Source organism: Vidua chalybeata, chromosome 1 (assembly GCF_026979565.1).
Source record: "Vidua chalybeata isolate OUT-0048 chromosome 1, bVidCha1 merged haplotype, whole genome shotgun sequence".
Lineage (NCBI taxonomy): Eukaryota > Metazoa > Chordata > Aves > Passeriformes > Viduidae > Vidua > Vidua chalybeata.
In genome coordinates this window covers 67678327-67889891 of record NC_071530.1, presented here as the reverse complement: position 1 = coordinate 67889891, position 211565 = coordinate 67678327, and the positions used below count along the sequence as shown (strand labels likewise).

The window sequence follows — 211565 nt, the reverse complement described above, 5'->3', positions numbered from 1 at the left end:
TTAAAAGTAGATCTCACTGTTGCAATCAAATAGTATGTTTTAGTCAATAAAAAGCACAAAGTCAAATCAAGACCTGATGTAAGCCGGTCCAACCCTGACACAGCATCTGCTTTAGATATTACTTTAACCTGCCTTTACAACACAACAAAACATAGTTAATATTGATTCTTTTAAAAGCTGGCACATTATCTGTGGTCTTGTATGTGTTCTGGTAAGACATGACTCTTCCTGGGAGGGACCATGTGCTTTCACTGGAGTCAGCAGGAGCAGTGCACTTTTCATTCGTTACCTTTGAACAACAGCCCTGTATCTCCCTTCAAATCAACTCTCACTGGAAGCAACCATCTGGGATGATTGTTGCTGGAGAGGTTACATGTGGAATAACTTTAACTCCTCTGTCTACTTCTACATTACATACAGGATTCATAATAACCTGGAGTGATAATACCATGTTTCTGATTTATATATATATTTTTTTTAATCCATAGCCCATGTCAAGTCTTTGGAAAAAAAAAAAAAAACCATATGACTTTTTGATCATCATACAGTTTTTAATTTGAAGCTTGTTTATTCTTCCTGTCCCAGGAAAAATGGAGAACAGACTTGCGCAAAGCTGCCCAAAAATCAAGTGAAGAGATACTTTATCCTGAATCACCATCCACCAGCTCTATCTGGTTGACATAATTGCCTCCCTTGGCAAATGACTGACCTCAGAAGTGTTTTCCCCTTTCTCTGGCTTCAGGAATGGGTTCAGTTAAATCCTATAGTATGGACCTATGGTCCTTATTTGGGTTCTCTGACTTTATTCCCATTATTCCCCTTGATTCTCCAGTTAATTTTTGGAAATCTCCTGAAGTCAATACATGTGACAAGAAGAGAAACATCAACCAGATTTCTGAGGAAGATTTACCTGCTCTTCTCTGTGTTATTTTTTTATCTTTTCTGGTGTACTCTAGGAAGAGCTCCTGGACCTGACTTCATTGCCCATTGCCCTTTACTAGGAATCTATTAGGGTGGATTGCAATAGTAAATGGATCTACTGTAATCCAGCCAGACATCAACAATACAGCTCAAAAGTAATGAAGCACAACAAATAAAAAAAAAAGGTAGAGGAAAACTACCATTATCTTTTATTATTTGGTGTTTCCTCATGTGTATTATTTTCTTTTCAAGGGATGGAGAGGTGAAGAACAAAGTCAAAACTCTCTCCTCTCACCAAGGACTGCAATGGGGCCAAGCAAAGGGGAGCAGAACGGATTTCTGGTATCTGCTGGTATAGGCAGTTACCAAACTTATCTGTCTTACCTCCCAGCCACATCAGCCTTTAATTCCAGCCTTCAACTCCATTACCTTGGTTTATGGTGCACCAAAGCTCCGAGCTGGTAGGCTCAGTGTGGGGCTTATGATTTTCCTGAAAGCCCTGATCCTACTGGAAGATAAAAATGTTCAACTGCCCAGACATGCAGCATCAATTAATACAACAAATCATTAAAAAAGTATATATAAGAACTGGACAATTAAGTCATTGTAAATTTGGTTACTGCAGTGGCCCATCACTTCAGCCACTCTAGCCCCACTGAAAGCAGCATGGGATACTCCCACTCTCAAGCTGCTAGCACAGACATCCTGCCCCAAGCATTTGTTGCCACAGATGTTTCAAAAGGGGGGATCCCACCACCAGTGTAATGACCACAGATACCCTGAATCTTGGCCAGGAGTTTTGCCTTCTCCCCTTCAGCTCTATGACATCCCCTGCTTTTGTGGGCTCTGAGATGTGTCTCAAGTTTCTGCCCTAAATTCAGCAAGGCCAAGGAAGCAGAGAAAGGACTGGGGTAAGGGGTCAAGGAGCACTTTGACCCAAGCTTGTCCTGCTCTTCCCACCCACTTCAAGCCCTACTCAGAAAGCAGATTTTCTTCACGGGCATTCTGCTGCATACAATGATTGCATCTTTCTGTAACATACAGGGTGATGGGAAACCCAAAGTCTCCCAGAAAACTGAGATGTTCAATTAACAGCCGATTTTTGGAGTTACACTCCCTGCCACATTCAATGACGTGTGACCCTCATTAGCCTCTCCCACACCAATGGGTTGGCTACCTCTGTATTCAGGAGCCCTGTGCCAGCAATCTGTCTCCCAGAGCCACAAAGAGCTGATTGCTCATCCCAAAGAGACCCACCAGCCCATCACCAGAGGAGTGCATTGCCAGTGAAGGTACACACAACCTAAATAGTGATGGCCTTCATCTTGTTCTCCCATTGATCCCTTCCCTTATCCACTACATTTTCCCCCAGTCCTGCAGGAATGACACCGAGATCCAACAGGCAGGGGCTGCACTCAGATCACAGTCCTTCCTGCCCAACCTCACCATCCATCCTGGCCAAGGGAGAGACTATTCCTGTTGAAAAAAGTGTGTAATTGGTCTATACAGTGGTGATGACCACCCTGCAAAGGGGCTGACTTAGTATTCCATCATGTATTCTTGTTTCTGAGCACTTGGCTTTGTCATCTGCTAATGTCTTCTATATTGACCCAGCACTAGTAGGGTAAGGCACATGCCTAGAAAGAAAAAATTCCCTGAGTGTTTTTACATGCTGGGACATGTCCAGCCAGAGCTACCAGCTGTGGACAAAGCAGACAGAATCAGGGGTAATGTGATGCTAAAATCTTGGAAACTTTTAGCCTGCAGCTGTGGCCCACCATCATTATCATTTTAGTCTACGCTTTGTTTCTAAACACCTATTTTCTAGGTACAGGTTTTGTGCAAAAGAGACATATAGGCTGAACAAATTGCTGTGGATGAAAAGCACCCAAGAAGGGGTCTGAGACATAAAGTCCCTTTTGTGCTGCAGGGAGAGACATATTTGTCCCCTGTTTGTTTAAGCAGTGCTGTAAAGGAACCAAGATCCACTTGGTGACAGGAATTACAGATTCAGAAAAGAGTGGCATAATCAGTTTTCCTGCTGGCATATCCATATTGTTCTAGATATAGCCTCTTCTGCCTCTCTTCCTCAAAATTGTCCCTAGGTGTATTTGTTTCCTGCTACTCAGTTTCTAAATATGTAAAAATCACATGTAGATGTTCTTTTATTTTCCTCAATTCTTACACCCCCTGTCTAAAGTCTGTTTTTTTTTTTTTTTTCTTTTCCTCAAAATGGTTGCTTTCCCCATTTACTTAATCTCACATTTTCAATTGTAACCACAGTTGGATGCAAGTTAATTTGCAGTTTGATGATGACACTTCCCCATTGCTGAGTCTCTGAACGCAAAGGTATTTTTTTTTCTTGGGCACCAGTAATGCTGATGAGGTCAACAGAGCTTTGGGAATAGGTTTTATTACTTAAAAGCTCTTCCAGAACTAGCTGATTGGAGCACAAAGTATTGTTTTATACTGCAAAAACTGTGGCTACCTAACTTAAACCAGCTGAAAGGCAGAAAATAATTCATCAGTATGTTGCAGTGGGGTTTATAATGGCCCTGTGCAAAGCTTATCTTAGTAAAGGAAAATGTCTTCCTACAAATGAAACTGTTTAGGCAGCAGAGGCTTTGGAACATACCTTTATAACAGTTCCCAAATTAGCTCAACTTGTTTGTTCTATAAAGGACAATGAACCCAACAAACTTTTAAGCAAACAGCAGGGCAAACTTTTCCAGCTGCAAAGGGGATTTGGAGGCAGTGTGCATCACTAGTGAAGTACACAGTATTTGGTTAAATTTGGTTAACAGTTCCCAAAGCATGCATCTTGGTACAAACACAGGTACAGCTAGATCAGCATAAAGATACTTCTAGGGATCACACAGTGTTAGTGTGCCACTCTGGAGAGAGCACCACCAATTCCCACTGATAGAAGACCAGACCTGTGGGAGACTAGAGAATTTTTTAAAGCTGGACTACCAAACATTCTTACCATTACTTCTGAAGGTGCACTTTTTGTACCTCCTGTTGGAGTGAGCAGCAGTGATGTGAGAACTTTTGTAGCAGTACACCTACACAGAGAGTGAATGCTTCGATGCTCTCAGATCACATCGCCCAGGCAGATTTTTGCCATGCAGCTGTCACAGATGTTGAGCTCTTGACCATCCCTCACATCTTCTGACAAGTAACATGTTTTTGAAAAAATGGTTTACAGTGTTTTAGTTCATGTCACAGTGATCTAAGAACACACATTGTATCAGCTTAGTTTTATCTGAGTTCATTGAAGAGTGATGAGTGATTGAATTGAAGAGTGCAACAAACGGCTCTCCAAGGACTCACAGCCATTCAGACCAGAGATGGCAAGTCTAATATAAACCCTCCAAAATACAGTGTAGCTATTGGGAACTCAGTGCCAGTGGCTTCACTCTAAAGATCTGTTCCTGTAAAACTTACTAATGCAAATATAGCTGAAGAATGTTAAAATTAAGTTACAGCTCACTGGATTTACCCCTTAGTCTCTGAGTTTTTTCCTGTGCAGATGTCTGAAGTTCACAGCAGCATTTCACTATTATACTGCAGGTTATTTCCAAGCAGAGGAATTTTGTAGTCAGATAAAACAACCCAAAGAGCACCATACAACCACAGAGATTCTGAGACATATTTACTTTGAAGAAGAGCAGCATGCAGATAACATTTAAGTACATCTCATAATCCTATGAATCTGCATAGTGATGAAAGAGATCAGTTGGTTTTCAAATGTTAATGCCCTACTTACTGTTCATACACTGCTGTAGAAAGATGACCGGTGGTCTTTTCAAGGGCAGTCACACTTCTATGACAGAATAGAGGTATTTCATGAAACAATGCATGCAAACGCACAAAATGTGTTCAACCTTTATGGTACAGATCTTGCAACAAGGGCAGGTTTTGAATCTCTTTCAGCCACAGTTGAGTCCATGTTTAACTTAATGAATCTGGGTCCCAAGAGACCCACATTCTCCCTACAAAGGTAGGCCACTCACTCATTAGCAGTGTCTTTTCAAAAGGCAGATACTTAAAACTGCTGTGTTTAAATGGTACTGAAAGTGACATAATGTTGGGAGAAGTTCAGAGGAGAGAAACAAGACTGGTTACAAGCATGGAAGAGTTTGCATGCACAAAATGACTGAGGTAGAACTCCTAAATCTGAAGAAGATGTGGTGTGGGTGAAATGCAGTTCAGAAGTCTATGAAACTATAGGTCACATGTTGGAGAGGGAAGACGGTCTCTCTGATTCTCCCAGTACCAGAGATACAGGATGTCAAAGGAGGTCAGTGGGAGAATGAGGTTCAAATTAAATCGAGATGTTTGATTATATCTGTTGATAACACACTTGGAATTGCCTTGGTAGATGCGAAAATCTAAGGAAATTCTCAAAGATCACAAAAGAAAGAGCCACCAAAGCTACTAAACAGAGATTCTACATTGCATTTGTGCCCAGCCAGGATATTCCTGTTCCATAAGCAAAATACTTGGATCAGCAACACCACTCATTGCTACTACAGTTTTCACTAGACTAGATGTTTTCCACTCCTTCCATTAGGGTTGTCATGATGCATTTGGATTGAAATTCCGTGAAATTACAGGAAAATGTACTAAAAATAATATGTAAATTAAACTCTATTCTATGAACACACTAGGAAAGAAAACAGACGCTTCAAACTTTGCAGAAACTAGTCTAACATGGCAATTCACTTACTCATCACTTAATTAATGATGTTTCCAACTTGCAGTTCTCTTATTCATATCTCACAACTCACACAGCAATGAACAAACTAGTTACCTAGTAGACAGTGAGAGTGCTCATTCTTCCTCCCCCATCACTTTGTGGGTGTCCCCTGTTTCACACCTGGAGGCAAAAATATCTCAGCAATCTGCCTGCTGTTGGATCCACTGCAGAAGATTTTTGGGTAAGCTGATGTATTTATAACTTTCAGCTTGGAAGCTTGATGTACACCATTTCCATAAGTTAGTGGATTCTGAGGAAACAGTCACACAACCAATACCCCAGGATTACGGCTGCAGGTGATGGCAGCTGCACAATGACCTCCTCCCCTCCCCTTCAATCATGTCCCGCCTGTGTGTTGTTGTGGCTTTGAGTGGTGCTTCCAGCACACATCAGGGCCTTGTGCCCGCTCTGTGGTAGCCAAAACCCAAGCAGGAGCTGCGTGAGTGTTTGCAAGGGGTCCCTTTTATTCCCAGACTAATCCTGCGTTGACCAGACAGGCACAACCCTGTTTGAGTTGGGCTGCAGGTGACTTATGGAAAAGGCTGAGCCCAGCTTGGATCTCCTCAGAGGGTACACTCATCTCTCCCTTACTCATCCAGCTATCATGCTGGCTCCAATATACAAGACAATTCCCTCCTTCCATTGACCCTTACTGTATACTTTAGACTTTCCTCTTTCAGAATGGGGATATTAATTCTGGTTTTCCCACTCCTCTCATTTGGTGTCTTTCATTGTCTTCCTCTGCTGTGCCATCACTCAAATTCAGAAGTTAGCACCAGCAGCCACAGCCTTCTCCTTGGGAAAAACAAGGACAAATCAAATGCTGCCATTGCTTGAGAAAGGTCACAGCTTGGTGATAACCCAGCAGCACAGGCACCAGGGCTTGTCAAGATTTTTATCTGTAAGAGCAATTATCTAATGCCCTGGTATCTATTACTGGCTTTCTCTTAGTTTTTGCTGTGCTTTATCCAATTGCACGGTGAAATTCTTGTTGCTGTATGTCCTTTTGTAACTAGTAGACAGTAAGTGCTGGCAGTTATTCCTGGTAGAATAAACTATTTATGACCTCAAAATAAAATGCAGCATAAAGGTTCACTAGGACGGGATGGCAGCAGGGGCCTTGACAGTGCAGGTGTAGGATGATATGGGAGGCCTCAGGCTACAAACAGCTCACCAGTAGTTAATAAGTGGTTGTCAAAGGGCGTAACATTAGGAGGTAGGTAAGAAAAATTCTAGATGTAACAAAGGAGACCAAATAATGAGTACTCAACACAAGTAAAATGCATCATGTAGCAAATTGGGATCTACTGTGGAGCTGAATCAATAAAAAAGAAGAACAAGTTGTGGAGTGTACAAGAAGTCTGTAAAAATGGCCTCTGATGTATCATAGGGTGACAAGGAAAAAAAATTCTGTTGTGCTTACCCCAGTGAAGAGGAAGATAAACTCTCCCCACTAATATCAGACTCCGCTTGGTGGAGGACCTGGGACACTGGTGACCTGCTGTTACACATGCCCCCACCCAGACTGGAGATATCACAGGGGCAGTGCAGAGGTGCATTAAAAAGCAAAGAAAGCAGAGTATGTTATAAAGTTTGTGTACCAGTTTTACCTAATATAATTTGGACTATAAATGTTAGTATCATTGTATTAAAGATACAAGAATATAATACCATCCTAGTTATTTCAGCTACTAATAATTCTATGATTAAATTATCTTTAACAAGACTAGCAATATATTCTTCCCAGGCCTGCCTGTAAGATATGATTCCTTTTGATCATAGCAAGATCTGGAATGTGACAAACTGATGGCTATTGGAGCAACCTGCCCCACAGCTTGGATGTAACAAGTTGGTAACAAATGAGGTTTGCTTCAGGAGTGACTTGTCTGCATTTAGCATCTCTGAGTTGCTGGACTGTGAGAACTGTGGAAGTCTCAGTTCTGCCTCTGTTTTTGGACTGTTTCTTCCTCAGTGCATCTCTGAGCTGTGATGGTTGTGTGGAGAACCCAAGCTCAGCCCACTCAAAAAAGATCCTCAGCTGAGGTTTGAACTCTGTAACTCTTTTCAGGTTCAGAGCTTCTCCCAGTCTGAGGTTGCCAATCTGTCCTCATTATTTATTGATCACACCCTATGTGTACATAAAGTGCAATCACAGCACTCCTTCCAGTCAGGTTTCACCTGTGTTACATGTGACAGCCCATTCATGGGCTGGTGAGTGCCTGAAATCCTAGAGGCCATCCTCAGTTTTTCCTTAGATTTTTGTGAGCATCTCAGTGCACAGTGAGCAGGCTGGTGGTGCCAAGGGCTGCTGACATTCCTGGTCTCTGTTCCCAGCCATCACTTTGCTTCAATATACTCCTCTATAAACTAAAGATAATAATTCTTCCTGTCTCCTGGCAAAGGTCATTCAGCTTAATGTGTGTTAGTAAAATGACTTGAAATATTTGGCTGAGAGAAGCATTCCTTAAAAATGGGACATAGGTAAGGTTTCATTAGGGGCAAACTGGTGCCTTAAATAGCCTCTGACAAGTTAAAACAAATTCCAGGGATTCTTTTTCCTAGCACTATTGATGTTCTCTGGAAATCATCACCTTCTCCAATTCATTAGGTAGCCAGTTGTTGAAACAGAAGGAAAACCAAAGGAAAACAGTTAAAAAATAGCCTGTAATGTTATTTGTCTCATTTAAATAACTGTAAGAGTTTCTCCTTAGCACCAAAAAAGACACATGGCTCAGACGTGCATTTAAAAATTTTTACAGTGAAGACACAGCAACTGGTGTCTACAGTGCTGCTATGTAGAAGTAATTGATCAAAATACAGAACACAACACACAAGTGTAATCAGACACACTTTATTTTGCATTCTTATTACAGTGTATTTATAAAATGCCTGGAATAGAAAGCAGGTTTATATGCAAGAGCACAAAATAGATAATTTTATTAGAAGATGTAGAGCTTGTTAAGACTGCTTAATTACCCAACAGAGAGTGTCACCTTGCCCTGATAACACATTGTTCAGTCTCTTTACCCCACAGGACTTTGACATGGCCAAGTTTCTGATGTGGTCACATAAGCTGTATAAAATAAGGATGTGTCCATTCCTGAAATGAAAGCCCCCAAAAATCTGGTTTTCCTGGATCCTGGGGTACTTCTATACGATATGAGGTGGTATGAATTTTTGCTTTGTTTCCCACACTTCAGTAAAAAGAGCAGCTGCATTTCTCCTCTCCCAACACTTTAACATCTGTTTACAGGTCTTGCAGGAGGTACCGCAGGCAATGTGCAGCAACAAGAGGAGCAGAAGGGAAGGAAGGCATCTCCTGACACACTCATGTGGGAGATGGATCTACAGGGTAGGTTCAGGACAGGAAAAAAGACAGAGAAGGGTGAAGAGAGAACACATCTTACACAAGAGATATGACCAGCAAGTGCAGGTTTTGTGGGATAAAGTCTGAGCAGAGGCAGAGAAACTCTGGATTTTTGCCCGGCAAAGTAGAGGAACAGCATACAACTGCATATGGGGTCTGATGAGGGTAAGAAGTGAGTCTGTATGCTTGCCTGCACACAAGACAGAGTAGGAGAAAAAGCACAGGGAAGCTGCAAGACAAAACAAGGGGCTGAGAATATTCTGGAGATAAAACATCCTAAGAGATGCTTCCAGCAAAGTGATCTCTGCACGCACCAGAACATTATTAATTTGTAGCATAAAGCAGACCCTTTTAGCTAGAAATACCTGTTTCTATTGCAGCCTGAATGACCTACCATAACATTGTGTAATTCAGTCTAAGAATTTATAACACTGGGTTCTTTATTTTTTTCCCTTCTTTTTTCAGTGAAATACCAGGCCTTAATTAAAACTTAAGTTCAGATTACTCTGGCAAATGGAGCTTTCCAAATTCCCTTGCAGCACTAATGCAAAAGACCATAAATACAAGTGAGCTACAGGAATAATATGACCTAGAATTGCCTTTAATTACATATAGCTAATTTTAAACCATTCAGCATCCAGGTGCTTTTTTTATGCCCCCTGCAGTCATACCAATTAGTTTGCTTTATCAATTTTTTTCAGCAGAAGGATGACCAAAATAACAATAAGCAGATTTATACCTCTCCATCAGCCACCCCTTACCAAGATATTTTTAAATATAGCTAAATGAGAGAAGAAGGCAGGACCTTGGTTCATGGTTTCTGAATCTGGACATTCAGCTCACCATACACATGCCTCAAAGCATCAGAATTCAGGCTTGCAATCAGCTTCCTTAAACCTGGTCGCATTGGGGTAAATTTTACTTCCCAGGTCAATGTAGAATTCATTGGGATTCTCCTGAATAAAAAAAAAAGAAGTTTCAATATTGCAGTCAGTCATCCAGTGCTCTCAACCTGACACAAAACTGGAGAAACTGAAGGTAGATAGTATAACATGTCTCAAATCTTTTATGTTTCACTCATTCTCATAAATGTCATATAAATTACTCTCTCCATCTTATATTCCTCTCAGAACTGACCTGTTAAAGCCTTTTCTAGCCTTTCCTTCAGGCTAATTTTAAATTTCCAAAATTAATCCATTTTCTTCTGTCTCCTCTCATGATCACTTTCAGAGTGACCTTCTTTATATCTAACATATATTTTTTCTACTTTATAATTCCATTTTTCCTGTTTATTATAGCCTATAACCTGGTGGTGATTCCTTACATGGTTAAGTAAGTCCAAGTGTTCAGGTCATTCCCCTGCAAACCCTATGAGATTCTGAACCCCTCTGTCACTCCTACCCTGAATCACCCTACCACAGGGGTAGCATCAGCAGATCTCCTGAGTGGCCCCTTCAGGTGACTTCTTCATGTCCATACAAACAAGCCAAAGTATTCTTTGGCGTCCTGTTGGTCACTCTTTTACATTATGTATGACTCTTGATAACTCATATATAAAACAACAGCATTCTGCACTGTTCTTGATTTTCAATTTTTTTGCTACAATTAAGATGCCTGGACAGCCTCAGGTATTGGGTTTCTGTTTTTTCTCAGTGCTTTCACAAGGTTCTGTGCACAGATTTTAAAGGCTGATATTTATTGACTGATTGTGTTTGGTGGGTGCTGGGATACAACTACTCCAAAGGAAGCAATGGACAAAGCAGTATAGTGGGGAACTATTTATGAATTTTTTTTTTTCCTCAGCATTAAATAAGAGATCTAAGATCACTGTTCTTATCTCAGTGGCTACAGTGTCCTGTACAAAGTGAGAGCAAAGCAAGCCTATACTTCAGTTACTGTTTCAAATTCTCATCTGGTAGGATTTGGTTTGCAGGTGCCATGTTATAAGCCAGTGTCAGGACAGAAATGTCTGCCCAGGCTTAACACAAGCTGCCACGAGACAAGAAACTTTAATTAACTCTAAATGAGCTAGCCTGGAATCCTCACACCTGTGTATTTGTTTCAGTGCAAGTCTGCCCCTGGTAAAATGAGCTATTCCAGGTCCTTTTTGCATACACAGATACCGGTACCTTGGGGCATGTACCCACTTTTAGGAAAAAAAATAAAAAAACAGAGAAAGATTATATTTTTGATGTGAGCATGTGCAGACTTCTTCCAGCAAGTGTTTTCCCTCTTTTTATCTTTGTTATTAATGAGAGAGATTCTGCTCCCCATAGCTGGTCTGCTTGCATCCACCAGATGCCCACTAAAAAGGAATCATGATAAACCAATGACTTCAATTGCTGAAGAAAGTAAAATACCTTCTAGAGTTTATGGGAATTATCGGCAAGGGATTATCTGAATGGAAAGTGAAGAAGTAATGATACAAGTCTGCTGTGCAGACTACACTTCTTGAGCAGTTGGGGTCCAGATTCTCTAAGGATGAAGGTTTTTGGGCCACAGCTTCACAGTGCTCCAGTGAGAGAGCATAGCACTACCATCTTTGTTTTATAGTGCTATCATCTCAGTACATATATGTGTGTGTGTATGTGTGCGTGCACATGCAGGAAGACAACAGCTGTGCTGGGAAACCAAACATGCCTTTTCCTGTCTCTCTACTGTCCTGTTTCTAAAACAAGTTGCTTCTCACTACAGATGCTAATACTAGTTTAGCTCTGACATATAGAAACACCCAAAATTACTTACCTGCTAGTGTGAAAGTATGCTTGGCTGTAATCGTTTTAGCACTATCCATCACTGCCTGGTTAATTCTCATTTGTCATGCAAAGACTATGCCCTGAGTAAGAACTGCTGCTGCCAAAGGCTTTTCCATAACTCATGCTCCTCATCTGTCTGAGGCTAATAGCTAAATATCAATATCTTTATCTATATATAGACTTTATGAATGGTAAAGACTGAAGCCCCCCAGCCACTACATTGCCAGAATAATGTTGTATCAGCTAGGTCACACACAACCAGTTTTTTGGAGCTATTCAAGTGATACAGAAAAACTACCTAAAAAGTACACAGAGGCCAAAAACTTTATCCCCACATAGAACTGTAAAAGCTCCATCCCATATGTAACAGTCCTTGGTAAATAGGGAAGTGTTGAAAGGGTGGGGAAAGCCTAGAATGTGTTTAATTCTCTATTCAAATGGAGTAAGCCACCCTGATCTGATTTTCCTGGGAGAGAACTCAGTGATGAATGATTCTGCATAATATGCTGAGCCATCACCACACTGGAGCCATTTATCACTTTGAATGCATGGAGACAAATGTGATTATTATTTAAATAAACTACAACTGCCCCTTGCTCTGTCCTCCATGTGTATCACCTCCACCATACATTCATCTCAGAGAAGTTAAATCCTAAAATGACTAAGCTGATCCATTTCCATTTTCAATGTTGCCAAGGGCATTACTGAAAAGGGGAAAACATGGTGACTCTAAGGAAAATGACGTGTTCCATGAGTCATTTTTCTCCCCTAACTCTTGTGCCTTTGAAGCACCTGATAATTTCTGCATCCTTGAAGGCAAGGGCAGTCCACAGCAGCTTTTGGATCTAAAAGGATGCAGAACAACAGGGGAGACTGGCACAGCTGGGCAGCAATGAGGGCTGTTGTCACAACTTGTGTACCTCTTGTGGACCATGCTGAGTCATGCTCAGCAGCACCTCTGACATACCATGTGCACAAAGCTAACACAGTATGTTGCCCTTTCACGGTTATTTTTCTGTCAGGTCTACTCTGGAGATTGGTTTTGATCTTTTTATCCCTGTCCCAGGTGCTGTCAGGATCAGACCTCCCCTGCCGGCTGCAGAGGATGATGACAATTTATGCAGCTGCTGAAGCACAGGCCATTTTTCAAACTCCTTTTAAACACACCTGGGGACCATCAGCTCAGGTAATGATAAGTACTAAGCCCAGATAGATAGATGCCCATAGCCTCAAAATTTTCCAAGTTTCTCTGTTATATACCCTTGGCTCATGCTAAGCTCATAACACTGAACTAAAATGGAAAGAGGATTTACAACTTGCCTAGCATAGGGGTATCATGATGTCAGTGTTGTCGGAACCCAAGGTGTCCCTCAGACACTCTTGGATGTTCTGGGCCCAGGGCAGAAGCCTCTGAGACCCTGGCAGGCGGCCAGGGACCCCTGTGGTCTTGAGCTTGACCCATGGAACAATTTACCAACCTTGCAGGAAGAACAAGAAATCACAAAAGTTTAGATATTATAATAGAAGTAGTCACAAAGTGAAAGGTAAGATTTTTGAGTGCTGTACAGGGGGGTTTTAGGCCTTGTACAGGGGGGTCTGAGTTTTGTACACGGGGGTCAGAGGTTCTAAGATGGAGGGATTTGGGCGTGCCCTGTCCTCCTTCTTTCTTCTTCCTATTCCCCATGTTTTTAGTGGTGTTGGCACTCACAGATTGGTTTAGAGTAGAAAGTCACTGTTCAACATAGGTAGTAGGCATTGGGAAAAAACTATAAACACCTAATACGTAATGTGTGATATAAAAGATGGCACCAACCCCTCGGGGAAGGGAGACGGGGACAGCCAGAGACGGGGACAGACAGAGTCAGGGACAATGTCAGGGAGTCTGTGTGCCTTGAGATAATATGCAATAAACTGCCTTGAGACCGGACGACTGAAGACTACTGAGTCTTTCTTTGAAGGCACGGGTTGGAGGAGAGACTTTACCACCATCCGGAGTCACCCCAATCCGGGGAAGACTCCGGCAAGTGTAAGGTGTGACTCTGAGAATAATGAACGTGGCATTTCTTTTCCTCAGATCTGGGAGCGCCCTGTGCTGGGAACATGCCTGTGTGCCAGGGCACCCCTGTGCAGTGGAGCTGCTGAGGGCAGCTGTGCCCTCACACACACGCTGCAGCTATGCCAGCAGGCTCTGCAAACAACACACATTTTGTGTCTTGACATGAGCTTGAAAAGATCATCTGAGGTACCTGAACGTCTTGTATAATCATGATTAACATGAGCAGAGAAAAGCCCTTTCTGAAAAACAGTACAGGACTCGATTTGCACATGCTGAGTGAGCAGCAGTAAACACTTCAAGTGCAAGATAAATCTTCTTCTCTGTGATAGCAGCTTGTAGGTGCTATTGCCAAGTGCTAAAAATAATGTAATACGGTGAAAAAGTAAACTTGGGCTGCACTAGCAACTATCCACAAACACTACCAATTCCTCCAACCCTAGTACTGAGCAGATGAAATTCTCTCACAATCTGGATAGCCCGACTGACTACTGAGACCTATAGCTCCCCAGTGTATTGGATTTTAAAGTACAGAGAGAGTGTTTGAATTAAATTACTCAGCACAGCATTAGTTAAGTGTCTCTTGTGAGCTTCCTACTGTGAGCAAGCAGGGGACAAACTCCCAGCTGATTGTGCTTTCTTCCCTACCCGAACTGCTTTTTTATTGTTCTCAGCAGACCAGGTCCCTCGAGGCGGAGTATGACGTTCTCCAGGGTTTGTTTCAGAGGATTGGTGAATTCCACAATCACAGACGTTTCTTTACCAGCTACCAGTTCACCTTTGGTCTGCAAGACAAGGAAAGGACAATGCACCAGAAACCGATAATAACAGATACACAGTACTGGCAAGGCGAAAGAACAGAGCATACAGCAAAATAGCATGAGGCAAAGACAGACTAGTGAGAAGAAAATTGTTGGATGGCACATTTTTCCACCCATTGTAATTTTCCCTCAAACCACATGGCAAATCAATAGGCTGGCCCTCATTTCCATAGAAAACCAGAAATCTGCATGTACAGTTCTGGAGCTGAGGGCCCCACTGAGGGTGAGTCCAGCTGATGGGGCCTCTCTCCTAGACTCTGTGCCCCTCCTCAGGCTCCCCACCAGCACTGAAGGGATCTGCTCAGGACATAAGCTCCAGAAGAGAAGGGCAGGTCTTACCCTAAATGAGAAACACCAGGTTATGTGGTTACACTCTCAAAATTGTCATGCCCATTTTCCCCTTGCTTTTTCATTTTCTTCTTGTGCTCTGAAGGGTTTCTAACCTTGCACATGTGCTCTATGGAGACCTAAAGGCCAGTGTTCCTCCAAACCCTATATAAGCAAAAGAACAGTACATTTTGTGCTGGAAAATAGTAAACCTCCAAACAAATGTTTTTTTAGCAACAGCTACATGCATGGGGACTTGGGATTCTTTATCCCCTTGGAAATTCAGCATTTCTTGCAGAATATGTGTACTTGTTTTGCTTGGGCATGGGTTTTCAACTTACGGCTGGCAGATCTTCCAGCCCATGTCATGGTCCATCAACTGATTTAAAGGGCTTTGAGAAAGGTAACTAAGAAAATCAAGTATCTTGTCAATAAATTTAAAGTGGTGTTTAAGGAGGTATGACATTTGCAAAAAGCTGCATAGACTCTGGTCTAAGGGATTACTCTGTGCCAAAAAAACAGTAAAATGACTGGAGTAAAGGAGGAGACACAACTAAGCTCTTAATGGCATTTGGCCCTATGAATGTGCAAAAGGACATCAGCAAAAGGGCATTTTCAGAAGTCTTGGCTCAATTAGAGATCCTATAAGCTGTTAATTTCAATTGACCATTTAAGATCACTTGGTGTGATTCAAAATCAACCCAAAGTCACACACTTGCAGCTGAGACCAGCATATATATTTGCTGGTCTTATTTTTGTAACCTCATCTCAGGGTTAGAATATGGTGTCATTTCCTCAACTATTGAGTCTGAGACTCTTCTTAGATCAACAGAGAAAGATCAAAGGTTCATCTGAAGACATAATGAGAGGTAACATTTTTTCATTCTTCTCTCTCACTCTCACATCAAGAAATTTGGTCTGCCAATCACATCCACTGAACAGACTTGACAAGAAAACTAAACGGATAAACGATCTCAAATTTCATTAAAAAGCAATAAATCAAAATTTCTTCTATCAATAGATGCTCACACACATGCATGCACACACACACACACTCCCCCTTAAAAAATCCAGCTTTTAAAATTTCAGTGTATTTTCATACATCACAAAGGAACAGAAAAGAGAAAAACTAAGTTTTACTCAAAAACATGGGTTTTGGACAACAGTCTATTCTAAAAATCCTTTCTTCAGAACAGCAAGGAGGATAAACTATTTTGAAGTTGAAAATCTGAGATGATGTAGAGATGTTCTGTTTAAGTATTGAATTGAAAGAATTCTTTACTTTTAAAATTTGGTTATTGAAGATAGGTATTTGAAGTAGAGTTTACTTGTCTTGTTTACCTCCTCACTGGAATGCTTAGTAAACCAAAAATATTTTGTTTGAAAATACAATTATCTGATCAGAACATCATGGTATTTTTAATGACCATGAAACAGAGTAGATTTTTTGGCAAACTTTGATGTAGTCTTCATCCACGTTTCTAAAAAAGTTTTTTTTTGCATAACGCTGCAGTTGCTACATAAATTATTATATGGAAACCTGAACACTAGTTCAAATAAATATATAGAGGGGAAAAGTTGTGTAAACTTAGATTTCTTTCAAGGTCCTGAATTTTATGGAGCTGTATTAATGCTTATATAAAGCTTCCTGAACATGTGTTCTGATTTTTTTTTTTTCTAGTATTAGGAAAAAAGCAGATCCAAATTCCATCATTCAAAGCAGATGAAGGCTTGGTGCTTTTGAAAACAATGCAATTTATTTGGATGCTCGGTCATGAATTGAGAAGTTTAAATCCCAGTTAAAATGGCTTGTTAAGTTAATCTCAGTTAAGTAAAAATGCCATACAACATTGGCTCCTTGTAGTATCACAAACATTACTCTTCTCCATTTTCACAGGTACCACACCACTCTGCAGAAACGCTCCAATTTTCGGGGAACACCACTGGCAGTACATTCAGAGTGGCATCAAAACAATTGAAGTCCCAAGACATTGTCCCGAATCAGTGCTGCCCATTCAAGTTTGGAGAAACTTTACACAATACCTGTGGAAGCTCTCCCAGCATAATCACTTCAATAGCAGTGTTTTTCATTCTTCAGCAAGAGGCCCCTGTGCCATGTTGCTTTAAACATAATAGACTTTTGAAGAAGTTAAAGAACTTGAATGACTGAGTGAGTAATCGCGCTTTACCCTTTGAGTTTCTACAGCTTTCTCAGATATTTTCCCCTCTTTCCTCCACTGAGATTATTTCAGCTCTTTGCTACCAGTGTTTCTGTCAGCCTCTCTCTTCAATGCAAGGACACTCTACAGTATATAATGTACCTATACACCCTCACACACTCCAGCCAGCCACTGCTCTATAAGGTCCATGTTAGATGCTCTAATGTGCATGAACACACACACTCCTTTGCCCCACAAGTCAATGCAACACCCTTGTAGAGAACACAGCCCTTCCATCACAACCTTGAGCTACCTTGATCCGCAGGGTGGGAATTTCCAGTATTATCGCCTTCTGCACAGCCAGAATCTTCCCTGTTTCATTGATCCGTGCAGTAACAAAGAAATGAAAGGACGCTTGCTCCAGCAGGTCACTCATGTACTCACTCGATTTGATCACAATGTCGAAAGAGCTGGCTGAGGAGAGACACAGGAAAGAAAAAAGGCATCTGAAGCAGTCTGATCACTAACTGCTCCTCTCATCATGGCCAGTGCCAATTACATAAGTGCCTTGGAAAAAAGGTGGCTTTTGAGCTAAAGAATGGGTTTGATTTTTTTTTTCCCTCAAACTAACTTAATTTCTTTACTACACCATTTCTCCTCTAATTTTTCCCTCTTTCCATTTAGGCTGTGAGCTTCCAGGGGCAAGGGCTGAGTTTGTGCACAGCCTCTGCCCAGTACCCTCAGCACGGGCCAGGTCACTGTTGAAGGCTTCTAGGTGCTACCACAAAATAAATGAGAAGGAAGGCTGGAACAAAGACACAAAGGTCCAAACTGGCTTTTGCATGTCATGCCTGTAAATGTTTGCTCTTTCATTTTACCCTTGTTCTTTCTTTGCCTGTCTTCTTGGCACAGGGATGCTGCCAGAGCAGTAACCGGGGGGTGTGAGCCCATGCAGGCTATCTGGGAGATCACCTGCTCTCCAGGACATGGCTGATTATCTGCCTTTGTTCTACACTGGACTTGCCTGCAAACATTACAAGAAGGTCCTCCTGTCACCAGCATGCCCTCCAGAGAGCTTTCACGTGCTCTCTGACAATAATTATCAGAAGGAACAAGTCCCTGTAGGCTAGACAGTTGAGAAGGAGGGAATCATTAGTTTTAACTATATTGAACTGCAATTCCCAGGCCAACAATGGTGTGAAAATGTGATGCAGAGAATCAGACCTGCTAACTAACTGACCAGGCAAAATATATAGACCTGGAGCTCTTCTCTCTATAAACATTCATTATAACACTAGTAAACACATCAAGATCTCCCATCTGTTACCTATGATGATTACTGTTATCCGTTATTTGTATTTGCATTTGTGACATACACTGGTAACACTGAGATAATTGAACTCAGTTGGGTAAATGACATTCACCCCTTTTCGCTCTTTTGATCCACTCACATCAAAACCAGTTCTTTGATTTGGTTTCAAAGCTATTCCCTTGGTGGCCACCTGACCTGGATTTACTAGGCCAGCCTTAAAATTACTTGATGTGCCCCTGCTCCCTCCCTCTCACTCTTTACCTTGTGTAAAAGTATTTCCCATAATACCCTTAACTGTAAATTATAAATCAGGCAAGGTATTTCTCATCTGAGAAGTAAATAAGTAAATAAATTAGTTACAAACCAGGAGAAATTTACTTCACAATGGAAGAAAAGAAACTTTTCTGTTTAAATTTAATCACTGCAGGAAAAAAAGAAGAATATGCTTCCATTGTCTTAGCACTGGTTGTGCTGATAAGTTGTCAGTACCACTTACTGCATCTGGGAAAGCCAAGGGAGACACAACACTGAGTTGCCTTATAGTTTTTCAAAAAAGTAGAGAAAACTAAATATAACTCAGTAGATCCGGGAGCACCTTTGAAGGCACTGGAAGGTTTAAGCTATTCAAATCCTCAAAGATGTTTTCAACCCACACAATTCCTTTAATCATTATTCTGAAAATAATTCATTAGTTTCCTGTTTGAAAACTTAGCTTGCCTCATGCTTTCAGTATTTCGGGCTGGAAGAATGCCTTTAATACATCTGTTTATAATTGTAATTTTTTGTCATATATATATATATATATATATATATATACACTTCTCACCCTGAACAAAGCCTAAAAATCCTGCTTGGGTGCCTTGGAAGGTACTCTCCCATTACATTCCTGACAGATTGTTCTCATGCACTTGCAGATAATCACACTACCTCCTTCACACTGCCCACCTGCTCAGACACTATTCCTGATTCTACATGTACTATTTTCCTTGGAAAAGGTGAAAGAATTCATGCTTAAATTTAATGTATCACCTTCAGAAATGGTGTAATTTGTGAGGAGATTTTGTCCTGTCGCAGAACAGAGTGCCCCACAAATTGATGACTGTAGCTCAGATATAAGTAAATTCCCACCTTGATAAGTGGGAATAGCTTTAAAAATGTCTCATTGGCCAGAAGCAGTGATGGAGACATACTCTTGGTACACATACATAAAAATCCAGGTTCTGTTCTTTCAGGTGCCTCTCCCCAGTCTACATTCACTCACTATTGCTCAATTCAGACTTTCCAGCACTATTTCAAGAAGCTTCTTTTCTTAGCATTTATTTAAATTAGAAAAAAATTAATTATGATGCTCAGTGATGTTTAAACATCTATTAATTTCATTTCTTGCAGAGAGGAACCAGGTGATCCTCAAAGCACTGCAGAAGCTGTATTTTAGGTAGTAATGCCCTACACAGACCTTTGATAGAAAAGCAGACATAAATAAGTCCTGGAACCATGCACAAATCACAGCCAGAAAATGTAGCATACACTTCTCCTACAAGATGACTGAATTTTCCCTCATCAAAGAAGCAGCACGGAATTTAGACCAAGACTATTGAAACTGATTTTTTTTTTTACTATACCTATTCAAATCTCAAAAAGTTTTGCAGTATTTCAGATCAGATATTTAGTAACTGATGTAAGTCACTACAAACCTTCATGCTGTGTTTTGATAGCATGTATTGGAAGAACCCAATGCCCATTTCCAGCCCCCCTGCAAATGATCCACAGAGCTAGAAAGAATCAGCAAGTAGCTCTCAGGGCTTTGTTACAGGCTGGAGGTAGAAGTTTTATTAACCTTCACAAGTAGATCTTTATCAGTGGACTTCTACTTTTTGCAGAATAATGAGCTCCAAATAAAATGTGCAGTTTCAGATGATGTTCAAAGTGAGAAAGAAAGCAGAGGAATTTTTTGTGGCCTGATAGGAGCTGTGGTTCCATGGAGGCTTCTCACTGAGACAAAACTAGTCCTCTTGGAAGAAAGAGGGCTCACACTGTCTCTTGAGCTGGGATGAGGTGGACAAGACAGAAAGCTCAGAGGTTGGCCAGGATTGCTGTGATCTAGCAGCAGACCCAGTTCAGGAGGCCCATCCTTTGGACTCCCAAAGTCCTGCTACTCCTGCTGCACTCAGAAGGATTGATTTGCCCAGTAGCAGCGTTTAGAAGGCAAAGTCATGGCTGATGACTCTCTCAGCAGGGAACACAAGTGAAGGATCCTCTACTTCATCTCTGTAAGAGCACATTGTCCTCATTTTTGCTGAGCTGGAAGCGCTGACCAAGGACACAGGCCTGTCAGGAGAACACATGGTTGCTAGAGCCTGCTAGGTAGCACTTGGAAGTACAGCTGGTCCTAAACACCTGTTGCGATGGCTGACAGGAAATAGATTATGTCTAAGTTTAAAAAGGAAAGCATCCCTCTTCCCTGCTTTGAGCAGTACAAAAACCTGCCCACAGTGTCCTGAGCTAGTCTGCCAGGAACTGCTTCTCTCATGAGAAGTGGGAGGCAGGATCTCCCTACTGTATTCCAGAGGGCACTAGGAAAAGTGAATGCTGCATCTGTAAAGATAAGTCACCTTTGGCGCTCCTGCCCAGCTTACAAATGTCTCTGCTCCATCATGGCACATTCTCATTATATAAACTTTTTAGATCACTGTACATATGAAATCCTGAACCACACAGTCCTCCAAAACCAGATATTCACTTGAATCTGCTCAGAACTTGTCAGCTTCTACCAGGTAAGAGAAAAAATACACCCTTTTGTCTCTGTACATGACACCCTGTGTAACCAGAACTTCCCCTTCACTTGCTAAAATGCTGCTAAGGAAAATAAAGGAATTCAAAGGAAAAACAATACCTTGCAGCTTAATACCTGTGCTCCTTTGATTTCTTCTGTACTAAAGAAGAAAAATTAACCATTCCCAGACATGCAGTTTGGTGTAAAAGAGCACTATGCAGGGATAAACAGCTGAAAGAAAACAACCTGAGCTTTAAATGACCCTGATATCCAGCCCAGGGTAGGGAGTGGGTCCTTCTGATACCCAACAGAATATCCTACCATTGGCTACTAGAATTGGCTCTACTCATGGGTGGAAACACTGGTGACAGTTAAGAGCACAGAAAACAACCATGCAAGACTTACATGAAGAGGGTTCCAGTTTTGCGCTGAAAGAGTGTTTCTTGAATTCACTTTTTGTGACTCCTGTATAAAACACTATGTTGCCCGAAAAGTAGGTAGTTGCAGTGTAGGAGTTGCGACTCTTGTTCCTGAAAGTTATAGTGACTTTAAAGTCATTGCCAAGGACTGCCTTTTGCGCTTGGAAGTCCATGTCAACATCTGTCTGTGGCTGGTATGTGGTATCTTGGATACTTTGCTTTTTAACACCATACATCACAGCAGTCTCAAGAGCCAGCCTCTCCTCATCTGAGCCTGGGAATGAATGAAAACCAGATTTAGAAAAGAAACAGGAGTGCAGTGTTAGCCCACCTACTGATCATAAGGGTGTGTCTTCCATAGTTTGTAGTAGCTGAAATAAATAAATGAGGACAGTGAACCCTCCTGGAGTAACATTAGCAGTGGGAGAACTTCACAGCTACCAAGGGAGTTGGTGTTAAAGCCATATCAGACAAACTGATGTAGCTGAATTCTTATCAATACAGCTACACTGATTTACTCTGTGTGAACATCTGGCCTGAATATGAAATGTCTAAACATCTGTACAGAAAGACTTGAATTGTTTTGAATGATTTGAGTTGCTCCATGACTAGCCTTTATTTTCACTACAACTTAGTCTAAAGCATTTCAGAGTAGCAAAGTTTACGCTTTGCTTGTGCCTTATGATCAAGGCATCTACAGTGTTTCTGGGATGGTGTTACAAATAAAGAATTTCAGAGAGCACTTTGGCAGCTTTCCATGAAGCTCCCTCAATGACAGAGGTTTCCAAGTCATCATCCAGGATTTGACTGAGATAAGTCTACATCCATATGGTCCCAGCTCATTTCAGGTTACCTTCTCGGAACTTGTACTCCTCAGTAATGTCCACCATTCCATCGCCTCCAACTTCTTTGGTTACAATCAACTGCCCAATACGGGTCGTGTCAATGTTTTCTACCACTTGGGTTCCATTTTTCTCCATCCTTGTGTAAAAAATATCACTATTCACCTAGGAAATTAAATGAAAGAAGCTTGAGATATATGAAAGCAGAGAGAGGAAGAGGAGTCAGCCTATCTCCCCCCAAATAATGACACATTGACTTAAGTCCCACTAATTACTCACATCCTTTGAACATTTCATGTTTAAAATTAGTCGTATGCTGAGATGCACTTTATTATTCACAGCTCCAGAATGACAGAGTGTGTAAACTTTACAAGGATACAGAGAGGTCATTCAAATTTGAGGAGCACTACTACACATTTCTTGTACCAAAAAGCTTTAGAAATAGAGAGGAGAATGCTTAATAGCTAAAATATCTTCATTCTTTTCTGTCCTAAGCCATTTACAATTCAATTAGAAAGAAACTTGTCCTGCAGCATTGCAATTCTGGGAATGCCTCCTCTGGTGATGCAAGAAGTTAAAACTCCAGACCAGGCTGTCTATCTCTTTATTGAGATATTTGTCTCTCAGATCTGTCAGTCAAATCACCCATGTGAGATCTCCATGACCCACAGCAGCCAAAAGGAATGTGGTGAGCAAAGAGAATGAGCAGCTAGAGCTAGTGACCCATTCAGCATACCTGAATCTTGGAAAGAAATATGACCACAGCCTGAAGTTTCAATTAAGTCAGAGCAACTTTTTCTTATTATTACATTGGAGAGCAGAGATTAGACAAATCTCTGTCATTCATTAGAGTCATATCACACCTGCTGGCATGTCAAAGCATAATGAGGAGATTGTTCTGTGACATGAAGTACACATGAAGTAACTTCTCAATCCATAAATTGAAGTGGAGCCCTATCTTCTGTCTCACTATGGTCTCACTGATATCACTCACTGCAGTAAAAATTTTCACATATGTACCTCAGCATAGACAAAAGGAGCATCAAACTGGAAACAAACGTGACCATGTTTAATGGCTTGAACTGAGGCTGGACCACACCTGTACATACCTACGGGGAGAAGAGAGACAAAGTGAGAGACTAAATAAATTAAAAACATGTAAAAAATATTATATTTTCTCAAATAAAAAGAATTCTTGGGGTTTGATGAAATCTTCTAATCTACAGGAACTCCTGACCAAGAAGCAAAAAGCTTAATTTTATTACCAGCCCTGTAGATAACACAGACTTGGGACTGGAACAACCTGGTGGTTCAGTACCTTTAAAGGCACTATAACATCCACAGTAAATCTCAAGCACTTAAAAAACAGTTACAGCTGGTTTTGGTTAAAACACGTAATTTTGAGAGGACTCAGGTACACCACAGGATGAGAAAGACCTTGCTACAAATTTGAGAAGATTGTATTTTAAGGGCTGTGAAATTAAGGACTGGAAAGAAAGACCAGTGATTTTTTTTCTCTCCTGCCTACTGTCTGCGCATGTAGTTCAGTTAGGGCTGCATAAAGTAAAGGGGAATTAATCTGATCAGGCTCCTATATAGGTATTCTAAAATGTGAGAAGCCATCTTTGGCAACAGGATCACATCTCTTCAGTACCAAGCAGGGCCTTTCTCATGCAGGACTGTGTGTCCCAGGGCATCATGAGCAGGGCATAATAAGGACAGATTTATTTTAGAGTTCAAAACAAATCAGGAGAAGGCCCTGAGGCAAGAGTGGTTATTTGGCTCAAGAAGTTTTCACTGGCCCTGTGGTGCTAGGTGCCACTGGCTCAGCTATTGTCAGCTCATTGTTCGAAACAGAGATCCCGATGAACTAAGGAGGACTTCAAGCAATATTACCATCACTGGTTTCTTGAGGTGTCCCATCCACAACCTGCCATCCTCCGAAACCAACAGGAAGGTCAGGTCTGGTCATCCAAGCTTCGTTCCAGCAATGATAATTCCTTAGACAAGAGATGGGACCAGTATATTAAATTCTTGGAAAGAAGCACACAGACCAAAACAAATCCTGTGTATTTATGTCCTGGCATTGCTTCAATAACATCTTTTGCCAATTCAGGGATAAAAATGTTGACTCTTTTAAGAGAACAGATTTTTAGGTCTATAAGTTTAGTTCCTATCTGTTAAAATCTGAAAGCCACAATCCTTCATTGTAGTTTCTTGACTGAAAGTTGAGGAAGGTTTTTTGATTCTTCTAATGTGTTCTGAGTATAAATGTCTCAGAAAATATGCCAGTGTTTGGAGATTTTTGGGGGTATATGAACAGCTACACAAATTAGAATCCTTTTCCAGCCAGACACCTCCACTTCAATCTGCCTGCTAAGGCAAACTTTGAATCTTCAAGCCAATGAAAGATGGTCTGCTTTATAATTATTCAGACTGAAGCTTTGGCATCATTTATTAAGAGATTTGGGATCGACTCCGCACCCTACAGTGTGTAGTTTTGTTTTCATGGCTCAAAACAAGCATGCTTTGTGGCTTCCATGATGCTTGAGAAAAAGACCCCGCACAGCCTTTCTAAAACTATTTTCACTGTGGATTCCTTGTAAGTTTTTCCCCATGTGTCATGCCAATGCATGATGTCAGAGCTCCTAAAACACACATAAAACCTACGTACAACCACTGCGGGCCAAATTGCATCTTTAGGGCCCAGGACAGTGACCCGAATTATAAAATTCTGAGAGTAGTTCATCTAGATGCTCAGGGTTAAAACACTCTCACCTGGCTGGATGCTCAGGAGAATTAAAAAAATAGTACAGCACCATCACAGTCTGCCCTGGGTGTTTCAAAGATAAGCAGAAAAGATGAACAGATATTGTAACTTCCAGCAATGCTACTGATGCTCCAGAGAGAGCACAAGCAAGAAAAACAGATAATCTGGAAAGAGGGTCTCTCTTAAAGCCAGCAAAGTGTTTGAATTTCATTACTGCAAAAAATAAAAGAAAGAAAGAGTAGAGAAAGGGGCAAATTTGCTTGCAAATTATACATATCCTACAGCAGATCTGAATAAACTTACATCTGTATAGCTGCTGATATAGCCTCTAGTACACGCAATGATATTAGCAACCAAAATGGGGATTGTTAAACTCTGACCGTTTCATTAATTATAGGTGAAAACCAGCTATGGAGCAGAGTCAGAACGATCTGAAGCTTGTCTAACAAGACATTTCAAAGTGGAAATGAAAGCTTGGAAATGAAAGGTAAAACTTGTCAGTTAGGAGAGTTAATGAAGCAGCACTATAGAAAAAGGAATTATTCAAGGAAAATGACGCACACTCAGAGAATTTTTTTATGCTGCTGAGAGTAGTCAGTGCTGAATCATGCTCACAGAACTTTGCTGAGGGCTACCTGAGAATGGGGACACACTTCATGGAAGGTGGGTATTTGCAAATTGTTATGCCAACATATGAGAAACACAATCTCTGCCCTGAAGCCTTCACTGGTTCACTTAGAATCAAAGCTGGATGTGTCACTGGCTTTGCATTCTGTGAAAGAAGAACCTGAAGAACAGGCAAAAGGAAAGGATGATAAAAACAAAGCTGGGAGCAGGGTAACGGTGTGGAAAACAGCAGATCTACTTCAATTATTTAATTAGGTAACACAGTTTTTCTATTTTTTTCTCTATTTGTCTTAGGGACAGGAGCTTTCTTTCTGGCTTCTATTGGTGTAGTGCTGGACACAACAGGATAGCAATTTTTTTAGGTCTGCTGCCATGCAAATAACAAATACACATAAGGATATCGAATCTGAATGGACAGGAAGACACTGCTTGTAGAGCAGTGAGCATTAAGAAAGGGAGGATGAGGGAAACATTTGCCTTTCCAAAGGTAGTAGAAACCTTCCTATAGAAGTGAGCATAGCTGAGGAACTGATTCCATGGCCATAATTTGTTGAACTGATTCTATAATTCTTGTATTCTACAGCAAGCCTGAGACATTAAAGAAAGCAAGAAAGGCAATAGAGATCAATGCAGTGACCATTAAATATTTACAGAGATAATTATGGATAGACTAAACAAAGCATGGGGAATGGGGAAAAGCATTGGGGAAATTAATAAAAGATGACCAGGCGGGTTTTATGCCTGGAAGACAATTCTAGAGCAGTAGTCGTATTGCTTATGGGACAGGCAGATGCTGGAAGCAGCTGCTGCCCTTTTATGAGCTAACAAGTTCAGGCATTGAGGTTGAGAGGGACTGCTAGGGTGAGGCACTGATAATATTGTTGAGAATTGAGAGCAAAGTGATCTGGAACTAAATGGGAGAGCAGAGGTCTCAGAAGGGCTTTCCCCACAGGCCCGGACATGGATGAACTACCATGGGGTTGAGTGACATCAAGCAAATTTCCGCTGAGATCCTGATGTTGATCTGCTTGGACCTCATAGTAGGAGTGAGTCTTGATTCCCATCCAAGAGAAATATTCTTTAGTGTCTTTATATCATCATTAAGAAAGACAAGGAGAACAGACAGTACTGATGGCCCCAGATCCGGCCAGATTTATAAAAATAACTTTTTGCAAAGTCTGTGTAATTTTGTATATGTGTTTTGTTGGCAGTGGTGCTGTTTCCTATCCTGAGGGAGAAGACAATCTTTAATAAAAATAAATAAATGTCAGATAACATTCAGAGGGAGCCCCACACTCAGAGATTGATTGGACTAAAAATCCTGGCTCCAAGTATCCCTGAAGTCTGAGAGTATTTAAGACCTGAAGACAGATCAGCTCCAGCAGTACAGTAGAAATGATATATTAATAAAGAAAAAGAGCTTTGCTTCCAGTATGCAAGAGATTATAAATAAAAGTGAGAAATGCATTTTAAAAAATCATTATAAATACCTTGAGCTTGTTCTCTTAAAAAAAGAAATAAAAGAGGCATTAAAAATAAAATCAGGGTCAAGACACAAGTCATTAGAAGTCAGCATGTGGGCTATCAAGGAGTGTTACAGAGTAATGAAAAGAAAGGACACAGAGGAGAAATGAAAAGAGGTGTATATATTAAGTCATGCCCAAAGGGTTATGTGCACCATGTACTAATAAATGCACTGGGAGGATAAAAGGATGAACAAGGCAGTTAAAAAAAAATATCAAGCCAAGGAAAAGCAATGTAGGATGGAAGGATTAAATGCTAGTGTAAAATTGCATGTGGATTTCATTGGGACTAGGATGATTTTGGATGATCTGACCCTGTCCCAAAAGAATGCAGGAGGAAAGAGATTAAATTAAGAAGTCCTGGGAAACAGCTGGGAAAAATAGAGGTAGGGAAGTAAAAGTGTCAAAAGTTGGTTGTATTTGGGATGTACTTCATAGATCAGGTTAGGAGAAGGAGAGAAGGGATGAGACAGTGAAAACTGTAAAGCATAGCAATGATCTGTTACTGGGTGTGTATGGATTGTACACAGAGGCTCCCAGTCACTGGTTCTTGTTTTACATCTTTTATAGGCAGAGGAGATTTCAGAAGACTTCTCCTTTACAGCTCTCTGAGCCATAAAAGGACCAGCATGAGACATGCTGAAGTCCTTCTGTCTCACAGACAGCAAGCAAAACTGCCCAAGGATACTAACAGGCAGCAACAAGGCAAATAGCAGGACCACGGCTCTGGATTTCAGGACAGCAGGCGTTAACATGTTTAAGGGCCTGCTTGGAAGAATCCCATGGGGGGCAGTTCTGAGTAGATGGATGCACAAGAGCTGGATGTTTTTTCATGAGTCACCTCCTCCAGACTTAAGAATGGTCCATCCTTGTGTGCAGAAAATCAGTCAAAAGTAGCACAAGTGGTATAGGAAAGCCAGAACAGAGCAAACAAGTCAAGGGACATGAAGAGCAGCAAGAAATGCAAGCAAATCAATGTCAAAAGGAAGCCTATAGAATGTGGCTCTGCTGTTGAACACAGTAGGCAACCTGGTGACAAAGGATTAGGAGAAGGCATTCAATGATTTCTTTACCTTGGTTTTTACTACTAAGATTTGCCCTCAGGAATCATAGCCCATGAAACCAGTGTGGAAGTTTGGAACAATGAAAACTAGACAAGTAACAAGATAGAGAACAGTTAAACAAACTGAACACACACAAGTCCAATGGATCTGATGAAAAATATGAAGTAATCTCATGAAAAATGCTGAGGGAGCTTGGTAATGTCACTGTAAGACCACTCATATCGATCTTCAAAAGATCATGGTAACTGGAGGAAGTTCCTGCAGATTGAAGGAAATTAAATATTGCTCTATTCTTCAAGAAAGAGGAGTATCCAGGGAGAGAGAGACTTGTCAGCTTGCCTTTGATCTCCAGGAAGGTTATAGACCAAGTTCTTCTGGAAAACATTTCCAAACTTATTAAGGACTAGGTGATTGGCAGTAGTCACCATGGATTTACAAGCAGCCAGCTGTGCCTGATAAACTTGAGAGCCTTTTCTGATGAAATGAGTGACTGAAAGAACAAAGGGGAGACCACTGCATGGGAGTTGGTCCTTTTGACTTTAGTGCCATCTCCCAGAACATCCTCACAGACAAACCTTTGAAGTGTAGACTCGACAAATGGACAGCAAAATATATTGATAACTGGCTGAATTGCTGGGATCACAGGATTGTGATCAGTAGTGATCACCCCAGCCGGAGGTCAGTCATTAGTTGTGTGCCCCAGGGGTCTGACACAGTTTAACAGCTTCATTAGTACCTGGATTACGAGACTCACTGTAATCGAGTTTGCTGATGAAGAAAACTGGAAGGAATAGCTGATACGACACTGTACACAAGGAGAAACTAAGGCAGCTGGGACTGTTCAGTCTGAAGATGGGAAGGCTGAGTAAGATCTTATCAGGTGTATAAATTCCTGGTTGGGGAATTGAGGGAAAGAAGACAGAGCCAGATTTTCTCAGTAGCTCAAGGACAGGACAAGAAGCAATGAGCACATACTGAAATACAGAAAAAATCTGTGTGAAGATCAGGAAACACTTTTCTTACTGTGAAAATGGTTGAGCACTGGCACAAGTTTCCCAGAGAAGTTGTGGGGTGCCTGTCCTTGGAGATACTTAAAGACCAGCTGGACAAAGACCTGAGCAACCTGCTCTAGCTGATGGTGCTTTGAGCAGGAGGGTTGGGTGACTTCCAAGGATCCCTTCTAGTCTCAACTACTCTGTCATGCTGTGACACAAGTAAATGAACCTGCTTTCCTTAGATTTCCTCTTGATTATGGAAATCGCATAAAAAGATGTCACAGCAATAGGCTCAGTCATTTCCTCCACCACATAGTGGGTTTATTACAGTTTTAATACAAAGACTTCCAGAGATTAAGTCATTAATGAAACATGCTGATGAGCTGCTATGCTAATGAGTTGAAGGTATCATTGACACAAATCAGGTATATTAACATTGAATAGGACAAGTATCTCCTGAATATAGGAATGTAGAGGTCACATTCATTTCTTCACTCTGAGGAGGAGAGGCTTGAGGACCAATATCCCACAGAGCATATAATCAATATATGCTACAATTCTCCTGTCAGACAGAAGACAGTAAGAGTTTGAAGAGCCAGTTAGAGGACTGCCTTCTCAAACTGAATGTGTAAACTCCTCTTGGCCCTAGGGAGTTTCCTTTTTATAAATCTGGTGATAGCATTTCAGTATCTTTTATGATACGTTGTCTTGTTTCTTTTTCAGCTGAAGTGGGTTTATTTTGGAAAGCACCTCTTTGCCACAATGACTGTGTGCATACAATGTAAAACCAGTCTACAAATATGGGAAACTTGGCCCAAGCAGATCAAAAAGGGTGCTTTTCCATAGATATTGAGGTGCCCCTTGGAGCCTGGCTCTAGAAGGACGGACGTGCCCATCCTACCCCCTTCCATTTTCAGGAAAACTAGTCCCTAAGGAGCATAAGCCCATTCCAGCTCTCCAGTGTGCTTAAATGAACACTGTATGGGAACATTAATAGCAGAATCCCCCAAGGGTTGCCTGATTACACCACAAGGCTTCATATTAGTCAGCCTACCAACAATCCATTCATTCTGTTTCACATAAGCCAGCAGTGTTCTTCAATGCACAGAGAAATAAACACAATACAGGCATTGCCATCATGGTTTTTTACTACTTTTATCATTGATACATTAAAGGCATTTTCCAGGAGGACTTACCAGATAGAATCTTTTGTAAGTCTGGTGTCCACTTTTCCTTCGTCATCCAGAAAGAAGTCCATCCGTAAATTTGCATTGTTATCATGGGCAGAAGAGTAGTTGGTAATGAGTCTTGCAGGTATTCCCAAGCATCTCAGAACTGTGGCAAAGACAGAAGTGTGATGAGAAGGACAAATATGGAGAGGGCATTCATGGATGACAGGATGAGAGGACAGAAATATTAATAACTAGAACAAAACAAGAAAACTCAGTCAAATCAACCCAAACAATTCCTCCTATCTGATTTATATTGCACATGCTAAATATTCGATTTGGTCTCAAAATTATGAGCATTAAAGACAAATACTGGTACAAGGGATATAGCCGAAGCAGCTGATTACCAATAGTTTCAAAGCAGCTTTGCATAGTGACCACATGGCAGAATTTCAGGTCAAATCTGGGTGCAACAGGTCAGCTGCATGATCAAATGTGATACAAAGAAAAAGAAGTTTGAGCTTGCAAGAGATACACAATATATTAGGTCTCTTAGTATCAGTAACTCGGGAGAATTATAAGATTATGCTAAAAAGAAAATTAATAGAAAGTATCTCCTTTTAAGGAGTTTTTATTTGGAATTTTCCTGTTTGATGTCTGCTGTCAGACTGGATGTGAAGAACACAAAGAATAAAGTAGAAAATGATTGTTAACAATGGGGAAAAGCTGCATTATTTGCAACTGAAATGACAGGGTTTGAGAATCTGAATAAAATGCATTACATAATTCATATTGCCTGCCAAGTAACAGCATTTTTTAGTTAATAGTCCCTTCTTTTATTAAGACCATAAAAGGAGGATAAGAAAGAAAGCCTCTAGCCCTAACTCTCACACCATCACAAAATAGCACTGATGACCCTTCTTACCATTTGACAAGTGGTAAATTTAAGAGTGGAAAAACTGTGGAAATGCTACAGCTATGTCCATAGTCTGCAACAGTGCATCAATAGGCTTCTGTGTTTGTTGTGTGCCCTGGCAGATAAATAGGCATGGAGCACATCCCTGGGCTAGGGGAACGGGTCTGTGGGGTGACACATCATCTCAGCTACTCCAGATGACATACTTTGTCTCAGCCAGAAAAGGTACCTGGCTTTCAATTTAGGAGCCAACATGGTTCTGCAGAAAACAGAGGGTGAGGGGTTTTTAGTGGTTGATGGAGTTTGTTTTGGTTTTTTGGTTTTTTTGGGTTTTGTTTGTTTGCTTGTTTTCGGGTTTTCAAAAATTATTTTTGTTGGTTTTTTTTTTTCATTTTTTGGTTGGTTTTTGGTGGTCATGGTGACAGTGGTTTTTAGTTTGGGGTGGATTTTTGGTGGGGGGGGGGGTTGTGTGGTTTTTTTTTTGTTTGTTTCTGGATTTTTTTTTTTAGGGAAAAGATTTTTTATTGAAAATCCTATTTAAAAATAGTTCCAATGCTGCAGAGCTGAACAGCCCTGCTGCTACTGCTGGGTTTTGTATATTCATTACTGTCACTACTGTGACTCCCAATAAAGTGTAACACTGCACATTCATTTCAAGTTCCTGGATGAAAAATTACCTGGATGCATCCAATACCATATGTATCTATTGATTAAACTTAATTCAAGTACCCTCCCAGGCTTCCAGCACATGGGCCATCAGGGCTCATTGGAAATAATTTGTCTGACAATTTCAAGATTAATGAGCATTTTTTGGAATGTTTTAGCATTTTTAACAGATGAGTATCTGGAGTGTACAATATAGTGACCTTGGAAAGCTGGACTGGCCACAATGATAAAACACTGACAGATGAGAGAGACTAAAAACACCTCAAAACAACCCTGATAGCTGCATGTGATTGTTTGGACCTTTGCTGTCCCCTGTGCAGTGGTCAGCAGCTGGATGTGTCGGTGGCTATCACCAGATCAGCCAATACTGGACAGTATCTGTGTTTCATAATGCTCAGCAAACTTTATACTTGCAGTGCAAAGTGCCAGGTCTCTGACTTGACTAACTTAGTCAGCAAACCAAGTCAAGTTTTGCCCCAGATAAATACGCCCTCCTCCTTTAACACAGCAGGCTCCGGGCTCTGCTGCATCGTCCCAGTTTCACAGTGGCCTACAGGCAAATTATTGCATAGTGGTGATTCAGGGCAAGTGTAGGGGGAAGGTGGGAGAACTGGTGTGGGTGTGTGTCTGTCTGTGATCTAGGGAAATCCAGATAAGGCAGCGGGCAGAGAAGACAAAGCGGCCCATGGAATCCACTGCGAGGAATTGCATCCATAAGAAACATTTGCATGAACTTTTTCAAACCCATTGTGTGAGGCCCAACATAACCAGGCAGTGTGCACTTGCAGCCCAGAAACCCAGTTGTATCCTGGGTTGCATCCAAAGCAGTGTGGCCTCCCAAAGGGAGGGGATTCTGTCCCTTTGCTCTGCTCTGCTGAGACCCCACCCCAAGAGCTGCCTCCGGCTCTGGGGTCCCCAGCATAGGAAGGACATGGACCTGCTGGAGCAACTTCATAGGAGGCCACAAAGTGTGTTTCTGTGCATTAGCAAATGATGTTACAAAGTGCTAGACAGTCAAAATATGGGACCAATCCAACGCTGCTTTCCCCACCGGTTTTTATGACCTGCAATATTCTGTTTACCGCAACACTAGAACTCTGGTTTGACCAAATGTGTTTAGACTTAACCTTATAGTGCTAGACAATTCATAAAACTAGGCCATCATTTATTTTCTCCATTCTTCTGGCTCATGAACTCCATATAAAATGTTAACAGTGGTCAGTTAACAGATGCAGGGACAGTGGACCTCAATTTTTCTAGAAGCAATACTCATTAGGTAAGATTTGGCCTTTCTGGAGCAGAAACACTATCACATATCCCATATTGGATAGCAATTTAATCTTTTAGGTCTAGACAACAAGTACTCTGTCTAAGAATTCTCAACAGAAATGTGCACTATGCTGAAGGATTTAACTTTCTTTCACACAAACTTACCCTAGTGAGTCACTGAATACATTTCACTGAACCAATAAATAGTTAACAGATTTGTGTGGAAGAGCAGCTGACCTGAAGGACACGCTAGAGGTTTATTTAAAGACCATCTATTTTAGCCATGCATTTTTAAGTACCTCTACTATTTACTCCTGGAGTAAGTAGCTAGATATACTTCCTAGAGGTAGGAAGTATTTTAGTTAGTTTTACCTAAAAACTCTGTTAAGCAGGAACCACACAGCAGCTTGGAACTTTTCTCAAAGATACCTACATGTGTTGAAGACACCAGCAAAAACCCAGCACTGGCCATATCGGACAGGTTGCTTAGAACTGTAGTACTCCAAGAGAATGTCCACACTTCCCGTCCAGGCTGAAGGTGCCACACCATAATCATACGTATTGTTCCAGGATCCAGCAATCACACCGTTGTCATCCCTGGAGTTAATCTAAAATGAAAGGAAATGAGCTTAGAGATGTCAGAGACTGAATAACAAAAAGCTCTTTAACTCAGGAAACAGATAGGATGAGAGTGAATATAGCCAAGTTTAGGCTAGAAAGTAAGATAGAAGTGTTTCATTATGAAGGTAGGGGGATAAATAGGACAATCTTGTTAAGGTCCATGGATTCTCTATCACTGAACAATTCTGAATGAAGGCCAAACATTAAAAATAAATTAAAAATTAATTAAAAATTAAAAATTAAAAATTAAAAATAAATCTGAAATTAAATCACCACAATGAGGATCCATGTTGCTAGTTAATAAGTTTAATTAACAATAAACATGCTTATTGTTGTGTTTTTTTAATAAACACAATCAGTTATATACTGGTAAGCAAGTCTCAGAAATATTAAGCTGTATTCTTTTCATCGTCTGTTTCGCTGTCCATATCAGCCCAGAGATTTTAATAAAATCACTCCTGATTTACAACAGATTGAGAGGAGAACCAGTCTACTGTTATTTTCAGATTAGAAACTAATTCCTTTGGTCTGGCCCACATGAAAACATGAAGGAATTTGCTGTGTAAGTTTTCCTCTGGAAAGATTATACAAAGCAAAGAGTTTTGCTGACTAATGGCTATACTGATAGGCATTAACAAGCAATACGTCTCCTAGCTGCAATTTGAACCAAACCAGTTGAGGCCGTGCAAAAAACTCATTCACGCTGTACCTTTTAATTATGCTAATGTGGAACAGCTACATGCCAGCCAAATAAATCACAATTCTCATTTAAAAGCTTTTGGCTGCATTAACTACTATTTATAATTAGAAAATCGACTTCCTGTGAACTCTAGGACTGAACTGAGATAAGTATTCAGAGTCATAACCAACAGGTTAAGAGGTTGTGCCCATCTCACTGGTGTAGGAAACCTGCCAAGAAAAAAATCACTTCAAGGACAGGACAGCATGTTGATCTTCAGTCTCTACTCTGACTGTAATGAGTGGAAGAAGAGAGGGACTCTACCTGCTCTGCCATGCCTGCCAGAAAGCCTCGGTGGGGGGGGGGGGGGGAGGGGGAGGGGAGCATGTCTTCAGACAAGCTCAAGTCTACCACATTTCAACCTGAGCAAGAATGAGGTTAAGTAACACAGGCGGGACTTCAGCACCTCTTGCCCACTTCTTACTCAGTTCCAGATTTCAATGACCAAACCCCCTACCCAGTTATGGCCCAATTCTGCAGATTAGCCCTAAAGTCTTTTGAGTCCTGGATTTCCAATGGTGAACTCCTCCATTTCTCTAAAATGTTGAGTGGCTCAAAATCTAACTAATATCCAAGCCCTATTTGGATTCATAAACTTTTTTCAATTCTGTCCTGAGGATTTCCACATGAGAAACTTTTGCATCTACTAGTTCAGAGATGAGGAAACCACAGTTGATTCTTTGATTCTTTCTTCTATCCAGAGGTCCAAAGCTGTATTTCTAATGTCTGGGGTGAAAGAACTAAAATGTTAAAAGACAAAGAGAAGTAGAGGTGTTCTCAATACTTCTTGCTGAAGCTATTCTATTTAACATCCAAGATTGAGAGGCTGGAGATTCCACTTCAATGTCTCCTAAGACAAAGAGCCCATTTTCTTAAAGCCTGGGCAAATGCTATAACAAATGGGTTAAAGAATCATCTATTGTGGACAGTCTATTTTGGTAGCTGGCTCAGGAGAACATCTAATTACTCTAACTCAATGACTAGAGTATTATTCTGGGAAGCAGAAAGCATCAGTTCAGACCTCTAATAAGGCAAAAGAGAGGACTCAGCCTCTGTCTTCCACAACCTGGATGAGTCTAGCATCCTGAATATTAGGGATGGGAGTGCTCTTGCACCCATAGCATGATTCCTGGTGCCTGGCAACTGGAAAGAATAGAGGTCTGGATAGTCTTCTCAGTTATTTTAGGTGCTTTCATTCTGACTGGGGTATGTTTTGTGGACCTCATGTTAAAGAGGACAGTTTCCATAGTGTTTTCCTCTGGGGCCAAAGCAGCCCACTTATGTAATTGTTCTCAGCCTGATTAGGTAATTTGGGGCTTGGATCAGAGACAACAACATGCACCATTGCAGGGTTCTAAGACCCCACTGAGGTTAGCGCTGGAGTCCACATAAAGTCCCTCAGATCCCCATCCAAAATTCCACCCATCATGCCACTATATTATCCATAGCAGAAATAGCTTTCTGAATTATATTAGCTACTGGAAAATGAGCACATTGTCACATAAGAAACACTTAGGCCTGGAATGCAATGTCTAAAAGTTGCTTTCCCACCAGTGAGGCACAATCCTCAGGAAAAGGCAATAAGCCAACAGCAGTTACTTGAACTTCAGTGGAGAGAAATAAAATGTCAGACCCCAGAATGGACAATTGTCAGAATGGACAACTGATCTGTTGTGTATTGTAGAGAGCATGTCAAGGCAAGAGGGCCAGTTAAATCAGCCCAGCTTTGATTTAAGAGTCCCTTCTGACACATATTAGGCATCCATTACATACCACTGCTGAGGCAACACGGCAGATTTTGATTGGGTTTCCACGACCAGAGAGCTCCAGTTCTGCCTTGTCCATCAGGAACAGGCAAGCATCCAGAACATTTTCTTCAAACTAGATAAAAGAAAATAAAAAGGGACACAGGGGAAAAATTGACTCGCTTTTTATTCTGGAAAGAACAGGCAAAGCTATTTTTCCCTGTTGTTGTAATTGCTGATCAGTTTCAAAATTAGCTGGTCACATCAAAGCTCTGTGTTTAACAATAGAAATTTTCTTCTGGAATAATCACTCAGGTGTGGGAAAAAAAATAAAAATGTGAGAGTCTGTGAGGGAAGAGAGTGTAATTTTCAATTCAATCTCAGTCCAGTTTCCAGAAGGTTGGAATGACAACACAGACTTTCTGAAAGGACATGAAATTTTAAGTGCTAACAAGTATATAATAGGAGGGTATATAATAATAACTACAAGAATCTTGTCTACTTGCAAAGGACTTTATGTCCTTCACAGATTCCAGACCTACTAATTCCAGGGCATCTCCGACACAGCTGGTGCATTGCTGGGAACTTGAACAATAAATGGTTTGCCAGTGGTAATTTGAAGACACTTGTATTTCAAAGTTATTTTAAAAATCTGTTTAAAACTGACAAGTAAAAAGCTTATTATATAGATTAATCCTGGTCTAAAAAATTTAGACATCAAAAATACCAAGTGACCTAAAGCAGTCTTCTTCAAAAATAGAGTGAAAAGGTACATTTTTTTCAATCTAGCATGAACAAGCACAAGAATGAATTGAGGGCAGAGGTGTCTAAATAGACCAGAAACCATTTGTCACAGAACTTGCCCTGCTATGTATTTCATTTTCCTTAGAAGAAACTGCATAGCAGAGGAAAATACCTCTGTCCTCTGGAAAATGGTAGCAGACAGGGAAATGCACAATAATAAAACAAATACCTTCTAGATACACAAACTCATATTAACATTCAAGGCTGTGACAGAAACTCCATGGTGTTAGGTTTTATGTTCTATGCTTGCATCCTGAAAGATATGATTCATGCTAATAGGATTTTTGCTCTCAAGCTGCTACTAGAGCTGGATTGATTTCCTAACTCTCTACAGCCTGGCTTAAGGCTTCTTGGCAGATAAGGCCATCTTGAACTTTGCCTCCTGAAGAAAGTAAGAAGACCCCAGATCAAACTGCTGCTTTGGCAGTCTGGGGAGAGGAGAATGAAGAGTGAGGTCAGAGAGCTGAAAAGGAAGCCCCAAAGATTAAAGACTGCTGCTGATACAGCAGGGAAGACGGGAAGGATAGAAGTGACATCCTAGACACTAAGCTCTGTCATAAGCCAAGAAAGGGGAAGCACCATCATGTTTCACCATCTTCAGACATCTCCTGGCCAATGGAAGTCCTTTGCTTTTGCCTTGAGGGTACCACTGCCATATGGATCCTTTTCAGCAAACATCCTCCAAGGCAGCACACCTCTCTTATTATCACCCAAACTTGCACTGAATTACTTTCTCTGGAGCAGGTGTTCACTAATGATCACTTTACAGTCTGAGCAAAACTGAATTAATGCTGTTTGGGAATAGGGAAACAGAGATCAGTTTTTCTCAGAGACCCACTACTAGTATTTTGTCATTACTGGGAAGCTGAATAATTGCACATCCCAGTCCACTCCACTGGGATGTGATGCAAATAATGTCGGGTGAATGACTGTGCTGTGGAAAGCCTCTTTCCCAAGGAGAATCCTCACGACAGAAAATGTAAACTCTGGGCCCTCACAGCTGTCTTCCTGGTTCAAATTCCCTTTTCTTGCAGTCTGGCCCAACAATTTTTTACCAGGATCAAAATCTGCTATCTGCATTTCAATTAATCAGGCCTGGGTTAGATCAGTAAGAGGTTTACCCTGCAAATTAAACTTTTCTCATCTACAGTTTATGAGACATTGTCAATCTTGCCAGCATATACAGAAAAAATAAAGAGGAAATAAATAGCTATCAGGGTTGTTGCCTTCCACCTCAGCATTTAAAAAGTGACATGAATGCTTGTGAAATAACTGGATCAACAGGCAAGAGAGGACAAGCTGAAAGGGCTAGCTGGCTTACACTCTTGCAGTAGCGTAGGATGCAGAGTAGCCTTAATGCTAAGGCCAGTTTTGCCCTTCTTGACTATTAAGGGATTTAAAAAATAATTAATCAAACTAAATCAGTTTTCTGCCCTCACTCTTGGCAAGAAAATCTTATCTAGAGGGAAGTGGAATAGAAAAATAGCAGTTATAAGGCTGAACATCTCTGAAATATCAGAGGAACCAGAGAAGTAGTAGGCAGGGCAGATAGGACAGGTGAGTGAACCTGATCCAGGCACAGTCCCTGTCTGTTTCATTGAAGCTGAAATGAAAATAAACCTATTTCAGGAGCAAGGAACTTTGGTAAAACCACCTGGGAAAAAATGCAGGTGGAAAATAAGGCACGAGAAAACCCACAGGTGAAGTGCACACAGATATGCTTTGTGTTACGGAGCAGCACATGTAGCTGTCCTGGGCATCCACCTGCATGCTAAACTGTTTGTAATAGGTGATCGTCCATTTAAACCAAAGTAAGAGAGGCTGTATCACTTTTTGCACTGGTTGACTTAAGGCTGTATTTCTCACAGTCAGTTGCAGGCAGATGTGATTTCATGTCACCTGTTGTCTGACCTGACCAAACGCACCTGCTGTAGAATTGCATGGTACAGTGGGTTTCCAAGCTCAAGCAGATCAATGTGTGGACACAAGAGAAGCCATGATGGCAACAGAACTCTATGCCCACCTGTTTTATTTTATTCTTCTCACAAAACCAAAAGTCAACATTAAATGATCGATATAGCATCCAACTTCTGATAATTTTAGCTAGAGAATTCCTATGTGCCTAGATTTCTTCCAAAGCCAAATTTCCCCTGGATCCTCCATGGAATTTTCTGAGTGACTGCCTTTTAAAGTTTCTTAGGAGGGATTGCAGTCATGTTACAAGGAGCACCTCCATCCTCATTCATTGCAGCCATGTTTCAACTGTTGTTTTCCTCTGTCCATGTTTCTTGCCTTTTCTCCTCTCATGTTGATGCTTCTCATTACAGACAGCAGGTTGAGAACCATCTCCAACCAGTTTTGAACTCTATGCTCCTTTTCAATTTACAACCTCTGTTAAAGTTTCCAGCTGTGATTGTCCTAAGTAATCTTTTAGCTTAAGAACATTACCATGCACGAGTCTATCTGCATTTTTGTATATGACTATATGCCTTTCACCTCTATAACTCTGTGTGGCCTTGTGCTTTTTACTTACATGTGGTAAAGGGCTATATATCATAAATATAAAAGGCATAATGTATGATATATTATAAATATGAAAACCATAAAGTATGATATATTCATAATATAGGCCATTCTGCTAGTACTTTTACTCACTCATAGCAGTGGTCTTGTTCTTAACATACAGGATTGCCAAAAATGTGTCTTTAATGGTTGGAAATGGACAGGGTAAGAACAGGAACATTCTGTCCTCCATTTCACTGAAAGTAAGGGAACTAGAAGAATATTTTTGTGATCCTTTGCAGATTGACATGACTGTTAAACCCCTACAAAATTACTAATTCCATTAAAGCTCTTGACTTGGTCCTGTTGAGATGCATCTGCCACACTCAGCTTTCACGTGTGCAACCAATAGCAAAAGGTGCACCACAGCATAGGGTGAAAATCAGGTCCTCTGATTTCAGCCAACGCAGGAATTCCCATTTCCAAAGTACATGAAAAAGGACTATGGAATGGCCCTAATCTCCCAGGCAGAACTACTTCCTAGCAAAACCAAATAAATAATGCAGTTTCTCAAGGAAGGCTGGTATTTGTGTTAGGAAGATGCCAGATTCCCAGAATATGAACACTTCAGGCCAAGCCACCGTAGGCCATAAATGTAGAATCTTAGGACATAAACCCAGCAGCCGGTTTAAGCAACGTCTTCCACCTCCAGCTGCTTATTCCCCTCTCTCCCTCCCCCTTACATGTCATAGAGTGAATCCCAAATCTAGGATAATGCTCATTCAAATCAAGGAGATGCTCATTCAGCTAGATCAGCTCTCCAATCTGAGTCACTGCATGGCTTCACAAGTGCTTGCAGGGGGAAAGAAGGGCCAGGAGGGGGCATTTTTGATCAGCTTACATGCAAGACCAGCTTTGGCCTCAGGATCTGGTTCCACATCTCTTATATCAGAGGCACCAGCAGTTTATAGAATTTCCTTCTTCCCCACTCCTTATTTACAGGTTGTTTTTGTCACAGTCAGGAAACCAGTCAGAGCCTGCAAACAACAGCATTGACACAACCAAAGGAATGGTGCAGAGGCAGGAACTCCCTAATGCAGTGCTGCCACAGGAAAAAAAAGATGAAATTGTACCCTTAGATTAGGAAAAAAGAGAGATGTGAGTTCAAAGAGCTCTCCAGGGCAAGCACATTGGCAATCCATCCTGCTCAAGCTTTGAGGTGGTATTTAGCTGAGGGAGAGAAAGCAAGATGTAAGGACCCTTCTGCAAGGCTGTGCTAGGGAGGTGCCACAAAAACTGAATGGATTCATCACCACAGTAGTAAGGAAATACCTTCTTAATTGTGCTGTTTTGAAAATCCAGGAGATGAGACAAATTCACCATGTCCAGTATCTGTCCATTGGAGCCCCTCTGAGTGACAGCTAGGGCTATACTTTTGCTATCATTTCAGTTCTGCTTGGCAATGCCTTTTTCCCATTCTAACATTCTTCCATCCCATAGGGATTTTTAGGCTGGGTAGTTCTTACAAGAAGGTTGAGGTAAAATAGGTAAGTAAAAAGTCTGAGACAAGGGGTAGTGGTTCTAAACTAAAAGAGGGTTGGTTTAGATTACATAAAAAGGGGTAGTTTTTTACAGTGATGGTGGTAAACTGTTGGAACAGGTTGCCCAGAGAAGCTGTGGATGGTCCATCCCTGGAAGTGTTCCAGGCCAGGCTGAACAGGAATCTGAGCATCTGGTCTAATGGAAGGTGTTCATGTCCATTGTGGGGTGGTGGAAACAGATGATCTTTAAAAATCCCTTCAAACACAAATTATTCTATGATTATATGTTATTGAAGACACACCAATACCCCACTCCAGTTTAGTGGAAGTTGTCTCCTCCAGACTGCAAGAGACCACTGGAGACTGATGTTATCAAGTCCAGGCAGAAAAGAAAGAGATTCCCCCAGAATTTAAAATTTTGGAATTAAATACTAGTTTTTCATAGGAAACTTGTCACTATCTGACTCTCAAGAAGAACAGAATTAATTCCACCAAGTTGCTAAAGCTAAAAAGAAAAGTCAAAAAGCAATATGACCTGTTGTCAAAAAATGAAAAAAGCCAAACAAACAACTCTACTTTTCATAAATTGATTTGATCCTGAAGCAGCAATAATGCAGCAGCAGAAATACCTCTGCCCTGTGGAAACCTCAGCTAATGATTATAACTTCCAACAGGCAGTCTCTTAGTAGCTGAAATATGCCCCTGAAACAAGGTCTTTAAATATCAGCTATGATAGTATTGCTTTTCTGGATTAGGCATATAGCCACTTCATACAATTTTAAAATGATACCCCTTATCTTTCTGAAGGAGAAAGCAATAATGCATTCCAGAGCCCACAGTCTCAACCACAGACTGGTGTCAATTAAACTCATTTGCAGTCCTACTGGGAGCATCCAGAGAAGATCTAAACAGCTCACCTGCCCGTAACTCCAGCTTCTTGATTTTACATCTTCGACGTTTCCATGGAATACAATGCCAACATCATTCAGGACATATTCTTCCCTTTCTTTCTCGTCATCAAGGTACACAGCATCCACTGCATTAGTTTACCAAAAATAAATATTAGTACAAGTGCTTAATTTTCACATAGGACAGATAAAACACCTTAGCACATAATACATTCATCTTTGATGAAAAGTACCCCTTTTGCATCAAATGAAGCATTACTTGCTTCAACAGAGTACAGGGATAAGGAGGTAGTCATCCTAGTCAAGAATATGATACACAACTTAAAAGCATGCAAGATGGAAAAGTGCTGGCAACTCCTGCCAGTTTTCTCAGGATCTGTAAAGTAGAATTAAAATATCACATCTTATCAAGAATTTTATGATTAGTGTGTACAACTAATTTAAAAGTTGGAGCACCATGATGCAATTCTGCATCTGTACAAAAAGATCAAAGAACAATTTCAAACCTATTAATGTTAATGGAAAACAGCTCAGGTCAAGATATCTACAGAAAAATCTGTAGTGCATTAAAAAATTGAATACAGTTTTTATAACATATTAAGAGAAAGGTTTGGTTGCCTTTTCTGTGCATTAGTTATTGATTGGAGTATCCCTTCCCCACATAGCTTGACTGACCAGGTAACATGAGGAGAAATTCAAGGGTCTAAGTGAGAACAGGAAGTAATTGGATGAGGTCTTTATCAAAACATACACAAAGGGTAGATTCTAGACTGGACTTATATAAAAAATCAAGAGCATATGCATGGATGCTTGACTTGCAAACATGATTTACATATGTAAATAACTCATTATTAACATTCATAAGGAACTCTGAATGACATGAAACCACTGAGATGTTCACAGGTAAGTATGAAGCAGGCTGTGATGCTAGAATAGTTGAAGATTTCTTTCCTGTGCCAATGCTTGTATTTTGAGACTAAAAGATACACGTTAACAATTAATAGCATGGGAATTAATTAATTTGAGGAAATCCATACTGCGGTTCCAGATAGCAAATTAAAGGGAATTTCCAACAGTTTGATGTGAGCAAGTACAAAACTACACTCACTACTGTCATAGTTGATTTCTTCAGCACCGCACTACAAATTACTAGAGGATAATTTAACTTTTAAAAGCCTTCTGATTTGTTGTGTTTTGTTGAAATGCAAATCAGATTTGCACTTTCTTGTAAACCTCATCCTCAAGAGCTTCTTCATTTCTCCATGAAGCTGCAATTTGGCCAAAAATAAGCTAAAACCTGAGCCCCCCCCCCCCCCCAAAAAAAAAAAAAAAAAAATCAGTGGCAAGGCTTACATTGGCCTCAGTAGGTGGAGGGCTTTGCCAATATACACAACTGACCCTTCTGAAAGTTTTGTTTTCCCTCAAGATATTTTTATATTTCTATGTCTATATATATATATACATAATGGATTACGCCTAGATATGTAACATAATGACCTCCACCTTGGTATGCAAAGGATGATAGAGAAGCAGGGGTTAAATACAAGGATCCTGTATTGCATTTGAGGAGATCAGTGCTTCCTGTTATGCTTTATGACAGTTGCTGTATAGGCTCTGATGACTAAGTACAACCTGGAGCAAGCAGAAGAACAGCAGGTTTCATGGAATTTTACCTAAAGTAGACAGGTCTGAGACATACTTTTGTTATTTGGCAGGGTGGTATTCACCTCGCTTCTAAAGGCTGGACTATTAAGAAGTTTGTAAGCTTTTCACTACCCATGACCTAGTCAACCTCAGCCTGCACCCAGGTACAAAGTGGATGATCATGGGTTTACTATGTTCAGAGGCTACAAGCGGAAAGGGAGTGTTCAAACTTGACAGTGAATGAAAGGGCTGCAGCCATTTCTGCAAGCAGGGACTGTCAAACTTATGAAACTGTATATTACATGACTTTTTTTGTGGTCCAACAAGTTCTGTATAACATCCCACTAAAAATATGGCAGGTGTTACAGATCCTGTAGGCTCTGTTTCATTAGGCTGGATTTGCCTGATTTGCTCATTGAACGATTATCTGCATTCTCTCACTGAGCTCTGGATTTTATTAAAGTCTGTCCATACAAATAGTACAGAGAGTTCATTTAAAGAAGGAGAATTCACACCTTCTTTTATGCAGTTACACATTCAGTGAAGCGTGTGCATATGCCTTCTTGACAGCTGTTGTTTTCTTTTGGGGATTAAAAATATCAACATTGATCTTGCTGGTATCAATTGAGATGCTTATGTTATTTTGAGACTACATGATCTTTGCTAAATCAGATGAAAATTGATTAACTTATCTGTCGATTATTTTAAATATTTGTGTTTTTGATAAGGTAAAAAGGTCTTTTGTGTTTTATAGGGAAGTCAGCTGCTTTGATTTTTGACAGCTTTCATTGCCCTTGAGACTGTTTAGAAGAAAATATGAGGCATTTGTGTCTACTTTGATGCTAAGCATGCTCTACATAATGCAACTCCTAATTATTTTGTGCAAGTGGAGGCTCACATCTGACAAACAGAAGAATTCCACAGAAATGTGCTGGCTTTGTTTGTTCTTTTTCTCTAGCAGTTCAGAGGTCTTTTTACTCACTTCTTTTATCCTGGGAATTTACTAAAACCAGCAATGCTACAAAGAAGCAAATTAGCTTCTATGCTACTCTGCTTGAAGTTGGGGAAGGTGAAAATACACTTCACAGGAAGACAGCATTGCTGGTGAGGAATCCCTTGCTAAAGACATGAGGAGCGCAGAGAAACCCTTTCTGTTTGGGAAAGTGAATGAACACAAGAGAACTCTACCCAGCATGGAGGGACCCCAACCCCAGCACAGCGACCTTGTGGCGCTGGAAAAGCCATTTCTTCATGCAGACAGTGACAGCTGAGCACAGCAGCACCAGCAGACAGGTGGAAGTGGAAGCAGCAGGCTTGCCCTGAGCTGCTAGCCTCCCTTCAACATGCTCCCATGGGAACCCAATAAGATCCTGGGCCTCACAGGAGCCACAGAGCCCACAGGGCTCATGTTGGGAAGGGGACAGTGCTGTGACAAACCCCAAGCTGCAAGAGGTAAATGCAGTTATGTACAAAAAACACTTTACCCAGAATCAAGATCAGTATGCTGCCTTGAATAGTGCTAGTACTTGCCTACATTAATGTAGCAGAAGGATGAAGCTCTATGTGAATTTTGCCCATGTGGAATCTATGACACAAGCAATTGAATTTAAGATTTACCTAAAAAAGTAAATAAATGTTATTGGGCCAAAATTGGATGACTGGTAACATGTGAGATGAGTCCAGAATCAACCACATATTACTAATCCTCAAACTGTATTAGAACATTTAAGCAGAAGAAATATGCAGCTGACTCAATAAAGTTGCAATATATTCAATTGCTTAAATGTAATCAACTTTGCATGAGGCTTGGGTGAGCGAAATGCACACCTCAGCCCATAGAGTCTGCAACTTACTCAGCTACACTATGCACCTCCACCTGTGAGGGAGTCACAGAAGTCAGCACAAGGGCTTTTCCTGATAAGCACTTAATGTTCCCCAGCAGAAAGTTGAAGGGACTCAGCACCTGCCTGGAAAGAGCTCACAGCTCCTTGAAAGAGCTCACAGTATCCAGATCAAAGGAGTTCTTCTCCGCTTTCATGTAGTCTGATATTGCCAAGAGTTTAGTTAAATTCCAAGAAGTTATCCTTAACTACTTGCCATTTGTATCTTCTGCTCCAGAACTGAAGAGGGCTCTGCATGCCCAAAAGCACATCTGTTTTATCCAACGATGTTGTCTGGCTGTAGAAAGGATGCTGCCTCTCCTCACAGACTTCACCTTGCTTATTAAGTAATGAAAACTTCACCTGAGTAACTGAAATCTCAATCCACTAGTTAGGTGAATTCCCACATGTTTGGGGCTGGTGTATACAATTTTGGAGAATCAGGCCCCGTGTCTTTGAAGTATTCTTGGTTATCAGTCTTAAATGTAGTTAAAGGGATTAAAACATATAAAAGCATATGATGATTTGATGATTCTGGAAGCAAAGTACTCTGTAGCTTGACTGGTAAAGTATTCAAACTTCTTCTGAAGCAGCAGGGCAAAAAAATAAAAAAACAAAAAACAAAAAACCAAAACAACCCTGCCTGGGAAAATATGTCAAAACTGAACTATAGTGAGAAAAGGAGTAATAAGAAAGGGCACAAATACCTCTGTCTTAAAGAAAATCTCATACTGACATATTGATGCTCCTCCGAGATGATGAATCGGAAAGCTGCACCAGGCTCTAGCGCTGATACTCTGCTCCCTGCTATAACAATCCCCATTCATTCCTGGCATCAGTCTTCTCTCTTTTTAATGAGGCTTTTCACTCAGACTTTTCTGCTTAGCTATTAAAACAGCAAACAAGTCTAGAAGGTTTTCAAACTATTGTTTTCTCTGTGCTTTAACTGTCTCAGTTTTTCTACCCTTTTGTCATTCCACTGAATATTTTTTTCCAGCCAGGGGATAAAGCATGAAGAAACAGTCCTTGATTTTCTAACAAAAGGAGAGGAGGGAAAGACAGATATAGGAGCCAATTAGCCCAAACTACCTAGGAGTAAAAGAGGAACAAGAAATGAGGATATATCCAAATCCAAATGAAACAAGCAGGAAATGAAAACTATCTTAGTCAGCAAGGGACAGGACCTAAAGCCATTGAGACATATCTGAAAACGTAAGCTGCAGAGGAAGATGTGGTCCCCAAGTTGCCTGCCCTGGACCTGGGGTCACATAACATGCCTTCGCTGCCCAGAAAGTCTTTTTTGCTTTCTGAAGGCAGACTTTTTCCATCAGCCTTGTTGATGTCTGCCACTGGAGGCAACTGCTGCATGCCTTGCTCCCTATGGGTTTACTCCCAAGTTGTGGTTTTAATCTTACTGTCTTTTGGACTCATTCAGCTCAGGTGTGAGGGAGGAGAGCAAAGTGTCCATATACCATGAATAATGGTGGATCAGTCTGCATGTAGAGTTGCTGGGCAAGGAGGTGTGAAGTAGGGATCAATTTTCCCTTTTTCCCTCTGACTAACACCTCACATCAGCCTGTGTAGTACCTGTCACACCACAGTGGGGTAGGCAACCCCCCCACTTCACATCTTGTCTCCACATTAGGACTGCATGCGGCCCTGGCTGGTTGTCTGCTAATCATGAGGCAAACTGAGGCAATTTAAGAAGCTTTTCTCTAGGGTTTATCCCTTTCCAAAGATGTGCTGAGCCACTGCAGGGTCACTGTGCTGGCTGTTACAACATCCAGGACTAAAACCAAGTAGTACTCTACCTTTAGGTAGAGCTTCCTACCTTCCCTGGCTGAAGCTGTGAGTCTGATGATGACAAAATAGACCTTGAGAAGTTTTGTCTGCTCACAGTGGATCATAGCTTTGGCAGTGTTTCCTCTCTTTCTGTTGCCCACCCTCCAGAATAAGCTGTTAGCACACTGCTCTGAGGTGCCTTACACTGCTTTCAGAAGTATTTCACAGTGTGGCAGGGCCTTCGGCCATGCCCTTCCCTCCTATTCCCACTTAACTAACTCCTCTTTATTCAGCATTAATCTATATCTTCTTAAATAATGCATAAGCTAATCATTGCTTATATTCCCTCGGACTAGGGGCAAGTAATGAATCCAGCACAAATCATTCCATGTACTGACAGCAGTGCAGCTGAATAATGGGCTCTACTAATAATGCTAAACTTACTTGTCACTTGGTAGGAGGGACCTTCTTTGGCACAGGATTATTTGATGCAAATACTGTGGTAAAAAAATGGTAAGATGAAGGAAGGGTAGCAGGAGAATATTGAAGCTAGCTGGTGACCTAAATATACTGCAATATGTGTGATTTGGAGCCTTGCAAGTGTCGGAGGCAGAGACAGTGCTACAGCCTGTCAGAAGGCTGAGTCAAACCTCTCTGGTCCTCCTTGCCCTCTCCTGAAAGCCACACACAGAGTTAATTGGGTAAAATACAACCCTGATGGCATAAAGCCTGATTTCTTCCAAGGATCCTGGGAGATTTAAAAGAAAAAAAAAAAAAGAAAAAAAATTGTTCTTCAACTCACTGTATTATAAAAAAAAGGCTCGTTTGCAAAATGTTTTGTTCCTCAGAGAGGGCACCGTTGCTAATTAGTCACCATTAAAGGGGAAGTTATAAGGGCAAATGTCATGTAGCAGCAGGAAGGCACCACCAGTGATGCCACAGCAAGCTGAACTCCACCCAACCTGTGCAGGAACAGCAGCTCTCATAGAATTCCTGCAATATTTTGACTTCAGATGTTCAATCCCAAATGTGGAAATTAGCAATGTAAGACAAGCGAGTATGTGAGGCCACCACATCCTGCCCCACACCAAATCCTGGAAAAAATATGCTCATGCTGACTTGTTTAAGGCACACACAGGCACACTGGAGACTCTCAGTGCTGCCTATTCAAGTCAGAGTAAAGCCTTGGGGTATGTTTACTATGAGAAATGGAGCCTGAACTGGCAAATACAGGCTTGGCCTCATAAAACTGCAGAGTTTAGACAAAACAAAGGCATTGGTTTCCAGCATGGAACACTGCTCACACAGGGCTATTCCCCAGCCTGAAAGATTTGACTTTTGGCAGAGTTACTGTAAATTTTTCAGACCCAAACTGACATGTCTCCAACCTCCTTGGCACCATGCTCCCATTCCTGGACCAACCCACCTAAAACCTGATGAGCCCAGCAGCACAAAGTGTAAGCCTTTGACCAGGTACTTACGCTGGCACCAGGGATTGAACAAGATGTAAGTGTCAGTCGCTGAATTCCTGCGTGTCCGAAGGATGCCGAAGGGAGTCAAGACAGCAACATACAAGCGAAACTTCCCAATGATGCAGGTGGTAGAGGACATGATGGACAGCCGAATGGAGTTGTTTTCCCTGTGGATAATCTTGGCTCCCCACTGGCCAGGTTTTAGCACATTGCCTACTAGGATTGGGATGTAGGTGCCTTTGTTTTGCTGTGGGTAGCGACCTGGAGAGAGAAGTGAAGAGGTTCACCTTGTTTTGACAGTTTTTAAATTGTTTATCAGTCCTCTGTCCTTTTATTTTCAATGGAGGTGGTAGGTTTTAGTGGGCAAAAATAACCCCTCATAGCCCCTCACAGAGCCTGGTAACTTGACAGCACAGCCACACAAATACCTGCAACGGCTCCCCACAGGCAGTCTGTCCCCATACCCCCACCCACTTCACTCCAGCAGGCTCCAGTCTCACTGGCTTGAGCACTGCCAGGAGCATAAATAGCCCTGCCAGCATGAGAAGGGGCTGTCCAGGCTTTTCTTGCTCACCATTGTTTATCCTAGTGCAGCAAGCTGCACTCCAGCTTGCTCCTTGCCTTGATGCCAACAACACCAGCTAGACTGTTGGTAAGTTTAGGAGTTTAGGTAAGAGTCCCTTCTCCAGTTCAGATGCACCCACCACCCTTGTCACTAGCACACAAGTGCTCTCTGGGGCACGGACATCAGCTTTGGGGCTCATTAGCATAGCAGAACCCTGTTCTTTTCTGCACTACTGCACTGCCAAGCAGAGGCCAAGCGCTCTTTCATGAAGTCCACACAGATGGAAGAAACACAAAAGAGTCCACATGCAGATACCCAGTGCTTGGTTCCCCCCAAGCATCCACTCCTCAGGGACGTGGTGGGATCCAATTCTGGATGCCCAGAATATAAACCACCACACTGGGGCTGAATCACCAAACTTTCTCTGCTAGAAATGGGTCCCAAAGTATGACACACCTCCAAAGTACCTCACGTGAGATTCTGCCTCACAGTAAGACAAATCACACCCCAGAGGAGATTATTTTACTCTGCCAATTCTAAAAGCAGCTAGACGGATAGGCTACATGTAAACATGTACAGTGCCAGCATTCAAAGTTGTGTGAGGCTCCACCCCTTGAGACTGAGGTAGAGCCAAACTAAATCTGGAAGCCAACCAGAAGCATAGACAGAAGAGATGCTTGTGAGAAGGATGAGTTCCTTATCTCATTCTCAAATCTACTCTTCATTTCATATTTTAGGCTGAAAGTCAGTCTCTCTCATTCAAAAACAGGGTAATAAAAAGCAATCATGGCAGACGGAGGGACAGACTTCTATATTTTTCATTCCTACTATTTAAGAACTTCAAAATTAAACTCATTTACTTTGCTTGCTTATTTTTATACTGACGATATAGAGATAATCACAGATCTGAACACTGCTACATTTTGGGAAAGGACAACTCCAGCTTTAAATCTGAAACTTGCAAGCTGCCACGACATTTGTGTTTCTGAGAAATCTGGGGCTACTGTGCTTCATCCAAGAGATTATTCTGAGCACATGAATTTTCATTTTGCAGATATTCAATGCACATAAATAACCCACTTCGCCCTGCAGGCCAGGGATGCTGTAACCCATGAAACTCATTCAGATCAGTGAGGAACACAATAGAAGGAAAAGACCTACAGAAGAACAAAGGACTAGAATAATAGAGCAAAATCAATAGAAAACACTAGAAGATAGAGCACTGGACACTTCAAATATAAACCATCAAAAGAAATCCAGTGTAGAGAGAAGAACCTATAGAGGTAACAGATCTGGGAGCTGAACGCATTCTTGTTCTTTGTAGTGCAACTGCGTATGTCCCAGCTTGCCTCTACAGTTGATATTTTGCTTCTAGTTTTGCCATAATCTTGTTCTAAAAAAAGCAGTCCACACAAACAAAGCAGCAGAACAAACCAAGCAGTTGAACTGATATCCTTGAAACTGTTAACAAGTGCTACTTTTAAAAATACCTCCTGTCCCTCCTTCAGAAAGGTGGGAGGGGGAGGAGATTACTATTTTAACTTGGTTAGGAACTGAAATCCTTGTCTTTGCTGGAAGCTGCATGTTGGTGTAGGAGCCTACTGGGGACAGGAGAAGCTGTGCTCTGGCAGCGACTTTGCACCACCAGGTCTGTTTATGCCACGTGTACGTACATGGGAGACTGCAGAATCACTTCCCAGAAAATCTGCCTACAGGAACCAGATAGGATCTCAAAGAGGCCACAAAAACTTTTCAAGATATCCTTATGGGACCACTGCCACTGGCACTTCATAAGCAGGTTTGGCAAAGAACCAAGCCTCTGGTATTCTCACTTTTTCTGAAAACTCAAAACCCCATTTTCCCTTCCAAACAAAGAAAGCCACAAGACACCCTAATATGCCTTTTGCTCAACAGGGCAGCAGCTGTAGGTGCTGTTGCAGCAGTATGTAAGCTTCTTTCAGCCCCGAGCCCCACACAGCTGGTCCCACAGAGTAAGAGGTCACTGCATTAGGTTGCTCACTCATGAGGAGAAGGTGCTCTTGGGCACCAAGGATGCTCTGCATCTCTGCAGACATAGCAGATTTGCCAGAGACGGATATCCTAGAAGTCAGGATACTTTGCGGGTGCTATAAGTAGTAAATACAAGAGAACATTGTTTCCTCCTGACAGACAATCATGATTTGGTGCTTCCTAATGGTTACATAAATCCTGAACCCACAAGGAAGTTTGGGAAGATGGGCAGAGCCTTCAAGAGCACAGTGAGCAATTTCCAATGTTTTCTTGGAAGAGGGGAGAGGTTCCCTAACCTTCTGAAATAGAACAAAACCAAACCAAACCAAAACCAAACAAAACAAAATGCAAATGGAAGAATAAGGGATGTAAATGAAAGAGTAAGGGAATTGTTATTTCTGTCAGGAGCTTGTGGAGCTGAATTGTAAACACACATCTATACACCTGACAGCATCAGCCACACTACTCTCATATACACACATGTGTTGTCTTGATACTAGAGTGCTATAAAGCTGAGTAATTTGGCATTGCATGTTAAGGTTGCTGGCCAAATAATTCTTACATAGGCTCAGTACTATATTTATCAACTCTGTAGGGAAGTCCCATCCTAGGATGGCTTGGCATTTTGACCTTTATCTACATCTTGAGCACACATTTCTGGCTGCAGTGGAAAGGTAGAGCAAGCTTTGGCTTATAGTTGAGATATCTGCAATGTTGGCCCTTTCTCAGAAGGAGTAACATGCAGTGGTGATTTCATTCTCTGGCTGAGTCTCTAAGGAAGAAGATTCAATACTATCCAAAGACTCATTACCAAAAGCCTGTGAATGTCTGGCAGTGCACTCTCTGAAGGCTAACTCAGAGGTTAGCACTCTCTGGTGCTAACCCAACCCAGAGAGAGGCAGGAGGCAGTTTGAGTGCGTGTCAGGACTGGGACATGTAGACAAGATAAACCCTTTTTATGCTGACAGGAGGGTGCTGACATTATGCCAGTAGCATTAGCTGGCTCAGGATCTCTCCAGCTCTGATTTGCACCACGAATTGGCAGCCTGAACCATGCTCCACAGCCAGTTCTTTGTGGTTGCCTCACTCCCCAGTGTTCACGCTTGCGTTGGGTGTAGGAGGCCCTGGCCCTCACACGAGGACATTTCACAGCCAATTGCTCTGTGGCAGACAAAGTCATTGCATGACATCACACTGTTGGGATGTCCCTGTCTGCTCACTCTAACAGCACATGGAAATGGGAAAATCCAGCCTGTGAACTCAGAAAGTCTGGAGATTCCTGCACTGGATGATTTTTTTTTTTTTATAGGCTCCTTCAAAAATATCATGTACTGAATAGAAGCTACTGACTATCCTGCCTTTGAAGCAGGAGAGGACAGGAGGGAACTCTCAGTGACCCCCTTTCTAAGGCCTCCAACCCTCTGCATTTCAGTGCTAGGTCCTGAACCACAATGCTGCCAGAAGACATTAATTTTTACAGAAACCTCCCTTATACAGAACGTTTCATGGACAAACAAATCTATTTCCCCTGATGCACAGTGCACAGGTCTGCAATCTTTTGATACTTCTTTCTTAAGCTTTCTTATTCCACCCTGGTTTCTGTAGCTAACCAAGCTGGGGTCCTAAAGCTCCTTCTCACTTCTGCTCGACTCTATACTTTTTGGGGCCTCCAGGCGCCCAGGAAAAGAGGAGCAAAGTAGCTGCTGTTGCTATTAAAGGAGTTCATTAGATAAATTAAAAAAACATGACTAAAGATCTACATGGCAAAAGGCACCGTGACTGCAGCGTGTGTGGATGTGGCCATGCATAGGATGTCCCCTGTCGCACACAGACACTTTGCAGGGGCAAAGAGCAAAGTGCAGCATTTGTTAAAGCTTGCCAAAATCTATTTATGTAGCAGCAAAATTATGAGCCATCTAAACCACAGAACTGTGGCCACACACATGCGTTCAAAGTCAGTTATTTTCAACATATGCCTTTCCTCCCTAGCATGTCAGCTCTGGGCTCATCAGGCATGGAGGCAAGCTGTGTTAAATTCTGGGTAAAGCTGCCACACCAGAGAGGGATTTACAGCAACAGAGACAGGGTGAGAGATAGGTACAGTGAGTTCAGCTGTCAAAACATGAGTGGTCCTCCTCCAGTTATCCAAATCTGCCGCTGTTCTTTACAAGTGACTAACAGGAACCAGGGCTTGCTTGGCTCTATTCGGAAACTCCTGACTACATGTAGTTTAGTTTTCCCCTTGACCCCCAGTGGACATGCACACTGCTGTGTGTGTGTGTGTGTGTGTGTGTGTGTGTGTGTGTGTGTGCATTAAACAGCTCATAAATGCCAGGGCTGAATTAGTGCTGTGCTGTTGGCATAGATACTGGAGGGACCAGCAGGTGCTCTTGGATAGGTCCCACACAGCTGAGCTTTACTTCCAGCAGTGAGGAGGGTAAGTTTTGTAGCACAGAGATTAGAGATCTAGTGAGCTTCACAGGACAGTTCCTTCCTGATGGAAGTGGGATACCTCAGAAGAGAAAGAGGTGAACAAAGTTATATCTCAGTAGCCTTTGTCTTTTTAGGAATCCTCCTTGGAAGATTGGCTTTTCAAGGAGTCAAATGATCTGTCTCCCTTTGGAATATATATTACATACAGTAATTAACAATCTTCCTATAAGTTCATTTGTTTTATCTAGATACACTCTTTCATATAAAGGGCAAAAAATCTATTTCAACACCATCCACGGAAGTATAATAACTGTGATATATTGATAAATAACTTTGAGCTGGAAGTCACCAGTACAGTAGAGGTAAGCCTTTTGATAGCAAGCAGCCTTGGAGATAGGTGTTAGCATATGGGATTTATGACACGAAACACAGAGTAAAATATATTAGAAAGAAATGGGAGAGATGCTACAATAAAATTCCAAACAATCAAAAGAAGCAAGAAGAAGAAACAATTTTTTGTTATAACCAGTAGTCTCTAAATCTCTAACATCTCATCTAGGTTCCTACCACCGTCAAATTCCATTGCCTTCAGAAGTGCTATACACAAACTTGAAAATGTAGTAAACACAAATATCTTGAAAGAAGTTTTGTTTATGGCTCCAGTTATGAATCCTTAACATCTGGACACTCTGTCCCAGCAGTGAATGTTTCTAGAACTTTACAATTGTAAAACACACACCAGAGCCATGCACCTTAGCTAGTAAAACAACTTAAAAATACAGCCAGATTTTATGTGCCACTTGATGCTGCTGGAGCAGTGCAAAAGTCAGCCTAATAAAGATTTCTTTGCATGAAATACTACATTCATAGATCACCTCAAGGGACTCCCTCTTCTCTACTCCTCTGGGGCCCAGCTGGGAATTCCAAAGGGGAGGAAAAGAATACCCCAATGCCTTTGTTCAGAAATTGGAGAGGTTTGTCTTTTGCTAAGAGCTGGCAAACAGGTCTCTTATCTGCTGGGAGGCAATCTCTAGGAAATATGTTCTGCTGCTAATCAATTATTTTTTCTGTCACAAAATGAGACTCCAAGTTTAAACCATCAGGTGTTTTTGTATCTCTGCTCAATTTTTTGTACTTCTTTGTGAAACAAGGATATAATAAACTTGCAGTGCTGAGTTACCTACCAACACAGTGTGTCCTCTAGACCGGTTAGTTCTCTTGACAGTGCCAAGGAACCTCCTAAAACATGAAGATCCAAAGTTTTCCAAAGAGCAACTTTTTACCCAGAGTAAGAATTCAGCTCAACATCCCATCCCTGGGCTGGGGATGGGATCTCATGTTCCAGCACCTTTGGAACAGATGGGCTGGGGATAGGATTTCATATTCCAGCACTTCTGTTGGCTACAACCTGTCCTTCCCCAGAGCTGCTGAGGAGGACAGGTGACAGCTGAGGTAGCAATACTTCCCACTAAGGCAGAATTACTGCCTGACAAAATCATCAAAACCTCAATAATCCTGTAATCTTTCCTGGCCCAACTCTGCTGTGAAAACAGGGAAAGGCAGTGGACACTGTAGGACAGAATGAAGAGCTCCATTGATTCTGGTGTGCATATCCTGAACTGGACCTCTGGTTATTTAGTTGAACTCAGATATCCCTCTGACTATAAGTGGGAATTTGGTATCACCTAAATAAGCCATATGGGATCAGCTCTAACATCTTTATGTTCTTAGCTTCTTTGATGTGTTTATAACTATCCCTCTGGAACTGGCTTGGGAAGACTGTGGGAAAAGGAGCAGTAAGTGTCTCCTCTGATCTCAGGCCAGAAGCCAATGATTTATAGAAGCCTGAGGAGAGCATATGGACGGGTGCGTGGGTCTCCACACGTGCACACGTGTGGAAAGGTGATAGTAGCCTGGGGGACTGGAATTTATGGTCGTTCCAGAAGTGCGTCAATGAATAAAATGTTCATAATAACATTTAGGGCTAGACCAATATATATGGATTTATGAAGCCATTTAAGGAAAACACAAATAGACAGCAATTTATGAGGATGTGGGGAAATACATCATTAGAGTCAGGATGCACTATATAAACTCATCAACCCCTCAAAGATTTACAGCCACGTACTGGAAACTTACTACAAAAAGCAAGATTGAAGGCCGTATAAGCCCATTTCATCATTCATCTGCTTTTCAGAGAAATCCCTGCCAGTGCAGCAGTGCCAGTGGAAACTTTGCAGCACCCACACCAAATTGGCTGTCCCAGGTGTGGGAGCTATGCTCAGCCAGGCTAAGCTTTGCATTGTGGAAAACAAAGAGAAACACAAAATATCCCCATTACCACAAAGGCAGGAGTCAGGACAGATCAAGATGGTGAAGGAGTCCATCGGCTCCTCTGGGTTCACTGAGGCTCCAAACAAACTGGAATTAATCCCACTGTGGGGAACTAAACGTAAGCACAGCATCTGCATTTCTCTTGTGGCTTTTTCATCACAATCCCAGACCAATAGAACAAGTATCACCCAAGGGGTGATGCTCACCTTTCCTCTTGTAAAAGCCAGGAAGTAGGCAGAAATGAAGGAAATTTGTGGTGACGGAGCTGTGGCAGGGCTGAGGTCCAGCACAAGAACTGGAATTACATCTAATTACTCTTTATAAGTGGATATTTTTCCATGTGGATTTTTGGCACATTCATTGTGTTCCATACTTTGGCAGGCAACTATGGTACTAATTTAATAAAGGATTATGTACAAAACTGAATTATAATAATTCACATATTAGCATTTCAGTCAATTTCACCAGGGATGACTCTACAGAAAACAGTCTGTTAAAGCATGAACAACTTTAGTCATGAGGAGCTATCATAGAAAAATGTTTGTAAAAGTGACTTTCAAGAGATTGGGGTGAAGTATTTATATATTTCCATATATATATATATATATATATATATATATATATATATACACAAATATATTTACATATTTATACACACACACATATATACTTGTTTATACAATTTAACCCATGAATTCTGTGAAAATGGCATTTAAATGGACTGTGGATTAAAAAGGATTGCAATTAAAGATTGTTCTCTGAGTGTTTCATATCTTGTTTCACATGATAGAAGAAGTATTTGTCCCAGGTACCCTTGATTCATTATCAATTAGAAGCATTAAGCAGTCTCTACTTGCTTTACTTGCTTCATTAATCATCATTTTAATGATGCAAAAGAAGAAAAAATAGGAGTGAAAAAAAAGAGAAAGTAAATTTTAGGGAATAACGGAAATAGAATAGTTCTGTGCACACCCACAGGACCAATCCATTACAATTGTCACATTTTTCAGGATTAAAATTAGTCTTTAATGTATAAAAATTCTGTGATGGATTAATGTCAACTTGGGGAACTTTCTCAGAGCTGGGAACTAATAACTTCTGAATAGTTTTGTAGACACTGTTGTACCAACAGCCTCCACTGCAGGCACAGCCATGCAAAAGGAGATTTCAAGTTTTCCCAGCTCCAACTGAATTCCCTGGGAGCCAAAGCCAGCCATCCCTATAGAGTAACTTTGTACCTTACGAGAATAGAACCTAGAACCACTCCAAATATTCTGCAGTTCAGGACAGCCTGGTCCACATTGTTTGGGGAAACATCCACACTCTTGGAGACACTCAAAACCTGCTCGTGGGGAAAGACCCAGAGATGCTGGAGAAGCTGGACCTGCTTTGACCAAGGGCTAGAGATAAGACCTCCAGAGGTCCCTCCAATCAAGGTTATTCTATTCAATAGTTTTGCTGCACCATTTGAAATCTACTGCTCAGGCACACAGACTGCTCCTTGGAAAGGTCATCTCACAACAGCCTGCCAATATTTCTGTGTGTCCATCACTTTAATCTCCCAAACTCAGCACATTCCTAGGAGGTATACTCCTTTCAGAACAAAAAGTTTCTCTGAGCTCAAGCTGCCTCTGCTGCAGGGCTGTTGTCTGAGCCACTCCCTAGGGATAGCTTCTGCCTGACAGTACCAAAGGGCAGGATTCACCTTCCCTGCCTTCAGTGTTCTTAAAGCCAAAGTCTGGTCTGTGTGAGAGAGTCAAGAGAGGAAGAAAAAAAAATCCAGAAGAGAGTTCACCCCACTTTAAGACAGCAGGATTAAACTCTGCTTGGAAGTGCCTGCCTCTCTCCCTTGCTCACAGGCAGCCTGGGCAAGAACTTTTTGTCTGGGTTCTGCTGTTCAGGCAGTACGAGAGGTGAGAGCCAGCTCTTCAGGAAGATAAACTGAAAAAAACTGGATGAAAATGGCCATTTTGTCAGCTCCCTCTGACAAAAGGTTTGAGAGCACAGCACTGAGACATTCAGCAGTCAGTTGTCTTTCCTAAGAGAAATTTCCTTTCTCTTATCAGCATTAAAATTGGACTCAATACTAAAAGGAGAAGTGGCAAGAGTCAAGCATAAAATTTCTGAATTTTCCTTCTCTGCTGTGGACTGTTTTTATTTTGCTCCCCGTTGCTAGCCTCTGAGAACAAATATACTGCATTTTCACGACATGTTCACAAAGAGAAACATTTGCAGAGTGCTGAGTGTTGACTAGTTCCCAGAAGAGGAGCTTGAACATCTCCCAGTTGAATCTCTGTGAGCTAAAGTCCTTGCAACATGAGGGCAGTGGTGCTCACAGAAGCAAAGAAAAAACAGGGGAGGGCAATAGCATTGAACACTATCTTGTATCTGCAGCCAATTGTCAGCTACCACGCATGGACACCCATCCCATGTCACAGGAAGGACAGCAATAGTGAAGAAGAGGGAAGGGAATTCCACCACACACTTGGGGCTAACTCCAAAGGAATCATTCAGAGATGTATTTATTGCAGAGACTCCCCTGGCTCAGGCTGTATTAACCCCATTCTTACCATGGCTGAAGATGAGAGTATTTTTGTCCATACTTAGAGATTCAAGGTACAAACCATGGATGGATGTGTTAGGAAAGAGCAACAGAAAAATAAGTGAATGTGTTCTCTTAAGCGGATTGCGCAATGTCAAAAGTATTAATTTTCTTTTTCCAACATAGGATATCTGATAAAAACAAATGCAAACTGCACAGAGTACAATAAAAAACAAATGTTCCATTTTCCACGTCTTCTTGATACAGCTGTTTGTTTTAAACATATAAAGATTAAGGGAACCCTCTTGAATTTAATTAAATCCCAAAAGAACTAATGATATTTATGCATATTAAATTTTTAAAGGCACTTGTGGCTGTTCAGCCAATCATTCACTGGACTGTCATAACATGCCTCCCAACCCTAATTTAAATTAGAAAGAAGAGAACCATGGAAAAAAAATGTGCAGACAGTAACATTTTCACTGCACATATGTTTAAGAGATAAACGCCTATCTAGCTTTAGAAGGCAACAAATCTAATAAATGGCCACATCATCATAATTCAATGATGGAAAAGACTCAGCGTTACAAATTTCAGATCTGCATCTCACAGGAAAGTAAATTAAAACATCAATTATAACCTAGTTTAAAGACTTTATAAGGGGAACATTGATGTCTTAACACAGAAACTCCCAGATCAATCTAGATGAAGCTAGGTGCTTCCCAGAGCTGTGTTGTAGGGACCAGAATTTGGTGGGGCCATCTTTGGAGCATAGCAGGAAACCCTTTAGCTTCTCTCCTTTTCTAGTGAGATTATGCCTTTCTCTAGTCCCATGCCTTCAGTGAGTCAACAGGTACCTAAGGACCTGGGTCTCTGAAGAAGACTTCTCAGTGAGAGGAAAAAAGCTCTCTTTCTCTTTTGGCAATAAATCAAGAAAGTCTCTGATATGGTCCTGAGTAAGTCTCTCAGCACTGGTGAAGCTACACCTCAAATCCTGTGTTCAGTTCTGGACCACACACTACAACAAAGACATTGAGGTGCTGGAGCGTGTCCAGAGAAAAGCAACAGAGCTGGGGAAGGGTCTGGAACATAAGTCCAATGAGGAGTAGCTGAGGGAGCTGGGGGTGTTTAGCCTGCAGAAAAAGAGGCTCACTCTCTACAACTGCCTGAAAGGAGGATGTAGCAAGGAGGGGGCTGGTCCCCTCTCACAGGTGACAAGCAATAGAACAAGAGGAAATAGTCTCAAGTTGCACCAGGGGAGGTTTAGATTGGATATTGGTAAAAATCTCTTCACTGAAAGGGTAGCCATGCACTGGAACAGGCTGCCCAGGGAAGTGTGGAATCACCACCGCTACTTGGGTACATAGTTTGGTGGTAAACATGGCAGTGCTAGGCTAACATGTCCATGACCTCAATGGTCTTAGAGGTCATTTATAACTTTAGTGATTCTATGATTCTGGTCCAAAATTACAGTCGCTGAATTTTATCTCTTGTTACTAAGTTGTTTGTAAATGCAGGCTGAAAAGTTGCAAGATTCTTCCATCCAGTGCAACTTCCCCTCTTTATGCAATCAATATTTTGCTATTTCAGTTCATACAGTCACCTCTCCTACCTCAAACAACCGACTCCTCCTCCCTATATCTCCTAAACACTAACAAAAGAGGTTTCCTGTTCCACCTTCACATTGCCATACAGCATTAACCAGACATAACTTTGAAAGCTCAAAAAAGTACAGCCTCTTACAAAACAGAAACCCCCAGATTTTGCTCCTTTTCCTCTCACATGAAATTCTGCTGATTTTCCAAGAAAGGATTCAAACCCTGTTTAGAAAAACACTTCCTTGCCTATGGCTAAGCCTGTTTTTATGGTTTATCAATCATAACAGGAAAAGACCCATCCATTAAGTTCTGCTGTTTTTCTGTTTATGAGAGGCTATTGCTTTGCTGATGAGATGCAGCCTTTGCCAGGCACTTACCCATCAAAAACTCCAGCCAGAATTGGTCTGACTCTGGCTTGTAGGGTCGGTTGAACTCAATCTGGATTTGGAAAGCCTGTCCTCGACGCACTATCAGCTTGGGGTTGTAGTACTTGTCAGTGTGGTGCTCCTGCTTGTTGATCTCGTGAGGCTCCTTGAACATATAAATATCCACAACACTCAGGTAATCTGCAGAGACACGTAAATGAGGAGAGGGGGAAGGAGTCAGTGTGCTGAAATGTTAATATTGGTATCAACATCATTAGAGGCCCTGTCCTCCCCTTCTCCAGGGAAGGAGCAACAGGAACATGCTGGATCTGTCTGGGGCTTACATGCTCCTGGCTGAGAAGAGATTTATGGGCAGACACTTCTCTATCCACCTGCCATTTTCACAGATGCTAAAAGGCTTCTAATGCATGGTGACAGCAACCACAGAAAGAATAGGTTGTTAGGTGTTGGAAGCTGAATGACCCCAAGGAGAGTCTGGACCCATCTTTCCATTGGCAACAGCTTTCTGCAAGTCTGGGCCTTGCTGTCAACAAGTTTACCAGAGAAATCAGTGGGACTTTGATGGCTGGGGCTTCGTGTCTCCCTTCTTGCAGCCCCCCATTTGTAAAATGCATATTCACAGGGGCTTTGTGACACATAAATACATTGTTTGCAAAATGCTACCAGTGCTGAGAGCTGAAGACCCTGAGAGGCAGTTAATGATCTTGCATTCAGCTGAGAGCTTGAATTGTCTGTATTAGATAAGGTTTGGGTGTACTGCATGTGTCTTGTCTCAGCTTCTCAGTACACCTCCACTGCTATTAGTGTCTTCTTATGAAAACTAAATATAACATTACAGCATATAATTACAGCATAGAGTTACAGGCAAGCAGCAGTAGGTTTCTATCACATGCACAGACAAAGCTTTGCTCCCTTCAAATTCAGGCTGTCTAAAGGGTTATAGCAAACTATAAGTAGTTTGTTCAGTAAATGACCAGTGTGGGGTGGCACTGGGATAGCCACAAGCATTTGCAGTCACCATAAGCTACATGACAGTACCACACCATGAATCTGCACAATGGGAGTCTTCTCACACTATGAGAAACCACATGAAAATGAACTGGACATTGTTCTTTCACCTGCATGCTTAGGCACATAAATGTGAAACCTCTGCCAGGAGGAGCAGGACCATTGCTACTCACCACCAGGAGAGAGACAGCAGAGTAAAACTAGATTTGCAGCTCTCAGCTTGTCTTTCCAGGTGCTGACAGTTAGAAACAAGCTAATTCCTGCATTTTATACTTAGAGTGACAGAGCCAAACTCATGCCTGGCAAAAAGAGCTGCACATTTACAGCAGCTGGTGGAGCTGTGTGTATTTGTGATGGTGGCTAATTTGGCCTTCTACTAAGCACACTGTGGGCAAGAATGACGTGCTTAGTAAACGAGTCGGACACTGAAGTCATTGAAGGCTGAATGTGGCCCCTTTCACAGAAGCTCAGCACAATTGTTTAATTTGTCAGTTCTGGACAGGCAGCAGAGCCCTGCAGGCAGCACCTTCCCTGGATGGGAAGCATGGTTAGCATGGTCCTTCTCCTGCTCCAGCCTGGGCTATGGGCAACATCTAATGAGAGTCAGAGGAGTAATGTCAATGCGAGTAGGTCCCATTCCTGCTTGCATCATTCCTCAGATCTCTATCCATGTCCTTTAGGAAACAGGAGGAAGGTAATGTGCCTGAGGACACAGCATGATAAGGAACCTTTCATGGAAAAGCCCTGAAGAACTGAACCCAAAACCATCTGCCTCCTGCTAACCCTAATCTGCAAAATGGCTAGAATACTCTGTTCAATCCTGAGTCAGGCTTCGAGTCCCGTGACAATGTTATTGTTATTCTCTGCTCAAATCACCAGGCTTCTGGAGTAACTTCTGTAAAAACCCTCTGACTTTAGCACTGGCTGAAGTTATAGAGATATCTGTATGAAACATTCTGCTCAGAAATAATTCTTACTGTCCCTCTGTGAAGTAGGGCATGTCTTCACCTCCCTCCTTGCAAAACTTACCAATGCTCCTTCAAAAATGCTGACTAAACTCACAATTGAATGACACCAGGAAGGAATTTTCTGTACAGGGATGAAGCAGGGAAAAGGGAGTATCTCTCCCCTTATATCTTTCAAACCTATCTGGGCTGAAAGCACTACATGTAAAAGTGGTGTATTTTGGGGTTTTGTGAGGAGTGAAGCTATCAATAAGAAACTGGCTCAGCTTCTCCCTCATTCCAAGGAGGCATAAAAAAAGAGCTGAGGGTTTGTTTTGTTTTCATCTCTTGTTTTGCAATAAAAGGCAAAAATGACCCCACCCTTCCTCTGCATGCTAGCCCCTTCAAGGAACTGCAAAGCTAAGCCACCCTGGGCTTTCAGTTCAGCATTTGCTTCATTTTATCACAGGACTTTACATGGCTCCTGTCAGAACACAGCCATACACATCTGCAAAAAACACATTTCATTTTTGGGATTGGTGTTAAAATGTACGTTAAGCTTGCCAGATGAAGATAACCCATGGCTGAGCCTGTGCTAATTACAGTAATGGTAATTACGAAGAGCAAAACATGAGTAGGGTAATGGGATGTGCTAAGACCAGCACCAGGGTGTGATCCAAAGGAAAGCTCCAGGTGATGCTCAGCTGTGAGGGACAGGTGGCAAGTCAAGACCTCCTTTGAAGTCAAGTTCACTTGAGGGTTTGCCTGTAGCCTGGTCTGTTGTTCAGTGCAAGCAGGTTTGCTGCACAAGCGGCAACAGTGTGATGCTTTCTTAAAGCTTGTGTAATGTTAAGCTTGCAGGGCAATAAATGAGCACAAGGTTGAGCAGTTTTTCAAATAAAAAGAATAGCCTTCAAACATCAGGTTTCCTCAGACAACCAGAGAGGAAGGGCTTTGAATTACTACAAAAAATAACGTGAATTTCCAAAGGAAGTGTCCATCACTCCACTAGCAGGGGAAGCACAAATGCCTGGCGACTCACTGGACTCTGCAAGGGAGAGTAACAGGGCTGTATCCTCCCACCGAGCCCACTCACGACGACACACTGCGGTGAGATGAGCTGGACGGGACGAGCCACGGGGAGGACACGGCACAGAGATGTTCCCGGAGACACAGGCTTCCTGCTGAAGAAGCGCTCCGTTCCCGTCATGAGCATCTCCTCCCGCAGCTCCAGCAGCAGGCAGCCCACTGACCGGGCTGGGGACGCAGCCAGCCCCGGCAGCCGCCGTGCTCGCCGCGGCTGTGATTCAGCGGACTCGAAGTGGGTGTCAGCAGAGAGCTAGGCAAGCACAGGGTCTTACCTCATCCGAGAGTAGTAGCTAAAATAGGTCAAGTGAATCACACCCTAAAAATGCCTGTTTCTCTCTGTTGGCTGTCAAGGGAAACGAGGGTGACTAGCTCAGCTGTAGACTCCTACACTGCACAGATCAAGGGCAGAATTCAGTTAAATTTAGGCATCTAAATGATGTGAGCCTGGTATGTAACAACTTATTCTGGCCAGCTGATGGCTGGTTGCTGCAGTCAGTGGAGCTGAGAGAAGGGTACAATCACCATGGAACTGACATCCAGTGACTCTCTGGACAGCCTGTGCCCTCACGTCCATTCACTGGATGGCTCTGTGTTGACTACAATCTGACACAGGTGAAGACACAGGTGTTTAGATGTTTATATCAGGTGCCCAAAGGCTAGAAAACACCTCCATTGTAACAGCAGAGATAAAAGCATTTGCATGCTTTTTTTTGAGTGTGTTATGGCAACGAAATCTGGGAACCACTACAGAAAAATCTGGACAGCCCAGAAGTGTCGGGGTGTGCAGAAGAGGAAGGTGTCACAAGCAGCTCTCTGCCAGGATGTGCTCACACACTAGAGCCTCATCACACTGTGCTGCTCCTGCTCTGCCAATGGACAATCATTTTATCCCTCAAGCACAACACTGAGAGTGCTCCAGGGCAAGTTCAGCTCCTGAATGTCAGGTCAAGCTCCATGGGGCAATAAATCTTTAAAGTGCTCTGACAGGTGACTTAAGCAACCTGCCCCAAACAGTATGTCCAGAGACCACGCTTGTATCAGCTGGTACCACAGGCTTAGATCACAGCTGATGTACACCAAAACAGAAACGCTGCTACAGTCCCTTCAGGTGATCCTTCAGGTCACCCCTTGCATATTTTTGCTACAAGCATTGGAGAGAATTGCACAGCAGAGGTGATCCAGCTGTACAAAGAGGTTTGCTGTTATGCACAGATTTATTTTTCAGCCATACCAGTCCCATAGCCAGGTTTACCCAATGGCCACACAAACTCTTGGTTTGGACAAAGGATATTCTTCTCAACAACAGCATCACCTTAAGGACATGTTGGGCTCCTGCTTCAACTCACTTGACCCGACATTCCTAAGTTTCTACTGCATTTCTGAAAAGCAGGAGGCTGACGCCCACAAGCACCACACTTCATTCAGAGCCTGATGTGAAGCACATCAAAAAGCAACAGGAATCTTTCTCTTGGTTCTGGTAGGCTTTAGCTACAGGCTGCATTCCTTCTAAGGTATCCCACAGTAATACATCTCCAGTTTCTGTGAGCGTGTTTGGTTTGAAAGTGTCTAGCTGGGACCTGCACTGCATTGCATTTGACAATTTAAACACATACACTTGCCCCGAAGCCACAGAGTTGTCAGAATAGGTTCAAGCAAAATTTCTGCAGTCTTAACATGCCAGTTGGTTTGCTCAGGCTTTTTTTTTTTTTAAATAAATGCTTCAAAAAGAAGTGTGTGTGTATTGGGATGGGGGTAGGGAGGGGCGTGTGAGGAGGGGAATGTGGTTAAAGGCACATGATTAAGATTACAGAAATAAAGCTTTGCAACTTGTCACTTAAAATCTCTTTGCCTGTTTCCCAATGTGTGAAATTCAGTAATTAATTCTTGTCCACATTTATTAAGCACTCCTTCAACTCTGGATGAAAAGTCCCCTATGAGCATTAAGTAGTATTGCATCCAGCTACCCTGAGCTGCCACATTCAACAAGTTCTGCTTGTTCAATTCAAATAGGCAAAAAAATTAACGAAATTTCATTAATGAGTCATTCAGAATTTAATCCTGTTTTCTTTTAAACCAGATCTTACATATTTTTTATTTCTGGTTGACTCCAAAGAGCTGACACTGGGAACATACTTTGATTTGTCCATTCTCTACCATGATATTGTTTTGTTTCCCCAGCCAAATGATTGAAACATTTTCCACAGAAGAATACATAATCACATGGGTATTCCCTTTTGTCTCATGTTATTTTTTGTGAGTGAGCTGAACATATATAGCAAAAGTCTTCCCTGCCAGATAACATTTTGCAGCAGTTTCACAGGCAGTTTAGGGCCATATAAATGAGATGGGCCATTGAGAGAACAGAATCCTTCTGGCCCTTCACTCTAATGCTGCCACAGCCATGCCTGAAGCCAGTAGGTTCTTAAAGTGACTTTGTGATTGTGATCAAACTGGAAAAACCCATTCTTGCCTTTCTTTAACCAGTCCCACAGTTCAAGCTGATGACTGGTCACTCAACTTTACTCCTCACTTTCCATACCCATAACCCATGGTAACACTTCCATACACACAGGTGGTTTCAGTAAGTTTTCCCATGAACAGCAAGAAAAACTGTCTGAATTGGAAAGATGAAAGGAAAAAGTGGTTTGGATTTAGTTCACAGACTTGTCCTAAAAGTATGGAAGATGTAAAAATAGATTTACAGCATAATTGTACACGGTACCTCTAGGATTAAATCCTCTAGGTATCAATCCAAAAGCTTCCATCTCAGGAACCTCATTTTCTTCATCATTGGAGTAGTTTGGTGGGATGGCTCTTCTCCCATTCAAAAGATGTTTATTCTCCACATTGGTGCTCGTTGTTTCAGACATCCTCTGCTAAAAAAGTTGTAATAGCATGAAAGAAAAAGTACAAGGAAAAAGCAAACATGAACTAACATGGCACATGCAAGATGGGAGAAGCCAAAAGCAATGTGGGGTGCCAGTGAGCTACACATTTTTAGACTTACATAAATAAACCTGAGAGGCAGAAAACATCAGTCTAATGATAAGTACAGCTCTCTAAGGATTGGAAGGTATTTTGTGTTCATCAAAACACATGAATAAGAGAAGAAGGAGGGGGCGGGAGAAGGAGAGGGAAGTCTAACACAGAAGTATTTGCCTAGGAGAAGCAGGACACTAAAAACATTAGGAAGTTTCAGGTAAAAGAACTGGAAAATCTTTCACTCTCTCATCCTCCATAAAAGCATTATTGCATCCAAAATAGCAAATTATATTTTCAGAAAGTGCATCACACACTACCTCTCCCCAATAAAAATGACATTATAAGTCATACTGCAATCAAGCCAAATATTACAGCCTACAACAGTCTATGGATGATAAGTGGAGAATTGTATTTTTGTCCCTATGCACACAAACACCCAAATATCTACAGGGCTAACTCCTGCACCCAGACAATCCACTTTTGAGAAAAAGAGGGGGAGGGGGGAAGAGAAAGGGGGGTAAAGAGGAAAAAAGGAAAAGAAAAAAGCACTTATCCACTTATTTCTCTCCCTCTAACGTCCTTAAGGGAAATCTTAGATGTAGGCTGATCAGAGACTTCTTTTTGAGCTACTCAAAACTGCTTTCACATCTATTTCAGTGTAAGCATATAGCAGTGAAAAAAGCCATGCAACCCTTCTAAGAAAATATTAATGACTGAGAAGAAAACTTCTTTCCAAAGCCCCTGAAAACAGCAATTTAAAATGTAGCAATTATTTAATAGAAGTAAGCTCTAAAATGAAGCTCTTTTAGTTATCAAGGATACCTTCTTTTCAGATAGTCTTTTTTTTTTTCTTCTCCCTTGCAGAAATTCTGCAGTGCAATAGAAGCAGGGAAAATGTTGGGGGCTTTTAAGTAACCTCTGTATATCCTCCTCCTTCCTGTTGCAATAGGACAATGCTAAAAGGGCTGCCAAGCCCTCCCAGTGCCACCTCAGAGGATCTGCCACCACAGCTGGCATGTCTTTTCCTCTTCCCTCCCCTCCCTGCCTTTCTTACCCCAACTTTGCTCACCAGGAGCATTTCAGGGTGTTTGTGCTAAGGAAACTACTTGGCCATTGAAGTTTCAGTTCTTTTTGAGACAAGTAGGAGTGCTTATGGTACAAAAGCACATGAAATGGGAGACTGGAAGGGATTTTCTGAGGCACATAGTCCAAGAAGCCAAGAAGCCATGCTTACCATGTCGCCAGTCTTTGGTGGTGTCTGCCTCAGGGAGCCTGTGATGCAGCTTCAGGTGCTGGTTTTCAGGAGTCCTCCCAGGCAGACACAGTGATGGTTCCCCTGCTTGGCCCTCACAGCAGTCCTTTCAGAGGACTGCAGGACACATGAACTGGAGAACTCACTGGCAGCCCAGCTTTTTCTAGAGACCTTGTGCTGTCCAGGACAATGAAGGTGTTTTGCACCACACAGCTGTATTTGGGTCAAATGACCTTCAGCTTTTGCCCATGATGAAATGTGCATCACCTGACAGGTCTGGGGCTGCACCTTGTGGGAGCTTTTTAGCATCGTATCAACTTTCTTCAGTTTCATCAAGCTCTAAGCTAACTGGAGACTGTGTGGCACCTCCTGTCAGACATAACTCCACAGGCCAGTGGAGTTACATGGAGAAAAAGCAATGGACAGGGAAGAACTCAGGCCTGTGTTCTTCCAGCTGCTGCTATTTGGCTGCAGAGGTAGAAACCACCTACTGAGAACATGCATGGGCAGTGGAGAGCCCCTCTTGCACACATGGCAGCCACCTACTTGCCTCTGCATCTGCAGGGCAGATGAAGGAACAAGGAGACACAGTGAAGTCAACCCTGCTGTCTATCAGGCAGCTGTGACTTCCAGCCCCCTAGCACCAGAGAATCCTCAAACTTCCACTGGCTAAACATCACTGAAATCAAGCCAGGGGCAGAAAAGGAGAGAAATGGGTCACATAACTGTCATGGGAAGTGAAAGTAAATAATGTGGAAGCGTATCCCCTATCCGTGGGGATTTCCCAGCCACAGCAAGGTAGTTCCACAGAGGTCAGGACACATGCAGAGTGTGGGTCAGAGATCCGAGCTGGGCACCTGGGAGCAGCATGACTGCACCAGCATGGCATTGTAGGTGGGATAAGGAGCTTGCTAGGGCTGATTGCCAAGGCACAGCATGGGGCTGCAGCAGTTTTGGGGGCAGCCTGGTTACCTGCACACAAATATTGCACTATGCTTTCTCACAGCTGAAGAGTATGAGAAGACTGCTGAACACTGTTCGGCTTGTAGCACAGAACACCACCAGGCTGGAGGGCTCCCCTTCCCCTGTCCTGCTCCCCCAGGAGTGCAAGCACCCTGAGGGGACAGATCTGATCCCATCACACACATCCTGAGCTGCAATTGCCATTGACTCACTTTTACACAGATGGGCCCTGTGGTAACCATCTGGAGGGCAAACAGCACCCCTGGCACGGGGGAACACAATGAGCTTCCTGGGGGAGGAAGCTGGTTGCCAATTTTCTTTTCTTTCTTTTTTTTTTTTTTCTTTTTCCCCTTGCATCCACATTTCTATGTAGCATGTTGTGCTTTGTGCCTCTCTCTCCCACTTCCAGCCAGCACTTCAGTTCCCAAAATTGCAGCTGCTGCAATGATGTTACAAAAACTGATATAAATATTGCCTCGGTGCCATGCCTGCTGGAGGCCTGCAACACAAATAAGAAACACCGTCTCCCAAGGAAGTAATGTGCTTCCCCAAGTGGCTGTGGTGCTGTCAGAGCCAGGAGGAAAACTTTCCTCAGAGCGAGGACTGGAGCAAGCAGATGCAGCAGAGCAGATCCCTGCACTCCAGCCATTGCACCTGAGCAGGCAGCGCTTGCAGATGTCTCCCAGCGCCCAGGCACATCACCCTGGGGCTTTCGGCAGAAGCCACCGACCACGCAGAACATGGGGAGGCCAAAATTTTTGGTGGCAGTGGCAGGAGTGGGACTTTGCATCCAGGGAGAGTAATGTTTTGCATGCTGTTATTTATTTATTTTGTGGGGAGAGATGTAAATTCATGCTTATGACAGCTCCAGATGGCAGGTATTTTCTCATTACCTTGACTTCTTAGCATTTGCCATCCCTTGCCTATTAGACTGCACTGGCCTTAATTTAACTTCCGTGGTTCCAAACTACTGACGTCAGGGCTGATGCAGGAGGAGGTATGGAAAACACAAAGCCTTGATTTTCCTGTAGGGTGTTATGTTTAATGAATGATGCACTGGGATGACCGGTGGAAGACTGCGCACTTCTGCACAGTAGCCTGTGGGGAACTGTGAGCCCATATCTATTTCTCAGAGCAGCCTTCAGATGCTTGTGGCCTTTGCCAAAGACCTTTGCAGTCACAGGCACCCTTCCCACAGCAATAGACTTTGGATGATGGACAGCCCTTCTTCTCCAACCCCACAGAAAAGCCCTTAAATGGCTACAAAGCTTGCACCATAAAGGGTTATCTAAAATGTACTTTCCTGTTGTTGCCAGAGCCACAGTTGATCTATTCCAAGTCCTCCCATGCCAGACAAGAGTTTGTGGGAGAAAAACCACACAAGTCAGTAAAGCTTTACAGCCAGAGGAGAGGGTGTGCCAAGATCTGTCACAGGCAAACTGATAAACCAGGTGCTCACATAAATGGATTGCAGTGCTGTGTGCCAGTGACTAGATGGGAGGGATGTTTTGCCTGCTGTAGCTACACCAAGCAGTCCTCGGGAGCAGCTGAGCATTATAAAGCTCTCCAACAGGGTGGTTTCATTTCTTCTTCTTTTTTAAAAATATCACTCCCGTGCCATTTGCAGCATAGATGGATGCACAGATGCACTGGATTATACTACAACATGTGCACAGGTGTATCTGCCAGGACATCACCCTCAAGAAACAAGACTCTCAACTCTGGCCTTCTATACATAATAATACATAATAGCACAACTCTTGTCATCTCACAGCTTTACTTAGGAGCCTGCACTCTTTCTTAGATGATCAAGTCTTGTCTTTCCTCTTCCTCTGCATCCGTACTTGTCTCCCAGGAATTCATGTTCCTCTTCCTATGATGCTCTGCCTCACCAAGGCTGCAGACAGAGAAGAGCAGATCCTAGAAGTAAAAAAACCAAACTAATAAAAATATTCTTTTTAAACAGAAGGAAATTTCAGAAATCTTAATTTGGTGTTTTTGTTTGCATATTTTGCGTTGGATATTTTAAACAAACAAATGCAGTTAATATATCTGTCTGTGTGTAACAGCAGCTCTGGTTACCACACAAAGAGGAATATATTTTAAGTTAATGCTGAAAACTCAGAAGTCCCAGCTCTGAAATATGGTATGTGTACACATGTCTCTATGTGTGAAAGAGGGGCAGAGGCAGAGAGAGATAAAATGGCAGTTCTTCAGATGGTAGAACATTTGGAAGGGGATATAGGGCCAGTGTTTAAAAGATATTGTTGCAAATGTTTCTGTTGTAGGAAGAAAAATACCATAGATGTATATATTCATACACATATTCTGCTAGAAAAACACGGCTTAGGAAATTTTACTCTTCTCTGGAAAATTGTTATTCCAAACTGAAAGCCTAAATTCAAACTGTAGATCTTTACAAGCATCTACATCTGTGCTGGCCATCTTAGGCTCCCTTTATCCTCCGCACAGATCTAGTCTAGGCAGTGATTCATCTCCTCCTACAGCAGACATGTAAATAGGTCAGATGAATCATGGCCTAAAAGTGCCTGCTCCCTGTATTGACTGCAAAGGGAGCTTGGGGTGATGTGTTTTGCCATATGTGTCTACACTGCTGATGTCTGCAGTGAGGGGAGATATATCCTAGGCTAGGTACAGAAACAGAAAAACATTTTATTTTGGTTTTGAGACCTGACTTTCAAGTGCTAAATTATCCTTTGCTTTTATGGAAATATTGCTGCAAGTCACTATCAGTGATACACAGTGTATCATTCAATAATTTTTTTTTTCTATCAGAATATGTGTCTGCCACTGCCAATTATATAATATGTATTTCTTACAGTAAGTGTCAGATCACAGTAAAGTACATAGAAGCTCAGGAAAACACATACATCTTTTTATACTCATTTGTGAAGCTGTTCTGTTTCTTCAAACAGAAATATAACGATACCATGTAGTAACTGCAGAAAAAAAAAATACTATTATGAACACAGAATCCAGGTTCCCACTCCTATTATTACTCACATCCGAATCCAAAGAATTCTGTTGGTTGGATACTAGAAACTGCCCTAGTTTCTTACAGGAAGAGTAAGAGAGGAGCTAAGCAAGGGCAGAGGGGTCTGTCATAAGGGTCAATATTCACAGTCTCCAGCTAAATTTATGTTTTGCTAGAGTTGAGGCCTTAAAAGATGAAAGAACATCTCTCAAAAATGGGATTAGACAACCTGTCTGCTGGCCAGCTGAGCCAGAAGTTGATAGGGACACAAAGACTGTGAACCTCAGATATTTATTTCAACCCCAAAAGAAAAGGGCAGGACATCCAAGCAAAGCCATAAATACCTAAAGACTTAAGCAGGAAAGGCCATTTTAGATGAAACACTTGTCTGAATAAATTTCACCACAGGTGACATATGCCTTGGCCACAGAAAGTTTCCTCTCTAAAGCAATTGTTTCAGTCTTCTTAAGCCCACCTACACAAATAAGCCCTTGGCTTGGGGATCAACTCTACTTGATCTGTCAAGCAATGAGGCTGAGATAAGAGATTGTAACTTGAAGAGCAGGGGATACAGAGAGGAACAGATTATGATTCCCATTCATAGACTATTTCCAGTTATCTACTCCCTTTTGAACAACCACTATATCTAGACACAGGCAGAACAAGCAATATATTCAGTCTGGTAAGACTTTGTCTATCATTCTTGCTATATTCTTAACAGAGCTACTTGAATTTTTCCCAGTGCATGAGTCTTCTTATAGTGAAGGCTGATCCCACATTACTGAAACTTTTTCAAGAAAATGACAATTGCTTATGGGAAGATAGTTAGTGAGAAGTTACCATGCTTAGCTTTGATTTGCAAATTTTAGCTTTTAAGTTTAAAGCCAGGCTGCAGTCCTCAGGTATTGGGATGTCCATGGCAGAACAGGCTTGAAGGTAACATTAAAGTTCCTGCAAAGACCTAGCTTGACCTTAAGTAGCTGCAGCCTAGTTCTGCACCCTGGCTGGCTGCTGCAGAGCTGCAGCCTTTAGCTCCAGAGGGCCTCGGCTATCATGTACAGCATCACATGAAAATGATGGTGCTGTGCCCAAACTACCATGGCTCCTGGACAGTATGGAATCATCTTGGATACATCAAAGTCAAAACCAAAAAGCCAAGGAAAACCCAAACCACCTACAAGCAAAAGTAAAGGGTCTGTACCCTGCATTTCTGTAGCACTTTCAGCAAAGACCTGGTACAAGGCACTTGAGATGTCCCAGCCTAAATCCAGTTGGACTGAGGGGGTTTAGCAGGTCTAGGTCTACTTTGTGCAAGATGAATATCCTTGTTTTACTGCTCATCTGAGAAGCATGTTCATGGAACATTGCATCTCAGCCAAGAAGCTAGACCAGACCACAGCTCTTTTCTGTATCCAGGGGGTGGTAATACACAACCCAGACAATCCCAGCATGCTTAGTTAACAGTTGTTTCTAATTAATTAAGTAACATATGTGGACATGAAATATTTCAATCTTAATGTCTCAAATAATTTCAACATTACTGATACACAATGTTTCAAGTACACTCAATTACAAGATTTCTGCAATTAAAGATCTCCTAAATTTCATTAAAAGACAAAACTTTCTGTACCAGTTCAGAACAAAAATACATTTTAAAATGCCTGAATGTCTTGTAGAACAGCTTTTCTTCTTAATACAAACACAGATGTAGCCTGTAGGCCAAACATAACAAAACACTTCAGCACATCTTAACTTCAGTAGTGTAATTCCATATTCAGGCATGTGCCTAAACCCTGTAATCGGCTCAACTCAATCAAACCAAGGCTGTACAATATCTATTTGTACAGAAACACTTAAGCTGCCTGTTGATGTTGTATTTCTGCAACATGAAGTTGCAGTTTAACATGTACCTACTGCAATTGCTTTTTGACCATTTCAAAGATGATTGCCAGAGAGGGGTGTTGATTCATTTTTCAGTTCCAAGACTGACCTTATCTCTGTGCAAATGAGCTGAGTAATTGTTTATTCAAGGAAATGTGCAATCTTTTGAGAAATGGGTTCAAATGTGGAATGTAAAACATTGCAACTAGTTGGTTTGTTAATGGCAGATGTTTTGGAAGGAAAAGGAAAATCGAAAGAACGAATTATTATCCAGATGAAGTTCAAAAGCAATTCAAAATTCATTTCATAATCACAGATGTGTGCCAAATAAACCCATCCAGCACAAGCTGCAGGCTTTGATTTTTGTGAAGTCTGCAAGTTCTTTCCTTTGCTATTCCCACTAAAACCTTTGGAGTGTGGCTAAAAATAATAAATAAATAAAAAGTTAGAAGAAATTATTGCCTTCTAAATGCTCCATATACCTGTCTCTTTCTACAGTGTTGTGCTGCATCCACAAAATTACTGTCAATGTGCACAGTGGAATACAAATACTTTTCCCTTTGGGCTTGTAGTTAGCTCATGGTTGGAATAAAGATAAAAGTCAGAGCAGCTGGGAGTGCACCAGGAGTGCAACTCCAGCATGCATCCACAGCAAGGTCCCTGGCCCCTCAGCTGAAGTGGAAACCTTATGTTACAAAGAACAGGCATGCACAGTATTTCTCTTACATGTCCAGACTCTCTATGAATCCTGTCAGGGCTGAACAAAATCCAAGGTAAAAACCATGGTTAACAGGTGCTCTGTCCTTCTGAGGCTTATCCATCCCCTCACACAATTCCACCTCTGGTGGTGTGCCCCTAACAGATCAACCTTACAGAGTTTTAGTTGTGCTGTTTAGGCTGTGAGCCTGCAAGAAGACATGTTAGGACAAAACTCTGCAATCAGATATCTTGTCCTTGGTTTCTCTCTGGTCTCTGGCCCGTCCCTCTCTCAGCTGTAAAATTCACAAACCTTTGCAGCTACCATAGGAATGGTATGATCTTTCATTCTTTTCCTTTCAAGCCCTTTTCTTCAACAGTCTTACACTGCTTTTGATTTGCTTTCAAAACATCAATGGTTGGTTGCTGGGGGAGCACTTGCTGCTTCACTAATAGATCAGAAATTCATCCGGAAAGCGGCAGTGCAAACAAAACAGGAATTGATTCATCTTTTATACTAAATGATCAATTTTTCAGAAAGACCCTTGGAATTCAGAATCTTCAGACTTGTAAAATATTATAGTTTGTTCAACACATACAAAAAGAAAGGGCTCACTGGCTGTTGTTGAGATGTCTTCACCCAAGTGCATTGTTTGCCTGGGATTCCTCCTGAGGCTCTGTAGTTCCTGTAACTTACACAAATAATTCCTTAGAGATGTGCATGAAACACAGTATAAAAAGCATGTTAGAAAACTATAAAAGTGGTGGTAAAGTTAGGTTGAAGAAGTAGCCAATAGATTTTCCAGTAAGAGCATAAACATACTACAAAGGCATCCATTGGAATATACAGGTGGAAACAGGTTCTTTTAAAGTCCTGCCCCTTAAAATCGTCCATGTCACCATCTTGCAGTCTGCTTTCCCACCTCTCCCTTGCAAGTCAGACAGATAATGAACAAACAGAAAGAATATCACGACACCATTGGAGTTCCTAGTAAAGGATAACAAGAATCAAGTAACTTGAACAAATGGGTTTCGAATGACCAATAAGCTGAATTTCTTTGCATTATACCACAGTACATTTTTACCAAGATCATGCATTCACTAAAAGCAAAGTTGATTTGTGGACCTCTGAAGGAAAAAGTTGGGACAAGTAAGCAAATTGGAATAACCTACTTGTTCAACTTTTCCCATTGGTAGGGACAATGTCTTACTAATACTTCTGTACCTGCTGACAGTGCTCAGATGTTGAACCTCTAGCTCATTGACACTACATTTTCTGTTGCATTCAATGGCAAATATAACTTCTTGTGCCTGTTACTTAAAAAATCATTAAGACCTCTTTTAAAAATGTGGCTCAGAATAAAATACTTGATTTGTGGGTTTAAAAATTATGAAAACCCTTGAAATGTGTAGAGAGGCCAGTGTTGCAAGTGTTACCTAATGAACATGACTCTAAGGTCATGTTTATTCTCACAAATACCACAGCTTTTCACAAAGGCAACAGTAATATGTATGTAAAGCTTCAGCAATAATGAAGATTATGATCTAAACTCACTGTAGCCATGATATCTTTTAGAATGAACTCCTATCAGAACTCCTCATCTTCACAGCTCTGAAGGCTGGAAACATTACACCTTTTCACGACTTTAACCATACCAAAAAAAGAAGTGCCATCTCACTGTAATAATGCTGTCTTAATTATGTACAATACTTAGCACTAGTTTTACACCAGATGAGTCATAGTAGAAGCTTGTACTTTACTGTTTGACTAAATCCCACAGCAGTTAGAACTCCCTGCAGCGAGTGCTAACTAACAGCTTGTGCTTAGCTCTTTTCTCAGACCATGTCTGCTGAATCCTTTGGGGAGGGTTGGTTTGAAGGGTGCTGCACTAGGATGAGCAGACACTGTGGTTGGAAATAATGTCTCAGAGTCAGTGAATACGCCAGAGAAATGTCTTCAAAGCTGCTCAGGTGTCTCTGCTTCTCCAGTCATGTCCATTTAGTTAACTGGGATTCAAAAAATGATAGACCTGGGTTTCATTCCTTTCTTTTTAAAAGCAGTTTAACTTCTAAGTATAAAGGTGTTCATTTTTTGTCATTTTGTGCTGTTTGTTGTAACAATTAAGATGATGCCAAACAGGTAATTGAAATGCAGTTATTTATGGAATCCCTCTTCACTTATCTTACACTATCTACTCTTTTACTGCTAAAAATAATCCCACAGAAGCAGATACCTGTCATTTTTTGAATAATTTTTACCACTGGGGTTTTCAACAAGATAGCATGATCGGCTGGGCACATCTTCATTTGTGCAGATTTTTTCTACTTCCTGAGTTTTGGAAATTTCCTGGCAAGCACAGGATCTTTTCCCAGGTCCTCTTAAATGCTGATGCCGTGGAGATACTGGCCATTGTCAAGTCAGTTGTTACTTTGACAGTTCAACTTTCTTCATCTGAAACATATGAATAATACCCCTTTTGAGCCTTCATAAATGGTGCTGGAAACTTCAAAGGAAAAACACAGATAGATTTAAAAAAAAAAAAAAAAGACCAGATGGACTTGTAGCTGAATATACTGCAGTGTTCATTCACAGTCAGCAGGAAATGTAAGTTCCAGCTTCTTTGAATCTCTGTTTGGAAGACCATGTAGGAAATTTAATGTCAGACATCGTGAAAAATCGGTCCCATCTGCCTCCCCTCCTTCACCCAACAGATACAGACTGCCTAAGTACCTGGCTATCACAGATCACTGGGATCACTGCTGAAGCCTCTGTCTATGCAAATGACAAATATTCTGCTCATTAAACATCCCTGTAATGAATGCCCTGCTATGGCAACATCCAAGAGACTCTTGATTAATTGGAAGAAGCAAAACACTTCATGTTGAAGTAACAGCTGGTTATGGTACTTACCAGTATCAGCTGATAGTCTAAATACATGCACCTCACCAGGAGCTTTCACTCATTATTTAAATAGAATTTGGGTTTTTGCAAACTTGGTACCTCTAAACTGAAGTCTATTACATTTGGCTAGTAGGGTCCTTCCAGTAAACAGTGTTTTTTCAAAGTCTTACCAAAATCTTTGCCCTGAAGAAACCTCAAGGAGTGGTGTGCACGCCACACTATTGTGTGATGCGAAAAGGATGCATCCAAGTGAAAGGACAAACAAGTATTTTTGCTAACGGAAATATTTCATTTCCATTTTAGCCAGGAATGTACTAAATAATGCATCATGCCTCAGCTACTCGAAAGGTCACCTTTTGGTCTATGAGCAGCTGCAGCAGCTGTGTTCCTTCAAGACCCTGCTCTGAGCACAGAACAAAGCGTGAGAGCTGACAACAAGCTTGGGGGTATGCAGGTATGGGACAGGCTTCTGGAGGCCTCCCAGCAGCTACAGTTGAGAACCACTGCCAAATTTTCTTTCTCTCATTTTTTACTTCAATCTCAAATAACCTCCTTCCTTTCCCTCCCTTCCTAAGTAAATTAGTCATATGCAAAATATGAGAAAATTAACAGCCAACTCAGATTTTGACACCATGCAGAGACAAGTATCCATGGAGATTAGGGACCTCCTGTTCATCATTGATTTCCCATCACATTTGACAGGAAGGTACAACAAACAGAATAAACTAGTCCCCAGAAAGGCACTCCATAAGGCCGAGTTCAGCTTAGAGGCTACCGAGTCTGTTATTCCCAAACTACAATGCAGGCAAATCCCAGAGCTGCTTTAGAGAAATCCTTCATATTTGAGGCTTTCATCCCATTAATCTGGATGGAAGAAATTGGTGGCTTCTCACATATTATCCCATTATCAGGAACTCAGATACAAGTTTTGCAGATGGGAATCACTTCAGCTTTCTAGACTGGAGTGTTGGTTATAACATACAGACCACAGTTTGGAGACAGCAATTTTGAAGGGGAAAGAAAATCTGTGTCCATTATCATCCAGTTCAGAATCTGTCCTCCTAAAAGGTAGGTCAGGGTGGTACAGAGTAGACATCCTGATCAGACCCGACTATGACAGGATGGTGTGGGAAGCAACATGTTGTTCTGGTAGGATTTTTGCAGGTTTCTTTTCCGTAGATCTAATCCTGTTCCATTTCCTGAATGCCTAGATCAAAACTGCCTACAACCAGAATAGTTTTTGTTTCAAATTAAATCAAACTAGCAAGGAGAGAAATAACATCTACAGGGGAAAAAAACAAGAGTGTAACTCACTGTAAGGGCTATCTTGCATTGATGCATAGCATTCACTTCTAGACTACGCCCTGGGGAGCACTTTATTTTTAAAGGTTCCACACACAACAACAGAATCATAGCGGACATACATCCAACCATATGTACCACTCATCTTTCCTTACCCAGAAAAACAAGCAAATCTTAAAAAGAGACGGCGGGGGGGGAGCGGGGGGGAACACCAACAAACCAAAACAAACCAACTAATGTACAAGCATTGAATTAAGTATTAGAATTCCAGTGCTTATGCATTCTTTAGCCCATCCAGATGTGCTTTCATCTCCTCTACTCACTCACCTATCAAGATTGCACCAGACCTCCATGAAAACCCTCTGAGCTCTGCAATTCCTGTCCTTGATCCTGGGTGATGTAGGATTCATTAATGCCAGCTACCACTGTTAGCTTTTCCCCACTGCAATGGCTCAGTGTCACCACCAACCAGCAGAAAACCCATGGCATGTGGCAAGGCCCTGTGGTTAAGTAGGCTGCCAGCCTTGGAGCCACAATGGGCACAGCAAGGTGGCATCTATCAAAAGACAGAAAAGAGATAAAGGGCCCATAGGGTTCTTCAAATGAGTTGGCAAGAAAATTTTGCACTTCAAAAAACAAAAAAACAGAATACTGCAAAGCAACCAAATTCACTATGAACTGTTCTTTACAAACTGGAGGTAATAGCAGGAGTTTTCAGCCAGCCTGATCAAACTGAAACCTCCTGCTTGCTCATGTGCCTCTCTGGCACTGGCACACGAGGGCCCTGAAGACAATGTCCTGCAAGTCAGGAAAGAGCCTCATATGCCTCTGACAGCAGCCATTGTAACTCTTTTCCAGCCATGTTACCATCAGGTACGGGGTCATTACTGTAATTCAGTCTGCATCAACAGACTATAGATACAATATATACTGAACCCATCATTCAGTAGATACCTTGAATGGGGCCAGGATGTCACTGGCATCACTTAGATCATCTGGCCAAGCCCAAGCTGCACTGGCCTACATAAAAAAAGAGTATAGAAAAACAAGTCTGTTACCAGTAGGTTTAAATTGGTTCAGCAGGAGCACACACCTCCTTTGCAAAACATCTGTGAATCTGGAAAGTAGAAAAGGCTAAAGACACAGACCAGTCAGGCACCATTTATTTAAAATGTGTGATCCCAAAAATAACTGAGGATCCTTTTGAGCGAGAAATCCAAGCCAGAAAGTGATAGCTGCCCCCTGGACAGACCTCAATGCAGGGTTTAATTCTGGACCAACAAACAGCTAAAGTGCTCATACTAATGGCAAAAGAATGGGAACACGCAGCCTTTGCACTCTGTGCCTTTTCTTCCAGTGCTCAAAAGCCATGTGCTCTGGGCTTCCATAAGATGATTTTAGAGTCTTTAATGCAATATGAATTCACTAAAGCACTTGACATCATTTCAACTGTTCTAAGTCACGTCCTTGGACTGCCTCTAAAAAAGTCATCCTATCTTCGCTGACAGTGTGGGCAGCCTGGTAAGAGGAGGTTTCCAGTGCAGACTCCTGCATAATGTGCTTCAATTCAAGCAGTGGCAATATTGCTCCTGCCCCCTCACCCTTCCACCCTGTTCTTCCCCCCTTGGCTAATGACATGTTTTACTTTGGCGGAGCAAACTATGCCAAATAAGTACAAACAGCTATGAGACTGGAGTAAGGGTGCATCTCTGTGAGCAAAGCAGCCCTTTCTCAGCTTCACGTTGGTGCAATGTGCTTCAGTGTGCTCCATCCCATCTCCAGGCCACCAGCCCAGCCCAGTGTTGCAGTGAGCACTACCCTTCAAATAGTATCTGCTGGCCAATTAAGATACAACCACACTAATTTTTTGTCTCTTGAACATATTTTCAGAGTTGCCCCCTTTGACTTAAGTATTTAAGTTGCAACTCAGTTAACACATTTGCACACACTCCCAGACACAAAAACACACAGAGTTGCTTACATATGCTTTCCTTACAGTTCTGATAATCTGGGTAATTTATTCAGTTTGGCAAAGTTTGAGTGTTTTTCCATTTCCTCTGCAGAAGGGGAGCAATGTGATTGTTGCTGTGGTGATCCTTTCCTTAATATTTTTAGCCATAATCTGACTTAAAGTCATGACTGGCAGTGGAAAGTGTAATTTTTTTAAGGCACAATACCAAAACATTTGTGAAGAGCCTTTTATTTTTCACACTGCATATTACATACATATATATATATATAAATGTATGTGTATATATAAATGTATATATAAATATATATATATATATATTCATTGAAATTCACATTGATAAATGTAAACATGTAATATTCCTTTATCATTAACAGGCCTGAGTCTGGCCTTTCTTTTGTAAGCCTTGTGATCCTCCATCAACTTGGGCTAAAGCTTCACAGTCAGAACCTCTGCTCATTATGTTATGCTTTCAGAAAGGGACTAACTTACTCAGACATATCAATGCTGACATTAAGAACAGTTGCTTGTCTTACTTCCCCAGGCATGGGGTATAAAAATCTACCACCTTCCCTGTTACTGAGGTTAATGACTTCTCTACAGAAGGGGAGCAAAGCGATTTCACGTTTTTCCTTCTTTTAAAAGGTTGCAGAGCCAGCAATCCTCTCAGTGCTGAGACGACAGCAAATTTCAGCTCCCTACCTTCATTTATGCCTTGATCAATGAAGCTGTTGGCAGAGAAAACCATGACACACAGTGAGGAAAGAATCACAAACCTGATGGAAACAGTGATGTTATTCCCATTTGTAGCATGGACTGTAGGCATATCCCTGCAGGGCTCTACCAAAGCAAGGGTGGTAGCACCACCCCACCCAACCTAGAGCTCTGCTGCTGCATGGCAGTGGTGCAGAGCACACAAGGAGCTGAGGTGGAGGTCCAGCTCTCGAGTGTCCTATGCTTGTGTCCTTCCCTTCATTCCAAATAGGAAACCTGAGAGGCCTGGGAATGAATGCGTTCTGAAAGTCACAAAACTTTCATTACATTGCTTTTCCATAACCTGTTTCACAGGTAGTGAAATGCTTATCATTCAATTATCCCATGAGACTAACCATGGAAAAGGATGCCATGAAGTATAGATGAAAATAAACTCAATTGGGCCAATGGGAAGCTGTCCTCCGATTTAGTTGTGGTTTCCTGAAAACTATCATTTGGGATGAATTTTTGTTTGTTGTTTAAAATCCAGGATTAATCATTTGAGAAGTTTGACAATTCTGTTTCTAAGTTTTGTACCTCTGGTGGGTGTTTTCCAGCAATTAAAGCAATTCCCAGATTATTAGTTTTTTGAGGTGGGGAAAAACAAGGGGCTGTTTATTTTCCATTCAGGCAAATAAAAAGTGACATTCCAAAAGATTATATAACTTCCATCATTCCAACTAAATATGTTTGGTGTATCTGAATAAACCAGATTCAGATGTCTGTTCCTGAAATGCATCAAATAGAAAATACCACAATACTTTTCTCCTACAATGGGATTGCAAATATAGGTGATGTGAAACCATATATTCTCTTAATTTTAATATGAAGAACTCCTAGAATCAAAAGTAGAGAGACCATTTAACAAAGAGATGAATACATATTTACACACACACATTTACTATGAACTGCACTAAATATGACAGAATACTCCAGTATGATTATGCTCATGTCTTTTGTTTCTCACTGCTCCTCTAGAAATTTCAAGACTTTTAGAATTTCATCCGCAATTTTTCAGTGAGTGCTAGAGACTCATGCCTTCCAAAAAAGCAGCTCAATCCTCTGTGATCTTAACACTCCCTGGATAGACTCTAGTAGATTCAGCAGCCTGTTGATGCAGCAGATTATGTCAGAGGTGCAAAAAAACAGTGCTGCACTAGTGGAATTAGGACACAGCTTTCTACCACTGCTTTAGTATTTCCCCACCATCACCACCCTGAGCACTTGGACTCTGCCTTCCCACTGATCATCCTGAGGCAATGCATTGGACACATGTAACACACCTGCGGTCAGACTGCACCTGCACAATACTTTGGGGACACTGTGGATCCTCTGGAGTGGCTGAACAGTGATGCTGTGCTTGTGTTCATCTGGGCGATGCCAGCAGACCTCCCATAGCTGCAGCCAGCACAACACTGCTCCTTAACAATTCCCTCATCAGGACACACTACACCTTGGGATAGTAAACATGTGCTGGCATAGAAAGGGCAGGAAGTGAGAGCTGATCTGCTTTCATCTTGGCCCATTTAATGCCATCTCACACTGTGATGCCACCAGCACCTGAGTAATCTGCAGGCATGCATTTTGTGTATGCATGTATTCTTGCCCACACTGTGCCTTCGGAATGAAAGAATTCTGCAACGAAAATGCTGCATCCCAGGTTTGGGTTCAGATTAGGGGTTCTGATCTGTGTTAGTTAACTGTTTCTGTGTAACCCCATGCACCCCCGCATTCCCCCCCCGACGGTTGTCCACTCCGGGTCTCTGACCATTGGAGCCCACCCTGCCAGTCCTGTAACCACTCCCTTGTCCACTCCGGAGACTTCTGTGCCCGTCACCCCGTTCCCCCAACCCCATTTGCCCTGGAGCCCCGTGTCCGCCCCTGCTGCATTCCTGTTGGTTGCCGTGGTCCACGTCACCGCCATGGCACCTGTCCCCACTGGGCGGGAGGGCTTCTGCCCTCCTTGTCCTGCACCCTATAAAATCCCACGCCTCCCCGGTCCTGTCGCCATTTTCGTCCACACGGAGTTGGGAGCTGCTTGCTGCTTCTCCACCGCGGCTCCCTCAGCCATTAAAGCCTTCCAGCTGTCCACGCGGACAAATTGGACAATTCCTTCGCCTCTTTATTTCCTCCCTCGTGCCGACAGCACAACGCGGCCAGCCCACCCCGGTGCACGGCAGCAGAAGCGCCCGGGAATCACAACAAACACCGGCCCCGCCGAGAAACAGAGGCACCCAAGCTGGGCACTTGGGAGCTGACCGGGTCCGGGAAAAATAACGTGTTGTCACAGAAAACAGCTCTGGGAGCTGGGAATAAGCACACAGGGTCAGCTAAATCTCCTTTCTAGGTCATTTTAAGAGATTTCATTACACAGACCCAGTGTTATTTAAACCCAGTCCCACTGTAAGAGAAAAAGAACCAAAATAAAGCAGACTGTTGGATGGAGCTCAGCCTGCTTAGAGCTACTTTGACACTTTTCATTAGCTACAAATGCCAGGTCTTGCTTTCCATACTGACTCAAAGGTGCTGGATCCTGGCTCACTTTCCCTTAGCATGCACCACACCTGACCTAACTGCAGTTTCATAGGACCAGACTGAAACTCCAAAGTCCTGCTCTGCCACACAGCTTCATTTTCTCACAAAGCCTTTGAATGAAGGCAACCTTCCACCACATTCTCCAAGCAATTAGAAGATTTCCTACCTGCGGTAAGGCAGCCTTATTGTCAGCATGTATTACAACATAGCTTTTTACATGTTATTCCACACCAGGATTGCTGCCTTTTTTTGCAGGGGACAGAGCTACAGCCCCTGTGCAAGCACTGAACGGTGTATTTGCAAGCAGAATGCAGGTTTCTGTGCTATTTCTGAAGCTCTGCAATTCACTTCCTGCCTTTCACATAGACCAGCGTTTTGCTTAGATGCAAAGCTGACATTGAGCTGTCAGTCACAATATACTTCTCTTTTTTCCCATTTTAGAAAAAGGATTCATATCTGTAAAGGATGCACTCAGTTCAAAACACTGTAGCCTTAACTACATTGGCTTTGGAGCAAAATAACAGAGAGATGAATGTATGTGCCAGAATTAAGTCTGTGCTACAAAACAAGCCTAACTAATGTCTAAATTCCAGCCTTGCTAAAAGTACAAACAGCAACCTCCTTTGCTGTGCAGGTAAATCCAAGCTGATTTTTTAACAATGTATTTCCTAGCAATTTCAATGATTCTTGCTGACAGTTTAGTTTTAAGGACTAAACTCTCAGACAATAACTCATGACCTAATTCTGAAGTCAAGACTTCAGTTCACAGACAATTTTCCCCATACATCTCTCAGCAATTTTGGAGAGAAAGGATTCTAAAAGAAGGCCATAGTAAGCACAAAAGAGACAAAAGCAGTTATCCAGACATTTAAATCTGATAAACCCAAGTAAGTACTAAATAAGGATTCTCAGCAGCAGTTTTTGCAAACCCGTGTCAAGCCAGGTGAGAAGCTGGAGAGTCTTAACTGGTTAGTTAGTGCCTTGCCACCCACTACCTGCTCACCTCCACCCCATGTGAAATGAAGGTAGAAAATAATTCTCAGTTAAAACAAAACAATGTGCTCCTCCTTACCAAAAGATATTAAGATATTTACATATTTTTATTCAAAGCTGTATTATAAAAGACAGAGAAAGCACCCAATTTTTAAATAAATGGATAAAACCCATACAATCAAACTGAAAAAGGCAGCAAGACCAGGATATTTACTGTCTCACCTGTCTACAAAGATTCATTTTGAATTACCTTTGTGGTTTGGCTACTTAGGCTACACACGCAGATATTTAAATTATGATTGATTTTTCCAGCTCCTTAGAATAAAAGCTTAATTCCAGTAATCACAGCTGCTCATTGCTATAGCTGGCTAAAGCTTATTTAAGTTTTGAGGCCCCAGCTTCAAGCCTCCATCTCTGGGTATCTTTAAGGAGGAGTTAGACACACATCTGTCAGGGATGATGTTGATAAATCTGCATTTGCATTCAGAAGGAAATATGGTTTAATGATCTCTTAAGGTCATCTTTGGGACTAATTTTCCATTACAGAGTCTGATCATACTTAACACAACTTAATTGCTCTAATTCCAGAGAAAGTTATGGCTCTCCCTCCAGCTTCCATTCTGTTTCTATTTTTATTAATCCTTTCTCTGTAGTGTAGTTTGACTATAAGAAAAGTAGGAATCTTTGAGAAACATCCCTTAGGCCAGATAGACAACTTTCTGATGACAGATGGAGAACTTTGTCTAGAAATTTGTCTTTGATGGCTTTGTCTTTCTATTGTACCATCAGCTGTATATGACATAAAAACTAGCAAATTCAATATTGTGAGGAAAGAGGTAACAGAGAGTCTCTCACCAGGGTTTCACTGTCACAGACTCTGGCTTTCTCCACCAGCAGACTGCTCAGCCAGACAAATTTGATCTGGGCAGATGACTGCATTTCTATCAAGTTAGTTGCAGTATCTGAGGTAAAGGCAACATTTCCTCCAGCAAAAATTTGTCATTGCTATTTCCAGCCTCAGAGAGTTTTTGCACATTTGAACCATTCCTGGAGACTGTGAGTGATACCTGTGTCGTTGATATCTGTGATATCAGTGTTCCACATGGTGTGCCCACTTTATCTACAAAAGGCTCCTGGGGACCTTCCTGTTGGGTTTGCTTCACTGTCAGAGTCTGGTCTAAAAGAACAAGAGCCTTGGCTCTCTAACATTTCTGACAGACTTTTTGAGGAAGATCCCATAAAAATTATGGAGCAGTTCACAACCCACATGTGCATATTTTTGAAGCATAAAATGTTCCAGAAATTCCTGGTGTATTCTCCACAATTTCTACCTTCTGTGCTGTTTTCTTCCTTTTTTTTTTTTTTTTTTTTGGTATTTCCATTTACTCACTGCTTCAATAAAGATCAAAAGTAAGTATATTGTTCTGTTTTATGGATCAAATCCCTCTAGACTAATCTCTGCATTGGCATAGAGATCTGCAGATGTATTTTTGTGGAAAAAGTTAAAAAGCATTTGCATTTTGTTCAGTATATTATAATATTTTGTCTGTTCATTTTTAATTGCCTCTAGAGTGAAGCTTTATGTTTTTGTTTGAACACAAAGATTTCTTTTATGCCTGAGATTTAAACTAGCAGTAGGCAAAAAAAATCCATAAAGAAGAAAGGAGAGGGGATGAATATTTCACCTTCCATCAGAAAAGAATCCAAACGGTATCCATCCACTCTGTATCCAAATTGAGATACAGAGGGTGTGTGCCCTGAGCTGGGACCCCCCATCTTCCTACCACTCAGTCCTGTGAGTTGGTGCAGACCCAAACCCATCCACCGCACATAAGGCTCCTGTTCAGCTGCTCCAGGGGAGACTTTGGATACCAGCAGAGAAGCTTTAAACCTCCCATACTCAAACTGAGTGTTCCTCTTTGCTTCTTTGCCAAAAAACATCAGAGGGGACTTCAGTGGCACTCCTTTACAGATCCTGTTTCCTAAGCAGGGCTGTGCAGTGTGGCAAGCCATGGTAGCAGGCAACTGAAGCCCTTCACGTGCCAGTGTTTGTCCCCAGAAAAGTGTACAGGCATAAGAGCAGAGTACCTGGCTTGAGAGTAGCTACTGGAGTTTCAGCACAGATGGCACTGGAAGGGGACACTTGGTTTTTAGCCTGTTGGCCGGTAGTGGGAGAAGGAGCAGAAGAGTAAAGGAGGAGTTCCTCAGTTACAGAGGAAGAAGACCATTAGGTCATCAAAAGCATGTGGATGTCAGGGAACCACCTGGACTTCTCTCTGCATTTTGGAGCTGATCTCTGAATATTTAGTGGAATGCTGCTCCCTGCATGGCATCCTTACAGGGGAAATATTAACGCACAATTAAAAGTCTGTTTCATAATACTGTATTTGTATATGAGTGTGTTTACAAACACACTCACTTGAAAAGGATGAAAGTTGGTGCTGGTTTAAGTGCTTTGGCTTATATTTTAATTCTCTAAAATTAACTCTGTTAAACCTGACTGCTTCTGATGGCAAGATAAAACAAATTCAAGACCTTAATGTCTGCCTCTAAAATAAACCAAAACAAAAGTAGTCATCCCTCCTTTAAAATCCTTTGACTTTAATTGCCTTTGACTCCTTAGATAAAATAAAGGATCTGATCCCCCTCATTGCCTGTACACAATCCAAGGGACAGTACTGAAGACATTTCTCCAAATGCATATGACCAAAAACAAAATCTGATCAAATGACTTCAGAAAGAGTTTTTCCAGTGGTACATGTGTGCTGTAACTTGATAGGGGGAACAGCAAATTTCTCTGCACTCTTTTGGTACAGCACTTCTATTACACAGTCCCAGACAGATACATGTGATAGCACTGTGTCAAAACCATGAATAACAGACAAGGTGTCAGAGATAGAAGAGAGGTAGTGGAAAGTAACAATTTCCATTTTCTGATCCTCTAGCAGATGTACTGTCAACACTGAGCTTTCCTTTGTAAAAGGGGATTGACAAAATATTCTGCTGCTCTCCCACACACTTGTCCTTTGGAGCAGAGCATGGTGGGAGGTAGACCATGACGAATTTTCCTGCCCTTCTCCATCCAGAATAATTTTTGAAATTGGTATGGTCATACTGTGCTTTATGCCCAATCTCCCTTGCAAAGGCTCAATGCTCTTCAAAAGAATAATTTGATCAATCATTTGTCCATCTAAGCTGAGAAAAAAAAATTGCCAAGAAGTTCAGTTCAGAAGTTCAGTTCAAGAAGTTCAGTTTTGATCAGATGAGAGATACCGATAATGCTACACTAACACACAGTCCTCACAGTCTCATAAGATCCCTGGTGTTGCCAATACCCTTGCCTGGTTTACACTAAGCCAGTTCTTAGGTACCACATCATTCCTCTGTTCAAAAAACTCTGCAATTTGTCTGGGTAGGCTTTTTATGCAAGCATGTGTTCCTGTCTATTGGTTTTTTTTTTCCAGCATAAGGTGCTCATTTTTCCTAGCATAGCATTGGTCACTACAAAATAAACTCATATATCTCGTCCTAAAGGCTTCAGTATTTTCAAGCTTTTTGAAGTAATTGTGTCTGTAATGCCATCCCTCCAAGGATCTGCTAATGGGTACCAGCTTATGCATCATTTTCTAAACTGTACACCACAGTTAGGGAAAAAAAAAAAACTCAGACACTACACATGAAGTGTCATTGTTGTGAATTGGATATATAATACCTAAAGAACCAAAAAGTGGACTGGCAACTTGATGTACTTGGATTTAGATGCTAACTTCTCATGAAATGAAGTACTTTCATTGAGTGCTGAAAACTGAACCTGGTTACAGAAGAACTCCTAACTGTATTTCCAGTCTGACCAAGTATAAATATTTTTCAAACAAGGGGTTACTGGATTTGTCAAAGATATAAAGAAATCCTATATTATCCTAGAAGCTGCAACAGGGAACCTAATGGAGAGTATCAGCCTAACACCTAATGGAGAATCTATATACTATAAAGACAAGAGAACACTATGGCCCCACCTCAGAGCCTGCCATTTAACAAACCAGTTCTAACAATGCAGTCTCATTCTTTGCTTTGGAATGCCCAAATAGATTGGCTCTTGACTCCCTCTAAGTATTCAGAAAATCTAGGGGATCTCAATTACAGCCCTCTACAATGCAAAGGAAAAAAAAAAGGAAGAAAGAAAAAGATTCATCAAGTACATTTGGACTGGGATGAAATCTGTTTTGATAGGGAACAGATTATAGTACGGTTCAGCTGCAAATAAAACCTAACTGGTCTTAACAACATCCTGCAAAGTTGCTAAGGTCCTATACAAAGACAGCAGGATCAATATAAGCTAAATTTGCATTTCACAGCTGAAATTAGAACCACTTCATAGTGACAAAATAATAAAACAGCAAAAGAACAATGAGACACTCTGGCACATGTGTACATTTTCTAAAACCACACATAATGAAGCTTTAGCAATGCAGAACTCAGTCTCCCAGCTCAAAGTTTTATTGGCCATTATCTCACTGGATTTGGAACAGCAGTTCTGAATGCAGTAAAAGATATTCATTTTTCACAATGTTTCCCCACATAACTGACAAATTTATTACTGTTATAAAAAAGGACACTATTTTGAAATCCTCAGGGTGCTTGACTTGTAATGGTGCAAAACATGTTTCTCTTTTCATTAGCATTCAGGGAACACTGAATGTGCCCAAATCAACCTCATCTACTTTCCCCCCTCACATCAATACAACTGATGTTGGATCTCCAGGCATCTCCATTGTGGTCCAAGGCAATAGCTTAGGACCAGAGTAATCAGATATACTGAAAGGCTGTTTCCAGATTAGACTGGAGACTGTTAGGCATTCCCAGCATAGATTGACACTGGCTTGTTTCAATACGGTGTGAATTCTGAAAATCTCTTAGAACAGGCAATGTTAGAAGAGACCACAGTGGGTCACCTGGTCCAAAGTTCTCCCTGCTTGAGAAATAAAGACACTTGTCTCAGTTTGTAGGATGGCTGCAGAAGTAGATATATTCAGAAATTTGATTAATAAAAAAAATCTCTGGAGTGCATGAATTCTTCAACAGGTTTGGCACACCTTCCATCTCCACAGGAAAAAAGTGAATGAAATGGCAGCACATGTTTTAGGTGGTGTCTGAAGAGATTACAGGCAAAAAAAAAAAAAAATCAGTAATTACTAGGCCATCAAGGTACTTGGTTAGCCAAATTTTGCTTCTCCCAGGGAGAACTTCTGTCCTCCCTTCATATTGCAACCTTTATGAAGAAAGTAGGAAGTCACAGCCCAGAAACCTCCTGCTGTCTACCAAGACTGCTGAGCTCTTTGGTCCTCAGCTTAATGACCCAGATCTGAACACCACAATTGTTCTGAAGTTATCACTGATATATTGTCTCTCTCACTCATGAAGTCACTTTTGCGGCCTTATATGATATAAACTTTGTTTCCCTCAGCTGGACATGCCTAAACTTCCCTACTGGAGAAAAGGCTTCTTTAGAAAGGCTGGACCCTTTTCTTTCCATGACTTCCTCACTCTGTCATCAGTCCACCCTCTTGGTCAGTACAGGCCTCTGTCTCCTCTTTGCCCACAACTCTCCTTTCTTGCAGAAACCCCTCCTGGAGCTCACTACATCCAGTGATGCCAGGATGGTGGCCTTTCACATAATCCCGTCCTATGCTTGATCCAGTTGGATCTCTGTGTCCTACAGGACAGCCAGGCTTCGTCAGTCAATGGTATCACAGCAAGAGCCACTAACTCAGTCACACCTGCAGATCACATCTTACATTACAGACCCTGCAGTAAGGATTTGTCATCTTAATTTCCACTTGGCTTCTTCTCTACCACCTTCACTGTTGCCCTCACTTTGGTTTTGCTTTCTTTGACATATTCAGACCTATCTGCAGTGGGCTCAGACTAGATTATTCTCCTCTCACCATAGACAGTCAGGAGTTTGATATAACCTGAATCAGCTCAGTTGTTTATGCTTTCTCTGCAGCAAATGGAGAGAGACAGCTCCAGAGGGGTGTTCATCCCACTGTATTCAGGTACAGCAGAGAGGGGGGGAATGCATCACCTTACACAGAGTAGACCAGACAGCAAGCTCAACATTCACATGGCTACAGTTCAGCACTGCAAACCTTAGAGCATGAAAAATAAAGATCTGAAAACCAGAGACTGGCTGACTGATTGAGAGCTTCACTCCCATGGAAGCCCAGATGTCCTCTCTGTCCCATTATCACTTTCAAGTTGAGGGGTGGGGATGGTGTTTTCTGGTACTCCCAGGAAGTTGTGAAGGATCTTAAGGGCATAATCAGCACTGTTCTGTGGGGCTGACATCAGTTCTGTGCAACACCATGCTCAGTGCTAGGTTATCATTTGGGTCAACAGCCACAAACGTGTCTTTCAAAGTTCTTTTCAGACTCTGCATCAAGGTTAAGTCTAGTTCTTCAGGATCCACATCAACCTCCATTTAAGGCAAGGAAAACAAAGGGAACTGTTCCTTTGAAAATGCTAATGATTGAAGCCTTTTAATTCTTTTCCTGTTTGCCATTAATTTCTGCCCCCATGAGTCTCAGAGTTTGCTGCTTTATCTTCTAAGCCTTAGAAGCCTTGTTCTCCTCAAGGACACATTGGATTTATGAACATTTCTTTCTTTGTTCACCATGCCCTTCCTATTTTTTTTTCAGAACAGGGAACTCATAACAGCACCAGTGCATTCTCTCTCCTTGTAAAGTGAACCTTGAGTGTGGAAAGTGTTTTCTTTATGCAGGGATCCTTTTCTTGATAATTTTCCAAGTAATACAGAATGCCTATTAAAAGAAAGAAATCTCTGCATATTCTTACAAAAATATAACATTGATAAAAAGAGATAACTCTAGACTGAGCCTCAATTTCTGTATCCCAATCTTCAAAATTACTAAAGAAAATTATACAGTATTTTCGTTCAGTGAAAAAATTCTCTCCTTTGTAAAGCAACAAATTCAGTTTTTCTCAGGTCTGCTTCTCCCTAGCAGTCTCACATGTATCTTCCTCCTTGCCTTGATTCTTCTCTCTCTGCTTAGTATCATTAGGAGTTCTATGCTTACCAGGCATGAAACAGGAATCTTGAAGATTTTACTGGCCACATCTCTGGTCTCATTTTTCCTTTATGACCTTCCTTCTGAGTCCAACGTAAACAACACAAAGTCAAGTCAGAGGCTGTGTATTGTTGCTGACAGTGAGTTCTACTTAAACACAAAAAATTCAATCTCTTCTCTAGTTTCACAAATCTATCAGAATGGACATTTGTTCATTCTAGGATATATCCTCATAATAGAGTTACAAGTTATTTCAGGTCTCTTAATTCCCCTTGACAATTTGCACAGGCAAACATCATCCAAAATACTTTTTAAAAGAATAATAACAACCCCCAAACAAATGAACAAGTGCAATCCCACTGGGCAAACATGAAAAATAGTCTGTATGGCAGAGCACCGAAATGTGTGATCAAACCATCCATGCTGGCAAGGGAAGTACTGAAATAATGAACCAAGGCCAGGCTGAGTTAGTATATGTGTTTGTTACCAAAATCACTCATAAAGTGAGCAACAGAAAGACACCTTGTGCACATCATTGATGTGCTGTGGAAGGCAACAGCAAAGCAAAAGGCAGAGCCTGGCCACGGGCACGGGAATGATGGGATCCCTCTTGACCTAGAAGACTGAGGTGTTTCCTACTGGAGTGCTGCCTGTGATCCACTGGGAGGGTCAGACAGAGGAGGGGATTTCCAGTCAGCAACCCCTGTGCTTACTAGAAGACTTAAAAGAGGAACAGCTCTCAGTGAGGTCCTAATGTTCCCAGAAGTTGGAGAGAGGGTCAATCCATGGAGGGGAAAAAAAACAAACAAACAAACAAAAAACCCCCCAAAAAACAAAAACAAAACGTAAGAAATTGATACGTTTGCAATTTATCTCTCCATCATAAGCTCAAACCTGTTTCAAGGGAAATCAATGACAATCAAGGATCAGGGTCCATTACAGTTTATATCTTTTAATGGATATTTGAAATATCAGCAGATGTGTAGATTTGTAGTTCCTTTTAGCACACAAACCCATGTGCTCTTTTACAACATTTTTAGAACTGTTAACTCCTGCATCTTACTCTTACCTTTACGGTCCTCAGAATCTATGACATAACAACTGCTACCCATACTTAGTTCATTTATTTAAAATCTCATCTCCTTATGTGCACAACAAAAGTGCTCATATGGTTGAAGCCACAGACATTCCCCAGGCATATCTGGGCTGCTCTTCAGAGATTTAAGGAGAGCAAGGCACAACATGAGCAGCAGCCTACATCTGAGAGCTGTCCACATCTTCCTGCTATGCCAAGGTGCAGCAAAGCACACAATCCATATGAAAGATCCTCATATGACAAAGCCAGGAAAAGGAGACAAAAATCAGGAGGAGAAGTAGGGTTCAAAAATTTTTTACTCTGTTTCCCTATTTGTGTCTTCTCCTGAGTATTCTTGGACATGATGAGGAGGTGCAGGAAGGTTACAGCTTTCCTGACAAGCTGGACTCAAGCCTGAGTTCACATAATTCACAAGAGCTGATACAGTCCAAAAAAAGCTGCAGAAAGAACAAAGTCTGGACACCTCATCTTGCCCCCTCCTCTTGGAAGGAGCTCTCCTTCCAAGTCACAACATCAATAGTAAATCAAAAGTTGGGAGAGAAAAATTTACGTGACAGCAAAAGACCTGTAGACAGAAAAGTTGTGGAGGAAGTTACCAACCCTGGAAAAGAAGCAGCCTATATTAAATTAAGTTTTAAAAAGAGAACACAAAGTATTGATCTGATCTTTGCCAGAATAAAATATTAATCATAAGACCCTTCCCTTACACCAACCACAACTATTCTAATGATTAAAAACCCAGGAAGATAATAAAGTCATCTCACAAAGGAAGAAAGGAAATAACCCAGGGAGATATGGAACACCATTTGTACCAAATATGTTTTCTTAAAATATTTTGCCACAAATAAAAGCCCTAATAAAGCTTTTTTTTTCCCACTTACTAAAGCTTTACTTCCTTTTATTGGGCAAGTGTTTGTAAAACAGAGAGGAAAATGGCCAGTAACAGTTCCTTGCAGATTTGCAGGAACCTTCTCATTGCATATTGGTGTAATGTTAGTATTTTTATGAAAATGTATTTTTTTTAAATAAATGTTGTGAGATGTTATTAGGGATAGAGTAGAGTAGGTTTAAGTTTAATAATAAAGGAAAAAAACTTTATTAAACTATTATTAATATAGAAAATATATAAATTAAATTTAGGATGAAGACTTTTTAAAACTACTTTTTTTTTTCTTAATTTTAAACATATTTAGTTATGAAATATTATTTGGGATTTTTGATTAAATTACTATTTTTTAGGTAATTTATGTTTAAATTATTAAGGGAGAGAGAAGTCTTTTTTGTACTACAGGCTTCCTAGGAAACACAGTTTTTTTTTGTGTTTTTTTGTTATATATGGTAACTGTTTGGAAGAAAAATTTGTTAGTGTGATACTTTTTTTTTTATGTTATAGTGTTTTTATTACTGTGTATGGATAGATTGTTTGTAGGGTTTTTTTAAGGATGTTTTGTTATGGATTTAAAGATATAATAGTTTAGTTTTTTATTTTGGGATTATAGTTTTTTTTATTTTTTTTTGGGGTTGAGGGGTTTAAAAATAGGATTTATTTTTTTTTGAAGATAGAGGGTATTATTATTTTTTTTTTAATTTTTTTTGTTTTTTGTTATTTTTGTGTTGTTTGAAGTTGAAATAGGTTTTTTTGGGTTACTATTGTATTTTTTTAAAATGTAGTTTTTATTGTAGGAGATTTTGGTTTAGTTTATGGTTAACAAGAAAAGTTTAGTTAAAAGTTACTTTTTTATTTTTTTTTATTTAAATATTTTTTTTTTTTAATATTTTAGGTTTTGGACTATTTTTTTTTTATTATAAATTAAGGAGGAGTAATACTTTTAAAAAAAGTTTTTATTTTTTTGAAAGGGTTAAAAGTTTAGATTTTTTGGATGGTTGATATTTTAGTTTAGTGTTTTGTTTTTTATGTTGGGTATTTTTTTTTTTTTTTTTTTTGTTGGTAGATTTTTAGGTGTTGTTAGGTTTTTTGTTTTTTTTTTTTAATATGGGGGGGGTAAAGGTATTTTTGGGTTTTTTTACTTTTTTGTTTATAGGAGTTGGTTGGGTTTTAGATTTTTAGTTTTTTTTGTTTACTTGGATAAGGTTGTGTGGTTTTCTCTCCCCCACCCAGCCTAAGGCTGGGCAGGGGGGGAGTTTGTATTTTTTGATGACTGGAATTAAAAGAGAGTGTTCTCTTGGGAGTTTTTGCTTTTAACTTCCTGTGTTCTCAGAGGTGTGTTTATACTTTCAGTGGTCACTTTAGGTGTTAGTATTTAAACCTGACCACTGATTGGTTTGACTCAACTTCTTGGAAAAAATTCACTTCTATGTCAAACCACGACAAGGACTCTAGCTACAGTGTGAAAGTGATGTCCACTGGGATGGCTGGGATCACCACACAGTAAATCATAGAGAATTTTACCAAATTAATCTCTCCCTCATCTTCCCCTGTGCTCTGTCTAGTCATCTGTCTCTCTGCGATGTACAGGACAACACATCCCAGTTCTATGGGTAACTCCAATTAGCAGCAGGCCATAAATCAACCTCTTCTTGTTGCTCTGATTTGCCTACCCTACAACCCAGGAGTCATGACTTTTTCATAGTGTTCATCTCCCATCCTGCAAACATTGAAATAAGAGCTCTTAGATAAAGGATATGGGGAATATTCACTTTTTCTAGGAAGAAGTATGAACTTAGTCAAAGCCCTGGAAAGTCCTGAGGCTTGCATTTAGTGTCATAAGGTTATTTAAATTTTTCTGGGATTTTGGGGTTGCTTTATAATTCTAAGTGTTCTAATTCTAAGAACCTCTAACTAAACCATATGTCTTCATGAGCAAATGAAAACAGTCCCAACATATTTTCTAAATCTGTCTAAAATAGTTCTCAATGACTTCTACTGAGTTTTGCTCTAGCAAAATCCACGTAGCTTGTGAGTGGTACAAGTGGCACAGCCCAAATAATGTGTATGGTCCTACCCCAAGCACAGCCCATGTACTCCCTGAGTGACTGAGCCTGACTGCATGCACACACAGCCACAGGACAAAAGTACTCCAGCATCAATACTCATCCCATAAGGACTACATAAAAATGCAAGGCTGGTCACTAACACTCAGTGGCTATATACTGGCTTCTCTTTCAAGAACTCTCCCAAGAAATACCCATGTGATGGTGCTCAGGGTGCATTAAGAGCTCTGGGAACTCTGAGTAGAGCACCCAAAGAGAGACAGACACTTTCTTAACCTTATGGATACCACCTATTTCACAAGTCTGTTCTGCACATGTGAAAAAAGCCCAGCTGTCACATACCTTAATTGGAGCTGTGGAGGAAAAAACAGAGGATTCAGGAGTTACAAGGTCATGGGCACTCTTCAGTGGCTTCTCACACAGCTGGCCCTTCAATAGGACTGTAATGCCCAGGAGAGACCTAAAAACGCAGTATCCAAAAGAGGATGGAAATGCTGCAGAGTATTTAGTGAGACACAAGGTCAGTATTGTCAGCAGTTTTGAAGTAAAAAGTGTATTGAATGGGAGAACTTTCACATTGCTACTCAGCCTGTGAAGGAATTCAGGGAAGGATGGCAGAGTTTAAACAGTGAAAATGAAAAAAACCCCTCAACATTTGCAGTTTGGATAAACCAGTGGTAGGTAGCACAGTCATGGGACGACTGAGAGATGCAGTTTTCTATAGCTCTTAAAGCAGATCAAATATTTTGGCTTACATTTTTCCTGAGCATTCACTTATACAAGTCCTCAGAGGCATTTCTGTGACTTTTTTTCCCCCAAAACAAAGATGAGTAAGAATCTGGCCCAGTTGAATTTGCAATAAAGGAATCATGAAACCACGGAAGGAGAAACTGCATTTGGGAGGATTGACAAGGATCATCAATACTGTGCCAAGGTAAGGAAGATCATTCAAATATACTTGATGAAAATTAAATATATTGCCAGCTGTTGCCATTTCAGCGTGATGTGGTCCAGCACTTCCAGAAGAGAAAAGTCCATGTGTATTTATCCAGATCTGATTATCATACTCCAAGGGTAGGAGTTGGGCCAAATGTGTCTCATAAGCAACATACCTTCTCTGACAGTCTCTGCACTGGAAACATAAATTGCTTTATTTTCAAAAGTTTAATAAAGATGAGCCTGCCTTTAACTCTTAAACTAGAAGTTAACTGTTTGTCAGACAAATAGCTCTTGTTCTACATAGGGCTAAGGGAAACTTTATGACAAGACTTACTGCCAAATTACTTAGGAGTTCTTGTGGCTTTTCCCTATGTCCTTTGAGACACCATGACAACCCCAGTATGTCAGGGACAGGCAGAGGTCAGCACCAGAGCTCAGTTCTTTCTTCTGGAAGGAGCTGAGTCATTTTGTTCAAAGAAATGCCATTGCTTCACTAACACCAGACCAATAACAATAGTATTGAAATAATAACTTTGTTTGGATCATCATTTTTAAGGCCTGAATTTTGCCTCTAAGTTGCATGACTGCTTTTAGAGGAAAACTTTGCCTGGCGCTCCCTCCTCCTGAAGTGAAGAAATCTGTGCCTCCCTGTCCACACAAAGTGCTTGGTGCCATCAAATATGATGGAAGGAATCAGGGAGTAGGCTGTTTGCAAGATTAGGTTCTTCATAAATGAGCATGTCTCAAATGAAATTTTCTAGGTGGAAATTTCATTAGAAACCTTATGGTTTCTACTTCTTTCTACTCCAAGATTTATTGCTCAAGAGATCAACATAAGCCAGTCAGCAGATCCACTATAAACCTGGTTAGCCATAGCAGTAACCATTACAAAACAGCTGAAATTTTCAGTAGAAATTTCTATCTAATTTCTAAAACCTGTGTAAGAAGCTACTGGCACATATTTACAAAGTTCGGATTTGCCATCAAATGATCTAGCTTCAGCTTGGTGAATTTTCTGCTTATGTCTTCAGATCTGGAGTTCTCACAGATCACCTTCATTAAATCCAGGTAGCCAGCCTGCCAAAACCAGAATTGAGAGCAGGCTTCAATGATGACAGAACTCAACTGAATCTTGACCTCAGGTCACCAAATTTTTCTGGTACAGTTAGAGATTTGTGAAATGCACAGTTATGCATGAGCTGTAAGAAGTCAGGGGAGGTTAAAGGAAAAGCCCAGAAATTTATCAAGCCTGTGCCCTTGCTGGGATGCCAAACAAGAATTTTGACATCAGATAATGTCTTGTGCAGTTAGGCTAAAACTTTGCAATGTCTTCATCACCCATTGAGGGCTTTCTCATTTAGGACTTGGGGGATTTGAATTTTAGAAATTGTGGGTAGGTGTGAGTGCGCATTTCTGATGAAAGCAATGAGAAGACAGAGGGGATAATTTCCAAGAAAGTGGAGTTGTTTTTCTTTACTCATATTTAATTTTCTCTTTAAATAGGCACAGTTCTCTCTGCTTGTTTTTATTATCAGCAGAGTACTGGAATATCACCACTTTGGCATTGACATTGTCTTCAGAATGGGGAGGTGATGATGAACGTATTGGCCACCCTTTTGAATAGTTGTCATTCCAAGCTCCATTATCCATTTAGTTTTGAATATGTCTGCTTCCTGCATCTCCTCCTCACATGATTTTATAAATGCCTGCAAAATAAGTGCTCTCAGCTGTGTCTGTGACATGTCAAGAAAGCAATGCATGAAGTACAGGAGGTTTCCTCCAGTTTTTGTGTATCTAAATATCAGCTAAGAATAATAACAAAACTGGAAGTCACCTTCAAGTCACCAAGCAGCTTAGACCCATGATTTTATGTCTCTGTCATAACACTCCATCACAGACAGGATGAGGAGTCCAACTCTACTCAGCTGCTGCTTTCATACCTTTGAACAGCTTGGTCTCCCTCTCCATATTTTTTCTGTCCCTCCACAAGAACTCCCTCCCTGAACACTACAATTTGTTACATGAGTATTTCTCTCACCAGTTGCAGTGCTTTGCTGGAGTAGTTTCCCAAGTCCTCCATCAGCCATGCCTAGCAAGTCCTAGGAGCTGCCATTCAGAAGGATACCTTTGAAGACTGTCTCCCTTCAATTACACTATTTCAGAGCAGGCAGAGACAGTGCCCGATCACAGATCCCCACATGTGATGTGGTAGGGTAACTGACCTGAGCTGGTCTTTTCTTGGCTTTTAGTCAAACTCTGGCTCTTCTCATTCTCATTTCAACTCTTTTGAGCTGCAACCACCTCAAAGGACATCTCACTAGCAGCAAAGTTCTCGCCAGTTTACACCTGAAGTCTGGCTCTCTGTTTCCCATCACAGTCTGGGGGCCTTTAAATCACTCTGTCTCCTCTGAGGGCTGCAGACACGCCTGTGATTTTCCAACCACAGGATGTTCTGTACAGAGAAATTTCAAAAGACACATAGAAATAAGAAAGTGCTGATTCATAGGTACTCTATGGCAAAAATAGTGGGAATATTTCTTTAGCACACTACTGGAAAGTCTCTCATTCAGTTCAGGATGAACATGTAATTTTAAATACCATGCTATGAGTCCATGTGTATGTCATAAATTCCTTACTATCTCCAGGGCTGTGGCTATCTGATCGCCACTCTGCTACAAGCCACAGATTTTTCCCAGATGTCATTAGTCTGTGGAAGATCCTTTTTCTGTCCCTGATGTCTGTGAGATCAAGTCCCAAACCAGGCTGTTTCGATAGACTCTCATCCTGAAGAGAAGTGCACCGGGGAAGTAGGCACACAGTTTTCATTTTAAAGAGCCTAATTCAGGACATTCCATTACCATACATCTAGTGTTATTGATATCTGGCTCTAATTTTGAAGTAAATGCATACAGAATTAATAAAAGCACTGAAAGAAACAATGGGGATTTGGCACTATCATACCTAAGCACTTTCATTCCCTTTACTTGAAAAGCAATTTTTGTTTTTCCAATAAATAAAAAATATTTGGCTTCTCTTTTGAAATTCAGACAAATGTATTAGAAATAATGGAATCACCCATGGAACTGATGTTTCAGTTCCTAAGAAACATGAGGTTTGGATTTCTGTTTTGCTTTGTTTTCTAATAAGATCAGATACGATATAGATAAGTTTGGCATAATAAGAAGTTTTTTCCAAATAAAAAGTTAATACAACAAGATTTGAGCAATGTATAATGATTGTGAAGTCTTCTGAAGGCAACTGAATTTTGTAAGTTAATCTCTAAGCAAAGTAACAGTAAAAACCCAAAGATAACATAGAACCATTTTTATCCTTTAAACTGTTCCATTTCCCAGAAATATCGCCAAATTAGTGTCACCCAGTTCTTTAGAACCAGTAAAAACAAGCTTTTACAAAAATCTCAAGTTTATAAAAATATTTCTTTTCACATTCTCACAAGCAGAACTTGAATTAATAAAGTGAAATAGTCCTTTTTAACAGTTCCTATTTTTATTAAGATCCTTTCAAATGGCATCATTCCTGTAAATTAAAAAAAAGATTATTTTTCTATTTCTAATTTTCAAACATATATGTATGTATAAAGAGGAGTGAGCAGGGAAAAAATGCCAAAGGAAAACAGGATTTAAGAGTTTTTCAATTTTTTAATCATTTTTTTAAGAGAGAGGCAATTTTTTAACTGGTTCTGCATACAAATACCTGAAGATATAGAAAGGACAACAACTATAGTCCAACATGTTGTATGAAAAGCGTGAAATATTTTCATTTCACCCTGTCAAATGCTTTTTAAAATTCTTTGTAAGATTCCCAATGTAGGCCATTAGTGAAAATGGCTCTTTAATGTAAGGTAGGCTATGCCAAGCAAAAGTTCTACCCTGTATAAGGAAGAATATCAAAGGCTATGGCACACACACTGCTCAGCTTCAGCTGCGGCAGAGAGGTAAAGAGGGCTCTGACATGTGGCACTTTAGAGCTGAGAGTATGGATTGACATGAGGGAAAAGAGTGACATAGTATATTAAGAAAAGCGTTTTAGGATAATGCCTGGATTGTGCCAAAACTAGAAGAGTATAAGTGAAGAAAACAGAGCTACCAGGAGAGCTAGCTGGTCAGAAGCCAGCTAGTGTGAGAGGTTAAGGGGAGGGATGTGAGAAGGTACAAGAGTTTTCCCCTGTGCTAGCTCCAGAAGCTCTCACACATGACTTGGCTGAGCTCAACCTTTAAGATAAGGTTTGCATCTGCTCTTGTAAGTAGAGTGGCTTCTGAAAAAGGACCAGTTCACCATTTGAATTGTGTGGTATTAAGGTATGAAGCCTGCTGTGGCTTGGCCGCAGCTGTGGTTAGTGCTGCACAGTCACCACTCAAAACAGATTTGAAGAGTGCAAAGGTGCTTCTGTTCTGAGGGGCGGGGGGGGGGGGGGGGCACAACACCACCACTGATACATTTATTGAGCCAGTAATGGGGTGCTGCCCAAGGACACCTGACAAATGCTGCTTAAATATTAACACTTTAGAATAGGTGTTTCCAAAGAATTCCAGAAAATCTAAGACACCTCATTTCAAACACCCACTTGTTTTCTTTCAGCTTTTAGAGCCAAACAACTTTTCTGCCTGTCTGAAACTTTATAAAAATGACTGTTGATAAGAAGAGGTTGGCAAAAGTCTAGGTGACCTTTTCTTAATGTATTCCAGCAAACCATCACATTAATTTTTCTCCAGCTGTGAAAGACTGTAATATTAAGTAATGCATTCTCGCACATTGTGATGGTTAAATTTTTTGCCTTGTCCTTGAAGCTTGTTATTTTCTTCACTAACAGTCCAAGAGATGCAATTTCTTTAAAGGCAACTATTTCCATTAATACAGCACCACTTGGTCAGCCAGAGACCTAGCCCTGCATAGCTGGCCTTAACAGGTACCATTTGTATGAATAATCTGTAGTCTCTTACTAACAGATCACAACAATAAATTTATCCAGTGACTATTGCTCTAGTGTGTATTTACAAGATACATATGAAAGAAAACCCCAATGTGACTTATTACATGAACATATTTTCCTCATGTGGACCTCCAAGTATGAGTGTCATTGCCATTACAGCCAGCACCTCAAAAGAGATGTTCAAAAGAGATGTTTGAAGAAGCACCTTAGTGGTCAGCATTGGATTTTCAGGCTGTTATTATCAAACTAATAATTAACCTAGTGGTGCTTTCAACCTAGTTACAACTTTTTGGAAAAATAATAAATACTTGATACAAGAAGTGGAAGTTGAATGGGATATACACAGACATTTCTGATGTAAAATTGAAAAACTGCAATAAATGTGGTTTTAAATTTGTCTCCTCAGAGAAAATATCTCTACTTTAAAACAGCTGCTCTCAAAATTATTTATAACCTTAATCTTCAATGATACCAAGATCTTGAAAAGATTTGAAACTTGGTGAATCATAGCTATTCCATGGGGTGATGCAGCATGATACTGCTTGAAGATGCACCCAGACCTTCTGTGGTTTGCATTACTTGCAGACAAATTGCCATGGTGGAACAAGAGCTTGAAAAGGACAGTAATTGTTTTGCTTCAGCAGAGAGAAAATACTAGGATTGTGAAGGTATGCTTCGAAATGAATAAAGGCTCATTTCAACTTTCAACTGCTTCCAACTCCTTGCAAAAGCATGGCAACCCACCTTTGCATCTCTCATCCTTTGGAACTGTATCTTGCATTCCAGTAATGGCCAGCACGCTTTACACAAGCTATTCACAGCAGAGATTACCAAGAAGTTCTTCATCACAAATTATGTTGACCAAACTTGTCAACAAAAATTATTTCAGAGAAAAATGCCAGTTCTGAAAAAAATCATCATCCTACTTTCTCACATAAGGCCTCTAGACTGATAAAGCAGCAGTTATTTGATGATTGTCCAATTGAAATTGATGATTGATCTCATCAAGACACAAGAGAACAGCAGAAGGAACTTTATCATGTGTCTCCCTCACGAGTACTTTAGTCCAACAAGCCATTCTTTACCTGGAGAGCATAAGGGATGTTGCTTTCTCCTTTGCCAACATGAGAAGTATCACCATTGCAAGTGAACAGAGAAGTATCAGTGGAATGAAAAACCTTATTTTTATCCAGTCATAACATATTTAAATAGTCAATCAGTTTAATTACAGATATGCCTCAAATATAATCAGTTTCTTGTGTAAGGTTAAAGCAAAGACCTTGGAATACCTAACGCATGCCTCAGGTTTCAAGAAAGTTTCAGACTGAGGAAATTTATATCTGACTCCTAGTTATTTACACTTTGAGAATGAGACCTGGGTCTGTGACTGGTGTGAACCAAAGGAGACCTGGAAACAAAAGAATGCGACCCTAATACACTGAAGAACAGAAATCCCTCTTTTTATGACCTCTGTCATTTAGGCTTCATTTTAATAGGCTCTTCTCAGGCCTTTAAGTTGTTGGCTGAACTTCAGTCTAACCCATGAATGAGGCTGAAATTGAGCCCTGAAAGTATTGACTCCAGTAACTAGGAATCCTCACATTAATACTGCACTAATAATGTCCTCCATTATGACAGCTATAAAATAATTTGCCTCCACTCAACATTGTACCATTTTGGGAAAGAAGGCTGGTAATCAAAATGGGAATTTGAACAGGGCTTGAGTTGAGGTTTACCATAATAGAGAGAATTAGAAGACAGGATACGTTCCATAAGAGAAAATACCTCTCTTCATACATCTAGCATATCAACATATACCTCAGCAGAACTATGGATTCACATCAAGACCCAAACCATATGTTTGTTTAGAAAGACAGGCAGTATGCCTTTTTCTTTTTTTAATTCACCCTTTTACTGGCAAAAATAGTATAAAGTGTTTTTTTACAGAGATTCTGTATTGCAGAGAGACTGCAATAGTCTCACTGCTGAAAACCCCAGCACAGCAGATTAAAAGGAAAGCTGTGCAGAGGCAGCAGTGTGTTGTACCACCCAGGGAGAGCTTGGGTACACATCAAATGAGCCCGACCTTCAGTGTGTGGGTGTGCTGAGATTTTAAAGAGGTTCCCAGTCGAGGAGAAAGAGGAGTCTTCCTTTAAGCTAAGCGCCACATTCCACATGCATTAAGAAAGATGAATTTCTGGATTTCAGGGAGCCTGCCTAAGATGCAGTTAAGGTATTCCAACAGATAAAATCCTCTCTGCAAGCTGCATTAAAACACAATTAGAGAGACTGACCTCTGCCCATTGTTCTTGGTATCGGTAGAACGCAGGACAGCAGGGAGACTGCAAGGTGGAAAAAAAAAGACTAATGCAGGACACCAGGCACTGCTTGTTCACAGGGTAGCTGGAACAACAGAGCTGAAAGTAATTTATTATATAGAATCATAGAATATCAACCTATTTTGGCAAAAGCATTGTCTATGCAAGACAGCCCAGTACCCTTTCCAGATGAATCTTAAAAATGGCCAATACTGGGCAATGCACTGCTTTCCTGTGAAAGATAATTCCAAGGGCTGCTTGTTCTCATTGTGAAAAATTTCCCTCTTTTGTCCAATTGGAATCTTCCTGAAAATAATTTGTACCCCTTGTGTTTTCCACGTGACTTCTTGCAAATGGGAATATCCACCTTCTTTGTAGCCACACTTGAAATACTAGAACATGGTGATGAGGTCTCCCTAAGCCTCTTTTCCCAAGGCTGAACAAATCCTTTTCTCTCTCAGCCTTTCCTCATGCATCAGCCTGCCCAGGCCTTTGATAACGTTTGTGGCCCTTCTCTGGATCCTCCCCAGCCTGTCCACACCTTCTTGCATTGTGGGGACCAAAACTGAACCCAGTATTCCAGGTGCAGCCCGACAAGCAATGATTAGAGAGGGGCAATGACTTCTCCATCCCTGCTGGTGATGCCCTTGTTGATGCAGCACAGCATCCTGCTGGCTTTCTCTGCTGCAGCAGCAGCACACTGCTCACTCAGACTGAGCTGTTTGTCCATCAGGACCGACCCCAAGTCCCTTTCCACAGAGCTGCTCCCCAGGTCTCATTCATTTATTAGCCTCACATGTAAATCATGATGCTCTGAGAAGTTTGAATTTTTAGCATACAGCCAGAGCCATGCCCACTTTCCTCCATAGCCTCTAGAGAACCCCCACATCCACCCACTGTGCAGCAGTTTGGACACAGTTTGTCTGCCTGCATAAATGAATGCAAAGGCAGGGAAGGAAAGATGGATACTTGGATACTCTCAGACCTGGCTTGCTGCCCCATGACAACATGTCACTCTGCCAGCTAAGACACCACACTGCATCAAGGCTGAGAAAATCACCCAGTGTGCATCCTCCCAGACCAAAGGGAAAATCAGCCCTACACTGCTGGGGAGAAATTTGGCAAAGCATGGACCTCAGCCATTTATACACTTGTAGCTGCAATGGCTTTATTGCATTATGCCACAGTAAGAGAGTAGGAACATTATTGACCTTAGATCTGAGAGCCAGGAAGATGCCTGATGGAAATCTTCCCTTATCATAGGACTGTGTGAAAGATAAGAGGTGTAAGTGCTTTCAAACCTTCACTGGCATGCAGGTAGGGATGTAACAAGGCTATACATCTGTCAAAACTATCAACTTTTTCTTTGTAAAAGCAAACCAAATACCTTCTGAGGGCAAAATCAAGGTTGACTACTTCAGGAAGTTTTGCCAAATGAGACCGATGTTTCAGGGTAGCACAGAGTGTACTTGTGTGACTTTAAAATAAAGCTGTTGATCTAAGGTAACAGTTTCGGGGTCATTTTCTATAAGTACATATATGATCCCCTAAGCAACATTTTCCAGTTCTCATTTGTGATTAAACCAGTGCATCTGATCCAAAATAGCAGAGAGAAAATATTTGTGGACAAAACTTATCTGACACCTTAATGTCCCATTCGATAGACATTTCAGGTCTGTTCAATGTCAGACTTTTTGCACTAATATGCCTTTGATCTCATTTTATCACACAGAATGTGATCTGCCAGCAGACCTTCACTTACCTGTGCCGTACATACACAACTTCTGGGCTTTTCTTTACCTCAAAGGCTATAGACAGCAGCTGGTTTATTGGCAGCAAGATGTAGTTTGTCACAGGCAATGTTCAGGTGTGAATCACACTAATGTTGAGAAACTTTATCATTCAGGCCTCCTCCCAGTCCCCATGGGGATTGCATGTTGATGGGGTCTTGAAAATACAGAAGAAAAGAGGGGGAAATCCCACTCCCCACTCCTGTAGCAACTCCACAACTCCTCCATTTCTCTGAGGGATTTTCCCCTCCAACCCAGCACTCTGGTGCCTTTATCTCCATATGCATGGAAGTCCCTCCCCACCTACCTCAGAGATGAGCACTGGGCTAGCAAAAGGCTGCATTGTGTTTTCTGAAACCATAAGCTGAGCATGGGTCAGCACCTGAAAACATCACCTCCTCCACCTGCTGCTCCACCGGGTGACTGACATCAGGACACACTACTGTGTCACAGGTTTTGCAAGCATGTGCAGAAAAATTGCCCATAGAGGAAAACCCTGAACTTGGGGCACATGAAAAAAATTGTACTTTTAGATGCTAATAACAATGTACTAAAATCCTCTGAACTGAGGCACCTTGATGAACAGTTAATTGTTGTATTTTAACAGCTGTAAAAAAGAAAAGCTATGCAAAACCTTACTCTAAGTAGTTTTTCAGAGATGTAAAAATACAACACAGAAAAACCCCAACCCAATTCAAAATTACATTTGTTCCTTTATATCTTCATTTAATACTTATTTGGAAGCTTCCAGAAGTTTAGACTGTAATATGAATTTAAGCACCACTTAATGACTTGGCTCCACCCGAATATATCTTCATTAGGCAAATGTGTCTTATTTTTGTTCTGATTAAGCAACAGTCATTGTTCTTTGCCTCTGTTATTTGAAACAATCCCTAGAATGGTCCCCAGTAAAGCAGTCATCCCAGCTAAACATATTCCTCTCAGAATGAACCCCAGAAGTTCAGACAGGGTTCCTTCTTTGATGTCCACGAAGTGTTTAATTTCTGTGATTATTTATAAAAAATCCCACACTGCCAGAGATAACATCTCACACCCAAATTAATGGCCACAGATAAAACAAAAGGAACTTCTTGAAATCTTTGATATTGTTCTCAGTAAAGACAATAGTGTAGATCTTTTCAAGGCTGAGGAAGAGTTAATCCTCATAAATCCTATTAAAACCAGTAGGCAAATCCCTAGGAGGAATTTGAAAATTTCAGCCCTGCCTGGTTATCTTGTTGCTCTCACTTAGGACAAGCCACAGACCATGAGGGAAAGCTCACTGCCACAGACAGGCATTCTCACCAGTCAGGAGAACGCTGTGACTTGGCACAATGATGTTACTCAACATGCAAATTAAATATGGGTAATATGCCACAGGATGAAGGCCCTGTAATAAACTGTCCAAGGAAGGAAACGTCTCCCACTGTGTTTCCAGAGAACCATGTAATTTACAGTCACTGCTGTGAGTTCTGCATGAGTATATTAATGACTACATTTCTCAGCCAGAAATATTAAAATCATTATTACCATCTGAAGCTGTAGACTACAGGCTGGAAAGAAAAGGGCTTCACTGAAAAGGACATTATTTTCTAGCTCGGAAAAAGAATTTATGATCTTAATCCAGAATCTGCTTTACTCGCATACCCTAAAAGTAAAAACAAAAACAGCTGCTTAAGTAAAGCATAGCTAAACATGAGTTGAGTCCTAGGACTACATTTTTTTCTTCTGTTCAGTAAGGTAGCTCTTTCAGATTCCCACTTGCTTCTGGGAACCTTGGGCTACTTCATCAACTGTACAAGGGGAGTTTGTGTTTCTGTTTAGACATTTCTCTCTGTAAGCAGAATATTACCTCACAGTTCAGACCATCTTTACAAGATCAGCTAGTGTGATAATGACAATGAATTTGAGAGTGTTTTCAACAATAAAGTTCTGTGCCTCTACAGTGTCACTGTTGTGAAAGGTGACAAAAAGATGTGCCTTCTGTGTGTCATGCAGCAAGTCCTTGCTGCTGATTAACTTGGCCACACACTCCAGTGAAGTGAAGAAGGATAATTTACTTTAACATCTTAATTTTAGCTATGACCACACAGTCATCTTTTTAATTTCAGCTGTGACCACACAGTCATAAAAAGTGAGAGCTAATCAGCCTGGCACAGCAGCAGACCTCCGCTCTGATGAAACTTTGCTATCTTGTTAAGTCAACCACCAACTATACCATCAGAATTCAACATTCCCAACTACTTTAAAAAGAAAGGTGGTTTAATGAGGTCTCTGTATTTTATTATGGATGCCAACATACTCATGTGGTGACCTGGGAATCCAATAGGAAAAGGGAATTTTTAAGGTGATGCAAACAAACAAGCAAAAACAAACAAACTAAACAGAAATAAATGTTGCAAGTAAGAACTGAAACAGGGAAGTTTCATGAACATTTTCAACTGATATATCTACAAAAATACACATCAGCCATACAAAATTGAAATGTGGGGACCATGCCAGTCCCAAAGCTGTTTTACATTAGTGTGCTAATTTCTGTATTCTATGTATACCAGTAATGGACCAAACTGAGCCAAAAAATGTGGATTTCTCCTATGACAAGACGTAACAACTAGTCAGAGAATTCTGACCCCAGACTAATCAGACATGAAAACTGGTATTTCTAGGAAAAGCTAGAAATACAGAGTGAGCCTGGTTTGACCAAGGTGATAAGCTGTTCTTCTGAGGAAGAAACTGGTGGAAGCAGATGACTGAGCAAAGCTCAGTGAACTGCCAAGGGCATGCATAACTGACAGTTTGTGCAGTGTGATACAACATGTTTTATCCAAACTGCGGTAGTCAAAACTGTCTCGCATGAAGATGATACTGGGATTTCCAGAATTGCAAGAAGCCAGAACTAACAACAGAAGACACATATTCTGGATATCTAAAATCTTCAATGGAAGAATGGGTCACTCTGAGGGGCTGACAGCATCTTTGCAAGAGACACCGAAGCCACAGGGGTAACTGGGAAAAGTTGAAGGGTACACGTACACAGGCTGGCACAGACTCAAACTTTTCAATGTCCATGCTCCATGTTGGCTGGATTTGGAGCAGTGGGGAATTTCCATAAATGCCAGAGTGTGGGTAGAGAAGGTGAGACTGCCAGCCCTAATTTATATAGGTGTGCCCTCAGACACTGCTTCATTCAACATTTTACTCTCTGACTGCAAAAAATGCATTAGAAAAACAGGAAATGCAGTGGTCATCTGTCCTTTAACTAAATGTATGTTCATAAATCATTTGGCACTTGGAGATACTTGGTTCCTGATTCTTATGCATGTCAAAACCCATTGTAGCATTCTTGCCAGGGCAAAGGAACTTTTCTGTTGCTGATGGCACAACAAGGCATAAAAAAGGGTGTGAGTACCAATAAGAACTGAGTCTACATCTTTTTAAGGTCAGGCTTGGTTCTTGACCTGTGGTGAAGCACTCATTTTTACTGTAGCAGTTAAAATATAAGAAAACGAATTTATAATAGGTGATGGTGGCTGTTCACAGCCATGCACTCAGAAGCTTGGGTAAAGCTTCCCCAGGCAGAAGTATGGGGCATATATTGTAAGTCTGTCACTTCTGAGAGGCAGGGACACATCCAGGCAGAACTGTGAGCTGGGCTCTGCAGTGGGTCTGCATATGTGCAGAAGACATACACTGGGTTTCTACATGGTCTGTAGACTTGTTGAAAGTATTTTGGTTTGGTTTGTTGCTGCAATTGCTTTTGCTCCATTTTTGCTCCAATCAGGAATCCTTGAGAGAAGCCTGAAGTACTCAAATTCTTGAGGAGGGGGTGGGGACCAGAACGAAAGCTACAACTGAAGAACCTGAAGGTAGGGTTCCATTAGCCAAGCAGTACATCCAAGCATTAGTCTAAAAAGCTAACAGCCCAGACCGAGGGAGGGCAGAGGAGGAGGTTTTTTTTGTTGTTTTTTTTTTTTTTTTTCCTCTGAACTAAATAACAGAGTAGAAATCCTCAGTGACTTGCAGAAAGCGCATCTGCTTCAATGGTAAAATCGAGATTCCCACCACTGATAGTGGCTGAGGGCAGGAACAGGACATAATGAGCAAGAAATGAGAAAGTCTTTGAGAATTTTTACCTTAAGCTGGCAGCATTTTGTGTTCTTGTTTTGAGGAGTCCTTTGTTGTTCTCATATGGCATAAGGTACTGAAAACCAAATATGTTTAAAAAGACTAAAATTCAGAAGAGCTCTATAGCTAAGGTTTATCATTCTTAATGTTCCTCTTTAAAGTGTCCCTGCAGTGCAGAAGGTGACTTTGTAAACACAGAGTTTTTGTGCAGCATTCATTTTCCCTTTCACTTTCATGTCAGCTTCGCTGCCTTTTACACAGCTACACTTCGAGGTAACCCTCAGCATGGCCAAACCAGTGTGACTTAAAAAATCCAACCTGGAATGATTTTTTTTTTTCTCTCAGAAGTATTTTTACCTTCTTTAGAGACCATTTCAATAGCCCAAGATAATTCCTAATTCTATATCTAGCAATTCAATTTATTTATGTACAAAAGAGCAAGGATACACTGCAAGCAGTCAGCCAAGCAGAGCAGAAGGCTAAAGAAACACGTCTGGAATAAATGCTTCAGGAAGAAGTCTCCTCTGGTAATGACATTAACCTGAACAGCCAAAGGGATATTTTGCCTAAGCCTCAGGCTGTGAAATTTCATTTAGTTTTCACTCACCACTCTCATCACCTGTTTTCAAAGTCATGTGTTTGAAGTGAGTTACCTAACTCCATATCTGGGCTCACAAATAACTGAGATGAATGACAGAAGCACTTAACCCCGCCACATTTACAAAAGAACCTAGAGGGTTAGATACAATACAAGCTGTAATGATGGAGTCTTTGCTGAAATATTCAAAAGTGAGTTGAGGTACTTAATGACCACCTTTATCTTCTGGAAGTGCAGAGCACTTGCCTTAAGTAAAGCAGGCTCTTCAGAGAGCATAAGTTGAGCAATTGATATCACAGATGGTTTTTAACATGTTGGTCCATAGCCTGAAAAATGCGGTTCATATTTTTAAAACATGGCCGTATCTAATGAACTTGTTTAAATATTAGGCAGAACGGCAAACATGAGTAGGAAGTCACAGAAGAGAATATGACAGGATGCAGACACAGGAGCCCATGGTGGGAATGTACTACAAGCCAACTTATATGTTTTAGGACAAAAGTTAGTATTGCCCCAAACCAGAGTTTTCATTTAGCCCATTAAAAAGATGCACAATGCTACAAGCTTCACAGGTAGATCTAAAACTGTGAGAAGAGCTGAACTTGCATCAGATTTAGGGGGTAACAGAATTTAATTTTCAGTCCTGGTCTCTCACAAACAAATACATGTACAATAAATATATATGCACTGTTACATATTCACTTTTCACAACTTTGCCTTAAAGTAGGAGGATGCTTTAAAAAATGCATTAAGCTTGACAGCTGGAAAAAATTAATAATAATAAGGCTGATCTAACATTTCAGAGTGCAGAAGATTTTATTTCAACTTAAGAGAGATATTGAACTTCCACCATGGAAGATCAAGACCATCAGTGCCAAGAAATGAAAAAGCTGGTAGACAAAAGCAGAGTGTGTTTGAAATGTTGCTAGAGTATTGAAATGTTAACTATAGTCGACCCACATGCAAGGCTCAAATCTAGGAGTATGAGCTGTGTTGCAAGAACAGCATACTTTGTTTCAAGCAGGGGTCGGTGTTACTGCCCTGTATGTGGACTGGTAAATTAGTCACACTCTTCCAGTATGAAAGAGCTTGACCAAAAAAAAAAAAAAGTTCTTGCAAAACTGAGTTTTTTGTCTTGTCACTTATGAAATAAGAAGCTTGCTCTCCCACCACTGTGAACTATGCCAGCCACATCACTCCTCATGCTTCCATGGAGTTTTACCCTCCAAGTCAAAGTGGTTTGTTGCTCTATTGTGGGGCAATGCAGCCAGGTTTTGCTGCTGCACAGTTAAGGCCAGAACACAGAAATGTGCTGTGGCAGCACATCACAAAAGAATTACTCATACCCTGGGTTAAGTAACAAAAGGTCTTTATCTCAGGAGTTAAGTCTACTAGGACCAAACACTGGCAAGCAGGTTATTGCCTTATTCCCCCGCAAAGCAGAGAATGTGCTTAGTAGATTTTTCTCATCCCTCATCTGCTTGTCACAAAAGCTGAACACAAGCTAGTACCCTTCAAATCTTCTGATGTTCAGACTAGAGATAAGATGATCAGAAGCATGGCAGTCCAAATTCAGAGAAACAGAGCCTGAAAATGCATGCACGCAGCCTTTACCTTAGGTGCACTCATTTCCAAAGCAAAATATTCAATACTGCAGACACCAAACTCAAAACACACTTTGAAAACAATTCTAAATAGAAACATTACATCACTGTAGCTATTCTTGTGCTGTGAGATACAAAAAAAGAAATTATTCAGAAATATCACTATCAAATCTATTCATTAAAATGCCCTTTTCTTACCTCACCATGTTGTCCCACTTGGAACACATAAAAACAGTGAGGTTGACAGGATTAGGACGCTGCTTTGGAACATGACTATTCTGTTTGAGCAAACACCATGCAGTGTTCCCTTTACCTCATGCACAGTTTCTTGGCATATGTCCTAAGTACAAGTCAGCTGCTCTTCACATTAGTATAGAGCAGGGGCAGAAGCACTGAAATGCAGCCATCCCATTTTCAAATTTCTGATCCATACAAGACTATCAAGACACAGGCTTTATATTGGTACTGAGGCCTGATGATTTCATGTGCTACTGCAGCTGCATATAGCCCACAGAAGTTCTGAAACCATCAGCCCGTGTAAAGGAAGTGAATTGCTCCTGTTTGCCTTCAGTTTCAGCACTAAAAGAAATCATGGGTAGATGCTAAAGGTATTCCACTTGACTTCTCAGAAGGGTATCCAAAACAGCATAAGTGACCAAGTCCACTAGTCAGCTTTCAGGATTTTCATCAGACTTGGGGTAGGTGGTATTATGACTAGTTACTGAAATTGCATGGGTAACAGCAAATTGCCACGGTGTGACAACAAAATTTCCTTCAGTCATTTAATCACAGCCTGACAGGGCCAGAAGAAGCAGGGCTGACTCCTGGGAATGGCCAAAGCTCAGAAACTTTGCCTCTGTTACCAGAGGTGATGTCTGTAAGTGTGCTTTTGGGGAGCAGCATAGAGGGATGGAGTCAGCACTCCCTAAGCTACTGATTCAGTCCTCACTACCAGTCTGGATGGAGTCTGAATGGGTGAGGAAGCCATACCATTCACCAGAGAACTGTGTCCAATTGGAAAATTAGGTCTTACGTGTTTATGACTAGGAATGTAGACATTTTCCCTAGAAACCACCTTCTGGTGGTGGGCAGACACCTTGCTGCAGTCACCTGCACGAACTGATTTAAAATAGTGCATGAGTTCCTTCCAGTGTCACTGTGATGCTTGGTCCCACAATTTTAACAGGTCTTCAAGACACGACTTCTCTGCACGTCTGTAACACGCACACTCCAGTTCCACATATCTGTTTTCTTTTAGTTGCCATCCAACAGCCTTTCTCCACACCTCCAAAAAAATAAAAATAACAAAGCCAACCCCACTTATCTTAAATGGCAACTTCATGCAAGGTTTCAACCCAAGGTTATTTTTTCCTACCAGTTGTTTCTTTGAGAACAGATGGCGTTTGCAATGGTTGAGGATATATCCTATTTTTAAGTGTCATATGTTTTTACTCTTCTGCAGTGGACTCAGCAATCAGAGGAAAATGCCACAAAAGATGGGTTTTTTACATGATATACAAACCACGCTGTCTCATGCCACTTAGGAAATTATCTCCTATTGCAAGTGCCCAGCAGCCAGGGTGCCTGTATCCACCCTTCTGGTGCAATGTTTCCTGCCAGTAATGGATAAGGAACAACCTGCATCCGGCAGTGCCAACTCAGCAGAGCACCCAAATATTAACACAACAAAACTGGCAGTGAGAAAGTTTAAAGTTACACACCATGCCATGATCTAGTACATGGTGTCCCCGGGAACAGCCACAACAGTCCCATCTTCCACCATAAAATTCAGTATGATGAGAATACCTAATTCATTGCTTGATTTTCTTTTTGGTATTTTCTTCTGTACACATCCTATTTTGACAAGGTAGCAGCTCCCCCAGAACAGGAGAAGTAATGAAAAAATGGAGTCAAGATCTGGCATGTTATTTAGGTTTGCTGTTTCTTATACTGCAAATTCGTAGGATAAAGTCAGCCTGACTTCGCAAGTAACTGCGAGCTCAGACTCCCTCTATTTTGATCCACCTGCACAAGAACCCACTCTTATAATGGAAAGCCACCTAAAAAAAAATCTGACCTTAAGCTTTTAAAACCTGCCAGAGAGATTAGACCATGTTTTGGAGTTTGCTAACATGGCTAAACAGCTTCTGGTTCAAACCTGGCTTCTCATCGATTTGCAAAGGTCTGGGTGTACCTGAAGTTAGTGTTTGAAAGTAGCCACACAAACAGGGGGAAAAATGCTGTTGTGAATGCTTAAAAGGCATTTTAAGGATTTAAGCACAACCACAGTGACTCATGCACCAAGGAAACACAAAAGTTGACATCTATAAACCTCTGCCAAAGGCCTCTGGGATGCCTCCACTTTGGTTCATGCTCCTGAATAATTTCCATTTTGTTTCTCTGTCAGGCTGAGCACTGAAGCAGCAGCAGCTCAAAGGTGGCACAGCATAAGGCTGCTCTGGCTGCCTCCCTCTCTCACTGCCACCCCCTCAGGGCTCAGCAAGCCCTGCAAGGAACTTCGAGGCAAAGGCTGGCATCAGCGGCCTGAGGAAGTGATGGTCGATGGCACTGGGATGAATTCCCCACAAAAAGACTGAAATTCAGGAGAAATGAAAATAAAATCAATCTGGAATCAAACTTCCCATGTGAATTCAAGCAGAAGGAGAATGAGGAAGGGGAACATTCACACCAAGTCAGCGGGACTCAGGGGTAGCGAGTCTCTTACTGTTTTACAGTAGTTCCAGGTATTCAACCAGAACACTGGAGACCAGGATTCTCCTTTCTGATGAAACAGGAGCAGGATTTGTTCTTAAGAGAATTTCTCACCCACCAAACTATTTTGAAGTAAGAAGCTAGAGGACTTTTGAGTCTCTCCTGGTTCCTCTTCTTCTAACAAATTGTGAGTGTCTGTTCCTTGGCTGCTGTGATACCAAGTTATTCTCACTCTTTGCCCCCATGAACATGCACTGTTTGCCAAAACCCCAAGTTGATCTTCTGCTCTGTTTTCCTGTCACATGGAACAATGAGAGATTTTTAGATGCTTACAACATTTGGAAAAACAGAATGGAAACACTTCTGAGAAATTTACTGTTTGCTTACTTCTGCATAGTTATAAATCAACAACTTCTTGTAACAGAGAAGTCTTAGAAGGAAAAAAAATAAGATGTATTCCTAGAAAAATGAACCTGCTTTACCATAAATACCATAAGCAAAAATAATAAAACCTCTTGAGTACCCTTCCAGCCAACTTACACAGTCCACTCCCTTAATGCCAAAGTTTAATGTCTCTGCCATTAGACTGGGTCCTCAGAGTATGTCAAAATAAGTTTGACTGAGCACATCTGAGACTTGCTAGTAGAATAAATGTCCTTCTGGTCTCACATACACTTATTTTCTTGCTGTTTTTCTACAGCACTTTCTACAGCCAGTCTTGCAAGATTCTGATCTCCATACTAGTGCTATTTTACAGCATGTTGCTTTGAACATATGAGGCTACTTGTCAAAGAAGGTGCTCAATAAAGTCAGTCTTAAGAAATCACATAACCACAGAGAGCAAAATCTGAAAAAAAAAAAAAAAACATTTCAGGCAAGCTGCAGAAGCTACTTCCCTTCCTTTTGAAAGGCCAAGAGCATGGTCCATAATCCTCAGTTCAAAGAAGTAAAGTGTTGTCAATTCTATCCCCAAAAAAGTCAGGAGATGTCTGTGAAAACCCTGCTTCTTTCCCATGGATTGTATGCTCCAGGATCCAATGTTCAGTTACACAGTGTTTTCCCACAGTTTCCAGCTTCCTTCAGTGTATAGGATAAATTCAGCTTTGGACACAAAGCGGGCATGTTAAAGCAGGCTCTGGTCTGATAGGGCTTACAATCAGAGAAGTTGGGAGATGTGTGGTGCATCCCTTTGATGATAAACCTAGAGATAAGGAACCTATCCAAATGAAAAGTGCCATGGACTGCTTTCCTGCGTACTCACACAGACTGGGAAGCTTCATAGGATAAAGCAAGAGGCCCTCTTGTTGCTCAAAATCCCTTCCTGTTAGGCCATTAGGAGAGTGTGGCAGAAGAAAGGAAAAAAAACTCCTCTGTGCCAAGTCCTGTATATGGGGACCTCTGGAGCTGTGACAGAAGTCCACAGGGAAGTTATAGAAATGCTTCAGGTTTTGTGAAGAAACTTCTCTTCTTCAGGCCCAGAGGTCCTCACCCTAAAATTGAGCAGTGTAGAGACGGGCTGATACTCAAAAGCGCCCATGGTCAACATCAAAGAGGGGCATAGCCAAAACACCTGACCTGGAGAACAGCTGTAATTCCAACAATAAATTTGACAGAGAGATGGAGCAGTTTCCTAAATTGTCTTGAAAATGTAGGCTTGTAGTGGTGGCAATTCTGTGCCACTACTACAAAAAAAAGATTTTACCCATCTCTGGGCATAGCTCTTCTACATCACAGAGTTGCCCAAAACTCCTTCCAACCCAGCATCCTCAATGTACGCATGTTTCATTTTCCAGGTGTCCATTTTGGGACATTTGGTACATGGATAACATAGGAATTCCCACCTCCCACTGAAGGCCAGTGTGAGCTGTGCTTTTAATATGAATGCAAGAAGAGAAAAAAAATAGTATAAAAAAACAAGTATCTTGGTCCTCCATATCCTAGATACAGAATCAAAGATCAGTGAGCACATCAGGCAATAACAGCTGTAACGTCTGCATCTCAGTGGCTCATGTACAAGGACACCTCACATCAGTGGAGAGCTTGCTGTGAGCAGAAATCCACTTGTGTCCATGAACAGCTTACAAGCTATGAACAGAGCACTTCCAGTCCCCTGAGCAAGGCCTGTATTCAGTGCAGGGTTCAGAGGATGTATATGAAGTAATGTGAAGAAGAATAAAAGGAAATGAAAAACCACAATCCACCTGGACCAAGGTGAGAAGTCCAAAGAGAGAAAATACAGTGTGACCACCTACATGAAAACTGGTTTAATGCAAACATGCACACACAGCAGAGGAAAAGGATGGGGGAAAAAATCAGGAGTTCGGGCAACTGAATTTAAACCAGGCACATCTAAACATTTAGCATTTAATCTTAAGAAGACATATAAACATACACAAACCTATACTGATAACTGATTCAGGCAACTCCTACCACTATTAAATAAAAATGTGTATTTATATGTTCACAAATTTTCAGTTAGGTCTACTCTAACCTAAGCTCCTTTCCCCGTGGACATAACTCATACATGATATACTTAAGCAGCCCTAGGCAGTGAATTAAAAACACTGTTTTATTTACAATTCTGTAGCAAATGATTCACTGTAGATACACGTCAACTTTTCCATTAAATATTCATCATTCGGTGGTTTGCTCCTGCTGCCATAAGGCAATGCCATGGCAGTACCAGGGCTTAGATAACAGCAACAACTGCCTTAGGATTACTTAGAGTATCCACCTCTGCAATAATGCAACCTATTTAGCAAGAACACACATTTTGAAAATGACTTGATTTTCTTCTCAACCAGCACTTTGACCTAAAGTCCATCATCAGGTACTGAAGCCTCTTTGATGCCACAATCATCTAGTTCACTCCTAGGACTGGTCAAGTTCAGTGGGTGGATGGGCAGGGGTCAGTTGTATGAGGTTCAACAAGGTGAAATGCCCATTCCTGCATGTGGATCACAATGATCCCATGCCATGCTACAGACTTGGGGAATAGTGGCTGCCCAGTGAAAAGGATCTGGGGGTGCTGCTTAACAGAAGGTTAGCAAGAAGGTAAATCCTGGCTTCCTGGCCCGTGTGGCCAGGAAAGGACCAGGGCAGTGATCATCCCTCTGTACTCAGCACTGGTGAGGCCGCACCTCAAACCCTGGGCTCACTTTTGAGGCCCTCACTACAAGAAAGACATTGAGGTGCTGGAGCATGTCCAGAGATAAACCCAAAATGTTTGCAGATAATAACATATACTGCCTCACTCACTACTGAAATACCAGTAAATGCACACACATTTTATACAGTAACAATGGTATATACTGCTTTTGTCCTGAACATGGAGCTAACTATGTACCTGGAAAGGCTGGAAACATTTCTGCCAAGTTTCAGATATTCTACATAGATATATTTTCCAAAGAGTCTTGCTTTTTTTTTTTTCTTTAATCCCCCTGTTGGTCTTGCTCAGTCATACACAAAAGTAGAGAGTTTTATTTCAGTTGAACACTGAACAAGATCTTACTTCAGGCACAAGTGGCTGGAAGCAGTTGCCTCTGAAATCTCACCACAAACAGCGACAGAGCTCCATTGACCTGGATTTTTCTCTTAGCTGATGTTATACTACATACATGGTTTATTACACAGAAGAAAATCAGATAGCAGTTTACACTGATGTGTCTTCCTGAGCTGTTGGGACAGGTTTCAAGAAGGCATGAGTTCAGCAGCCACACATCAGCTGACTGATGAGAGCTCTCTGGGTCAGCCACACTGAACTACCAACTTCCAGCTCTACAGAAATACCTGTTAAAACAGATGCATAAGATGGATGAGGTCCATGCTGGCTTTAATGCTGGTTTTTAGAACAACAAAGGACAAACTTTTACCTTTTATACCTACAAGAAGAAATTAACTTATAACTGTGTACTTGCCAGTCTCTGGTACCCTGCTACCACTTTCTATCAGTGTTAAGATGACTGTTACAACATTATTTCGTGGAATCTGGGTTAAAAATGGTCAACATATTCCCCCAGACAAATACTTCTACGAATATATAAGAAAGGGGAATGAAGTGCTTAGAAATATCTCCACCTAATAATTAGTGGACCTAATACCTCCACTGCTTGGGATGTTTATTCCAAGCCAGTCACATTGCCCTGTGCTGCTGCTTTCAGAAGTAACAGTATCCATCCTACAGCCGACTGTGAAAGGATTTCTGGCTTTCAAACTCTCAAAGGAAATACTTTCTATTCTGTTCCTGAAACCAGTCAATACTCCAGTACACACAATTGCTTCTAACACAACTTCATGAAGAGCATGTGTAGGCACTGGGTGAGGGTTACCAGAAAATGACTCCTTTCCGGCTAGAACATAACATTTTTTTGCCCAGAAAACTGTTTAATTCTCTGCTGAGTGCAATGCTGGGATTGTACTTCTGCTTCACTAAGAATCCTTAGTGAAGAAAGAAGTAATGAAATGAAACTTTGAAAGTTGAACACATCTTTTAGAAAGCCACTCTGAACTGATGTTTGTGTTGCGCAGAGGGCTCTGTATTCAGAGGTTTCCCTAAATCTAGTTTGCTGTGCAGTTCCAGCGTTGTGGAATATCACGGAAGACATAACCATTTTGTAAAGGGAAGCCAAATAGTTCATAATCATTATCTGCATGAACAAAGAGGGTCAAAGCTAAAAGGAGCCTGTCAGCCACAAGCAACACTGACCCCAGAACATCAGGCTCATGTCTCTGGGGGCCTGAACTTTTAATGAAGATTTTTTTCTCATGACATAAATTCTATGTACAGTAATAAAATTTACTTTTACTTTGACACGTACCAAAAAAAATGTTCAACAACATCCTCTTCTGGAAAATATAACCACCCTGTGTTCACTGCAGAGCTGTCAGAGCTCCAAACTCCATCATCACTTGCCATCATGAGAACACCAGGCACCCAATCAAAATCCAGCTGAGAGAACAGAGGAGGACGGGAAGCCAGGTTGCACCACAGATTGGTAGCAGGGGCATAGCAGATACTCTACCCTTGCTCACACAGGGTACAAATCTTGCAGGATTTTAAAAAGCCACCTCAGTTAGTGCATGTTCACCAGGGAAAAGCATGCCCTTAAACCGTGATGCAGCTCATGACAGGCAGCTCTTGCTGTCAGAAGGGAACTCGCCAGGCAGGGGCAGTGACCACTGAAACCATCTGGCCCCAATCTGCACACACTCACCCTGATCCCTACCCTGGCACCAGCAGCAAACCTGATTTCCCCAGGCACTGGCAGAGGCAGAGCAAACTATGAAGACATGACCATTCTGCTGTGCCCTTGGCAGGCTGCTACTGCCCAAGGCAACAGCCCACATCACCTATGCTCCCAGCTGGCCCTGTTTTAAAGTTAGTTTTCTGTTATATCTTCAAATGACTCTATTAACACTTCAAAATAAGTCATTTGGACCCCACCTAAGGTTTCGAGAGATTTTAACAGTTGCCTTGACTCATGGATCTGCAGACTAAACGCCAGTATCATCCAGGAACATTAAATCCCACACACAATTGTGACAACTTTGATATTACTGCTTAGAACAGTGCCCACTTGAGTCATGCTTTAATTCAGTCATTAGTGTTTTTATGGAAAAAGGCATATTTCCCCCAACCCTGTTTCACAAAGTGGAAAGCTCACAGGAAGGATTTATCGCACATAAAAATAAATTGCTATTTGCATGTCAGAAAATGGCTGTGGAAAACAGAAATACTGCATATTCAGAGCAGAAAATAAACAAAAGTGAACTTTTTCCAATTTTTAAAAATAATTAGGTTATCTGCAAGTGATAGTTCCATTCCCCCCCCGACAAAACAATTGGCTTATCCATTTTTGTATGGAGTATAACTATCAAGTCTGACACATTGATTTGATACTGTGAGAATCAGCAAAGCAATGAGCTTTTACAGCCAAAGAGCCTTGAATTCAATCTAACCTGTAGAGAGATACTCCATTGTGTCTTTGAAAACTTGCCCAAAATTTTTTTTTTTTTAATAGAAAAATAGTCTGTTGCACTTTGTTTTGAGAGAAAAAGAGATGTTTTCCCCTTTTAATTAGTGACCTGAAGATGTCAGCTCCTCTCTTACACATTACCATGCCATCAGAACACAAGTTCAGGGCAATTATCCTGGTAAATGTGACTAAATGCAATCTAAGACACTTAAGTGAGAAAAAACCCCATAAATCTCACTGCTAAATTATTTACATAGCTGTTGCAGCCAGACATGCCTGTTGGGTGCAGATGAGATGGCTGCTCTGCAGCCTGTGTGCTCAGTTTGGGAACATAGGCCAGTGTCTTGGTCTCCCTTCTTCTCCAACACTTTTTCCCACATAAAGTGGGAGGAATAATCCATCCTGCACCTACTGATGTTCCAGTGCAATAATTTCCCCCATTGGATGAAGAGGGTCCAGCCTTGACTTGACCACCATTTGGGAGGAGCAACAGTTTCCCCCACTTCCCAGACAGAATGAGCTCACAGTGGATTTAGCTTGTTCTTCCTTATTCTGGAAGATTTTAATGAGGATGGGAAAAACTAGTGAGCATAGATAATGAAAATGGTGTTTTGTGCAGAAAGTTAGTTCAGTGTTAGTTTGATGGAGGGATAAAACAGTGGACTCTGGATGGTGGAGTTTTCTGCTTCATCATCTATTTTTCTTAAGATAGCAAACAGCTAGCCAAGTGCTCATTAATGGATAGTGACAAATAGTTCCCTGTGGTCTTAAAATAAAACATCAGTTACAGAAACTGTTTTCAGTTCTAGAGGCCAAAATCCATTCAATACCATTCAGCTGGTAGCACGTTTTTTGGGTGATGAGAAAACGAAGATATGAAAAAAAAGAAAAAAATAGAAAACTAACAACTATTGTGCTTTCTTCCCACCAGCGTGCTGCAAAATAGCCTAGATATTCAGTGTCCCTGTAAAACAAATGGCCCTTTGAAGAGCTTAAGCCTGATCTTCATCTGACCTGATCATCTTTGTTTGGCAGGTCAGTAAAGGCTTAGGTACCATAGATCAAAGCATAGAGCAGCAAGAAGGCCATAGCTTTAATGGATACTGCCAAGAAGGTTCATTCTCATCACCTTTTCTTTCCATTTGAATACTTATGCACTGACAAGTCAAGATAGAGGAGATTTCAAAGTGGTTACTAAAAAAAAATCACATATGAAAGACAGGAATTTTCCAGCCACTAGAGTGGCAGAGAACACCCCATACTCCTAAACCAGCCCATTTTTCCCTTCACTTGAAATGATCCTAGTGAGAAAGCAGACACTGTGCTGGCAAATGTTACAAGGCTGGTTCCTCACTGTAATAGACAGAAAGAGGAACTGGTTGCACCACTGGAACATGCAAAATAACAGCAACCTAAAGCTGTATCCCAAAACAGAACATGTGATATCTGGGGGCTATTAATCTGAAGAAAACCAAAAAATCTTCCTAGATGCCCTTGGAGGAAGTTTATAGGGTCTCAGGTAAAACAGTGTTACGGTATTTTAAATGGTGAGAGAAACATGCCAATGAGCTGTGGGCACAGAGTGGGCACCCACAGCCTGGCTGTACAAACACATCTACACCTTTCATTCAGTAGATGTGACATTTGGAAAACTTGGCTTTTAAAAGCACAAAGTCATACCCAAGCACGCCCTGCTATTACAAGCTCCATGAAGTATTTCCAGTGGAAGAACTACCTCTGATTTGCTTTTTACAAGCAGATTGCAGCACATGACAGAGATAGTCTGAGAGGACTCAGTGTTACACATTAGCTACAGTCACACAGCACGGCTGGTCTTGTGGATCTCTCCTGTAGCCAGCGTTAGAGCACCCAAGACACTGAGTTCTATAGCTAAATATGGGACTCAGACATTTCCAAAGTTCCATGGGGGTTGTAGCCAACCAATTTAGGTCAGTCTCTTGTCTCTCATCCCCTCCTTCACCAACAGAGACACACCTGTACAATGGGGGAGCAGTACAACTGTATCTAAAGTAACATAAAGAAGGTTCAACACACACAAAAAAAAAAAAAAAACCCAGCATAAGCAATAAAGCTTTTTCTGGGCAAGTGTAATGTAGACATATCCTTTTTAAACACGTTACATCCGGCACCAGCAGGACAAGGGCTGCCAGCCCCTTGTGCCCACTGAGGGTGCTCAGAGACAAAAGTCCTGCCCTTGTCACTCACAGCCAAGCACCAGACAGCAATTATGGACTGCTGTGCCAGCACAGAATAGTAAGTGCACGCACAGCCACAGCTGCTGGGCTGAGTTGCGTGCAAGGCAGCTCATCGTTCATGAAAGATTTCTCTGTCTCCACAATGCAACAGCAGGGTCTGATTTTGTCTTTGCATGTGTACACTTGTTGAACTTACAGAGAATGTGAAAACAAGAAATACAGCAAAAGGTGGCTTTCTGTAAGTGGAAAGCTCTCTCCAGAAATCTGACTTCTCATGACAACAGAGGTGATTGTTTGCTTGTGCTGTTGTATTCCCACTGCATCCTCATATAATCCCACTCCTCTCCACCCCAGCTGTGTGGTCATGTCATGACCAATAAAATAAGGCCTGTCAAGCCATTTCAGGTTCAGACTATCCTTATTATTCACCCCTGCAGATATTGTGCCTTTTAGATAGACAGGTGGTTTCACAGGAACTGCATGGGTTATCTTGCTATAGTGTAACCACAGTGCCAACCACAAAGAAAATATTTCCGCCCACATGAATATTTGATACAAACATTTTCTTCACGTAGAAGGAAGGATAGCAGGGACCCCTGTAAGACTATCCTGAACCACACCAACTACAGCAGTACCACTTCACTCCAGTAAACACTGTCGACAGCAGATATCCCTCAGAAGCAAGACTTATCAATGTAAGTTTTATAACCTCATTCAGGGTGAGTTTACTGAAGTCAGAAATGAAATATAAGGACTCCTATTAGTGGGACCTCTCCACATCTTGGGTCAGATACTAGTGAAAAAAAATGCTCTCCCTTTTCAGTCATAAATTATGTGCTTAATTATCCAAATGTCAAACTGTGCTTGCAAATAACTAGGAAGGTCAGATCAGAGTGAGAAAGACCTTTGAAAGCCAGTTTCAGGAGCCAGTCCTTCCCACAGCAGACGTGAGTACATTACAGTTAGAACTCACTGACACTTCTTGCAAATTGCTTTACAAGGGCCATGAGCAAGGAAAGAACTTCTCTTCCTGCCTGGAAACATGAAGGAGCCTGGGATACCAGGGTCTGTTCTATGCACTTGCAGGTAGACAGGATTTCAGTTCCAGCAGTCTCCTATGTAAGCATGTAACATATAGAGGAGGTAATCAACTGTCTTTCATTATGGAGAATTGTTCAGACTTCTCATGACTATCTACCTTTCACTCTCAGGACAATCTCAAGGGGAATAAACCCAACAGAGTGTGGAACAAAGGATGGGTCAAGGCACTGCGTGTTTTCTTTGAAGTATTAGTCACAGTAGGAAACTAATAAATCAGTATTGAATTGCAAAGGGTTCCAATGCAGGAACCATGGGCCAGATTATCATGGCTGTAAGAAGAGACATAATGAATGAAATTCTAAATGGGAATAAGTATTAGAGTTCAAGGGAGATTCATGCAGAATTTTGCTCTTTGTTGTTTTTTTTTATTGACTGTAAACAGGCCAGGTCCATCTTCAAGACTCAAAAGATTGCTGCAGATTTCAGTATGATTTGGAAGGAGGCCAAGGTGCTTATAGAAAACATGAACCTTCAACAGACAAACACACATATTCCTTGACCTCTTCTCCTATTGGCATGAGGTAGCTGGAAGCCACTTGGATAGAAATCACTGGTGAGATGCATTGGCCTTGGCAGCAGGCAGACAGCCATGGTCACCACCCTGCTGCAAGCCCGGGCCATGAGGACTGCTCCATACACAGGTACCCAGCACAGCTAAACCAAGGAGCATCTGGGCAACCCGTGGGGCAGAGATCAGATGCACTGTCTGGCATGGCTGCCAAAAAAGCCCCCGTTCTTCCACACAAAGATTGCACATTTATTTTGCCAGCTATGCCAGACCTAAGCAAACACTATGAAGCCCATGAGGTAGTAAGAGGAAGGCTATAATATAAAGCTTCCCAGCCCTGATGTCACTGGAAGATGCCAGCTTCCTCGCCTGGGTAAAATCAGGCCAACAGGCCTTGCAGCAAACTTGCATCTCCAGAAAACACAGATGTAGTTGTTTTTCCACCCAGTGCTGTTCTTACTTTCTTTTCTCATCGTAGGGAGGCAGCACTCCTTGTTGTTATTCCATTTGCACTAATTTCTTCTGCTCTCTCCCAAAGCACGTCACTGCATAATGTTCTCTACATCTCAAATAATCCACTAGTTTTCTGTATAACTCTCCTATTCTCTCCAGGCTGTTTTTGCCACAGTGAACTCAAAACCCGCTTTTTGATAGCAAGAGTAGCAGTAGGCCTCAGATGTGCCAGCCCCTCAGCATTCATAAAGTAACCTTTGAGCTCCGCATGCTACCACACAGAGGTGCAGAGGTTCCTTCTGCACAGCAGAATTGGCACACTGTGTCTGTGCCATTTTTCCTCCAGCATCAGCTCAACTTATCCCCACACAGAAAGAGCAAATGAGGTCTCAGTGAACCCAAATCAAACATCCTATTTCCCAGGTTCTTTAAGGGACCATATGATTGACTGAAGGGATTTCATTGTGGCTGAAAGGAAGAATAACATCCCTTTGCCAAGGAAAAGGCACTACCTTCAACCATTTCATGTGTAAATAGTTGCTGCCTGTGCTTTCACTAATCTCCAAGCTCATTAGAGCTTAAATGCTAACTCATGAGAAAAGCCCAGAACACAGAAACATGGCAAGGAGACATCACAGCTTTAATCCTTCATAGGATTAGGCTGTTTAAATTTGATGAGATAGAAAGAAAAATAAAGGATACACATGAAAAGACACCTGGTTATATCACCTCAGCAGTTCCATAAGTGTCTTTTCTTGTACTATTTTCTTCCCCCTTTTTTTAACATTTCCAGGGATCTCAAGTGAGTCAAAATGTCCTTTACTCTCACGCACAAGAGGTGCTGCAAAACATGTCACAGAAGTTATATCTTCGAAGAGCCAGGCACAAAAAGCAGATTCTGCTGTAGCATTAAACATAAATTACACAGCACAAACCTTGAGCTTTCACCTAGTGCTGGCACCTTTCTTTTCTTGTTTCCAAACCTGCAAACACTGCTTGGATGTGTTTTGTGCACCCGTCATCCATTCTCCATGGAAAGAAAAAAAAAACTCAGGGTGCAAAGGTTCATTTAACAGTTGAACAGAGAGAAGGAACTGGGTGAGAAATGCTGGCGTCAGATATGGGCAAATGAGAAGCCAAAAGGGAAGTATTTTGCAAAGTGCTTTGAGTGGCTGGGAGTGGTCAAAGAAAGTTGTGCAAGACTAAAAAGCAGGAACATGTGGTCTCTACATATCCATGTATTGGGAGAGGAAACAGATGATCGCCAAAGACACAAGCATTTGTCAAATAGAACAACTTGAACTCCTCAATTTTTTTTTTTATATATAACTTTTAGTTTCCCCTCCCCACCACAAGTTTCTCTATGTGCTTGACTGGATCACTCAGTCCAAAATCAGACCTGAGTGCTTACACCTCACATTTCTGTATGTGACCCTTTTCTCACAGAGTCTGGGCATACAACTTTCCTGAAAGATAGGCAGTAGATATTCACTATTTGTAACAATTGCTTTTCCAATTAAACTGAATGTAAGTGTTCATCTCTGAAAATTTAACCTAGAGGCTTTCATTCCATTCCCCACCAATAAAATGCATAAAGGGAAGAGGTTCTTCAGGGATGAGTACAATAGTGAGCTAAGAAATAGCTGGATTTATCACATCCTTCTTCTCTTTTTAATTAGGGAATAATTAGAAGAAAGACACTGGAAGCAAAATCAATTTGCTGCTCTTGATTTGCCTTTTTGTTTAGTGACAATTTGACTTCTAGGACCAAATTATCTCTGGGGAAATAATTTCTCTTACTTGAAGGCAATTTCTCCAATAGACAAGATGCTTACCTTTCTTTCTTGTGTCTCTGTGATTCCCTCCTTTTGTCTCTGAAATATTTTTAATTTCAGGGCATTCTCCATTGGCTCTTCAAATGAGATCTTCAAAGTGAGGAGCATTTCCTCTACACAACTAAGCTTCTCTTCATACCTATAATTTTAAAGCAAATTAGAAATTACTTTATCAGCAAAACACAAGGGAAAATACATTTTTTGATTATGTAGCATTCCAATTTGAAGAAAGAGCAAGGGAGACACAGTGACTGATTTGAAGTCTCTATGACAGAAGAAGAATGACATTTCATCAGACCCATAATTCATTATTATAGTTCCCCCCTCTTCCCATCTGGAAACCAGTCATATTGCTAGAAATATTGTACATCAGCACAACTATTTAAGTCTTAATCCAAATCATGATCAAAAAATCTTTGTTTTTCCTTTACCTTACAAGAGCTTCAACTTTATTTGAAACTTATGTCAAAATAAATTTTGAGGATTGTGGGTTTAGTTGAATCCAAGCCGTTTGGAATTTATGTTCTGCTTCTCCTTTTTAGGTATTCCTCTATAAGATTTGCCGCTGGGAACTAACCAGGAAACCATTTCTGGTTTTTTTCTTTGTTTGTTTGTTTTGTTGGGTTTTTTTTTGTTTCTGTTTTTGTTTTTTGGGGGGGTGGGGGTGGGCGTTAGGATCTTAAAAGTCACATAAGAAAGAATAAATGACCATCAATAGTTCCCAAGGGGAAGACTGGAAATAGATCTTATTGCATCAGCTTTTCCCACACATGCAAAACCCACATGAAAATGGGAACCCACGCAGTAAAAGCCCTTATGAGCTTGTGCACCACTTAAAACTTTAAACAGTCCTCTAATGGAAAAAGATAACCTATAAAAGGCAAGAGTGCCCATCTAACAATGTAATGATCACACTGTTCAGACTGTTGCACCTCTCTGTTTTCCTATTAAAGTCCTTTCTGCTTTTTTTCTTTTTGTGTAGCAGCAACTGAGAAGCCTAACAAAGGTGTTGTTTCCCAGGAGATACTTCAGTTTCCTTGCTTGCCTCTACCTAGAGAACTGGGTGACACACAGATGTGACTGCTGGACCATGGAGATGAAGGGCTAACAGCCTGACAAAACTAACAGGAGTTGATCCACTGTCATTTATTTCATCAGTCTTCGCTCCTTTATAATTTGCATATACTAATGCAACTTTCCACTTCCAATGTGGGCAGGTCTCTTCAAATTTTCCTCTGATTAGCATCACCTCAAGGCCAACCATGGACCAACCGCTATAAAGAAACTTCTGGAAGGATAAAATCCACACCTCTTTTTACCCTGAGAATCCCCTGAAGGAACACAGTCCTCTAGGGAGTAGTTGCCCTCATTCTGGTGAAATGTGGCTTGCGTGACAGTGGGAACACTCATCCCAGCCGAACATTCAGGAGAGTATTTCTATGTGAGCACATCCACCTTTCATTCTGGAGGCAGGCTCAAAGGTCACACATGGTGAATTATTGTGGCTCAAGCGATGAGTGACGCCAACTTGGTGGAGAACCACCACAGGACGACTGAGCCCATCCAACATTTCTCTGCCACTGTTGAAACATGGAAGTCCCACAGTCCCTACACCACTCCTAGACACCGTGTCTTACGTACCTACCACCAGCTGTGATGCTTGTTAGGAGCTCCTGGGAATTGATACAATCCAGAAATCCAGCAGCAAATTATCTCAGAAGGAAGCAATCTTGTTTTCTTCCAGGACAGAGACAAAGTTGCTTTAGTAAAAAGTTTTAGAAGCTGCAGACAGCGTGAGACTGCACAGCGAAAGCAAGAGCAGGAGTAGACAGGACAAGGAGGAAGAGAATCTCTCCCACTCAGTAGATATAAGTTGTTTGTAAGACTTGGACAAGACATGGAACTTCACCTTTGGCATCACATAGATGTCTCCTCCCATCAGTATGAAGGCATCCAAGCAGAGTGGTGATGAAGGAAGGGTAAAAATTCTTTGGAGTACTTTGACAGAAACAGAGAAATGTGTATGAATAGAGTTGTCCAAACATTTTTGTGGAAGAAAATTGCAGGGTGAGTATTTTAGTAAAGAGGATATTTTAATCCTTTTTTTTTGTCTTTTTAAAAATATCTATTTACAATTAATCACAAACAAACATTTGGCACAAAGTGTTGCCTTGTTAATGATTCAGTGCCTTGATTCTTCCAGTGATGGGAAGTACTGAAATTCAGTGTTTACAGTCTGAATAACAAGCTGTCGAACAGTAGCTAGGAAAACTCCTCACCTTTCCATGGAGGAATAAAAAAGAGAAAGGGAAGGGGAGGGGGAAAACAAGAGCAAGAAATAGATCATAATACAGCACAAAAACAGATCACAAATCCCATTCTTTTTTAGTTCTTTGCAGGTTCCTTTTCAAATAAAAAACGTGACTTTCAAAAAGCCTGAAACAGAACAGCTTTTCACTTCTCATAAAGACTTCTAAAAGACATTAAATTCCATGTGGACCACAGCTTTTTCCTATGGGGGAGACATGAAATGTCTGTTGTGTCAGTGAACACTGCTCTCAAAGCCAAAAATCTCCCCCTGCAACCAGGCACAGCTGGGTGTTTGCCCAGGAGCAGTGTTCCAGGCCTCCTCTTTACCAGTGCCATTGGTGAGGCATCACCAACCAACAGCTGCTACCACCACACCAGAAAAGTCCTCAGCCCTCCCATCTGGGAAGCAGGCCTATGAGGGTAGAAACTCCATCATCCCACACTATATGGCTCCCCGTACTCAGGAAAAAAATCATCACAATAGCAGGTCAGAAACAGAGATGGGTAGCCAAAAGTTTCTTTCTGCGTACCTACTACATCATTGTATGATTTCCTCCTGTCATGGACCAAAGACGAGCTGCGCAGCAGCACTCAAAGTGCCCACGGTGGCCTGCAGGTATTTATTATTTACTGCAGTCTCAGGAGGTCCACACTAAAAGCAGCCTGGGGAAGCAGGCTATGTTTTATCCACCACATGACCCACTTTTCAGCAGCTCTGTCAAGCATTTCTGTCACCAGCGACAGGGCTGACTAATGTTCAGTGAAGGAGGTGATGAGTTTGGTGGAACTAGCTTCTAGAGGAAATTAATTTCCACAGAGAGGCTCTGGCTACTTGAACTTTGTTTCAAAAAGGCTGTACTTTATTGCAGTCTAAGTTAATGAAGAAAGGTAGCTGTCAGGCTGCTGCACTGTCGGTGTTACCTCCCAGCCACCTTTCTTGCAGCAGCAGAAGCAGTGGAATGTGAACAACCCCTGAAATGAGCTCCATTTGCACTCATTTTAATGTTTATCTTCCTACTGCCACATCTACTGCACTACTATTACCATGGGAAATAATCAAACCTACTTTTAATACAATGCTGTGCATATGGCGTCTCTGCCAAGACCATTCTCGAGCAGAGGAACAGATTGCAAAAAGTACCACATGCTCAGCCTTCTGCCTGGGAACTTAGGTAGGAGGTAACATCTATATAATGCTCAACACTCCTTAGGAGCACCCAATCTCAAAAAAACCTTCTTTTTTCCTGCTTTTATTCTGCCAGACCTACTACAGTGAATCTCCCTCCAGGGTTTCCATGTCTCTCTGCTCCGTGCTTAACCTAGTCCTTGAAAGCTGGAAGATTTCAGAGGCCCTGAGTTGAAACCTTAGTGCAGAGAGCAAGGTAAAGATAGTATTGTGTATCGATCTGAAGAATGTGTTCTCCGTATTACATCAATACCACAAAATGTATCCTAAAATTTAGGACAAATTACATTGTGCACACTCAAGCCCTGCATTCACACCCAGGTCGGTTACTGCTTCTAATAGCAATTACCTCAAACATCTCAGTTACAACATCTATTGGCTCTCAATATGTTCAAAAGCATGACTTTCTACATTTCAGTCATGTGGGATAATGTGGCAAATATGCAAAAACAATCTTTTACTGTGCAGTGGCTGTTATTCCACACTGTTAATCTTGGCACAGAAAATCAGGCACACACAGCTCTGCTCGGGATCCTTTGCATGAACATTGCTGGAAAACACACTTTGGTGTGATCAGATCCTTCACAGTAGTTCTTCACCAAATGAGTTAAAACACAGCACATGAGTTAAAGTAGCCTTTGCAAGATGGAATTTTCTTACGGTATTTTACATTGTTGTTTCAAAGGAAAAAATTATGGAAGACATAAAGAACTTGAAGGTGCTTTAGTTTACATTAGTTTACATCTCTTTGAAGCCCCATGAATTTGCAAAGAATCAGGTAAAAGCACATGCAAACTATAAAAATAATATTAAAAAGCAATGCTCAAAAATACCAGAAACTGAGACATGTTTAGGCATATGCCCCGTCACAGGCCAGGACAAAAGGACAAAAATCTCCCACCTACCTTTTAGCTGGTCTAGGAAATGTTGATACAAGATTAACCCCTTCTCAGTCTCTACCTATCTTTACCTGCCTCTTTCATACAGTATTTTACATGTTTGGCTATATACCATGAAGATGTCCCATGCACTTCTTTACCTAAAAAGCTTCTCAATAGCAGATTCTCAATAGCAGATTTCTACAGTAAAACCCAAATGTGCAGCAGCTTTCCTTAACATTTCAAGATCCTCTTACCAGTATTAAACTCAGCCATGTCTGGTTCATTGAAGCACATCCCCAGCCTTCTCACCAGTACTCCCTAGCTCTTAGCATTCAAAATTAATGATTCAGTTTCTCATTAGACTGTAATAGAAATAAAGCAAGTTTTTGAAACAATTATGAATTCTAAGGATATCTGTCTTCAGATTTTTGATGTTGATGACTTTTGCTTCTCAAACTTTTCTATGTGATCACCAACACCATTATCTTAATTTTTAAAAACAGATATGTGAAGGCTATGTAAAATAATACGGTTCTAGAAGTCCATGCAATATTATCAAAATATTTTTTTATTTGTTAGCATCACAAACTTTGTACACAATCTAGAGCAAATAGTCTGGACTAGGCAAAGGTAGTCCTTGTTTATTGGAGGGACAAGAGGTAGCAGTGGGGTGAGAGATTGCTGCCCTCACGAGTAGGGAAACCAGCAGGTAAGAGCAGAACTGTTACTTCACATGAGCCACCCATGGAGGTGCAGGGGATGAGCTGCACCTTTTGTAGTAGTGGCATGAGGTAAATAAACAATACACATGATCCCTAAATTTCAATTGCAATGAAACTAAAAGCAAGAGCCAGAAGCCGCTGAGGGACAAAAGTTTGATTGTCTTCTTTGAGTCTAAGTGGAAAGGTACACACAGACCTAAGTCTTGATGTCTCACAAAACACAGCAGATGCACACGTAGTAAAACTCTACTACAAAAAACTAACTTCAGACCTGGGGAAAACTCAGGGTGGTATTCTTCCAAGAATAAATTTATGACAAGTCATTTATTCCTGTTCTAAACTATTTTGGCAGCTAGAAAGCCAAAGGGCAGGGGAGAGCAGAACTTGTTTTATAAAACAAAGAGAAGTTTTCCTTTTTCTTTCCACTTCTAACTAGAAACATTTGACCAGTGTCTCTCAAAATAGGCTGTATTTACTTCCAATAAAAAGATCAAGTTAGATTTTCACTGGCAGCATAAATGATCTCAGAAAAATATGTGATTGACAAAAACAAATCAAAAACCTGAAAAGACACAGAGGACGAGAATCAAAATGCTGATGTTGCTTCAGCCTTCAAAGTTTTTGCTTTCTTTCTGCAGGTGCATCTCAATTTTCTCTACATTTCACCGCAATTGCCATGAAGGTGGGATCTGTTTGTGGGAGAATGGTATCATGGCAAAAATTATTCCTAAGAATTTTACATCTGGTGGGACAAGAGGTGCTATTCTCCAGGTGTAATGGGCACCAGGCTGTAGTCCTGCTGCCTGCCTTGCTCATCTACAGAACAGTGGTGGCAAGACAGCTCCAAAAAACCAATGTGATTCCAGCTGGGCACTGTAACCAGGCAGGATGCTACTACAAAACAGCAGCCCAGAGTAGAGGAGGGAATGAAAACTGTACTGTTACCCTGGGCAGATCAGGGGTCCTTTTGTGTCAGAAGAAGGTGGAAGCCCACTGCGTGCAGGCATGTGCATAGACATCAGAAATGAACATATGTCCTAAAAATGAATCCCTTGTCATAATGAAACAAAGCAGAAGTTCTTGTGTGTGTCTGTGTGCTCATTTTCATAATCTTAACCATATTCCTGTCCTGTGCATCAACTCTGGTTTGCACAGTGGGGGCAGGTCACACAAATAAAATCCCTGACATTTTGCAGCCCCTTTTAAAAGCCTGCATCCATGCAGGGATTGTGACAGCTGCTGGACCAACAACCCTGAAGCAGCATGCTTCTGCAGGTTGGAGCAGCTGTGGCACAGTGGACAGTGCTGTGTGTCCCCTCTGCGCCAGCCTGATGCAAAGAGACCACAGCAGGGGGGAGTCAGACTTAGAGCCAGTGCTTTCGCTTCTTTGCTGAAAGATGCCAAACTTGCAGTCATCAATTCATTTTATTCTCAGGGTCTCTCATCCAGGGAGGGGCAGGAGTCACCACCTCATGTCACCAGCTGGTGAGCAGGCACTGCAAATTTGTACCAACAATCAAGAAGTGCAAAGGCAGATTCTGCTCTCTGCTGCATAAGTAGAGGACAGCTCTGATCTGCAAAGCAACCTCTGCCTGTCCCTCCAATTCAAGTAGTTCAGAGTCTTTTTTTCAAGGAGACAAATGTTTCATTTGCATTTCCCTTTCCCACGTCAGGTACTAGGAACTGACGGCAATCACACAGACTGTACATCACACAGCACTTCTGAAATCTCCTCTTGTTTGTTTCACAAGAAAAATACTATGAAAATCTGCAGTGGCACAGGTCATCCTCCAAGTCACAGTATTTGCTAAGTGAAGAAAAACAGGCAAGGCCTATGGATGTGTCATCCAACTGCACCTTGGAAGCTTCCTCGACACTGTAATTGGTAACACTCGAGTTATTTTACAAAGTATTGAAACTGCAGCTGAAATTAAACACATCTGCTAGCAAAGATATAAGCCACTTTTGAAAACTCAGGATATATTACAGATCTAGAATATACCACCACTGTACCCCTGCCCTTCTGTGAAAGGTGGGTAAAGGAAAGGATCAGACTTCCAGACAGCCATATAGTGAAATCTTCATTTATCATCTCTCAATCTCCTATTGCTCGATCTGCCTCCCTCAGCCAGGACCTCAAACATCTCCATGTATGAAAGCCTGGATCCATCTCCAAACCTCTCTGCACCCAAGGGCCTGGAGGACCCAGCCCTGCCACAGTTCTCTCCCAAGGTGCTGCCTGCCCCTTTGAAAGCAGACAGCAGCCACACTTTGCTCTCCCTCACAGAAGACAGCTCCTGCACTGGGCAGAAGAGCTATATTTCAATGATTTGAATTCCCTGGAAGCCCAGAAGTAGCTTCTTGCCCACCTGGGGATTGGATAGCATTAACAATAGGCATAGACTTTTTTTATTATAAATGCACAGGTTTAAATCTTGCCATCTTTTCATTTGCTTCCAATTCAAAAAATTATCCCGTTACTTTGAAAGCTAATGGAGAAACAGTGAAAGAGTGCAAATATCATACAATCCCTAACATCCCCTGTGAGCAGCCAGTTGGAAAGGGATACAAGTAAAAGAGATATTCTGGGCCTGGGAATCTGTGTCCAAGCAAGCTGTTTCCCAGAGGGCCTTTTGCATGCAAGTTTGAAAGGATAGGGCTGAAAATCAGCATAGGCAGAAGAATCTTTTTGTCAGAATAGTCCTTCAGTTGTGGAGGACTAAGGATACACTTTTATGACTTAATTTTCCTGAATACCATTTCACAGGAGGCCAAGCACCCTGCATTTTTAAGGAGATTTCATAGACTGCTGAGCTTAATATAATCTCCCACAAACATTTATAGGGAGAGTTTTATTTAATACAGTCTGTGATCTGTATAAACATCACCATGGTTTTAGGCTAACCAAACTCTGAGCTGATCTGGAAGTTGTGTGGGAGCTTTATTTGGTATACTAAAGTAGCACAGTTCAAAGTATGATTTTATTTGCAGTAGACTGCTGGGAATTAGAGATTAGTCATATGAGGATTTTAACAGTTGTGTAGTTATGAGAAGTGGACTCAATGGCTTTTGTCTTGTAAAATGTCACCAAACTGTCTTGTTACTTCAAATTACAAGACTAAGTAGTTAAATACTTAAATCCCCAAAGAAAGACTTGAATTTTTGGGATGGGGATGGCAGGATAAAAGTACAGAAGGAGAAAAATCAAAAAGTATCTGCAAACAAAATTCCACACTATTCACTGTTCCTACAAGTAACTAGAAAAAATGGCACTATAGCTTGAAAATGTAATTTGCTCTCATGACCCTGTGTCAGGTTCGTTCAGTTTACAAGTCTATTTCCTTTTATTAATTGTCAGCCTTGAAAACTCCACTTGGGATCCACAAATCAAGTTGCATCTCTTCATGCTTCCTAAATCACCAGTAATGAAGATTCTGCCCTTTGTAATTTACCTGTCATTGCTTTGGAGATCTAGACTCAAATCTATCTTACTCCTGCAGTGCCTGCATGTGCTGGCTCTGGATCTTTTCTAAGGAAGCACTTTTGTTTCAATGTGGAGGAGACTAAGACAGACATTTCCCAGATTGCCTCACTTTTTTTTTCCTCTACTCTCTGCAAACAATCTCTAATGTGTTTTATCTATATTTCTGGGATGCTCAGAATATTTGCAAAAGATAGGTCTTTAAATATTAGAAAAGATAAACTAAGTGAAGAGTGGGGTATGATTATCTGTTGTGTTTCCCTGATGTATTTCTTGATGATTTTAGCAGAAGAACAGGCAGAGGAGGAAAACAAAAAAAGATGGGGACAACTTGACCACTGTAGCAGAGTTTCAGTACAGCCTGCATTCACTAGGTTTTATTTCATGGGCACACAGGAACACAGGTCTTTGAGACATCAAACTTCTGGACATTTTGCCACCAATATCAATAGGGAGCACTTATCCTATTTAGGAGTCCATCCTTCTTCACTTTGTAGACTTGGTATTGATTTTATTTGCCTGATCATGCAGTTTATTTAAGCTTGTACTTTTAGGAAAGTGATAGTGCTTTAGATTAGGAAGTGTCACTTGGTAGATTCACATATGGCAATTGCATGGTGAGTTGAAAAAGAAGCAATCAAGGGCTGCGTGTGGGAGTTTCTGATTTATGCCTTGGAATTACTGCCTCTGCCAGGTATAAAGGCAGAGACAGAACAAACTCTTCCAGCAAAAATATCACTATTTTTGACTTCTCTCACATAACCAAGATCAGAGACCAATCATGATATCTTAGCCAACTCTAGACCCAGCATATTTAGACCTGTGTTACTCTGCCTGCAGTTCAGTTTCCAGCAGGTAATCCTGCTGACCTAGAATAAATCTCCAGATGGGCAGAGGTAATCTGAATGCAGAAACTTTGTATTTACTCCCCCAAACATCAAACCAATTTGAAAGTCCAAATAAGCTTAAATTTTTTATCATATCATTTTGGAGGATGGAAAAATGCCAATGGTCTGTGACTTCATTCCATTCATTCATCAAATTCTTGGGATGGTGGAACCAGGACGAAGAAAATCACCATGCAGACATTAAACAAATGCAACAGAAAGCTACAACCTGTTAAGAAAAGTTAGCTATATAAGACTTCATCAAATATTAAATGTAGTTTATCCTCTACTGACCCAAGAGTCTCCTTGCAAAACCACCTTCTCCTTAGTATGTTGCTTGAAAATGAACAGTATACAGGATATTTAAATAGTTGCAGAACTGAGGCCTCATATATACTCTTACATCTTGGCTGTATCTCATTTTTTTCCCTGCCCTTATTTCCAATTTACAGGGCTCTAAAATAGCCACTGTACTTGATTAAGTTGAGCAACACTTGTGTAATTTTAATCTCAGGAATCCCCAAAGCACCTGACTTAAAGAATGCAGGGGAAGTGTGTCAGGGTAGGCATCAACCTCTGACACACCATGGCACTTTTCATTTTCTCAGTCTCTTCAAACAGGTAGAGTTATGATGATACTCTTCCTCTGTGATAAAATACACCTTAGCCAGTAGTATTTTGAGTCTTCCTCCCTTGATCTTCAAAGCTTATCTTAGGAATTTACACTGTGTATAATGATAGATTTGCAGCCACAGGTAGAGACATCTTAGTACCTACAATATCCTCATGGGTATCCAGTGATGCCACAACCACTCCTAGAAGCAACAAAGCATAATAATCTGTTATTCCTGCTTTGAATAACCCAGCCTTACTTTCATGATTTCCCTTAATCATTGATGAACAAGCACCAAAGTAATCCATGTCCTTATTTTAACTCTTCTTAAATATTTGGACTTGCCCATACACTGTGGCAGTGAGTTCCACTGCTTATCAGTCACTGAGAGGACACTTCTTCCTTGAAGACTTCCAAACCTATTTCTTCTAAGAATTTCACTACGTATTCTAACATTGTGGCACCACTTAGCAGTTCCTTACTCGCCTTCTCCATGTTGTTCACAGCAGACCTCCATAGCAGCTCTCCAGTCTCCCCAAAGACTGGAAAATGTGACTTACTCTCCACACTACTCTCCATAATCCACAACATCTATCATCCTTGCCCTTTCCTGAGCATTTTCCAGTCCTACTGCATCCTATTTGAGATAGTGTGATCAGAACTGTGTAGATTTATGTAGGGACATAATATGTTAGATCTCTATTCCTTTTCTGATCATGTCTAGCCTTCTATGAGGAGGTCATGAGGGAACTGAAATGACAGATTTTAGAATACAAAGGCAGTATCTTCTGTGCCCCAGCTGAAACAGCTTTTGTTTACAGGGGATCTAGGTTCAGATGAATGAGAGGGCGCCACCAAAAAAAAGCAAAAATATTAAATAAAATTATGTAGTCAGACTAGATTTTATTTTAAAAGATAAGATAGTGAGATAATAAAAAAGGAAAATGTATGCAAGCTTTCCTAGCACAGTGTTTTGGAGGGGTGAAAAAAAAATAGTAATTTATTTTCAAGCCATGTTTTGAAAAAGTGTCACTGAAGAAACCATACCAGAAATTTAGGATATGTCTATGCTGCACAATGCTAATTTACCTAGCTGAGCTCTGTGCTAATGCTATATTGCTTACTGTACTTACAGCTAAATAGTTTAGGGCTCTCTCTGAAATCTCTTCACCAAATTGCACTGTGCAATGGAGAAATACTTTTTTTAGTCTTCACCACTGCAGGGCACCTTGAAAAGCCAGGTGTCACACTACTGTGTCCTTTACACAAGTAGAATTGTGTTTATGCTACTCTTGCAGACTTATCATATTAAACGTACCTTGCAGAAAGACCACAGCCAAGACAACCCACAGAGCTTAAATGTGCCTAGATGAACATGCCTACAAATTTCAAGAGAGATGCTCTCAGGCACAAAGCTAAATCCAGGAATATCGGTCTTCTGCAGCAGTAGGGCCCTTACTCTGCACAGGCTCAAAATTGAACACCTGGACTGTGTCTTGCCCAGTCAAAAATGCCCCTGGAGCAGGGAGACTTACAGCTTTAACTCTGATCTAGAGCTCTTTATGCCCATAACAACACAAAGTTGTGCAGAGGTTGGTACTCACTGAGGGCCAAGGTCTTTTTCCAGAGAGGAGTCCGATGCTGTTACAGCCTTGTTGCTGCTTTTACCTACACACAAGCCCATAGGGGCAGCCCCACTGTCTTGTGTACAGATGTCTGGTGTGCCCCTACATCCACAGGGAATGAAAAATCCTCAGGCTGCCAAGCCCACTCCAACAGCATGCAGCAACACTCAGCACTCAGTGGTGCTTGGAGGGGACAGATCCAAAATTTCCAAGTAGCTCTTTACTGAAACAGGCACCAAAGAATCTCAACTCCTGGACACCAGAGTAGCTATCTCCAAGGGCTGCTCTGGGAGAAATGCAGTACTAAATTAGCAGCTACCCATGAAACAGGCAGCTGACATGATGGCTGATGTATTTTTGGCCTGATTTCTGTCTGCCAGCACTCTTTAGTGAATCTTCTCCTTAGCTAATTTTAACCAGATTTGAAAGAAGGGCTGGACTATCACTGATAATTATATTTTTATAAGTTTCAGGGATCTGACAGCTGGAAAGAGAGTTAAGACCAAAATTAGTGCTTTCTATCAAGGGAAAGCAGGCAAAATTCAGCCACTATATATTCCAGCAAGCCTGAGGCAGCAAACGAACTCATACACGTTTGGTGGCAGTGTAGCATTGCTGGCATTTGATTTACCAGAGCTGGTTGTTTTGCACTAGTGTATGGTTTAGGACACAACGTCTTAAGTGTCCATGTTTAATTATATCTGATACTGTCATAACAGTTTCTATAATTTTGTTGAGGTATTTGTAATAGCAGAGCATCCACCAAAATTAGGCTGATTTGTGAGGGAGCAGTCAAAAATATCTATTTCATTTTAGGAAAAAAATGCAATTACAACACCTCAGAAATTACTTTTACTCCTCTTGAACAGCCTGTTGTTCAACTTTAATCTTGCAGTTACTAGAAAGTAAGATTGGACAGTGAAATTTGTATTTATTAGAAAAGAAACTCAAAGCATGTCAGACCAATCTTCTGTTATGTGTCAAATTAAGGGAAATTGTGTTTTGCCTCCAAATTAAAAAGAAAAACAATTATTGGGGAATAAAAATGTTACTGTTCAAGAAAGAGTAATAAAGTATGAATGCCTTTCTTTCAACTGGCTCTCTTTGTAAATGAGCACGAACACAGAGGTCAATAAATTGTCATTACCCATACTTCATAAATCCTCAGTGGTTGGATTTTATCAGGTAGTTTAGGTTACAAGACCTTATAAGGGGACAAGAAAGATTCATTTGGAGTATTTATAGGCAAAGACAAGGTGTCCAAACTTTTGTGGTTGTTAGTTGCAGTGTCAACACAGAAAAAGCTGCTTGTCCTGGAAACTGCTGGTTCTAAACTCTCTGCACGTGAAACCATTAATAGAAGCCTATGGCCACTGGGTAGAATCAGAGGGTTTACCTGTTCATTATCAAGCACAGCTTTGCCAGCAGATCAGTTGCAAAAGACAACCTACTTTCCTATTCCTTTTTGGTTAAAAGTAGTGCCAGCACAGATAAAAATAGCAAATAGCCCTGAAACTTTAAGCCCAACACAGAAAGGAAAAAGCAGGAAAGTTGATTAGAACAGGAGGTAAAATATGACCACGTATGCACTAAGTTGCACGAATCTTACAGGGAGCTACCCAAGGACTGCAAATTGGTTCCTCTCATAAGGATTCAGTCCCTATATCAAACAACATGTTGAGCTGTAAAGGATATATAGCAGCACAGTTTGAAAGGGAAAAAGCAGGAAAAAAAACCCCACAGAATGTCTAGTATACACTACAAAATTAAGACTGTTGAAAAGCATTTTCTGCTTTGTAGAAACAAGTTTCAACTTATCAGAATTGTCCTGTGACTAAAGTGTGAAGGAAATGTTTATATTTGGGTACAACATCCTGAAAAAATCTAGAAGTGTATATTCAATTAACTATGAGTAAAATTTGGGCTTCTGCTTACCCTATCCTCCTTAAGTTTGAAGCTTGTGTTATTGCACAGTTCAGATGATTTTTACTCCTTCTCTCCCTTTGAATGAAGTAAGCTTAGCATGTCAGGCCCTGTCTTACATGTTTCTTTTTGTACTTATCCCAAAATACAAGCCATATCTTGCCATCCTTCTCCAGCAGGACAAAGAGAGTGGCCTCTGTGGTAGTGTACAAATGTGAGAAAGCCACCATAACTGAGCTGTGAGCCAGACCAGAGGGGGACAAGCGACCATAGGAAAGCTGTTAATTAAGCACTGCTTCTACCATGAATAGACTGATAGAGGGCATCATTATCAAAAGGAAACATGCATCTCTTCAAACAAGCTGTTTCTTGTCCTTGCTTAGTTAACAAAGAAGCCATTTGAGTATGTCAGGTTAAGATAACTATACACACTGCCATGAGAAGTCCTTGAAAGCAACCTATGACCCTAACAACAGACAGCATGTGATAGCATTTAGAGCACAGCTTTTACTGCTCCCATGCCTTTGTGAAGTTCTTGGTGACTTCGGATATTCTGAGCAGGGACACAGGAAGTCTATTAAGAAGGAATTATTAAATATTGATTTTTTTTTTTCCCTGGCATTGGGTATCAAGATAAATGCCAGAAATTCATCTGTCCTGTTGAAACTGACCCAGAAAAGGTGCTTCATCAACTTCAAGTCCATGGAAAAGGAAACAGGGACAATGAAGCAAGAAACTTTTCCATCTTACCCACATAGATCACTCATGAGAACCCATGGAAGTGGCCTGAATATTGAGACCACAACACCTGGCAGAAGGGATTTTGCAAGTGCTCAGGAATTTTGCTGATCCTACACCTTGCAGTTGTCTGTCTTCCCACAGAGTTCTGGCCATAATCTCTCAACCAGGAATTCCTTGGTCATGTCCGGGAACCTGTGCCACCTTTCCATTCACTGCCATTTACCCAGGTTGCAGCTGCTTCTGCAAAGAAGACTCAAAAGTAATATATTTGCATCAGATCTCAGTCAGAAATCTGGAACTGTCTTCACCAACAGTTAATGAAGGAGTACCCTTCAGCAATTATTTTTCTCATTCACACCAAAATAACAAAATCCCCCATGTTTCTTCCAGAGTTCAGCACTGGATTTTAAGGCCAGTGTGACTTTGTCCAGAACTGGATGAGCTCCAGGGCTGAAGGCAAGAAAGGTGCCAGCACTAGTGATGGCATTGAAGCTCAGCTGCAGCTCGAACTAGGATACAGTCTTGCTGGCACCTCCAGTGCTATCAAATCCCCTTTACTGAGGGAAGGCTGGAGGACGTCCTAATGAGTTATTCAGGCCATAGTCAGGTTGTTATCTGCTGACAATGCAACACATTCCTTTGAGCCAGGGCTTCAGCTTATCGGTGTTTTTCCAGAAAACTTGGAACAACTGACCTCTTTGGAAGAGTAGCCCAAGGGGGTTGTGAAGTTCTTGTCCTTGAGGATTTAAGGACCTGACTGAGTAAAATCCTTAGTAACCTGGTCTAACCTCACTGCCTATCCTACTTCCAGCAGAGGTGGGACTACAGATTTCCCAAGTTCAATTCCAACCTAAACTGTCCTATAATGCTGGAAAAACATAGAAAACTTGTGGGAAAGTAGTCTTCTGCAATTTTTTTCTCACACAGAGTAAGAGATTACTATTTTTTCAAAACTTAACTTATAGAACTCAGAATTGTTTGTATGGACTAAACAACATTTGGCTGATCCAAAGCATTGATCCTCATATCAAACTCTTGAAACCTAAACCAATTTCTCTGTTTCATTTTGAAGGTTGATATAGTGCTTATTTGCAGTCTGTTTAGGCCTGGTGGCCTGAAACTTTAGGGGGGAAAAAGAAGAGAGAGCTCCTCAATTACATCAGTTGGTAAAAAGATAAGGACCCTCTCTGACAAATTCCCCTTAGCAACACTTGCCAGAAGGAGAAGCTTTCCATGGGAATCTGTTGAGGAGCACAGAGAGATACCTGGAAAGCTCTTTGGCTGAAGTAAGCCTAATTTTTTTGTGTGTGTTTTCATGTACATTTCAGTTTCTTCATTGAAGCAGATGTTTTCAGCTGGAGATGGGTATAAAAGTAATTTTCACATACAGGAAGATAAAGGCAAAACCGAAGTTAATTGTGCATGGGGTGAGGGGTGGCAGTCTGCAAAGCTGTGGAAAATTAATCACGCTATGGAGAGTCTTGAGGGAGTTTTGTTTCTGAAAGGGATACAAAGACATTTGCTTGGGAGTCTTTCTGGTGCCTTACAAAAGCAGTAAGGATTGTGTAAGACACTTGCTCAAACTCTTGCACAAAATCATGTAACCACAGAATAATAAGCACAAAAGAACCTCTGGAGGTCATCTAAGTCCCACTTCCAAAGATGAGATATCACAGTGTTTCTGAACAACTTCTTCCAGTATTTGGCCCTCTTATCTGTGAACATTTTCTTTGTTAAATCCAGCTGTAATTTTTCACACTGTGACTTGTGCCTGTTGCTTCTTGTCTTTCCTCTGCTACACTGAAATCAAAAATACATTTGATGGTTCTCACAGTCCAAGCTTCCTTAAGAGATGGACAAGCAAAGACATCAGCTGGCAGAACATACAGTAACCATGTCTGGTGACAAAAGTGAGTAATGGGTGACACAGAGAGGTGCAGCATCTACTTTTTAAGTAAAAAAAGTGAAATCTGTTATATTTATTCTTTCATGCAAAGTCTGAACTTACTTAACTCATGGCTGAAGTACTGTAAAATCATAGTGTGAAATACTGGGAAATGTCAGCTATGCTGTGAGAAAACCTACCCTGAACGAAAATTTAGACACTGCTTTAAAAAGCAATTTCCATTGTAATTGTCCTTCCTTCACCAAGTTGCTCAAGAATGGCAAACATTCTTCTTTGTTCTCCTAGATCCTAATACAAGTTCATTAATTTGCTCTGCACTTTTGAAATTAACTAAGTATTACTAAAAATGACCATTCAGGTACAATTTCTGTCACTTGCATTTGTAGCAAGTCATGTTTTGCCCTATGACTAGTCCTGTTTATTTCTGGGTTGACAGAAGTGGCAATTTCTGGCCCATAATATCTGTGTGCCTCAAAAATAGAGAATGGAAGAGAGACAGTGAGAAGAGATTAGAGTACCATGTATGCTCAGTAACCACCTACACATGCCTGCACCCCCACAGGAAAGAAGTCTCACTCTACAAAAAGTTATTAATTGTGTTTTAAAGATCGACAGTTAATTGAGCTGTTTTGGAAAAACTGACTACAGAATCAGTTTCATTCTGTCATTACATTTTGTCAAATTAAAAATCCAAGTATATTTTTTAAAAATCTATGAGGAAGCCCAATAAAGACGATGATGGAGTCTAGGACATGCTCACATTCTTTTCCACACTGCCTGTTTTCATTGCGTATCATGAATATTGGCATCAAGTTCCCATACATCTAACTTCCAGACATTATCCTCCTTTTGCAAGCTGGCTTTCACTGAGCACTTTGTATTGTAGGGTATGAGCCTGAAAAAACATGAAGAGATAAGTCAAGTTTAAAGGGAATAAAACACAAACAAAAACCTTCTAAAACATACTCATAAAAAGTAGAGATGAAGCACAGAGGGGTTTAAAGGGTCTAAAGATTTATTTTCCCAGACATATTAGTGAAGCATCTGGCAGAATGGCGATTAAAGTTTGCAGTCACAAAAAGTACATCCCACCTAACTCTATTTTTTCAGCGAATGCCTTCACTGTGTTTGTGCCCTTTTGAGTGGAAGGAACCAAAGGAGAGCTATGACATTGTACCTAGGAGAACCAGACCTCTCTGGGGGTTCTTCCAAAACATGCAATAATAGAAGGCATACTGTAGTTCTATACATACACAAGCAGATATGAATAGCACAGTGGTGGGCTGTCCATGCTCTACAGACTTCCAGTCTCTACAGACTTCACAAAATCTTAAAAAGAAAAGAACCAAAAAAAAAAAAAACCCTAAAGCAAAAAAGCCTACAGATCATTAAAATTAAAGCTAGTTCCAGGTAGTTGGGTGCTGTGGGCTAGTTTATATACCAAGAGTACATAGTAGACCTCTTTGAATAGCAGAGTCTAGACAGTGTCACCAGCACAAAACTCACTCAGTCTCAAAAATTTCCCACCTCTGTTCTGCACAGTGTATGGCAAAAGCTTCACACAAAGCAGAGCGTTCAGGTTTGTAGGACCGGGCTGCTGCAGTGCAGCATCACGTGGCCTGTTGCATAGGCACACACTGTGCCAGGCAAACTGCAATATTGACATATTAACATCAATATTGATATATTAAGATTGACAAGCTGAGATGAAAGAGTGAAAAGATGAGGAGTCTATCTCATTTTTCACTCAGAGGAATTGTGGAGCTTGGTTCTAAACTACCAACTTTTCTCCTCTACATATGTCAAGATGACCCCCTACTTCCCACACAGCTACCAAATTTTGTGTATTCACAACTTCTCTCCTTCACTCTAGCTCAGAAACAGCAGAAAATCACCCTGCATTAAATAAAGAGCAGGCAGATTTTGCAGCCCATCCCTGGGGTCTAGGCGCCAGAGAGAGGTTTCTGAGTTTACAGGGATGGAGATGGCTTTCAGGTACACCCGGCCTCCTTTTCCCCTGCTGTATCTGACATGGTCACAATAACCTTTGTTCCTTCAGGCTCCTTCAGACCCACCACCAACAGCACCAAAGGAGAGGGTCAAAGAAGCATAGATGGTTGCAGGGCCCTGCTGGCTGGATTGTTTTGCTCCACAGCCCTGGTTATCAGTGTGAGACTTCAATCACCATGAAAGCCACACAATCCAGAAAATCCAGGAGTGCAATACTGTTTTACACTGGTGTAACACCGCCATTACAGAGGATGCCTTCCCACTGGCTTTTCCTCAGTCAGCAGGTGAGGAGGGAAGCACTGCCATCAGCACATCTGCATCATGCAGCTGGGACATTCTGCTGCTACTCCACCATCAACAGAGCAACATCCTCCCTCTCAGCTGCAGGGTAAACTACCTTTACAAATCCCGCTGTCAACCTTGGTACTCTATCCCAGACTCTGATTTTTTCAGTTGGTTCAGCAATAAAACCCCTAATGATGCTGGTGCCTGAATCATCATTGGACTCTGAGACAAATAGCTTGGGTCTCCCTCTGCAGAACAATTGCTCCAGGCTCTTTGCAGTCTCAAGCAGGTATTAACATGGGCATGTGTCCCCTGCACACTGTGCCCTGCAAAACATTAGAATGTTTTGCAGCAAGATAAACTGATCTCACCACCTCCTCTGCTGCAAGTGCCTATTCTAAAGAGGGAGTCTCTGATTCCAGCAGAGCTTCCCTCCCAGAGGTGTGGCACTGCGGGAAGGAAAGGAAGACTGGGTATTGCACTTACAATGAATGGGATTAGATGGCTGCTCTTGCTATTTTATCGAAAGCGCCCCTTCCCCAAGCAATACTGATTAACATGGATATTTAAGTAGAATCAAGATGAGATGAAGAGTATTGTATTAATACAATACCTCCCTCTTCCAAACGTCAGCAGTTAGCATGCCTGATGAGAGATGCTGCAAAGAAATGATTTCAGGTTGAGTGCATCACATACTGACTCACTGCCATGAAGCTCTACACTTGAACAGAATTCCTGGTGAACAATGATGAAATATTCATCAGTTCATATTTGTAAATGGCCCAGCAACATACTGAGTAAATGACCTCCAACGAAGTGCCTCGCATTAAAATGGAACAGCAACCAGCTGAAATGAGGGAACTACAAACTATGCATGTGTTTTGTCAGCACAAACAAGCAGCAAACACAAACAGAAAGAAATCTAGTTGTACTCATCATCCTGACAGTAAGAAACAAATGAGAAGCCAGCCTGTTTGCTTCAGCAAGACCCACTGGTGGTGCTGACTGTGTCAGGAGTGAGTAGGGCTATCTGGGCTAACCATTAGTTCCTGCCCTCTATCACAAGCAGAAAGTGAACCAGGCAAGGCAGGAGGTTGAGCTGCTTGTTCTTCCCACATGCTGGCCCTGATTGTTCGTCACCTCAAGCACTGCTAGTCCTTAACAGCAGGTCTTGGTCCCTAAAGTAGAAAACACAAGCATATACCCTCCAGAGGAACTGGGAAGCCTGCCCCCCACCCCCCCTCGACAGATACGTGATGCTGGGCAAGAGTATCCCCACAGTTAGCATTTCTTGCCTTCCCTGCGTGCTTTGATGGGAGCCCCTGTAGAGAGCGAGCCAGGTTTCCAAGGGGGGCAGGCTGTGGATGTGGGGGTGCCAGCCAGCACTGCTCTTTGTCTGGGGTGCTGGTAGCCAGTGCTGATTTAAGCAGCAGAAGGGTGGATTTTCTGTCCTGCTTTCAGCAGTCATCATTATTCAGGATGCGTGTTTTCCAGGGAGGTTGCCAGAGCTGCACTGCACCGCTTGTGATGGTTAATCCTTGTACGGGAAAGCTCCACAATGGAAACTGTGAGGAGAATGCAAAATAAATTAGGAAAACCTAGCAAGCCATCGTCAGCCTTTACAAAACACAAAGACACCCAGGCCTGGCCTCCCCCAGACCTTTTCCAAGGTACTTTCTTGAAATTGATCTTAAAAACCCATCTCTTGTTGCCCCAGGGCCTCACAGAGGGGTGAGCTCCCATCACCAGAGCCAGGTGGGCGATGCAGCCCTTTTTTTAACATTTATTTATCAATTAAACGCACTGTGATAAGGCAGATCTACATGCAGGTCCACACACAGCTCTGCAGACTCGGTGGGGCCTCGGCGGCCAGGAACTTGAACAAATAGCACCATCAGGTGGCTCTCCGGGAAATACATGCGTGGAAGCAACCAGGATATCTCCAGGCGGACCTGGCCATCCCTCCGCTCTCCTCTTCCAAACCTCCTGGCAAAATCCAAGTCCAAAATTGTTAGAGAATGCTCCAATGGAAGCAAGACACATCCAGAAAAAGTGTTAAGGGAAAACTTTTCATCTGCTTCCTTTCCCCGGCATGCAAGTCTTTTACACACTGTCCCTTCCATTGCTGTCAGCTGTGTGTATCCCAGTTCTAACTACATGGTTTAAACGACTCCTTAACAGGCCACCAGGCATCCAGAGAACCCGTCTGAGCATGGTACAAGGCTTAATTCCCTCCCTTAGCCTCTTCAATTTTTGAGGGCACTGGCAAATCAATGTTTTCACCTTGAAAACAGTTCCTGGTGTACAACCCCCTTTGGGGCACTGCTGGCATCCACCTCCCCCCACCTGCACAGGGAAGGAAGAGGATGCCTCGTTCAGCCTCAGGCAGGTGCCCTTTCGCCAGAAACTGCCTTTGAAATAATTTGGCTCCTTCAGCCTGTTTGCTGCCTTCTCCTGCTGCTCACATATTTGGTCAGTGCAAAGTGGGAGCAGAAGCCTTTCCCACTAACTAACCAGAGCAGCTTTGATCCCCTGAGAGTCACAGAGCAGATAGCACCCCAACACACATAAAGACAACAGATTCAGCTTCTAGAATCCTGATCTTAGCCATTTCACAAACTCTGCTCTCAGGCTCCTGCTTGTCACCTTTACCTATCCCCCTAAATAGAAAAGAGCACTGGATAAGACAATCTGAAGGAAAGCAAAATGCTTTTGTGCCCACAGTGCTGCAGTGACTGCAGCCATACCTATTCTATTTCCGTGATTACCAGAGGAGGGACCTATGCCATCAGTCTCAGTTGCTTTTCTCATACCTGGATTTTAAAAGATTTTTCTTCAAGATGTTCTCCACTTCAATGCATAATTAGATATTTCTAATGGTCTCCTAGCAGAACTAAGGTAATTTAAATATTAATGCACATAAAGAATATGTTTAGTTGTTTGTATATTTATTTGCTTATACATACATGTTTCTATAAGTAAATAAATCTATGCCCTATAAGATACAGGAATCAACAGGCACATAAACACATACACAGTCACATTCACAAACCTAAAGGAAAATTATTCAAAAGTGTGGTTACTCAGCTCCTCTAGGAAACACCTCAGTTCACAGTTTCAGCCTTGAGTGCCCATAGTTAGACCTTACAGCAACAGCTCTGAAAAATCAGGACCTTTCATTGCTATGTTTGTGCTTATGCATACAGAAGGACTGATTTACATATCTAATTTCAGGCCTCTAATTTTCAAAAATTTGCGGCCTGAAGAGACAATCCAGTGTTTCCCGCTATACTGCCCCCAGGGGCACTTCTGTACAAAGCACATCATCCAGTCACCTTGAAGAGATGTCAAAGCATTGCAAGTTGTTGACAGCCCATCTCAAAAACCTCTGCCTTCTGTAATAAAGAGACCTCCCAATTCCCAAATATGCTCATTGCAATAAGATTTTTGAACATCCCATATAAAGTTGATAATAGAGCACCTATCACACAAGACAAAAAAAAGAAGAGGAAATGAGATTATTTTTCCCATCATGGCATCTGTATTAAGCTCAATAGCTGCTTGTTTCTACTATAATTGTGCCAAAGTCATTTTGAATTTCATTTTCTTCATGCACCTTGCACTGAAGCTGAGGTATTTTGGGAAAAACAATGCACAAGACAGTACTTAAATGCAATGGCAGCATCTCACCAGTTGCTACTAATGATGTCAAAGGAGGTCAGGTGGGCACAGAAGTATGAATTGTCCCTGCATTTGTACACTTTTCGAGCGGCTAAATAGCACCCAGGAGAATTGAGGTCTTCCTAGGACAGCAGGAACATAGAACTAAGACAAAGGAATGTCTTTTTTCCTGCCACCTTAATTCTCTTTGCTTTCAAGCTCTTCCTCAGCCCTTGGCTTCTATTTTTCTGTAAAAGGAGAATGCAGTGCTAGGGGAAGTCAGCTTGCAGCAGCATTGGATCATGGGAGAGCCTGCACAAGCCACCTCCAGGCACTTCTATAAGTACCTCTTTTCTACACTGGGCTGTCAGTTGTGCTGCTCTATTCTTGTAGAGCCATGGAGCAAGATGCTTGGGGTGGATTTGTTGGCAGATCAGTAGGGAATCATAATATTCCTGCCAAATTCATTTTCTCATGTGACCTGAGCTTGACTTGGAACATGGATTTCCTACAGAGACAAGTTTGAGCAGTGCCAGGAATTTGAAAGCCAGGTGGTCTGCAAAGCTTCTCCCCAGGCTCTGAGATCCTATTTCCTCGCGTCATTCTTTCCAGACAGCATGGAGTGCAGGCTGGGGTGCTCACAGCAAACTGAGTCCTCAAAACCATTGCAATTGCTCCTTCCACCACCATAACCCTCTGGAAGAGACTGTGACAGAAGTAGGAGGAAAGATGAGCACGTTTTCTGCTAGGAAACAGATTCAGACAGGCTTTGACCAAGAATGCTAGTGAAACTTTTCTCTGCCAGAGGAAACTCTAAAAAAAAAAAAAAATCCCACTTTTTCATCTCAGCAGCATCCAAATCTGGTTTAGCTAGTCCAAACTGTCGTGTCCTTGCTAACTCAGAAAGCCTATATTTGCCTATTTGGAAGGGAAAGCTATCAGGAAAAGGCAGATAGGCTTTTCTGAAGAAAGCTATCCATAGGTTCACTGATCTCTTGGGACAAGAAGGTCCATATATTAATTTTAGATATCTGGCAATATGCATAGCAGAAATACTGTATGGCTCTGATCCATACTGACTTCTATTAAAGAAACAAAAGCTAGAATGAGCTGGAAACTCTCCCAGATGATGATCTCTGAATATCCATTGAGAAAAAGCAGCCTACCTTAATATATTACTTGCCCCATCCCTAAGAAACTCTCATTAAAGAAAATAAGTTTGGCTCTCTGAACAGCAGTCTCAGCATTGTAATGGGATATCAGACCAGGACCTGGACCAAATATGACAGACACAGAATGGTTAAGTCTGGAAGGCATCACTGGAGGTCATCTAGTCTAACCTGCCTGGTCAAGCACAACTCCCTACAGCACATTAATCAGGATTCTGTCCAGATGGCTTTTGAGTGTCTACAGAGAAAGAGACTCCTCAGCTTTTCTGGGCAATCTATTCTAGTCCCAAGTCACTCAAAAAGTAAAGAAGTTCTTACTCATGTTCAGGTGAAACTTCTTGCATATCAGTTTCTGCCCATTGCCTCTGTCCTACTGCTTGACACTACTGAGAGAAGCTGCTTTTCTCACTGTTTTGTCTCAGCAGGAACCAGGAGTAATGCACAGATTACAGCTGTCTGCTTCTGGACTTCTTAATCTTCTTGTACAGCTACAGAAGGATCCCTGATACAGAGCAGGGAGATGCAGCCTCATCCTAAAATGGCTCCTGTCATTCTCTCTAGAAACATTACAGAAGTGGCAATGGTCCATAACACATATAATCCCATATCTATAATTGCTGTCTTGTTGGCAAATTCCCGTCACAGATTGCACTCAGTTCTATCCCACCCTCACATCAGATGCAATTCACACCAACCTGTGCCTGCTGGAGTGCCTGGCTGAGGTAGCAGGATGGAGAATAGCTTGCTGCACTGGCACTCTTGGGAGACAGAGAACTCAGACTTTGGCAAGTCTGAACCCTGCACCTCAGCTGAAGCCACCCCTATATCACCTCTGCTTCCTGAGGGCCCAAGGAAGGGATGGATGTAGCATGTCCTTCTACTCCACTCTCTCCCACTCCCCCACTCCTTTCTGTCCACTTTAGATGCAGTCGCAGCAGCCAAGCTCTCCGTGCACAATTACAAAAATGCTCAATGTGGAGGGAGTGATGTCTTCCATTGAAGCAGCATTTGAAACAGCACAAGTCACTGAGAAAGCAACCTCCTTCTTGGCATTGTGCTGATGGCTAGGAGACACTCAGAAAACCTGTGTCTCTACAGTCAGACAACAGCAGGATAAACTCAGGAATAGCTTTGCTGAGTTTTGCTGTGCAAACTCCCTTAGCCTATTTCTGGAAGAATGTAGCTGGGAGAGTGTCAGCAGAAGCTATGAAATTCATTTGCATCAGACTCACGACTTTCTGGCAGTAGGCTGACCAGTCTGAAATTCACTCCTTAAATCCATGAGAATTCAGTTTAAACATAGTCTTTCTTCAGCTGTAGTTCCCCTGCCTCCTTTTTTTTTTTTGCTTCCAAACAAATCCAACATCTTCACCTATCAGTCAGAAAGGAAAGGAGAAACACAGGTTAGGGAACACGCAGGTAACACAAGGGAACACATAGCATAGGATGTCAATGAAATCCCAAATTATTGCCTAATTTAAGCCTAGCTTTCTTTCCTGGAAGGGCCAAGCTGCTTGTTCACAATGTCTGTTGCTGGTAAGAGAATTTTACTTTCAATTACTCTCCTTTTTACAGTTCTTTCTCTGAACTGGCACTTCTCTACGTATCTCCCAGCACATGATTATGAGACCATTTTTAAAGATTTCATATCCTCCATGGAAATCAATTGGATCATGTTAGGGAAGGAAGACTATCAGTGCCAGGTGATCCAGAAGCATAAGGGCAGATATTTTGAACATTTATCCCTGCTTGCAGATGACTGTTCAATCCAAAACTCTGCTGAGTTGCCAAGTTCCCCAACATAATACTTGTGTGACTACGAAATTCCATACCACTGCACTGTGTGAATTGGCTGTAGATACTTGATATCTATCGATATCACTTCCTGCCCTGTTGAGTCACCTGCAAACAGAATTTGTCTGTAGAGCCAGGAACTCTGTTCCTTAGATCAAACATTAACTAGTCCTTGGCCGAGTCTGCTCTGTCCCAGGCATATTATGAAAGGAGTGTCTGGACATAGCTAAGCATTTCCTAGGCAGGAAACAGCTTTTTCTAGAGTCACTTCCCCATGGACACAGAGGAAACTGCATTAGCCAAGATGGAGAAATACTTCCACCAGGAATGGAGAAATATTTCCACCAGAGTTGCAAAAATGGATGGACACCACATGACTCAATGCAACTGTCCTGGTGTGCTGTTTGTTCCTTACTGCCTAACATGCACTGATCTGCATTGATCCAAAATTACACTCCAGCACCTCAGTGTTGGCAAACAAATTCAGTCTGTCCAGGAGGCCCACTGGGTTTTGACAGAGGCCATTGATCCACTGTGATCCTGATTCAACACCAATTTAGACATATTGCCTGGCTGAAGACCCACTTACAAGCACTGTCATGAGGTAACACATGAGAGACTGACTTCTGACATAATGACACCTGCCAAGTTCATGCTAAAACAAAGGCTTTTTCCCTACCTAATTGAAGGTGCCTCACCAAAGCCATGCACTGAGGGGCAGTTCATGGAAGGGAGAATATAGCAGTGTGAAACACCTTTTCTCACTCCTTTGAAGTTGAGGTTTCAAAGCTTCTCCCATTCTGAGCTTCATCTGAACAGGATGTCACCTCCAAGGCAGGTCAGAGCTCTTAGCCCAGGAGAAGTCCCCATGTTTTGAGTTCCAGCTCTCAAGAAGTAAAAAAGTCCCTTAACCTATACAGGCTATTCTGGAAGTGGAGTTTTCTTCTAATTGCAGTGCTTGGTCCTGGTGATGAGAAAATTCCTCTTCTGATAAGGCACATTTCCACAATATTGTAACAGCTCTTTCATAAGAAGCTTGGAATTCAGTGAAGTGGTATTTTCTAAGGAGAACAGTATCCACTAGAAAATTTCCACCCACCTCAAAATCTAACTCTGAAGCAATAATTCTGCACAGCTACTGAGACTGGTTGGTGGAACTGAGGAGAGGAGAGGTAAAAATAAATGAGTGTTTTTTCCCTTGCACCAAAGCTGGTTTTGCCACTTTTATCCTGACTATGATTTTGAAGCCCACATGACTCCAAGGCCAGAATTCATTTTCAGCCTTAGACCACATACATTTGCATCATGAACATGCAATGTAAACCCCAAATAAATGCATGATTTGTTATTGTCTCTGCTCTCTGTTACCAAGTCTGCTTTCCTCCTCCCCATTCCCTTATGAAAAGCTGCACACTGAAGACAAGTTGACAAACATGACAACACTAGTCCAAAAATAACATCCCAAAATCTCAGTCAATCTCACTTTTCATGGACATATGTCACCTTAGGCTCATCACAAGCATGGCTGTCCTCTCCAGACAGCACCAGAACAAACGTATCCTACATTTTCTCCTTGCATGCAAACAATTGCAGAGGGATAGTATATAAAACTCACCTTCCTGCTCTAGCATCACAGAATGGTTTGGGGAAAGTTTGAAGTCATCCAGTCCAACCCCTTGCAATAGGCAGGTACATTTTCAACAGGATCAGGTTGCTCAGAGCCAGATCTAACCTGGCCTTGAATGTTTCCAGGCTCTTTGGGCAACCTGCTCCAGTGTTTAACCAACCTCATCATAAAAAACTTCTTCCTTATACTTAATCTAAATTTACTCTTATAGTTTCAAAGCAATAACTTTCATTTTATTCCTCCAGACATAATTAAAAACCCTGCCCCCATATTTCTTGTAAGCCCTCTAACTATTGAAAGGCTGCAATAAGATGTCCCTGGAACTTTTTCTTCTCCAGGCTGAACAATCCCAACTCTGTCAGCCTTTCCCCAAAGGAGAGGTGTTCTAACCCTCTAATCATTTCTGTGGCCCTCCTCTGAACATGAGGAACATAACTGCTTCATGACAGCAGCCTAATTTCACCATTTTTCCATGACTGCCCACCAGTTTACTCCAGGAAAGACAAGAGGGAAAGGCTTTACACCTCTATTACAGCTACACAGCCTAAGGTGTGTCTGTTGGTGCAAGCACACACCCTCTCCATTCGGCAGCAGATGAGCCAGGAAACTTTAGTCTGTCGCACAGGCTGTAGACTCCGGATGGAGTCCTGAAAAGTTGAAACAATACACAAACTTAGTTTTCTGAACATTTAATATAAATTATAAAGAGAAGAAAGTTCTTTCCCTTTCTCCATACTACTAACTACTCCCTTTTCCTTAAAGTTTTAATTTTAAAATGAGCTGCTAAAATTTTAAAAGTAGCTACCAGAGTAGTCTGCTACTATATAGTAGTAGTAGTATAAAGTGAAAAGTAGTATAAAGTGGTATAAAGTAAAGTAGTATAAAGTGAAATTAAAACCTGAGCTGTATAAAACCATGTAGACTTATGCTATATATTCCAAATAGCACCAGTGTTCCATGAGGAGCAGACAGTTCTGAAAAGCAGTTCAGCCCCAGGCAGCCACTAAGGGCTTTTGCTGAGAGCATGCCAGGACTCAGCATTACAGTGGTTACAAAAAATAGAGAACATCAGCCCCATCTGCAAGTCCTGCTTGCATCAAATTTTGTCACTTTGCAACACTCTCAGACCCTTAGTTTGGTCTTGGAGCACTTGAAAAGACAAGGGGTGACTGGAATAGCTGGGTTCCCACCCCAGATGCTGGGTTGGCAGCTAAAGGCTGGTGGATCCCAGAAACTTTCATGCCCTACAGAAGGAAGAAGCCCTGAGGGCCTCAGGGTCCACTGGTCTCTGCTCCTGGCTTACAAGGTGCATGAGCCCCATCAGGCATGCTGCTGAGGGCATAGCACCTCAAACATCCCCAGCACTGAAAATCACAGAAAACAAAACTCAGGTAGAGCTGGAAAGGGAGTGAGAGGGTGGCACTTTAGCTTGTATTGCATTTCTGGGTCCTGTTCTTTTTGAACTACAATTTTAAATACACTATTATAGGCACAGTAGGAAAATTTTACTTTTATTGAGAGAAAAGTTATCACCATTGGAAAGTCTTGTCTGTTTGCTGAGAAATTTTCACTCGTTGTCTTTGACTAGAAGGAGATCCATGCTGAGAAATATGAGGCAGAAAGCTTTTCTTCAGAGCGAATTGCAAAAGAAAGGAAGATAAATCAGCGAAGCTTTTATTATGTAGTTTTCCCTCTGGCAACATTTCATTGTATGATACAGGCATGCAAGGATGCCAAAGGAAAGAAAAAAAGATTTTTTGCTTGAAAGAAAGAACTTAAACTTTGGTTAGGACTCATCTGATACTGGACTTGCTCAATAGAGAAAAAAAATCCTTAAATATGTTCTTAAGAGGAAACTGAGGTGAAGCACTATCCAGGTCTACATTTGAAAAAGTTTTGGAAACACAAGTATTTGGCTGGGAGGATAGGAAAAACTACATACCTATAACTATCTTGGCAAAAGTCACAGTGGAGGTGCAGCTGTATGAGCACAAGCAAGAGGCCCCCCTAGACCACCAAGCTCCATGACTAGTTAAGCCTCTGCGGGGAACCCAGAGAGTAATTAAACAATTCAAGGGCAAGGATGCTGTGTGAGCACAAACCATCCATTTGGAGGTGGGGGGGTGGTGATTTCCTATATCAGCAATCTTTTTTTAGACAACCTAAGAAGTTACAGACATTAATGTAACATTATCTGCTTACCAGTGGGCCTTGTATCTCTTTACTCTTCCCAATTACATTACAGATAAAATAATCTTCTTGATAGGGAACAAGAGATTTTTTTTCACTCTTTAATATGTCAAAAACATCTGATTAAGGTCAAAAGTCCTCTAGGTATATGAAGCCACTGCCCCTCAACTTCCTTTGCAGACATTTTTGAGCTGTTTATCTCCATGGTCAAAACCTTCAGTCAGGCATATAAAGAAATACACTTGTTGGCCACATAAGCGATGTGCCAAAACAGAATTCCCTCTGTCAGAACTGATACCATTTCTTTTAGATGTAGTTTCTCATCCCACAGGCTTTGGCTGTTTGAAGGGAAAGTAGTTCTCAGAACATATGGAGTTGGTAATAAAGCTCTTTCTAGGAGATACAAGGATTACACAGGGAATGAAATGGTGAAACAGTGTCTGCAGTACACACTGTAAGACCTGAAGTAAAATTCCACTCCAAGTAAAATTCCCTTCCCACTGAGAAAGAACAACATGGTGGGACAAAGTGGAAGTGACAGCATGGCTTTTCAAAATGTTAGCTATATCATGGCTGTTTCCCCTCAGAACACTGGCTACCCAAAACCTGCTTGAAACACACATTCCAACCTCACACTCACAAAAAAAAACCTTGTGACTTGTCATTTTGAGTCAGTGTCAGGAGTACTGCCAAAAAGCAAGGATGAAAAAGCTGTCTTAAAAGAGCAAGAGAGAGTCTATGCACCAGACAGGGAAACAGTGCCTGTGTATATCAGAGTTCCTAAGCTCAGCTACAAAGCTGTATTTGGTTTCTGCTAGATCTGCTCCAGGCATCCTAGTTCCAGTGAAGCAGGAAGACTTGTATCCCACAAGTCCAGTATTGTTTCATGTTCCCAGGCTGTCTACTTGTTCTTAGACCAAAATCTCTACAAGGCAAAGCAAAGACACTCAGCTGCAGAGAAGCTGCCTACTGCCAAGAGGACTGCTGGGAGTCAAGACTTCGAAAGCCACAACCAATAGTAACACTGCTCCAACAGGATGGGGTGGGCAGAGGGAAGGGTGCTAAAGAAATGCTAATTTTCCAGGAAAACCATTCTAGTCCAGATCAAAGTTTAATTTAAACCAGTAACTTGTTCCCAGTAGTGTGGACAAGCAGGCAGGCAGAGAAGAATAAAAGCAGGCCAAGCACATTTGCTTTCTCCCATGTATTTTTGCAGCTTTCAGTGATTTTTGTCTCAGGAGAAGTCCTGATCCTGATTTCATTTATTTATTGAATGATCCCCAGTAGCTCTCTCTTTGAAGCATTTATCCTATCTTTTCATTTGCTTTGTTCATTGCTATTGAGCACTAGCCTAAAATTTTAAGTGAAAGACCATGATGATGTGTTTCCTTAAAAAAAAAAAAAAAAAAAAAAAAAAAAAAAAAAAAAAAAAAAAAATCTGTAAGTTACATTCTCAAGGTCCTGATCTAAGTACTTTGTGTTTTGTAATATATTGCTATATACAATTTTCACTATCTTTATAGAATTTTGTGGCAAGAAACTTTTTTTTATGTGATTGTAGTTTAAATGTATTACAGTAATCCTAGACATTGTCTCTCCCTACTATTCCCTTTTCAATTGCTCTTGTCAACTATCTGCATGGTACAACCTAAGTCCAGTCAAATCAGATCTGTAATTCAGATCTCATTATGTGACTCATATATGTTCCATGCCTAAGGACCGTTGTCTGGATTCTCACTCTGGCCCTGGACATAAAATTTACCATTATGATAGCATCCAAAAATATGAAGCAAGCTTGAGCCTCATTATTTAAAGCAAGGTCTCTAGGATTGCACTGAATTGGCTTTTAAATTTAATACATCATGGTTTAAATCTTGGCTGCCTTTTTAATATGTGGGATTACTTTTATTACCTTAATTGAGGCCAGGATTTTGCCTGAAGAATAACCCTACCATTTAGCATTATTTCATAATTATCTTATTAGGTGCTCTCCTGTTTACTAAACAACATATGTTTTCCCCTGTTCAGCTTTACTCAGTGGCAGAGCAAATGATACTTGCAGCCTTCAGAGCAAGAAAGACTGAGATGGCCAAAGTGATCTTTTACCTAACTCTGTTATGCTATAGAGCCAGTTTCTCCTTGTCTTGAGCTCAGAGAAGACTATTGCAGACATTTGCTTTAGGGTTGAATTCAGCTTCTAGCATTTTTCCAGTTGGTGCTCTGTCCAGAAAAAGACCTTTCTGGCAACTGCAGTTTGAAATTCTATTCCAGCCCTGGATCTTAAAACTGAATCAGAGAATTTTACTGGAGATGAAGGAACTCTCCCTCTTTCTCTTACTCCTTCCCTGCCATCTGCACAAGCCACTAATTTCTGCATAAAGCACAGCTTTCAAAGAGCTAGTGCAAACAACAAACACACATTTTCACTAGAGGTCGATTAAGTAACCAGGAAGACAGGAGGAAAAAAATTAAGTCTAGGTTTATCCGACTGGGTATACTGCTAAGTTGTATATTCCCAAAAAACACAGAACAAAACCAATGTAAATGAAGGATTTAGCATAGTCAAGCAGAAAGAATTCATTCCCAAAAGTTTCAAGACTTGCTTATGTGGTGTCAGCTTTATCAGACACACCTCCTTTCCCTCCAGACGACAGATTTGTTACTAGGAAAAACATAGAGACCAGACTGTTCATCTTCCAAAATTTGGACTGACTTGGTGTGATTAAGATGGGGCAATTTGGATTGCAACTTTTTTTTAAGCCAGAAGGCAGCAAAATAAGCCTGTTTGAAGTCTTGTCCCAAATGCTTTGACTTCAAGAGAAGAAACTGGCAGCAAGAGCAGAAATAAACACATTGCTGCATTGTTCCAGCAGGCACCAAGGCAGGACTATGCCGGGCAGTGAGTAGGTGTGATTAGCTCATTTGTCATTAGTTGAGCACCAAGTAGAAAGCAGAAGTCTAAGTACACGGAAATAACACCCTCCAATTCTGATTAGCCTCTTGTTTACACCACATTGTAGGAAGCTGAGGCTGCACTGGTTCACTTAACCCTTTTGCAAGCACGAATGTTGGAAGTCCCGTGTCCCTTGGAGAAAGGAAGGAACACCTCCCTCCAGAGTGTTAGCAAGAGACAGAAGTGATCCTGCAAACTACCACCACCACCATGAAGACATCAAATGCTCTTCTTTTCATCTTAATCCTGCTTTACATCAATGCCAGCACACAGTGGCCTACGCACACAGTCTGCAAAGAGGACAACTTGGAAATATATTACAAAAGCTGTGGTGAGATTTTTTTACATTTCCCTTTTCCTTTTAGCTGCTCAGCAGAGTTGTTCTTATATGCAGTGAGTGATGCTTATAAAGCCAGGCAATGAATGGAAGGGTTACACTCCCAAACCTGCTCTGGGTTTCACATCTAAAATATTTTTTGTGTTTCAAGTACAGCTGGTTTTGGTTCACACACACACAAAGCTAACTGTATTTAGAAGATAATAAAGAGGAAATAATGTAACAATTCAGAATAATAAACCACTGTGAAAAACCCAGTTTAGCATAAGATCTTTATCTTGAAGTTAGGTTTAAAAAAAAAAAAAAAAAGGACGACCCTAGGTCTTTAACTTTTTTACCCCTGGGATGAAACAGGCTCTTCAACACACGGATCTGCTGCTTTCCTAACGTGCAATGAGGCTGTGGTGATGTGCTTTCTGTCCTCCCACTACGAATGACAAGGGACCCAGTGTGACAGTGGGAAGGATTCATGTTCTCTGCCCTTGCCACTGCGCTTACTGAGACTTCAGCAGCAGCCCTTACCAGAGGCATTTCCCAGGGATCACAGGGTTTTGTTTGTTCTTTAAATCTGTAGAGAAGAAAAGGAGCAAGCGACACTGGAATTGACTGAAAATGAATTCACTGAATGGTGCCTGCTTTCCACCTCTTGCTTTGCTGGCCGTGTGCCTCGCCTATTGTGCTGATCTGCTTTACAACTGGGACAAAGGGAATTAGATTCACAGACGCCTCATTCATTTTCTGCACGTGATTTGAAAAGCGATTCACGGCAAATGAGCACCCTAGAGTTTGTTTTTCCAATTCATCCAGTTACAAAGGGTTTTCCCGGGGGCTTTTTCTCGCCTGTAGCTTTCATGCGTTTTTGCACACCCATTAAAATAAAGCCAGTGAGGGACAAGAGAAGTAAATAAATATTTGCAATGCTATTCTTTACTGGCCTGCTCCCATGGGGACTAAAGTCAGGCTTCACGTTCTATAAATGGGTATCATGCATTAAGAAAATATTTAATTAGATATTGAATACAGACTTTGGTATTGCCTTCATTTTAGTAAAAATTTATTGCATAAGTGAATTCTGTTCCCTCAACAGGTCTCAGTCAGCATGAGATGCCTTGACACAAAGGCACATGCTACAGTCAGAGCGAATGCAAAGTATGATGAATTTGTCTGCCGGCATGTGCCAGTTAAATGTTGCTTCTTACTGTGCACATCACTGGTCTAGCTAACAATATGCATTTGTTTAGAGCCATTTGTTTCTGTCACTTCCTTTAGTTTGCCATGAACAGAAAGATAAGAGGTATATTCATTCAGGGGGAATTCACAGATTGAGAAGCACGAGCCAGAGATCATAAAGGTCAGGTCCCACCACTTAAGAGTTCTGTTCTCCTGGGCACAGCTATGGGAGATGAAAAGATTACACAGATGTGGAAACAATGCAAGAATTAAATAAGATTCCTTGTTTGAAGTCAAGTTCCTTTCTCCCTTACTGCTCTGTCAGATTAAAGTTGAGGCAACTCACAACTGCCATCACAATGTCCTGCCTTGCCTTTTTCCAGAGGCTACCACATGTGTAGCATCAGCCCAGGGTATACCATCTGCATTGCTGCTGATGCAGTTCACAATCCAGCAGTTTGCATAAAGGAGAAGAATTTAAGGGTCTTGGGGTCAAGCCCCAAAATCTACAGGTCAGGAGGATCAATCCAAGTACACTAGTCCATATCTCTTCAGAGAAGACCCTGTCCTTACTGAGCTCACTGGGAAACTCACAATGGTGCAAAAGGTGCTTGCTGATCACCCTTTCAGGAGAAGGGGAGCTTTGTCCCTACCTTATTTCACTGTAAACCAGAACTAGATGGGCAGAACATAACTCTGTTTTTCACTGTGTCCTGCCAATTGTTCTCACCCAGGAGGACACAGACTTGTTATTTTTTGACAAGACTCTTTCCCAGCAAACCTTCCTGTTACAAATTTGTAATGGCAGCAACTGCAGAGTTGATATTAGGCAACTGCCCACACTCTTTAGCTATTTCAGAGGAATACTGCCCCACACGTCCCTCCAGTCTGAGAAACCCCTTTAGTATTTCCTGCTCCACTGAAGATATCAGAGGATGTCCCATTTGGGAGATAACAGGAGCCACTGTGAAGTAATAAGTACAAAATCTTGGGTAAAGGATTGCCTGTTGACTTCAAGAGGGTGAGGATTTCACCTCTAATGTTGTTACTATAGACTCTAGGATGTTATCAGGGAATTAGGATTGAATCAAGGAAAATATAAGGATGTTAAAAGAATTTTTACCAAGCACTTCACAACTTCTTTCTGGAGCTTAATGTCCTCTCTCAACAAATTATTAGAATTCAGTTTGAGCATTTAAAAAGGAACCAAGTACCCATTTATTCTTTGCTGTTTATCAGATCCTCTCCTATAATACAGAAGAAAACTGACTACATTCAAAAAATATGGGCTAATATAACTGTGATTAATGCAACAGAGAAGTTTAGGTGGATAACTGAGAACGTGAAGCCATCTCCTGTACCCAGGAATAAGTTGCAATTGCTGGTCACAAGCAATTGTTCTAGCTGCATCCTGCTCCTATAGCACATAAGATACAGGCATGCATCAGGCCCCCAACCTCAGCCCAAGCTCTGGATCCTATAGAAAGCATCCCCATTCCCACTCAGCCACATAAGACTAAATGTTCTGTAACCAGGACTCCAAGTCATGCATCGAAAGAAAGGGCTAGACAAGATCCTAGTGATCAGTATAATGCAACTGTAAAAAAGTAATCAGACAAAAAAAACTCAGCAGCAAGTCCATGGTAAGAAAATCAAGCTGAGAGACAGGTGGTCTAAAAGTTGAGTAAATAGACAGTGTGCTGCCTCCTCTATGTGACCACAGGAGACATAACACAGAGACAGTCTATAAATAGCAAGACATTTCCTATTAGGGCCAGTCTTCCTCCCAGGAGCAAGTGACAAAAATGAAGGAAGATCTCAAATGACCACAAATCACTTTAGGAACCTGGGCAGAGATCCTGAGATAAAAGCAGCACAGGTTAACATCTCTGACTGAGAAAAGAGAACAGTAATTGGCAAGTCTATGCGCAGACATGAAAAGAACCTGCTACATAAATGGACAATTTCTACCCCTTTTAATTTCACTGTAATAATGCTTTTGATCTTTCTAGCTACATTATAAAAGGCAATTGTCTGGGAAGGGAAGGGCAAGTAGGCAATGGCAACAAAGTGCCTAGGGCAGATTCCAGTGTTATTTGAGTAATAGGCATCCTCTTGGAAGTGCAAAGTGCAATGCAGTCAGAGACAACAGAACATAACTCCCTAACACGTGTACCAACACAGGCTTCTAGATCATTCACGTAAAGCCTAATTGTCTTAATTAGCTATGAAAACATTCTTAGTATATAGTGTTCAAATGGGACCCCCTTCATAAGGGAAAGCAGGTGATTGCTCCTGCAGACACATGAAAAATATTTTCCAATTATTTTTACAGCTCTTTCTTGAAATATTATGTGGACCTTTATTAACACTTTAGTGTTTCAGAATACCTGTTTTTCGACCAGCAAGCTTGGTGATTATTTAATTAAATTATTTAGATTAGGACCTGGGAGATCTTAGAGCTGCCCATTGCCTGAAACTGTAGATTTCTTTACAGTGCAGAAACAAACACTGATAAGACAGAAGGTTCTAAAAAAGGGTATGGACACCATCAACCATTAAGGACTGTTTTTTGTGCACTGGAATAAATAACGGGAAATTTCAGGGAGCTCTTCAGAAGAGTCAAAGCAGTAGTATTCAAAGATGACATCTTCAGAAATACTCCCAAGACTATATAAAACACTGCTCAGACCACATGAGGTTTTTAAATATAGACAAACATTTTTTTCTCAATTACTATCTGATTTTGTTTTCTTGTTCTTCTGTTTTTCATCTGAAACAAGGTTAACAGCCATTAAAGTTTCAGGAGAAGGAGCAAACAATCAGTATTCCCTTCTGAATTAAATATGACATTGGCTGCACTCTTCATAAGTTTTATATATGTATATCTACAAATTTTAAAATAATAAAACATATATAGGGTTATGGGTAAACGTTTGCTATAATTCATGTCTTCTGCTAGACAAAGAACCAGGTCAATCTGGTCATCTAGGAAATTATTTTTACGTGACAATGCCTCTTCCACAACAGAGGAAGGTCATGCTGAACTTATGTCCAATGAGCTCCATGTTTGCTTGCATAGTTCTATGTCACACTTGAAGCAGTGTCATTTCTATAAACCTTTTTCCCAGCATCCAGTGGCACAATAGGCGGGAGTAGCACTGCCCAGTTCAGTACACACTTGCATTAAATTGCATTCGTACATAGAGGAACTCTCATTTTTATGGCTTTTTTTTTTGAAATGTGTGAGCTCAGATTTGGATCTCTGTTAAAATGGCCCCTTGAACTCAACAAGGTGTAGAACCCACTCTGGTCAGATAGTGTACTATAGACATGTTCCTGTTAAAGTCTACATTGAAGGAACTTTTCTGTGCTTAAAACAAAACAAGTGGAGACAGAGACCAATTAGCTCACAATTTCCTGATTATTTGTCTGTCCTTTCTGAAGAGTTTCAGGCTTACTAGGGTCACCCTCACATGCTTGTTATACTTTCTCCTACATACTGAGAGATCAAAGACACTATTTTTCTTAAACTCCACTGTTCCTTTTTTAAAAAATATACCTGTAACATCAGGTGTATTTTTAAAAATACACCTGCTCATTCAGCAATACCAACTTGTAAACAGTACTATTAAATTGGCACTAATTTTACAGCATATCACCTTCTGTTCTTTATGTCAACCAATGTAACAAGTCCTTTTCCCTCCCTGACCACACACTTACATTCTTTACTTTAAGGATATAAGTAATCTGATAGCTTCAGCTGGAAAAGAAAGGTCTGTGAAAAAGTTCTCACTCATGCCTTTTCAGGGCAAAAATTCTTCTAGACACTTGGAAAAAGAGGTTCTTTTTCCATTATTCTTTGGATTTTTGGCAAACAGATTGAGCCAGATGCTTCTCTTGGACTTATTTATTTATTTCCTCCAAACAGTCTCTAGCAAATGCTTCTGCTTCTAAATTATTTAAAGCCACACGACACCAACTCTCCTCTGATCTTTTGTTGCATAGATTGCTAATGGGCAAACAATCAAAGAACTTAAGAATTCCACTTGAAAACAATTTTTTTGTTTGTTTACTCTGTCCAAGCCATCTTACTGTCATAGCTTTGCTGTTGAACTCATCTGGTATAACTTACTTATCCCAAGGGGAAGACCAGATGTGTACATGTATATTTCTGGCACCAGATCCTAACAAACTGAAACTATAATTGGAATCAAGGTAGCATAGTTATGAATGCAGATGCAAATCTTCTTTTAAAATTTTGGTCCCTCCATGAATTAAAACTATCCTATCTATTTCATTCTCCACATGACATTAGAGGATTGAAACTTTCTTTTTTCTATGTGAACTCTTCGGGTGATTCTGAACATCATTTTACCCTTCTTTCATGGGGGGAGAGTAATTAGTAAGTTTTAAAATGTAAATGACATAGAGGAGCAGGAGACAATTTCATACCTCCAAGGTACTCTGGCAAAAACATTAGATTCGGTACCTAGACTTTAAATCTTTCAGTAAAATCAATATTAATGCTTTCAGTGAGACTAGTAGTGGAGAGAATTAACCTCAGCTGAACTTCTCCCACCAGGCTTTAAATTCTCTCATCTAATTTAGTTCTCAGTGGTTTCCTCATAGAGCCAAATTCTTCACCAAATGAATTAAGGTCCTGCACCATGGACTGCAAAAGAGGGTTGTTTATGTGTGAGAGCCTCTCCTGCTTATCTTCAGCTGATAAATCTAAATCGGTTGGCATGTTTTTCACCTACTCACTGTTGCCACGTCTTTGGTTGCTGTAGCCACTGAGTCACTAAGGTAAATGCAAGGATGAGTGGTAAGAGTTCAGAAGGCAAGCCATAGAAAAATATGTTCTCCTCTTTGGAAACATATAGGAGAGACATACCTAAAAAATGGTATATTACATTACCATCAAGTAATACTGTAGGCAAGGCAATACTATCATTTGCTATTGGACACTGAATCTGAGCCTATGGAGGGAGCACTGTAATACACTAAACAAGTGAGTCACAGCCATTTTAACAATTTGACAAAAATTTGAGATTAGCTCCTGTATTACATAAAGCAGAAATTATCAAAAGGCACATTAACTGCATAGAGTCAGGAGCAAGAACAAACCACAGTTGATGATAAGTGCTATACAAAGCTTTCTTGGTAAGCCTCTAAGCAATAAAGCATTGCTACACTTTCTTGACATTGCCACATCATCTCATCTAAAACTGTCATCAAGACCTCAAAATATATCTGGACCTTACTATGCTTACAGTTTAGCAAAGAAAATAGAGGCAGGAGGTCAGATGCTCACAGCAATTTAATATCCATTAGAAAAAACATCCAAAGTCTTCTAAGAAAATTAACACCTCAAAATGAAAAAACTACATCAGCATTATTGTGTGTTGGTGTTGCTGAACCAACTTTAAGGAGGCAACCTAAAACTAGGGAAAAAGAGTGGCCATCAGGGACAAGATGTCCAAATGCCCTTTTACAGATTCACCACGTACCGAATCAAAACCCTTTGGTCTGTTCCAGATGCTGCTTTTAGACTCAGGAGAGCTTCTAGTTGCCAAAAGCTAGCATTTTGAAAACTACCACAAATTCATTCAATGCTTCAGTTTCCTCTTCACCTGAAGATGAATGGCTCCAGTCAAATGATCCAGCAGTGATCAGGCAGGTAGGAACCCAGCTAGTTTCCTCAGCAGAGGGAGCATGCCATTCCAACTGTAGCTTACTGCCATGCTCTTGTAGTGGATTTAAACCCATCATGGGAAAATGGGAACATTTAGCCCATTTATATGCTGCTGATTACTGTTCTGTATAATCAGCAGTATAGCTGCTACCCCAGAGCATGGCATGTGTCTGACAGCAGGGCAGTTTCCAGCAACATTTGGTTCTATATCTGACAACTCCGAAAGTCTGTTGTGAATCCCCAGTCATTCTGGCAAGCACTGATGTCCAGAGATCTCAGTGTCAAGTAGGGCACTATGAAAAAAAAAATTTAAAAAAAAATTAAAAAAGAAAACCCACCACATTGAAGAGGGAAGATTAGGCATACAGGCAGTTACTGTAAGCATCTTATTCATCTAGTGCATGGTGTTTTCCTACCAACAGAAGAACAAAGACTTTCTCTCTCTAATAGAGTCCCTGCTGGGCCCAAATTAATGCAGTATTTTCTTGTTACACTGCTGTATTTGAAGCCTGCCTTGTCTGCCTTTCTCTCTCAAGCTAACTAGGACAAATCAGGATTATCAAGTACAGATCTGCATGTGCTATCTCTCAAAGCCTGCATCTTTCAGTTTTGTCCTCTTAAACAGGCTTGGCTAAAGCTTTGTCGTACCACACAATGCACAGGAACCCCCCTTTCCAAATACCACCTCTGGCAAAAGCAAGGAAAGAGTCTTCAGATACTGAGCCTCCCCTCGAGCCTCAGCCAACAGCTCTAACAAGCTTGCTCTCAGGAAAGGTGGTTCAAGCAGGAAAAGGCAGGGAGACTCAGGGCATGTCTTTGACAAGGCTGCTTTTATTCATGCTAGTCACACCCCCATCCCCAAATACAGACCTGCACCTGCACACCTTCTATCTTCACAGGGCTTCCCTCCACCTCATCACATCAGCCTGATGCCAGAAAATCTCTTCCTCTCCTCTCCACCTGACATTTGGAGAAGCCTTCTGAGTTACTATTTCTTAATATTTGCACATTTGGACATCAGTTATACTTCGCAATGAGTTTTATTTGAAACACCAAGAGACAAAATCTTTGTATTTTATTCTAACTAATTTCATAAGACACTGAAATCACCTTGCTCCAAAACTAAGGCTGTAAGCGTCAGCCAGTAATGCCTGTGCCTTAATCTAACAAAGTAATATATAACTGCTCTATCCATTACCAGTATTCAGTATTCTTGGGAGAGGACTGGAAATTATTTAACTTGTATAAACCTTTTTTTTTTTTAAGTCACATTTTAAGTTTCTTTTGTAGTGTCCTGGGCTTTTTTAGGTTATAGATTATACTGAAACCAAATCTTCAGGCTTCAGTCTACAGCCATATAAGTTTTATCAGAAAGGAAGCAGAATTATTCACTCCATTGGACATCTCCAAAAGCTTTGGAGATTTGGGTTTAAGCAACCTCAGAAACCACAAGTTGACAGCATTCTTTGCAAAGGGGAGCTTCCACAGTCTGTAACCCCAGGACATTAAGGATACATGAACTCTAATCTTCCATATTCCTTCTCCTCTATGTTGCCTAAGGAAGCCAGAAAAGTTCAGGTGATAAAACATACAGTTTTATCTGCAAATGAGGCCAGACTGACTGAATTGAACTAGGCCAGAGTTTCAGTCCGAAATAGGCAAAAGCCTGGAGTTGGCTAAGGCAAATATCTTTGGATGAAGCATTCTCATGATAAAGTAGACACAGTCAGTGTGAGCATCACTATTTATTCTGCTCTCCTTTGAACAGAGGGTCACTCTGCCCCTCCCGGACACGTCTGGATGTGGCAGTGGCATGCAGTGAAGGCAGGCCCAAAGGGAAGTTCATTAAACTGAAAGTGCTCAGGGAAATGCAGATGCATAACCAGAGAGCTGCTAATTCACCTGATGTTTCTTCCTCAGTAGCCTCTAAGTAGATTCCAGTGTCAAATATAACCTTGAGCATTCAGGTTAATTTACTTAAATAAGCATTAAAGGGAAATTGTTGAATGAATACATAAAGTCTGAAATCCCAAACAGTTCCTCATTCTTTCCCCCTCCTTTCATCATGTTGAATGTTGTAAAAACTAATGATTTAATTTTATTAAGAGCTTTGAAGGTGAGGGATATTGGGTAATTGCTAAATGTTTCTTCCTTGTGCTAATTTCCATCTCCTCTAACACCAGCTTGTCCTTACCTGACCCTAGCCAAGTGCAGTTGTACTATTTCATTCCATTCTGTGGCTTATCTGCTCCTAAAAGTATTTTGAAACACCCAAAGCTTACCAGTTTGGAGGGTCTTCTTACCACTCCAAGGCTTACAGATGTGGACTTTTACAAGCAAAGCTCATCTGCTTGCTGCTATACCACTGATTTTCATGGTCACATGGAAACAATGTGATTTTAGCGCAGATTCAGAAGAGAGAGAAGCCAGTACAGGATAGTTAAAAAGACTGGGGGGGTGGGAGGGGGAGGAGGGAAGGGAGAGGGAAGAATAAAAGACAGAGGCTGTTGTACACCAGTTCAGCAAAATTCCTAGAACAGGTGCTTCCCATCTGGCCATGCAGTTTCTGTAATGCCCAGTTAGTCATCTAGCAGCTCAGGCTCTGAGGGACATTGCCACAGTGGGTTAGCACATTATCATTCCCAGCTGTTCACTTCATCCTGTGCTCCAGAGATCCCTCCCAGGAGGCTGTAAAGGCAGCCCCAGCTTGCAGCCCTGTGCCTTTGTGCACACCCATGTTCAGCACAGGCAGGAGCCACTGGCCCCACAACTGCAGTAACCAGGGCACAAAAGGGAGTTCCCATCTGTTGTCCTTGTCCCTGAGGTTATACTGCTGTAAATATGTCTGAGTGAATCTACCGATGAACCTTCTGCCAAGAACAAAAGCAGGGGGAAAAACCTCCAGAAGGAAAAGTTCAGGAACTCATCTGAGCTTCTAGGCTGTACTACACACACCCGCTCCGTTTTCTAAGAAAAACCCAGCCAAACCCATCACTGTGAGCACCTGGAAAGTAAGTCAGGCTGAAATCTTGCACTGTGGTGCCAGTGCACATGGAAAACCTCATCCCAAATCAATACAGGGACAAATCTCCACCAGGGTACTTGGGTAAGGGTGAAATGGGTGGTGAGATGCATGGGCTTAGCTGACACTAAGCCATGTCAGGTATGATCAGTAACAAGATGCCAGGTACATCCCAAATTCACCTCTCACAAAGCAGAATTGTACTACAGAAGCCAGCCTTCAGTGAAAGCTGGACATTCAGTGCTAGATACAATTTGGAGTTCAGCATCAGCCACAGCATCAGGTTCAAATAACAGGTCTGGAAGATCTTGGAGTGCATTGATGGCTTTCAAAAGCCAAAGACTTTCCTGTTTCCCAGAGCAGATGCCCAAAATTTAGTACTGCCTAGAGAGAAACTTGAGTCAAAATTCTGCTTCTAGACACCTTTCATGCTAGCTGTAAATATGTTGCAGCCTAAGTCCTTCTCACTAGATACACAAAAAATGCCCTTTTCCCCCTCTGTGAGCAGATTTTCACTGATAAACCTCAATGTGTTTGCAAAATTTCCAACATTATGAGTGTTGGTGATTTATCAAAGCTGAACTGGAAAAGCAAAATTCTGCAACCAGTTAAAGAGTTTCTAGCTTTAATTATGGGAGAGGGAGCAGATTGAAGGGAGTAGGTGGAGGGAAGTCTGGGAACATACAGTACTGTGCACCATGAAATTTTGCAGGGAAGTGGAAGGCTGAAGGGCAGCCCCACGTATTTTAGAGATCTAACAGTAAATGTTATTGCTCTGCACATGTGAAAGACATAACATGTATTTTTTTTCAGTCTAACCAGCTCACTTCAGATTGAGGCAAACACGGAAGAATAAGTATTAAACCTCCATAGGAGACACACAGTGACTCACAGTTGTACATCTGAGATGAAAAACAAAAACGGCAATTGCCTTGAGTTGCCTTGGCCACAGGAGGGACTCCTCACGATTTAAGGAAAGGGGTATGGCACAATCCCTTAGTGAAGAAAGATCAGCTGAATTTACAGACTCTTTCACTTCTCATGAGGCTAAACACACTAGTTTCATTAATTTCGTTATAGTAGCAACGTTTCACACTACATGTTTGAGAATCCAGACTCCCTGGCACCACAGCTTTAGCAACACAGCCATCCTTTCAATTGATTTCAGCAGAAGGTCCCCATATATGCCACAGTATCTAAAATTGCAAAATTGGATTGCTAAGTCTGAGCAGGAATTTCCACAAGGATGGTCAGAAAATTAATTGAGGTTATTTTGGCATTGGAAATTTTTACATTTGTCAGCAAGAGAGTAACAACACAAAATCCAAGTGTTCCAATTCACAAATTTTTCTGGAATTCCTCATGTAAGTGCTTCCACACTCTGTTCTTCTCTGAGGACTAGACAGCACCTCCTGGATATGTCAGGATCCTATGCTGCATCACTAGCAGTGCAGTTAAAGACATCCATGGCTATAATGCGTTATGAAATGTGTCATCTGTCATAGGAGCTCAACCCATAGAAATAAACAGACATCCAAACTAAAATAATTCTGAGATCAGGGTCATTGTAAGAAGCCCAAGCTTTCCAAAAAAAGCTTGGTTTCATGAACAAACCCTTTCCACTCAGTAACTGATGAGAAATTTTAAAATTAAAGTTCAAATTTTAGCCATGACACCACAATTTAATTTGTTCATTAAAGTACAGCCTAGTCTTTTTGAAAAGAGAAGAGCATTATATAAGTTCTACTGCCAGGTTTGACCATAACTCCCTCTTGAAATTGCAGAACGAACAATTTTAGTAAGCTGACAACCAGCACTATTTGTAGGCATCAATGCCCAAATTGCTCTGAATCTGAGCAGCTGTTTCCTGAACTTTATCATCACACCACACACAAAACAGAAACAAGAGGGGCTCTAGCAGAAGTCCAGAGGAATGCGGAAACCAAGCCCTGAGAGATGGTAGAAACCAGAGGGGAAGCAGGAGTAACGGTCCTGGAGAAAAGAGAAGTTTGACATACTTTCCAGCTGAAGCAGGAAACTGCTCTCCTAACTGATCCCAACAGCTTCTGAAGCTGCAAAAACAAAGCTGGAACTGACACAAATAAGAAAACTGACTGTTGCCCCACTTGATAAACAACTGCGGGCACTAACTTTTTGTCCCAAGCAGATTATGCAACTGCAGAGACTGCTTTAGTGGTGTGGAGGACAAAATCCAGCACAGGGACACAGACCTTTAGAAATACCAGTGCTTTTTATCTCCCTCCTTTGAACAGTCTTTTAATTTACCAAAATTTAGGGCTTGGGTACTCCTGTTCGACCACACTGATAATCTGTGAGCTCACAAAGCCTGGCTCAGTTAAAGCCCTCCAGGTCCTTTCAACACTTTCATTCATTCTGTGATCTCCTCTAAGCAATCAGGTTTTGGTCACACAGGCTTGCTGATTGCCAGCTGCTACAGCTGTGGGGCACTGCCGCAAAAACAGGGTTAGACTATGGGGATGCTGGCTCAGCCTCACAGAGGGCACTTGTGACTCAAGTTTCACCACAGCATCAAAGGAAAATTCTCCCAACCTGTTATTTTCAACTCAGTAAGAAGGTTCGTTCAAGTAACAATAACTTAGAAACAGAACTCAGTTCCCAAGACTATATTTATCACTACCAGATCTATGTAAAGCAAGGAGCCTATGGCTGCTTCTGCACATGCCACAGTTGCTTCTCTCTTTTTCTACAGAGAACTATGTTGGATGTGCAGGCTGGCTGGAAAGCCATAATGAGGACAAAACTATGCCTAAAGCAAGTTTGAGGCTCAAGGTATTTTTCCAAATTGGCCAAATTTTTCCCCTCCTGCCACAGCTTTAGACAACAATTGCACATTCTATTGGTTGTGGCAGCTGAACTGTCAGTGGTTGCTGCTGCCTGTCACCAGAGAGTGACATGTTGGCAAGCCTTCAGGCACAGCATCAAGTCTCATGGAAGCTAGCAAGGAAGAAGGTGGAAGTGGTAGGAAAACAATTGTGTTTTTATAAGAGTTTTAGAGCTTTTGCAGAGAAAGGGATACTGCAGGAATGGGAAAGAATCACGTTCTGAAGAATAATGACAATTATCAGTCAAAGGGCTCCCTTTGGCCCCACAGCTCTGCTAAAGTCTCCCAGAAAGGGAGAAATGTAGAATATATTCTGGCTTAGAAATATCACAGGATGATGGACCCAGAAAAAAAGTGCTGCAGTATCCCAGTTAACACAATTTTATTTTCAGTTTTGGACTTTTCATCCCACTCCAGAATTCAGTTTCCTAACCAGCTTCACTAAGCCATCTTGTGATACAAATTAACTAATAAACATCTTCATAGCCAATTGCTCCTCAGTGCTGAGGAAGGAATGGCAATGTGCAGTTTCTGGGAAGAGCAGTTGTGCTGAGACTTCACCATTGACTAAGTATTGGCTATTCACCATTGTGGGGAACTTGATTTTTTGAGCTTGATAATTTTCCTACCCAGTAGATTCTAGCCTCACACAGGTTATCACCTGAATGCACTTCAGACTGAAGGGGGAGGAAGGACAGAAGCAGCTACGGAATGCAGGGTGTGGGAGCTCTAAGCACTTATTGGAGAACTTTTAAGAAATATGTAATTTGTTTTTTATAACACTTACACATTTTATATATTATATATACAGTCTCATTAAAGTGTCTCATTAAAGATACAACTTGTAACCCATTGGTTTGTGTCTTCAAACAGATCCCCAGCAAGATTTTGCTCTCAGCATTGACCATTGTTCTGATATTGCAACCCACACCTTTAACATCAGAGCTGCAATGGTCCTAGGTAAGTCAATTGCTATTTTCTCAACTGTGCAGTTGTACACAGGTAATTCTTATGTGAGTGCTGGTATTAAGAAGTAAGCAAGGGTGACAATCACCTATAAAATATGAATAGGCTTCATTTCTTCAAAATTTCAAAACCTGCGCAGGGTTACAAAAATGTCAGTTCTGTTATCAGCTCAGCCTCAGACTACATACGTCACCCTAAAGAGGAGTATATCAGCTTTCAGCCCCTATTCTGCTCCTACTCTTCATTTGTACACATGGAGAGCCAGGGGGGGCTGCTCTAGAGCTCATCATCTTCATAGCTAAGTTTTCTGGGGAGAGTCTTGTTGACTCTCACACACATTCTTGTGTCAGTACCTCACCAAATTTCCAAGGCTGTGACCCTTGCAGGTAGGGGACTGAATGGACTCCCACAGAGTAGTGTGGGGACACCTCTCTGTCCCTTCTGGGTGTACAGAGGAGCATGATGGGAAAGTGCTGGCCTGAGGCATCAGTCATGCCATCAGTTTACCTGCACTAGCTGAAATTATACCCTTCAGTACTTGACTGATCAGCAACAAAGGTACAAACTGGGTGCACAATTTAATATTAGCCGTAGCTTGCTTTGTGATTCTTTTGCAGGAAAGCCACCTCTTGCAAACCTGAGCCCCAAGCTCATCTAGATCCTGTACTACCAGAGCATAAATATGAAAGTGCTGCTGTATGCTCTAGCTGCTGAAAATAAATTTGTGTGGCAAGTGTCTTTTAGCACCTCAGAATGCTTATTTACATGCAAAAGATCTCCTTTCCTCTGAGACATGCGGGCTATTTGTCCAGGGAGCATCACTTTTCAGGTGGCTGCAAAGGTAAACAAGCCTGAAAAAAAATCACACTACAGACATTTGCAAATACTTTTCCTCTGTCTAAATCCAGTAGCCTCACTGGCTCTGCCTGTGTCAGTAAGCCAGGAACAAGCAGGCAACCTCCTAGCACTGCCAAGCTGTTGTGCTGGTCCCTGGCACAGGCTTGGCTCAAACTGGTTTCTGTTTTCCCAGGCAGCAGTTACAGGTCACAGGTTGCTCTCAGGGGCCCATTGGATATGATCCCTCTGCTAAGAACACAAGAAAAGTTTAGATGTAAGGACATGAGATTTGCTATGACATTTGACCGAGTCAGAAAATGGTCATGGGCATAGTTTATTTAACAATCAAAGTAACTGCTGTTATGTCCCCTGTCATATACCTTGAAGGGCCTAGAGACCTATTCCTGAAGCACAGATTTCTATGTATCAGGAGTCCTCCGTGAAGAGAAAAAGTCTAATGGCTCAAACAGCAGGGAGGAAAAAATAGAATCTTTTTTAAAATAAAGTAATAAACTTGCTTATCCTTGTGCTTTCTCTGAGCTCTCTTTCTACTTTGTGTGTAGGACACAGCATCAAGGAACTCTATTTCAAGCTGGACATGATCGTAAATGGAAAGACTATCTTAACCTACTCAGAGACGCTTTGCGGGCCGGGTCATTCTAAGCTTATTTTCTGTGGAAAGAAGAAAGGAGGTAATTTAGGTGGCACTCTTAAGTGTTTGATGGCTACTGAATACTCCAAGCAGGATGTGCCCGCTGTGCTGTTGACTGCACCAATATATTGTAATGTTCTGTTTACTTCACCAGCATGTTAATGGGTGATAGGAATGCAGTAGGACAGAGACATTTTAATTTAAGGGCCTGCTTTTCCCCCCAACCTGTTTGTTTGCTTTAGTTTTAATTACAGAATATTGCACACACATGGGATTTCAAGTCCATTAAAAATAACTGTGGTTATGTGACCCCCATCCACCAGCAAAGAGGTTCATAAGCCCTATTTAGAGGCACGTGCTTGTTATGTGAGCAAGAAGTATGACAAAAATAAAGGCTAGTTTGGTAAAACAAATGGTGAGCAAACAAACAACTGTTCTGAATATGTTCTTTACTATTAAGCAAGTCACACCTCCTGTCCTCAAAGGCAATTCTTTAATCACTTTATGAGGAAAAATGTTTGAATAACAATATTTGGAACAAGATACTATTTGCTACCATCTATGGTTTGCGTTTTCTTTCTGTTCAACATGTGCCTATGCAGCAGTCAAATGAATTTAGCTCATGCCAGTCACGCTGCCAGCTGGTGAAGACTTGCTCTAGTTGGTTTAGAGTGCTATTACTTGCCCCAGAAAACAAGCATCTTTGGGCCCAGGTGAGCCTGGGCAACTCAAGACCCCTTCTGCCACAACCCATGCTAGGTAGTGCCAAGTTAGCTGTGCCATGTCTGGAAGAGCTGTGGTCATGCTTCTGGACTGCAGTAGTCATGTATCCAGTAATTTTTAAATCCCCCTCACATCATGATCATCTATTTAGGTTGATTTTATAAAAAACAAGTAGAGCCACAGAGAAGTTTGAGTGGTCAGAGCACCAGATAGTTACAGAAGTTCTGCTCTCCTTGAGTCACTATTCAAGTTGATAACACTGCAATAACTCATGTGCAAGGGCCATGAGTTTAAAGACGATGAACGGCACTACTGCTAAGACAGTTCCTGGAAAATTATTAAGACATTTCACACTGCACAAAACTATCACAAAGAATAATAGAGAAATGCTGCATGAGCAACCAATTATGTAAATCCTGTAAGCCAGATAGACAAAAAAATTAAATTCATAAGTTTCTTCAATTGTGTATTGAATTACAAGAGGAGAAAACCCACCCACAGACCTACTGAAAAACTATCTTATTCTGATGAAGTACTTAATAACATCCTTTGGTGAATACATTAAGAGAAGTAGAGTCAGTCCTGAGCTGAGCACAAACTGCTATTCACTCATTAAGCTACAAAGCCAAAACCTCCTGGGGTTTCCAAGTCTCTTAATCTTAAACTGACAGGCTATTGTTTCTGCTAATTGAAGTACATTATGATATAAACACATAGTTGGTTGTTTAAATAATACTATATATCTTCATCTAGAAGTATCCCTACTTCAGTGCAAAGACATCTGCCATGCACTTTTTAATAGACACCCTCTCATCTAGTACCTGTTTTTATTTAGTAATTAAGTCACAGTGGGAAAGAAGTGAACTTTCTCAAACAGGTTCAAACTGAAAATGGGGTATTTCTTAATTAGTTGACAGTCAAATCTACCCCATGTTTTAGGACAGAGAATTGAGCTGAAGACCAATTTAAGGCTGTTCAGGCATAATTTACCATATGAGCACAGTTGTAAATCTGACCTAATGCCTGTGCAGGAAGGACAACTTGTGAATGGCCAAGTATGCAGACTACTAAGACACAGGAGAGCAGAGAGCCCTTTCAACTGAAGCTTTTCATAGAGAGCCTCTTTTCCCTGTTGTATGGGCAACATTTCCAACATCTGGCCAGACCTGACCTGAGTTTAAATATAGTTTCACACAGAATTTGCTTGCCTTTCACAAGGAGGCCAAATATTGCCTGCTCCTCCCTCTCCCAAAATTAGACAGAACATCATCCTTGTACAGGTTTTGTTGATCCACTTACTTGTGGGGAAAAACAGAGCAGAAGTTACAAGACAAAGAGACTTTTAAGAGCCAGCTGTGGCAAAGTCTTAGTTATTTGAGGGAAGTTTTATTTTTTTCATTACTACCTTTTTTCATTACTGGAAATACTCTGTGTGCTGGAAAGACTTAATATAGCTGGAGATTTCATGTTCATCATAATCATATAGTATTTACTATTTTTGTTAACCAAAGGTCATGTCTGGCACTGCTCACTCAGACTCATAAATAGGATTCCAATATCTTTGTCTTTGAGCTATATGTCTGTTGTGAAATTGTTAGCTCAAAGTTTGCAAGGAAATTTACCATTGTCTATTTAGGACAAACAAAATTGCTAAATTCTTTGTGGCATAACATGAACTCAGGCCTTCCTCTTTTTTTAGTAGAATGTGCTGGTTATTCCCAATTTCCTCCAAAGAAAACAATTACATAAGATTTAACAGATTTCCCAATGCAATCACTAAAATCAGAGTGGAAGATCTACCAGGGTAATATTAAGCAATGTGCCAACCACAGCTTGCAGGCTTAAGCAAATCTACCTGACAAAAAGATAGCTGCCTCCTCTGCAAATTTTCTTTTGGGCTCAACTGACATAGGCACCAATTCCTTGTGCACACACTCCAGACCATAGAGAAACCTTCACCTTGCTTCAGACCTCCATTCTTTTACATTATTGTCCCTTTCAGTAGGTGTTACAGTGAGCAAGTTTTTAAAACAGTATTTGTGAATAAAAGTAGAGAACATAACATGAATTAAAAGACTGGCTATCACACTGAGAATGTAGGTAGCTGTTTCTGAGAAAGCAGCTATACCACAAGCTAGGTCTTTAGGCTGACACACAATGCCATCTTGCTTAGCCCCGTCATCTCACCTTTTCCTCACCAGTAAAAAGAGTGAATCTTTCTCACCTGGCCATGTATTTACATACGTTTTTTCCCACTCAACTATACATCTATAGCTGGCAGTTATTCACATGTTCCTACATCCGTAGCACCCACAGAAGCTGTGTGTCAGTTGCATCAGTGCAAGATTGTGTCCTAGAAGAACTCCAACATGGAGCACTGAAGTTCTAAAAATATTAAAAACATAGAAAAAGGAAGAGGTGGATGCAGATGTACAGGGCCTTTATATAGTATAAGAGTGTGAGAACGCATAAAGATTTTCAGTGAAAGGAAGATTTGAGAAAGAGGAGTGAGAATTTCATTATAGGTGTTTAGTCAGGAAGGAGAGGCATCTTCATGACAAATGATAACTAGTAATTTGAAGTAATCCTCAGGAAGTTCTTACTTACACATTTGAAAGCTCTGCCTCAAACTGGAAACTACTAAAGGCATGCTCACTAGCAATGAAAAGGACTAAGTCCCTTTTGGTAGAAACAACAGTGAAAAGCTGCTCCAAAAATAGAGTAGTATCACCTTGATTCAGTGGTACAATAGAAATATTTTCTAGGCAGTTCTACAGAAATCAAAGAAAAAGGGCTGAAAGCAAATCACTGATGACAGCATGCTTGACAGGTACCATAAATTACCAGCAGACAAAAAAAAGAAAAAGGAGAATATTTAATTGGAAAAATGCACTCATGGTTTATGCTCTTCCAAATGCGTGTGCATTTTTTGCAACCATATTTGGGCTTTTCTCTAGGAAGACCATAGAATTCTTTCAATAAGATAGGCTCAGTGTTTGTGACAGTTATACTTACTGCAGCAGATGTGTTCATCCTCTTTCAATGGAGGAATGTAAAAATGTATGAATATGTGGAGAAAAAATGCATATTAAGGACGCTGTGATAAACTGCAGTCCTTCAAGCCTTGGAGGATGTTTACACTTCTAGAATTATAGTAGAAATCCCCATGCAACTGGAACACTGAATGGTCTTCGAAAAGCCTGATCCACTGAGGAGGTTTCCATGGTCCAAAGTGAATATGAATGATAAAATTCAGCTGATTTATGATTCCATAGTATTTCCTGACAGGTCTCAACTAGCTGAAAATTAAAGCTGCCCTTCCTTTCCTATAAGGACATACTTTCAAAGCAGCATTGAAGCAAGGAAGGTTACAGGAGTTTTCCAAAGGACAGAATTGTTGATGTTGGAAAGTCATTTGAAGGTCATCTAATCCAGTTCCACATACTTCAAACAGGGCCATCTGACAGCCAGTTGCCCAGGACCATATCCAGGGCAAGGTTTTTAGATATAGCTAAGGATGGATGCTTCACAACCTCTCCGGGCAACCTCTGCCAGTGCTCACTCAGAAGTCTTTTGTGATGTTCAGGAGAAGCTTCCTGTGTTTAGTTTGTGCCCGCCTCCTCTTTGCCCTGCCACTAGGCACCAGTAGAGACAGCCTGGCTCCCATCCTCTTTTACAACCCCACTTCAGGTATTTGTACATATTGATGTGCTGTCCCCTAATGTTTTTGTTCTCTACGCTGAACAGTCCCAGCTCCTTCAGTCTCCTCACTGGAGAGATGTTCTAGTCCCTTAATTATATCAGTGGCCGTTCACTGGACTTTCTCCAGTAGCTCCATATGTTTCAGCTCTGAACCACTTCAAGACCCCTGGTTAAAAAGAGCTAAATAAGGGTAAAGCTGAAGCATAAAGCAGTAAATGTGGACCTCAAACTGGACAAGCAGCACCTGCTGGTCCACATTTGAAGGCTCCCTAAAAGATAATACAGTGATTTCTTTGATAACTGAGCAAAGGCATAGCTACAACACATCAGAGCAATCAAGGAAAACTTCTCAGAGTGGGCTGAGGCAGAACCCTGAGACTGCATTCATCTAGTTACTTTATAACAGTGAAGTGTGTGGGGGAAAATAGCTTCTACCTACACTAGAGATTAGCATTGCCATCATTTCAGAAGCAAATTTATGGCCTGATGACACCTACTGCATTTTAAAATACAGGCTTTGCAGAGCCTGAATGCTGCATCTATTCTTTTAGATTCTGGATGGCTTTCTGAGAGCCTAGATGAGATCCTAACAAGCCACATAATCCAAGAGAAGCTTCCATATCCCCATGCAGAAGGACTTTGGGTGATTGTTCTCAGCCCAATTTCCTCTCCACTCTCCTCTGCTGTCATCCAAGATTTGCTAGGCTGTGAGTTGACTGAAGAAAAGGTAGTCCTACAAGGCTCTCTACTGAACAAAAGGACACGCAAAGCATGAGCCCCACCACTGCATGGTCCACACCACCCTGAGGGGGCATCTCCCAATATGCCTCAGATCACATCAACACACAGAGCTCAAGTCCCAGGGGAGTCACTCATCATTATGCAGTCTTCAGTGCCTTTAGCTCCCATTTAGAGTCTATTAAAGCTGTGAACCAAGAGGTGGGCTGTACTGTATTTTTAAAATTTTTGAGTCACCACTCTCTGCAGTGGAGATGTGTCAGACTCCTGGGCTCTTGCTTCATGCACAGAAGCGAGCAGCAATGGTGACTGCTCTCTGAAAACAACAAGACTTCTTGCTGTTCACATGAATTAGCCAGGGATGCAGAGGGGAATGAGTACAGTACAATTGCTGTAGCATAGTTGACCAGTTTGGGATTGACAAGCTGAGACATACTTATTCTGTTCTCTGTTTTGGGATTAGGTTTTTCAGGGCAACACTGAGTTGTTTTGCATCTTCTCCACCTCCCAGGATCATCAGGGTGTTACACTAAACAAACTTCTCACAAATGCAAAGGTATAGAACATTGGTAATACCTCAGGTTTCTCCTTTCCTAGTTTATCTTACTGTCGTGATTCTTTCATATAATTTCATTACAAGACTAACATTTCATGTCATGTGCAGGAAGAACTTTTGTGGACTGTTTTCCAAGTCCATGCATACAATCTAAAGAGGTTACAAAGCTTTTATCCAACCTTTCACGAGAAACAGTTTAAATCAACAGTTAGACTAGACTAAAACAACTCTCTAGAAGTGAAAAACATCAAAATGCCAGCACATACTCATATAAACACGATGAAACACTCCTCTGTCACTGTCAAAGTAAGGAATATTTCATGACACCTACAAAAAAGAATCCTTAAACAGTTCTTAGACTTTTCCATTACTTGTGTGGGGCAAGTTGTGCAACAAATTCTGAAATACTGAAACATCTACAAGTTTTATTTTCAGTCAAGTCTGTACAGTTTGGCCCAGTAAGCTATGAAGAAGTAGGAGGAATTGCAGAACAGCTCTTGCTAATTCTTTCCATTAATGCCAAAGTTGCCCTTTCTTTAACAGCCAAGAGCAGGCATGCCTCATATGATTAGGGAGATGAGGATTGGAAGGTGGAACTCCCAGGCTCTATTCCAGTCACCAACACAGTTGTGATGACTTTAATACCGCATGTAACTTCTTGATGAATGTTCCCTCAGCAGAGAGACAGACATATTCTTATTACTTTAAAGTCATGTTCAGCAAGCAGTCAGAAGTCCATACCTACAGCTCAGCTCAGATTGGTTTTTCTAAAAATTACCAAAACAGTACAGTTCAACTACTTCAGGTGTTTAATAGTTCATGCTAAAGGACTTGAGTCTGGCAGTCGTCCCCCCCCTTTCATTTTCAGGATGTGTGATTACATAGGTATGCCCAGTTGGTTGTGCAAAGATGTGCCCCCCTTTTCCATTCACATGAGCTGCAGATGCTCCTTGAGCCCAAGCTCTGCCTTGCTTTCCCCACAAGGCAGCATACATCCTGATATTTCCCTCAAGGGAGCTGTTGCAGGGCTGTGTATGGAGCATTTTGCAGTTCCATAATACTTGTCACTGGAGGCTTTGAAATGCCATTACAAAAAAGAACATCTGTGATCAGCTGACTTTTTCCTTCATGTGCTGCATGTCTAACCATCCATCATCATTGTTGCTTTCCAGAACAACTCTATTATGAGGGGCCAGTCACACTGGGAATCAAAGAAATCCCTCAGGTAAGTTAGTCATGGTTGTGTTTCCAAGCAGAAGGGCTTCCCAGAGGAGGTATGGTCAGAGGACTACCAGAAATCACTCCAGTACATTCCAGGCTTCCCCAGCCAGCACAGTGGATCTGATAGCGTTTTATATTAATAACCTTTTTCAATATGAAATTAAGTGGCTTTGCTTATAAAGAGTTACAGAGGCACTACTATCCAGCAACAAAGTTTTTTTTTCAGGATAGCAGATGTCTGTACCACCATTAAGTCAGACAGCCATAGAGTTCTTCAGTAGGCTCTCCCTCTCTTACTCTTAAAATAGCAAGAAAAGAAGCAGTTCCAGGGGACTCCCCAGAGACCAAGGCTGCAATTTTGCTCAGTCCTTAGTGAACTGAACAATTTGGAGAAGCTCATTCATCCTCTCTGGCTATAAAGGCAATTTAGATAGCTATTGCAATTGAACAGGTTCCACTGTACATACATGGTGTCAGGCAGAGAGACCAAGGTCTTCTAGGTGACAACTGAAGGTGCAAGTTATTAGGCCAAGAACACTTTCTCTGGATTTATGGAGCCTTAAAATAAGAAAATAATTTCTTAGAAAGGTGAGAAAACAGGCAGTAGTGTAGGCACTGCTCTGAATTTCCTGGTCATCCATTACAGATGCTTTTTACTGGCAGCCTTCTCCACACACAGCTAAGTCTCCCAGAAGAGCAACCAAATCACACTGGAAAAAAAGAAATATTCAAATGCTGAATTCAACAGTCTCTTAACTGGGCACACCATGAAGATATATTTGATCAGTACATAACAAAGGATTTTGTAGAGACATACAACGAAGAGATTGGATTGAAGGGAAGAAGGCAAAGTCTTTGATTATCAAGGCATCTTGTTGAGAATGTGGCAAAGAAAGGATCACAGTCACCACTGAAAAAGCACAGAGTTCAGGTGCTAAGTAAAATACCCCTTAGATTTACTAGGAGAGGCACAGCATGAGCTCTCAGTTCTTCAGCAGCAGATATAAAATGTATGTCAGAGGCTCAAAGATGAGGTCTGGGATCTGCTCAGCACTGGATTGCTCCAGGCAGGAAAAGAAAACAGGATCAGAACAGGGATAGAGAACAAAGACACGAGTCCCAAAGAACCGGCTTGCCAAGACCTGCAGAGGTGATAACAAGGATAGCTGGCTTCTGGGAAGATTGAGCCTCCATAAATGCCACCATCTCATATGTCTCAATCTTACTTTGGTGATAGGAGCAACCAGGACCTTCATTTTCCCAAAGCTTTCACACAGGGAGCTGGACCCCCATTATGCAGGCTGTTATCCCACCCTAACCAGCCTGCTTCGCTAAAGGTTATACCTACAGAAGCTGTGTTGGGCACTGCCTTTTGATGTCTCACACAGGAGTGCCTGAGCTCGCATCAATCATCATTCTGCTCCAGAAGCAGCTTTACTAACACACTTACGTAGCAATGCCTCAAGACAAACTGAAGAATAGGTCTTTAAACCAAGAAGAAGCCACAGAAACATGCACACAGACCAGTAAAACTCCAGTTCTGGGAAAATCAGCTGAATTTTCAGCTAGTTTCTGGAGCCAGAAACTCCAAGACTGATCACAAGCCTCTTTTAAAAACATTTTTCACCACAAGCAAAAAATTATTCTGAAGGAGAAAAAAAGAAATCTAATTACTAATAAGCAATGGAAATTAGTTATTATGAAGTCTCTTCCATGAATTAAACCATAAGCTTTTGGAGAGTTAATATGCTCGTGTGAAAAGGAATAGGAAGCCTCTTTTGTTAATTAATCAATCAGGCAAATAACACCATCCTTCCATGCTGACAAAAAGGAATGATTCCATACAGCAATCATCTTCTGCTCATAGCAAAGAACAACCTCATCCGAAAAGCCTGAGGGATGCTTGCATGCTCCACAACAGGAATTACAACCAGCCTCTATTTTCAAGTGCATGTTGCCACTGAGTCTCTCTCTAAATTTAGATTTTACTCTTAACTTGAACCTCTCTGTGAGGACGCAGGCCAGGTATTGCTTTAAAAATCCCATTGTAAAAGGCAAATGCCAAGAAGCCTGACTCATTCTATCCATGTCTCTTTCTATTCCACAAGCAGAAGGGCTCTAAACAGGGTACATGGTTCAAAGCGAGGAGATCACTGCTGCCAACCTCTCCCACCCCACATTTTGCTCCCCTGTGTGCTCCAGCAAAAAAAAAAAAACCAGAAATAATTACTGCAGTGCCAGCAATACACAGTGAATAAAATCTAGTTCACCTCTTCTTCCAAATCTGTTAAAACCACCTTGGTCATCTTGGGACAGTGCTTCTCCAAGTGTCTAGAGAGTGCCATTTTGACCTATACAAGATAGCCGTGGCTTCTTTAAAGTTCAGATTTTTTTTGCATTGTAATGATATAAGTTCTCCCGAAAGCCTGAATTCATATTTTCAACTTTGCAAGTGGAAATGAGACTACTTCTTGTTTTATTATATAGGAATTCATTATAGATTGAGTCAGCTATACACGCTTCCCCCAGCGTGCTCTGTTATAAAAATTCATATCACTAACACTGAACAACAAGATCCATGTAAGAGAAGTGCCAGAGAACTGAGCGCCTCTTTTTCCAGTTACTAAATAGCACAGGCCATATTGTGCTTGCTTATAAGAATAATGAGAATTTCCACAGATATGAAGGGATTTTTTAATGCAGCAAAACATTTCATTCCCCTTGCACTGTTTAATTTTCAATTTATGCTGTCACCACTGATATCCCTGAGGAGAGTATTTTGGCAGAAAATATGGGCACATCCTTTACCACCTCTGAAACATTTGGACCAGAAAGGTTTTGGAAGAGCTTGATGGGAAAAAAATTGTTCTGTTTCTAAAAAGAGGAGTCAGAAACTTAAGCAGTTGTATAGTACTATGGGCTAATCTCTTGCTTTGCATTTTTCTCATACAGGGAGATTACACTCTTTCAGCAAAGCTGACTAATCAAGATCACGTCATTGTTGCTTGTGCCGATTTTACTGTGAAAAATTATTTAGACTATTATTAGCAGCAAACCAATTTCATGAAAGCTACAGACTACCAAAAGTATTCAAGTCAAGTAGGCAGCTTGCATGCTACAACGATTCTGAAGAAAATAATCCTCACATGGTGATTCTCATGTTGTTCCTCTTTATAATTTGCTATTTTCAAGAAGTTACTAGATCCTCTAGTGGTAATTTTATCTCTAAATGCACACTGTAGCCTACTTTTTTCTTCTAATATATACAGCTGTAAGACGAAAGTATCCAATACCAAAACTCTCATCTTAGGATGAAAATAGCATGAAGCAGAACAGGCGAGAGCCTAAACACTTTTTGCAGTAAGTTATGGAGGTATCCATTTCTAACACAGGCTAGAAGATTACTTTCACATATATCACATATTATGCAGTTACAGAACTCAACATCTTAAATCTTCTCTGGAGGCTGTCTGGAGCTTCCACTAGCACAGCTTTTGTTATAACCACTGAACAAAAGGAAATAGGATGAACATGCCTTTTTTCCAGTGATCAGTGTTGTGTCACTGCATTCATATAATTCTAGTCTTCTGGAGTCTACCTGGAAATTTTTGTTCTGTAATGTCTTTTAAGTGATGCATGAATCATTCTGTACTTAGGCTAGGTGCTCTTCTTGCTTCTCAATAAATTCATAATGAAAGACTGTTTTTTCTCTTTTTTTGTCATGATTCTCAGATTTCTCCAAAGTTTAAGGGGGGGAAAGGATGATGAGGGAAACAAGTTCAAAGAGCACATTTTAAATATGAAGTATCAGTCATGTTTACACATATTTTATATTCACGGAGGACAAACTGTTCCTTGCTTTGAAGCCCCAGGAGAAGTAGCACAAATTATATCCCAAGTGCAGCACATCTCCAAACCATCTCATTCCAGGAGTCTTTGTAGCTGACATAGCTGATGGGTAGATAGATAATAGGGCAGCACATGGGATTAGGATCTTGGCTTGGAGAGTGTAGAGACCTGTTTGGGATCCTGACATGGAGAGGGGTTGAGATATGATTTGAAAAGGTATAGGCAGGAATCAGAGACACAGGAGGCTCCTGGAGCTGAGCACAAATTTACAAAGGCTAGTCAGAAGCACTGGGCTGCATGCCTCATGTTGGAGAAGTTCAGTATGTACAGCTAGGGCAGCTGTGGCTCACATCTGGCCACCCAGGAGCTCTGACATATGGCCTCCATCCTACACACCCACATCCTGCAGCTCAAACAATCCCTGGTGAGCAGCCAAAGAATCCCTGGTACACAGATGACCAACACCTCAGAGCGGCCAAGAGCTAGCAGCAGGGGAGAATCTCTTGCTTTCTTCTTGGGCAGCAAAACTCTCACCTGCTAGCCCAGCAACGGAGAACAAGTCTGAGACCTGGGAGGGTCACAGGGAGGCTTACCACAGCTGAACATGAACCAGCAAGTATACAAGATGGGATAGAGCACATTAAATACACATTTCTATTACACCCTGGTTTGGAGAGAGGAAAAAAGAAAAGAGGAAAGAGAGAAGACCAAGGTGTTCATCACAGCTTTGACCACCACACCCCAAATCATGTTTCAAATTATGCTGTTTTGAAAACAATTTATCCAAGACACCATCATTGCTGCATTTTAGGTCCACATAAACAATAAAATAGTATCACTATATGGACACAGGAACTTTTTTTTTCTCCTCATGCCAGCAGCTCTTCAACTTTATCTGACCCCCATGATTCCCATGAGATATCAGAAGTGCCATACCTTGAGAAGCTAACAAAATTCCATTCAGCAGCAGCACTCATGAAAGAGCCCACTTGCTCAGATCTGTTTCACTGCAATCACACAACAAAACCATGACTAAAACCCAAATTCCTGCCACCGAGCTTCTTGGTCTGTTATCTGATGAAAGACTCACCAAATTAAAAACAGACACAGTGCTACTTCAAGCACTTGTATTTAAAACTAATCCCATAATAGCCAAGATCTTCCTAGCCAAATTCACCAGTCTCCTTATAGCCTTGGGCATATCTGAAGGGGCCCGCAGGCCCACCACAGCAAACAAGCCAGCCTTTTCCTCCACATAGTACAGAAGCTTCCCCAGGGCATCTTTAGCAGAATCTGCTGTAAGAGGTCTCAGCTGACTAAAAAAATAGGAATTCAATCTCTAAAGCATCAAACTTCTGGCCCTTGAGATCTTCTGACCCTTCACTGCCCACCTCACACATGAACATTGCAGAGCCTCATTCTCAGCACCAGCTGAACAGCATTTGGCTTCCTATCACAAAAACTGCTTGCCCTTTTTCTGTGGGAATTAAGCTGAAAAACCAACACTACATCTCAAACTCACATTCCACCACTTAACTTGGAGCTTTCTCCATAGTAGGAGAAAGATATGTTTGTCATGCCACAAAGACAGGGACATTTGTTGTCTAAAGATCATTCAGGGGTTAGAAGTTCAAGATCGCTGCTGTCCTCTAAATTAAAAAAGGGCTTTACTTCTTCCACCAAAGAATTGCCTTGGTTTCTTCCTTGAATTCTTGTTTCTAATCAGACACCATTTTGGCACGGTCAAGCAATAAAACCAGAGTTCATCTTCATTGATCCCAGCACAGCAAAAGAATCCCTTGCTGTCCCAGAAGATTCAGAGTATATTCATGCTATCACACCTGAATTCTAGTACATCTAGCAGCTACTGCAGTTATCTTTCTGAAGGAGCCTCATAAGCTTAGTAAGGGCTCTGTAGCAAGAACCAGGCTCTGAACACAGCTCAGCTGTGCACAGGTGAGAGCAATATCCTCAGGGATGTGCAGCCTGAGCAAGAAAGTGGTGGGGTTTTGCTAAAGCAAAGATCTGCACATTTCCATGCAGATCTCCTTGAAGTAAAGGATATGAGGCACAAGTGAACCCCATGGTCAGATTCTGGGCCAGAATTTCAGCCCTTGCTGGCAAGATTACTTGAACTGGAAGTGTTTTTATGCTGTTACTTCTGTTATGTTGAAAGATGCTACTCTTTCCCTAAAAATCCATTGCTTAAATTTCTCATATACCACCTCCTACGCTCTCCAGTGCAGCCCTAATATAATCCCAGTGTGGCTGCATTTTGTTATTTTGATGGTGTTCTGCAGCATGAGAAAAGAGAGTAGGGGGAGCAGGAACATCTAAATTATGTTATTCCAACTGAAAACAAGTTTTTGTCCCAAAAGACACAAGGGAAGGTAAAGTATCTTATCTTTACGCCCAGCTCTTATGTAATGGACCACAATGAAGAATCCACCTAGAGCACAAACTCCAATCTTTTTCATGGATCATTCTGAAGTAACCTTCCCAGGACTGACAAATAAATGCTTCAGTGAGACAGATGGGATGGGACTCTGCTCCCCAGGAGCTCCCACAGGGCTCAGGCAAACACAATCATCAGTGTGCTACAAATACACTCACTGATCAGCTAAAGCTGAGATAAAACAGCTACTACAATGTTTCTACCAAGTCATGCACACCCCAGTCACAGAGACTCCTGTGTACCAGCAGGCAAACTCCCAGACTGCCAGACACGAACAGATCTCCCACCACTCCTTCATACCTAGTTCAGTGTGAAGGTCCACCCACAAAGCCAGCTCTCACCCAGCCTCCTTACAGGGCTGTAACTGCTGAGACCCTTATTTCTGTGCAGCAGTAGGATGGGGCATATGCTACAGGGATCAAGCAGCCGAAAACAGGAAAGCCTTCCCAGACCTCACATATGGATGCAGGACCTTCCTCATGCAGTGCAAGAATGCTGACTGTGGCAGATATGAGGGCAGAAAGTCACACATTTTACCCTGTGAGGGCAAGGGGAAAGTCTTGCTTGAATTGCTCTGTCAGCCTTACAGATTGCTTCTGTTTCCCCACAACACCCACACCTCCAGGAGGCCTCAAAAACAAGTACTCTGGCCTAGCATTGGCTGGATAATGTGGAGCTATTTAAAAATAAGAATTGTAAAAAAATATATTATGAAACAATCCTTTGCAGTCTAACACCCACAGGGTTAACTTCCTGCTGCCTGCTCTTCCCTTGCTGCTCAGCCCAGTCTCCCCTTGGAGGCAGGGACTCTCTCTGGTGTTTCAGCACTGCCCTGACCCAGGAAGGACAGCTGTTCATATCATGAGAGCTACATTCAAGCCCAGCTTCACTCTTGCCTCTCTAGTGCAAACACATTATGAATTGGTTGTAAAATGAATCTGAACTCTAGCACACAGATGTCTACAACAATCTCCCCAACAGAGTACAAAATAAATAAAAGAAATACAGAATGGACAAAACAAGTAAGGAGGAAAAAAACACAGAAAGAAAGTCAGAAGTAAAGCTGCCTTTGTTCTGCCCTTAGCGCAAAGTGAGATGCAAGATGTTTGTATAGAAAGATCCCATCCCTGAGGACATAAAAACCTTCTCCTCCCTATGTTTCTCTCATGAGATTACTCTGTTTCTCACCCATGTACCTCCTCCCAAAAGTTCTTCATGTATTTCCCCAGCCAGTGAGACTGAACAAGAACACCACATTCACCAAGTGAGCTCCCCCCACCAGACATCAGCCATGGAGCCTGAAAGTATCAGAGAGAAGATGTTTGTTTCAGCCAAGAGACTCACTGCCGAGAGGGATTCAAGCAGCTCTTGTTGGGGCAGAAAGGGGGAATCCCGACCAAAGAGATCAGTCAGAGAAGAGGCTCCGGAAGGGAAGAGCCTGGGGCTCAAGATGATTTCTGCCAGCGGGCTATTTTGTTGATAAGGATTACACAGCTACTCAGTCTGCCAGACATGAGCCTGCAAATGGTAAAGCATTCCCTGTTGGCCCTGTGATAATACCTATACCATCTAGTTATACAATAAGCCTCAGGTTGTTTTCCTAAACCAGACAGTTGCTGGCAAAGCTAAAATATAAGCTACTGTTGTCTCACACTGCAGTAAAGCAGCCTCACACAATTTCCCTCTCCCTCCTGATACTTTCTTCTATACAGCTGCACAGACGATAGTGACGCCATCAATGCAAGATCAGGGCACTCCCAGTCCAAGCAGGGAACAACTTAAAAGAGGTTCAAACTCCAACCACTTTGATCAGGGGAGTGGCTCCACCAGAGCCAAAATAAATGTTTGCTGATAATCCCATGCCCTGTTTGCTTGTGTGGCTCCCATTTTATTAGCCTTCCTATGGTAAATTTTACAGCTGGGGTTAGCAGAGTGATAAAATGCACAGATTATATTCTTCACTGTTGCGGGTCTGCTTCTCCCCAATTCAATGCAGCTTTACCTTGAAAAAACAAATACTTTGAACCAGGATGCTCTCTTGCCCCTTGCAAACCTTCACCTCCTTCTACTACTTGACAGTCATCAGTTCTGAGAACAACAGCCTGCTCCAGGGTGTAAGGAGAGCAAGTCACAATCAGATTTCCCTACTGAATGCTCTTTACAAGAGCACTCAAATCAGAGCTCCTTCTCAATCACTGCACCACTGACAACAATTTACCCCTCCCTCCTTACAATGTTCTGCCTGGGCTCCAACAGGACCCCTCAGATGTTGAAGCACAAATAAATGCAAGATCCAGACCACAGAAACTTATTGGCATCCTATGATTTGATTTCTCACACCGTCATCACTGAAGCAGAAACTTCAGTGTCTATGCAGTAAGTTTTGGCTCCAAACAGAATACCATAACTTTCATCTCCTCATTCTTGATTTATTCAAGTTATGCCCCAGCTATTTCTCATTCTGAAAGCCAGGAGAGAAGCCAGCACAAGAAAGGGACTTGCTTTGCCTTTATTTTTCCAAATTCAAACTCCTCAGATTGAAAACTATGCTAATCTGCATCACTTAGCTGGAGACACCTTTGTTCTATCTATATAAAAATCAAAGATGAACCAATTTATTAACTGTGGCACAGCAAAAGCTGAAGAAGCTGTCAGCAGCTCTCTAGTCCCAACATAGAATTCCTGTTGCTTTGCAGCAGACTAAGAAATTACTGTTCAGCCTTTAATGTTGAATTTTATGAATGGAAAACAGTTTTGCCCCAGAGCTTGTATTTATTATTCATAGCTTGGTCTGCTCCCTAAAAACAGGAAAGCAACATCAAATTCAAGGCCTCCCTGGATTCCTAGGGAACTACAGACCCAGATCAGGAACACACAATGTTTTTTCCATTCCTAACTCTTTTGTCAGCATCTCCAAGGGTAAACATATAACAAGCAGCATAAGAGTTTAGAAAAACATTGGTACCTTGTGGATGATGAGTACAAACAAACAGGCCTAGAGACACTACTACAATGAGCTTTGGTACTGCAATTGAAGAAGTGGAAAGCAAATAACATTGCAGGATTCTTCCACCTGCAAGTCACTGCTGCTTGCTCACACAGTCTTCTTCTATAGTGTTGTCTACAATAGCAAACTGCTCCCAATGGCCAACAAAACAAACAAACAAAAAAACAAAACAAAAAAAAAAAAAAAAAAAAAAAAAAAAAAAAAAAAACAACAACAACCAATTTAAACAAAAATCCCAAGTACAGCCAAGCTAAGAAAAATACTCAAGTAGACTCCTGGGTATCTCCGGCTTTAACCACATCAGAGTATTCTGTAAGGGGAAAAGAAATTTTTAAAAGATCAGTCATAGTCCAACCATGATAACTATTCAGGGAAATTTTTTTTATGTTGGCTTGACTGAAATAAACTCTCTGTGCAGACTTTCATATAACTGATATCACCCTCAGTATTGAAAGGTAGTTTCTCTGCTAATTTTCTGGAGTTTACCTTTCCCTTAGGATGAAACCCCAAACACAGGTGAGACTGAGCTAACAGACAAATATTAAATTTTGAAGACTTTCTGCTTTAAGTCAGGGTGCAGCCAGATCAAACAAAGCACTTTTGTCTGGAAAGAGCAGTGGCTAAAGAATGGATTAAATGGAGGAACGTTCCAGACACAGACTGGGACCACACAGCAGAGAGGACTGGTACGACAAAATTCACCACAAGCTATTTGAAAGAAAGTCCAAAACTATAAAGTTGTACCTTTACAATATGGGGAATTCAGTAGCAAAATTGGCTGAAGGAATTCCTGGTTGTGTCAAGACACTGAACTTGCACTATTGTCCTATTTACTTATTTCAGGCTCAGAAAATTCTCTGGCCTGCCTATACTACAAAATCTTCAGCTGGGCTGAAGGATCGAGGTGCCAAGTTGCAGCATTGCTCGCATCAAAATCACTGCTAAGGTTTCTGCATTGCCCCACTGCAGTGCTGCTCAGGAGGCACTACCACACTACCAGGTTTTTCCACCACAGTGATTTCAAGATGTTCCTGCCTCCTCTCCTTCTTCAGTAGTTACTACACCAACAGGAAACACCGTAGAATGAGATGAAAGAGAGGAGGATGGGGAACACTGTGAAATACAGATATAAATCCAAAGAACTTTCCAAAGTGGTACATCAGAGGGAGAATTTGAAAGCCAGTCTACCGTATTGCATAAGTGATTACATTTTGTACCATCTAGAGAAAAAAAACCCCAACACCCATGCTGTTACTGGAATGTCTGCAAAGCTAAATTGTTTCCTTGGAGAGGGAAAAGCTGCCTGTACCTATAAGGTCCTGTACATCTCTACGTGCTCTTGAGACCACGTTGCAGCAGCTGATGTGCCTCAGGAAGTGCACCCTGCTGATGAAGGCCTGCCCCAGCTGCATTGGGAGCCATCACAAACAGCATCCACAGCTGAGCAGAGTATTGAGGCTCCTGGAGCTGTGCTCATGCCCGTGCCACCTCAACTGTGCACTTCCTTTCCCTCCCTTGCACCCACACGAGGTTCATTCTGCTCTGCTGCACACCTGCTCACAAACTACACCAGCAGAAAGCTGCTCACCTCTGCCTTGGGCTTTCTTCTTGGACTGGCTCTGCAAGGGTCATAGAAGTTCTGTAGCCACAAGTGGGGAAACAAGGTGGGAGGTTAAGAGACGCCTAAACTGCTCTGGGACTGCTGCTCACATACAGGGCAGTTCTGAATCCTGCTCAGCTTCATGGAAACTCAAGTGCAATAGCAAAAATAATTTTGTGAATCCAGTCCTCTAGGGAAAGCAAGGTGCCCTCCAAAGCTGAGATCCCATTCTACTGGCATCCCTAAGGGCAGCTTTTTCCACCCTGAGCTACAGCTCCTCAGACCCAGGCAAGTGCTAGCTCTCCAGCTGATCCCCTCCCCATCTCGAGGAGGAGCCGAGATGCCATCCTGGCTCAGGAGGTATCTGCAGCAGGACCCAGTGCGGTCCCAGCAGGGCTGCCTGCCTACATCCATGCTGCCTTGTGCAGCAGCCCAGGTCCCGTGCTAATTGGTGCTAATAGATCAGATGTCAAGAGGATGGGACAATGGCTACCCCCTTAAACCAGGAAAATCTGGTTCTGTTCTAAGAAGAAATCTTTACAAGAGTACCATAGAATAAGTGATTTCATTTCAAAGTTTTGGGGTTTTTTTGTTTGTTTTTTTTTTTTTTCTTTAATTAGCATGAAATTTAAATATCAGGATTTGGACAATTGATCTGACCTCACCAAAGATGATCTCTCCTGTCATCTCTCCCCCACTGTGAGTCAAAACATTTTATGTTCTGAGCTCCCCCATCCCTGGGAAAGGAGGTGAGATCAGGGCTTCTTTTCATCCAGTGCAACAAAAAAACCCAAACCAAAACAAACAAAAAAAAAGCAGGTGCTTGCATGAAGTGGAAAAATCCTGTTTGGGCCAGCCTTTGCACACAAGGTGATTTTCCCCTTTGCAGCAGTGTTCGTCGCCGGGCGAAAAATCTGTGCCTGGGACTCCACGGCTGCTGCTGGTAGCGAGTAGGTGTGGGACACGTCAGTGGAAGCTGGGACACCCCTCCGTGCCAGAACCAGCCAGGAGGTGGCACTGTTAAACTGCTGAGCCTTCCCACTACACTGGATTTTTGTCGGCTTTTTTAACACCGCTCCTGCCTCCCCCCTGTAATCTGTTTTCCTGCCTTGAGGATGGCGATACACCATAGCAAAAACTCGGCTGAAAAAAAAAAAAAAAAAAAAAGAGCTCGCTAAACAGACGATGGCTTTATGATTTCACGATTGTTTCCCTCTCGCATAAAAGGCTGGCCGGCTGAGAGGAAGAGAGGAAGAGGTTTACTCGGTGTAAGGTGATGTTATACAACTTTCTCCCTCTAGCAAGTGCCGGAACTGTTCTGGTTTAACCCTCTGACACCTTGACCCAGCCCATTCAAAGTCCCTTTCTAAATTTCTTTCAAGCGGCCTACACCCTTAACGCCCAGCAATGCAGAACACCTACCGAGCCCTGACCCAGGAGGCAAACAACAAAAGCGCTTTTATCTCGAGGGACTCGTTATCGCCCAGCTCCCGCTCCCTGAGCAAACAGCAGCGGTGGCCGGGGACAGCCAGGCTCCTCTGCCCAGTGCCCGAGCTGCTGGACACCGAAACAACACTGACCTACCCCCTCAGCAGTTTGTACCACGATTTGCTGAGCTGGGGGGGGACAGTCTTTCCTCATAGGACTCAAGGAGTCCCTAATCCGCAGGGAGGAGGCAGCGGTGCCGCAAGGTTTTCCAGAATGCATGTCGGCACTTTCATGTCCCAGCAAGGCCCTGCGAGAGCATGGCTTGTTCACTGAAGGGAGGTGACTGAACAAGCTGCTGCAGTTCACAGCAGTCTTTGACTTTCTGTGAATCTGTAATAAAGCTCCAAGTGGGCAAAACATTGTCAAAACTTCATGGAATTATCTCCACTCACACTTCGATAAAGCAGACACCAGCTTTCTTCATAGACACCCCTCCTCATCAGCAACACTCACTACAGTGCAAAGCCCCATCATCCAGGAATTATTAATATTTTTGCAACTATTTCATCATCTGTTTTTAAGAGAAATATGAGAATGAGAACATACATGCTGGATTTTTACTTCTCAAACTTCTTTAGCAGCCGTGGAAGCAACAGGTGGGAAGTAACTAGCGAGCTGTGACCTGCTCTCCCTAAGCTGCATCTGGCCGTGGTTGGAGGGAAATCAGTGGTCAGAGGCTCAGCATGGGAACTGCTCACCTACACCATTTCTACTTTCAGGGCTTCAGAGAATTTACAAATGAGTGCTGCTCCCTTGAGTAAGGAGGTCCTCAACTGCTCAGCCTGCCTTTTTCAAGTAACAGCCCAGATGAGTCATAGCAAAGATTGCAGTGTCTGTGTCTTTTTTTAGTGAGTTAAAACTTCTCATGGCCACTTTTTTCTTTCCTGAAACTTGGCCCTTTTCCACCACAACTGCAGAAACTACCAGCAAATATGGCTTTGTGAGCCAGGTACTCCAGGACAGCAGTGCCCCACTTGCTGGTAGACAGGCCACAGGTTCTTCTCGCCACATGAGTACCACACACCTCACCTTTCCTGAGCATCACACGTCACACACAGATGGAAGAGCCAACCTGTGTACGTGCAGACAGCTCAACGCTTCTCAGAAACACTGCCTTTTTTGTAGGCACTCAGACAAGCCTGTGCCCACCCTGCTTTCCACTAAGGCCATCAGAAGGATGATGCTGAGCTGGTGGTACCAGAGAAAATAATTTTCCAAGAGCTCCTGGGATTCATTATAGAAATTACCCAGAAGCATTGATTTTTCTGGAAACCAACCTAATTGCCAGCTTTCCTGAGGGCCTGGCAGCCTCCCCTCTTCCACTGAGAGAGCTCACACCTGGCCTCCTGATACAGAAAAGACCATCATGAAACACAGATGGGGCTGCAGTGCCTCAGCTGCAAGAGCACTGCCAGGACCAGCATTTAAGAGTAGCCCAATGCCTGCTTTGAAAGCCTCTCTAAACAGGCGACAAGGACCAAGCCAGAATCCTTAGAAATTGCCTCACTGGGAACTTACTTGTCAGAGCAAATCAAGTGTCATACGCCAACACAGTCCAAGTGCCTTGCAAATAGAAAGTTTCCAGTTAGACAATCATCTTGATTTTTATCAAAGCCACTTTTCTAGGACTTTACCACATGAGGAGATATTTATCACTGGAGTGTTAATGGCTTAAGTATCATTTGTGTCCATAGTAAGAGATTATTTCAGCCTACGTTGACAAGACAAAGTTGTCTCAGAACTAGAGCAGCACTAACCCTAGCACAGTACTATTGTTACCCCTTCTGACCTCTGCAGCCAGCCAAAAATGCAGGGAGTGGTAAGTTTCCATTACAAGCAGATTTGGTAGCTGAATGGGGTGTTCCCTCCATTCCTTGCAAAGAATGCACAAATTCCTTTTTTCTCACCCCCGAACGACGAACACAGGAGAGATCAAACAATGTATTTGCTCACATTCTCATGTCACCTTTTGAAATTCATTTAAACTCTTTTTAAAAGCCTCTTCAGACACTGACAGTGGCCCTGGCTGTTCCTGCTGCAGGACTCAAGGACATTGCCAGTTGTGGGCCACTGACCCTTTCTGTGCCAGAAATTACTGCCCTGCAGAGTGGATAACTCAGCACAGCATGTAGTGCACCCAAGCCACCCCCAGTAACAGGCTGGTGTGCTAGCAAGCCTGACAATACTGGGCATTAATAGATCTGCTCAGCTCCTGCAGCAGATACACAGCCCCTTCGTTAACAGCTTCAGCTGCCAATACAGGAGTCACCAGATTTTGTTTCTCTGAGAATCACCCTCAGATCACTGGCTCTTACAGGCTCAAAACCCCTATCTGCAGCTGAGCTTTTCCCTCAGGCCAGCACGACCCTCCCTGCCATCCCACAGCAAGCTGATGCTAATGGTGGGGTGGGGGGGGAGGAAGAAGGGAGAGAAAAAGGGAAAGACAGAAAGACAGAAACGGGCAAAAGGGGGCAGGGGGGGAAGGAAAAAAAAAAGGGGAAAAAGAGGAGGGGGGAAAAAGAGGATCACTGTTGGGGGAGATGAAGGATACTGGATTGTGTCTCCTTAGGCAGCTCACTTCATAGTCAGGAAGGAGGAACAGAGGAAAGGGGACAGCTGGAAAGTGTGTTCAGTAGCAACTAGCCATTAGGACAGACTTCCTTGACCATTACAAGAACACCATCATTTTTCCTTCCTCAGTCCTTTCACACATGAAAAATCAAGTAGCCAGATGAAGCCCCTGCTGCCTGTCATTCATATCATACTGGAGGGGGGTTCCAGTATTTCCACCTTCAGGTAGCATTAGGGGTCTTAACTCTTTCCTACTTCTGCCACTGAAGGGGAGCAATGTGTGCAGATTCTCCCTCCACCACCAGTTTCAGTGAGGCTTAGTCTGTTTGCAGTTTGACCTCAGTCTATTAGCGTCTGCAGCAGCCCTTGCTGAAATTGATAGAAGAGATCCCCAGTTAAGGTGGGAATTAAATTCCTTCTCTTTCCAAGCAGCCTTGAAGTATTTCTTTCTGTTCTTTAACACTGCTGCATCCTTCATGCAAGGAGAGGACTGAAATGGCCTTCTATTCAATTTCACTGAAGTGAAAATAGGGGAGGATGAGCCTGATCTGAAAACTGTACTCCAATCTGTGTTGTCCTAAATAAGGCCAAGAGACATTTTCAAGAGGTTTAATTCTGTCTTCTTTTGTTGGGATTTTAAGGCTGCTGACAAAAGTATGATTATTAAGTCGGGTTTCTGTTTTTTTACGGGGTAGACACCTGTGGCTTGAGAAATACTTGATCTTTCCCCATGAAGGGGAGAAATTAGGTGTGCTTCCTTCAGGTATGGGATGGGATTCTTCCCCCTGCCGCCCCAGCTCTAGGAATACAAAATAAACATGGCCTTATCTGGTTTTGCAAAGATCAAGATGTTTTCAAGGCTGAGTATCATGTGCTCTTATGACTTTTGTGAAAAAGAAGAGTACTGAATGCTTAGGAAAGCAATGCTCCTAAATACTTGGGCACTAAAAGTACGAACTGCATTAGTTTCTTCATTACCATGGTGCCTTTTAGGCTGGACAAAAGCTCTGTGTTAAGATATAAGGACTTGTTTTGTGCATTCTAACAAAAGGGAACTCCCTCTGGGTTTTTTTTTTGTTTTTTTTTTTTTTTTTTTATGTTACAGAACTTCTAAAAAAATCTTAATCATGTTTGCTCTCACACTGTACTAACAGCTAACTCAGAAGACCCTGAATTATTTTGCCTGTTGACCAGTAAAGTAAAAATCAGTAAAGGAAAAAGCAAACAGCTACATTATGGAGAGTCTGTTAGATACCCAGATTATTGTCATTTTAAGTGCCAGTGTTCCTAATAGAAACACAAAAGTGATAGGCCCATGAATACTCCTTTAAGTAATGTTCAATATTCCAGAGCCTGAAATCCATGACAGAGTAATTATTATCTCTGTTTTGCTTCCCAGGGAAGCTGAGGCCAGAAGCACAGCTGGGAATCTCCTCTACTTCCAGATTGCCAGCCCAGCATCCCCACTAGAAATTAACTGTCCCTTTCCTGTCTCTGACATGCCTCTGGATCCTCAAGCAAGAGGCTGTCCCAAGAAGAAGCAAGGAGCCAGCCCATGACACACCTGCTCCCAGACTAGTTTTGTCCATCTCTCTCCTCCAGCAGGGAGGAAGAGGATCTGTGCCAGCTCCCCACCCACACAGGCTAGGGCAGCGCAAGACCTCAAAGCTTTGTGAGTGCCCAGGGCTGGTTCGGGTGCAGCCAGGGCCAGCCACAGGCACGGTGTCGGGGGGCTGTGCCAGCACACACCGGTGCCTTTCCCAACCCCTGCTGAAGCGGACAGCACCAGGTGTGCTGCTGAACCAGACCGGGCGTGGCTCTCACCCATTACAGGCAGTCCCCGAGATCCTTCACCTTGAGTCAGCCGCTGGCAGGGCTCCCAAAGAGGCAGTCTGCTTTGCATCTTCCATCCCAGGGCAGCCCTGGCAGTTGGGAGAAGATGGGCACACAGTGCTATACCTCTGTTCTAGCACAGTGTTACAAATCCTTTTGGCTAACGTACATTTCTATAGGAGGGAATAAAAGTGTCTAGAAGGCATTGAATCAAAATAGGGTAAAACTGCTGGGATAAATGTGCACCAACCCATATGAACACACTGCTGCGAGCTGACAACTGGTTTTTATCTGGTTAGCACTGTGCTCATCAATTAATTACAGACCAGCATGTCCACACCATAGTTTCTCTGTGATTTAGTCAAGTTAATTTTCCAAAACACTTTTAACTAACCCAGTCACAACCGAATATGTAGAAACATATTTCACGATCAGGGAGAGCAGAGTATAGTCAGGACTCTCAGGCACACATAAACACAACCCTTCCAAATGCATTACAGAAACTCGCTGGGACTGCTTACACTCCCCATGCCCACCCCAACCCTCTTGCAGGGGCTGCTGCACTCCCCCAGTGTTGCTGGCGGAAAAGGGTATCTGGCTGCATCTTATTTGCCTTAGAAAGGGTAACCCTAAGTCTAAACTGCTGAGGAAGGTTTGTGTTCAGCTCCCATCCTGCAAAAGGAAGGTAACAAACAGCTGAGGAGCAGTAGCATCTTAAACAGCTGCAGCTGTTTCCCCAGTGAACGTGATTCAGAGCCACAGTGTTCAAGAGCTGAAGCTCAGAACATAGCAACAATTCTTGCAAAATATTTTGCTTCTTGTCTGTTTTTTTTTTTTTCTTCTCTTCTCCCCCACACAGCTTTTTAACCTCTTGGTGCCTATGCTGAGTTCCTCCCAAAAATAGGTTTCAGGGTGGAACATACTTGCCACTTGATCCATGGCTTGCTAAATTTAGCCAAACGCAGACTGACTGTATATGATGGGTCTTTGGAAATGTCAGTAGCCACAAGTAAAGTTGCCAATGTCATCCAGGAAGTGGGACACCACTGCAGTTATATTTTTTACTTAAAATAATAATAAAAAAAGAAACTTTCATACTCTGTGGAGATGCAACCATACATTTGATTCCAAAAAGCAGAGAAAGTAAAGAAAAGACAGACTTTAACAAAGCAGCACTTGAGCCAGCAGAAAACCTTTGTTTTAACATATGTAGAAGAGATTAACTCTTCATATTTGACTAGAATCACTAAAAGCTGAAAAAGATAACAACCCATCTCAACTGGCTTTTGGCATTATAGAGTTAAAGTAGAAAACAGACTGATAGTCTAGAGGAAGGAAGGATGTGGAAGGAAAAGAATACACCAACACAACACACAATTCCACCTTCTTAAGTTATTAAGTGTTTGATGTCAACCTCTAACTTTATAAATACATGACTTCTGAAAAAATATCAAATGCCCAACTGGTCCTCCATTCAACAAGGCACCATGATCCACAAAAACAGTTTTCCCAGGAGAAACATGGATAACTTATGAGGAGTGACACCACAGACTGCCAAAGAGCCTTTCTTTTGCAGTCCCTAGGCAGTTGTTCTCCCTGTACTCCTTGCAGCATCTTAAAGAGCCAAGTTCTGACACTCAGCATCAGCCTTGCTGTAAGTATTCCCAACATAGCTTAAAAAGATTATATATATATATGGACAGTTATCTATGAAGTTAAGCCCATGTTTAAAGAATTAAAAATAAACAATATACTTCTTTAAAAATTATCTGGCAACAGTACCTTTAGAACCAGAGAAGCTCCTGTAGATGGAGTATCAGATCAGTTTATCTCTCTATGAAGGAGAAGACAGGAACCTGAGAGGAATAATGCTTCCAGCCTCCTCTTCTCCCACTTCCATCCTTCCTAAAGGGAAAGTAGGAGCTGCTAGTGAGGCCAAATCACTCAGGGGTCAGTTCTTAAGGCAAGCAAGGGGGGAGGAATCTAAACATGAGTGTAATTAAGGAATTGTTAGCGTGCAAAATCATCATAGTTTACATCCAAAGTATATAGAAAAGCTAAGTAAAAGCAGAGCTCCACTGCCCAGGGCTGCTGAGGTTCCCATCCCAGGATGTACAAACAAATGAGGGCCTAAAACCTGGAGGAGGTTAGGAAGTGTGTCTGAATGTGAGGCTCTGAGACGAGGCTGGGGTATGGGTACACTCAGGCTCAAGAACTGTCTCGTTATGTTGGCAGAAGTGAGATCTCATATGTCAGCCAGTAAAATGTGATATTGCACTCTCCTGGCAGAGACCCTAGCATTTAAGATGCCTTTGGGGAATAACCTGTTACATCTCAAATTTAGCTAACTGTCTGGGTAACACAGAGCTATTTTCAAGATGAAGATGCCTGAACTTAACCTCCCAGAGACTGAGGCAAAGGAATGAGAGATTAACTGTGAAAAATGTATGCATATGGAGGAATAGAGCTGTTATTCAATATCATGCAACATTTTCCCATTTGAAGAGCTGCCTGACTCTTCAGATAGATAAGCTTCTGGCTGTGATGGGATGGTTGTGGGAAGGGAAAATGCAGGGTTCCAGACAGCTGTGGGACAATAAAGTGTTCACTATGTAACCAGTAGTAGAGATGCTGCAGTATTTTGTCATCAGTATTTTGCAGAACTCTTCATAAACTGTTGACCTACTTGCCCAAAGTCACAGTAATTATCTTCATATCCAATATAAATTTGTCAGAAGTGGGTGTCACTGATACTGAGACAGTGTAACTTGCATCCTTTCTGGCATTCAGTGATCAGCAAAGTAAACCTAACTATGTGCAGAGAATGATTATGGCAGGAAAAAGGGGAAGATGCATGATTGAAAGTGGAGGGTGGAGCCAACAGCATCAAAATTGTGCTGATTCATCTTCCCCATATTTTATATTTTAAACTTAAGCTTTTTTCCTCCCTCCACTAAATATCTCTAGGGTCAACTGAAGATCCTCCAGCAGGTATATTATTTCACAGTCCCCAAGGCAGCAACATAAAAACATTCACTTTTTTACTTTTTTTTCAGTTTGCTTAGAACTTTTGGAATCCTGATGACTGCAGTACAAATCAGAAAACTCAACAGAGCTCCTTGGAGATGTTCACCAGCATAAAAGCTGCAAGCTAAAAGGGAAGTAGAGCCTTTATTCTTAAATAATTCTTATTTAATTCTAATATCTAGCAATCAGTTGGATGAAAATCTCTCTTTGTTTAACATTCAACATCTGCTGTTTTATTAATGCCTCCATAAGCTACTAATCTGGGTTCCCCAAGGAAGACCTCCAGCAAGAAAACTCTGGGAAATATATCAGATCTTTAAAACTGTGGGCTTTTGTCCTGTAAGAGGTGGGAGGGAGGGATGGAGCAGAGGGTTCAGAAGTACTTTCCAAAGTTTTCAGAGGCTTTGCACAGTTGCATACTCTGTTTAGTTTCAGAGCTCCTGGCTGGCAACATCCACTTTTCACAGCCAACTGCAGCTACAAGCTGTGCATGTGCATAACCCCCCAACCAGCATGAGGAGGGCAAGCCCAGCAGGGAAATGCAGGGCATAGTCTGAGCAGATACTGTCAGATTTGTACACCTGCAAACTTCCAATCATAAGAAACAGACCTGAAGCATCATACTCAGCCAGAGCTCCTCTGGGTGCTAATAGTTTCAGAACCTGAGGCAGAGCCTTTGACTGCAAAGGCTCTTCCTGTTTGTGTTGTAAATGTCACTGTCTGTTAAGAAGAGAGAGAACTGCCTAAGCCATGGCAGCATCACTCGGGTTACACTACTGTCTTGGCCAGCAGTGGGGTAAAACAACCATCATTTAGTCCAGTGCAAATGTTATTCTCATTAAGCTTGTGCCAAGTGATTTGCTAGTTCAGCTAATCTGAATTGGCTGTGGGTACCCAAATGCCAAATAAGCACTTTCCCCTCTTTAATTATAGTTTTTATGTTTCATGATTTAGGTTGCTCCTGTCATTGTTTGCAAGGAGGATGGGGTTGCATAACAGTGTGTAACACGATACAGCTGCAGACAGGGCTGCTCAACCAGCACAAGCCCAAATAGAGAACAGCTTCTTCTGTTAACCAGCAGCTGAACAACAGCAGGGAAATCTCACCCATCCCTTTTCCACTGGTAGGGGAAAGGGAAGGCCTGTGGGCTGTCCCTTTAGTCTGCTTATGTCCAGCTCATTACAGCTATCAGCATATCCATGAGATTCAACAAAATTCTCTCTGGTGAGTTCTGCTTAGAAGAAGAACCCAAACTGGTTCTGTGTGGAGAGTTGCTTTTGATGAGAGTTTTGCCATCTTTATTTAAAGAAAATGGGAAAGTCACCCCAACAATTTCACTTTTCACTTACCAAGTGTCAAAGCTAGTAGGTCTCCCTCAGGCAAAAATCCAACCTATGTCAGCAGGACTGATTTGTTTTGTTTTGTTTTGTTTTGTTTTGTTTTGTTTTGTACAAGGCCTGTAGGATCCAGTCCAGCCTTTTCAGTTTGGGTCCAGGATTAGTCCTAACTTCGCTGGATCTTTGTATTTCTGAGGGAAATTCTGTAGGAAGAAGGGACAGTATTACTTTACACTTTTCTGTGGCCTACAGGAGGATCTGAGATGAGAGCCTGTGACCAAATTTTTTCCTTGCATTCTTCAACATAGTCCCTCTGAAGTCACTGTGACCAGATAAGTTATGGAGCATAGCACAGCCTTATGTGGACGCTTGGACAGAGCGACTTATTTTTAGCTCAAAGCTGTACCTTAAGGGTTGTCTGTTTTAACAATCCAGAACAGCCCTTGCTGTTACCTGAGAAAATAAATGAGTTTAAAATCATACAACATACATACAACATACACACAATCTGGCCCATGTAAATCACTTTAGAACGTTGCAGATGCATGTGAATGTTCATGTTGGTTTGTAAGGCATCTTGCATCCCAGTGATTTAACAAAGGAAGCTGCACACATGTTGCCATTTTTAAAATCAGTGCAGTTTCTGAAGTAAAAACTACACTGCAACTTAGTGGTTTCACTGTTCTATCCAAAATAGAAATTTTAAGTATGTTCATTGTGATTCTAGGACATGAGGTGTAGGATTTGTCAAATTAAATTAACAGCTGCACATGCTCTTTGCTGTACAGACACAGACTGATGAATTTAGAAGTTGATGAGTGCTACTAGATATAGAAAGACCACCTGAAAACCCCACTGGTGCAAATGCTCAGCAACAGAGATGTGACCTAGAAATCATTTTCACACGTGGCTCCTTGTTCAGTGTGTTGCACTGACCTATAAGGGCAGCTTAGGAAAACCAACACATGTAGCAGAGCAGTTTTTTAACTTGGTGCATGCCCAAACCTGATCCAAGCACATCCCATAGCACTTTGGCTACCGAGTGCAGATTGCTATTAAACAGACTGCTGCCTACATTAGTCAGGAACATTGCTTACTAAGTATGTTCAGACTTCTGGTTGTCTTGCACCAGCCTATTATCTGATCTTATAAAGCTACCCGGCATTCTCCCGCTGGTGAAGGCTTTGCAGATGGCTACGTGTCAGAACTGCAGCCATCTGCAGATCAGGTTGGTCTGCAGCTCATCATTCGCAGTTCAGGCAGCGAGGGAGGAGATGGAGAGCACAACAAAAGCATCCAAAACACGGCCAGCTAAACATGACTTCTATGCCAGTTCAATTTCCTTGGGACTTTCCCAGCATTCTTACCCCAACTGTTCTCAGCAGTGTTAAGATTCAAGATTTCTTTTTCTGGCCCAGGCATCCTAAGAGTTTTTCAGCCTGGCTGCAAAACTATATAAACAAGGATGAAATTCTGGCCCATGTAAATCATGGCAAAACTCCCACTGATTTGAATGAAGCCAGGCTTTCTCCCCACCACCCCCCTCCACCTTCCAAAATGTATGAACCCAGATTTTAAATATATTTTATGAATAGAGCACTAAAACTGTACTTTCCAGGCTGAATAGAAGAGGGAATATCAAGGACTGTAGCTTTGCTGTTTTCATTAAACTTTCACTAAGGCTGGTTAACTGTGGTGGAACTGCAGTTGTGATCCTGTGTTCTCGTGGAGATTGTTATCAAAATTAGCAAAAGTAGTTAAGTCAAAAGAGAGAGAATGTTGTGAACAAAGTCAAGCCCCAGTTCCTGGGACTTTCTTCCAAGTGTTCTCAGAGTGCCTGTCTGTGTGCTTAACTGCAATTCATCTTTCATTCTCCCCTGTTGCTTATGGACTCCAGTCCTCAGTAGGATGCTAGATTCCTTGGCAAAGAGATACACGCTGTGTCGGTACCATTCTTCAGACTTCACTGATCATTAACTCATCTGCAAAATTCCTTCCAGATATATTACTGCTTCCCCAGTGCTGCTCCAATACATCAGCATACCTCCAGACAGTCTTAAAGATTTTGGTTCTGGGAAAAAAATCAGAACTGCACAACACTCAATGAGCACCAGGCTTTTCAGGGAGCCTGTGTTGATTCAGGGAATGCTCCCAAGGGAACAGCATGCTGTACCTTGCCCGCTGATAAGCAGCAGCAAGCCATTCAGCAGGGAACTGCATGGTCCCACTTCCCAAGAAATATAATCCCTCTAAGTCAACAAGGCAGGCAGGGCACTGATAATTTTCTCCGAACAGAGCAGACGTTATTATAGGCCTGGTAGTGAGTGAGCAGAAGTTGACACTATGTGTCTTGGTTACTAGAGAAAAACTTTTCACAAACAGCTGTCTGAACTGTCTCCAACTGTTTGGGCAAGTGCAGAGAAGTGTCTTTCTGACCAGGTCTCCTGTGGTCTGCAGAAAGTTGATGAAGTTCAAGGACTACGCTGTTGCTATTCTTTGTCCACTGTCCAAATCACATCTAAAGCTGTTAGGAAAGGCAAGTACTTCCCTAACAGGAATCAAAGCAGGACGAGATGTGGCAGAAGCAAGGAGCAAATGATGGGGTTTGCACCGAGTGCAGGGAAGAGGCACATTAAACCGTGAAGAATAGTGAAGATATCTCACCACACTTTCTCTCCAGAGATTTGTCCCATGCTATAAAAACACTGGGTAAAGTTCTGAGCTAAGCAGATTCCTTGCACTGAATGCACAAAACCCGTGCTGTCCCAAGGCTTGCAGGGACCGACAGCCATTAGAGGGCAGCAGGTATCTAACACATGCATTGATGGATCCCTTTCTGATAGAGGATGTCCCAGCCTGCAGATCTCACTGGGCAAAACAAGACAAAAGGTATTTATTTAAAAAAAAAAAATCTCCTTAAAGAAGCACTGTCAGCCAAACACCTTGCCACAGGCAGTGCAGCCACATGCACTGTGGCTTTATTTTATTCCTATGCCAGGAATAAAAGTGTTGTAATGTCTCATCCTGAATGAGCCATCCACCATCCTACCCAGCTATTATCCTGGAGATATAAGAAAGAATTGCATTTCTGGCAAACATCCTGACTTAACAGCTGAATGGAAGTCTGGAGTGAAATATTCATCCCATGGGCTGCTCTCAGCTTCCAGCAATGAAAATAGAGAGGGGAGGAGGGGGAAAGCCCCGAAATGCTTCAGCTGGGATACTTGTGGTTCTGACATTATTTGTTTTGCAAGGAGCAATAAAAGCTGACCCTGCCACAGAGGTACAATGCCCTTGTGTTGCCTTGTGTCACCTGGTCCTCAGGTGAGTGGCCTGTCCACCAAAGGCAACGTGTGCTCAGAAGACTTGACCAGCAGAGCATCCCCAGAGCAAGCAGCAGCATCTGCCTGGGGAGGAGGCAGGGCTCTGCCCCTTGCTGAGCACTCTTGAGCAGGAGGTACAGTTTCACTGGCAGCTCCTCTCCATCCCACTGATCCAAAGGTGAAGCCTCTCAGCAAGCATAAGGCGTACAGTGGAAATAAAACCAGCCTGGCAAGCCAGCAGCCACTCAGCTCCCATCACTGAGAGCAACTCACTCCTCTGCTCACACTGCCAACACTAAGGCAGCAAGGGCTTATGCCCAAGTCAGAGACTTGAAGCACAACATGATGCCAGTGATTTCAAGCGACAGACACACCCAGAGAACTCCTCAGCCGTGTTCTAACTCCAGCAGCCAGCCATGCACAGGCACAAGATGTCTGCAGGCCCCTGGGGAGGCCCCGAGCTGCTGCAGCACCGCCCTGGGGAGCCGACTGCTCTCCCGGGCCCCAGCCCCAGAGCCAGCAGCCAGCCGAGGAACTGCCTCCTTACATACCCCGAGATTACCCTGGCGTTAACAGGGGAAACTTCTCCTCGCCTGACCACGAAACAAAATGGGTGCCCTGTCTCAGTGGTGCTTCCTTGCTCTCCAGGCAGGCAAACTGAGACTGCTATGGGTGCTGTAACCTGCAGGCTGGTGAGAGCCCTGCGTAGAGATCAGGACAGCCCTGCCAGTGGGGCTAACATGGCTCGTGGGGGCCTGCCCACGGCAGCTGTGCCAGCCCCAGGCATCTCCCGTGGGGCAGGCAGGCCAGGGCTGTGGGGAGATGGAGGCGGGCCCTGCTGCCACGTTGTTTGGGCCAGAGCTGATGGCCCTGGGGGCTGACATAAGGGCCGGGCTGTGGGGGAGCCCTGGTCAGCCAGACAGGACCTCAGGGCTGGCGGTGCCCTCAGGGTCTGTGCGGAGCTTTGGATCTGCTGGGCCTCCTGCCCGGCACGGCACAGAACAGGCTTGGGCAGATGTCTCCTGCGGGACCTGGCAAGCCCATGGCTGCTTGCACAGGCAGTGACAGCCATGCACCCTTCCCACGAGCTGCCTGAGCCCCCTGCCCTCAGTCTGCCAGCAGCAATGCCTGACATCAACCTCACTTCCCATCTCGGTTTCTGCATGCCATGTTTATGATGGCCATTTGCTTTTGTGTCAGCATTGTCCTTTAACTGAAATAGCTCCTCTTCCTCCTTAGCATTAACCTCCAGGATGTATTTATAGAGAGCAATCATATCCCTCTCTCAGCCTTTGTGGTGCTGGACTAAATAAGCCAAGCTCTTTTAGTCTACTTTTATAACCTCAGCTCTCCGACACCCTAATCCTCCCGCTGCCTTTCTTTGCACCTGTTCCAGCATGAATCAATCTTTTTGAACATGAATGACCATAACTGCCCCTCATTGTGCACATGGCATGTCACACTGCTTTCTACAACAGAATTAGTATTTCCCTCTCTTGAGCACCAGAGCTCTGCATCAGGCGGCTGGGTACCTTGTCTGCCTTCCATCCTCATGGATGCAGAGTCATCCTGAATCACAAACTAAGTTCTGAGAAGGCCACGACATGCTGGGGCAAAATATGATATGGAGAAGCACATGATATAAACCCAGGAGCATCATATTTTAGAAACTAGAAAAAAATACTTTGGAGCAATGCTGTGGACAAGATTTTTTATAAGTTCAGGAGATGGAAAATCCAAAACTCTTTTTCTGTGACAATCTCACACTTTAAAAGCCTATCAAGTTTAATATGGAACAAAACATTGTGAAAGGGCTGCATGGAACAGGACTGTCATAAAAACCGTTCACAGGTGGCAAAATTATCCTTACAACAGAAGAACTAACCAAGTAAAATGTGTCCTATATAGAGCAAATGATGGCCACTGTCCCACATGTCTTTTGCAGCATCTCTGAGTACCAGTATTACTGTTCCCGTGTGGCTGCTGTGCTCCTTTATCTTCCAGCATCCCTTTTGACACCCATGACAATCAATCCCAGTATTTCTATCTTTAATCCTTCCACACTCTGACTGGTGAAAGGAGACATTTTGATCTCTGTAAGTGCAGTATTCTGAAAATCCATTTCTTAGAGCAACTCCAGGGCTTTTCTGTACTCCAGCCTCCTGTGGTGAACAGCCAGGGATCCCAGTCACAGCCCAGATACACCACACTGGAGCCCATATCACATCTGACCACACAGCCCTGTTCCCTTCTGAGCCCCCCAAACACCAGATGCCTGTACTGATAAAGGAGGATGACCGTTCCATGTGCTTTCAGCTGCTGTCTTTATGTTATCCATCAGGATGTTTTCAAAGTCGTGCAACACATGGACTATGTTCTCCAGCAGTGCTGGGGAGGAAATGGGGCAAGGGAACTTCTGTCCAGTCTCCTGGAGACCTCCCTGCACCCGGAAATGGTCTCCAAAAGTGCCTCCAAAAGCATTTAAAGGTAAAGCAAAAAGCCACAAATCTTCAGGCTCTTCAATTGAATAATCAACCCGTGTGTTTCACTTCTCCTATTTGTTTTCTGTGCTAGATGGGCCTCCTCCGTTTACAGAAGGTGACCCCAGGGAGAGGGCGCTGACCTCCCGAGGGGAAGCCGGTATCCTGCCGTGTGGCCATCCGTGCCCAATGCACTCTGCTGCCGGGCACTAGGGGCCACTCTCAGAGCTGCTGAGAGCGGCCAGCAGCTGTGTCTTGTCACTGTCCTCCCCTCCCGCCCCTGCCTGCTGCCCTGCTCACTGGAGCTTAGCTGGGAACCGGAGGGGAGAGCTAGGAGGGAGGCAGAGACAACCGGCAGGGATGAGGAACCGGGCTGGTACTGGCTGGGAGCGGTGGGAGGGGGGAAAGGAGATGAGCTGAGCCTGGGAGAGGAAGAAGAAAAACATGCTGCTGCAAGTCCTTCCCCCGTGGAATCTGAAGAGAAGAAAGCTGATTGCTGACAGAGATGATTAGGAAGCCCTCCCTTGCTCATGCCAGCCCATCCCTGCAAAAAGCTGCCACTTGGGTCCTGTCCTGGAACTTGGTGTCAGAGCACAGAGCTGGATCAGAGCATGGGAATAGAGGGACCTCCAGCTTGCTTGAAACAGATGGGGCACAAGATTCATACACCCAGGAGTCATCTTCTCCCAGAGTCCAGCTGGAGGTAGCACCCCTTGGGCCTTGCATCACCCCACAGCTTCCTAGGTGAGGGAGGACCCGTAAGGGAGATAAGGGCAGAAGAGGAGGAGGTGCTGGGGAAGGCAGAAAGGCAGAGAGCAAATGAGGCCAAGACGGACCCTTACCCCTGGAGAATCCCAGCAGAGAGTTCTGAGATGCTCTGCCCTTAATATAGCACCATCTGCCCAGCTATTTTCTCCTCTGGCTCGCTCACAGGGATCTCCACATTGCGATCAGTGTGTCTGGCATACTTGAGCTAGCTGCAGCCCAGTGGGGTCAGGCAGAGAGCGACTGCAGCAGGGGCACAGCAGCCAGCCCTTCAGCCTGGTCTCACAAAGGCAGCAATTCTCCCGGTCCCTGAACTGGTTTTTGCTGAAGGCCATGCTGCTCCCTCTCCCTTGCTTTGACCTGTACTGACTAGATCAGCCAGCATGTGCTGCCTTGCAACAACTTCAGAGCGGCCTGGTCCCTGGGGAGCATGGCTCCATGCAGCAGGGGCTGGTATGCTGGATAAAGAAGGAGAACAGATACACCTGGGCACTGGTCTGAGAAACAGTTTGGCAGGTCTCATTATTTTGTCACAAGTCACGTTATTCCGTATTTTTTCATCACACCTCAGAAACAAGAGCTTCATTCTTCAACAAAAACCTGACCTTGCATAAGAAGCCAGTAAGAATACCACTTTTGTACTTGCTGCTTATTTGCTTCTCTGAGCCTTGCAGTTTGGAAGGTAAATTCATTTTTCTCTGGTTCAGGATAGTGGTAGAAGGAATTTTAAGAGATAACACATTTGTTCTCAAAGGATGTTCTTGCCTGTGTCTTTTTTCATCCTTTTGTGTTTTTTGTCTACACAGGCTTTGTGGTCTCTGATGCAGTACCAGGGCTTCACCTGATTCCATTTTTCACAAAGTTTGGGCTGCCATGCAAATAATAATTACAATCATTCATATGACTGAGCAAAAGCCTTATTTTTTCTTTTCCCTGAAATGGGTGTGACACAGGGACAGACTGGGCAAAGTTTGCAAAACATTTTGTACTGTATGCTGATTGCTCCATCCTTTAGACCAAGTTAAGGCTCCCGAGAAGAGAGGGAATCTGCCAGGGAAGATCCAGCAAGGACCAATGACTCACCTGGCACAGTAGAGGCCTGTGCTTTCCCCGCAAAGATAGCATGATGTCCATCTAAGTACCCTGAAACCAAACCAAATGATAAATTTCCTCCCCTATGAAGCAATCCTACAGCACAAATCAAGATTAATTGACATCCTCATGCCTTCCACAGCTGCACAAATGGTTGGTACAGCACAAGTGGGGCCTGTTCGCTAATCATGAAGTAGCTAAGAGCAGACCTTGGATTACTGTGGTCTATAGTAATATATCACTTTCCATAAAAAGAAAAGAACATTGTGCTCTCTTTCCCAACACTCTTTCACCCCAGCTCATCAGTTGCCCAGCAATCACTCTCCTCTCCCAACACTTGCATAGCAGACAGAGTGGCTTTTAATCCTGGAGAAGTTCTGCTGTGCCGAGCTAAAGCAAAAAGAACAGGGAGAAGCAGCTGGGTGCAGGGGAAGGAGTTTTTTTTTTTGACAAGAGCAAAAAGAATGCAGTACTAGGGGAGTTTCCAGGTTAACAGAAGTCTAAAGGCCACTCTGTCTTTCCTAATGGCTCCAAAGTGCTTAACTGCCACAGGGAGAGGGAAAATATCTGACAGAGGGAGCAGACTCCTCTCTCTTCAGACTAATTCCATCTCTCACTCCACACGCAAAGGTGCTGTTGAGTTATGCTGTTTTTATTATGTTGTTTCAGTTGCAGGAGCTTTCTAAGGCACATACATTATGTTCTCTGTTGTGAAACCTGTCATTTCGCAAACTGGCTGAAGTTTTC

The 211565-nt window shown here is 41.8% G+C and overlaps 2 protein-coding genes and 2 long non-coding RNA genes across 6 annotated transcripts; 1 reads left to right on the top strand and 3 right to left on the bottom strand.

Moving 5' to 3' along the window:
* Positions 1–8518: 8518 nt before the first annotated feature.
* F13A1 (coagulation factor XIII A chain) lies at positions 8519–68654 on the bottom strand. Of its 3 annotated transcripts, none has more exons than XM_053951746.1 (15): positions 68275–68654; positions 66781–66934; positions 61009–61197; positions 49159–49410; positions 42381–42499; positions 36645–36752; positions 33945–34119; positions 30688–30826; positions 24409–24512; positions 23533–23621; positions 22524–22677; positions 21657–21944; positions 17480–17640; positions 14508–14644; positions 8519–10006 (listed from the first exon to the last, which is right to left on the bottom strand). In XM_053951746.1, exons 1-15 carry the CDS (start codon positions 68275–68277, stop codon positions 9862–9864), a joined length of 2217 nt encoding a protein of 738 aa, XP_053807721.1. In that variant the 5' UTR covers positions 68278–68654; the 3' UTR covers positions 8519–9861. The 3 variants fall into 3 exon arrangements, with proteins under 3 accessions (XP_053807721.1, XP_053807710.1, XP_053807729.1); XM_053951735.1 differs by lacking the exon at positions 68275–68654 and adding an exon at positions 67863–68057; XM_053951754.1 differs by lacking the exon at positions 68275–68654 and adding an exon at positions 67863–67894 and having other exon boundaries at positions 66781–66929.
* Positions 68655–69984: 1330 nt separating this feature from the next.
* On the bottom strand, positions 69985–128043 carry LOC128797401 (uncharacterized). The gene is made up of 3 exons (XR_008434116.1): positions 127974–128043; positions 127543–127681; positions 69985–71175 (listed from the first exon to the last, which is right to left on the bottom strand). It is a non-coding gene; the product is annotated as an uncharacterized LOC128797401 (long non-coding RNA).
* Positions 128044–159562: 31519 nt separating this feature from the next.
* On the top strand, positions 159563–185687 carry LY86 (lymphocyte antigen 86). The gene is made up of 5 exons (XM_053959882.1): positions 159563–159836; positions 173469–173555; positions 174962–175090; positions 181942–181994; positions 184943–185687. The coding sequence occupies exons 1-5, from the start codon at positions 159716–159718 to the stop codon at positions 185036–185038; spliced, it is 486 nt and encodes a 161-aa protein (XP_053815857.1). The 5' UTR covers positions 159563–159715; the 3' UTR covers positions 185039–185687.
* Positions 166350–207292, bottom strand: LOC128797404 (uncharacterized). The gene is made up of 4 exons (XR_008434118.1): positions 207033–207292; positions 203171–203361; positions 200576–200698; positions 166350–167003 (listed from the first exon to the last, which is right to left on the bottom strand). It is a non-coding gene; the product is annotated as an uncharacterized LOC128797404 (long non-coding RNA).
* Between the last annotated feature and the right edge of the window lie 4273 nt (positions 207293–211565).

Excerpts from the sequence above, each read along its gene's own strand:
- LY86 (XM_053959882.1), top strand. The coding sequence starts at position 159,716 with ATGAAGACATCAAATGCTCTTCTTTTCATCTTAATCCTGCTTTACATC. Across the intron at positions 159,837-173,468 it reads AATATATTACAAAAGCTGTG|ATCCCCAGCAAGATTTTGCT; the intron begins GTGAGATTTTTT and ends GTCTTCAAACAG. Across the intron at positions 173,556-174,961 it reads CAGAGCTGCAATGGTCCTAG|GACACAGCATCAAGGAACTC; the intron begins GTAAGTCAATTG and ends CTTTGTGTGTAG.
- F13A1 (XM_053951735.1), bottom strand. The coding sequence starts at position 68,057 with ATGCCAGCTGTGGTGGCAGATCCTCTGAGGTGGCACTGGGAGGGCTTG. Across the intron at positions 22,678-23,532 it reads CTCCTTTTGTCTATGCTGAG|GTGAATAGTGATATTTTTTA; the intron begins GTACATATGTGA and ends TTAATTTCCTAG. Across the intron at positions 10,007-14,507 it reads ACAATAAAAAAGCAGTTCGG|GAGAATCCCAATGAATTCTA; the intron begins GTAGGGAAGAAA and ends TTTTTTATTCAG.